The sequence below is a fragment of the Muscardinus avellanarius genome (genome assembly GCF_963383645.1).
Source record: "Muscardinus avellanarius genome assembly, chromosome: 8".
Taxonomy (NCBI): Eukaryota; Metazoa; Chordata; class Mammalia; order Rodentia; family Gliridae; genus Muscardinus; species Muscardinus avellanarius.
This window is the reverse complement of record NC_137794.1, coordinates 37910177-38197243: the sequence shown is the minus strand read 5'-3', so window position 1 is coordinate 38197243 and position 287067 is coordinate 37910177. Positions and strand designations below refer to the sequence as shown.

Genomic DNA, 287067 nt, shown 5'->3' with positions numbered 1-287067 from the left:
TTTTTAAACTTATTTGTTGTGTTATCCTTTCTCGGATTCTTACTTATTTGCCAAGGGCACCAAAACAATATTTTGGAAATAGTTTTGTAATTGTAAAAACTCTAAAGGGTATGAAGAGACACTTAAAAACAATTATTCAGCTGGGCATGGTGGCGCACGCTTGTAATCCCCGCACTTGGGAGGCGGAGACAGGAGGATTGTGCAGGTTCGAAGCCAGCCTCGCTGGCTTAAGAGACCCTGCCCCCCCCAAAAAAAAATAGGTCTGGGGGTGTAGCTTGGAGGTAGAAGGGTTCCATCCTCAGTACCACCAAAAAGAAAAACAACAACAAAAAACCAATTATTCAATGTATTGCAAACAAGGAAGATTTTTTTACTTCCTTTCTACATCAACATTTCTGTTAAACAGAGGCCCAGCTATAAACTGATTTAGATTCCACCTACATAGAGACTTAATCTAAGTTGTAGCGCTAGAGTGAACTTTAAGGTTACTGAGTCTACCATTCTGCCGTGGAAGGGCTCATTAAATAGTTCAGCAGTGTTTTATTTAGAACATGATTTGGGGACAGCAAACACCAAATCCAGTTAGTAATCAGATAGTGTAGAATCCATATAAAATTAAATCCCATTTATTATGTGATCTGCACTAGTCACCCTCCCGCTCTGCCTCCTAAGTGAGGCTAGAAGAGCTGAGAGCAGCAGCATGTGCACCTTAGATGCCTGTGCTCCTGAACTTCCATTACTTTTGGCATCATCCTCTATCTTATTTTTTTCTCTGTTCCCATAGTTTATCAACTGGATAGTAGCATTGTATGATACAGTGAAAAGAAATTGGATTTGGAGGAAACCTGGATTCTATTCTCATCTTTTTCACTAATTGTGATTCCTTATAATCAACATGCCTTTCTTTGGCTGTTTTTCCATTGATAGAACTAGGAGATGAAATTAGATGATCAAATATCAATTAATTAGTCATGGCCATTATATGTGGCTATTCATTTAGCTATTTGTATAATTTCTATTTGTATGCTGTGAAATATAAACATTTGTCTTTTTTCCTTTTCTTTTTAAAGGTTATATCTCAGCAAGTATCAGATAAACACCTGGAAGAGGGCCGGCTTTATCCTCCCTTGAATACCATTAGAGATGTTTCACTGAAAATTGCTGTAAAGGTAAAACCCCTGCTCAAACCTCACTAATTTTCCTTTCTTCTCTTGCTAAATATACACTTTGACTTATTAAAAATTTGTTTCTTAGCCGGGCATGGTGGCGCACGCTTGTAGTCCCCGCGCTTGGGAGGCTGAGACAGGAGGATCGCACGGGTTCGAAGCCAGCCTCAGCTACTTAGTGAGGCTCTCAGCAACTTAGTGAGACCCTGTTTCCAAATAAAATATTAAAAAAAAAATGGATCTAGGAGTATAGCCTGGAGGTAGAAAGCCTCTAGGTTCCACCCCCAGTACCACCAAAAAAAAAAAAAAAAAAAAAAATTTGTTTCTTTAAAATGGATATCTGTATTAGTTTACTATCTCGTAAGCTGGGGAAATGGGGCATAGCGACTTGGGTAGAGCTTATAAGCTACATCCAAACTGTTACGGATTGAGAAGATGTTATGGTTTTGGAAACTGTCCCCAGGGATCTTTGTTAGACCCCTGGGAATAATTTCCCGAAAAACCAAAAAAACCCACAAAAACCGCAGGTTCTTGTCCTGAGCTAAGGATACATATGCAATAGCGCAGACTCTTGCTGAAGATTTAAATGAGTTTATTAAAAAGATAGAAATACAGAAGGTAGTTACAGGTTCAAACAAATTCACCAAAGATGCAACACTTGGACCATTCTTATAGCCAGCCCAACCAGATCTGCAGCAGGTCCCTTGATATGTAGATGTGCTGCCCTATCTCTGTCTCCACCCCGGCCAGATCCGCCCCTATGGGGCAGGAGGGGGCAGCTCTGTCTCTGGCACAGACCCCCACACCTTTTGTTACACTCCAGAATGTGTTAGTTGCTTATCCGGAATCTAGGATTTCCTCCCATCCTTGAGGAAGTTTGCCTCTCTTTAGAAATGTAAAAAGGCCCATTTTCCTGAAGCTCCTGGCTTTCTTTCCTACCAAAGATTTTATATATTTATATATATATATATATATATATATATATATATATATATATATATATATTTTTTTTTTTTTTTTTTTTTGGTGGTGGTATTGGGGTTCCTGGAAACCCGTCTACCTCCGGGCTACACTCCCAGACCTATTTTTTAATTTTTGGAAACAGGGTCTCTTAAGCCAGCATGGCTGACTTTGAACCTGTGTGATCCTCCTGTTTCCGCCTCCCAAGTATGGGGATTACAAGCGTGCGCCACCACGTCCGGCGTCCAAAGATATATTTTAAAATTGGAAATCTTTCCCAATACTGGTACATTAATACATTTTGAAACCTCTTCCCAATACTGGTACATAAACTGTAAGACCCCCGCAGAGGGGAGACCCTCAACCAGCCTCGGGATAAGCGACGACAGCAAGAACACACGAGAAATTTTAACCCTTGATGCAAAAGCAAAAGGCAAGAGTTTATTAAGGAGCCAGTGCACTGGGGCCGACTCGTAAAGGAGTTCAACCCCGAGCACCTGAAAGTGTGGATATTTATAGGGAAAAGACCATCAGTTAGGGGGGTTTGGGCCAAGTTACATGCGTTTACAAAATATTACAGAATCATTTGAAAAAGTACATTCTGTTGTCAAGTGTTAGATAAGACACTAGGTGTAGTCTCAGCAGGTTCCCGGCACAGGGCGTGCTGACCCGGTCAGTATAGATAAGATGCTAGGTACGTTCCTGGAACAGGGTGGGCTTATTGCATATTTTTCATTCTTACGCTATGCTTCTTAAGCTGCAAGCTGCAGTAATATACACTTTTTCTTTTTAACTATTAGCTGGCTGTTTTAACTATTAGCTGGCTGCCAGGGCTTGCGATTTTTCTTCTAAATGGGGCCTTTCATTCCCCACTCCTTTTAGGAAATAGTTCTAATCATAGAACTAAGTCTCTGAGTCTACATACTTAAGAACTTCAGGTTTAACTCTTTGGTACTGCTGGTGTAGCATTAAAACCTGAACAGTATTGAATCGTTCCTTAACAAAGGCAATTAATCTATTTATTATACAAGGTCCTATGGTGAGCAAAAGCAGTAATAACAAAAGTGGTCCCATAAGGGCAGATATTAATGTAATCATCCAGGGAGACCTTATTGAACTACCCTTTAAACCATCCTTTTTGTAGGTTTCGTTCCCGCTATTTATCTTTTAGCTGCTTTCTAAATCTTGCCATAGATTTTTGAAATACCCCAGAATGGTTAGCATATAAACAGCATTTCTCCTAGTAGGAGAAGTTGTAGACAAGCAGTTATTGTTGCCATCACAGGACTTCCTAATGAGGTACAGCTCCTATGAGTTGGTAAGATGTCATCTAAATTTCATTCCTTTGGTTTGTGCTTCTCGCACGTGGGAAAAGTGTTTTCAAAGTTCAATCCCATCAACAGTTCTGTTTATGGTTCAAATGTCCTCCTTATTTGCTCCAGTTGCTGCTTGACTCGAGAGTGGTGAATTCAGTGGTGTTTTTCTTTTATCTTCACTGCGGCCAGGGTGCTACTCAAACCAGGTCACCTGGCTGTGCAACTGGGGTGTTGGGTTGATCTGCACTTGTCTCCTGTTGTGTGGCTCACACCAGGTAGTGGGTTTGCTCTCTGACCGTTTGGAGAACCTGTAAGGACCTGGGCACAAGGCTGTCATTTTTCAGTCAGACTCTGTATCTTAAGGGTTCAAACAATATGTTGTAACATCACCAATCTAAGTTTTATAGTAGCCTGTACCCCAAAGAGTTAGTTTTCTAGATGCTTACATTTCAATCAGAACTGGCTAGAATAGTAATGTTTTAAACAACCTTGAATAATATAACCTGATTACTGAGTTTCTTTACTCACGAGGCTGTTGTTTTTTTTTTTTGGTTACTTACTTCATATTAGGGTTAGAGGCAAATCAGCAGGATCAGACCAGCTAGCATATAAATCTAGGCTAAATTATCTTATAAGCTTAAGATATCATAAATTTCTTTGGCCTTGGAGTGTTGTCAACCTCAGATACAAAATAAATCTCTACTGAATAAAACTCTAGGAGAGACAGAGCGAGCAGAGGACTAAGCACGGTATCTAAAGAAATTTAATATTTTGCCTGTTACCTCAAGAGCTACCCAGACTTCCTCCAGCTGGTCAGAGGGCTGATCAGAGGGGCCTTGCCGAGCCTTGGGCATCCTTAGTTCTCAGCCACGAAGGAGCAGACTGACCTCACCTCCCTCTGGAAGTGAAGGCAACATGCTTTGTAGAGGTGGCACATCTCATGCAGATGAGACTCCTTTCAGGGCAGTCCTTGACACGACACCCAGGCATCTTTGCCATGCTGGCAGGTATAAGGCCTTTAGCTCTTTCCTTTTCTGTATAAGATGTCTTTGGTATCTCGGAGGGGGCAAAGACTTATTACCCAATGCAGGGCTGTTAAATGGGCTTGTCTCTGTGTCTGCATCTGTCCATTCTGATGCTTAACTTTGTTTACCCTATTTCTATTGTTGAGACACTCCAGAGGTCAAAGTTAAAAATTTATTAATGGGAGCTTTCATCCCAGAAACATAGTAGGATATGCATCTCATTTTTGTTAGATCAAACATAATAGCCAAATTTTAAATTTACATTGGCCTCACTCTAGTAGTCCATTGCCCTAATTTTATATTGGGCTACGCTGGTAACTATAAGTTTATGTGAGCTAACAGTATTGATAAAAATCAGATAGCTCTATCTTTTAAATGATAACGTTAACAATGAAAATAAATGTTATTATCAATAATAAAACACTTACTTAATCAGGATACACAGATTTTTAACCCAGGTTTTAAGGCTAAATCTCTGAATCAAAAGACAAAAATCTTATTGGTTAGTTTACATACAAATATAAAACTCATTTATCCTTAACCGTTAACTTTTGATTTTTAAAATCCTTTTAGCACATCTAGATGACTCTAGATATATAACACATTTAGTTTTTGGATATAAGTACATTATGGTTACTGGTATAGATACAATTTGTTTGCTCATCTCTCTTTATTAACTTATTCTTTTAATAACCAGCCAGTGGATTAACTCATTATCTTAACAAAACAAAATTTTTAATGATATTATGACATTATTATTTAAATATTTATTATCAGGAAGACAATATAATTGGCTTGAGTCATTAATTCCTTTATCATTCTTCCATAATTTAAATACTTTTTTAGGGTTTCTTTTTTTTGTCATGTTTCCCCCCATTTCACTACATTTTAGTTATTCTTTTCTATATCATACTTGAGATAATTGCAAAATGTTTGCAGACATAGTAGAGTGGTATTTAGACCTTAAGGTATCAGTGGCATTCAAATGTACAGTTGTAACAAGCAGATGGAAATGACTGAAACATAAAGAGACATTGAATAGAAAGACCTGGAGTCTTGTAATGTGGCACTGCTCTAAGCATCGTTGTGGGTTGTCAGGAGTACACGCATAGAAATATAAGGAAACTGAGGAATAGAAGGTAGTTTATTATGTCTAGAAGACAGAAGAAAGAAGCCAGTTAAGAAGAGAAGTAAGCCAGGTGTGTTAGCACATGCCTGTAACCCCAGAAGGCTGAGACAGGAGTATCACAGATTCAAAGACAGCCTCAGCACCTTAGCAAGACTTTTGGTACTTAATGAGATCCTATTTCAGAATGAAAAATACAGTGGGGCTGGAGGTGTAGCTCAGAGGTAGAAAGCCCCTGAGTCACTCCTTAGTACCAAAAAAAGAAAAGAAGAAGATGAGGAGGAAGAGGATTATTCATCATCAGAATTTTAAGAAGAAACTCAAAACTGAGTTGAATGGCAAAAATTAGAGACCATTTCAAGTTGGGAATAGAACCAAAGAGAACCAAGTCCTGCCTTTTATTTGTTCTTTGGAAGTTATAAGAGAACCTCACAGAGACTATTTCAATAGTGAAAGAGGTTATTAAGTCGGGGAGACAAGGACTCCCCCAGAGGTCTGGCACTGACAGGAGGGCGAGAGCAAAGGCTTCATTGAGAGGAGCATTGCTGCTGTGTGCTGGGCAGCAGAAACAGGAGGTGACCTTCCACACAGTCTGCCAGCTAAAAGAGTGTGCTTTAGTATAGAACTTGCAAACATCCACAGGAAAATTACTGGATGATGGAAATGATAATGGTTGCAAAACTCTGAAGTTATAAGCATATTTTAATTGCACTTAACATGGTGGATTATACTGTGTATTATGCCTTATTAAATCTGTTTAAAAGTCATAATACCACATTGTAGGCACTTTGAAAATAGAGAAGAGGAAAATAACCTATATTCTACTTTTCTACACACAACCATTATTTTATTACTTACATGTATTTGTTTCTACTTTTTTGTTTGCTTTTTTACGATCATTACATACTTTTGTTTCATGAATTTTCATAGACATTTCTTCATAATTTAGTACCTTTAAAACACAATTTTTCATATGTAGAAAGTTTTACATTGAGGAGAGATACTTAATTCTAATATATTAAAAATCAAACTTACCCAAATAAGTCTGTCCTATAGATAGCTCCTCTGTGTTTTATAACTGGTGTGAATTAAATGACACAAATGGAGTGATTTTAATCGGGAAAAGAATCTATTTTAATCTCAAAATTGAAGAAGAGGAAATGTATGGAGATATAAAGGAGACAAGTTGAGTTGGTGAAAAGGAAGATTGATACTGTTCCCTCTCAGAGTTGGAATCTTCTCAGAGGAGTGATGAGTGTCAAATTTGAAGTTAGCCGGGTGTGTTGGCGCACGCTTGTAATCCCCGCACTTGGGAGGCTGAGACAGGAGGATCGCACAAGTTCGAAGCCAGCCTCAGCTACTTAGTGAGGCTCTCAGCAACTTAGTGAGACCCTGTTTCCAAATAAATTATGAAATAGGGCTGGTGGGGATGTAGCCCGGAGGTAGAAAACTTCTGGGTTCCACACCCCCACCCCACCCCTGGAACACCAAAAAAAAAAAAATTTTTTTTTGAAGTTAGAGGAAGGTTTGGAATTGCCTTTAGGGAACCATGAGAAAATTATTATAAAGAATAAAAGTGTAATGTGCAACCACAGGGCCTAAGTTAGATTAGGAAACATCACAATAAACTCACACATAGTTCTCCTTTCATGGGCTACCAGCACTTGGGGCCAGAAAGTCAGAACGATGCTGGTAACCTACTGGAGGTCATGGTAACCAGGTCCTGAGACACCAGCTAGAAGCACTGCCCCAACTGTGAGATCTGGATGATTAGGTGAGCAAGATCAGAAGACCTGGGATAAATGCAGAGATTTAGTAGGAGGCTGTGGTAAGATTAGATATTCTTTTTTTTTTTTTTTTTTTTTTTTTTGGTGGTACTGGGGCTCCTGGAAGCCCTCCTTCCTCCGGGCTACACTCCCAGACCTATTTTATATTTTTGAAACAGGGTCTCTTACGCCAACACGGCTGGCTTTGAACCTGCGCGATCCTCCTGTCTCCGACTCCCAAGTGCGGGGATTACAAGCGTGCGCCACCACGCCCGGCTTAGATTAGATATTCTTGAAAATTTAAAATATCAAGTCCAAGCTTAGCAGGAATATACAAGTATTTAGTTCATCAGGTCGTGACAAGACTTTTTACAGTGGCTTCTCTGAAAAAAACTGGTATCATCACAAATGAATTTCTACTGTTCATACTTCCCTTAGTTGCTGGTATCATTTTCCCTTTTCTATATTATTTATAATGGAAATTTCATTTTATATCTTTATGTGCATTTTTATTGCAACATATTTAATCTTCTTGGAAACATATAAACTATAAATTTTTGAAATGGGTAAAAACTTCTATTGGCATTTGCTCACCATTACCTGCTATTCATTGAAATAACTAATATTCTTTTCTTATTTCCAGATTGTGACTGATGCATACCAAGAAAAGACAGCCACAGTTTATCCAGAACCACAAAACAAAGAAGCATTTGTGTGTTCTCACATGTATAGCACTGATTATGACCAGATTTTGCCTGATTGTTATTCTTGGCCTAAAGAAGCCCAGAAAATACAGACCAAAGTTGACCAGTAGCATAAAAGCTACCACTTTAAACTTCATTAATGATCTCTTGAGGTATTTCATAATTTTAAATGGTTAGAATCTTTTATGGTGATTCATAATATGACTAGTCAAAGATTAATTTACTTTAACAATCTAAAAATTTATGGAAGAATATTAATATAAATTAAGATAAACTTCACTGGAAATTTTTGCTCCATTTATCTTCTGGTTATTTATAGTTTCTATCTTAATTATTCTGCCTACATTCTCTTTAAAAGCTATTGTACCTACTACTGAGTCATCATTTTTATATAAGAAAATAATGGGAAGACCAAAATTAGTATAAATCAATATGATAAACATTCAACTTCATAATTCTTTTGTTGATCATTTTGTTAATTCTTTTTTTACAAAGATAGAAATTAATTTAGCCACAAGTGAAATTTGCTAATTGGAAACAACACTACTTAATGCCAAGAGAAGAATAACTTCTCAGGTGTTTTTATTCCAGTTCTAGGTTATATTTGTTCTTTTTGTGCAACTGAATTCTAACATTTCTAAAAAAGATCACTGCTGTTTACAATACCTTGTGCAGCCTTAGATTTTAACATTCTTTTATCATTGTTATATTTCAGAGTAGAGCTCTTATTATCTTGGTCCTCCATTGGAAATCTTTTCTAAGATACCAGGTGTCCTTTCCTTAGCTATCCTAGTGTGGCCACGAGCCTGTGTGGCCCACGGCACATCCAGAGGTTGATACTTTCAGTTCAGTGTAGCCTGGGCAGTGAGAAGGGCTAAGAGTCAGGATCCTTGCGCAGGGGCTTCCTGAGAGGCCAATCTCCTAAGACAAGGTTCTCAGGAGTCAAGAGCTAGGCAAAGGTTCCCTGACGAGCAGGGTCTACTTGAGTGACCTGCATTAATGTCCTCTTGATTAGCTCAGGTAATTGAGAGCTCACTGTTACAATAAGTTCACTTTCCTCTGAGTTTGGAGAAAGTTTTATAACTATGTCTGCAATATCAGAAATTATTTATCAAACACTAAAATATTTTAGTTACCAAGACCATTCTATGAGGTAGAATAGTTACATCCCCAGATCTTATTAATTTACTTCTGCAATTATTGATTGAACTAATGGAAACAATTTGAAATTCTGAAGCTCAGGTGCAGTAACATTTGCTATTTATTTTAGAATTATCTGAAGAATTTTCTCTTTTTGAAGCAATGCTTTAAAGAGTATAAAATGTTCAAGATAAACTGTACTGTAAAATTATTTATTAAAAGTCGAAAGTTACACAGATTGTTTGTGGTGTGAATGAATGGGGCTGGGGGCTTTAATGGTAACCTTAAATCAAGAGTTTCTTCAATACAGTTGTTTGGAAAAGATTAAGAATGCCTATCTATCCCTTGTCTGTTTCCATGTTGTCATATAGTTCTAAGTGTATTTACCTATGCAAAATATTTATTAAAGCATAGAAAAAGTGAATGAATAAAATTATATAATGTTATTTTTCTTAAAATACTTTTACACTTTAAAGTGGTAGTGCTAGTCTTAGGAATCATATGACAAAGTATGAATTTTAAAAAATTCTAAAAACTCATTACAATGTGAACTTCATTAATTTAATATGTAATTAATTTAATATGTAATTATGCTGGATACTATGATGAATGAGTGGTCTGCTTGGGGAGAGATAATAAAACAAGCATTAGATGGTTACTTACTGGGTATCAAGTATTCTACATGTTTATCTTATGTAACAAATTCCCCACAGTTTCCTTATGAAGTTGAAGTTGATATTTTAAATAACTTGTCAGCCTGGCGTGGTGGTGCATACTTGTAATCCCAGCGTTTGGGAAGCTGAGATAGGAGGATCCTGGTTCGCAGACAGCCTCAGCTACTTAGTGAGGCCTGTTGCAACTCAGTGAGACCTTGTTTTGAGATCAAGAATGAAAAATAGGGCTGGGGGTGTAGCTTGGAGGTAGAATGCCCCTGGGTTCCATCTCCAGTGCTGCAAAAATAAATAAATAAATAAATAAATAAATAAATAAATAAATAAATTGCAAAGTTCTTAGAGCTAATAAGCAAAGGAGTCTAGTCTCTTCACTAGGCTACAATCTAGGCTACAATCTAGGATAGAATGTGGATTTTACATTTTCTAGTAGCTTCATAAAAGGAAACTGGTAGAATTCATTTTAATAGTATATTTTATTTAAGCCAGTGTACCTAAAATATTGTAATTTCAACATGTAATCAATTATTGAGACATTCTCTATTATTTGGTTCTATACTAAGTCTTCAAAATCCAAGACATTTCACGCTTATATTTCAGTTCAGACTGGCCACAGCTGCTCAACAGCCATATCTGGCTAGCGACTACCATATTGAACTGTGCTGATCTAGAAGAGCAAACTTTATACTGATAGCTGTAATGCTGCATTTCCATAAGAGACATGGAGAGTAAGTCTATAGAGAATGTTTCTCAAAACTATTTTGGTAAATAATGTCTCAATAAAGGAAATAAAAACCAAATATGTGCCAGCCTCTCTTCATAAACCAACCATGCAAATTAAAAAAGAAGCATAGGCCCAGAACAGAAAAATTAATTGATTTAATAGTTTTTAATAGAATCTCCATTTTCAGGGAAGGAAAGAAGTGTTTCTTTCCTTTAGGTTACACAGTAACCTAAAGTTTAAAGAATGTAGAAACTAGCCAGGTACACGTGAGTGAGTGTGTGTGTGTTGGGAGAAATATTTTAGGCAGATGATATTAGCATGTGCAAATATCCTAAGGAAAGAGAAAGCATAACATTTGAAAAATTGAAAGCAAGCCAGGTGGGGTGGTGCACACTTGTAATCCTCGCACTTGAGAGGCTAAGACAGGAGGATTGAGCAGGTTCGAAGCCAGCCTCAGCTGCTTAGTGAGGCTCTCAGCAACTTAGTGAGACTCTGTTTCCAAATAAAGTATAAAATAGGTCTGGGAGTATAGCCCGGAGGTAGAAAGCCCCTGGGTTCCACCCCCAGTACCACCAAAAAAAAAAAAAAAAAAATGAAAGCAAGAAAATTATAAAGCTTTTTCATTTATAATCATAGATTCAAATATTTAAAGGTATCAGCTAACAAAATCTGATAATTAAAAAAGCTATTTAGTTACTGTTTATGATAAATTAACTGACAAAACTATGAGAAAGAGAAACAACAGAAATAAGAATTGGTAGAGACACTGGGCATGGTGGCGCACACTTGTAATCCCATTACTTGGGAGGCTGAGACAGGAGGATCGCAGGTTCCCAGCCAACCTCAGTAACTTGTGAGACCCTCTGCAACTTAGTGATACCCTATTTCAAAATAAAGAATAAAATAGGGCTGGGGATGTAGCTCGGAGGTAGAATGTCCTTGGGTTCAATTCTTCTGTACTGCAAAAAAAAAATTGTAGAGAATAGAAAATATTGTCATTTCTTCAGATGATATTGCAAATATTATTATAAACTATTAAGCATTATTACAAAGTATTAAGAGTTAAGTTTTAGCCTGGCATGATAGAGCACCTGTAATCTCAGTACTTGAGAGGCTGAGACAGACAGGTTGCAGGCTCCAGGCCAGAGCATACTAATTTAGCAAGATCCTGTTTCAAAATTAAGTAAAGCTTGGGTGGGGGTGTGTGTTAGAGGTAGAATGCCCCTGGGTTTAATCCCCAGGATTAAAAAAAAAAAAAAAAAGTATAAATAGGGTTGGGAGTGTAGCTTAGAAGTAGAATGCTCTTGGGTTCAATCCCCAGAGTGTGTGTGTTTCTGTCTCTGTCACACACACACACACACACACACACACACACACACACACACACACACACACAACCTAGGAGAACATTGAGACCAAAAGAATTCTAGACTTTGCTCATATTGGCCACAAGCTGAGGGCAAATGTATGGGATTCTGAGAATGTTACTCTGAGGAAGAACAGGTAATTGTGGATTGGGCAGAACTGACTGACAAGGGTGCAGTTGCCCCGGATTCTGGATTCACTGCTGCCTTAAGCAACTGACAGCGATTCCACTTGGTTTGGCTATTTGAGTGAAACATGGATTTTTTTTTTATTTTATTATTTTTTGTGGGTCTGGGGATGGAGCCCAGGGGCATTCAACTTCCGAGCTACACCCCCAGCCCTATTTTTGATTCTTTATTTTGAAACAGGGTCTCACTGAGTTGCAAAGAGCCTAAGTAGTAGCTGAGGCTGGCTTTGAACCGCGATCCTCCAATCTCAGCCTCCAAAATGCTGGGATTGCAAGCGTGCACCACCAAGCCCAGCGAAACATGGATTTAATAATACCTACATTAAATGACATTGACAATGCAAATATCTAATAAATAAAGGAATTCAAAGAGTACAACAAAGATAGAAATGTTAGCATGTATGTTTGGTGTGGAGACTGACCATCTTAATGGTCGCATAATTAAGTCTCCTAAAAGGAGGCTTAATTAGTGACCCTCCTTTCATTAAAATTAAGGGATATGGCCGGGCGTGGTGGCGCATGCTTGTAATCCCCGCGCTTGGGAGGCAGAGACAGGAGGATCACGCAGGTTCGAAGCCAGCCGCGCGTGCTGGCTTAGGAGACCCTGTTTCCAAATAAAAATGTAAAAATAGGTCTGGGAGTGTAGCCCGGAGGTAGAAGGGCTTCCAGGAACCCCAGTACCACCAAAAAAGAAAAAAAAAAAATTAAGGGATACGCCAGCATCCTTGAAAATCATTTTCATTTCTCTGCAATCTGGGAAGGCTTGTGGGCAGTGCTATGGTTAAAATGAGTTTTCTGTGTCAGTGGACACATCAGAAGCTTGGTGTTGGTAAAGGCTTATTAATGCAGCATTTTGCAGAAATTAATATCTAGAGACAAGGTGGAAATAATAGTCATAAGCAGATTCAGTATAATTAGAATAGTTTGGCCCAGAGAAGGTGTTGGTGGTGGATAGTTAACCACAGGGCCCCCTGGACTAAAACATGCTCAGTATTTAGGAGACTTTGTGCCCTGAGATAAAGTGCATTCTGAGCTAGAGGGGACCTAGTTGCAAGGCCTCATGGGCACAGGGGCATCTGATTAGTGCAGGGTCTGTGAGCCCATTATGTCTTCTCCCTATGCCAAGGACATATGTGTGCATCTTAGACACAGAATAAAAACAGAAGGTACCATTTCATCAGTTCTCCACGCTCCTCAGTACACACAACATTGGCATCTTAAGAATATGTCACTAATGGGGGCCTAGGTGTTCCCCTCCACATCACCAAAGCCCACCACTCAGTTCTGCATCCTGAAGAGACCAGGATGGCAGTGGGGTACCTGGGACCCAAGAGTAGAATAGGGTGCTTCCCTGGGAAGTGCACAAAGGCTCAGGAGAAGCCCGGAAACACGGAAAGCTGCAGACAACACTCTTCATGTGCCTGTGCACACAAGACACTCCCAGGAGTTCTTGGGCACAGATAGGTACTAATAATGAAAGCACTAGCACAAACTACTTAAATAAATTCTCATCTTCACAAAGGTTGGCAGGACTTGGCATTTTCAGAAGAGATGGCAGTGACATCACCAAATGTAGTATGATTATTTATTTATTTGCTGAGTAAGGGGAGCGTGCAGCCCTGTGGTGTTCCTTGGGCCTGGTGAGGTAATACATACATGTGCACCAGTACACAGGTAAAGGCTGAAGATCGGAGGAAATGTTATATAGACAAGAAGCCATATTTCTTTTATGGATAAGAATTGAACTAAGAATAGGATACAAGCCAGGTATAGAGGCACATGCCTGTTACCCCAGTACTTGGGAGTCTGAGACAGGAGGATCACAGGTTCAAGGCCAGGCTCAGCAACTTAGTGAAGCTCTCAGCAATTTAGCAAGTCCTTGTTTCGCAATAAAAAATAAAAAGGGGTTTTGGGTATCTAGAGTCCATATTCCATATCAGGATAGATTTTTTCTGAAAAATAAATAAATGTATGATAGTTTCACCTAAAAAAAAAAAAAAGAAAAAAATATTCTCTGGTAAGAAAGAAAGCAAAAAGAAATATTGAAATGTTATCTTTAAGTCATCAAAAGTTTGGTACCAGACAAATGAAACTGTTATGTGAGATTATCAATGTTAATATTGTATAAATTGCTATAATACTAGATGTCAACCAGTAAGCCAAGCGCGGGAAGGAGGGATGGGGAGGGAATGGGGTGGGGATCGTGGTAGGGGCTAACTGGGCGAGATGTGCATGTATGTCTACAAAAGTATTTTCTTTATACCACTATGATGTATGAATACATTGCACCAATAAAAAATAAATTAAAAAAAAATAAAAATAAAAAGGGCTGGAGGTATGGCTTGGAGATAGGACATCCCTGGATTCAATCTCTAGTATCCTCCACACACACAAAAGGATAGTTATCACTGTAACCAGAGAAAGAAAACAGCATGGTATGTTTGCTTTATTACTTTTTTCTATGGTACCGGGGACTGAACCCAGGGATATTCTACCTCTGAGCTACACCCCAGCTCTATTATATATTTTACTTTGAAATGGTCTCACATAGTCTCACTAAGTGGCTGAGGCTGGCCTTAAACCTGTAACCCTCCTGTCTTAGCCTCTCAAGTACACTGGTTTCTTCCTTTTTCTTAAGACTACATTACTAAGATTTGTCATTGCTTTTAGTATCTAGTTTACTTCAAGACTTGACATAGTTTTTGTTTGGTTGTGGTACTGGGAACTGGACCCAGAGGCATTCTACCTCTGAGCGCCCCCCACCCCCCAGTTCTTATTTTGAAACGGTCTGGCTAGGTGGCTGAATCTTGCTAAGTTGCTAAGGCTGGTCTTGAACCTGTTATATTCCTGTGTCAGCCTCCCAAGTACTGGGGTCACAGGTGCACCCCATGATGTCTGGCTGAAAAAGGATTTAACTTAAAGAAATGAAGTAAAGCACATGCTCTCTTTTTATTCTCATTTTGTCCTCAATTTAGAATTCATTTCCAACGCTGGAAGAAAAGCTGGCATGTCACCTACGTGTTGTTATTGTGAGAGAAATGTTATTTATATTAATGAATTCATAACTGCAATATCATTTGTACATTAACAGTGGAGCTTTAGACTGCTCAATCAAATATGCTTCACTGGTTAAGTGAACTATTTTTATTAATTTACAATGAAAGAATTTTCAAATGACTTACACAGGAATCTAGAGATAATATCACAATTGCACTCAGAAAGTTAAAGGCCTATTTGTTTCATTAACAGGTGAAAATTCTGGAGCTAGGTCTCTTACTGAGGATGCTACAGAGTCACTTTGGTCTTATTAACAGAAACACTAACTTAATAAAATCACAAGCATAGGCCTTTTGATAGCTTCCTACGACTCTGAGCTTTTGCTTTCAATGCCAAATAGTATCTGAAAAACATGCTCACTCTTGTGTTTTTTGAGAAATTCTAAGAACTGGCCCAGATTCATGTGATAATCATTCCTTAACCCATAATCACCATGGGCCTCAAGAAGCAATTCTTCAAAAGAATGGAAAAGTCGCAGGTCCTCGCCATTCCCTTCTGTCTCCGTGCTTTCAGCATGCTTGCAGGAAATGTGTTTCCAGTTGGGGTACCTAATTGTGTGCCAGAACTCCTCACAGTGCTCTTTGAAACCCTCTACACAGATTATGCCTGGCTTTCCTGTCATGCAAAACCCAGTCACATCTAACCTTTTCCCTACTTCCAGAATCTTCTTCCTTAGGTCCTGCTGATATATGTGGTGACTGTAGATCCACATTCGAATGAATGTGTTCTTGACAGGCTTTGCTTTCGTAGACGGTTCATACACAAGCTTCCTGTTCAGGAAATAGGACGCACTGTTGTCCTGGAGCCACTGGATTGCTGCACATACACAGAGCTCACCTGGATCAAAAGTCCCTAGATAAGAAGCGAGACCTTGGTTGAGAAGTAGCTGCTGTTGTCTATCAAGCTCAGATGACCGTCCAAACAGCTGCAATGCTACGTAGGGGTAGTTGTGAGGCATGGTTACTTGCAAATCAATTGTCACCTTAAAATGAAAATCAAATAAATTTAAACACCATGAAAGCACACATGCTAGTTTATTAATGGCAACTGCATGATTTTGATAAAAGCTATAGTTACGGCTATGTACCAAGTACTAGATATATACATGATCCCTTCCATTTATTCATTTTTTTCTCATATTTATTGAACAACCACATGGCCAAGGGCCCTCGGCTGGGATAAAGAACTGAAGAAGCCAGATACTATTTCTGCCCTTCATGAAGTCCACAGCCTAGTGGAGGCACACATTAAACAATTAACTATGCATACCAAGCATTTAATTCAATTGTGAGAAGCATTACCATGGAAAAGTTCAGGGTTCCATTGAAGTGTGTAACCATCGGGACAGAATCCAGTCTGGGGAACCAGGAAGCCTCCTCTGAGGGAATGACAACTGAAGGATGAGTAGGAAATAGCTACAACAGAAGTTCTCAAATGCCCAGTCCACGTGTTACCCATACTATGCTAATGTTACTTAGAGATAAATGGATCAGAAGGTGGAGTACATTCATTTTTTTCAATACCAAAATAGAGCAATTTATTCAAGACATGGAATATGATCTATTGATTCTCTCGCGAAACAAATGAGCTACAACACACAGTGATTCTTTTTTTCCCTCCCCCAAGAGCGTGAGGGGTGAGTGGGAAGTACATTTTTAACATTTAGATTTTGTATTTGTTTTCTGCATATGGTGGTCATCAAAACAATCCCTAAAATGTATATGTTCACTTTTTTTTTGAAGATTTAAAGAAGTTTATTAAAAGACAGAAATACAGAAAATAGAAATACAGCCCCATGCCAAAATGGCATCAGGGGGTGACTTGAAATGAATACACCCACTTTTTTTTTTTGTACTGGGAATTGAACCTAGGGTTATTCTGCTTCTCAACTATACCCTTGCCCTTTTTTTTTTTTTATGTTGAAACAGAGTCTTGCTAAGTTGCTGAGGCTGGCCTTGAACCTGCAATCCTCCTGTCTCAGCCTCCCAAGTACTAGGATTACAGGTATACATTACCACACCAGGCTTCATTCACCTCATTTTGAAAAGCCCATTTTGCTAGATTCATGAGAATCAGGTACATGTAAAGGTAGTCCATACCACAACAAGTGGATTGATAAGAAACTAGATGAATCAACAGAATAATGGTAGTATAAGACTATAAGATATTTTCATTCAAAACTGCATATTTGTTTAAAAGGTGTGTATGTTAAGTAAAATTCAGAATGTTTACTGAAGACAAGTTATAGAGCATCTATTCTATATATATTGCTTCCAAACAAATAGAGGAATATGCATCTGAACAATTCTCTAGTTGTTTCCTGGACAGGAAGCTCATGCATTTAAAAACTGGGCACCCAGCAATCCTGAAAACCAACGAGGGCACCCACCTTGGGCTCATCAATCTGGAGCGTTATCACAAATTCGATATTTGGTGGTAGCCCCTCCCTTGTGCCTTCCAAATATCTCTTTATATTCGTCAGGGCATTTACATCTTCAAGGTTTACTTCTCCTTGGTTAGGAAACATAGACAACAGCATTTCCATCTCCAGCAGCTGAAGCTGAAGGCTTTCTTTCACGGAAGCCGACATGCTGTATGTAAATCAACCTCCTTGGAAACCGGGAATAGCCCAGGGTCGCTGGGTCTGCCGAGATCCCGCGAATTTTCCAGAGGGTCCCTTGCCGAGGAAGCGGTTCTGCAGGAGCGCTCTGCACAGCAAGCTAGGGGCATAAACACTTACACTTACACCCTTTGGCTTCATCTCCTGACTCCCACGTCTCGTAGGCACAAGATCTCCTCGTATGGCTCCGTTAAAATCCACACTGCGCCCCCTCATTTAGATCGAAGAATCTGCACTTTTAACAGGTGTTCCGAAAATTATCCCCTTGCAGGTGGTTGCAAACACCACCTGCGGATGCTGTGCACACCCGAATTCTGGGCCAGGCAGGGCTTGGCTACGAAATCGCACCCAGGTCCCAGGCTTGGCCGCAACTGGCCGCTGCGGCGAGGGAGGCCCGCAGTGCCGGGGCGGGGCCCGGGTCCCCAGCTGCGGGGCCCGCCGCCGCCCCCGCGTCGAGGCCGGACCCCTCGGGAGCCTGCCTCGCCCTGCAACCGCGCAGCACCCCGGAGCTCCCGGCCGCACGGATTCACCCAGCCACTGCCGGGGGCCCGGCTGGGGGCTCCTGTAGGGAAATACATAAAATGAAGATTTATGGAACATCCTTTGGGAAGGGGGTGGGCGGGCCTGGGAAGGCTTCCCCGAGGCACAGATTGGGGAAAGAAATGAGCTCTGCAATGCGGAGAGGGGTGCGGGTGGCGGGGGCGCCCACTGGCCGCGGCCCCCCTCAGCCCGGAGCCCCCTGCGGAGCTTCCCGCCCCCACCCGGACCGCCAGGAACGAGGCTTCCGGGCGACCCCGGGCCTGCCCCCCGAGGCCCCGAGCTGGAGGCGGAGGCTGCGCCCCCGCGTTCGGACCCCGGCCCCAACCCCAGGGCCGCCGCAGGGCCTCACCCTTCTTGCTCATTCAATCCAAACAGCCCGAGCGCCCGCTCCGAGCCGCAGCCGCAGTCCGCAGGCGCGCGCCGCGCGTGACCGCCGGGGGCGGGGCCTGGGCTTGAGCCACCCGCTGCGATTGGCCGGGGGCGGGGCCGGGGCCTCCCGTCGCGATTGGCCGGGAGGCGGGGCCACACCCGGAAGCCACGCAGGCCACGTCGGCGGGCGGCGGCGAGCGGAGCCGAGGTGCTGGCGGCGGGCGGCGGGCGGCGGGCGGCGGGCGGCGGGCGGCGACGAGCGGAACCGAGGTTCTGGTGGGTGCGGTGGGCGGCGGGCGAGGGTCTCCGGCGGGTCGAGCCCACCGGCCCGGTGGGGATCTTAGGAGATCGCCTGGGAGGACAGTGGGACCAACGAGGTTTTAAGGTGAGATGGAGAAGGGGCTTCCTGACTCTTAGAGTGGACATTGTCAGGACTTGGAAAATAGATTTTTAGTAAAAGCATTCGCCTACCCCGTGAAAGTAGTTTTAGGACCTAAAACACAAGAAAGGGTGGAAGTTTGTTGTCTTGCTGTCTGGATTTAACAGTTCTCGTTCACGCCCTTATGATTAATCGTGTGGTACGTTACTTTCTGGTCATTTTTTACAAAAACGTATTGAGCCTTGTGAAAGAGCTGTGATTACTTTGGTCTGAGCTAAATGACCTTGCTTGATGCCTTTTTTTTTTTTTAACCATTTCAGTTTTCGAAGCAACGAAGAGTAATTAAACTAGAGGGCGAGGCGGGTGGCTTGGGACAGCTCCTTATCCTTGGGCTAACTGGGAATGGATTGACCCGGGAAATGCACGGTGTGCTGACTGACCCCGGGGGTGCGCCGCCTTCTAAGGTTAGAAGCCCTGAGTTCCACTGAATTAGAGTAGCCCGGAAAAGTAAGTATTAGTGTTCTCAGGGCCCACATTTGATTTTTAAAGTTAAAGGTAAAAGGTGGCATTACTTAGGAAGATGTGGCTAGTTTCAGAACTTAACTGAGAAGGGCGTGCTGATTCTCCTTTTGAAAATTGGTGAAGTCGCACAGCACACCTCCCTGTAAGGTATATTTTGGAATCTGGGTAGCCTTGGAGAGGAACCATTATTGCCCTTGCTTTTCCTTTGGGACTGTGTTTCTGTAGCCTGGGAGAAGAACGAAAGAATCACATAGATTCCCCAGGTATACTGGGTATGTACTACATTTGAGAGTCTGACGTTAAGCCTCTTTCTCTCACCAGCTACACACTTGAACTTAGGTAACTTAACCGCGGCTTTGGTTTAAGTTTTCTCTTTAGGGAAATGAGATGATCTTTGATTTGCTATGAGTCTCTGAATGTAGGTGTAAAACCTTCATTTTAGTTGAGAGGATACCATTTTAAAAGGCAAAATGGGAGATGAGATGAGTTAGGGACACTCTGATTTCTTCCCTGTATTTCCAGGAGTGGACAGTACTAGTTGGGCAGGAGTAGCTCTTAGGTAATTCTAACCCTGAGGAGTTATTGTGCTGGTTCTCGCTCTTTCGTACATGGTTTTTGAGAAAGGGACAGGGTGAAACAGACCTATTAGGTTGGGGTGGCAGTTTCTGAAGCAAATAACCCTTCAGAGATTTCTTGTGCTTGAAAATGCATTTCTTAATTTTGTAGACATGGATTTAGGTGCTATTGCAAAGCGCTCAGCATTACATGCCAAGCCCAGTGGGCTCTCTCTTCAATATGGGACTGCTGGATTTCGAACAAAGGCAGAGGACCTTGATCACATCATGTTTCGTATGGGATTATTAGCCGTCCTTAGGTCTAAACAGACAAAATCCACCATAGGAGTCATGGTCACGGCCTCACACAATCCTGAGGTAATGTATTTAGCCATCTTGTAAAGCAAACCATTCTTTTTTTTTTACAAAACTAAATGCTAGTGTCTAAGCAAAGTACAAATTCCAATTCTAGGAATGTGCCTTCTCATTTATATGTGCCTTTGAATTTGAAGCAGCTCTTTCTTTAGAGAGAGCTAAAGAGCTCAAGGCTCATTAGGGAGCGTGGAGAGAATGAAATGAGACTGTAAAACAATGTCCTTCCAGTTTAGCTGAATTGAGACAGTATCAGTTATTAAAAAGTGTTATCTCTATTAATTTGGCAGTAAAGAGATGGAGATAGGAAAAGGCAGATTTTGAAAACAGGCATTTTGAATTTTTCATACCTTTTTTTTTTAATAGTTAGGTAATAGTTTTGTGTTCTGAATGAATAACCAAACAAAAGTAGGTCCAAGGATCCAAAAATGAGCTTTGTGCAGAATGTTAATGAGATTCTAGTCTTCAAGATGGTTAAGGTTTTCATCAAAGTATTCCTTTTGACACAATTATTTTTATTTTTTAACTTTATTAAGGTTTGTAGTAATTGTGTATATTTAAGTTGTTCAGTGTTCTGTTTCAAAATATGTCATGTTGTAAAATGAGTGCAGTCAAGATAATTAATCACCATACACAGTTACTTTTTAGTAGGCTAATGAAGATCTACTCTGAAAGATTTTCTGAGGGGGGTACTGGAGATGGAATCTAGGGCATTGTACCTCCGAGCTACACCCCCAGTCCTATTTTTTTAGTCTTTATTTTTTGAAATAGGGTCTCACTGAGTTACGAAGAGCCTCGCTAGGTTGCTGAGGCTGTCCGTGAACTGTGATCCTCCAGTCTCCGCCTCCTGAATGCTGGGATTACAAGCATATGCCACCACGCCTGGCTTTCTGAAGGAATTTGAAGTAAATATTACATTTTAAGTTGTGTTCACCATGGCCAGGTGTGGTGGCGCACGCTTGTAATCCCTGCACTTGGAAGGCGGAGACAGGAGGATCGCGCAGGTTTGAAGCCAGTCTCGCTGGCTTAAGATACCCTGTTTCCAAATAAAAATATAAAAAATGGGCCTGGGAGTATAGCCTGGAGGTAGAAGGGTTTCCAGGAACCCCAGTGCCACCAAAAAAAAAAAAAAAGTGTTCGCAACACTGTACATTTGATCCTCAGAACTTACCCATAGCTACAAGTTTATATCCTTCGACCAATACCTCCTTGTTTCTCCCCATAACAGACTCTCACAACCCATCATTCTACTGTTTTTTATGAGTTCAGTGTTTTTAGATTCTACATATTAAGTGGTATCATCCAGTATTTGTCTTTCATTTAGCATATTTTTTTCTTCTTTTTGCAGTACTGGAGATTGAACTGGCATTCTACCTCCAATCTATACCTCTAGCCCTAATTTTTATTCTTTATTTTGAGACAGGGTCTTGCTAAGTTGCAGAAGGCCTCACTAAGTAGCTGAGGCTGGCTGCGAACCTGCAATCCTCCTGTCTCAGCCTCCCAAGTACTGAGATTACAAGCCTGGGGCACCATGCCTGGCTTAGTATAATGTTTTCATTTAGCAGAATATTTTTCATGTTCATCTATGTTATTGCAAATGTAGATTTTCTTCTTATTTTTTTATTTTTATTTTTTGCAGTACTGGGGATGGAACCCAGGGACATTCTACCTCTGAACTACACCCTCAGCCCTATTTTTTATTCTTTATTTTGAAACAGGGTCTCACTGAGTTGCAGAGGGCCTCACTAAGTAGCTGAGGCTGTCCGCAAACCGTGATCCTCCTGTCTCAGCCTCCTGAATGCTGGGATTAAAAGCATGCGCCACCACGCCCAGCTGATTATCTTCTTTTTAAAGAAAGAATAATATTTTATTTAGTATTTTTTATGTGTATATATCACATTTTCTTTGTCTGTTTATCTGTCAATTGTACTTGTTTCTATTTCTTGATTAGTCTTTTGACATTTTTCATTACCTATAGTCCACTAATACAAGATTTGAATAATATGCTTCTGTTTGATTGCCGGGGCATGACATTTTTGTATTTGTAGCTAAGTCAGCAGCAAACAGAAGCTATGTAGGTCAGTGATAGATGGTAACGTTCTCCCAAAGAAGAACATTGCTTGTCCAAACTTTAAATGTATGATCACTGTAAGTATATACATACTTATATACACTGTAAGTATATACATATGATCACTGTAAGTATATGCCAGTGTATAAGTCACCATAACTGATTGATGACTTCACATTTATTGCTAATTCCAGAAGCACCTCTCAGAACCGTTCTGCACTGTTTTTCTCAGTTGCCATTCATTCTGAACTACACTGTGTTTCTTTACAGGAATTTGAGCAGAGCAGCCTGGGGAGTCACTTTTCAGCTCCTGTGGCACCTAGTGGTTGACACTCTGGCCACGGTGCTCTTGGGGTTTGGGTCATAACAAGGGGCTGCCCGTTCTCCAGTCGTGCCCTAGTCTGCTAACTGGTGGCCAAGCCTTTTTTTTCTTTTCTTGGTGGTATTGAGGATTGAACACAGGGTCATTCTATCGCCAAGATACACCCCAAGCCCTTTTTTATTTTGAAACAGGGTTTCTCTAAGTTGCTAAGGCCAGCCACGAACCCAGGATCTTCCTGTCTCGGCCTCCCAAGTACTGAGATTACAGGTGTGCACCACCATGCCCAGCTTGATGGCAGCTTTTTAAAAGCTGGGATTACAAGCGTGGTGGCGCACGCTTGTAATCCCAGCATTTGGGAGTCTGAGACCTGGAGGATCGCAGTTCGCGGACAGCCTCAGCTACTTAGTGAGGTCCTCTGCAACTCAGTGAGACCCGGTCTCAAAATAAATAATAAAAATAGAGCAGGGGGTGTAGCTCGGAGGTAGAATGCCCCTGGGTTCCATCCCCAGACCCACAAAAAAAGAAAAAAGATAAAATACTATGTAGTATTGTGGTTGTTAGGTCAAAGTCAGATAGAATTGATGTTTTAATATAGTAGATATTTGTTAGCTCTATGATCATAAGCAAATGACCCAGAGTCTATTTTCTGTAAGTACAATTGAAGTAATAATGTTATTAGTTACATTGCCACACGTGTGTGTGGCATCACGGGAGGTGATGTGTGTAAAACCCCTGCCAGTGCTGGGTGTAATCAGTGGTGACGCTGCTTCACCATCACCCTCTTCTGTTGAGGAAACACCCTCATGGGCGAGCACACAGGCCTTACTGTTTGTCTTTCTTTTAAGGAAGACAATGGTGTGAAATTGGTTGATCCTTCGGGTGATATGTTGGCGCCAACCTGGGAGGAACATGCCACTTGCTTGGCAAATGCTGAGGAGCAAGATCTGCAGAGAGTGCTTACTGACATCAGCGAGAAGGAGGCTGTGGATCTGCAACAAGACGCTTTCATAGTCATTGGTAGAGACACCAGGTGATGGCAAGCATTCCCTGAGAGAACCTTTGGGATACAGTATAAACCACTGCATCTGTTGTCGTGCCCCAAGACACACGGAAAGGAAGAAGCGCAGCTGCCCTGAGTGGCTGCCTCCCGCCTCAGCTCGGCAGTAACCAGGCGCTAAGTCTTGGCTGCAGCTGCATTTGAAACCCAACCCTAACTCTTACACAATTTGAGCAGGTTATAGTTTTGAAGAGTTTCCTTTTCCTCACTTATAAAATGTTGATGATAAGGCCTAGCACAGTGTTTTTTTCTGAGAATTAAATGAAATACTGTATGCAAAATATGTTTCCTGGCAAGGGAGAAACAATAAATGCCTTTCTTTTGTAGGTTTTTTCCTCCCTAGAATCAGAACGCATTATTCTTTTTTTTTTTTTCCCCTGCAGTATTAGTGATGGAACCCAGGGGCATTCTACCTCTGAGCTACACCCTAGCCCTATTTTTTTTTTTTTTAATTCTCTATTTTGAAACAGGGTCTCACTGAGTTGCAAAGAGCCTCACTGAGTAGCCGAGGCTGTCTGCGAATCACAATCCTCCTGTCTCAGCCTCCCAAATTCTGGGATTACAAATGTGCACTACCACACCCAGCTTAAAACACATTATTTTTATATATTATATACTATTTATATTCAGTATGGTTAGAGATTTTATTTTCTCATTCTGGAGTTCACTGGAAACAATTTATATAATTTTTTACATATTTGTCCTATTTGCATTTTTTGTAAAGCATTAGATTGAAAGTATAATTTGAAAAATAACATTCTCTTTTGCATAGATGTGGTTTTATTTATTTTTAATTTATTGGTGCATTATAATAATATATCATTATGAGGTACAGAATGGTTTTAGCCAGAAATTCCTTCAAAAGGAAATGTCTTCTCATTTTCCTAATGGCCTGGACTTTATTTTGTTATCAGGGTGGTCTTGTAAGTACTGCTGATTATAGATTTATAGGTAGCAGATAAGTAATTTATATCCTAAAGTAAATCATCTTACCCTGTAGTAAACCAGCTCACATGTATTGGCTCTTACCTGCTAACTAATGTAAATATCTTTTTCTACAAGGTAGTTATTTAATGATCTACCTTATTTTCAGATAGATAATTTGTTCTGACTTTATAAAGTAAAACTATCTTCTATATCTTTGGTAGTTTAATATCTAGCACTGTATTATACACTGCATTCAGTATTTTATTATTGCTATTAAAAGCTAACATATTGCCATAGTCAAAGTAGGAAAAGTATTTATTTATTTATTTATTCTGCAGTACTGGGGATGGAAACCGGGGCATTCTACTTCCGAGTTATACCTCCAGCCCATTTTTTATTCTTTATTTTGAAACAGGGTCTCACTGAGTTACAAAGGGCCTCACTAATTAGTAGCTGAGGCTGTCCTTGAACCAAGATCCTCCTGTCTCAATCTTCCAAATGCTGGGAGTACAAGCCTGTGCCACCACGCCCAGCAGGAAATGTATTTAGGTAGTTAGGGCATAATAGATCATTTAAAAGCCAGAATTTTTTCAAAAAATTGATTGGAAAATATTTATATTTTCTTTACCCATATCTTCTTTTCAGAGTTAATGGCTTTCAGTTCAGATAGAGTGAATCATTATTTTGAAATTAGTACAACATAATTTCTGCATTTATTTTCACAACCAGCAACTCTGTGATTTTTAGGATGGGATTATATTATTTTCTTTGTCTTTTTTTGTAGGCCCAGCAGTGAGAAATTTTCACAATCTGTAATAGATGGCGTGACTGTTTTAGGAGGTCAATTCCATGGTATGTAGCTATCTTAGGTTATAAATAAATCCTTAAGACTTGTTTAAAATTATGAAAGTAATACATATTTAAAGTTTGAAAATACAGATGAACAGTAAAAAAATGACTCCTAGATAAGCTACTAACTTTAAAAATAAACCTCTAGCCAGGTGTGGTGGCACACACTTGTAAGCCCAGTACTTGAGAGGCTAAGACAGGAGGATCGCAGGTTCACAGCCAGCCTCAGCTACTTAGGCCCTTCACAACTTAGTGAAACCCTGATTCAAGCTAAAGTAAAAATAGGGCCGGGCGTGGTGGTGCACGCTTGTAATCCCCGTGCTTCGGAGGCTGAGACAGGAGGATCATGCAGGTTCAAAGCCAGCCTCAACTACTTAGTGAGGCTCTCAGCAACTTAGTGAGATCCTGTTTCCAAATAAAATATAAAATAGGTCTGGGAGTATAGCCTGGAGGTAGAAAGCTTCTGGGTTCCACCCCCAGTACCACAAAAAAAAAAAAAAAAAAAAAAAGGACTACTACTACTAATAATAATCTTCTAACTTTTTTCTAGGCAGGCATATTTTTTCTTTTTCTTATTTTTGGTACTGAGGATTGAACCCTAGGGACATTCTCATTCTGAGGTATACCTCTAGCCCCTTTTATATTTTATTTTGAAGTAGAGTCTTGTTAATTCCTGAGGGTCTTGGTAAGTTATCCAGGCTGGTCTCAAACCTGCAATTCTCCTGTCTCCCCCTCTCCCAAATACTGTCATTACAGGAATGTACCACCATGCCCAGCTTTTCCTGTTTTGTTTTTACCTTTGGGAGTACTCTAAAAAATTATAGGTAGGAAAAACTGATCTAATACAACTTCCTTTACTTTAGTAAGTTTGTTTGTTTGTTTGTTTGTTTGTTTTGCGGTACAGGAAATGGAACTCAGAGCATTCTACCTCTGAACTACACCTCCAGCCCTATTTTTTATTCTTTATTTCGAAATAGAGTCTCACTGAGTTGCAAAGAACCTCACTAAGTAGCTGAAGCTGTCCTCTAACTGCAGTCCTCCTGTCTCAGCCTCTCAAATGCTGGGATTACAAGTGTGCGCCACCACGCTTGGCTTAGTCAGAATTTCCTGATATAAAAACTGAAGTTAGTGGAAGAAGTCTATCTGGGGGGAGCTTTTGTCAGTTTTAGGTATTCCCTGACAGCTGCTTGTCTGTGGGATCAGTTGTTACCTGTCAGAGAGTGAAGGAAACTATCTTTGGCTTACAGGTAACCTTGCTCTAAGTTTTTGTTTGTTTGTTTGTTTGTTTTCTGTGGTTCTGGGGATGGAACCCAGGGGCATTCTACCTCTTAGCTACACCCCCAGCCCTGTTTTTTATTCTTTATTTTGAAACAGGGTCTCACTGACTTGCAAAGGGCATCACTAAGTAGTAGCTGAGGCTGGCCCCAACCGCGATCTTCCTGTCTCAGCCTCCCAAATGCTGAGATTACAAGTGTGCGCCACCACGCCTGGCTTTTAAGTTTTGATAAGTGCTTTCCTCCTGTTTTATCAAGTGAGAATAAATCGCTGTTCAGTGGAGGCGGGGCTCCTTTCTCCGCAGGCAGCATCTGTTGGAAAGGCAGTGCTCCACTGTGCTTTGAGCTGCATATTTTCCTAGCCTCAGCTCTTCTTAAAAATGCCCGTCTCTACCTTTGAAAGCTCCTTGGCTGCTATGGGTTCCCTTCCTTCCCAGTTATCTGGCCTCTTCCGGGTCTGCTCTGCTCAGACTCCCTCTTTGCTCTTCTCTAGAGTTCTGGAGCCTGCTCAGAGGTCTCTCCTCTCCAGGGACACGCCTCCTCCCACTGTCACCTGAATTCCTCCTCAGATCCTGTGGTAACAAAGGAGGGATTGACTCCTTTTTTTTTTAAGTGCTGAGGATGGAACCCAGGGGCATTCTGCCTCTGAGCTACACCCTCAGCCCTATTTTATTTTTTATTTTGAAACAGCTTCTCACTAAGCTGTGGGGGCCTCGCTGAGTTGCTGAGTCAGGCTAAGAACCTGCCATCCTCCTGTCCTCAGCCTACTGCATACTAGGATAGCAGGTGTGTGTCACCGCCCCAGGCTCCCTAATGTCTCTTGACGAGGCTCAGCTCTTTTTTAATCTGCATGGTTTCTGAATGATCTCTCTTGCCATAGCTCCAGCTGCCTTTTTGATTTGGTTATTAATTTTCCAAACACTTACGTTACCTGCCCGGTTCAGCCTCCCAAACGATCTGTTCCACTGTGTGTCGCAGCTCATCCTAAGCCATTTCACATCATGACATGTCTGTATGCTTATGTGCATAGCTGAAACACGTTTCAGGAAGTGCTCGCACTATATGACTTGCATTCATGTGTTGCATTAAAACAAATGCATAAATGCTAGTTGTGTCTCTGTGACCCAGTGACGGTCTGGCCTGGTGTGTCTTGATTTCCCCTGCCCAAAACTGTTCTTCCCACCACCCCAGAAGAGTTCATCTTTTTGGCATTTCCATTCTAGTTCTAGACTCATCCTAGTCTAGAAAAACCTGAGAGTGATTTTGCAATGTCACTGGAAATAACTACATTATTTTCCCTATTGTTTTTAATTTATATTGTTTACTATCTATTTTAAATGACTTTTTTTTTGCTACTAACAGTTTCGAGTTCTTTTCAATCGAATATGGAACATTGTTAATGATTTCTGTGAGTATTTGTGTATCTGGATAGTTTGAAAGTTAGTCTTCTACTTTTGGAGATGCTTTTTTCAAAAAAAGGATTTATTACTTTGATATTCTTATAGTTTGTATGCATGTAAACTTTTTTCTTTATTAAGAGATGTGATGAATTGCTATTTGTATTTCTGTGACAGATTATGGCTTGTTAACAACACCGCAGCTGCACTACATGGTGTACTGTCGAAATACCAGTGGCCAATATGGAAAGGCAACCATAGACGGTTACTACCAGAAACTCTCTAAGGCTTTTGTGGAACTTACCAAACAGGTGAAAAATCTCTTAAGCATGGTTAGAATTTAAATAAGTGAGTAAAGCAACATGATCAGAGAAACAACTTATCTCAGTTTATCATCACCCTCCCTCCTTCTTTGCCCCAAATACGGTTTATCTCCATTTTCTCTCTAGGGCTCCACAAGGTTCTGGTCTGTGAATCCTGCTAGCTGTGGTATTTGCTTGGCCAGGCACATATTACACTCTGAGATCATAATGGGAGAAAATGAAGTGGTGGCCTTCCTTATGGTTATCATGAGTGTTTATTGAGATTTAATTCTAGAGTTGTGTTGGCTTAATACTTCAGAAAGTACTTGAAGAAGTACTCTTGAGAAGGATATCCACGGTATGATTCATGTGATCAAGAAATATTGAGTATATGTCATTGCCAGGCAGAGTTAACCAAAACAAAGGCCTTGCTCTCTCAGAATTTACATCCTGGGGTGAGGATGGGTGGGAGAGGGGACTTAACAAAAAAACCCAAACCAACAAAACTCAAAATAACTCAATGATACCATATGCTGTGCAGAGAATTGTTGTTCATCTGCATATTCATTCTCACATTTGAATGGCCATCGTGTGATAGGGAATACTTTTAAGAGATCTTGCTTAATTGAGGCTAAATTCTAGGAAAGCTCTAATTCTAGTGAAGCTCAGTCAGTAAAACTATTCCAATGTCCATGATGTTTTTAAATTTTACTTAGGCATTTCAGTTTTTATTGGAATTTGTGTACATTTGTTTCCCTGGTTAAAATTAGTAAGCTGACATAAGGGAAGATGTTCACACACACACACACACACACACACACACACACACACACACGCATGTGCTCTCCTATTTCACTTTTACTTTTGTCACTTGACATTCTTCTTCCACGTGTCTTTTTTCTGTGAAGGCTTCCTGCAGTGGAGATGGGTCTCGATCACTTAAGGTTGACTGTGCAAATGGCATAGGAGCCCTGAAACTGAGAGAAATGGAACGCCACTTCTCACAGGAGCTGTCAGTTCAGCTGTTTAATGATGGGACCAAAGGGAAACTCAATCATTTGTGTGGGGCTGACTTTGTGAAAAGCCATCAGAAACCTCCACAAGGTATGTAGTGCTAGTGGCCTAAAAATTCATTTTTATTTTATTTTTTATTTATTTATTTTTTTTTTTGGTGGTACTGGGGTTCCTGGAAGCCCTTTTACCTCCGGGCTACACTCCCAGACCTATTTTATATTTTTTTTGAAACAGGGTCTCTTACGCCAGCGTGGCTGGCTTCGATCCTGTGCGATCCTCCTGTCTCCGCCTCCCAAGCGCAGGGATTACAAGCATGCGCCACCACGCCCGGCGTTAAAAATTCATTTTTAAATCACTTTGAAGCCGTCTATTTATGAACCAGGGTGCCCACGTGAATTAAGAATCGTGCAGCTGCTCCTAGCTCTGCCACTTTGTAGACATTTAGGGATCTTCCTACTCATTGTGTCATTCAAAACATGGCCTCTCTGCCCATAAGTCCTAACACTGCCCAAAGTCTGTAGGAAGTCTGGTGGGGAAAGAATGGTCAGAAAATGTCATCCCAGAGCAGTCGTTCTCGTACGCACATCACAGTTGTGGTTTTTGCACATAGATTCCTGGGCCCCACCCCAGTTTCCATTTGCTGGGTCTGGGGTAGTATATGTGGAGTAGGAATTTGCATTTCTGTCGAGTTCCTAGGCCTTGTTGATGGTGCTGGTCTGGTGACCACGCTTTGAGACTCTCCATCTATAGGTAGCAGGAGTAAGGGGCGTTATCTCTCACCTGCCTGCATTGGGTACACTATGGAATGGGAATGAGAGGGAATGTGAGTCTTGTATCAGTGCTGTCAGGCTTGCCGTTTTCCACAGTGGGCAGGTTAGCAGAAGACTCTTCTGTTTGTGGTCATGGTAAAGAGGTATTCTAGATTTATCTTCATTACGGATCCTAAATTATTGGCAGACGGTAAGCCGAACATGGCTTGCAGATGTGTTTTGATTGGTCTGCTGTGTGTTTGCTCTATTTAATTGCATTAGTTGCCACTATTTAAAAATTCTGTTATTTCTCTTGAATATTGAAATCTCTTAATACTTTTATTGGTGCATTATAGTTTCGCATAACGGAGTCCATAGTGGTAGTGACACACATGCCCGCAGCACCGGGCTTCCCCCAGCTCCCTGTCCACGCCCTCGTCCCCAAACGGGGTATTGAGATTGGCATTTTCACATATGTACATATCTGGAAGTGATTTCTTCAGCAGAATTACAAAATTTCTCTTCATATGTCATTAATCCGTCACCACTTTTAAATAGCACTTTCTTTCTAGAACTCTAGACTTCACTGGAGTTGCCTCGCTTCATGTTTTTCTGCATTTCAAATTTCAATGTATTCAACACATTTGAGCCTCTTTACTCTGAGTTGCTTGTTTGGGCATCTACTTACTGGCGCTTCAGTTCTGTCGCTCATCCACTTGCTGGAACATGGAGCCTCGCTCTCCTGTCCTCGGCCCTGGGACTGTAGCGTGCACAAAGCCACGGCCCTGGCTGGCTAGAAGCTTGCCTGTCCTGTAGGACCTTTGCCCACACGTCTGACAGCTCTCACTTCCTAGTTGCCTCCTGTTGGCTTTGTCGCTCTGCCCCTGTCGTGGCTGAGGAACAGCCAGACTTTCTAAAGAGTTTTTTGCAACAGTTGCAGAGGTTTCAATAACTTGATGCAAATTCCCCCAGCCAGTTACCTCACATGTATTCTTTGCTTTTAATTACCAGCATTTCTTGATTGATGGCGTTAACAAATTAAAAGGTACTTCTGTTAGAATTAAATCAAAGCATATACCTCAACTATTACTGTCTTTTTAAACTTTTTAATTATTTATTTATGTACTTATTTTTGCGGCATGGGGAATTGAACCCAGAGGTATTCTGCCACCCAGCTACACCCCCAGCCTTTTTTTTTTTTTTTTTTTTTTTTTTTTTTGCGGGTCTGGGGATGGAACCCAAGGGCATTTGACCTTTGAGCTACACCCCCTGCCCTATTTTTATTCTTTATTTTGAAGCAGGGTCTCACTGAGTTGCAGAGGGCCTAAGTAGCTGAGGCTGTCCACGAACCCAGATCCTCTGGTCTCAGCCTCCTGAATGCTGGGATTACAAGCGTGTACCACTATACTCGGCTCCCCTATTTTTTATTCTTTACTTTGAACAGGGTCTCACTGAGTTGCAAAGGGCCTCACTAAGTAGCTGAGGCTGGCTGTGAACTGTGATCCTCCTGTCTGGGATTACAAATGCTGTAATCCCAAATGCTGGGAGTACAAGCATGTGCCATCATGCCCAGCTTACTTTTTTTTTTTAGTAAGTGAAGTGTAGCTCAGTACTAGGTCAGTTATATTCAGAAATCCCTGTAGTTTTCAGAAAAACTATGGAAACCTGTGTAGCTAAACTAGCTGGCTTATAAAATGGAATTTTATTTTAATAATATAGCAAGTTTTTTTAATATTGAATACTCCTCTTTCAGAATGCTTTGTAAGAATTTCACCTGTAAAAACTACCAATTATTTAGATGCTATTTAAAGATTATAGCATTGTTTTTTTTTTTTGTTTTGTTTTGTTTTCTTTTGGTGGTACTGGGGTTCCTGGAAGCCCTTCTACCTCTGGGCTACACTCCCAGACCTATTTTATATTTTTGAAACAGGGTCTCTTACGCCAGCGCGGCTGGCTTCGAACCTGCACGATCCTCCTGTCTCCGCCTCCCAAGCGCGGGGATTACAAGCGTGCGCCACCACGCCCGGCATTATAGCATTGGTTTTTATTTGAAAGGATAATTTTACATCTCTTGGAAAGTTTATAATGGGCATGCTATATACTAAGGCCAGTTCTGTCGTACTTTCTTGAGAAAAAATTCCCTAGTTAACTAATGTAACTTTTTTATTGAGTTGTATTCCCATTTCTTAGACTGAAATGCATTTTAAATCGTTCTTTGTACTAGGAATGGAAATAAAGTCCAATGAAAGATGCTGTTCCTTCGATGGAGATGCAGACAGAATTGTGTATTACTATTGTGATGCAGATGGCCACTTTCATCTCATAGATGGAGACAAGATAGCTACCTTAATTAGCAGTTTCCTCAAAGAGCTCCTGTTGGAGGTAAGGTAGGGGAGGGGATTGGCTTCCTATAAAACCATACTTAGGAGTGAAGTTGTTCCACATCACACAGTCACTTGAATGTCTCAGAGGTACAGTTTATGGCAAGTTTTTATCCATGTGGCCCAAAAATAAAGAAGTAGTGATTACAGTCATTTTAACATCGGCATTAATTTGGGAAACTGAAAGTACTCTCTTCTTTCTTATACAAGCTTGTTTGTATGATTTGAAGCTTTATAAAATTTTGGTTTCTTTATAATTACAGTGAGAGTTCTGTCATTTCGCTCTTAAGCCCTAAAGTGTGTGTGTGTGTGTGTGTGTGTGTGTGTGTGTGTGTGTGTGTGTGAGAGAGAGAGAGAGAGAGAGAGAGAGAGAGAGAGAGACAGAGAGAGACAGAGAGAGACAGAGAGAGACAGAGACAGAGACAGAGAGAGAGACCGACCCAGGGGCATTCTACTAACAAGCCCAGCCATGTTTTATATTCTTTATTTTGAAACAAGGTCTCACTAAGTAGCTGAGACTGGTCTCAAACCTGTAATCCTCCCGTCTCAGCCTCCCAAGTGCTGGGATTACCAAGCTGCACCACCATACCCACCTAAAGCCCTAAATTCTAACAGAAAATACCATCTGAGAGATGTATATACTATAATTAAGATATATCTTAATAATGTGAGAGGTTTTTCTCCTCTTTTGGAAATCTTTCAGGCTAGCTTTTTTTTATTTGAAAAAGGTATATTTTAAGAATTCCACAAATACTTTTATTTTAAAAATTAAAGACTGGGAGATCATAACCTTCAATCTTATTGGTTGATTCCTTGTTAAATAATGCTGAAAAATATTTGGGTTTTTTTTCTGGTATACAGTTTTTTTTTTTGTTTGTTTGTTTTTTTTTTTTTTTTTTTTTACGGGTCTGGGGATGAAACCCAGGGGCATTTGACCTCCAAGATACACCTCCTGCCCTATTTTTTATTCTTTATTTTGAACTGGGTCTCACTGAGTTGCAGAGGGCCTCACTGAGTAGCTGAGGCTGTCCACGAACCGTGATCCTCTGGTCTCAGCCTCCCGAATGCTGGGATTACAAGCTTGCACCACCACGCCAGGCTTCAGGTTAATTCTTAGTCCTTTACTGGATAAACTAAGCTGATAATTTTGTTATCCTCTAGAACTCATTATACTTACTTTTGTAAATTATACTGTGTGCCTGTGTGTGTGTGTGTGTGTGTGTGTGTGTGTGTGTGTGTGTGTTACTAGGGATTGAACCCAGGAGCAAGCATTCTACCTCTGAGCTACATACCAGCCCTATTTTTTATTTTGAAACAGGGTCTAAGTTGCTGAAGGCTGCACTAAGTTGCCGAGGCTGGCTGCAAACCTGTGGTCCTCCTCTCAGCCTCCCAAGTACTGGGATTATAAGCATGTGCCACCAGGACTGGTGTAAATGATACTTTTAATGGCATGGTGTTTTTCTCTAGATTGGAGAAAACTTGAACATTGGTGTTGTACAAACTGCGTATGCAAATGGAAGTTCAACACGGTATCTTCAAGAAGTTATGAAGGTATTGAAACTGCTTTTTTTTTTTTTTTTTTTTTCTCCTTTTTCGGTACTGGGGATTGAACGCAGGGGCATTCTACCTCTGAGCTACAACTCCAGCCATATTTTTATTCTTTAGTTTGAAACAGAGCCTCATTAAGTTGCAGAGGGCCTAAGTAGCTGAGGCTGGCTGTGAACCTGTGATCCTCCTGTCTCAGTCCCCAAGTACTGGGATTATAAGCGTGTACCATCATGCCCAGCTCATTTTCATTTTCTGGCAGTTTAATAATTATATTTCTGTGAAGAAAATATGACCTCATCAAAGTAAACACACTGTAGTGATGAAGCTGTTGTCCACGTAAGGGTAAAGAGAAATAAAAAAATAAGAGAAAGCATATTTGTTCCTCATGCAGAAAAGACTTTCCCTACTCCTTGTTTTAGAGTATTTCCTTTAATTCTGAAAACTTGTAAATTATTTCCCTCCTCCTTTGTAATGAATGCAAATCGTTTTAAAGACCAAATAATCCAGCTTTGCAATCGGAAATGTTCTTTTTTAAGGACCTGGAGACACTCTTTCACATATGAACATTATCAAAAATACTTTTAACCTCAATTGCATGAGAGTTAGGTGTCTGGCTCCAAGTCGTACCTGTCAACCTGTCACAGAGATAGAAATTTTATTATCTTTTTGTGGCTAATTACCAGTAAATATAGGATAAATCGGTTCAGTTTCTGTAGGCCAGGAGTTGGCAAACAGCGGCCTGACCCAGAATGCAGCTTGCCACTGTTTGTAAATAGTTTCACCAGATACAGCCATGCACATTTCTTTATGTGTGGCTTGTGGCTGCTTTCGCACTACAGTGGCGCCACTCGTAAAATGTCTTATTACGAGACCCTCATCTCTCACTTTGCTTGTGCTTGGCTGTGAGCTCCCATGGTGCCCTCACTCCCCATAGTGACACCATTTTGTACATTAATGCTTAGGTCGTCTTCACTACACTGAGCTCCAGATTTAATTCCCTGGGATAGTAGGTATGTGACAAACACTTATTGACTGAAAACTGCTATTGTGTTTCCTTCAATCTGTGTATTACAGGTACCTGTTTACTGCACTAAAACGGGTGTAAAACACCTTCACCACAAGGCTCAAGAGTTTGACATTGGAGTTTATTTTGAAGCAAATGGGCATGGCACAGTAAGTTGGCTTAACCATTGCAACTGCTTGAGCTGGCACTTTTCCTTATAATCAGAATTTGTGTGTTTGGGTAGTAAGAGGCAATATTCCACTTCGTTGAAATGACTTGATGGTAGTAAGAAGAGTATTTGGCTAACATAATTTTCAGGTATAGCAAAACTGGTTGTCTTTTAGATTGTAATGAGCCTTTGTGAAAAGATACATTGGTTTGTTTTTCATTTTCTTAAAAGCAGATTGTCTTTACATTTTCCTTTCACTGGATAGAAGGAAAAGGAAATGTTCAGTAGCTGTGCTGAATTGAAAAGTATTGAAAAAATTTTGGACAATTCATATGCCATAAAACTTACCATTTTAACATGTATAATTAAATAAGTTTTAGATTCCTAAAGGGCAGGATTTTTTTTTTTTTTTTTTTTTTGGTGGTACTAGGAGTAGAACCCAGGAGCTTTTTACCTCTGGGCCATACTCCTGCACTTTTTTTTTTTCCAATTTTGTTTTCATTTTTTTTTTTTTTTTTTTTTTTGGTGGTGGTACTGGGGTTCCTAGAAACCCTTCTACCTCCTGGCTATACCCCCAGACCTATTTTTATACTTTTTTATTTAGAAATAGGGTCTCTTTAAGCCAGTGCGACTGACTTCGAACCTGCGCAATCCTCCTGTTTCCGCCTCCCAAGTGTGGGGATTACAACTGTGTGCCACCACGCCTGGCTTTTTTTAATATTTGATTTGGAAATAGGGTCTCACTAAGTTACTGAGAGGCTAACTAAGTAGCTGAGGCTGACTTCAAACCTGTGTGATCCTCCTGTCTCAGCCTCCCAAGTGTGGGGATTACAAGTGTGCACCACCACGCCCGGCTATATTTCACATTTTTAAGTCTTTATATTTCATTTATTGATTTAAGGTTTACAACTGAAAATTTGAATCTAGGCCCAGTCATTTTTCTCAAAAATTCAAAACTGCCTTCTGGACTAGGCCATATATATAAGGAGAAAAATAAGATCCTATAAAGTACAATTAAAATACAACTTCAGTGATCTGATGTAAGGGTTGGTAGATAGGTTTTTTTAAAGGGCAGGCTGTAAAATCTCTGTGGGAACTGCTCTGTTCTGTTCGTTTAGTGTAAATGGATAGGTAATGGCTATGTTTTAGAAAAAGTTTATTTAGAAAAATAGGTATCTAGCCTCTTATTTTACTCACATTTATTTTATCAACTAGTTGAGTCATGTGCTACTGCTCCTCAGTACGGGACCTCTGAGGGCTGTAAAAGGGTGAGTGGGCATTTTAAAGTGATAGGAATCTTGAGGAATATGTTGTTTACTGTAACAAATATTTGTGACACTATCTACCATACTCTGATCATGGTGATGAACCTCTTTCTAAAGTCTCCTGTCTTGAGGTTACAGGCTTGTCACCAGGCACTCACTAGCTGGCAGTGGGAAAAACAGAATGAACTCATTGTGTGTAGTTACATATTGTTAAAGTGTTGTCATCTCTTTAAATAGCTGTTTAGCTATTGATAACCAAGCTGAGTGAGATGGCGCATGCCTGTTATCCCAGTACTTGGAAGTCTAAGACAGGAAGATTGAAGGTTTGTGGCCAGCCTCAGTAGGAACCTGCTTCAAAATAAGTTATAAGCCGGGCGTGGTGGCGCACACTTGTAACCTGGCATTTGGGATGCTGAGACAGGAGGATCGCGGTTCAAAGACAGACTCAGCTGTTTAGTGAGGCCCTCTGCAATGTAGTGAGACCCTGTTTCAAAAATAAAAAATAAAAAATAAAAAATAGGGAATGGGGTGTAGCCTGGAGGTCGAATGGCCCTGGGCTCCATCCCCAGACCCACAGAGAAAAGAAAAAAAAGTTATAAAATAGGGCTAGGATATAGCTCGGAGGTAGGTCACAAATATTTGCTACAAAAAACAACAGGTTCCTCAATATTCCTATAATTTTAAAATGCCTCCTCACCCAAATACCACACACACACCAAAAATAAAATGATAACCAAATTTTATAACCCATAAGCTTTTTTCCTGTTAGTGCCTTTTGGGTTCTGATTTGATCTTAGGTAATTTCACACATGGTAAGGCTGCCATTATCTTCCCTCTGTTTTCCAGATTTGCTTAGTGTGAAGTGTTTTAGCTAGAATGTTACTATGTCTTACTGGGGCCTGGGTGGCATTTTGTGACTGATTTTTTATGCTTCCCCTGCAGGCACTGTTTAGTAAGGCTGTTGAAGTGAAGATAAAACAACTAGCAAGAGAACTAGAAGATAAGAAAGGAAAAGCTGCTAAGATCCTTAGAAACATCATTGACTTGTTTAACCAGGTCAGAACTAAAGCGTGGTGGGGCTTTGGTTACATTCATCTATTCAGAAGGTGGATAGAACAGAGTGTTGTATACAGAGATTAAGTACTGGACTGGTGGCTTCCTTGCAATGGTGGTACATGTAATTGAGGTGTATCCTGAAACGGAACAACAGAACGTTTTGAAAAGATGCTTCCCGCCGGGCGTGGTGGTACACATTTGTAATCTCTGCACTTGGGAGGAGGAGACAGGATGATTGTGCAGGTTCGAAGCCAGCCGCGCTGGCTTAAGAGACCCTGTTTCCAAATAAAAAAAATATATAAAATAGGTCTGGGAGTATAGCCCAGAGAAGGGTTTCTAGGAACCCCAGTACGACCAAACAAACAAACAAAAAAAAGGTTTCCCTTCCTACATTTTGATATGAAAATTTTCAAGTTGCTTTTTTGTGTGTGTGTGGGGAGTACTGACTGGGAGTGAAACCCAGGGGCATTGTACCTCCAAGCTACACCCCCAGTCCTACATTTTAGTCTTTTTTTTTTTTTTTTTTTTTGCTGGTCTGGGGGTGGAACCCAGGGGCATTCGACCTCTGAGCTACACCCCCTGTCCTATTTTTTTTTTTTTTTTAATTCTTTATTTTGAAACCAGGTCTCGCTGAGTTGCAAAGGGCCTCACTACGTAGCTGAGGCTGTCCAAGAACCCTGATCCTCTGGTCTCAGCCTCCCGAATGCTGGGATTACAAGTGTGCGCCACCAGGCCCAGCTTTAGTCTTTTATTTTTTGAAACAGGGTCTGAGTTGCATAGGGCCTTACTAAGTAGCTGATGTTGTCCACGAACCGTGATCCTCTTTTCACCTCCCGAATGCTGGGATTACAAGTGTGTGCCCCCATGCCCAGCTTCAAGTTGCTAATTTTGAGGAAACCTTGAGGAAATTCATTAAAAATAATTGTTTCTTTGACAAAGATCATATACTTAAGTCAGTCAGATAGTTGAAACTGGAATATGGCTATGGAAGAGCAATAATCGAGATAGCCAAGAGTCAGGCGTGGTGGCACATGCTTGTAATCCCAGTACTTAGGAGTTGGAGACAGGAGGATTGCACAGGTTCGAAGCCAGCCTTGGCTACTTAGGCTCTCAGCAACTTAGTGAAACCCTCTATTTCCAAATAAAATATAAAATAGGTCTGGGAGTGTAGCCCAAAGGTAGAAATACTCTGGGTTCCATCTCTAGTAGCACAAAAAATATAAAGAGAACTCCATTAGTGATGAAACTAATATTTCAGTGTCTTACACATATTGGGCACTTTACACAAATTTCTGTGTAATCCTTGATGTAATACAAGGAAAGAAGTTATTATAATTTCCATTTTACAAACATTTAACATAGATCCAAATTCAGGTATATTTTACTTCCACCAACACTCATTTTCTCCATGATGCCTCTGCATCATCATGGTATAATATATATAGTTATAAAAATTTTTTTGACTCATAGAATGTTAGGCTTAAACCTTCAGATATCTAGTCTAATCCCATTTTATAGATGAGGAGGAGAAAAGGCAAGTTTCTCATGAGCTGCTTTCAATATTCTTTGTATACCTGTCGTTATCGTCTGTAGATATCGTTAGCTCTTGTTCATATTTATTTATCCACACTCCAGTTCATAATGCTGTGTAGTAAAGCACAGCAAACTACCTGGTTTTCTAACACAGAAAACATTCACATCTAAGATTTGTATTAAAACTGATTTTCTTCCCTTTTGTGTCCTCATCTCGCAGGCGGCTGGTGATGCCATCTCTGACATGCTGGTGATCGAGGCCATCCTGGCTCTGAAGAGCCTGACCATCCATCAGTGGGACGCTCTCTATACTGACCTTCCAAACAGACAACTCAAAGTCAAGGTCTGAGAAAGATCTTAAGATGATTTTTCTGAAATAACTAAACTAGATACTCCAAACCTCAAAATATAAAAGTATTTCTTCAGTGAGTTAAAGAGTTCATTCTATATACTTACACATTACTTAGAAAATATTTTCTCAGATCTTTAAAAAATTCTTCAGTTTACTTAGCCATTTTATTGTTTTGATTTCCATCTTAACTAGAATATTATGTGTGATGATGTATCACTTTAAGGTTTTATTATAAAAAATTTAAATAAAAATGGAGAAGGAACAAAATCATGTACCCAGCTTCCACAAACTTCTGCTGTTGCCCTACACATTCTGCACTCCCCTGTATTATTTTGAAGCAAATGCCAGATGGCCTGTCAATTCCTCTGTTGATTTTGGCTCATCAAGTACTTCTTGAGGCTAGATGTGAAGCAGTAGAAATCTGTGGGCTCTGATTGAAATTTCAATCATGGCCACCTGGTTTTGTCCCTGCCGTCTCTGCTCTCTCTACCTTTCCTATGTCTCCACTTTTACCTCAATACAACAAAGCTCGTGTAGAGAACCTAGTTTTCCTGGTCTACCTGACATTCTAGTACCTGGTCACCTTATCTCTGTGACCCACTTATTCTGAATACAACGGATTTGACTATCACTTAACTTTAGCTGTGTTTGACATAGATCACTTTTAAAAACTTGTAAAAATAATAATTTAGAGCAAATCAGCTTCATGAGAACATGTTTTAACTATAAAATTCAAGAGGGTTTTAAAAGTCTAAAAGAAAAAAAAATCTGTGGGCTCAATGGGAAAAAATTTTAAAGGCATTTCAGATAAGTTGGTATTTGATTTGTATATAAGTTTATACTGGTCTACACATTCTCCAGTAGAATTAGTTGGAAGACAAAGATACTTCAAGATAGAGCTCACAGAAATGACTAATTTTTCAAATTAGTTTTTGGCATATTCAAGAGATTCATATCACAGCTCTCTTACATAACAGGTTGCCAATTACTTTATTAATACTTTTAGCCAGGTGTGATGGCACACGCTTGTAATCTCAGCGCTTGGGAGGCTGAGACAGGAGGATCGCACAGGTTCGAAGCCAGCCTCAGCTACTTAGTGAGGCTCTCAACAACTTAGTGAGACCCTGTTTCCAAATAAAATATAAAATAGGTCTGGAAGTATACCCTGGAGGTAGAAAAGCCCCTGGGTTCCATCCTCAGTACCACAAACAAACAAACAAAAAACTTTTAAGTCATGCAATATTTACTGGCCATTGTTTTATGGAAGTTCTGAGATGTTCTCTGGAAAGGCTTTTTGCTAAAGTTAATTTTTCCCAGGCTAAAAGAAGTAAAAATATTGGAATAACCCTGATCTTGAAGAAATAAAACTTAGAAAATTTTAATGTAATTTCATCTTGTACTCACTCTGGTATTTCACTCACAAGTATAGTAAGCTGAAATAGTGGTCTATTGCTGTTGAAAGGAGAGAGCCATAATCTTTTGGTGTGAATTCTGTTGAACAGGCATGGCTTCTTAAAGGCTATATATTAAGTATCAAGTGCTTGTGTTCAGGTTGCAGACAGGAGAGTGATTAGCACCACAGACGCTGAGAGACAAGCAGTTACGCCGCCTGGACTGCAGGAAGCAATCAATGCCCTGGTAAAGAAGTACAAGCTCTCCCGAGCTTTTGTCCGGCCTTCTGGAACAGAAGATGTTGTCCGAGTATATGCAGAAGCCGACTCACAAGTAAGCTGAGATAGTTCTATTAAAAAAATGTGCAGTGGGAGTCTAGTAACATAGGAGTAGGGGAGCTACTCTAGGAGAGAAAAAACGAATAGTGTTTGAAATCTCACCAATGTCTTTGAGATTTGTTTGTAGGTCTCAAGACTTACCATTATGGGTAGCAGTTTTGTAGTTAAACAAATTTAGAACCCCTTGGTTTTTTCCCCCAAATATTTTTCTTTTGATTTATTTTAGACAAAAGTCATCATTGGTGGTGCTGTTAATGTTGAAGTGGATTATCCTTTTGTTCTTCTTCCCAAGTACTGGGATTGCAGGCATGTGTGCCGCCACACACGGCTGGTCCTAGGCTTTTGACTTGTTTTTTAAATATTTCCTTACTCTTTGCCTCTGTTGTTTTCCAGACAGGGTTAATTTGGATTCTTCTAATTTACCCTCTCATGTACTCCATCTTGTCTGTTAACCCTGATAAAAGTATTTGCACAGCCAAAGAACAGAGGGTTGAATAGGAAGTCAGAAGTATACATCTCCAATTAACTTACATAATGCCTGGCAGCTTTTCTGTAGAAACACAGACCATCTCAGAATGCAGTGGAAGAATAACCTGATCGGTGGACACTTGAAGTCCCAAGAGCAACTCACTCTTAAGCTGTGTAGCCTCCTTGCCATGAAAGGGACTAGATTTTATTGAGTTTACTCAAGAGTTTTGGAGTAACTAATTTTATATCCTGAAATGATTAAGTGAAAACTTACCTTATTTAGAACACTTTTAACTCACTTTCCATTTAGTTAAGGGACTTGGAATTTGGTAAGAAGATGAAAAAAGAAGTTTTTATTTGGATATTGTTAGTAAAATCAGGAAGCACCATCTCTATAAGGTGCAAGTAACATGTGGTAGCTGTTAGTCTTTGTCGTCTAATCTTTAATATAATCTGCAGGAGAATGCTGATAGCCTTGCACATGAAGTAAGCTTGGCAGTATACCAGCTGGCTGGAGGAATTGGAGAAAGACCCCAACCAGGTTTCTGAAGATAATTTTTATATTTCTGAAAAACTGGATTTTTAAAAAATTTTTACAAAACTGTCACAGTCATGGAGGTACTGAGACATAATCACAGTGTTTACAGTGCACCTCAACAGGATTGTTTCTAGATCTTTTTTTCTTAAACACTACTGGAATAATTCATTAGAAATAGGTAGGCCTTATAACTTGTTAAAGGCATTTACCTGCAATTTCATTCTCCCTAACATAAACTATTGGGGCTCAGAAGTTAATTCAGTCATTAATGTTACAGGGTATGCAGGGTGGTAGAAATTAAATCTTATTACCAACTCCTAGTGACGTCCCTGTCGTTGCCATGCCACCTAACAAAGATATTCCTTGGCAGTTATTTGCCTTTCATGACACAAAAGGGGAGGGTGGAGACTTTATAAAACTAAGTTTTCAATGGCAGATATTGAGAATGCGTATGAGCTGACTTACCTATATGCTTAGCACCATCAGCAGTTGACACATGGTCCCTCTCTCCTCCACACTGAGGTGGAGGTACCTGTGCTGTACTTAGAAGACTGCGTGGTTCAGGCTTCATTCTTTATAGCTCTTATGAAGGTATAGGAAGAACTAAGTCTAATCTGTTGCCAAGCCCCTAGTGGCAAAGTGGTACCGTTCTGATACCAGAACATGGTCAATAGCAGGAAGGGAAAAAAAACGCAACAATCTTAATTAAACCAAGCCTGAAACCGATAGAAAAAATGTGCAGTGTGTATTTTGGAGGTTTAAGACAACTGAGGACAGTAAAACAGTGGACTATATGTATATATAGATCTCTCACAGGCACCATAATCAGTATGAGCCAACAATATTTAAAACTTGATTCCGGCCACATTCAGACATTAGCTCTTATTTACAAATATTTAAATTAAATACAACCTGAAGTGTGTCTTGTTACATACAAAAAAAAAAAAAACTATACAACTCAGAGCAGTGTGTCTGTTTTTTTTTTAAATAATTACATTTACATTTAAGCTAAATGAAAACACTGATAGTGCTCAAGTTTTTATCACCCCTTCCAGAAAGTCTTTTTCTACCATCTCTTCTATTTTTTGCCTGGCTTTGCTAGAAAATGGTTTGTGGTTCTCCAGTTTCATGTCCTTAGTAGCGAAGGCATTTGAGTAGAGGACGGGGCTCCCTGAGTGTCCTCCACACCGGCTCGTGACTTTGCTGTTGAAGACTTGGCTAAGGACGTTGAAGAATGGCAGGAGCTGTTCCATACTGCGCACGGTACAGATGGTGAGCAGCAAGTGCCCCGGCTCCCAACCCAGCGTTCTCCCTGAATTGTCTTCCTCTGGATTTTTCTGCAGAAAACAAAGTGGGGATTATTATAACCAAATAATGTAGTATGTTAGAAGAACCTAAACTCCAGCAATCAAGAGTTAAAAAACATACCAATGATGATTAAGATCCTTGCTTCTGAGGCCTTTTGGTGCCATTTGCTAATTTTATATTGAGGTCTAGCACCCCTCTTGTAATATTTTCCAAGAGAATACAAAGCTTAGTTTATTTGGCAGAAATGGCTTGAGAGAGACAGGGATAGAAAGAATGAAATATAAAACTTCATGTAGTGCTTTGCATATACTCAAAAAGCTCCTAGATTTCTGGATTCTCATTAATGTTATTGAGGACCACATCACAAATTGATTGCAAAAGAGAATTTGCAAGGGACAAAGAGCTTTACACATTTCATCATTAGTATTTAGTATTAGCTAAATGGTTTAAATTTGCCATATGATGGTAGCAGGGTCCAAAAGTGAATAATTCCTGTCAGTACCACAGCAGAGAGAAAGGACGGGGTCCCTCAGGAGAGGCACTGCTGTCACCCTCTGGGTGAGCTACACAAAAAGAGCTGGGCCTTAGACAAAGGAACTGGCTTAGGGTCCTGGCTCTGCCATTTGCGTACTGTGCTGCATCCTTGGGCAAAATAAAGCTGCTGCACTGATAAAAACGGAGCATATAATCTATCTTTTTTTTTTTTTTTTTTTGTACTGGGGTTCCTGAAAACCCTTCTACCTCCAGGCTACACTCCCAGACCTATTTTTCTTTATTTTTATTTGGAAACAGGGTCTTTTAAGCCAGTGAGGCTGGCTTCGAACCTGCGTGATCCTCCTTTCTCCACCTCCCAAGTGCAGAGATTACAAGTGTGCGCCACCACGCCTGGCAATATAATCCATCTTGCAGTAGGGAAATCAAATGTAAACACCAATAATTTCTGAATTATGCTAGTTGAAGAACTTAATTGGTGGGGCATGGTGGCGCACACTTGTAATCCCTGCGCTTGGGAGGAGGAGACAGGAAGATTGTGCAGGTTCGAAGCCAGCCCTGCTGGCTTAAGAGACACTGTTTCCAAATTTTTTAAAAAAGTATAAAAATAGGTCTGGGAGTGTAGCCCAGAGGTAGAAGGGTTTCCAGGAACCCCAGTACCACCAAAAAAGAACCTAATTGGCCTGGCGTAGTGGCACAAATTTATAATCCCAGTGTTTGGGAGTCTGAGGCAGGAGGATCACACAGGTTCAAAGCCAGCCTCGGTTACTTAGGTTCTCAGTAACTTAGTGAGACCCTGTTTCCAAATAAATTAATAACCTAGATATTAAAAGATGAAAGTCAAGCCAGGCGTGGTGGTGCACGCTTATAATCCCCGCACTTGGGAGGCGGAGACAGGAGGATCGCGTAGGTTCGAAGCCAGCTCGCGGTTTGCAGACAGCCTCAGCTACTTAGAGAGGCCCTCAGCAATTTAGTGAGACCCTGTTTCAAAATAAAGAATAAAAAAATAGGGCAGGGGGTGTAGCTCAGGGGTCAAATGCCCCTGGTTTCATCCCCAGACCCACAAAAAAAGAAAGAATTCAGTCTTGATGAAATAATACCATCAATTCAAACTTAAAATGTTTAATATGCTAACCCACTGATTAGTTCTTGTTGAACAATCTGACATTTATTTTACAAATTCCTTTTACTGCATTTTTCTTAACCAACTCCTATCTTCCTACTCTCATCATGGCATTAAGATGAATACTGTAGGTGTATTATCAGTTTTTTGACATGAAACATTTCTGGGACTATGGTGCTAAGTACTTTTTTTATTTTTTTATTTTATTTTTTGGTGGTACTGGGGTTCCTGGAAGCCCTTCTACCTCTGGGCTACACTCCCAGACCTACTTTATATCCTTTATTTGGAAACAGGGTCTCTTCAGCCAGTGCAGCTGGCTTTGAACCTGCGCGATCCTCCTATCTCCGCCTCCCAAGTGTGGGGATTACAAGCGTGTGCCACCACGCCCGGCTGGTGCTAAATACTTACTTGCCCAGTTCCAAGATTTTTATTCTCTCTTGAAAAGAAATATTATTAGATAGGTATCATTAATGTACAGAAGACTTCCTTTTCTTCTCTTTAAAAAAACTAGTATGTGGGCCAGGGATGTAACTCAGTGGTTGGGTGCTTGCCTAGCAAGGATAAGGCCTTGGGTTTGATTCCAATGCACACACACACACAATAACCAAATGTTCATTTAGAATACACACAATATATTTTTAAATGTTTATAAATATTAAGATTTTAGACATTAAATCTCAAGCCTAGGGACTTGTTTTCAGAATAGCTCAACTTGATAAGGTCCCTTACTTTCCAGGGAATATTTAATAAATGCCTCATGAATGTAATTCTTATTAAACAGTTATATAAAATATAAATATAAAATGCAACATTCACATAACAAAAAAGTATTTTAAAAAGAATACCTTTGCCCTTTTCCGAAGAAGCTTTGCTAGTCGTACCACATAAGGTTTAAATTCTCGTTGATGTATACCCTGCCTTCTGACTTCTAGACCTGAATCATCTGAGGCTTCTGGAATAAAAGCCCAGCGATACCTATGTATGGAAGAATGACATCAACATCACTCTTTGTAAGATACTGTGTCATCTTAAATGAGGTCACATACTTAGTAGAAAGATAATGACCCCCACAGAAATCAAACAGTATAAGAGGGCATACTAAAGTAGTTTCCCTCCAACCATAGGATCCAGCAGTATTTCCAGTTTCTTGTATTAGGGTCTTCAGAGATAATTTACTCATGGACAGGCACATATTTACACAACCCTCTCCCCTTTAAAAAGAAAAACAGCCATGATTGCTGCTTGTTTTGATCAAATTATATATCTTAGAGGTCACTGCATATCATATTAACCTTATTCTTCCTCATTTTTCTTATGAGTATAGCTCAGCTCTTTCCCTATGTTTAGATGTGGTTCTTTTTCCTTTGGTGCTGGGGATTGAACCCAGGGACTTGTACTTGGTGAGCACATGATCTACCACTAAGCTGCACACCTAGCTTTGTTTCCCTTCCTTTTGAAGTAACATCTTAACAACAGGACAAACGTGTTCTGGTACTTATAGAAGATAAAGAGTCAAGACCATGAGCATAGAGTACTTAATGGTTTTCCCAGAGCAGTAAAGAACAGTGTCTATCACTTTCGTGACTGAGTATCCTGATTAACTTTGGATATTTTCCTATAATTCTGCTTGGTATTCTTTTATGAACTTCTCTATGAGTAACTTCAGTTTAATAGAAATCAAACCACTGACATTAATCAGGTAAATATATATAGTTTTCAAATGGGAAAAAAATTAAAGGAATGGCAATTAACTTCACTAGCAGTCATAGAGATGCAAATTAAAACTACCCTGAGATTTCACCTAATTCCAATTAGATGGCAGTCATTAAAAACAAACAACAACAAATGCTGGTAAGAATGTGGAGAAGCAGGAACTCTTACATTGTCGGTGGGAGTGCAAATTAGTGCAACCACTTTGGAAAAGGATCCTCAGAAGAATGGGAATGTACCATATGATCCAGCAATACCACTTCTGGGTATCTACCCAAAAGAACGAAAATCAAACTACCAAACTAATGCATGTATTTCTATGTTTATAGCCACACATTTCACAACTGCCAAACTATGGAACCAGCCGCCCATCAATAGATGAATGGATTGCAAAACTATGGGATATGTACACAATGGAATTTTAATCAGCCAAAATTATGTCATTTGCAGGGACATGGATGGAACTGGAGAATTATGCTAAATGAGATTAGTTAGTCACAAAAAGTAAAAAATTGGATGTTCTCTCTAATACATGGAAGCTAGGAGAAAATGGTTCATAGGAAGAACTCTAGAGAAGCAAATAAGGCAATCTAACTGAGGGGAAAGGGAGGGGGGAAGAGAGAAATCCCCTAATGTACATGATGTACATTCACAAACATCAAAGTCAATCACTAAGCCAAACATGAGAAGGAGGGAGGAGGAAGAGAATGGGGTGGGAATTGGGGAAGGGCTAAATGAGTGATGTGTGCATGTATGCCTCTACTATCTTGTACCCCAAATAAGATGTATGACTACAATGCACCAATATAAAAAAATCGTATACAAATAGCTTAAACTATCTCAGTACTTCTCTGTAAATTATTCAACATTAATTTGTTGAAATAAAAAATACATGAAATCAAAAAGTAACTTGTTATTTTTATTATGTTTAATTAAAAGTAAGCACTCAGCCAGCCATGGTGATGCACGCTTGTACACTGGAGTGTACAAGATGCGCACAGTACACTGGAAGCTGAGACTGGAGGATCATGGGTTTGATGATCAGCAAGTAGTGAGACTCATCAACTTAGACCCTTTTTCAAAATAAAATCAGGCTGAGGTATAGCTCAGAAGTAGAATCCTGGGTTGACTCCCCATTAGCATATCAAAAAACTACAGTTTTTGGAGATTCAAGCATGTTCAAATAAAAAAAGAACAAAACATTCTGATATCTTACTGTTTGTCCTAGTATTAAGTTTCTTTTTTTTTTTTGCGGGTCTGGAGATGGAACCCAGAGGCATTTGACCTCTGAGCTATACCCCCTGCCCTATTTTTTATCCTTTATTTTGAAACAGGGTCTCACTAAGTTGCGGAGGGCCTCACTAAGTAGCTGAGGCTGTCCACGAACCGCGATCCTTTGCTCTCAGCCTCCTGAATGCTGGGATTACAAGCCTGCGCCACCATGCCCGGCTTAATTTTCTATCCCAGAAGAATAATAAACACATGACATACAAACTATGTTTGATCTTATAAATCTCAAATTATCTTAGCTGCATTTTGATAAAACTTAACAGTATTTAGAAAAAATAGATGTGAAAAATAAATTTGAGTGCTTATGAACAAGGCATGAGAATTTTATGAATTTTGCCAACTCCTTTCAATTCAATTCACTATCCTCCAAAATAAAATAGCCTCCTTGATTCTACTTAGTTTTGTGGTACTGAGGATTGAACTCGGGCATTTCTACCTTTTGAGCTACACCTCAGCCCTATTTTTTTTTTTTTTTTTTGAAACAGGTTTGATAAGAGTCTTACTACTTGCTGAGGCTATCCTCAATCCTGTGTTCCTCCTATCTCAGCCTCTCAAGTACTGGGATTATAGGCATGCACCACCATGCCCAGCTCGGCCTCCTTGATTCTAACTTGGTCATTTCTAGTCCTTTTTCCACAGTATGCAGTCAAAATAAACTGTCTAAAATACAAGCCTCGTAACATCACTTCATTCCCTAAAATGTTCCATTGGCTCCCCTTGTCCTTAGGATGAAGTCTACATTTTTTAATATGATGACAAGGCATTATAAAATTGGGTCCCTTTCCAGCCTCAATCCCCAGACATACCAGGTCTACTCCTGCCTCTATTCACACATGTGCTTCCCTCCCCCAGTCCTCACTTCTCAAAACCTCAGTTTAAAACCTCTCAGGGTCTGCTCTGAACCTCAAAGCAGGAAGAGGCCTAGACTGTGTGGCCTCACAGAATCTTATACATGTGCTATAGTAAACATCATGTGCTCAACTATATGTCTCCTCAATGGACCTGAAGCTGAGTCATAAACCCCACTGTCTCATATCTGGAGTATACTCAATTTGTTGACTGATGGTCTATTAAAATATCCATATCAACCATTTACTGCTAATAACTAACTGTGCTATCCCAGCCTGCCAAAAGAATGACATTTTAGAAAATAATGATTTCAAGTTACATAAAAAATTTTAATTAGTCTTAGATAATAGCGAATATATTTTCAAAAATATCCATTTAATAGCCTTGCCTTACTTACATTTGAAACTGAGGAAGATTTTCAGAGGGCAGTGCGAGCGCCAAATCCAAAAATTTACAAGCAGAGAGATAAAGGTTTAACCACCGTTGGCTGTTATATGAAGTAGAAAAGCCATTACCTCCTGTATAGGTTGTCTCCAGACCAGCCACAGAGGGGCCTGAAGTCCTGAAAGTAGGAGACAGTGCTGTCAGCAGCTGGACACGTTTGCTCACAGAATTCCTGCAACATCTAAAGGGCTGGCTAATATTTTAAATAGTCATCCTGACTACTGTACCAGTAATTAATTAATTTTTGCTATTCTCAAATAAAATATTTTTTCAAATTTTAAGAATGTAAAGATACTGCATAACTTGTATTATACTAAAGAAATATAAAACTGTAACCAAGAAACTATTTTACTTAGTTCCTTTCTGCAAGGATGGGGGTAGCTTTTGATCATTGTTATTAATATACAATACTCTTTCTATAAACAGCACTGAAGAAGAAAATGTATTCGAAACACAGTCTTAAAGAAAGTTTGCAAGTCATAAGAAATTGGAAAACAGCTTCAGATAAATGGAGAGCTGACTAGTATAATGTTATAGAAAGACTTCAAGAGGGAAGTGAGGAGAAAGGGAAGATATGAAGTAGAAATTATCCAAATAATCCTTTGTTCATACATGAACTTATCTGTATCAGTATAAAAATTATCTATGGGATGGGGGAACAGGGAGAGGCCTGGAGGAAACACAACTCTATTCTTGTGCATGTATGTTTCTGTCACTTTGAACCTCACTATCATATATAATTGTAATGTGCCAATAAAAAAGGCTATGTAAATTAAAATTTGCACTTTCATACATTAATAAACTGCCTCTGTAAAAAATTATAGAACATTAAGTTGAGAATATTATGGAAGATTCGGAAATATAGATACCTTGGTTACAGGTTATCTGCCACAATAGGCTTTGCTATGTCCTAAGTTTCAAGGATCAGCTATGATCTACCCAATGAAACAAGGCTCACGTGGCTAAAACAATAATATACTGCAGGGAACTCAATTTGTATCTAGAGGCTAAAGGCCATGAATCCTAATAGTTTATACCACATTGAAAAACTAAGTAAAATTGTATTACATACAAACATGATCAACTAAATAATGGACTGATTACATAAAGTATTAAATAGTATCTATACTCTCTTGTTGCTAAGTAATGTTCTGGATAACTTTGAATATTAAAAACAATATATTAAAATAAATTACATATTACCTTGAAATATCTTCATCAGCAGTGAGTTCCTGCTCCATCAATAAAAATACCTGTACCTGCAGACCATGAAATAAGTGTTAAATGTTTTAACTTAATTGGGATATGTAATCTTTTCACACTATTGTTAACTGTATTTTCATTAACACAAAAACAATTTTAAGATTTTAAACTAGAGTTTAAAATTATAGTTTCTGAGCCGGGCATGGTGGTATACATCTCAGTACCTGGAAAGCTAAGGGAGGATGGCCAGTTCAAGGACACAGCCTTAGCAAGTGCTGAGATTCTCATCAACCTAGTGACACCCTGTTTCAAAATTAAAATAGGACTGGGAGTATATAGTTCAGAGAAAGAATGCTCCAGGATTTAATCCCCAGAAAACACAAACACACACACACACACACACACACACACACACACACACACACACACACACACACACTTTCTGAAAGGAAAATTGCAAATTTAGCAGCATAGAGCACTAGTCATCATTTGGCAGAGTCCAGTGAGATAAAAGGATGCTTTTGGAACTTATATGGAAGAGTGACAATTATTGCAAAAAAAGAAAAAAAAAAGCAAGAAAGAAAATAAGAGCAAAGAAATATTACAGCAAACTTTTTTTTTTTTTTTTTTTTTTTTTTTCGGTACTGGGTTGGAACCCAGGGGCTTTCTATCCCAAGGCTACACTCTGAGACCTATTTTATACTTTATTTGGAAACAGGGCCTCACTAAATTGCTGAGAGCCTCACTACGTGCCCAAGGCTGGTTTCAACCCGTGCGATCCTCCTGCCTCGGCCTCCCAAATGCTGGGGTTACAGGCGTGCGCCACCTCGCAGGCCTAAAGCAAGCTTCTTTATGGGGAGATTATAAAGCTGAGTAGCAGAGAGATAGATTCCCTTTCTTTATTCTATTCATTCTTCTTTCTTGACTCCCCATACAGTCCTATGAGGATGACTGTGTATGTGAGAACTGAATGGTGTGGTTGGGATTAAGGAAGGTTTTCCTGTTGAGGAAAATTTCCTGTTCAGGAAATTTTTGTAAAAATATCTCTGAAGCAAGTAAAACTTTTAAAGTGCACTAAGTGGTACACTTCAAAAGTGAGCATGTGCCTTATGTCTGCACAAAAATCCAGCTCAACCATTTCCATCACTAGAGGTATTATTGCAGGTAGAAAACAGATATGCTGTCTATGATAAAGTTAAAAACATAGAAGCCGGGCATGGTGGCACATGCTTGTAATCCCAGTACTTGGGAGGCTGAGACAGGAGGACTGCAGTTTGGAGGCCAGCCTCAGCAACCTCCTGAGGCCCTACTCAACTTATGTAAGATCCTGTTTCAAACACAAAGAATAAAATAGGACTGGGAGTATAGCTCAAAAGTAGAATGACTCTGGGTTCAATCCGCAGTACCACACACATGAAAAAATAGTATAAAAGCCTGAACACTAAACCTGATCAGAGGAGGTAAGGATTCACGAGCACCTGGCCATCTATATTACATAACTGAAAGTTTAACCTGTAAGGAGATGGAATCTGATGTGTTTCACTATTTTCAACTGTAAAAATGATAAGTAAATGGCTTAACTGAGTTGAATTCTCTTTCAAGATTAGTTTTTATCCAGTAAGCACATGGAAAAAAATCACAATGTTTTGTAATTTAGATGTATAATCCGACTGAATGAGAATGAACTCACGAGTTCTGTGATCATGGTGGGCCAGAGTGAGGTAAGATGTTGTGGAGACATTCTTAACAGTAACACCCTAAAAAACAGGAACACTTGAGAGTGAAGAGTCGGCACCTGGGGCAAACGAAGACTCTCGACCAATCTCTCTGAAAAAGAGAAATGCAGTATATTTTCAATGCCTAAATAATTTGAATCATTACCATATAAAGCTTTCCATCTAGTCCAGTATTTCTTAAACTACCCATAGAACTGCAAAAAAAAAAATACAACATATACTGATACTTTCATAAATGATAATAAAGGTAAATTGCTAGAAAATCAAAGAAAAAAATCAATACACATAATCATTTTCTTATTAGAGTCAATAGCACTTTTATTTGCAAAGTAGCAAATAAAAGTTTAAAATGTTTACTCTGAATTTCTGTACTTGTGTGTATAGGAGAAAAGACTGACAATGGTCATGGACCATGCTTTTGAGTAAATGCTGATCTACAAAACTTAAAAATAAATAAAAGAGAAATCAGGATAGTGTACATGTGGTATAAAATTAGGTATATTAGGAAAGAAGGAATTATTTGTCTTCTTAGAGAAGACAAACGAGGGAGATTACGGCTATCATGTTACTTTGTGGGTTCTTAAGGCTGGAAGCTGCACAGCACGCTGACTTGGGCAGCAAATAATTCTTCAATGGGTAAGTTCATGCTCATGGAGTGAAGAGCGCAGGGCTATACTTCTAGACATAGAAGGTCACCAAATCCATACTATGAACGTTATAAAAAAACTTATTTAACCTCCAACATAGCTACAAATTACAGACCTCCAAACAGTCACAGTTTCCTGGCTGTGCCTCAGATATGAAGGTATATGACCTGTTGTTTACAATAAAAAAAAAAGCTAACATGCTGCTTGCAGCCAGTCATACCTTATCCTCAAATATGACTTCCTTAGAAATTTCAACCAAATGATAAAACAGGGACCACATTTAGGCAAAGACTACAAATTCAATGTTGATTCAATACTACTACTATTAGGTAGTAGAGATAATTTTTGTTTCAGTAGAAAATTTTGTACGCTGGGCATGGTGGTGCACATTTGTAATCCCAGAGCTTAGGCTGAAACAGGAGGACTGCACAGGTTCAAAGCCAGCCTCAGCTACTTAGTGAGGCTCTCAGAAACTTAGTGAGACCCTGTTTCCAAATAAAGTATAGGTCTGGGAATATAGCCCGGAGGTAGAAAAGCCCCTGGGTTCCACCCCCAGTACCACAAAAAAAAAAAAAAAAAAACCTTCACTATACTTTTCTGGCCGGGTTTGGTGGTGCATGCCTGTAACACCAACATTTGGGAGGCTGAGACAGGAGGATTGTAGTTCGGAGACAGACTCAGCTACTTGGTGAGGCCTTTGCAACTCAGTGAGACCCTGTTTCAAAATAAAGAATAAAAAAGAAGGGCTGGGGATGTAGTTCAGAGATATAATGCCCCTGTGTTCTATCCCCAGAAAAAAAAAGAAAAAATGTTTTCTAATTATATAATACTTCCCATCAATTTACTCTTGGTATAGTTCACCCCAAATTACAATTTTACAATTTAGAGGAAGTATATTCTCAAGAACAAAAATATCTCCAAAGCTAGCCAGCCAACCAACTAACCAACAAAAATAAGAACAAAATATATTTCAGAAGACTGAGAAAATAAAAGGGTTTTGACTATTTACCTTGTATATCTGGAAGATATTTCTGGTACTGGTCAATTTCACTGCTAAAAATAGCAAAAGCTAATCTTTTGAGAAGCATGGCTCTTTGTTCAAGCTCCACATCTCTGTTTGCAAAGAGATTAAGTGAACTGCTTTGAGCCACAGCTACTCGAGCTGAAAAAGAAAGCAAGTGAGAAATAGTGTGACTAGTCACTGGAAAAAAAAAAGTTACTCTGTTATTTGTTTCTAAAAATTGGCAGCTGCATCTGGGTGCAGTGTTGCATTACTGTAATCTTAGTATCTGGGAGGCTGAGACAGGAGGAGTGCAGGTTTGAGGCTAGCATATGGTAACTCAGCCAGACTGCTTCAAAATAAAAAATAAATAGGGCTGGGTATAGCTCACAAGAAGAATGGTCCTGGGTTCAATGACCAGTAACACACACACACACACACACACACACACACACACACACACACACACACACACACCATCCAAAAATGAGGGAAACGGGGTAGAGGACTTGAGACCACACTCTGGCAGAGAAGAGCTAGCAAACAGACTCAGCATATACATACTATTAAGACCAAGTGGTAGGGATTGTGACGTAACAGAGACAGGAAAATTAGAACATTTTAGGAGGTAAAATCACTAATAATACTGTGTTTTATAATGCCCTTTAAACTTTTATGCCATCTGCCTAAATCCATTCCATTACTTTACCTATTTATTTACTTCAGTACTGGGGATTGAACATAGAGGAATTCTACCTCTAAGCTACACCTTCAGTCCTTTTTATTTTGAAACATTTGCTGAGGCTGGCCTTGATCCTTCTGTCCCTCTTTCTCAGCCCCCCCACCCCCAGTACTGGGATTACAGGCGTGTCTGGCTACCTTTGTATTACTTTAAAAAATAATTTCCAGCATGGCCTAGCCTAGGCTGCTGACTTCCTCTACTGTAGCCACATTGTCTTGCTTAATGTTACAAGAACTCAGGAACTTTGCTCCCATGCCACCTGTGTCCCCTATGCCTGGAATATTCTGTCCCTAGGCAACCTAGTGGTGGTTTTATAGTTTTACAAATATGAGCTATTTAGCTGTTATTTACAATCTTTGCACATGGTCCTATCTTATGTCATTCTCAACTTCTTATTACTTTAAATAACTTTTTTAGCCAGGCATGGTGGTGCACGCTTGTAATCCCTGCGCTTGGGAGGCTGAGACAGGAGGATCATGCAGGTTTGAAGCCAGCCTCAGCTACTTAGTGAGGCTCTCAGCAACTTAAACCCTGTTTCCAAGTAAATTATAAAACAGGTCTGGGAGTATAGCCCAGAGGTAGAAAGCCTCTGGGTTCTACCCCTAGTACCACACACAAATAACTTTTTTATTTGATTAAGGTTAGCATAATGTTGCCCCATTGTATGTATGTATGTATGTATATATACAACATATGTATGTATATATATATATATATATACATACATACATATGTTGGATATATGAATATGATGCTTAACTCTAGGAAGATGAGAAAAGAAATAACTTGGTGACCTTTTGTAATGAGAAAACTGTAGCTTGGGCTAAAGAATTTACATAAAATCTTCCAGATTCAGTAAATTTCACTACTATTTAAATTCATTTAGCTTAGTAACTTTAAAAATAAGCCATCTTGTTTCCCTCCAGAAAATACAAAATTTGTCAGGCTGGGCACAACGGTGCATGCTCAGAATGGCAGTACTTGGGAGGATGAGACAGGAGGATTGCAAGTTTGAGGCCAGCATGAGAAAATAGTTTCAAGGGTATAGCTCAGAAGTATAACCCCTCAGGTTAAATCCCAAGTACTACAAAAAGAGTAATAAATAGAACTATCAAGAATAGGAGAGAGAGATAACAGGTAATTCTGATCTGGCTCCTCTCCATATTCTGGCAGAGGAGATTAAACAGAGCCCCAAAGATTTAGAGGGACAACTCATAGGTTGGATCCGATTGCCTTTCTCTACCTCACCAATTGTCAGTCTTTCACTCATTCAATAATTACCTGACTGCCTATTAAACGCCAGGTACTATTGCTGTATGCTGGGGAACAATTTAGAGCCAAATTAGACATGATCTTTTCCTTCCACTAGTTGCTTCAAAAGGATAACGAGTTTTACTTATTATTTAACATTTTTTATCCTAAGTTTTAACATTATATTTCCATAGGACACGATGTACAACTTGACAAAGAACTAATTCCATAGTGCCTAAAAAAAAGCAAACTAAACGATGAGAATGAATCCAGCCAGGAAGACACGCTTGGGCTGTCACCCCACAGCACTCACTCATCAAATCTCTAAATGTTGTCTTATCATGTGTCATCAGATTGTCCATAATTGCTCTCCAGCTGGAAAAGATAAAGGATTATGATATGTAATTAAGGTTTTGTTCTTGTTATTGTTAAAGCATACGCATTCTAACTTTGCAGGACAGCAGACTGAGCTGCTACTATTTACTGCTAAATGAAAGCAAGAGGATGACTTACTGATTAACACAAGAGGCATCCATCTGAAAAAAACTAGGATCCATGAAGAGGTCAAAGGCTTCTTTTTTCCAAGCTCTCCGTGTGTACTGATACCCACTAAGACTGCTGAGAAGTTGGACGCAGGCTCGATAACTAGGGGCATTATGTGCACTACAAGAAAGAAACACCACCTGAATCTGTATACCTTAACTTTCATTATGTTAAGTGTTAACATTTACCTAAGAAGACAATGACATAAGCACATAAAACAGAGGGGTTTTTTTTAAATCACTATAATGCAAAATAAGAATAATGTCATTTTGTGGTTAATTTTTAAAAACTGCAATAAAGGAATAGCACTTGTTTCTAACAGGCTATAAGTTAATTTAAATCTATTAAAATCAAAACAGTACCTGTGATTTCGGAGGTAGGGTACAACATAATGCATAATGTTTACGAGTAAAGGAATAACTCGCTCCTTTTCATCACTATAGAATACCATATCTAAAAGATGAGCCAAAACCTATAAAACATAAGAAAAATGCAATAATCTGAGCTGAAAATGATAATATTTAGCAGTAACTTAATCTTCAGTTTAAGAAAGACTTGAATACCTTAATATCAGAAAAACTAAACTGAGATATCCCTAAGTCTTTTTTTTTTTTTTTTTTTTTTTTTTTTTGGCCATACCGGGATTGAACCCAGGGGCATTCTACTTCCAGGCTATACCCTCAGCCTTATTTTTAATTTATTTATTTTTTTGTGGTACTGGGGATCCTGGAAGCCCTTCTACTTCCAGGATATACTCCCAGACCTATTTTTTTATACTTTTTATTTGGGAACAGGGTCTCTTAAGCCAGCACAGCTAGCTTCAAACCTGCGTGATCCTCCTGTCTCCGCCTCCCAAGCGCGGGGATTACAAGCGTGAGCCACCACGCCCGGCTCCCTAAGTCATTTTTATATTAGTGGTTTCCGCCACAGAGTTTTTGTTGTTATTGTTCATTATAACTATCAAATATACAGATTTTAATATTTCCAACTGAGATAGGGACATCAAAAAAGAGAGTTTGTTGGAAATTGTGGCACATGCTTATAATCCCAGTACTTGGGAGGCTGAGACAGGAGAATCACAGGTTTGTGGCCAGCCTCAGCAACTTAGTGAGGCCTTATGAAACTTAGTGAGACCCTGTTTCAAAATAAAGAACAAAAACAGGGCTGGGGGTGTAGCTTGGAGGTAAAATATCCCTAGGTTCAATCCCCAGCACCATAAAAAAAAAAAAAAAAAAAAGAGTTCAAGAATCTTTTTTTTTTGAGGGTCTGGGGATGGAACCCAGGGGCGTTTGACCTCTGAGCTACAGCCCCTGCCCTATTTTTTTATTCTTTATTTTGAAACAGGGTCTCACTAAGTTGTGGAGGACCTCACTAAGTAGCTGAGGCTGTCTGGGAACCACATCCTCTGGTCTCAGCCTCCCAAATGCTGGGATTACAAGTGTGCGCCACCATGCCTGGCTAGTTCAAGAATCTTTTAATGTAACAGTGAGTTAATAATAAATTTAGGACTAGGAACGCAGTATTCTCTTTCCCTTATTTGGTTAAAAGGAGGCCTGGAAGTCAGGCATGGTGGCACATGCTTGAAATCCCAGTGCCTGGGAGGCTGAGACAGGAGGATCACACAGGTTCAAAGCCAGCCTCAGCTACTTAGTGAGGCTCTCAGCAATTTAGGGAACCCTATTTCCAAATAAAGTAAAAAAAAAAAAAGGGTCTGGGAGGATAGCCCGGAGGTAGAAAAGCCCCTGAGTTCCACCCTTAGTACCAAGTACCACAATAAAGAAAGAAAGAAAGAAAGAAAGAAAGAAAGAAAGAAAGAAAGAAAGAAAGAGAAAGAAAGAAAGAAAGCAAGCCTGGAAAAATCCAAACAAATTAACTAAGTTCAAACCTTGTCAATTAATGCTTATAATAGCCTTAATCAAATTGTTCTAACCTTTGTAAGGCTCAATGTCTACATCTATAAAGGGAAAACAAAAACAATGTGCACCACTGTAAAACAAGGTATAGAAAAGAGCTTGACAGAGAATACATAGAGAAATTTTACTCATCAGTAAAATATTTTATATTGAAAGCCTCATTATTCCACTTCCACCCCCCTCGCCATAATGGGATACAAGCACTCTTTCTTTCTCTCTTTCTTTCTTTCCTTTCCTTTTCTTTTCTTATGTGTGTGTCACTGGGGATTGAACCCAGGCATTCTCCCTCTGATCTCCGAGCTATACCCCCAGCCCTATTTTTTATTCTTTATTTTGAAACAGGGTCTCACTAAGTTGCAGAGGAACTCACTAAGTAGCTGAGGCTGGCCATGAACCTACAATCCTCCTGTCTCAGCCTCCTAATTACTGGGATTACAAGTGTGCATCACCATGCCCGGGTCCAGCCAGCACTTTTCTTAAGTGCACTTTTTATTTTTTTATTTTTTGGTGGTACTGGGGTTCCTGGAGACCCTCCTACCTCCAGGCTACACTCCCATTTTTTATACTATTTTTTTTATACTTTTTTTATTTGGAAAAAGGGTCTCTAAGCCAGCACAGCTGGCTTTGAACCTGTGCGATCCTCCTGTCTCCACCTCCCAAGCTCGAGGATTACAAGTGTGCGCCACCACGCCTGGCCTTTTAAGTGCACTTTTAATAAAAGAAAAAAAAATTCTTAAGCCAGGCATGGTGGTGCACAGCCCCAGTATTTGGGAGGCTGAAACAGTTTCGAGGCCAGTCTCAGCAACTCAGACCTTGTTTCAAACAAAAAAATTTTAAAAGGCCAAGGATGTGGCACAGAGATAAAACGTCCTTGGGTTCAATCTCTAGGGTGTACACACACACACACACACACACACACACACACACACACATACACACACACACACACACACACACACACACACAGAAAAAATTTCTTAAAAATACTCTTTTAATAAGTAGTAGGTTGGTGCCAGGCGTGGTGGCACATGCTTGTAATTCCAGCATTAGGGAGGCTGAGACAGGAGGATCTCGGTTCCCAGACAGCCTGAGCTACTTAGTGAGGCCCTTTGCAGCTCAGTGAGACTCTGTTTCAAAATAAAGAATTAAAAATTAGGGCTGGAGGTATAGCTCGGAGATAGAGTACCACTGGGTTCCATCCCCAGTACCGCAAAAAAAAAAAAAAAAAAAGTAGTAGGTTGGGAAGGGGGGCCATATCCAAAGTTACTGTCACTAATAGTTTAAGTAAAATAAACGAAATACAGATAAAGTAAAAAAATCTTTTATTTATTAACGCTAAACAGTGATTTCTGTAAGTGTGAAACTAAAACTTACAAATGCAAAGTTTCAAATTAAAATCATATCTATAAGAATTATTTGCTAATATTTAATTATGAAACTGTGTTTACTTGAAATTTCATGTAAAGAGGCTTCACAGTATTTACCTCAGAGAGTAATGTCAGTGCATGAACACTATATACAGAGGGAGTTATGTTTGAGGTTTCCAATGCAGGTGATAACATATCTAAGAGAGAAGACAGGTAAAAATATTGGTTATTATTTTCCTACTGAAAAATACTGCTAATGAGAAAAAGGATGCATGTGTGTATATATATATGGTATTTACAGTGCTTCTGATATGACTTCTCAGTGAATATCTGTCGACAAATAAACTTAATGTGTGAGAGCAATACCTTCAACATCTGATTCTAAATTTGTTCCATCCACCATTATTTTGGGAGAAGGCTTAACTTCCAGATTTCGTCGCAGCCATGTTGTTTGCTCCAGAGAAGAACCAGCAATTGCACCAATAGCATCCACTATTTTATGAGTCACATCCTAAGCAACAAGGAAAAACTACTACAAATGTGTACATATATACATATACATAAGTGCTAGTTATGAACTTTACAGCTATTTCCTGACAATAGATATTTTACATTGCTGGATTTTATAGAACATTCACAATTAGAAGAAACTGCAAGATTATCTTGTATGACTCTTCTATTATTTGTTGGCATGGAAACACAGTTTTGGCAATAGCTTAAATTCTGAATGCCTTACCTGAAGGTCTCTTTGGTCTTTTTTATTTTCCAAACTAGGATTTTTCATAATAAACTCATTCAAAACTCTAAAGGGCCACAGAAAATTTTAAAAAAAGAAACAAAGTATTAAAGAAGATGATGCAACATAATTTCTCATAATAAATGGCCTTGTGGCCTTAATTTCTACTTTAAATATTTAAAAAATATATATAGTACTATTTTGTATGACTCAACTGAAATCCATGACAGTAACATTATTTGTAAGAGCCCCAAACTACAAGAAGCCCAAATGTCCAGCAATAGCAGAAGACATAAATTGTTAATCTTTAATACAAAGAGATAATAAATTAAGGACAAAAAAAATCACAAGATCATCTCAATAAACAAAAAGCACTTGACAAAATTAAACACCCATTTATGTTAAAAACACTGAAGAAATTAGGGGTAGAAGGAATTTACTTCAACATCATAAAGGCAAATATATGATAAACCCAAAGCTAATAAAAGTATTCCCTTTAGCCGGGCGTGGTGGCACACGCTTGTAATCCCCGCGCTTGGGAGGCTGAGACAGGAGGATCGCACGGGTTCGAAGCCAGCCTCAGCTACTTAGTGAGGCTTTCAGCAACTTAGACCCTGTTTCCAAATAAAATATAATAAAAAGGTCTGGGAGTATAGCCTGGAGTTAGAAAGCCTCTGGGTTCCACCCCCAGTACCACCAAAAAAAAAAAAAAGTATTCCCTTTAAAACCAGAAACAATGCCGGGCATGGTGGTACACGCTTGTAATCCCAGCATTTGGGAGGCTAAGACTGGAGGATCACAGTTCGTGGACAGCCTCAGCTACTTAGTGAGGCCCTCTGCAACTCAGTGACACCCTGTTTCAAAATAAAAATACAAAAGTAGAGCAGGAAGTGTAGCTTGGAGGTCAAATGCCCCTGGGTTCCATCCCCAAACCCACAAATAAAATAAAACCAAATCAAATCAAATCAAATCAAATCAGGAACAAGAATAACCAGCGGGGCATGGTGGCGTGCTCCTGTAATCCCAGCATTCAGGAACCTGAGACAGAAGAATTGTGGTTTGCAGCTAGCCTAAGCTACTTAGTGAGGCTCTTTTGCAACTCAATGAGACTCTGTTTCAAAATAAAGATTAAAAAAAGATAGGGATGGAGTATAGCTGGGAGGTAGAATGTCCCTGGGTTCAATCCCCAGTACCGCAAAAAAAATAAATAAATAAATAAAAAATAAAAATAAATAAATAAATATAAAACCAGGAACAAGACAAGGATTCTCACTATCACTAAATAGTCCTTTTCAAATTCAGTGGCACACGCTTGCAATCCCAGCATTCGGGAGGCTGAGACCGGAGGATCGTGGTTCTCAGACAGCCTCAGCTACTACTTAGTGAAGCTCTTTGCAAGTCAGTGAGACCCTGTTTACAAATAAAAAATAGGGCTGGGGTATAGCTCAGAGGTAGAATGCCCCTGGGTTCCATCCCCAGTACTGCAAACAAACAAACAAACAAACAAACAAAAAATAGATATTCCACCACACAGCCTTGATCTCTTTGCAGACAGGAATAGCATCTTCATTTGTTTTAACCCAAGTACTTAACCTCCTTTTACTTCTCGAGTACTAAATAAGCCTGGCTTTCTTCTAATAATCTGATATTTCATTTTCTATTGCCTTTGCTGGCCTCTTTTCCTTCTTTGCCCTGTTCTTATTTTTGTTGTTGTTGTTGTTGTACTGGGGTTCCTGGAAGCCCTTCTACCTCCAGGCTACACTCCCAGACCTATTTTTTATACTTTTTTATTTGAAAACAGGGTCTCTTAAACCAGCGCGTGTGGCTGGCTTCGAACCTGCGCGATCCTCCTGTCTCCGCCTCCCAAGTGTGGGGATTACAAGCGTGCGCCACCACGCCAGGCCTTGCCCTGTTCTTTAAGTAACATTTTTCAATAGTTCACCTCCCATCTAAAAATAGTTCCTAGCCCATTCTTTTTCCCCTTTGATCTAATCCTACTACTCACTTGCCAGAGTAATGCTTCTCCTTAAAACTTGCAGTCATGACCCACCCCTAGACCAAATTCCTTAAAATAAAACTCAAGGCCTTTTCCAATCTAACGCCAATCTCCCTTTTCATCCACTATTACTTCCCACTCTTCCACTGCTGGTGCCCTACGCAAGACACTGTAGCTTGCCCCAGGAGATATTCTTATCAAATAATCCAATGAATTAATAAAACAAATTAAGAAACACAAAGACACAAAGTTGGGTTTTCTAAGTCTGTTCATGTTTAGTGTCCAGTTCTTTTTTTTTTTTGTGATACTGGAAACAGGGTCTCTTAAGCCAGCACGGCTGGCTTTGAACCTGCGCGATCCTCCTGTCTCCGCCTCCCGAGCACGGGGATTACAAGCGTGCGCCACCACGCCCGGCTAGTGTCCAGTTCTAACGACTGTCCTCTATGATGCTCCCATTCAGCCATGCTACTCACCCGCTCCCCTTTCTACTCCTCCACCAAGTACCATTCTAACAGTTTTATGTTAGCCATGGTGGTGGCTAACCCTTGTGATCCCAGCACTTGGGAGGCTGAGACAGGAGGATCGCACAGTTTGAAGCCATCCTCAGCTCCTTAATAATTTTATGTTAATGTATAATGTCTTTTTAATAGTCTTTATATCTAGTTCTGTGGCTTGAGAATCCTATGAGTAGGAAGAGAGATCACACAGTCACCTGAAACATCTGTTATTTAGCAATAAGGACATTAAAATTATGCTTTTATTTAAAGTAACATATTTATAGATACATATAAACACATACTTTTTTTATGCTGAGATTGAACTCAGAGGCATTCTACCCATGAGCTATATCTCCAGCCCGATTTTACTGTTCATTTTGAAACAGGGTCTCACTAAGTTGCAGAGGGCCTAGGTTACCGAGTTGGTTACTGTGATCCTCCTGCCTCAGCCTCCCAAGTACTCAGATTACAGGTAAGTACCACCGCACCCAGTTTTTTGTTTGTTTGGTTTCTTGTTTTTGCTTTTTGTTTTTGTTCTGGGGGCTGGGGATTGAACCCAGGTCCTTGTGCATTAAGCATGTGCTTTACCACTGAGCTCTATCCCCAGCCCTTCAAAAACAATAGTTTTGAAACATAAATATTTTACTTAACATTAATAATATAAACATTAATGAAACATTGTTCCCAAATTTTTGCAGAAAAACTACTTTTGTCTATTAGTTTTGTGATTGCAATTGAATGCAATTGTACATTAGTATAATAGCTTCACATACAATGATTTTGCCAGAATTGCATTTATTTAGTGCTTCACTTACTTAAAACAAGGAAAGAGTAACATATTACAATCACTGCCAAACACCTGTTCACTGACCCGTGATAATTTAAAAGCTTTCCTAACTTGAAAATTTTTAAGAGTTTTTTTTAGGTCTCTCCAACAATTCATAGGTGACTGGATGAATAAACAAATGAATCTCTTTGTCAATCAACAAACTCTGTTTATGGCTCCTATAGAAGAATACCTCATGAACAAATAGAGCTGACAAGTAAAATTACTTACCCAAGTATAAGAAACTGCCCTGGAGCTGGAAGACTTAGTTGTATAGAGTCTTTTAGAAGTATCAGCAGTGATGCCCAGCTGTCCACTAAATTGGGCACTGGAATTCTGCAAGATAAAAGGTGTTTGCATATATAAAAAGCCACAGTAAACTTTAATTTCTTTATATCTCTGCAAAATCTTTAACACTTTGACATTTCTCTGAAATATTCTAAATTCTTATAGACTATTATAGAACAAGATTCTTAAAAGCATCATGTTTTTCTACTAATATTATATAAAAAGAAAACTAAGCACATCTGAAATACTCAGTATGATTTCTTAACCTAGAAAAGTTTGCTTTAGAAATCTCTTATCACATGGACTCTCAATGGTAAAACACAAATGCAAGAATTCTGTTTAATTACTGATATCACAGTCAACTACTCCCTATGCTGTTCTCTCTATTTCTCTTCTAAGATAGGTCTTTTTCCTTCACCTATAAGTTTCTACCTCATGTTAGGGAGGGCTGTCAATCTATCCTGAACACCAGTCTTTCACCTGTAAAAAAATTAAGATGATTTTTGTTTCAGTCTAGCTTTGACGTTAACACCCCTCTGTCTAAATTCAGATTTTAAATAGTCCTTGCTCTAAATCACAATTAATTTCAATACCTTAAATAACCTAATCTTATAAATGTAGAAATCATTCACAATTTGGCAATTAAAATGTAATTACATTATAAGGAAGGATTAAACTCAAGTTCTCAAGGTAAAAAAATTATTTAACTTTTATTCAGTGATCAGCTAAATACAAAATGGAATACCAGACAAGAAGATATACTCATGTTATTCCTAACATTAAAACACACGCACAACAGACTGGGTTCCTACTGTTCACCTATGTCAAAAAATAATCAATTCAGCAATAATAAGTATCATTCAAAAGTAGATTCAGCTTTTTACTTATATTTAAATTATGTTTTGCAGTTCAGTGTCTTAATATCCAGGTATCTTTAATATCCTTAGGTCTTTGCATAGCTGGGTCATTAGGAGATCCATGATTTGTACTTATATGTCCATAAATAATGGTTCTCTGTTTCTAGCACTTACTCTTCTAGTTTTAGAGGAAAAACAAAAGAAAGAAAGAAAAAAAAAAAAACCTTGCAACTTCTGGAAAAAGTTCAGGAGCTTTTCCTCTCCTATATTTCCTAACCTTTGTAAATTGTGAATGTAGTAAATAAAGATCCACATCAGTAATCTTACCTTTGAATATAAGCATAGAAAAATTGAAGCATGCAGACTTCCAAAGAAAGATGTTTCTATAAACAAAAGAAATCAATTTTATTTTATTTTATTTATTTATTTATTTTTGGCTCTGAAGATTGAACCCAGGGGTACTCTACGTCTGTGCGACACTCTCAGCCCTATTTTTTATTCTTTATTTTGAGACATGGTCTCAATAAATTGTGGAGGGTCTCAATAAGTAGCTGAGGCTGGCTGAGAATCAATCCTCCAGTCTCAGGCTCCCAAGTACAGAGATTACAAGCATGTGCCACCACATCTGGCTTTGAAATCAATTTTATAGTTAAGGAAAATGTTGTCTTTGCTTTTTCATTGCTTTAACTATTCTGTACCTCACTGACAGATTTTAACAAAAAAAAAATTTTAAACAAAACAAAATCAAATACCAGTTTACCATAAAAAAAGTACAACTCTCTTTCATTTGGTAAGGAAAATTCCTAACACAAGAGTAATTTTCTTCTCACTGAAACTCCACTAATCACTTAAATAATCATTTACTCTGTACTCATCAGAACTATTTTTGTTTTAAGCAATTTATGCTTAGCACTATCAGAATTAGGTTAAGACTTATTAAATGTCTATTTAAATTTGTTTAGTAAGAGGGCAGCATTTGGTGTAGTGCAGAATCAGTTTCTGATAGCCCAATGAGTGGCTTGAAATATTATGCTGAATTTAACTTTCATATTCAAATTAAAAAATCCTATGACAAGCATTCCAGATGTGCTTTTGTAATAGCCAGGAAACTATTAAAAAGTTTATAAGGGTCTTAGGGTGTAGCTCAGGAATCATCCCATGTCTAGCATGTGTGAAGACCTGGGTTCAATCACTAGCACCACACTATTAATAAGTTTTTTTAAAAAGTTAACAAGCTCTTTTGTTAATAAGACTATTATGTTAACAAGGAGTATTCATAAACTTCCTTTTTCCTTTGGCAATTTAAAGAAAAAAGAATTCAACATTTTGAGATCCATGTAATGATTCTTTTAAGGACTATGATTATGTCTATTTTGGCCTGGTTCAAAGTCTAATGTTTGCAGTTTCTGTTTTCTAAAAAACGTAACCTCTAAGTGTTGCTTGCAAAAAGAGCAGAAAAAGCAGAGAATTCCATAGGTTTCCTAATTTGTAACTTTTATGTTTGTCTAATTAGAGACAAAGCAATGTGAAGAGAGAGATGATGCCATTCATTTTCTGTGGCGCTTACAAAGCCTAGTAATGTATATGGACAAGAAATGATATTGTCTAGAACTAAGGTTATGACAAAACTTGGAAGATTACAGAATTGAAATTCATTCAAAAGAGAAAGCATTTAAAAAGCTGCAAAAAATGCTAAGTATTCTTTGGACTGTAACTTCTGTGTTCTTTCTTCAAATGATAGAAAAATCTTTCCCAAGAATTTTATAATTTTGTCACACAGTTCCTTTTTTTTTTTTTTTTACCATGGATTAAACCCAGAATTGTTCTTCCTCTGAGCTAGATCCCTAGCCCTTTTTACATTTTATCTTGAAACAGGGTCTCACTAAGTTGCTAAGGGCCTCTCCAAGTTGCTGAAGCTGGCCTCACACTTGTGACCCTCCTGTCTCAGCCTCTCAAGTACTGGAATTACAAGCATGTGCCACCACACCCAGCTTCCTGACTGCCTCTGATGAACCTATGGAGATATGAGTGGCTAACTGCTCTTCATTGGCTAAAGGAATGAATACAACAGCATGTCATTACGAATATTATTTTTTTATTACAATAGCAACATGCAATCATTCCTGCAATCTACACTATAGCTAAAATAATATAAAAAATCTTACCCATCATCATCACACCTGAAACCAAATTATAAACAAAAGCAAAGCAAAGCGTTCTTACTTTGTCCTTGGCTATGGCTGGAGGCTGCTTTAAAACTTCTTTCACAGTCTGGATAACAGTTTCTGCTCTCATGACACTGATTGAGCGAACCAGTTCCACTAGTAAAAGCTGTTCTTCACTGGCTGCAGGAATGACCTGGATAACACATTATTATTGTATTTACATACGTATGAGCGCATTAAGTCTTCAGAATGTCAGAAAAAATTTACTTGGCTTCATTTTCTCCATATTTATGCAAATTCATCCCCAAATGCTTCAACAATTGTAAATCTCCTCTAATTATATATTCAAATAATGTAAGTAATTAATCTTACTTAATGTCCCCCCCCCCTTGGGACATTTCTGTTAGATATTTTTTGGTCTACCTTGGATTGGTACTTGCTAGCCTTGCTACAGAGTGTAGTGTATTGAGGCTGTCCACGAACCACAATCCTCTGGGTCTCAGCCTCCCAAATGCTGGGATTGGGATTCCAAGCCTGTGCCACCACACCCAGCTGAGTTTATCCCCTTTTAAATCACTTACTTTATTTTGGGGGAATGTGCCACTGACTGCTTTTAAATAACTGAAATACTATTAAATGTGGTATCTATGACTGAATCCTCACATGCAAAATAATGTAATATGGTAGATTTATTTTTATTACTTTAGAAATGTCAGCACTTCTGTAATGTCAAATTTGACAAAATAATAAATCAGAAAACTTTAGGTGCACAAGTAACATATTTTTATGAATAAATTATTTAATAGTATACTATATTAATGTCATGACTTATTTCTTTTTTATTTTTATTTATTTATTTTTATTTTTTTAGGTGAAACTGTCATACATTTATTTATTTATTTTTCAGAAAACATCTATCCTAATATGGAATATGGACTCTAGATACCCAAAACGATCTCGAAAAAGAACAAAGCTAGAAGATGTATATTTTCTGATTTCAAACCATATAAAGCTACAACAATTGAAACACTGTAGTACTGTTCTAAAGGCAGATATATAAACCATTGGAGTTAAATAAAAGCCTAGAGATAAATTCTTCCATATAATGTCAAGTTATTTTTGACAAGGTTTCCATGAACATTTGGTGGTGGAAATAATAATCTTTTAACTAAATATTGTTGAAAAATAATAATTACATGAAAAAGAATAAAATTGGACCCTTACCTAACACCATATACAAATATTAACTAAAGATAGATAAAAGACCTAAATATAAATCTTAAGACTATAAACTTTTAGAAGAATTTCTGGGTCATAAAACCTCACAACATTGAAATTGGCAGTGATTTCTTGGATATGATTTCAATGGCACAGGCAACAGAAGGGTAAACTCCCTAAAAAATTAAAAAATATTGTATATCCAAAGACAATGTAAACAGAGTTAAAAGTTACTAATAGAATGGGATAAAATATTTCCAAATGCTATATCTGAAGGTATATTAATATTCCAACTAGAAATCCTAAAAATTAGCAACAATAAAAGCAAACAATACAATTTAGAGATAGGTAAAAGACTAACATAAATAATGAATCTCCACAGATAAACAATCTTAGTTGTCTGTTGGATGGAAAATCTTGTTTCTCTGGTTCTGGTGTGTGTTACCTATTTCTTCTTTGTAGTTAATCTCTTTTGAGTATTTTCTCTAGCGCTGGTTTTGAAGACATAAATTCCTTCAGTTTCTGTTTGTCATGGAAGCTTCTTATCTCCCCATCGAATTTGATAGAAAGTTTTGCTGGGTAGAAAATTTTTGGCTGGAAGTTGTTTTCTTTCAGAGTTTGGAATATGTTACTCCAAGCCCTTCTGGCTCTCATGACTTGGTTTGGGAAATCTGGAGTGATTCTAATTGGTTTGGCCCTTTGTTTTTGTTGCCTTTAAGATTCTCTGCTTGGCTTCCACATTGGTCATTTTGACAATTATGTGGTGTGGGGATCCTCTTCTCCGATCCTTTCTAAAGGGAGTTCTATAAGTTTCCTGGACCTGTGTATCGACCTCTTGCTCTATGTTTGGAAAATTTTCTGCTAGTACTTCCTTGAAGAGATTGTTGATCCCTTTGGTTTCACCTTCTTTTCCCTCCTCTATTCCAATTATTCTTAGGTTAGCTCTCTTAAAATGGGCCCATATTTCTTCAATGTCAGATTCCTGCTGTTGAAACTATGCGTTCATTTTTTGAATGATCATCTAGGAGCGAGATTCTATTCTCCATGTGGTCTTCTCAGTTGTTTGTACTTTGAATTGAGGTCTTTACTTCATTAATTGCATCCTTTATCTCTCTTTGGCTCTCTCTGAATTCTTTTCGAAACACCTCTATTATTTCTACAGTTATTTTCCTGATTTGATCTTCTATAAATCTCTGAATTTCTGTTTTATCAGGTTCTGATGTTGTGGGGTTGTGGGCATTCATTGCTCCATTGTTATTCCTCTTTCCCATGATTTTGGAAGTTTATGCCTTCTCTGGGTTCTTCCCTTGGGTCACTATGACTTTACTTAAGGTGCTGTGGATCTCGAATCTGTGGTATCTCGGTCCCCACTACTCCTTTACTGGGTTGTATCGCAGAGTCTCAGACCCTGGGAGTCAATCGAGGCTGCTTTAGACCATGGGGGGTGCCAGGTTGGGCATTCTCCTATGGTGTGATATCTCTGCCACTGCCACTCCCCCACTGAGTCAAGTCCCTGGGAGTACAGTACTAGGATTTCTCCTCTAGGGGCCGCAATTTGACTCACTGTTGTTGAGTGCGCAGATGGACCTGTAGTAGACTCGGTGAATTCGCTGCTGCTGCTGCGGGTGGCAATATGGCACTACTGCCACGCCCTCTGCCGTGAGGCTGGCGTATTTCTTCTCTGTTTTTGAGCTCTGCTCTGAGTCCCTGCAAGGTGTGCTGAGCCCAGCCCCGGGAGCTTTAGATGCTCCCTGCGCCGCGAAATCTGCCAAATTCCTCCCGGCTGATCCGCAGCAGCTCACCTCAGCTCGCTGTCCACCACTCCTCTCTAGAGCCTGGTAGGCTGTTGAGTGCGTTGGTCTGGAGCCGTCCAGTGAACTCGATGCTGCTGCCGGCAGTAAGGCGCTGCTGCCGCGTCCTCAGTCATGAGGCTGGCGTATCTCCTCTGTGGCTCTGAGCTCTGTTCTTAGTCCCCCTCCTCTCTGGGGCCTGGTGCTGCAAAGGAAAGATGGCACCCGCCGCTTCGCACCGCGGCTCCGGCCGCAGCACTGTGGTCTGGTTTCTTTCTGGTGTCTTGTTTTTCCAGCCCTCTTTTCCTCTGTCCCTTGTAATTACATTTTTTGTTTCTCTGTTGATGGTGTGTTTTCTGGCTATGAAAGGCGCTGATTTTGTGGTAATAGAGATTGGTTGTTAGCGGGGCTCGTAAGCCCCGCTTTTCTCTGTCGCCATCTTCCCAGAAGTCATGACTTATTTCTAATGTAGAACACATTTTCTGAAATTTCAAACACACAAAGCAAGCAACAAAATTTTCTTACATACGATTCAGTCAAAACTAACATATGGAGGATTTCCGGGAAGATGGTGGCCACAGCAATAGCTGGCAGTGGCCAAATAGGATAGGTATTCCTCTGAGAAACCCTGGACATCAGATTTTGGTTTAATATCTGATTGGGACAATATATAGAGACATTTATAGTCATGACTTCCTAACTAAACTATTAGAAAGAAGAGACAGACCAAGATGGTGGAGATGGTGGGGGAAGCAGTGGCCAATATTTGGGAAAGGTAGATAAAACCAATCCAACCCACCTTGAACTGTTGGAGAAATTTTCCCCCAAAAGAGACTGCTCCTGCCCTACATGCTCAGGAATTCTGGACAACATACTATGTAAGAAAAATGCTCAGGAGGAGAGCCAAGATGGCAGTGGCAGAAGTAGCCAGTTTCGGGGAGAGGCAGAAAAATTAATTCTAATCCACCCTGAACTTTTGAGGAAATCTCCCTGAAAGTAGACTGCACCTGCCCCACATGCTCAGGAACTCTAGTCAACATACTATATAAGAAAAATGTTTGGGCACATCAGATGGAGCTCCACATAGTCGTATCAGCCAGCACCATGCATCCCAGGAGCCAAGGGTGTTCCCGGCCGCTGCACTCATCTGCACAGCACTGGGGCTGGGTTCACTTGGAGCAGCAGAACCCACTCTTCATGGTGAAGCTGTGGGCCTCCGCTTTTGGCAGGGAGATAAAACACACTGCTACTAAGTACTTGGGCCCCCAACTCCTGCAAAAGACATGTACTGTTTTCTTTTATTAAAAAATATTGACAGAGCCAGGTGTGGTGGTGCATGCTTGTAATCCCCGCGCTTGGGAGGTGGAAACAGGAGGATCGCGCTGGTTCGAAGCTAGCCACGCTGGCTTAAGAGACTGTTTCCAAATAAAAATATAAAATAGGTCTGGGAGTGTAGCCCGGAGGTATAAGGGCTTCCAGGAACCCCTGTACCACCAAAAAAAAAAAAAAAAAAAAAATATATATATATATATATATATATATATATATATATATATATATATTTATTGAGGAAGGGGCCAAGATGATGGCAGCCATGGACACCACTGCAACCATGCACAATAGTTGGCAACCCGGAAGCAAATAAATATATATATAATATATAAATATATATATATAATTTTTTTTGGTGGTACTGGGGTTCCTGGAAGCCCTTCTACCTCCGGGCCACACTCCCAGACCTATTTTTTACAAGCATATGCCACCATGCCCGGCAACCCCGGAAATATATTTTGGTTAATATCTGATTGGGACAACATATAGAGACAGTTATAGCCATGACTTCCTACCTAAAATATAAGAGAGAAGAGATGAACCAAGATGGCAGAGATGGCAGCAGTGGCAGCGGCCAGTATTTGAGAGAGCTAGATAAATCCAATCCAACCCGCCTTGAACTGTTGGAGAAATCTCCCCCCCGAAAAGGACTGCTCCTGCCCCACATGCTCAGGAATTCTGGACAACATACTGTTTAAGAAAAATGCTCGTGAGGAGGGCCAAGATAGCGGCCATGACAGTGGCCAGTATCAGGAAGAGGCAGAAAAATTAATTCTAATCCACCCTGAACTTTTGAGGAAATCTCCCCAAAAGTAGACTGTACCTGTCCCACATGCTCAGAAACTCTGGATAACATACTATGTAAGAAAAATGTCAGGGGCACATCAAGGGCACTAATGGCTGCCACAGTCCTCTGCGCAGCGCTGGGGCCGGGTGCACTCGGAGCAGCAGAACCCACTCTCTGTGGTCAAGCTGTGGGCCTCTGCTCTTGGTGAGGAGATAAAACAGACTGCTACTAAGTAATTAGGCCCCCAACTCCTGCAAAAGACATGTACTGTTTTCTTTTATTAAAAAATATTGAAGCTGGGTGTGGTGGCTCATGCTTGTAATCCCCATGCTTGAGAGGCAGAGACAGGAGGAGAGCACAGGTTTGAAGCCAGCCTCATTGGTTTAAGAGACCCTGTTTCCAAATAAAAATATAAAATAGATCTAGGAGCGTAGCCCAGAGGTAGAAGGGTTCTATCCCCAATACCACCAATATATATATATATATATATATATATATATATATATATATATATATATATATATATATATATTGAAGAGGGAGAAAGATGGCAGCAGCTGCAGTGGCAACCACAACCACAGCAGTGATGGTTAGTAGCAGCTGAATAGGATATGCATCCCCCTGAGAAACCCTGGACAACAGATTTTGATTTAATATCTGAATGAGACAACACACAGAAACATTTCCAGTCATCACATCCTATCTGAAATACATGAGAGAGAGTGGAAAATGGCAGAATTAGAGGCAAGACTACAGCGTGGCACCCGCCACTGTAAGAAAAGTGATTTTTGGAGGGATACCACAGAAAAGATCAGAAAGCAGACTGCTCCTACCACATAGGCACAGGAATACTTAACAACAACATATTCTAGGAGAGAACAAGAAGGCAGTGGTAGTGGCCAGTATTCAGGAAAGGCAGACAGATCCAACCAAATCCACCTTGAATTTTTGAAGAAGTCTCTCCAAAAGTAGACTATTCCTGCCCCACATGCTCAGGAACTATGAACAACATACTATGTAAGAAAAAATTTTGCGGAGATGGACCAAAATGGCAGTAGTGGTGGCAGCCAGCATTCAGGAGAGGTAGACAGATCCAATCCAATCCACCTTGAATTTTTTAAACTATCTCCCCAAAAGTAGACTGCTCTTGCCACACATGTGCAGGAATTTTGGACAACATACTATGTAAGAAAAATGTCTGGGGCAAGTCAGAGGAAGCTCCGCCCATATTGCTGGGCCAATTAGCTGCGCCATAGGTCCCGGGAGACCTCAGCTCATGGCCGCTTCGTTCCTCTGTACTGCGCTGGGGGCCAGGGTGTGCTTGGAGCAGCGGATCCCGCTCTCCATGGTGAGACTGTGAGCTTCCACTTTCAGTGGGGAGAGACCGAGACTGCCATGGGGTGAGGCCAGGTCTGGAGGCGGCAAGACTGGGCCTGGAGCCTGCCGGGGGCAAGGCCGGGTCATTGCCAAACTGTGGAATCAGCCAAGATGTCCTTCAACAAATGAGTAGATTTCAAAACTATGGGATATGTACACAATGGAATTTTGCTCAGCCATTAGGAAGAACAAAACTGTGGCATTTACAGTGAAATGTCACACCAAAAAAAAAAGAAATCAGATGCTTTTCTTACTGTTCAAAATATTAGGGAGAAATGGGTAACAGGAGGAACTCTAGATGAAGAAGGGACCCTATAGAGGAGCAATGAAGGTAACATATCTGCGGGGATAAGAAGGAAGATAAGGGAACCTCTTTAAAGCACATGATGTACTTAAACATATTAAAGTCAATCAGGAAGCCAAGCATGGGTAGGAGGGAGGGGGAGGGAAAGGGTTAGAGATTGGGTAGGGACTGATTGGGTGATGTGTGCATGTATATCTTCACAAGTTTTTTTCCCCATTGAGATGTATGACTACAATGCACCAATAAATACTATTAAAAAAAACCAACATATGAATTAATACCTGATTTAGTAGAAACAGTAAATATTTAAGATAACATTCCATTATGAAACCCTATAGTCAAGATGGAAACTCTTTTATCCTTGCTTTATACCTTGAATAACCAGCATTTTAAAACTATACTGTATTATTTTACTGTTTCCACTTAAAATACAACAGAAACTTAAAATCATACTAACTTCTTTTTATGTTAAAAAAAAAAAAAAGAAGCTGGGCGTGGTGGCACACACCTGTAATCCCAGCATTTGGGAGGCCAAGACAGGAGGATTGCGGTTCAAGGACAGCCTCAGCTACTACTTAGGGAGGCCCTTTGAAACTCAGTTGTGACCCGCAAAAAAAAAAAAAAAAAAGTATGTTAAAGTTATGTTAAGTTTTTTGGTGGTGCTAGGGTTTGAACCCAAGCCCTCGTGCACGCAAGTCAAGCACTCTATCACCAAGCTATACCCCACCCCTAGAATAATACCTTTCATACTTGATACCAATTTTAATCAATACTTACTTTAAAAATTTAGGCAAAAAATTTAGCAAGTCATTATCTAAAGCTACAAACTTTTGCTTTTCCACTTACTACCCATCTCACTTCCATTGTAGCCATCATATACTCACCAAATGAAAAAAAGAAAAACAGCACAAGATGGTTAAATACATACTTTGGTTCGGGTAGTGGTTTTGCTTTGTCTTCGTTCATTCCACACAAATGCAATGGCAGCCATGAAGTGAACACCGTGATTCATTGAAATGGGGCCCAATAATTCAAGGATCTGTTGTCTCAAGTTCTAAAACAATTTAAGCAAATGACAAGGGGAAAAAATGTGAAATCATGAATAAGACTGAACTTCTAACTTTTCTTAGATAATATATAGTGCTTATATGTTTTACTACCTACATAACAGTAGAGGAAACTTTAATAGTAGTAAGAGCTGCAACCATTAATATTTTAATTCTACAAGAAAATAAATCTAAAATGCTAACTACAAGCTGGGCGTAACTGAGTCTGGCTTCGAACCTGTGTGATCCTCCCTTCCCAGCCTCCCAAGCACGGGGATTAAAAGAGTGTGCCACCACTCCTGGCTGGTTTTAGAGTATTTTAAATGAGTGGGGACATTTTATAAGTATAAATACTTTGTACTTTATATTCAAGTGATATAAAACATAAAACTACAGCTTAATCCAAACATTAATTCTTTGATGAAATGTTCTAATGTTTCTTACCCTTCTCTTCCCCCTACTTTCATATGTATTCCCACGAATCCAGATCTAAATGGTCAGGTCTAGGAGTAAGATTAGGATACTGAGGGATGTCAGTTCAACACCTTGACAAATGATAACATTCATATAATGTTTAAAATACAAAGTAAAAAGCATTCGGGAGGCTGAAGAGGATGGTGGTTCATGAACAGCCTCAGCTACTTAGTAAGGCAACTTAGTAAGACCCTGTTTCAAAATAAAGAATTGTGATCCTTCTGTCTCAGCCTCCCACCTACTGGGGTTAGAGATGTGTGCCACTATGCCCAGATAAATTTGGGAGACAGGATACTGGGGACTGAACCCAGGAATGTTCAACTTCCAAGCTATACTCCTAGTCCTTTTCTATTTTTGTTTTGAAACAGGTGTCACTAAATTGCAAAGATGACCTCAAACCTGTGATCTTCCTGTCGCAACCTTCTAAGTACTGAGATTACAGGCATTTACACCATGCTTGGCCAGATGAATTTTTTTAACATATATAAAGATACAAGCCGGGCATGGTGGCGCACGCTTGTAATTCCAGCATTCGGGAGGCTGAGACCAGAGGATCACGGTTCTCAGACAGCCTCAGCTACTTAATGAGGCCCTCTGCAGCTCAGTGAGACCCGGTTTCAAAATAAAGAATAAAAAATAGGGCAGGGGCTGTAGCTCAGAGGTCGAATGCCCTGGGTTCCATTCCCAGAGCTGCAAAAAAAAAAAAAAAAAAAAAAACCCAGCAGTTGTTCAGTCATGTACATCCTTGTACTTTAGAGCATTTTTTATCTAGTAAGAATTCCTCAAAACCATGATCATGAGTGGCTAAATAATGTAATCCAAAGACGATAATTTTTTTTTTTTTTTTTTTTTGGTGGTACCGGGGTTCGTGGAAGCCCTTCTACCTCTGGGCTACACTCCCAGACCTATTTTATACATTTTATTTTTGGAAACAGGGTCTCTTAAGCCAGCGCGGCTGGCTCGAACCTGCACGATCTTCCTGTCTCCGCCTCCCAAGCGTGGGGATTACAAGCTTACACCACCACCCCCGGCTATTTTTTAGGCTCTCTCATGATTGCCATTAAAAATTCTATAATGAACATTTTGCATATCTTTGGTTACCTTAGAATTCATTCCTAAAGTAGATTCCTAAGTCAAAGACTATGAAACCTTTAAAGCACTCTTATACATATTGATCAACTGTTTTCCACGAGGTCGTTGCATATTAAAATGCCAACTTAAAATGTCCCATAAAAAAGGAACATTATAACAGGTATGAATGAACCTCCAAAACATATATTACATGAAAAATTTAGATACAAAAGACCAAAGATTGTATTATCCCATTTCTATTAAATGCCTAGAAAAATCAACTCCATATATAGAGAAAATATTGGTTGCCTAAGATGAGAAATGGAAGCAGGGAATGAGCACAAATCGGCATGAGGGATCTTTGTCTAATAAAGGACATGTCTGGAGATGGGACTGTGATAGTTTCACAACTTTGTAAATTTTCTAAAAAAAATTTGATTTGTACACTTAAAATGAGCAAATTTTGTCTGTCAGCCATGTCTCAAACAGTTGATAATTAATCTATGCAGCATGCACAGATACTACCAAATTATCATACATTCTGAATATAATCTTGGGGAAAGTAATCAGACAGACTCTTGAGTTCTACAGATGAAATGTGAATTGTCTAACCTTTGTGGCTCCAAGATTAATAGTGGTAACAGACGCAGATGCTGCAACAGTCATCTTTTCTGAAGCATCAGCCTGATGCAGTACACTCCAAAGTAGTGTCACAGAGGACATGATCATGTGAAGGATTGAGAGGATCCCACTGCGTGCTTCAAACAAGTGTTTCTGGTCTACATTGACCAAGAGCTAATAAAGTTGGAGAAAAAACAGCAATTATTTACTGAGGCTTACAAGTGAAGATATATTGGACCTCAGTGTTTAAAAGGGTAAATATTATGTAGTCTTACTTGGTGATATTGTGTAGTTGGATCCAACAAACAGTAATGGATAATGGCTGTGATCCCTTCCAAAAGAGTGAGAATCATATCTGGTGGAATAACTGATGCCATCCAGAGAGGCCTGAAATAAAATGTATTCATCTGAACATGAATGCTGTGAAAGCTTAGTTCATACTGTATCCCTAGTACATATCCAGCTCATGCCAGGAACAGTAGGTACTCAATAAATAGTAATGAATGAATGAATAAGTTAGGGCCAGGTGTCACCAGCATACACCTGTATCCCAGTACTTGGGAGGCTGAAACAGGAGGATCACAGGTTCACAGCCAGTCCCTCTGCAACTGAGACCCTGTTCCAAAATAAACAGTAATGGGGGTATAGCTCGAAGGTAGACTGCCCCTGGGTTCAATCCCCAGTACTACCAAAAAAAAAAAAAATTAAAACAGAATAAGTTAGAGGATTTTATTTTCTAATCTATAAAATAAATGAGTTAGTTAAAATGTACTAGACTTCTTTTTGGCTGAAGAATTCTATACAAAATAAATCTAGTCAGTAAAACTAGCTAACTTGGGAATGGCAGGCCTATCAATATTAAATGATAAAAGCAGTTTTCTTATTATTTTACATGTAGTAGCTGGAATTATATTGGAGAAAAACTGATACCAGTCTACAAAACATCTAACTTTTTACAGATTAATTTTGCCATGGCCGACACATACAGGTAGAGTCTGCCACCAAACAAGAAAAATTCAAAACAAAAAATTATATAGGAAAATAGCTATATGGAATTTAATTTCAACCTGAAATTAGTTTGCACTTAATAAACTCTTGGGAGGCAGAGACAGGAGGATCACGCAAGTTCGAAGCCAGCCGTGCTGGTTTAAGAGACCCTGTTTCCACATAAAAAGTATAAAATAGGTCTGGGAATGTAGCCCGGAGGTAGAAGAGTTTTCAGGAACCCCAGTACCATCAAAAAATAAATTAAAAAAATTAAAAAACATATATATACTAAATGAAACAAGCTGAGCTTCCTACTTTTGCCAGCTGAATCAAGAAAACCACTGAAACTAATTTTGGCCCTTGAGAGAAAAAGGGCCTGGTTAAATATTACTCCCCTTTTCTCTTCTAGATTCTTTTATTGATACTCTTCCTCAAGCTGAATTTTCTTCTTTAAGAAAGCATCATACTATTGTAACTTATTGAAAATCACTATTTATTTAAAATTTTTCCTTTTTGCCGGGCGTGGTGGCGCACGCTTGTAATCCCTGAGCTTGGGAAGCAGAGACAGGAGGATTGCGCTGGTTCGGAGCCAGCTTCAGTGGCTTAAGAGACCCTGTTTCCACATAAAGTTAAAAAATAGGTCTGGGAGTGTAGCCGTGGGAGTGTAGCCCGGAGGTAGAAGGGCTTCCAGGAACCACAGTACCACCAAAAAAAAAAAAAAAAAAAAAAAAAATTTCCTTTTTGGTGGTGGTTCTGGAGATTGGACGATGTCTCATGCAGGCTAAACACATGTTCTACCACTGAACTATGCCCTCAGCCTTATTTCAAACTGACAGTGACTTTTTGGACATTTAAGCAGGCATGTATGTGAAAAATGTCAATGACAACAAAGTTAAAGCCAATTCTTACCTACTATCAGATAATCCTGTTTCATATTTATACTGCTGAATTAGATTATCCAAATTTCTGCACAGCTGTAGTGTCACAGAAACAACCACTCTTTGTAGAACTTTTCCCATGTACGGGAGAGTAGATGTGATTAAACCAATCCATTGTGGGTGCATCTTACATGCACAGTGTTGATGCAAAGCTCGTATCACTGCACAGAGGAACATGCCTTGACATGTGATTGGCTGAGCATGCAAATACTGAAGAGAAGTCATAGGCTGGTGGGGACTGATGTGTTCCAGGTCAGAAACAACAAAATCAAATCCTGTTTCATTCTCTTCAGGAATAGTCATTACCCTGTCTTCTAGAACAATCAACCTCTGGAGCACCCTAAGAAGTTGTGACTGGAGTGTGCTACCATTGTCAAATTCATCCTCTGAGAAATTGATAAGGCTGTCCTCTGAGAAACCTTCTTCCACAGCAACCATGTTTTTACCTGCCATTTTTTCACTATGCCATTTCTGAACACTAAAGATAGATGACAGCAAACAATGAAGAATTACTTTCTGAACTTTGCACTTTGATAACATGTCAGAGATAAAACTAGGGAAACCTTTTGCTGAGCTTTCTATTACTTTTGCCAGTTCGGTAAAGAGGAGAGTCAAAATTTCAATACTCATCATCTGCATGTTTCGATTGCCTATTAAATCTTGGGCAGTAACTTTGACATGAGTTGGGTAATGGCTACGCATGAAATATAAACAAAGGGAAATAAGAATTTCTATGTACATAGAACTACGGAAGTTATGATTTGAGTCCACTGGAATGTGACTATAAAAGTCTTTGCCCATAACAGAGATCCGATGTCTGGCCAATAGATTCTGAAGCAGAGATAACTGAGGAGTATACGCATTATTTACACTAGTTGTTGAAATGGCATTTACAAAAGCAATGGGGTTAGTTTTCAAAATGGCCTTGATGGCAGAGAAAGCGTACAAAGTCCTTGAGGAATCATACAACTGGAGATATAGTAGGACGTGCTGATAGAGAGGATGGATATTGAAATTTGGAGACTTTCGTGATCCTGGAGAACCCATATCACTCTCGATTTCTGAAATTTCTCCCTCACCACAGCTATACCAGTTCTCTAAATCCAGACCATCACTAAAGAATACACTGGTTTGTTTGAGCTTTTCATTTGAAGTTCTTTTCTTGTCATCATCCTTTTTTTTGGCAAGTTTTACTTTGGGTTTTGCTCCTGGCTGTTTACCTGATTCTTTGACAATTGTTTCTTTCTCTGAGACTTTTTCTGATAATTTTTCTTTAAAGCTGAATTGAATGCTACTGTGACTCCTCTGTCTTGATCTGGTTTCTGTGGCAGCAACAGAAGAATCATGGAGAGTCTGTGTGGCTGCTGAAATACAGGGTGAGGAGCTATTTCTGGAGATTCCATTTGCCAAGCACTCATGGCCTTCTTCTGAAGACACAGAGAGAAACTGAGCACTTTCATTACTGAGCAAAGCATTCTGGCTCTGCTGAGTGGACTGGTCTTCATTTCTAATAATTTCCTCGCCTATATCTAAATCACAACCTTTTGGTGGCAGAGCATCCATTTCTAACTCAGATGTAACCGATGCAGATTCTGCTTCGAGGCCACTTACAACTTTACAGATTAGGTCAAACACCACCTGCTGCACATCATCATCATCTGGGGAGCTTGCCTGTGGCAGATGAGAATCCTCTTGGACATTCACATTGTCAGGATCAACTTCATAACTTAAATTGTCCCCAGCAGAGGACTGTGAGCATCCAGAGTCAGAACTCTGAAGTATTTCTATCTGTTGGTCTGGAAGATCAAAATCAGACACGACCATTGGAATCGTCTCACTGCTGGTACTTAGGAGGGAAAGTCTGTCACTCAGTGGATTAACAGTGAGACTGAAGTTCTCAATTTCATCCATAGTAAGTGGTTTTTCACTATTTCCTTTTGATGTGATGAGTTGAGCTTGATTTACTACAGTTGACAAAAACCAGAAATAAAGGAGAAAAAATATGAAATGTATTAAAATAAATAAAATGTTGAAAGGTAAACTGAACTAAAAAATTTTAACCATTTGTTCCATCACTGACTTATATTTTCTTATTAAATTACCTTTATCACTATTTTAGACCTTTTAAGTAAGAAAATTATATAGACGACTATTAGAATTTATTAAGTTAATAACAGCACATTTAACTTTTAAGACTGGCATGGTGGTGCATGGGAGTCTGAGAAAGGAGGATCATAGGTTCACAGCCAGCCTTGGCTACTTAACAAAGCCCTCCACAATTTAATGAGGTTGTTTCAAAAATAAAGAATAAAAAATAGGCCTGGGGATGTAGCTCAGAGGTAGAATGCCCCTGGATTTGATCCCCAGTACCACAAAGAATTTTCCCCAAGATAAGGCATCCTTTTTACTACAGATTTAAATTTTATTTTGATTTTCCTCCCTGGGTGATATTTCACTTCAGTTATGCAATTACTAAAAATTCAAATAATTTGGCATAAAGGCAAAAGTATAAATAAGTAATCTCCCTGATTTTAATAAAATTCAACAAATATTTATGAATTATATACTATGTGTATGATCCTACCTAAACTAGGACAAAGTGAGGGAGGAGGGAAGAAAATGGCATCACTGCTCCTCTCTCAGGAGTTTAAAATTAGTAGGTGACCACAAATATCACTCATCCATTTCTGTACTTTTGGGAGGAGAATATTATGTTGATAGCATCTTTTAGGAAAGATAGAAATGCCAGTAACATATGAGTATCCAAATACTATCAAATTCATGATACAACAAATGAGGTCTGAAACTGGCTCAAGAGGGGAATTAAGAATTAAGCAGACAGGCAGAGGCTGTGTGGCAGGTAACGTGCTACCAGCAGGACAGTCTCAAAATGAGGAGGACAGATCAAGTTTGGAGAATATCCTGAGGAAGTGGTGGAACAGAAGCTACAGAGAGGAACCAGAGTTTGTAGCAGTACACTAGAGATCAAGTAGGAGCATGATGGTTTGGTTCCAGTTTTGCCATTTACCAGCCATAGGAGAAAGCAAAGACCTTCTAAACATAGCAACCTACTTCGTAAAATAACCTTTTTATTGACTTCACAGGGTTATTGTCAAGAGATATAAATAAGATATGGGAGTCTTTTGTTCCTAAAGTATAATAAAGGGCCATTATCACGGTATAGAGGGTATCATGGTAATAATAGTGAATATTTATCAAACACTTAGGATTTCCCAGTAGCTGTACTAAGCAAGTCACAACTACAATTACATTTAATGTTCATAACAAAGCTTTGTGGGGTGGGTATTATTATTTTTATTTTATAGGTAGAAAAATGACCCACCAAAATTAAGATATACATTACAGCCTTACTGTATACTACTAGAAGAATACTTCAGAGCCTTTGCATGACCAGTACCACTAAATAAGCTCTAAAATAATTCCATCAAAATTGAAGAGCATCTCTAACTATGGCTGTGGTTAATTCCTCCTCTGGGAAAGTGAAAATATCCAAGAGCCCCAAGACAGTCATTGATGTAGTACATTCTGGTATGGCCTACATAGCACTCCTAGTGCAAGAGGAGGGGAGAAACTAGGCCACTGAGAAAGTTATACTTGCAGTTCTCTTGTCAATCACTGGTGTTCACATCTCACTTTTATAACTTAATTATAAATAAAGATATTCTTCTTCTATGTGATATTCACCATTGCTACAGGCAAAATTTTGCATGAAGTGCTTGTTACTCTCCTCTTTCGGATAACATGGAGTCTTATTCCAGTAACGTTCTGCTTGCACACGCTGTACTGAAACCCTCTGAGTTTTGGGGTGAAGCAGGAGCAGGAGCAATGGTTCCAAAACTCTTGCAATATCATGTCTTTGTAGAACTTGGTTCAGCCAGGCTTGTCCCACAGAGCTAGTAGAACCATCAAGACTGTTAAGGCTGTCTAACATGATGAACAGTGACCTAAAATAAACACCAATAATTAAAACAAAGAACAAAACATCTTTAATTGTAATGCTTTATTTTTTCTGAAATTAACACTGTAAGTTGTGTTTCCTATTTTAATGCAGTCATATTTTAAGATAAACTTTGACCACAGCTTTTTTTTGTGTGGTACTTGGAGTGGAACCCAGGGGCTTTCTACCTCGGGGCTATACTACCAGACCTATTTTATACTTTATTTGGAAACAGGGTCTCACTAAGTTGCTGAGAGCCTCACTAAGTAGCTGAGGCTAGCTTCGAACCTATGCGATCCTCCTTGTCTCAGCCTTCCACGCGCAGGGATTACAAGCGTGTGCCACCACACCCAGCTGACCACAGCTTTTTTAATAATCTAATCTTAGTTGATAAAATGAAAAAAGAAATTAGTTTTTTCCTTTATTATGTACTTAGGTTTTTTAAACATCACAAGTATATATTATATTCATAAGACAAATCATAAAGAATAGAAAAAACTTATTTAATTAGTATTGTTTTTGCATTTTTAGCATCATGTTCCTGTTCATATTATCAAGTACTGACACTTCTTGGGTGGCCTGAGGCAAGCAACTTCTCAGGGCCTTCACAGCCTGACTTGTAAAATGAGGAAAGGTGACTGTCAAATTAGAGATGGTTATTTGTGAAATTACTAGGCTCTACTTCAGAGACTGGTTCACTGTAGGGGTTTCCATATATGGTTCAATAACAGATCACTTAAAAATGGTGAAAAGGGGCCAGGTGTGGTGGCACATGCTTGTAATCCCTGCATTTGGGAGGCTGAGACAGGAGGATCGTACAGGTTCAAAGCCAGCCTCAGCAACTTAAGGAGATCCTGTTTCCAAATAAAATATAAAATAAGTCTGGGAGTATAGCCCAGAGGTAGAAAAGCCCCTGGGTTTCCACCCCTAGTACCACCCCCCCCCAAAAAAAGGTGAAAAGGTACCAGCTACTAACATCCAATAAGACAAGCATAGATGGATCCTAAGCTAGTTTTAACCATAGTAAGATTTGGTGGCCACCTCTATAAGACCTGATGGTAAGACTGCTATCTTAGGATAATATGTGAATCTACCTATAAATGGCAGTTCTTTGGAAGTTAATGAAAATTTTATATTTGAGTTATTAGTTACTTGTTTTCATATTTATTTATTTATTTATTTATTTATTTATTTACTTACTTATTTTGCAGATCCAGGGATTGAATCTAGAGGCATTCTACCTTTGGGCTACACCCCCAGTCTTGATTTTTTTATTCTTTATTTTGAAATAGGATCTCATTAAGTTGCAGAAGACCTCACTAAGTAGCTGAGGCTAGCCGAGAACCTGTGATCCTCCTATCTCAGCCTCCCAAGTACTGGAATTACAAGCATGTGCCACTATGCTTGGCTTAAATTGGTTTTAGATCTAGCCAAAAAATAAAACCACTCTAACGCAACTATGGGTTCTTTGAATCCATGGAAAAGGTTTGTTTTCAGTTAAAGATTATAGTAAATCCAGTTCATATTGAGAATAATTGCTTGAGAAACACTTAAACAATATACTATTTATATGCAGTTTCATTAAAAGTGAATATAGACTTACAAAGGCTGTGTCCATGGTCCCTAGAATGGTGGCTGGCATAGAGTAAGGGCTTGATAAATAGTGATACAATGAAAGAAAGGGGTACTGGTTACTTTAGAGCTAGGAGGGAAAATCTGGTAGATAAGTGAGATTGCATTTAATACAGCTTAGATTTATAAAATAACTAATAAATTATCTTTATAAAATTTATAAATTTCAATCTAGGTATGGTGGTGGATGCTCATAATCCCAGTATTTGGGAGGCTGAGAAAGGAGGATTTCAGGCTCATAGCCAGCTTCAGCTACTTGGTTAGGCCCATTTCAAAATAAAGACTAAAATAGGGCTGGGAGCATAGCTAGGAGGGCGAATGTACCTGAGTTCAATCTCAAGTGCCACAAAAAATTTATAAATTTATATCTTGTACTCTTGCCAAAAGAGAAGATTTAAGAGACAATGATAAAATATATGACTGCAGTATCTGAATATAAAATGTAACCCACCTGTCAAAAGAACGTGCAAAAGAAGATTTATTTATATGGAGATCCCTTGTTAGATGCCAAAGAACCGCAAACTTTGCGTGTGCTTCCATCCTTATTTTCTAAGAAGTAATATGGGAGATTATTTTATTCTTTCTTGAAAATATGTAGTAATTTTTAGTAAAATCAAAGTAACTATTTAGAAATATTATGTTCAATGTCCGCAGTACTCAAATACTTACTGCAGTAAACTTTTATTACATTTTTATGAAGTAGAAACATAGAAAATACTTGTATAAACCAGGCACGGTGGCACACGCTTGTAATCCCCGTGCTTGGGAGGCTGAGACAGGAGGATCATGCAAGTTCAAAGCCAGCCTCAGCTACTTAGTGAGGTTCTCAGCAACTTAGTGATACCCTGTTTCCAAATAAAAAAAATATAAAATAATTCTGGAAGTGTAGCCCGAAGGCAGAAAGCCCCTGGGTTCCATCCCAGTACCACCAAAAAAAAAGTAAAAAAGTAAAAGAAAATACGTGTACATAAACAGAATTAATAAGCCAAAAGGGACATCTCGCCCTGCCTTATAAATAATTATTACTTAAAGTTTAATCAGTGTACTAGATTATTGTATAATATAGGACAGAAAAAGCTAATAATGTGTATTCATGCTATCTTAAGTCCAGAGAACATTTTTCCCATTTTAATATAAATGATTTTTCTCCAAGAAAGTACATATTAATCTCAAAATTTTCACCATTTCTAAAGCTGGATTATTAGTCTAGAAGATTAAATACTTTAAAATTATTTTTACACATGAATATAGATCCAATTGAAATTATCAAAATTTTTATAATTTTATTTTACTATTTATGGTATCCTTCAAGAAAATGCCCCAAGATATCAGTTTGTAACCGTTTAAATTGTGTATGATAGGTCAAAAGAGTGTTTACTTTTTCTATGGCATAAGATATGCTTTTGTTATAAATAAGGTTGTCTTAATTTTTTTCCATCTTTACTCAAAATATAGAAGTATTTCTTTAAAAACAAAATGTTACACAAGTAAAAACAGCTATATAATGTTTTGGACTTATACTTAACGTTGTTAAATTAAAACACAGGATTTTACCAGGCACAGTGACATACACCTGGGCAACACAGCAAGACCCTCTCTCAAAAAAACAAAACAAAGCCAAACAAAAATGCAGCTATTAAAATTTTATTTCTGAACAATTCTAAAATAAGATGAAGCAGAAATAGAAATTCAGTTCATTATTTCTCTCATTTACTGCTCATTCTCCATTTTCCCCTATGCTAACTCCTTCATTTATTTGACACACCTTTAAAAACATGACCCATTCAAACTCAGAAGCAGTTCAAGTTCTCAAAAATAGGGCAATCCAAGCATGAGCCATCATGCCCGGCTCTATTCTTTATTTTGGAGCAGGGTCTCACTGAGTGGCAGAGGGCCTCGCTAAGTAGCTGAGGCTGGCTGCGAACCACGATCCTCCGGTCTCAGCCTCCCGAATGCTGGGATTACAAGTGTGCACCACCACACCCGGCTCTTAATTTTTCATATTATTCAAGACTTTGTAAAAAAAAACAACTTTTCTTTAGTAAGAGCACAACACATTTCTTTTAAATATACTAATGTCACTTTGAACAAAGCTTTATTACCTCTTATTAAGATGTTTGCTATAATAATTTTCCTAGAGAGTTTCCTTAATTTACATTTTGGTATAGTGGGTGGGATAAGAGGAGCAAAATTTACCTTATCTTTATGAGTTAACTGCTGACTTATGACATCCTCACAGATGCTAGAAGAAGGAACCAGGTTATGTAATTGATAAAACAGCTCAACACTCTTCTGGTGATGCTGAGGTGTCCCATCTCCTAGCTGGTCCCACAATGTCAAAGCTACATGCTATAGAAAGATGAAAATGTGACTGTATTACAAAATCATCAACAAAAACTTGTTTAACAAACAATTCTTATTAGGTACAAACTAATAGCTGATCTCCAACTACCAGACCTAAAAAGGCTTTAATACTCACTAAACACTGGGATGAGATTTTCTACCTCCATTTTCTGGTCACCCACACCCTTAGAAAAAAATTTTTTTTCTTTTGCAGTTCTGGGGCTGAAACCCAGGGGCATTTTACCTCTGAGCTACACCCCCAGCCCTATTTTTTATTCTTGATTTTGAAACAGGGTCTTACTGAGTTACAAAGACCCTCAACTAAGTTGAGGTTGTCCCCAAACAGCGATCCTCCTGTCTCAGCCTCACAAATACTGGGATTACAAGTGTGTGCCACCATGCCAAGCTCCATAGAAATTTTTATGATGGCTCTTTAATAATATTTCTTTTAGCCAGGTGTGGTGGAACATGCCTGTAATCCCAGTACTTAGGAGGTTGAGACAAGAATATCACAGGTTTAAGAATAGCCTCACCAAGTAGTGAGACTCTCATCAACCTATCAAGACTACTTTTTTCTTTTTCTTTCTTTTTTTTTTTTTTCAGGTCTGGGGAATGGAACCCAGGGGCAGTCAACCTGCGACCTACAGCCCCTGCCCTATTTTTATTCTTTATTTTTTGAAACAGGGTCTCACTAAAGTTATGGAGAGCCTCACTAAGTAGCTGAGGCTGTCCATGAACCGCGATCCTCCAGTCTCAGCCTGCCAAATGCTGGGATTACAAGCATCTGCCACCATGCCCGGCTAAGACCTCGTTTCCAAATAAGAAATAAAATTGGGCTGGGGGTGTAGTTGACAGTAGAATTCCTCTGGGTTCAATCCCCAGTACCACACACACACACATACAAAATAATAATTTTTTTTTGTTGCGAGTCTGAGATGGAACCCAGGGGCATTCACCTCTGAACTATACCCCTGCCCTATTTTTTATTCTTTATTTTGAAACAGCGTCTCACTGAGTTACAGAGGGCTTCACTAAGTAGCTGAGGCTGTCCACAAACCGTGATCCCCAGTCTCAGCCTCCCGAATGCTGGGATTACAAGTGTGCACCACCACACCCAGCAATAATATTTTTTAAACATCAGAAATGTAATAACTTTCTGCAGGTACAAGTCCTCAGTTTACTATTTTAGTAATGTTTAGCAAATTAATGATAGAATACTATAATAGGTACAAATACCAAGGTTGAATGCAATTTAATTTTTATAATTATATGTTACAGAGAGAAACATAATTCATAGTCCAAATATTCAAAATACTTAAAAATTGATTTTTCTTTGCAGTGCTGAGGATCAAATTCATGGCCTTGTGTATACTAGAGAAGTGTTTTATCCCTGAATTATACCTGCAGCCCAAAGAGTTTTGTAAAGTAAATTATGAGCTGGGCTTGGTTGCACATGCTTATAATCCCAGTAATTGGGAGGCTGAGACAGGAGGATCCTAGGTTTGCGGCCAGCCTCAGCTACTTAGTGAGGCCTGTGCAAGTAGTGAGACCCTACTTCAAAATAAAGAATCAAAATAGCATTAGGGGTGTAGCTCAGAGGTAGAATGCCCCTGGGTTCAATCCCCAGTATTGCAAAAAATAAAAAATAAAAAAATAAAGTAAGTTATGCATGTTTTGGAGGTGTATGTGTTAACACAGTACTTTACCTATGACAACATTAATAAAAATGCAAGTCTTCAGGGTTTACCACCACAACATTATAGAAATCAACTCTATTGTAGCAGGAATAAACATCTAGAGGGGCACAATGACTTGAAATAATATCCTAAAACCTTTTTTATGTATGAAGAATCTACCTCCTTGAGATGTACTATAATCTAAATTTATCTGATGTTCTATGTAGAAAATACCACCTGTGGTAAAAATAAAAGACTGTATGTTATTTTCTGAAGACATCATACACTACAGATTATAACCAGACAATATGAAGAATCAAAAATTTTCATAGGAGTTGTGGAGAGAGGTTTTACTCTATGTAAAGTAAAAAGAGAGCTTTCTTCTTTTTAGTTAAAAATATTGCCTCGAAAGCCGGGCGTGGTGGCGCACGCTTGTCATCTCGGCGCTTGGGAGGCTGAGACAGGAGGATCATGCAGGTTCGAGGCTTAAGAGACCCTGTTCCAAATAAAAAATATAAAATAGGTCTGGGAAGGTAGTCCTGGGTTCCATTACCAGCACCACCAAAAAAAAAAAAAAAAAAAAAAAATTTCCTCCAGTTTCATTGCCCTAGGTCAAGTTTCATACATGTTGTGATTAGTTTATTCATAAATAAGATGTATTGCTCAACATTTACCTTGAAAAATTCAGTCTTCTCAGCTATGTACCTCAGATTACCCTGAGTGAGGGGAGGCCTGATAACCACAGCTACTCTTCCCTGGTTTGGACTTAAGGGTTGTGCAGGCTCCATGCTGTTGATGTTTTCCCCAGTGACCATGGCCACAGATTGAGTCAGTCCCACCAGGTCCATGACTAGTGAAACAGCAACACTCTGAACACTGAAATCACTTGCTTGGCTACAAGCATTCATCAGGGTCTGCAGCCACTGTGGAGGCTGCACATGCTCACAGTCTGAAACAAAAGTAGATGCAATCAGGGTTCACCATATTAAACACTTTGTGCATTCTCTATTTTCAAAAATCAGAGCAACTATTTCATAATTTTAGACCTTGATCTGTTGACAAAATCATGGATTCTCATTTACTTTAGACCTTTAAGACAATAAAGCCCCAACAAAAATTCCATCAGTTATGTTTCAATACATTTTTCTCATACCAAGTCATACAATCAACTCGCCTGTTCTAAAAAAGTTTACTTATCAACAGTATTATCTACTACTCACTGTACTATGTATATATAAAAATTTAAAGGTAAACATATGTGATAATATATGGTTTTTTTTTAAAAAAAAACAGTAGATTTTAATTTTACATTACATTTCTCTAGATTTCCTTTTTGGCTTTTACTTACCTTCAAGAAAAATGTGAAAGCCATCAGAATCATAATAATTTCTAACATGGCAATTTCCCCATGACTACTTAAAAAATTATGTTAGGCCAGGCATGGTGGTGCATGCTTGTAATCCCAGTGCTTGGGAGGCAGAGACAGGAGGATCACACAGGTTCGAAGCCAAACCTCAGCTACTTAGTGAGGCTCTCAGCAACTCTGTTTCCAAATAACTCTGTTTCCAAATAAAGTATGAAATAGGTCTGGGAGTAGAAAAGGCCCCTGGGTTCTACCCCCAGTACCACACACACACAAAAAAGTTAACTAATTTTTAAAATCTCAGCTTTAATATGAGTGCTTCTAAAAAAGATAGCATGCTACAGAAAATACTGATATATGAATAAATCAGAGATGACCTTACCAGTCTCTAATTTTTCAGAACGTAACTCTGTTGTATGGTTCCCCTCAGCAATGTAAACTGGGAAACTTGAGCACTCTAGGAAGAGCTGACAGGCAGCAATGAAGGCAGAAAGGTATTCTTTTGAAGTTTTTTGTTTACTTAGGTTTCTCTCTTTTACATCTCCTTGTGAATCCCTGTCCCATTTTGAAGGCTCTCCTTGAATTCGACCAAGATCTCCTTGATGCTCTGTAGCCAAAGCCTGAGAAAAGGAGTTACTCTGAATGATATAGAGGTTGATAAGTCTAGTGAGAAACTGTTGGACATACTCCAAGCAGCACTGCATTGCAGTCTTTTGGGCTGTCTTCCCACTTCGGGTTGCTATCCCCTGAGTGACTGTGGAAGGGTGGTGGATGATGGTTTCTTCAGATCCCACAGTGGATAACGTTTCTGTCTCAGAAGACGTGCTACCAAATGGGATCGGAGCTGCCCCCTGCCCTTCATTTAGTTCTCTGTCAATGTCATCACTTCGGTCAGCTTGATACTGTATAAACTCAGTGAAGCCACTTTCTGATGATCGACTACTTGGTGGATTCTCTCCATCTTCAAACACTTCAGTAGGATTTTCCAGAGCAACTGATGCTACCTGGTAATATTTTTTAAAAAAGCAAAAGTGTGAGGAGGTGCACATATATATTAGGAATTAGAAATAAGAAGTGGCCACCTTTGAGAAGTGTTAGACTATTTACAGTTTAAGTCATATTCTGTTGAACCTTAAAGCAGTTCCAATATGTTTATGATAATCAATAGAAAATACTAATATGCTTCTAATAAAAATGCATTAATATCTATTCATTTGCTAAGTAGTCATTATTCACTGCATGCATGTCCTAAGGTTAGTTTCATGAGGCCCAAAATACATATATGTGCAAATCCATAGGATCTATATCCTTGTTTTCAAATGATAACTTAATCTACTGCAGAAAACTACTTTCCTAATGTCTAAACAATGCAAAGAATGAAAGAATAAGGTTAAAAATGACATTTTAAGCCACACATGTTGGCACATGCCTATTGCCTATCATCCCAGTACTTAGGAGGATGAGGAGAATCACAGGCTCAAGGCCAGCCTCAGCAATGTATCAAGACACTTAGCAACCTATTGAAACCCTGTTGTAAAATAAAAAATAAAAAGAGCTGGGGGTAGAGCTTAGAGGTAGGACGACCCTGGGTTCAATCCCCAGTGTCCCTCCATATACACACATATTTTAAAAATCAGGAATAAAATCTGATAGGTTATCTGTTTAAGACTCCATGAATGTAAACTTTTGTTGAAATGTGTAAAGTACTAATTAAATATTTGTTATTAATCTTGTATTCTTTTGACTATTTACTTAACTCTACAATGTGCCAGACACTGTATTAGTCAATAGGAATAAAATGAATAGCTTAGGCTGGACTTGGTAGTCCTTGCTTGTAATCCCAATACTTGGGAGGCTGAGACAGGAGGATCACAGGTTCAAAGCCAGCCTCAGCAATTCAATGAGGCTCTCAGCAGCTTAGAAAGACCCTTTTTCCAAATAAAAAAATAAAATAGGTCTGAGGGTATGCCCCAGAGGGAGAAAGCCCCTGAGTTCCATCTCCAGTATCATACATGCACAAAAAACAAATACTTTATAATCTATAGGGAAATCGACAATAAATAAATAAAATAGTTCCTGGAATATAGCTAGAATGTATTAACATTTCCCTTGTTAAAAAGAATATTTCCCTTGTTAAAAAGTTATAATCATCAAAAATGTTGTCTGGCTTAGTTTAAATAAAGTTGTGGATACTGTGAATTTCTTGGGTGACTGTGCCAGAGTACAATTTGGATAAGAATAAAAAATAATATTATTGGGCTGGGTGTGGTGGTGCATGCTTGTAATCCCAGCATTTTTGAGGCAGAGACTGGAAGATCGCGGTTCGTGGACAGCCTCAGCTACTTAGTGAGGCCCTTTGCAACTCATAGACCTTGTTTCAAAAAATAAAAAGACTAAGCCAGGCATGGTGGTGCACGCTTGTAATCCCTGCACTTGGGAGGCAGAGACAGGAGGATTGCGCAGGTTTGAAGCCAGCTGTGCTAGTTTAAGAGACCGTTTACAAAATAAATATATATATATATATATATATATATATATATATATATATATATATATGACTAAAAAAAGAACAAATAGGACTGGGGGTGGATCTCGGAGGTAGTATGTCCCTGGGTTCCATCCCCAATATCACAAAAAAAAGTGATAATATTAATATGTGAACCAGATGCCCTTCTGCCCAAAACTGTGACTCATTCAATGTTTATTGCTTCAGTAAATGACTATATCAGTCATGAAATCCAGGAAGATAGGAACCTAGGGGGTCATTCCTGGTACTTTCTTCACCTCACTTCTACCCACTTCCCCTACATCCACATTAGTATAGCATCAGCTAGGTATGTGGGCCCCAAGTCTACTGGAGGTTTGTCACTAATTAGCTATGTGATTCTTGCAAAGTATTTAGCCTCCCCAAGCCTCAGTTCCCTAATCTGTATAAAACAGACCCTCTTTATCAATAGGGGATATATTCCAAGACCCCCAGAGGATGCTCAAATCCATGGATAGTAATGAACCTTATTTATACTATATTTCCTAATACAGATACATACCCTATAATAAAGTTTAATTTATAAGTTAGGCACGCTTAGAGATTAATAACTAATCTCTAATAATAGAATAATATAATTTAATAAGAGTTATGTGAATGTGGTCTCTCTCAAAATATCTTATTTTACTATACTCATCCTTCTTGTGATGATATGACATGATATAATGCCTGTGTGATGAGATTAAGTGAGATGTATCACAATGAGATGTATCACAATGATGTAGTCATTGTGAGGCAGTTAGAATACCATATAAGGACCAGGCGTGGTGGCGCACGCTTGTAATCCCCGCGCTTGGGAGGCTGAGACAGGAGGATCGCACAGGTTCGAAGCCAGCCTCAGCTACTTAGTGAGGCTCTCAACTTAGTGAGACCCTGTTTCCAAATAAAATATAAAAATGGGTCTGGGAGTATAGCCCAGAAGTAGAAAGCCTATGGGTTCCACCCCCAGTACCACCAAAAAAAAAAAAAGAATACCATATAAGGGTGACTTGAACACAAGCAAAGTCCATCTGATAATCAAGATGGATACTAAATGACTAATGGACATATAGCATGAATACACTGGACAAAGAGACTGAACTGGAGACAGTAGGACAATGTGAGACTCCAGTATGCAACTTTAACACTTATTATTTCTGAAATTTTCCACTTAACACATCAGAACTGTTGTTAATTATGGGCAACTGAAATCAGAAAGGGAAACTGGATAATAAGGACCACTGAAAATGAGATGGCAAACCAGGCGTGGTGGCGCATGCTTATAATCCTAGCATTTGGGAGGCTGAGACAAGAGTATCAAGGTTCATGGAGAGCCTCAGCTACTTAGGCCTTCTGCAACTTAGTGAGACCTTGTCTCAAAGTAAAGAATAAAAACCAGGGCTGGGGGTGTCGCTTGGAGAAAGAATGCCCCTGGGTTCCATCCTCAGTACATAAAAAAAAAAAAAAGAAAAAAGAAAAAAAAGAAAAGAAAAGAAAAAAAAGAAATAAGAAAGAAAATGAGATTACAATTTCTATATTTTACAGTTGCTTTGAGGCATAAGTAATAGTATGCATAAAGCACCAAGAACAATGCTTACTATTTAGTAAAATACTCAATAAATGCTAGAAATTACTCACTATCCTTACCTATCTATTGCTAGGTATTTTTTATTTGTCTTCCTAAATGAACTGCTAATCCAAACATTTCTTTCTTCACTCCCCGTATCTTATTAGCACAAGTTACCACCACCTCTCACCTGCACTACTACAGGTTTCCTTCCCCATATCCATTTTGCTTTTCAGATCCACACTCCACACTGCAGCCAGAGTAATTTTTCTAATACACAAATATGATTTATGCCACTTGCCTTTTTCCCTTGTGTCTTCCCATTGTTCCTAAGATAAAGAATAAAAGCCTTAGTACAATGAACAAGGCTCCGTAAGACCTGGCCCTGCCTCCCTGGAAGCAGCACTGCCCATCTGCTATCGCCCCCTCTGCCTCCGAGTCTTTGCTCCTTCCTTTATCATGTGCTCTCTTCTTCCTACATCACCAAGTCCTTGGAGGCTTCGCTCAAGCACTTCTTCCTCAAGAAAGTCTTTATTTGTCCAGAGCCTAAGTCATTTTCTACATGCCTACCTCTTTATACTTTCTCTTCATAAATTAATCATATCTATAATTAAATATGTAATCACTTAAATGTGTCCCTCTCAACTGGAGAGAAAATATTGAGAAGAGAGAAGACTGCCTGATTTGACACTGAATAAATAGTGCCTATAAAAATGGACGATGAATGAGGAGAGACTGTTTTTTCTATTTCAAAGGTAAGAAAACTGAAGCTCAGGGAGGTTAAAAAAAAACTTGCTCAAGATTGTAATAGATAATCTTAGCAGCAAGTAGAGGAGCTCAAAAGAGATTTTAAGCTTTGTTCTTTTCACCATAGCACAACACTGTATCTATAACAAAAGAAGAACTTTTCATATTATAAAACCAAACTTTAGAGATGACTATCAGAAAACTCTGAAAGGTCAGTGACATCTAAAATTATGTACATTAAAAAAAATATTCATTGCGCAGGTTCGAAGCCAGCCGCGTGCGCTGGCTTAGAAGAATCTGTTTCTAAATAAAAATATAAAAATAGGTCTGGGAGTGTAGCCCGGAGGTAGAAGAGCTTCCAGGAACCCCAGTACCACCAAAAAAAGAAAAAAAAAAAATATATATATATATATATATATATATTCAAATAATGGTCATTCTTATTATAAAATTATTTCTGTATTAATCTTTCTTGACAAAAGGATTCTAAAATAATGGATAGTATTAAGTAGAATTTGAGCTATAAATTCAGTTGAACTTACAAATATTTATAATATTTGCTAGTATGGACTACATTATATAGCCATATATTATATATTATATATATATATATATAGTGGGGGGGTAGTGGGGGTGGAACCCAGGGGCTTTTCTACCTCCGGGCTATACTCCCAAACCTATTTTTTATTCTTTATTTGGAAACAGGGTCTCACTAAGTTGCTGAGAGCCTCACTAAGCAGCTGAGGCTGGCTTCACACCTGTGTGATCCTCCTGTCTCAGCCTCCCAAGAGCTGGGATTACAAGCGTGCGCCACCACGCCCTGCAGTCATATATGTTTGTATTTACATATGCTAAAATAAAATGTCTTTTTGAGAATAGAAAGAAATGATATTTTGGGCATATGAATATAGAGATCCAATATATACTGATTTTATAAAAATGGACAAAGTACACTGAATCGAATTTTATTTATATTCCCATAATGGGCCTTGAACTCAGACTCCTGCATGCTAGGTAAGCACTCTACTACTGAGATCTGTCCCCAATACTTCTTTTTTAAAATTTTATTTTAAAGGAGGGCATGATGGTGCATGCTTATAATCTCAGCATTTGGGAGGCTGAGACAGGAGGATTATGGTTTGTGAACCAGTCTTAGCTACTTAGTGAGTATCTTAGTAGAATGTTTCTGGTTTCAATCCCTTGTACCACAAGGGGAAAATAAAGAGAGAAAAAAAAGAAAGAAGGAAATACTTAATCTGCATTGAGTTCATAAAATTTATGTTTGAAAAATTGGAGTCACATATCCAAGTTGTTCCAAATGTATATATAAAGTTTTTTAATAACTATATAGCATCAGGGTGTGTGTGTGTGTGTGTGTGTGTGTGTGTGTGTGTGTGTGTGTGTGTGTGTGTTTTCCTGGATGGAACCCAGGGGCTTTCTAACTCTGAGCTACACTGAAAGACTTATTTTATATTTTATTTGGAAACAGGATCTCACTAAGTTGCTGAGAGCATCACTAAGTAGCTGAGACTGACTTTGAACCTGTGTGATCCTCCTGTCTCAGCCTCCCAAGTGCTGGGATTACAAGTATGAGCAAAATACATTTTCAGGATGATCTTATACAACCTCTCCCCATCAGGTATTAATCATAAAAATTTTTTTCTTGGTGCATTTCTATTCTTGATCTTCATATATGAAATGAAATTATCAATACTTGGTCAATTTAAATATATTCCAAGGCTGGGCCTGGTGTCACAAGCTTGTAATCCCAACACTTGGGAGGCTAAGACAAGAGGATCACTCAGGTTTAAAGCCAGCCTCGGCTACTTAGTGAGGCTCTCAGCCACTTAGGAGACCCTGTTTCCAAATAAATTAAATAGGTCTAGGGGTATAGCCTGGAGGTAGAAGGTCCCTGGGTTCCACCCCAGTACCACAATGAATGAATGAATGAATGAATATACTTCAGGATTATCTTATATGGAATAGTAGTTTTCCTTATTTTCCTCCCAACCTGCTTAATATTTATAGGTAATATATAGTGCCTTTACTACTTGTTAGATTTTTTTGTGTGTGTGTGGTGCTGGGGATGGAACCCTTCTACCTCTGGTCTACACTTGCAGACCTATTTTATTTTATTTGGAAACAGGGTCTCTTAAACCAGAGAGGCTGGCCTCAAACGTGCGTGATCCTCCTGTCTCCGCCTCCCAAGCGCGGGGATTACAAGTGTGCGCCACCACACCCGGTTAGAAATTTTTATTTTGCTGATTTTTTTTTCCTATAATTTCCTTAGAAATAAAACTAAGATGGCCAGATGTGGTGGTGGTGCACGCTTGGAATCCCAGCATTTGGAGGCTGAGACAGGAGAATCTGGGTTGGCGGCCAGCCTCAGCTACTTAGTGAGGCCCTCCACAACTTAGTGAGGCCCTCCACAACTTAGTGAGACCCTGTTTCCAAATAAAGAATAAAAAATAAGGATGGAGGTTTAGCTCAAAGGTAGAATGTCCCTAAGGTTCCATCCCCAGTACCACAAAGAAAAAAAACCTGATGCTTGATATAGTTATTAAAAACCTCTATACATACATTTGGAACAATTTGGATAATGTGACTCCAATTTTTTAAACATCAATTTTATAAATTCAATACAGATTTAGTATTTCTTTCTTTCTCTCTTTCATTCTTTCTTTCTTTTTCCTTGTGGTACAGGGAATTGAAACCAGAGACATTCTACTCTGAGTACACTCCCAGACCTTTTTTACTTTTTGTTTTGAAACATGGTCTCACTAGGTTGCTGAGAGTCTCGATATGTTGCTGAGGCTGGTCTTGAACTAGAGATTCTCCTTTCTCAGCCTCCCTAATATTGGGATAATAGACATGTATCATCACACCCAGCCAGATTAAGAGTTTCTTCTTATTGTTGTACTGCAGATTGAACCCAGGGGCATCCTACCTCCAAGCTATACCACCACCAGCCCTATTTTATTTTTTATTTTTTCATTATTATTTTTATTTTTTATTTTTTTGGTGGTACTGGGGTTCCTGGAAGCCCTTCTACCCACACTACACTCCCAGACCTATTTTTATACTTTTTTTAATTTGGAAACAGGGTCTCCTAAGTCAGCGCGGCTGGCTTCAAACCTGCGCAATCCTCCTGTCTCCGCCTCCCAAGCACGGGGATTACAAGAGTGCGCCACCACGCCCGGCGTTATTTTTTTATTTTGAAACAAGGTCTCTCTAGGTTGCCAAGGCTGGCCTTAAATCTGTAATCCTCCTGTTTCAGCCTGCCAAAGTACTGGGATTACAAGCATGTACCACTATGCCCTACCAGATCAAGTATTTCTTTTCTTTTTTGCAGTACTGGGGATAGAACCCAGTACCTTGAGCTATACTCCCAGCCCTATGGAACCCAGGGGCTTTTCTACCTTTGGGCTATACTCTCAGACCTATTTTATATTTTATTTGGAAACAGGGTCTCACTAAGTTGCTGAGAGCCTCACTAAGTAGCTGAGGCTGGCTTCGAATCTGTGCAATCCTCCTGTCTCAGTCTCCCAAGTGCTGGGATTACAAGCTTGTGCCACCATGCCCAGCTTTATTCTCTATTTTAAAACAAGGTCTCATTGTGTTCCAAAGTAGCTGAGGCTGTCCACGAACCATGATCCTCCTGTCTCAGCTTCCCAAATGCTGGAATTACAAGCGTGTGTCACCATGCCCAGCTTTCAGATCAAGTATTTCATTGTTTTGCGGTTTTTTTTGCGGGTCTGGGGATGGAACCCAGGGGCATTCTACCTTCGAGCTACACTCCCTGCCCTATTTTTTATTCTTTATTTTGAAACAGGGCCTCACTAAGTAGCTGAGGCTATCCGCAAACCGCGATCCTCCGGTCTCAGCCTCCCAATGCTGGGATTACAAGTGTGCGCCACCACGCCCAGCTGAGATCAAGTATTTCTAATAAAAATTTAGCATTTGAAAAAAACATGCTATGTGTATAAAATATATACATATTCTAAAGACAGTAAAAGGAAATTAACTATATATTTTACTTGTGTGATTTTTCATTATACATATGACATCAATCAATTTTATATAGATTACATGTTGAAACAATAAAATATTGGCTGTACTAAGCTGGATAAAATATAATTAAAATTAATTTGACCTGCTTGTTTTCATTTTTAAAATGTGGCTACCAGAAAATATAAAATTATGTTTTACTCACACTGTGCTTCTGCTGGAAAGTACTGATACAGTTATTTAAACCATATTATAGTTAAAAAGCCTGTAAAATGGTTTATCACCATAGCCCTGAGATCTGAGTAAGGTTCACTGATACTTAAAATACTTATATATAGGTGATTTAACTCAGAAACTGTTCGGCTTTGAAAAACTTTAACTGGCCAAATATCAAAAATAATAAATAAAATTACCTTTTTGTCTTCCCATTCTTTGACTTTGTTGTTCTGCCCACTTGTAAACTGCAACACACCTCCAGCGCCAGCAGATAACAGTGGAGGCTGAACTTTGCTAAGAATCTTTGAGCAGAGCCTAAGCGAATCTGTGAGCTCAGACAAGCGCAGTGTATGGAGATGGCTTGTCAGGGCAGAAATCATCCTGAGCAGCAACTGGGGCAAGTGTTCTGTCTGGATTTCAATATACGTCTCCTTGAAAAAGAAGTAAGATGAAAAATAAGTAAACATCTGTGTCCCAAAAGTCATACTATTTCAATTATCTTTAAGCTATTAAAATAAAGCAATAATTTTACTAATGTTTTACAGGTATCATGCTCTTAATTAGCATTGTAGTTATTTATTGATAACTATAAAAATTCTACTCCCAAATTCTCAATTTAAGTATTTCAAAGCATTTATTATAGAACAGCCCCAGTTTTTATCTGCTATATTACTGAAATTATAAGAAAAATGAATGAAACAAGTTAAAAAAAAAAAAAACAGGCTGAATGTCATACCTGACACAGCACCCTCATACTTCTAGTAGGCTTCAAAATGAGAAAGCAAAGAATTGAGAGAAAACATAATGGGAAAGATTTCCAACAGTCTTCATTTAATAGAAAGAATCATTAATGAATATAAATGCAGCATTAGATCAATACATACTGAACAGTTACGATTGCATGCAATTAGAAAGTATATTCTATGTCTTTTATACATATATGTACCTAATACATGTATTATATCAGAGGACAAAATATTTGCAAACTTTATGAAAAAAAGATATACTAAAGGAAAGAAAATTCAGTTTCATTTTTAAAATAAAGTTTATTTGGAACTAGGATGTAGCTCAGTGGTAAAGTGCTTGCCTAGCATGCATGAAGCCCTGGGTTCAATCACCAGTACCACACACACAAAAAAAGATGAAATTGACTTAAAGTTGAGATTTAACAACAACATAAAATATCTGAACTGTAGTCTTAGATTTCCTAGATATTTTTTACCAAAGTGGTCTTACCAAAGAAACTATATCCAACAAAAAATCGACCAGTAAGCAGAAATTGGTCAGCTGTAACTCAGAGGACTCACTACTATCTCCAGGCCCAATCTGAAGTCTAGCGTGCAGTGTTCTCCTAAAAGGATAAAATTAATTTTATCAAGTGATATGAATACATGGACAATATCACCATCTACCTAATGAGGGCCAAGTCAACAATGGGCCACACAGACAGTAATGTTCTTGTGATTACACATTCCCTGTGCCACTACCCTACTTCTGTAGCAAATTCTTAAAGCAAAATTTGTAGGTCTGCTTCCTATAACTTCTATCCGGTACTTTCAGTGTTCTTCACATATAACAGCAACATCTTTACTTCTAAAAACTTCTAAACCCAGGATTGTACTTGTTTACTTTTGACTATGTAGTTACTACAGCTTGAGAAGTAAATCTGGTTCTGAAGGATTTTTTTTTTGGGGGGGGGGCTGGTCTGGGGATGGAACCCAGAGGCATTTGTACTCCAAGCTACACCCCCTGCCCAATTTTTATTCTTTGTTTTTGAAACAGGGTCTCACTGAGTTGCAGAGGCCCTCACTAAGTAGCTAAGGCTGTCCTTGAACCACGATCCTCTGATCTCAGCCTCCCAAATACTGGGATTACAAGCATGCGCCACCACGCCCAGTTTTGAAGGATTTGATCTAGAATCCAGAGACTTCATTCAAGTTCACTAGTATTCTAGGCTTTCAGACCAATTTTTAAGTCATATCTTAAGGGTAGAGAGCTTTTATCACTCATCAATGACAATATGGGCTAATTCTCTGGCTTTGAAAACATAGGAGTAACCAATGAGGTTTGGTAAATAAAAATGAGAACCCTTTGGAAAAGTGTACAGAGACAGCAGCACAAATTTGCTATTTCTCTAAAACAAAGAAAAGCAGATTACTATAGACTAGAGAGGTAAAATCTTTCATCTATATTGCTGAATAAACAACTCATATCTAGGCTGCTTTCTAATTCTATGATATATGATCAATGGTTTTTATATACTAGACTGACAAAGTGGTGTCAGTTGATGGTTAATAATTAGTCCTATGTAACAAAATGTATAAAAGAACATTCAGAATGAACAACATTAGAAAAATCAAAGATTAGCTGAATGAAATTAAAATGAATAAAAGAGTTTAACATACCTACAACATTCTTCAAACCAACGTGCAACATAATCCCACATATAATAAGGCTCAAAGGAATTAAAGAGAAGGTTGGCAGTTTTAATCAGCTCTGCTGTTTTCTTGTTTTCTCTTAATTTACTAAAGAAAACAAAGAAAAACTTAAAAATATTAATAATTATTTTTTCAAATTTAAATTTGAGTGCCATAAATTAGAGTGCACACATAGTCCTACATAGTTACTAGAAAATATACTGGTAATAAGACTGCAACAAATAATTTTAATCTTTGCTATTCTCCTATTACTTTATATGTACCTGTTTTTCTTTTTCTTTTCTTTTTTTTTCTTTTTGTGGTACTGGGGGTGTGGAACCCAGAGGCTTTCTACCTCCGGGCTATACTCCCAGACCTATTTTATATTTTATTTGGAAACAGGGTCTCACTAAGTTGCTGAGAGCCTCACTAAGTAGCTGAGGCTGGCTCGAACCTGTGCGATCCTCCTGTCTCAGCCTCCCAAGTGCGGGGATTACAAGCGTGCGCCACCACGCCTGGCTTTATGTAACTGTTTTTCAAAATTGAGTTTTCTACCTCCGAGCTATACACCTAGCCCTAGCTTTTTTTTTTTTTTTTTAATCTTTTTATTTTTGAAACAGGGTCTGAGTTTTGAAGGGCCTCCATAAGTAGCTGAAGCTGTCCTCCAATTGTGATCCTCTGATCTCCGCCTCCCAAATGCTGGGATTACAAGCGTTTGCCACCACGCCCACCCAAAATGTGAGTTTTCATAAATCAAATGTATGATGAAAACTAGAAATCAGCCTTGTATAATTTCTGAGTAAAAATCACAAAACAACAGAAAGCTCTTTTGAACTTTTTTGAGCACATATCCATTTTCTTGCTTAAAAGTCTTTTATTTCTTTTTAAAATATATAAACTAACCAGGCATGGTGGCACATGCTTGTAATCCCCATGCTTGGGAGGCGGAGACAGGAGGATCACACAGGTTCAAAGCCAGCAGCGCTGGCTTACGAGACCCTGTTTCCAAATAAAAAAGTATAAAATAGGTCTGGGAGTGTAGCCTGAAGGTATAAGGGCTTCCAGGAACCCCAATACCCCCCCACAAATATACATACATACATACATACATACATACATACATACATACATATGTAAGCTAAATAGTGATTTGATTTTGTTGATATTGATTCTGAAGAATTTTGCCTGCTACCCTGGACTGCTCAAGATTCTCTTTTGTTTTTTTGATACTAGGGATTTAACCGAGGGGCATTCTACCTCTAAGCTACACCCCCAGCTCTATTTTTATTTTTAAAAAGGGTCTCACTAAGTTGCAGAGGGCCTCACTAAGTAGCTGAGGCTGCCCACAAACCTGTGATCGTCGTGTCTCAGCCTCCAAAGTACTGGGATTACAAGCATGCACCACCACACCCAGTTCAATATCTTCTTAAGAAAAGGTAAGTTTATTTTATTTATTTATTTATTTATTTATTTATTTATTTATTTATTTATTTATTTATTTATTTTTGCAGGTCTGGGGATAGAACCCAGGGGCATTTGATCGCCAAGCTACACTCCCTGCCCTTTTTTAAAAATTCTTTATTTTGAAAGAGGGTCTCACTAAATTGTGGAGGGCCTCACTAAGAATCTGAGGCTGTCTGGGAACCATGATCCCCCGGTCTCAGCCTCCCAAATGCTGGGATTATAAGCGTGCACCACCACGCCTGGCAGTAAGTTTATTAAGATCAACTTCACTCAAATTATAATTTTTATCTTGAAAAACAGCAACAAATAGGATTATTAATGTAAATAACCACTCACTAAAATTCTATCAGGAAAAAATAATTGTTATTTCAAATGTTTACCCTTCCTTTAGACTATTACTTACCTATTTTCTATTTTATCCTTCTATCCTTTTTTTTTTTTTTTTTTTTTTTTTTTTTTTTGTAGTGCTAAGGGTTGAACCCAAGGGCATTCTACCTCCAAGCTAATCTCCCAGGGTCTTGCTAAGTTTTGGAGGCCTCACTAAGTAGCTGAGACTGGCCATGAACCTGTGGATCCTCCTGTCTCAGCCTCCCAAGTACTGGGATTACAAGTGTACACCACCACGCCCGTCTTCCCTCTATCCTAACAATTAAAACAACTGTCTTTATAGAGTGAGTTATTGTCAATATAACTAGTAGGTGATAGTAGAAAATACTAATCAAATACTCTGAGTTAATATAAATTCTCAGGCAGAATATAGAATGAAATACATTAGTACTAGCTCATCAGCATTAACTTCTCTATAAAAACACATGGCATTATGTCATCATGAATCAAAATCTGCCTTAAAATATTTTATGTAACTGGGTGTGGTGGCGCAGGCTTATAATCCCAGCATTCAGGAGGCTGAGACCAGAGGATCACAATTCGCGAACAGCCTCAGCTACTTAGTGAGGCCTTCTGTAGCTTAGTGAGACCCTATTTCAAAATAAAGAATAAAAAAGGCAGGGGTAGCCAAGCATGGTGGCACATGCTTGTAATCCCAGCATTCGGGAGGCTGAGACAGGAGGATCACGGTTCACGGCCAGCCTCAGCTACTACTTAGTGAGGTCCTTTGCAACTCAGTGAGACCCTGTTTCAATATAAATAATAAAAAAAATAGGGCAGGGGGTGTGGCCTGGAGATAGAATGTCCCTGGGTTCCATCTCCACTTCCATCCCCAGACTCGCAAAAAATAATAAAAAAAATAGGGCAGGGGGTATAGCTCAGAGGTCGAATGCCCCTGGGTTCCATTTCTAAACCGGCACACACACAAAAAATTATGTAAAATTTCCATTGTAAAGGGGTTTATTTCCTTGGTTAAAATAATTTCTAAATACTTTCTTTTTAGGCTATTGTGAATGGAATTATTCTCCAAATTTCTTTTTTATTGTCTCACTAATGAAGGAATCAGTTCAAACTATCTAACATACATTCCTGAAGCTGTCAATACCAATTTCAACATTATGAATGAGGTGGAAAAGGAGTTGGCACAATCCAGAGGGAAGTGCACCAGGAGCTATGTACTTATATGTGTTGCTTACACTAAATTTCAATATGATGTATGGTTACAATGCACCAATAAAAGTATATTAAAATATATTTTATATACAAATGAAGATATGTTTTATGAAACTCCAGAGTATCTCTAAATTATCATGGAGGAGATTCAAATGAAATGAAAATTATAGAGAAACAATTATAGTCTTAGTAAATGTCATATTATAATGGCCCATGATCTGAGAGAAGAACTGCTTTGCTTAAAGCAGAGAAAAGAAAAACTTCCAGCCGGGCGTGGTGGCGCACGCTTGTAATCCCCACACTTGGGAGGCAGAGACAGGAGGATCGCACAGGTTCGAGCCAGCCTCAGCTACTTAGTGAGGCTCTCAGTAACTTAGTGAGACCCTGTTTCCAAAAATAGGTCTGGGAGTATAGCCCAGAGGTAGAAAGCCTCTGGGTTCCACCCCCAGTACCACAAAAAAAAAAAAGAAAGAAAAAGAAAAACTTCCTCAGCACGTATCTATTGCTGACTTAAGAGAACAGAATGTGCAAAAGTTGCATGACTTTTCCTAGGCATCCAAATATATATATGAAAGAAGAGATAACCAAAAGAACATAACATATAGTGGCCTTTCATTTACTAAATTAACTCTGTCTTCAAGTCTTTTCCCAATCTATTAGTTTGGTCTCTCAAGTGTGCCAAGTCACCAAGAGGTACTACTCTTGCAAATGACCAGGACTGGTTATCAAGTAAGATACAACTTCCCTACTAATAACTGACATGTGGCAGTTTCCTGTAAATCTGCTAAGTGTAATTAAATTCCCTGGAGCCAGTACCTTCACATTAGTGGATAAAGTTTAACTTTTAACTGGCATTACTCAGAACCCACCCTCAAAAGTGGTGGTTGCACTGTCATGCATTAAGTCCTGTTTGAGGGATGAGCACAGTCACTTATGATACTTCATCTACCAAAATATGGTGATATTTTACATCAGTTTTATCAAGACATAAACATCATAGAGTAAGATCCCTAATTATTACTAATATGTCAAATTATATTAACTGAGTACAAAGAACAGTTTCTACTTCATGAATATTAACAAATGAAGACGTGTTTAGGTTAAGCTTAATTTTTTGGTAATCTACCTGCTTAATTGAGCATGATCCTTGCTGAAGGGTGGTTCCATTTGTAGATCCAATTCTGCTTTGCATTGAGCATATAATGTTCTAAACACCTCAATAAGGACATCTTCTAGAATTACAGGTCCTAAATTAACATACAAATTAATGATAATTATTCACCAGAATGAGAAAATCATAATTTTTTGAAAATGAAAAAATTAAGAGATATTTTAAAACCAGAATTTAAGATATAAATCATAACTACACTGAGATTACATCTAACCTCCAGGAGAATGGCAAGCATAAAGAAGTAAGATGAGCCGGGTGTGGTGGCACGCGCTTGTAATCCCAGCATGCGGGAGACTGAGACCAGAGGATCATGGTTCGCAGACAGCCTCAGCTACTTAGTGAGGCCCTTTGCAACTCAGTGAGACCCGGTTTCAAAATAAAGATTAAAAAATAGGGCAGTGGGTGTAGCTTGGAGGTCAAATGCCCCTGGGTTCCATCCCCAGACCCACACACAAAAAAAAGAACTAAGACAACAATAAATGTTGGCGAGGATGTGGGGAAACTGAACTCTTATACACTGTTGGTGGGAATGCAAACTAGTTTAGCTGCTATGGAGATCAGCATAGAGAGTCCTTAGAAAACTGGGAATGGATCCACCATATAATTCGGCTATATCACTACTGGGTATCTTCCCAAAAGGGATTAAATCAGAGAATTACAGTACTATATGCATACCCATATTCACAGCAGCACAATTTACAATAGCCAAACTATGGAACCAACCTAGGTGTCCATCAACAAATGAATAAATTACAAAATTATGGGAAATACAGCCAGGTGTGGTGGGGCACACTTGTAATCCCAGTACTTGGGAGGCTAAGACAAAAGGATCCGGGTTCTCTGCCAGCCTCAGCTACTTAGTGAGGCTCTCGGCAACTTAGTGAGGCCCTGTTTCAAAATAAAATGCAAAATAGGTATGGGGGTATAGCCCAGAGATATAAGGCCCCTGGGTTCGATCTCCAGTATTAAAAAAATTATGGGAAATACACACAATGGAATTCTACTCAGCAATAAAGGAAAACAAAATTATGTCATACGTAAGAAGATGGAAAAACCTGGACAACATTATGTTAAGTGAGATTAGCCAAGCACAGAAAGAGAAGGTACATATGTTTCCTCTAATAGCCTGGAGCTGGGGAGTATTGGGGATACCAGAGGAACTCCAGATAATGAAGGAGATTCTCAGTGGAGCTAGAGAGGAAGGGGAGGGGAGGAAGAAGGCTGAGGTTCATTCATGAAAATGTTACCTACAACTATGTGTATACATGTGAATATAACATTGTTAACCTGGACACTTGGTATTAGAAGGGAGGGAAATGGAGATTCTTGGGGGGCACCAAGTACTGTGTAAATGTATGCCATTGTCAACATGATCTACATTATGATGTACATCAATAAAATGTACCAATAAAAAAACCCAAGAATTTAAAAAATACTTTTTTCAGAAGCTAAACTTGACACTTTGACACACTATTAAGTAATAAATAACTGAATATATGTCTAGTCAAAGAATAGATTTACATAATAGAAATTATACAGTAAGAGAAACTGGCTTGGTAAATCACAAGCTCTGTTACACTGGGCAAGTTATTTAACTTTTTTGAGCTTTAGTTTTCTCGTCCAGAATGAGGATAGTAATATGAAGATAGTAATACCAAACTTAGAAGATAGTTTTAAAAATTAGGAAAAATATTTATATTTAGTAGATAAAAACCTATCCTTCTACAAGGTACAAGCATAATTCCTAGAATATAATTACTCAGTAAGTGCTACTAATATTGTTAATTTAAATAATTCTAAAATGCATAAGGCTATACATTACTGCAACAACAAATACCAATTTCCCTTTTAAAAACTCAGCTTCATTTAATTATCACATAATAATCTGTTAAAGTCATTGATATAACTCATTTATTTTTATGTTCTAATTTTTTTTTTTTTTTTTTTTGGTGGTACTGGGGTTCCTGGAAGCCCTTCTACCTCCGGGCTACACTCCCAGACCTATTTTATACTCTTTATTTGGAAACAGGGTCTCTTAAACCAGCACGGCTGACTTCGAACCTGCGCAATCCTCCTGTCTCCGCCTCCCAAGCGTGGGGATTACAAGTGTGCACCACCACGCCCGGCTTTAAAATATTCTTTTTTATTTTAAGAATTGGTAAGTTTTAGATTTGCTAAAAAATCTTCATATAATTTAAAGAAATCATATATTTTATAATTTCACCTTATTGTTGATATTTTCTCTTAATTTTTATATCTCAAGTATCATAACTAATTTTCCAATAGATCTAATATGTAATAAATATACAACTCAGAAAGGCAAAACACACAAAATAAAAGGAGCTGTGAAGAAAAAATATATACTTCAAATATTTCAAGTCTTTGAATTCTATAAACTAAAAGTTAATTATGACAGATCACAAATGTTTCAATTTCAGTTTAATAAGCATCAAGAGAAGCTGAGATAACATCTTTAAAAATAACTCTTCAAAGCTGGGTATGGTGGCGCACGCTTGTAATCCCAGCATTTAAGAGGCTGAGACAGGAGGATCGCAGTTTACGGACAGCCTTGGCTACTTACTGAGGCCCTTTGCAACTCAGTGAGACCCTGTTTCAAAAAAAGAAAGAATATGAACTGGGCATGGTGGCACATGCTTGTAATCCCAGCATTCAGGAGGCTGAGACCGGAGAGACTGGAGAATCGTGGTTCTTGGACAGCCTCAGCTACTTAGCGAGGCCCTCCGCAACTTAGTGAGACCCTGTTTGAAAAGAAAGAATAAAAAATAGAGCAGGGGGTGTAGCTCGGAGATCGAAGCCCCTGGGTTCCATCCCCAAACCCACGAAAGAAAGAAAGAAAGAAAGAAAGAAAGAAAGAAAGAAAGAAAGAAAGAAAGGGAGGGAGGAAGGAGAAAAGAAAAGAAAAGAAAAGAATAAAAAGTAGGGCTGGGGGTGTAGCTCAAAGGTAGAACACTCCTGGGTTCCAACCCTAGCACTGTGGGGGGAAAAAAAATGACTCCTTCCAGCTGGGCATGGTGTCACACATTTGTAATCCCAATACTTGGGAGGCTGAGACAGGAAGATCACAGGTTTGAAGCCTCAGCAACGTAGTGAGGCCCTGTTTCAAAATAAAATAGAATAGTCCTGAGAGTATAGCTCAGAGGTAGAAACCACTGGGTTCAGCCCCCAGTAACAGGAAAGAAATGGAAGGAGAGGAGGAGAAGGAGGAGGAAGAGGACTGGAGGGAGGGAGAAGTGGGAAAAGGAGGGAGGAAGAAAGAGGAAGATGATGATGATAACAACTCAACTATATATCCACAGTACAATGTATGAGGTATGCTGATAATATACAGGCTGGATGCACTCCTATGTCCTCTCAAATTTTTTTTTTTTTCCTGGTCTGAGGCTGGAACCCAGAGGCATTCGACCTCCAAGCTACACCCCCTGCCCTATTTTTAATTCTTTATTTTGAAACAGGGTCTCACTAAGTTGCGGAGAGCCTCACTAAATAGCTGAGGCTGGCTTTGAACCTGTGTGATCCTCCTGTCTCCGCTTCCCAAATGCTGGGATTACAAGCGTGAGCCACCACGCCCAGTTGTCCTCTCAATTTGGAAAAGTGAACTTTATTTTTTATTTTTGTAGTACTGGGAATTGAACTTCAGGCCTTACACATGCTAGGGAACTGCTGTACCACTAAACTACATCCCCAGCCCTAAGAGTGAACTTAAACTGTGAGAACCTGTATCTAAAACTCACCTCAAAACCGACATGGTGGCGCACGCTTATAATTCTAGCATTTGGGAAATTGACAGGAGGATCACGGTTCACAGACAGCCTCAGCTACTTAGTGAGGCCCTTTGCAACTCAGTGAGACCCTGTTTCAAAATAAAGAATAAAAAATCGGGCTGGGAGTGTAGCTCGGAGATAGAATGACCCTGGGTTCCACCCCCAGTGCCACACACACAAAAAAAACTACCTCAAAAAATGGCAATTTTAGCCAGGTGTGGTGATGCACACTTGTAATCCCAGCATTCAAGGGCTGAGACCAGAGGATTGTGGTTCAAAGACAGCCTCAGCTACTTAGGCCCTTTGCAACTCAGTGAGACCCTATTTCAAAATAAAGAATTCCAGGCATGGTGGCACACGCTTGTAATCCCAAGACTTGGGAGGCTGAGACAGGAGGATCGTGCAGGTTCAAAACCAGCCTCAGCTACTTAGTGAGGCTCTCAGTGACTTAGTGAGACCCTGTTTCCAAATAAAATATAAAATAGGTCTGGGAGTATAGCCTAGAGGTAGAAAAGCCCCTGAGTTTCATCCTCAGTACCACAAAAAATAAAAATAAAAATAAAAAAATAAAAAATAGGGCTGGGGGGTAGCTCACAGGTAGAATGTCCCTGGGTTCCATCCCTAGTACCTCAAAAAAAAAAAAAAAAAGAGAGAGAGAGAAAAAAAAAACCCCAGCAATTTTCCTAATGACTATGCCTTATCTTTTGTACTATGAAACAATACAAACCCACAACATGTGACCTTATGCCTTGAGACAGCGGTATATATACCTAGCTCAGGTTTGTCCAGCAGACTGATTAAAATACGAAAAGGTTTTAGATCCTGCATTAGAGTGCTCTCTTCTCCAAAGCCGTTCACTTGTAAGATTCCCACCATGGCCTTTAAAAAGAACAGTACACTAGTTACTTAATAAACAGATTCAAAGAATTTTAAAGAAAAAATATTTTAAAATAAAATCATATATAATTGATATATATTTATATATCCCCTATTCTTTTCTAAAACCTTCCTTCTCTGTTATGAAGAAAAATATTACATTCATCTGTGGAGAAAAGAAAATAATGCCTTTTTCTAGAAAAAGGTAGAGGAATCAAAGATAATAGAGAAAAGTATATATATGAGTTATATGCTTGCCCTCAAGATGAAAATGTTTCTGTTTGAGATTATAAACCCCAAAATTATGCCACATTATGGCAGTATCTGTCCTTATGCAATTAGTTTCCCATTAGGACTTGAAACTCAGTATATAATAACCTTACTCACTAAAAAAATGCCTCAGATATCATGTTTCTTTTCTTAGTTTATTTTGAGACCTACTGAATAAATGTAACTAAAGTAAAATTAATATGCAATAAATCTATGGATCATTTAAACATTTCCATTACAATGGCAGTTTCACCACATTGAGATTCCTGTTATAGCTCAAATTTCCCTGGGGCTTCATGGGAAATAATACAAGTCCTATTCTTTGGAGAAAACTCTAAATTTTATAGGACAAACAGGTAGGAAGCTGTAACTATGTCTTTTAATAAAGTAATAAAATATAGTAAGAATAAAAACAATCTCTGACCTGACATGAAAGTCTTGCTTACAATTATTTATTTTATTATAGCTATTTGCTTTTTATAGTCATTCCTTGTAAGTTTTTATCTCCACCTCTTCAACTATAAATTCAAAGAAGGCAGGACTTTGACTTATACTTTTTCTATAATTCTAGTGAGTAATCAAATAAATTTCAAAGTATTCATTACCTGGACCAACAATTCTTTTGAAAAGGTAGTAAAATAGTATGTGGCATGTTCTTCAGGATTACTGTGCCTTGTGCTTCTTGGTCCTATGATAGCACCATTGTTATCAAAACCTTCATGGAAATAAATCATAAAATGATTTATTTTGGAATTCTCAAAATTGTTATTCACTAAACACCAAAACAGCAAATATCCCCAAAACAGCACTAAGCACTTACCAATTAGTAGCCCATTCAATGTCAGCAAGAGAGATCAGTTTAAATAGTTTAATAAAGGGAAACCAATTCAATACATAAGTATCATAGCATTCTTCCAGAATTATCCTGTTGTTTCCCACCTCACCCCAATCTTACCAATAGTGAAATAATTGAAGACTCAGAACATTCAAGACAAATTAAATTATGTCCTGTCACTTTAGGGAGCAAGGAGTTGAGGATAGGCCAAAAGTTCACAAAAAGTATGAAAAACCAAAGTATATATAATGTTTAACTACCTGTGTGGGAGTTATTACTTACCAGTCCTTTGAAGACCTACAAATTTTAGAAGTTTAGGGTTTGTTTGTTTGTTTGTTTGTTTTTGGTACTGGGGATGGAACCCAGAGGCATTCTACCTCCGAGCTACAACATCAGCCCCATTTTAACTCTTTATTTTGAAACTGAGCTGCAAAGGGCCTCACTAAGTAGCTAAGACTGTCTGAAAACTGCGATCCTCCTGTCTCAGCCTCCCACATGCTGGGATTACAGGTGTGTGCCACCATGCCCAGCTAAGTCATTATTTTTATTATTAATTTATCCCTCTTTATCTACTAACCTAACAACCTCAATTTATAAGAGGAAAACAATCTGGTTAAAAGGAATGCAGTTGTATAGATTCAAATAGTCACTCTAACAAGCTTTTGAAATTTCTTCATACAATACACCATTAATAGTTCATGGGTTTTTTATTGTCCATTTACACAAAAACTTTTAGAATGTTTTCACTTAAGACATATACACAAATACTATGTATGGCAAATCTCCCTCTACGTTTTCCTAACTATGACCATATCCATCAAATACTTACCAAGAAGCCATGCATACAGTCTTCGGTTCAGGGACATATCCCTCCTTAATACTACATGAAGGGCTGCTGACAAGATCCTAATCATATCTGGTCGAGTAGCCTGAAAAAGTTAGGAATGTGGTTGTACTTAAGCAAAAATAAAAGTATACCAATCTTATCCTCCCTAAAAAGATAATGTATTGGAGTAAATAAGGATTTTCCATATAATATTATTATTAGTGTGTGTGTGTGTGTGTGTGTGTGTGTGTGTGTGTGTGTGTGTTACTGAGGATGGAACCCAGGGGCTTTTCTATCTTCAGGCTATACTCCCAGACCTATTTTATATTTTATTTGGAAACAGGGTCTCACTAAGTTGCTGAGAGCCTCACTAAGTAGCTGAGGCTGGCTTCAAACCTGTGTGATCCTCCTGTCTCAGCCTTCCAAATGCTGGGATTACAAGCATGCGCCACCATGCCTGGCTCCAAATAACATTATTTAATTTGGTATTTCAAACACAGGAACCATTACTTCCATTTTACAGATCAGGAAACAGGAAGAAAGGTAACATGACTAGCTTTATAGCTGAAACCATAACTGAATTATTTTAACATCTAATTTTAAGTTCATTATCCTATCCAATAATAGCAAAATCTGACGGAAAATAAAGCAAGATGGAACAGACAGCAAGAAAATCATAAGTCAACTAAAATCAGCCATAAACTCCTTAGAAAATCATGATATCAATTCCAAGTTCTTCCTTTCTTCTTTTTAAAATTTTTACTTGTAATATTTCAAACATATAAAAATATAGTAATCCATAATGAATACTTTTTGTACCAATCATCCAGGTTTAACCAGTTTTTTTTGTGGGGGTTAATGGGGATTGAACCCAGGGGTATTCTACCTCTGAGCCATACCCCTGGTCCTATCTTCTATTTTGTATTTTGAAATAAAGTCTTACTAAGTGGCTGAGGATCTTCCTAAGTTGCTGAGCCTGGCTGCAAACCTGTGACCCTCCTGTTTCAGCCTCCCAAGTACTGGGGTAACAGGCAAGCACCATCATACCCAGCTCAGGTTTAACTAATTTTAATATCTTTTCCCAGATCTCAAAAGAAATAATTTTCCCCCTCTTTCCTATACCTATAATTATGTGGTTAAATATGATTTTAAATAAAAGTGAAGTTGAAAAACGATGAAAAGCAGTTGGCAAAGTTGCTGCTAATTTTAAGAATAATACAAGATAATCACTTTAGAAAAAAATGTTGGAATCTGAGAAGTAGAAAGTAACTTAGAAATTGACTAGTTTAACAGCTTTGCCAAACTCAAACATCTAGTTAACATACAAGCTTGGTGCAGAAATGTCCTCTCCTTAATCATAGACTCTTTCTTTACCATGCTTCCTGACACAGTCAGAAAGGGATTCACCCAGAACTAAGCTGTTACAGAACATAGATAATCAATGGCTGACAAACTATGTTCATTCCTTTGAACCCAGCTGTCCCTTATTAATCTACATAATTTTCAAAACATGATTCCTGGACCCCTAGGAATCTTTAAGACTATATCTAGGAAACCTGCAAAGTCAAATCAGCTGTACATGTTCACAACACAATAATAAAACTACACATATCTATAATAATATCAAGATTTTATTTGCTTTTTTCCATGTTGACAATTGCTTTGATCATTTAAGTAGGTAAAACAGCTGGCATCTTTAGTATGAAAAGAAGCAGCAGAGCAATGGCACCTATCATACTTGTAATCACTGGATTTTACTGCTATGTTCTTGGAGTGACATCAAAAATAAAATGAGAAAAATGGTTGAGAGTGTAGGTCACTGGTGGATTAGCACCTTAGATTCAATGGCCACCATGCAAACATGCACAGACATACCAAGGTATTCTTGGCCGGGCATGGTGATGTACACTTGTAATCCCAGCATTCAGGAGGCTGAGACCGGAGGATAGTGGTTCGCAGACAGCCTCAGCTACTTAGTGAGGCCCTCTGCAACTTAGTGAGACCCTGTTTCAAAATAAAGAATAAAAAATAGGGTAGGGGGTGAAGCTCAGTGGTTCCATCTCCAGACCCGCAAAAAAAAAAAAAGTATTCTTATCCTGTGGACTATTTGGCTACTCCTATCCACATGCATAAGTAAATTTAAACTACACTGAATTTTTCTAAAAGGGTTTTTTACTAAAAGCCAGACAGTAGAATAAAGGAAAGGAAAGGACCCTGGATAAGGGTTAGAGTTTCAAAATGGAAATTTGAGGTAATTTATGTCTAAATTTGTGACAATATAGGCAATATAGTATAAAGGTCTTCAGTTACTACTTTAATTTAAATAAATACCAAGTGTTTTGTGCATCTATGTCAACATCACTATGAACTATGTTGTAAAGAGATTATAAAGCACCAATAAAAGTATAAACAAAAAATATTAATAAAGTCATAGAAAATGTAAATAAATGGAGCAATAAGGGATAATAAAGTAATAAAGAATTAACCAATCATAATAAAATTCACCAGTTATATATAAGTCATTATAAAAATCTCAGTCTTTTCTGCTAATACCTTTTTATAAATAAACTTCCTCTTTCAAAGTAGAAAAAAATTTAGATCACTTCTTTTAAAATGAGGACACTAGCTGGGTGTGGTGGTGCACGCTTGTAATCCCTGTGCTTGGGAGGCTGAGACAGGAGGATCGCACAGGTTTGAAGCCAGCCTTAGCAACTTAGTGAGGCTCTCAGCAACTTAGTGAGACCCTGTTTCCAAATAAAATATAAAATAGGTCTGAGAGTATAGCCTGGACGTAGAAAGCTCCTGGGTTCCACCCTCAGTACCACCAAAAAATAAAAATAAAATGAGGACACTAAGAATATTTCATTCATGATCTATCAAATTAATTGATATTATTTGTAATAAAGTGACAAAGTATGTAATTCTCAAATTCTACCCAATACTGCTGAGGTTCTGGCATGCGTCCCCAAATCATCAAAGGAGACAACATAAAATAGAACAACATTGGCTGGGTAGAAGGCCTGGGTCTCAAGAGTAGCGGCTTATTCAGAGTTAGCAATGAGCATCTCCTATTTTTTGGGAAAAATTACTTTTTTCCCAAAGGTATGAAATAATCTACTTCAATTACCATATTCTTATCAATTCAACAAATAATTTTTCTTAAACTTGAGAAATCAATTTTAAAATTGGGAAATCAGTTTTCTCAAATTCACTGCTCAAAAGGAATTTATTCCCCATGCACAATGATTTATAAAACAAAACAATCACCTTAATACCTAAAGGTATTATAAAAGGTATTAAAAAGCTACACATCATGAATCCATGATTTCCCAAGATTTCTTGCCTTATACTGATATCAGCATTAATGTTTTACCTGACTCATGTGGAATGGAAAACAGAAGAGTATGAGGTCCAGTGTGCTTCTCTGTACAAGAACACTTGAGTCCTGCACCGAAGTACTTACTGCTTCTACCTGAAATAAGACAGACTTTAACAACTATTGCTTATGAAAATAACAATTATTTGTTTTCTTTAGTAAAGTATGCTTCTGCAGATCAAAGAGCTCACGAAACAAATTTTCACTGTCAGTAGTATACCACATGGGGGAAGTTTCTAGTGATTTTTTCATCAAATCAGTCCCAAGATATGGCTACACGATTGTATGCAAATATTTATAGTAGATTTAGATTTATTCATAATTGGCTCAAATTGGATGCATTCATCAGTCCATTAACTAATGAATGAGTAATCAAATTGTGGTACCATCATAAAGCAGAATATGGAACTAGCAATACCCATAAACAAATGGACAAATCTTAAATATGTTATGAAAAATCAAAGAAATCATATTTAGAGGCTATTATGCAGTATGATTCCATTTATATAACACTATGGAAAAAGCAGAACTATAGAAACAGACAGACCAGCTTGGGAGGCTGAGACAAGAGGATCGCATAGGTTTGAAGCCAGCCTCAGCTACTGAATAAGGCTCTCAGCAACTTAGTGAGACCCTGTTTCCAAATAAAGTATAAAATAGGTCTGAGAGTATAGCCCAGAGGTTAAAAAGAAAAAAGCCCTGGGTCCCACACCTAGTACCACAAAAAAAATTTTAAAAATAAAATAAAATAAAAAATTGTGGTTTTGGCCTCTGATTTTCCTTGATGAAAAATATGTAACCTCCATGAAAATAAAAATTTTATTCATGGCATGATCCTCAATATCAGTCTGTAATAGTGCATAAATTTATTTATTTATTTATTTATTTTTTTGGTGGTACTGGGGTTCCTGGAAGCCCTTCTACCTCCGGGCTACACTCCCAGACCTATTTTTGCATTTTTATTTGGAAACAGGGTCTCCTAAGCCAGCGCACGCAGCTAGCTTCGAACCTGCGCGATCCTCCTGTCTCTGCCTCCCAAGTGCGGGGATTACAAGCATGCGCCACCACGCCTGGCATAGTGCATGATTTAAAGAAATACTTGTGAAATATGCAACCATATATTGAGAAGACTTACCATTAACTCAATATCACTGCCAATTATATAAAGTTGGTCTTCCATAGAAAGCTTCCTGTTCAAATGCGCGAGAACATATGTGATGCCAGGTAAACGCACAGCAGGACTAGTGAGAAGACTACCCCAAAGGGCACTGTAGAATGCTGACTGGTCTACTGCAGCAGCAACCTTTTCCAACAATGTGTTTGTTCTGAAAAAGTGGTATAAGAAAGAAGATAATTAGTGTCACATTAAAAGAAGTAAATAATTTTTCTCTTCCAAAAATTTATGAAAGTATATGCACTGTAGTCATATGCTCCATCATAGAAACAAGTGTGATAGACTAGAAAAATAACAGAATAATAAATCCAGAGGACTGGGTTTAAATCTTGGCTCCACTCTTTACTAGTTGTGTATTTTATGGAAATCAATTTTTCTTCTGTTTCGTCTCATCTGTAAAATAAAGAGAACAAAAACACCACCACAGGACCTATTTTACCTCAATGGGTTGCTAAACTATTCTAAGCAATAAAACACTAAGTACACACTTTGGTTAACAGCAATCCGACAGAAGAACATATCTTGTATTGATGTTTTACAAAATTTTAATTTTAATTGTAACTAGTATAATTTTTTCTTTTTTTTGCGGTACTGCGTTTCCTGGAAGCCCTTCTACCTCTGGGCTACACTCCCAGACATATTTTATATTTTTATTTGGAAACAGGGTCTCTTAAGCCAGCAAGGCTGCCTTCGAACCTGCGTGATCCTCCTGTCTCCACCTCCCAAGCGCGGGGTTAAGTGGTATTGATTATATGCATACATTAGGAGAATAATCTAAAACAAAAATTGGCTTTTAAGCTAAAGAAAATAATTTCATATTAAATTTCTAAAATTATAAACCAATAAAATAGTTAAATTTGTAAAGCCAAGTGACAAGCTTTAAGGACAATATTTATTTTCAAAGTAGCATATAAAGGCAATCCACTATCAGGATTATATTCTTTTTTTTTTTTTTTTTTTTGGTGGTACTGGGGATGGAACCCTTCTACCTCTGGGCTACACTTCCAGACCTATTTTATATTTTATTTGGAAACAGGGTCTCTTAAGCCAGTGAGGCTGGCTTCGAACCTGCGCGATCCTCCTGTCTCCGCCTCCCAAGCGCAGGGATTACAAGCGTGCGCCACCACGCCCGGCCCAGGATTATGTTCTTACATTATGGAAACAGCTGAAATATAACAAAATAGAGTAAGTAACTGGTCAATGGACTTGAATAACTTATTTAAATCATTAAATATACTCAAAGTAAATTTGGCATTTTCTTTTGTGTGTGTGTGTATGGTACTGGGGATGAAACCTAGAGGCATTCTACCTCTGAGCTACACCCCCAGCCCTGTTTTTATTATTTATTTATTTATTTTTGTGGGTTTGGGGATGGAACCCAGGGGCATTCGACCTCGGAGCTACAATCCCTGCCCTATTTTTTATTCTCTACTTTGAAACAGGGTCTCATTAAGTTGCAGAGGAGCTCACTAAGTAGCTGACGCTGTCCATGAACCGCGATCCTCTGGTCTCAACCTCCCAAATGCTGGGATTACAAGTGTGTGCCACCACACCCAGCTTATTCTTTATTTTGAAATAGGCTCTCACTAAGTTGCAGAGTACTTCACTATATAGCTGAGGCTGGCCACAAACCTGCAATCCTCCTGTCTCAGGCTCCCAAGTACTGGGATTACAAGTATGTGCCACCACACCCAGCTTGGCATATTTGCCACCTCAATTTAATTTCCTTTTTTTGGTAATTTTTTTTTTTTTTTTGACGGTCTGGAGATGAAATCCAGAGGCATTTGACCTCTGAGCTACACCCCCTGCCCAATTTTTTATTCTTTATTTTGAAACAGGGTCTCACTGAGTTGCAAAAGGCCTCACTAGTAGCTAAGGCTGTCCACGAGCTGTGATCCTCCAGTCTCAGCCTCCCAAATGCTGGGATTACAAACGTGCGCCACCATGTCCAGCTTGGTAAAAATTTAAGTGAAGAGATATTGAAGATATTTAATGCCATTATGCATTATTTATAACCATTAGCTCTATGAAATAATGGGCTCTAAAACAGATCAGACAATTTTCTTTGAAAAGCTAACATATCAAGAGTCATATTAAGAGCTGCTGAAACAGCACTGTTCTTGGTGTTAGGGTATTTTCTCCCATTAGTAAATATGTGGGGGGTTTTTTGTTTGTTTTTTTGGGGTTTTTTGTTGTTGTTGTTTTTGCGGGTCTGGGTATGGGACCCAGGGACATTCGACCTCCGCGCTACACCCCCTGCCCTACTTTTTATTCTTTATTTTGAAAAAGGGTCTCACTGAGTTGCAAAGGGCCTAAGTAGCTGAGGCTGGCCAAGAACCAAGATCCTCCGGTTTCAGTCTCCTGAATGCTTAGATTACAAGCTTGTGCCACCATGCCCAGCTTCCCATTAGTAAATATGAAGTAATACATGGACCAATTTTCTTTTCTTTTTTTTTTTTTTTTTTTTTTGGCAGTACTGGGGACGGAACCCAGGGGCATTTTACTTTTGATCTATACTCCAGACCCATTTTTTATTCTTTATCTTGAAATAGGGTTTCACTGAGTTCACTAAGGACCTCACTAAGTAGTAGCTGAGGCTGTCCGCGAACTGCGATACTACTGTCTCAGCCTCCCAAATGCTAGGATTACACGTGTGTGCCACCACGCCCGACTTCTATTCTTTTTGCTAATCTAAATGTCCTATTCTATTAATATTTTAAGTTATGGGTCACAATATTTTGAGTGATTTATATATGCAAAGCACTGGACCCAGTGATTTCATTATTACAACAGCATATTAAAGTAGATATGCTGCTTGTTTTATAGGTATTTAAACTAAAAAAAAAGCTTTCCTAAGCCCCCACAGTGTGTGTATGCCCAGCATTTGAACCTGGTCTATCTACCTCCAAAGTCTGTGCTTTTACTATGCAGCTATATTTTCAGTATTTAACACAGACCACACATAGTAATTTTTATTACTATAGAAACCTTTTTTTTTGTGTGTGTGGTAGTGGGGATGGAACCCAGGGGCTTTCTACCCCCAGGGTATACTACCAGACTTATTTTATATTTTATTTGGAAAAAGGGTCTAAGCTGCTGAGAGACTCACTAAGTAGCTGAGGCTGGCTTCAAACCTACACAATCCTTCTGTCTCAGCCTCCCAAGTACTGGGATTACAAGCATGCGCCACCATGCCCAGCTCTGCTATATAAATCCTAATGTGACATGTTGAAATGTCTAGAATTATTCATTTTAGTGATGCTAAAACATATTTATGGGTACTTGCTGACAAATCCATGATTTGGATTAAACAGTTAAGCATCAAACACCATTTTACCTCTCATAGTACTCTGATCCTTCTTCTAAGCCCGGGAGAATACCAGTTAGCAACCCTTGCAGACCAGGTTTCAGGGTTTTACCCAAAGGCAAGTAATATATCTCATATAGACTGAGCAATGCTGGTTTCACAGACATGGCAGCATTTGCAAGAAGAGGAAATAATCCAGAACTGTTTAAAATAAAAACAAAGGAGAGGGAGAGAAAGTAGAAAAACAATGGCAAAATATTAATTCATATCCAATTATATCTGTATAAGCCTTTTTTGTTGCTGGGGATTGAACCCAGGGGCATTCACCACTGAGCTCTATCTCCAGTCCTTATGTTTTATTCTGAAACAGGGTCTCACTAAGTTGTGGAGGGCCAGAATAAGTTGTTGAGGCTGGCCAGGATCCTTGCCCCTTCCTGTCTCAACCTCCCAGATACTGGGATTACAAGCATGTGCCACCATGCCTGGCTAAACTTTTATTTTTTAATGAAATAGTTACACTGACTTGCTTCAAGTGATCCTATACGTTGAATTCTACATCCATTAAACTAAACCAGTTCTCTCATCTAAGCTTCAAACTCAAACCCAGTAGTTATCTAGCTATTGACAATGTGCTCATTTTCACAATTCTAAAACAGAATTCTCCTCTTTCCCCCAAACCAGTTTCTTCCCTTATAACTGACATTTGAAAATAATGCATCCTTTATATATCTGGTTGATTCTTGACCTTTCTACTCCAACCTTCAATCAATCACCATGTTTCTCCTCTCCAAGTCACTCTCCCAGACTTTTTTATTTTTTGTGGTACTGGGGATGGAACCCAGGGGCATTCTACCTCCGAGCTATATCCCCAGACCTATATATTTTTATTTATTTTATTTATTTGTTTATTTATTTATTTTTTGGTGGTACTGGGGATGGAACCCTTCTACCTCCAGGCTACACTCCCAGACTTATTTTATATTTTATTTGAAAACAGGGTCTCTTAAGCCGGTGAGGCTGGTTCGAACCTACGCAATCCTTCTGTCTCCACTTCCCATGCTCGGAGATTAAAAGCATGCGCTCGGCCTCAGCCCTATATTTTTGAAACAGGGTCTCACTGAGTTGTAAAAGACTTCACTATGTAGTAGCTGAGGCTGTCTGTGAAGCACGATCCTCCATTCTCAGCCTCCCAAATGCTGAGATTACAAGTGTGCACCACCACACCCAGCTGACTTTTTTTAATATAAAAAATCCTCTGAACACCAGGCGTGGTGGTGCACGCTTGTAATCCCTGAGCTTGGGACGCAGAGACAGGAGGATCGCGCAAGTTCGAAGCCAGCCACGCTGGCTTAAGAGACCCTGTTTCCAAATAAAGCCTATAAAATAGATCTGGGAGTGTAGCCTGGAGGTAGAAGAGCTTCCAGGAACACCAGTAGCACCAAAAAAAAATCCTCTGAATCTTCACAATCATATCTTTATTATTAGTTATTAACAGGTACTGCTTGTACCTGTTACATCATAACAGAAATGCCCTGAAGTTGCTGCTCTCAGTCAAACCTCTCATTGGTAGCTTTTAACATTTTATCAGAAACCCCGGAAGCATGACACTGTGTGTGTGTGTGTGTGTGTGTGTGTGTGCGCGCGCGCATGTCTACGTGTGTGTTTACATGTGTGTATATAGAGGGAAGTGTAACAGATTGACCCTAAGGGCATTTTTCAGATGAGGATACAAGCACAGAGAGGTGAAAATGGCCCAAAAGCTAGAGCTAGTTTGACTACACAGTCCCTGCAATCTTAAACATTATGAGAAAACGCTCAGTGACTGACTGTACATGGAGATGGGATAAGTGGGCAGACTGACAAGACAGCATGTATAACTAAGATTTCAAGCTTCTGCAAGTGAGCTTCAGTACATTGCTGGAAGGCCGGGTTACAGGAGCAAAGGATTAATTTGATTTTGAAAAGGTATAGCTGTATTTGCTTGACACAGAGATGTGTCAGGTCTGAAGTTTAAAGATAGACACAGCACTAAACATGTCAATTTGAGTGTTGATACATAAAATATAAAACCATGTTTACAAAAGGTGGGAGAGGGAGATTGAGAATAAGTGATACGAGACAAAGAAAAGTAGAATTAAATAGTCTTGATTCAGCCGGGTGTGGTGGTGCACGCTTGTAATCCCCGCGCTTGGGAGGCGGAGACAGGAGGATCGCGCTGGTTCGGAGCCAGCCTTGCTGGCTTAAGAGACCCTGTTTCCACATAAAAAAGTAAACAAAAATGCATCTTAAGAGACCCTGTTTCCACATAAAAAAGTAAACAAAAATGCGTCTGGGAGTGTAGCCCATGGGAGTGTATCCTGGAGGTAAAAGGACTTCCAGGAACCCCAGTACCACCAAATAAATTAATTATTAATAAATAGTCTTGATTCTAATGTATAACATAAGGGCTATGATTAAGACTGTTTTAGCTATTACAAATTGTGCTGCTATGAACATAGGTATGCATATGTTGCTGTAGTTCTCTGATTTCAACCCCTATGGAAAAATACCCAGGAGTGGTAGAGCTGGATCATATGGTAGATCTAGTCCCAGTTTCTTTAGGAATCTCCACACAGATCTCCATAGTGGCTGAACTAGTTTGCACTCCCACCAGCAATGTAAAAGAGTTCCTCTTTCCCCACATCCTCGTCAGCATTTGTTGTTGTTTGATTTCTTTATGCTTGCCATTCTGACTGTGGTTAGACGGAATCTCAGCGTAGTTTTGATTTGCATTTGCATATCTATGTTCATAGCAGCACAATTTGTAATAGCCAAAATATGGAACCAATCTAGGTCCCCATCAACAGATGAAGAGATTGCAAAATTATGAGAAATACACACAGTGGAATTCTACTCAACTATATAAAAGAACAAAATCAATGTCATTTGCAAGAAGATGGAAAGACCTAGAGAACATTATGTTAAGTGAGATCAGCCAAGCACAGAAAGAGAAGGGACATATGTTTTCTCTAATATGCCCAAACTAGGGAGCATTGGGGATACCAGAGGGACTCCATACAATAGAGGAGAAATCTCAGCAAAGCTAGAATGGAAGGACAGGAGAGGAAGAAGTCTGAGGTTGATTAATGGAGGAGCTTCATCTGAATATGTATGAATATAGCATGGTTAACCTGGACACTCATTGTTGGGAAGGAAAAAGGAAAACCGAGGGCAGAAGGGATGAGGGAGAGGACACCAAGCAGTTTAAATGTATACCATTTTCAATAAAATAAATAAATAAATACAATTTTAAACAAGACTGTTGGACTAGGATTTTTTTGTTTGTTTTTGGTGGCACTGGGGTTCCTGGAAGCCCTTCTACCTCCGGGCTACACTCCCAGACCTATTTTATTATTTTTTTTTACTTGGAAACAGGGTCTCTTAAGCCAGCGCGGCTGGCTTCAAACCTGCGTGATCCTCCTGTCTCCGCCTCCCAAGAGCGGGGATTACAAACGTGCGCCACCATGCCCGGCCGTATTAGGATTTTTATTGAGTAGATTTTAGCTGCTCCTGGATCAGGGGTTAAAAAAAGAGGGGTTGCCAGGCGTGGTGGTGCATGCTTGTAATCCCAGCACTTGGGAGGCGGAGACAGGAGGATCGCGTAGGTTCGAAGCTAGCAGGTTGGAAGCCAGCCGCACGTGCTGGTTTAGGAGACCCTGTTTCCAAATAGGTCTGGGAGTGTAGCCCGGAGGTAGAAGGGTTTCCAGGAACCACAATACCACCAAAAAAAAAAGAGAGAGGGTAACAATGTAAGATGATGGATATGTTAATTTGCTTAATGATAGTAACCACTATATCATCTTTATGTATGTCATACCATCATGTTATATCCCTTAGATATGTATAATAAAAGTTTTTTAAAAGTCTGTCCTTGCCCAAGGAGAAAAAATAAAGTGAAAACCTAAGAAGTAAGCCTTAAGAAATGGCCTATGCTGAGTTCAGATAAATAAGCTTAGTAAAGGAGATTTAGAAAAGAGTACCCAAAGAAGCTGGGTGTGGTGGTGCACACTTGTAATCCTAGCATTTGGGAAACTGAGATAGGAGGATCAGTTTGCAGATAGCCTCAGCTACTACTTAGTGAGGCCCTCTGCAACTCAGTGAGACCCTATTTCAAAATTTAAATATATATATATATATATATATATATATATATATGGCTGGAGGTTTAGCTCAGAGGTAGAATGTCCCTGGATTCCATCCCCAGTACCACAAAAAAAAAAAAGAAGAAGAAGAAGAAGAAGAAGAAGAAGAAGAAGAAGAAGAAGAAGAAGAAGAAGAAAGAAAAGAGTACCCAAACAAGATGAAGTGGTTTCACAGAAGCCAAGGGAAAAGATTATTTTAAGAATGGTCAATAATTTTGAAAACTTCTTAGGATAGCTTTCAAGTTTAAAAAAGTAAGTTGTACTATAGTCTCAACAATTTTTTTTTTCAGTAATGGGGATGGAACCCAGGGGTATTCGACCTCTGAGGTACACTCCCCAGCGCTATTTTTATTCTTTATTTTGAAGCACTGTATCACTGAGTTGCAAAGAGCCTCACTAAATAGCTGAGGCTGTCCGCAAACCACAATCCTCCTGTCTTAGCCTCCCAAATGCTGGGATTACAAGTGTGCACCACCACGCCCAGCTAGTCTCAACAATTTTGAATAATATCTTTTCATAAAAAATATCTTAAAGAACATTCTAAATATTTCTAAATTACCTCAAATAATTAAGATCAATATCAAAATCTTTTTTATGATACTGGAGATTGAACCCAGGGATATTCTACCTCTGAGCTACTCCCCCAGTCCTATTTTATTTTTTAGTCTGAAACAGGATCTTTCTAAGTTGTGGAGGGCCTTGCTAAGTTTCTGAGGCTGCCCATATACCTGCCATCCTTTGGTCTCAGCCTTCTAAGTGCAGGGATTACAAGCGTGTGCTACCATGCCTGGCTCAAAACCTTTTAATCATTAAGAGCTGTAAATTTTTAGTTTTTAGTGCAGAAAGCATAAAATAGTTTAGCAACATATTTATATTGTATGTAAGCAGATAATAAAAATTATTCTTACCTATATAAAAAAAGATCTTTGGCAAGTCGCTTAGGTCCAATGATTTTGAAGATAATTTCATATGTTTCAAGTGCCTTCCGATGAACTCCACCTGGTAATGCTGGATGTAGACATTGAGCTAGGCGTTTGCCTATGGTCAGCTTTTTTGGTACTACCTGGTACTTTGCATTATTTTGTAAAACCTTTAACAAAACATTTATTACATTTGAGAAAAACATTTCATTTTCATTTTCTAGCATAGTATTATAAAAATAATCACATTTTTATACATTTTTGGTTTTGTATTTCTTATTTGTAATTAAAATATTAATTTGTTTTAAAATTATACCCATTACATGTTAACAGAAATATATTTTTAATGAAAAATATTTTCCAAAACGAATTGAGTGGCTCTATTTTAGATTTTTGCAAATCTTTAATATCTGACATAAGAACAAATAGCTAGAATGTCATGAATCAGCATTTATTTAATCTACTTTTTGATATGCTGTTTGTTTTGTTTTTGTGGTACTGGGGATAGAACCCAGGGGCATTCTACCTCCAAGCTACACCCCTCGCTCTATTTTTATTCTTTATTTTGAAACAGGGTCTCACTAAGTTGTGGAGGACTTCACTAAATAGCTAAGGCTGTCCGTGAACCATGATCCTCCTGTCTCAGTCTCCCGAATGCTGGGATTACAAACGTGTGCCACCACGCCCAGCTTGAAATACACAAAGAAAATCTTACGACACCTTGAATAGTTTGTTGGAAGAGGGGATAGCCACTGCTTTAGTGTATAGCAAGTATATCTATTGCTTATAAGAAAATCTACCTAAGATTATAACTGCCCATTTGTTTCTAAAAACTTAATTTCCCAATTGAATGAAACAATTTTTGTGTGTGTGTGGAACTGGAGATTGAACCCAGGGGCATTCTACCTCTGAGCAACATTCCCAGCCCTATTTTTATTCTTTACTTTGGTACAAGGTCTCACTTAGTTGTGAAGAGCCTAAGTAGCTGAGGCTGGCCAGGAACCTGGATCCTTCTGTCTCAGCCTGCTAAGTACTGGGATTACAAGCATATGCCATCACACCCAGCTTTTTTACTTATTCAACCACAACATTTCTTTAGAGATAATGGTCAAGGAAAGATTTCTGTAAGAAGATCCAAGGTTAGTTATTTACTAACAAAAGAAATCTTATAGATGCAATCCTTTAGTATTACAATATAATAAATTACTGATAAAATGTCATAAAATGAAGACTCATAATGAATGAAAATAATATGCTAACACTAAAATTTATTTTAAAATGTACAAAGTTCTTTTTTACCACAGAAAATACTGAGGTTGAAATATATAAAATGACTGCTAAAGGCAGTACAATGGAAAAATCAGCAACAGATCTCCAAATTCATTAAATTTGGACTAAAATACAGATTTAGTGCCGGATGTGTTGGTGCACGCTTGTAATCCCAGCATTTAGGAGGCTGAGACCAGAGGACGCGGTTCGCAAACACCCTCAACTATTTAGTGAGGCCCTCTGCAACTTAGTGAGACCCTGTTTCAAAAAGAAAAAATAAAAGCTGGGCATGGTGGCGCACACTAGTAATCCCCGTGCTTGGGAGGCGGAAACAGGAGGATTGTGCAGGTTCAAAGCCAGCCTCACTGGCTTAAGAGACCCTGTTTCCAAATAAAAATATAAAAATAGGTCTAGGAGTGTACCCCGGAGGTAGAAGGGTTCCAGGAACCCCAGTACCACAAAAAGAAAAGAAAAGAAAAGAAAAGAAGAGAAGAGAAGAGAAGGAAGGAAGGAAGGAAGGAAGGAAGGAAGGAAGGAAGAAAGAAAGAAAGAAAGAAAGAAAGAAAGAAAGAAAGAAAGAAAGAAAGAAAGAATAAGATAGAATAGGGCTGGGGTATAGCTCAGAGGTAGAATGCCCTGGGTTCTATCACCAGTACTGAAAAATAAAATAAAATAAAATGCACATTTAGGCTGTCTTCAACAAGTGTGTGTATGTGTATCTGTGTGTGTCTCTTGCCTTGTTCCACCTTGATTTTAGGTATGTTTCATCAATGACTTGGATATCTTACTTTGTGTTATCTTGATACAGTGAAATTTGTTTCATGAATATTGATTAACCCATAAAAGCTACTTATGTACCTAAATAGACAAACTAATTTCTATAATAAATTGTTTTTAAATATAGTTCCCAATAAAAAGATTTTTCAGAGCACTTCAGAAAATAAAAAACCAACTACTTTTAAGCAAATTTATATTTTATATGCAATTTTTTGTGGATGTTTAAAGAAATTAAGAAATGATAAATGTTAGAAGCAAACATGTCAAACAGAAACTTGTCGAGCCGGGTGTGGTGGTGTACCCTTGTAATCCCTGCGCTTGGGAGGCTGAGACAGGAGAATCGCACAGGTTCCAAGCCAGCCTCAGCTACTTAGAGAGGCTCTCAGCAACTTAGTGAGACCCTGTTTCCAAATAAAGTATAAAGTATAAATAAAGTCTGGGAGTATAGTCTGGAAGTAGAAAGCCCCTGGGTTCCACCCCAGTACCACAAAAAAAAGAAACAAACAAACAAACAAACTTGTATATCTAATTTTAAGATACATTCTTGGCAGACTGAATGTGAAAGCTTTTAAGATAACAAGGTGATTATCTGTAATGAGTAACAGGTTGAAATCTAGTGTCCTCACTATATATTTTAAGACAAATTATTTTCCTAATAACTGTATTCTAAACTGTCTGATGTTAAAATAGTTTATCATGAGAGCATTCCTTTTCTACCTAGCCCTTTTAATATTTAAAAACATTCTTAGTCAATAAATGCTAACAATCTCAAAATGATGGGCGTGAAGTAAGAAAAATTTGATCTAAAAAACAAGAACAGTGTTAAAATGAAAAGGTAAGAGTTAATCAGTGATGCTACTGTGGTAATCGTGGATAAAACCAGACATATGAAGAAGGATCATTCAAAACCAAGCTCCCAGGTCTAAGTGACTGTATGTAGAATCACCTTTGTAAAAAGTACTGATTGATAATTGAGGTTGCTTGGATATAAAATATTTCCTTGCTGCTATGTGCTTATCATTTGGAAAGGATACAGCAGTTATGGTTTTCCATTTGCAGTCTTTACTTCTGGTTCCAAAAACTCCAGAACCATATCTGATGCTCAGTTATAAAAATATATTGGTCTTCGTGCTTAGCATCTTTGCTTCTCTGTCCTGTGTTTCCATAGGTAATAATGACAATAGCGATATTTTTCAAGCAGTTGTTCCTTTTAATTAGAACTTCTAAAGTGTTAACAGCACACCTAACTACATATGCACACAACTAATGAAAAACAGTACTCTCAAAAATAATATTAGCCAGGCAGGCATGGTGGCCCATACTTGCAATCCCAGCATTTGGGAGGCTGAGACCAGAGGATCACAGTTCACAGCCAGCTTCAGCTCTTAGTGAAGCCCTTTGTAACTCAATGAGACCCTGTTTCAAAATAAAGAATAAAAAATAGGGCTGAGGGTGTATCTCGGAGTTAGAATGTCCCTGGGTTCCATCCTCAGTACTGCAAACAAACAAATAAACAAACAAACAAAAAATCTAAGGCCGGGTGTGGTGGCGCACACTTGTAATCCCAGCATTTGGGAGGCTGAGTCAGGAGGATCGCGGTTCTAGGACAGCCTCAGCTACTACTTAGTAAGACCCTGTGCAACTCGGTGAGACCCTTTTTCAAAATAAAGAATAAAAAATAGGGCTGGGCGTGTCTCTCAGAGGTAGAATGCCCCTGGGTTCAATCCGCAGTACAGCAAAAAAAAAAAAAAAAGAAAAAGAAAAATCTAAAGTTTAATTATGCTTCTAGATTCTTATTTCAAAATTTAAAGAAATCCAATAAAGTATAAACAGAGATTTCTGATTTTTGTTCCTTTTAGGAAATGGTTAAGACAACATACCTTGTTAAGTTTTCCAAGTGCTGATATCAAATCTGCCCATTCACTGGAGTATTCAAAATTCTTTAATGCTTTGTCAATTGCAGCTACATAGTTTCTATATTTAGAGTCACTCAATAACTCCACCTCTTCTGTGTTCATCCTCCCACAGTGTCCCACTAGAGACCAGTTCCAAAGTCATGCAAAATCATTACCTACAAAAGAGGAGCAACCAATATCACAGAGCAAATTACTGCAATGGGTTCATACAGTTTTACTACCAATATAACTTTAAAATGTTTCTTAAGTTAGAATTGGTAAAAATTGCCCAGCATGGTGGCGCATGCTTGTAATCCCCGCGCTTGGGAGGCTGAGACAGGAGAATCACGTAGGTTTGAAGCCAGCCTCAGCTACTTAGTGAGGCTCTCAGCAACTTAGTGAGACCCTGTTTCCAAATAAAATATAATATAGGTCTAGGAGTATAACCCGGAGGTAGAAAGCCCCTGGGTTTAATCCCCAGCAACACACATACACATACACACACACACAAAAGAATTGGGAAAAATTCTGGTCAGCTAATACCCGTGGAAATGAAAGTATTCAAAGAAAGCCTCAAAATTAACTACATGTGTATTTCTTCCTAGAAACTGGTAAATGGCTGAAAAAATTTAGGGATCTAAAAAAGAAATTTTCTACCAGGTGTGGTGGCACACACTTGTAATCCCAGCATTCAGGAAGCTGAGACCCGAGGATCACAGTTCGTGGACAGCCTCAGCTACTTAGTGAGGCTCTCTGCAACTCAGTGAGACCCTGTTTCAAAATAAAGAATAAAAAATTGGGCAGAGGGTGTAGCTTGGAGGTCAAATGTCCCTGGGTTCCATCCCCAAACCTGCAAAAAATAAATTAATTAAATTAAATTATAAAGAAATTTTCTAACTGGGTGTGGTGGCACAAGCTTGAAAGGCTGAAACAGGAGGGGCAGTTCATGGAGAACCTCAGCTACTTAGTGAGACCTTATTTCATAATAAAAAATTAAAAACAGGGCTGAAGCTATAACTTGGAAGTAAAATGCCCCTGGGCTCCATCCCCAGTACAGCAAAAAAAAAAAAAAAAGAAAAAAAAATTCTGGCACTTCAATTTAGAAATTATTTCTGGTCACACTTATTGATAAAAATTTAATTATATATATATATATTCTACTATTGTTTTGAAACTGAAATATGAAAAAGACTGGTTAGATTAGAAACCTCAAGAACATTAGGGGGATGAGGGTGGGAGGATGACTATTTAATTTATTTATTTTTATTTTTATTTTTATTTTTTTTTTTATTTTTTTGGTGGCACTGGGGTTCCTGGAAGCCCTTCTACCTCTGGGCTACACTCCCAGACCTATTTAAATTTTTTTTTTTGGAAACAGGGTTTCCTAAGCCAGCGCGCACGGCTGGCTTCGAACCTGCACGATCCTCCTGTCTCTGCCTCCCAAGCGTGGGGATTACAAGCGTGAGCCACCACGCCCAGCGGATGACTATTTTAAAGGCCATTTTATGTTATTAAACAATAAAGTGGCAAGCCTGGCATAGTGGCGCATGCTTGTAATCCCAGCACTTGGGAGGCTAAGACTGGAAGATGCAGTTCTAGGACAGCTTCAGCTACTTAGTGAGGCCTTTGCAACTCAGTGAGACCCTGTTTCAAAACAAAGAATTAAAAATAGGGCTGGGGGTGTAGTTTGAAGGTAGAATGCCCCTGGGTTCTATCCCCAGTATCCCAAAATAATAATAATAATAATAATAATAATAATAATAATAATAATAAAGTGGCATCTAGTTAGCTCTTTTTGTCATTGTGACCAAAACACCTGATAAGCACAACTTAGAGAAAGAAAGGTTTATTTAAGGGCTCATGATATCAGAGATCAATCCAAGGCTAGTGGGCTCTAGGGACAGAAAGGCTTGGAGTATGGCCAGGAAGTGGAGAACAAGAATAGGTGATCACGAACAGATACAGTCCCCAGCCATATCTACCCTCTCTATCCATGACATGCCTCTGAATCCTGCCTATACTAATACATGACCTTCTTTAGGGTAAATTGTAAGTCCAAACCATAGCAAGTATAAAGAAACATTACCTATGTGGAATTAGAGTTTACGTTGAATAAAATTGATGAAAATATGTGGTGATTTAAAATATGTCCACAAAGTCAGGCGTGGTGGCATATGCTTGTAATCCCAGCATTTGAGAGGCTGAGACAGGAGGATCATGGTTTGTGAACAGCCTCAACTACTTAGCAAGGCCCTTTGCGACTCAGTGAGACCCTGTTTCAAATAAAGAATAAAACTAGGGCTAGAGGTGTAGCCCAGAGGTAGAATGTCCCTGGGTTCCATCCCAGTAATGCAAAAATAAATAAAAATAAAATAAAATTGCCGGGCATGGTGGCGCACGCTTGTAATCCCCACGCTTGGGAGGCGGAGACAGGAGGATCGCGCAGGTTCGAAGCCAGCCGTGCTGGCGTAAGAGACCCTGTTTCAAAAATATAAAATAGGTCTGGGAGTGTAGCCCAGAGGTAGAAGGGCTTCCAGGAACCCCAGTACCACAAAAAAAAAATAAATAAATAAAATAAAATAAAATATGTCCACAAATTATTTGATATTCCTTTTAAAAAGTGGGCCGATTTCCCCAGCCCTTTGTGCTTTATAATTCAATGTTAATAAAAAGAATAAGGCAGAAGAGATCATGGGTAATAACCAAAAGACAGTAATGGCATTTCAGTCCACCTCCTCCTCCCCAGCCACATCCCCAGACATCCACCCACTCTAACCATAACAAGTCTCTGGACCTGCCTGCAATCTAACACATGAGCTTCTCTGGGTACACATGAAATTCAAACCAAGCCGGGTGTGGTAGGGTACATTTAAAATACGGATAGAAGAGAAACCAGGTATTTCACAAATACAGGTTATAGCCCAGTATAACCCTGATGCTATGTACATTCTAATTTGATACACTCTCTCGCACCCTCCCAGCTACCTCAAACTCTCAAAGAGTAGTCTCTAGGGAATTCCAGATGTATGATCAAGAGATCTTCAGCCTTTTTTTTTTTTTTCACATGTCTTGTCACCTCCTAAACTTAATCATTTTCCAAGGATAAGACTGCCTTGGAAGTGAGAGTAGCAGCATCTTTGCTTTCCTGATAGTGTGCTTACTAAATGCCAGGCACTATTCAAGTGCTTCCCATATTTTAATTCACTCTATATCATTTGATCCTGAGACAGCTATCACTAGTATCCACATTTTCAGATAATAAAGTTAAAGAGCAGAAATATGTACAGCTAGTATACAGCAGAGCTAGAGATTTACACTCAACCTGTCTGGTTTTAGAACCTTAATGCTTAACCACTACTCTTCACTTTCATGGAGACTGCTTTCCATACCCCCTGCCTCAGAATTCGAATGAAATATATCTTCCTTACTCCATCATACTTACCTGGCAAAATCCCTATTCTGCTTAAGCTCAGGTTATCTGGGTTTTTTTGTTTGTTTGTTTTTTGTTTCTGAAATAGCAATTGAACACTGCTGGAAAAATCACATTACCAGTCTGACTGACTGCGCTTAAACTGAGAAACACAAATCTGAAACAGATGCTCATCGTTGTCTTAACCCATTATGTTTCCTTAGTAAATTTACCTTCCTAACAACTATTTCATACATTCTCTTATCAAAACTCTCTCCATCATTGCTAGAGATCCAGCCTCAAAGAGAGTTGGGAAGTTGGGTGTGGTGGCACAAACTTATAATCCCAGTACTTGGGAGGCTGAGATAGAAGGATCGCAGATTTGCAGCTAGCCTCAGCTACTTAGACCCTCTGCAACTTAGTGAGACCCTGTTTCATAAAGAATTAAAAATAAGGCTGAGGGTGTAGCTCAGAGGTAGAATACTCCTAGGTTCAGTTTCCAGTATTAAATAATAAAAATAATAACAAATAAATAAACTAATATCTAGAATATACAAAGATCTCAAGAAACTCAGCTAAAAGCCGGGCATGGTGGCACACACTTGTAATCCCAGCATTTGGGAGGCTGAGGCAGGAGGATTGCGGTTCACAGACAGCCTCAGCTACTTAAGTGAGGCCCTTTACAACTCAGTGAGACCCTGTTTCAAAATAAAGAATAAAAAATAGGGCTGGAAGTATTGCTCAGCGGTAGAATGCCCCTGGGTTCCATCCCCAGTACTGAAAAAAAAAAGAAGGAAAGGAGGAAGGAAGGAAGGAAGGACAGATAACCCAATCAAAAAATGGGCAAGTGAACTAAATAGACACTTCACGAAAGAAGAAATTCAAATGGCCAATAAATGCATGAAAAAAATGCTCAACAGCATTAGCAATCAGAGAGATGCAAATTAAACTACCCTGAGTAACTCCAACTAGAATGGCAATCATTCAAAACACAAACAACAAAAAATCCTGGGGAGGATATGGAGAAGTGAGAACTCTTAATACATTGTTGGAGGGATTGCAAATTAGTGCAACCACTTTGGAAAACAGTACAGGGGATCCTCAGAAGAATGGGAACAATCGTACCATATGATCTAGCAATACCACTTCTGGGAATCTACCCAAAAGAATGGAAACCAAACTACCAAACTAATGCATGTGTATCTATATTTATAGCTGCACAATTCACAATTGCCAAACTATGGAACCAGCCACGATGCTCATCAACAGATGAATGGATTACAAAACTATGGGATATATACACAATGGAATGAATTTTACTCAGCCATAAAGAAAAACACATATATCATTTACAGGGAAATGGATGGAATTGGAGAATATTATGCTAAGTGAGATTAGTCAGTCACAAAAAATAAGAAATCAGATGCCTAATATGCAGAAGTTAGGGAGAAAATGGGTCATAGGATGAACTCTAAGAGATACTATAGATGAGTAAATAAGGCAACGTAACTGATGGGAGGGGAAGGGAAAGAGGGAAATTCTCTAATGTTCATGATATACATTAAAAACATCAAAGTCAATCACTTAGCCAAACATGAGAAGGAGGGAGAAGAAGGGAATGGGACGGGAATTTAGTAAGAACTAATTGAGTGATGTGTGCATGTATGCCTCCACCATCTTGTACCCCACTAAGATGTATGACTAAACCTGGCATGGTAGCACACACTTGAAATCCCAGTACTTGGGATGCTGAGACAGGAAGATCATGCAGGTTTGAAGCCAGCCTTATCTCAACTTAGTGGGACCCTGTTTCCAAATAAAAATATAAAATATATCTGGGAGTATAGGCCAGAGGTAGAAGGCCCCTGGGTTCCATCCCCAGTGCCCCCCACACACAAATGTATGACTATAATGCATCAATAAAAATTTTTTAAAAATAAAAGAAATATAATCTGTAAACACTATTTTATCTCTTAGCACCATCATCTCCCCAGTGGTGAGCTTGTACTTTTATTACTGGAAATATTTACTTTTGGAACAGTTTTAACAAGTATACAAATGTCCCTATCATTCAGAATTATCTTTTATCCATGACTCCTGAATTTATTTTACACCTAAATTATAACAGCCTCCTATTTTCACTATCTTACCTCTCCATGAGCCAATTAATTTTACATAGTAAAAAAAAAAGTTTGAGTTTCCCTGCTGGAAGCTCAGAAAATTTTATAGCCTATGAAAAATATGTTAGTATTTTCTAGTATTTACTTAGCATGTAAGAAATGTTTTATGATTGCTATGACATTCAATTCCTTATCAGTGAAATCCAAAGTCTTAATAATATGATTAAAGTTCTTTCATAAACTAGACCCATATGTATCATTCATATTTCTGTCCTAGTTGAACCTAAGGCAACTGTTTGCTGTTAAAAATTGGCTCCCTCCTACCTCCTTTTCTGGATATACTCTGTACTTTTCTTCTTCTGTTTTGTTTTTTGTTGTTGTTTTGTTTTGTTTTGTTTTGCAGGCCTGGGGATGGAACCCAGGGTCATTCTACCTCCAATCTATACCCCTGCCCTATTTTTTATTCTTTTTTTTCTTTTTTTTTTTTTTTTTTTTTTGTGGTACTGGGGGTGGAACCCAGAGGCTTTCTACCTCCAGGCTATACTCCCAGACCTTTTTTTAAAAAATATTTTTTTATTTGGAAACAGGGTCTCACTAAGTTGCAGAGAGAGCCTCACTAAGTAGCTGAGGCTGGCTTCGAACCTGTGAGATCCTCCTATCTCAGCCTCCCAAGCGCGGGGACTACAAGCGTGTGCCACCACACCTGGCTTTATTCTTTATTTTGAAACAGGATCTCACTGAGTTGTTGAGGGCCTCACTAAGTCATTCTAATGAGTATGAGCTGATATCTCATTGTGTGTGTTTTTAATATATTTTTACTGTTACACCATAATTTTATATCATAATACAATTCAGAGCAATAGAAACATATGCACACAGCATTTGGGTTTTTCTCTTTGTTTGTTTGCATTATAACCTAGGACATTTCATTTGTTTGTTGGCCATTTATATATCATCTTTGGAGAGGAAAAAAAAAAGCACGCATGGCAGTGCACATTTGTAATCCCAGTATTTGGGAGGCAAAGACAGAAGGATCGTAGGTTTGAAGCCAGCCTCAGCAACTTAGTGAAGCCTTCTGCAACTTAGTGAGACACTGCTTCCAAATTTTTTTTTTTTTTTAATGTCTATCCAAAGTCCTTGGGCCATGTTTTAAATTGAGTTTTGCTGAGCCGGGTGCAGTAGAGCACATTTGTAATCCCTGCGCTTGGGAGGCAGAGACAGGAGGATCGCACAGGTTCGAAGCCAGCCTCAGCTACTTAGTGAGGATCTCAGCAACTTAGTGAGACCCTGTTTCCAAATAAATTATAAAATAAGACTGAGGGTGTTGCCCGGAGGGAGAAAGCCCCTGGGTTCCACCACCCAGTACCACAAAAATAAATAAATAAATAAATAAATAAATAAATAAAATAAATTTTGTTGTTCAATGTAGGATTTCTTTATATATTCTAGTTATGAGCCTCTTATCAGGTATGATTTGTGAACATTTCGTCCCATTCCATAGGTTATCTTTTCACTCTGTTGATTGTTTTATCTTTTTTTTTGTTTGTTTTTGCTTTGGTTTTTGATTCACAGAAAATTTTAAGTTTATGTGGTCCCATTTGTCTATTTTTGCTTTTACTGCCTGTGATTTTGCTTTCATATCCAAGAAACCATCAAACTCAATGTCATAAGCTTTTCTTCTGTTTCCTTCTATGAGTTTTATAGATTAAGGTCTTATTCTTAGGTCTTTAATTCATTTACTTTTGTATACAGCCTAAGGTAGAGGTCCAACTTCACCACTGTACCTGTGGATATGCGGTTTCCCCAATATTATTCATTGAAGAGGCTGTCCTTTTCCTACTGAGTTGATGTGCTACCCTTGTTGAAGACTACTGGACCATATACACTGGGGTTTATATTGAGGTTGTCTTTTTTGTGTGTGTGTGGCACTGAGGGTGGAACCCAAGGGCTTTTCTACCTCCAGGCTATACTCCCAGGCCTATTTTATACTTTATTGGCAAACAGGGTCTAAGTTGCTGAGAGCCTCACTAAGAAGCTGAGGCTGCCTTTGAACCTGTGCTATCCTCTTGTCTCAGCCTCCCAAATGCTGGGATTACAAGTATGTGCCACCAAGCCAGCTATTCTTTTTTGTGTGTGTCTGTGTGGTACTGGGGATGAAACCCAGGGGAATTCTACTTCCTAGCTACACCACCAGCCATGTTTATCCTTTTTTTTTTTTTTTTTTTTTTTTTTTGAAACAGGTCTCACTGAGTTGCAGAGGGCCTCACTAAGTAGCTGAGGCTGTCCACAGATCGCAGTCCCCCTATTTCAGCCTCCCATACAAGCATGTACCACCATGCCCGGGTAGGGGTTGTCTATACTATTCCACTGATCTATATGTCTGTCTTCATGCCAGTAGCTCCCTGTTTAAAATAGTTTTTATAATATGTTAAAGTTATTTTTTGAGAGCCAGTCTTTTTTTTTACCTTCTGTCTAAATCCTAACTTGACCTGGTTATATTGTACTTTTCCTGCAGGTCTCATATTTTATCCACTTTGAGAAATCTTCCCTGGCCATTGCACCTCCCCTCAAATACTCACATATACACCCCCTTCCTGTGAACTCCCACTATACACTCTACTTCTTTGGTCAAAGAGTGTAAGTTGTACTACTATAATTGAATTGTGAGTCCCAGGAGTCATAATCCCTAAGACAGAAAGGCCTCATCTATCACTTTAGCTTTCATATCCCCAGCTACTAACAAAGTGCTTGACCCACAGTGAAAAATCAATAGACATTATAAAAATTGAATGATAATATGCATGGCTGGTAAAAAGAATGAATAAAGTTTATATATTGATTTTGAAAAATTTATTACCTTCTGAAGGACAGGTGGTAATTGAGTGGATGAAAGCCAGGGAGAAGACCTTTCACTGTATATATAATACATCTATATGTATATGTATATATACATTTTTTTTCTTTTTTGTGTGTATGATACTGGGGATGGAACCCATGGTCATTCTACCTCCATACTACACCCCAGCCTTACTTTTTATTCTTTAGTTTTGAAACAGGGTCGCTCTGAGTTGCAGAGGGCTTCACTGATTAGTTGTGGCTGTCCACAAACCATGATCCTCCTGTCTCAGCCTCCCAATCACATATTTTTATACTTTTAAAATCACATAAGCCAGCCAGGCGTGGTGGCACACGCTTGTAATCCCCGCACTTGAGAGGCTGAGACAGGAGATCCCGCAGGTTTGTAGTCAGCCTCGCTGGCTTAAGAGACCCTGTTTCCAAATAAATTAAAAAAAATATAAAATAGGTCTGGGAGTGTAGCCCAGAGGTAGAAGGGCTTCCAGGAACCCCAGTACCACCAAATAAATAAATAAATAAAATAAAAAAGAAAAAGAAATCAATAAAATCACATGAATTTTTCTCTATGGTAAGAAGCTTGAATTTAAAAAAGGAGCTGGGCATGGTGGTGCATGCTTGCAATCCCAGTAGTTGGGAAGCTGAGACAGGGGGATCACAGGTTCACAGCCAGCCTCAGCTACTCAGTAAGGCCCTCTACAACTTAGTGAGACCCTGTTTTATTTATTTATTTTTTATTTATTTATTTTTTGGTGGGTCTGGGGTTGGAACCCAGGAGCATTTGACCTCTGAGCTACAGCCCCTGCGCTATTTTTTATTCTTTTATTTTGAAACCAGGTCTCACTGAGTTGCAGAGGGCCTCACTAAGTAGCTGAGGATGTCCACGAACCATGATCCTCCGGTCTCAGCCTCCCGAATGCTGGGATTACAACCGTGTGCCACCACATCTGGCCGAGACCCTGTTTTAAAATAAAAATAAAATAGGATTGGGAGTGTAGCTTGGAGGTAGAATGCCTCTGGGTTCTATCCTTAGTTCCATAAAAATAAAGAAAAAGAAAATAAATGAACAATGTCAATAAAGAAACCAAATACCAGTTGTGTGATATGTAACATTTCCTTCCTCCTTCACTTCATAATAACTAGATCAAAACAAATATGAGAGCCGGGCGTGGTGGCGCACGCTTGTAATCCCCGCATTTGGGAGGCTGAGACAGGAGGATCCAGGTTCAAGGCCAGCCTCAGCTACTTAGTGAGGCTCTCAGCAACTTAGTGAGACCCCGTTTCCAAATTAAATATAAAATAGGTCTGGGAGTGCAGCCCAGAGGTAGAAAGCCTCTGGGTTCTACCCCCAGTACCACACACACACACACACACACACACACACACACTCACACACAAGAAGACATTAGTAATTATCAGATCACATAAAACAAGTAGACAGCATCATGCTATAGAGTCATGTAGACCTGGGACACATGCATTAAAGACAGCCTTTCAATAAAATGTCAGATGCCATAAAAATAATTGTGTTGTTGGGATCCCTCATTCATTAACACTTAAATGGTGTTAATGCTGTATACAATATGAAAATCATTTTTTTATTTTTTATTTATTTATTTTTTTTGGTGCTACTGGGGGTGGAACCCAGAGGCTTTCTACTTCCAGCCTATACTCCCAGGCCCATTTTATATTTTATTTGGAAACAGGGTCTCACTAAGTTGCTGAGAGCCTCACTAAGTAGCTGAGGCTGGCTTCAAACCTGCGCGGTCCTCCTGTCTCAGCCTCCCAAGTGGGGGGATTACAAGCGTGTGCCACCACGCCCGGCTATGAAAATCATTTAAATATGTATTTCTTACAAAATTACACAAACTAGCTTTAAGCCAGGGGTGGTGGTGCACACCTATAATTCCAGCATTTGGGAGGCCGAGACAGGAGGATTTGGGTTCATAGACAACCTCAGCTACTTAGTGAGACCCTTTGCAACTCAGTGAGACCCTGTTTCAAAATAAAAAATAAAAAATAAGGCTGGGGGTGTAGTTCAGAGGTCAAATGCCTCTGGATTTGATCCCCAGTTCCACAAAAACAACAACCAAAAACTACCTTTAAAACAAGCACTATTTTTTCCCCTGCGGGAAAAACTCTCCACGAAATTTTATTTTATTTATTTATTTTGCAGGTCTGGAGATGGAACCCAGGGGCATCTCCAAGCTACACCCCCTGCCCTATTTTTTATTCTTTATTTTGAAACAGGGTCTCATTAAGTTGCAGACGGTCTCACTAAGTAGCTGAGGCTGTCCGCGAACCATGATCCTCCGATCTCAGCCTCCGGAATGCTGGGATTACAAGCATGTGCCACTATGCCCGGCTGCCACAAAATTTTAAAATCAAGACATAATGTAATAGGCAGGTATAGTGGTACACACTTGTAACCCCAGTACTTGGGAGGCAACAGGAGGATCACAGGTACAGAGTCAACATTGGCAATTTAACAAGCCTCTCAGCAATCTCATGAGACCCTGTTTCCAAATAATAAAATGGGACTGAAGGTGTAGCTTGGATGTAAAATGCCTTTGGGTTCAATTCTCAGTACCAAAAAAAAAAAAAGACACAATGTAAAATACATATATGTTAAGAGTATGGAAAAGCCACTGTGCTAGTTACATCATATGAAAACAAGCAAAAAACATAATCAGTAGTCTGGGATGGAATTTGTGGTATATAATATAAAAATCTCTAGGAAATTTATCTGGAAAATTTAATGAGAATAACACATATTCTAACAGTTTCAGATAGCTAGATACCAAAAAAAAGCAACTGAAAAATACAGGGTTATTTTACCTATAAAAAGCAAAGAATTAAGACTGCTGTGTTTTTAGGGTTTTTTTTTTTTTTTTTTTTTTTAGCCAGTTGTCACTCCTCAGTGAGTCTATCTGTAGTGTTTCTATACTTCCACATTTGTTTGTAGTAGCAAAAGAAGAAACCACTTGTTTAGGTGAAGGTTCTCTTATGAAATAGATTATGCATCAAACATGGCTCTTTTCTAACTTCCAATTTGAAGATGCATCCCAGAATTTCAGATTAACAGCAAACTATCCTTCAATTTAGTAGCAAATTACTGTGTATACTGATAAACTTATTATAACCACTCAATGTTTTTCAGAAAACATTAGCACCAGTCAGTGCTGTGGCCTCTGAGGCCAGGATCGGAGCCTCCCAAGGGGTGAGACTGATGTCGGGGCCAGTGAGGCCAGGATCAGAGCCTGACGTGAGGCAGGACGTTGCTGGGACCTCAGAGGCAGAGATCGGAGCCTGCAGAGGGGTGAGGCAGGTGTCCGGGGCCAGCAAGGCCGGAATTAGAGCCTGATGTGAGGCAGGACTGTTGCTGGGGCCTCGGAGGCAAAGATCGGAGCCTGCCGAGGGGCGAGGTTGGTGCCAGGGCCAGGGAGGCCAGGATCGGAGTCTGCCGTGAGGCAAGGCCGGTACCAGGGCCTTGGAGGCTGGGATCAGAGCCTGCCAAGGGGGGAGGCCAGTGCTGGGGCCTCGGAAGCCGAGATCAGAGCCTGCCATTTGGTAGGCCGTAGCTGGAGCCAGCGAGGCTGAGACAGGAGCTAGCCTAAAGATAAGGCCAGTGTTGGGGCCCCGAGGCTGGGATTGGAGCCTGCCACGAGACAAGGCTGGTACTGGAGCCAGCGAGGCCAGGAGCAGAGTCTACCGGGTGGCCAGGCCGGTGCCAGGGCCTTCGAGAGTGGGACTGGAATGTGCAAAGCGGCATACACAAAGAAATATCACAGAAAATGAAAAAAATCAGATGCTTTCCTTAATATGCAAAACTAAGAAGAAATGGATAATAGGAGAAAATCTAATGGAAGAAGGGGCCCTATGAAGGAGCAATTAAGGTAACCAATCAGAGGGGATGGGATGGGGAAGATGGAATCTCTTTAAAGCACATGATGCATGTAAATAGATATATCAATTTTTTTTTTTTTTTTTTTTTTTGGTGGTACTGGGGGTGGAACCCAGAGGCTTTCTACCTCCGGGCTGTACTCCCAGACCTATTTTATATTTGGAGACAGGATCTCACTAAGTTGCTGAGAGCCTCACTAAGTAGCTGAGGCTGGCTTCGAACCTCCGCGATCCTCCTGTCTCAGCCTCCCAAGCACGGGGATTGCAAGCATGTGCCACCACGCCCAGCTTAGATATATCAATATTAAACACTAAATCAAGCATGGGATTGAGGGAGGGGGAGGGAGTGGGATGGGGATTGGATAAAGGTTGATTGGAGATGTGTACTTGGATATCCTAACAAGTCTTGTATTCCATTGTGATGTTTGACTACAATGCACCAATAAAAATATATTTTTAAAAAAAGAAAACATTAGCACCAGACAAAATGACCTATTTATTTTTTATTTCCTCGAGAATTCAAAATTACAGCTATATTTAGGGTCATAGCAAATTGAAAAGCAAGATATATTAGATAAGAGCAGGACATATGAGGCTCCTTCCGAAAGAAAATTTGTCATTATCTCAGAAGAAAAAAGGTCAGAAATGTTTGGCAAGATAGAAATATGAAAATATGGCTATATAAAACTTTAGTGAACAGAAGTAAACAGGAGATTCTTTTATCTTTATCTGCTTTTCCAGAAGCTTTGTCAGATAAACACACTAACATTTCATCAGTCCTCCATCAACAGTCACATCACTTTCTCAAGTTTTCCACTGAGAGGTGTGTGTGTGTGTGTGTGTGTGTGTGTGTGTGTGTGTTTGGTTTTTTGTTTTGTTTTTGGTGTGTGGTACTGGGGATTGAACCCAGGGAACTTCTACCTTCAAGCTACATCCTCAGCCCTATTTTACTTTTATTTGGAAACAGGGTTTCACTAGGTTGATGAGTTTCACTACTTACTGAGGTTGGCCTCCAATCTGAAATTCTCCTGTCTCAGCCTTCCTAGTACTGGGATTACAAGCATGTGCCACCATAGCGAACTCTCCACTGGTTTTAATTTTTAATTAATTTTTTTTGTGTGTGTAGTACTAGGGGTGGAACCCAAGGGCTTTTCTACCTCCGGGCTATACTCCCAGACCTATTTTATATTTTAACTGGAAACAGGGTCTCACTAAGTTGCTGAGAGCCTCACTAAGTAGCTGAGGCTAGCTTCAAACCTCTGCGATCCTCCTGTCTCAGCCTCCCAAGCACTGGAATTACAAGCGTGCGCCACCACGCCCCGCATCTCCCACTGGATTTTAGATTTAGATTTATTCCCTTAGATTTTAAGACAAAATGCACCCTAGTAAAGTGCTTTGTAGAAGTATCATTAGTAACACTAAAGACATTTTTTTTTTTTTTTTTTTTTTTGCGGGTCTGGGGATGGAACCCAGGGACATTCGACCTCCAAACTACACCTCCTGCCCTATTTTTTATTCTTTATTTTGAAACAGGGTCTCATTAAGTTGCAAAGAGCCTCACTAAGTAGCTGAGGCTGTCAACGAACCACAATCCTCCGGTCTCAGCCTCCCAAATGCTGGCATTACAAGTGTGCGCAACCATGCCCAGCTAGTAACACTAAAGACATTTTTGAAAAAATAAAGACACTTCTCTGATTGAATAATAATCATATTAAGTTTACCTCTTTGTACTGTGTTTTTTGTTTTGTTTTTTTACTGTACTGGGGATGGAACCCAGCGGCATTCGACTTCCAAACTACACCCCCAGCCCTATTTTTTATTCTTTATTTCAAAACAGGGTCCACTGACTTGCAAATAGCCTCACTAAGTAGCTGAGGCTGTCCTCGAACCATGATTCTCCAGTCGCAGCCTCGGAATGCTGGGACTACAAGCGTATGCAACCACGCCCGGATTTGTACTGTGGTTTTAAAGTTAACTCTTGTACATTTTGCAATCTGCAATTAAGGCTTTATTTACTGACTCTTGCACATGTAAAATTCTAAGGAATTTTCAAAACAATTAATTCAGCCGGGCGTGGTGGCGCACGCTTGTAATTCCCGCGCTTGGGAGGCAGAGACAGGAGGATCGTGCAGGTTCGAAGCCAGCCGCGTGCTGGCTTAGGAGAACCTGTTTCCAAATAAAAAATATATAAAATAGGTCTGGGAGTGTAGCCTGGAGGTTGAAGGGCTTCCAGGAACCCCAGTACCACCAAAAAAAAAAAAAAAAAAAATTTAATTCAGTCTCACAGAGTTACCAATGGAACAGAAAATGATCTCGTGGAATAAGAGGACTGTGCTGACACTGAAATCAAGTGAGAAAGTTAGTCTTCACTCTCAATTCTTCTTTTTTCTTTCTGCACAACTAGGGATGAAACCCAGGAGCATTCTATTCCCCTATTTTGTTCTTTTTTTTGAAACAGGGTCTCACTAAATTGCGAGGGCCTCACTAAGTGGCTAAGTCTGACCGCAAACCTTCTATTCACCCATCTCAGCATCCCAAGTACTGGAATTACAAGCAAGTGCCACCATGCCCAGCTTTTATTCTTTACTTTGAAACAGGGTCTCACTAAAATGCAGGGAGGGGGACTCACTAAAGTAGCAGAGGCTGACCAGGAACCTATGATCCTATCTCAGCCTCCCAAGTACTGGGGTTACAGGCATGTGGCACCACACCCCACTCATTCTTAATTCTTCTCACTGCATCAAGAAAAAAAAGTCTCACCAAGAAGAATGTTTGGGGGCAGGATGTTATCAATACCACTGAAAATCTGGTTAATCTTTAATTTTTTTTTCAGTACTGGGGATGGAACCCAGGGGCATTCTATCTCTGAGCTACACCACCAGTCCTATTTTTTATTCTTTATTTTGAAACAGGGTCTCACTGAGTTGCAAGGGACCTCACTAAGTAGTACCTGAGGCTGTCCACAAACTACAATTCTCCTGTCTCAGCCTCCTGAAGCTGGGATTGCAAGCTTGCGCCACCATGCCCAGCTGGCTAATCTCCTATTAAAACAAAGTGCATACAGTCACAAAGGCTTTATCTAGAAAGGAACAACAATGCTTTCATTTTTTTTAAATCTATGTCTACCTTTGTTTATGGAAAAGTGCTACGCAGTTTTGTTTTTGTTTTTGCCCAGGGGCATTCAACCTCTGAGTTACATACCCTGCCCTATTTTTTATTCTTTATTTTGAAACAGGGTCTCACTAAGTTGCAAAGGGCCTCAGTAAGTAGCTGAGGCTGGCCCAAAATTATGATCCTCTGGTCTCAGCCTCTGGAATACTGGGATTACAAGTGTGAGACACCATGCCCGGCTCCCTACATGCTTTTAATTCGTGGTTGTTTCAAGTTTCCTCTAAGATAATATTAATCATATTCATGTAAAGAAATGATATACAGAAGTATGAACATATAGCAAAAATTTCAAAGATGATATAAGAATGACATAAATTCCAGAAATACTATATTAATCTATTTGGCTAATAAATAAGTGCTTGTTATGTACATGCCATCAGTTCAGCCAGCATGAAGAACGAAGAAGGATATTAAAAATATAAAGCCAAACGCCAATCGTGGTGATACACACTTATAATCCCAGCATTTGGGAGGCTGAGACAGGAGGATCACAGTTTGAGGACAGCCTCAGCTACTTAGTGAAGCCCTCCACAACTTAGTGAGACCCTGTTTCAAAATAAAGAATAAAACGCAGGGCTTGGGGTGTAGTTTGGAGGCAGGTCCAATCCGCAGTACCACAAAAAAAAAAAATATATATACACACACACACACACACACACACACACACACACACACACATATGGTCAGAAGAAGAAATTATTTAAAATGAGGTACTCAAAAAAGATTCACAGACAAGTTGGCATTTGCACTAGGACTTGAAAGTCAGCTATAATATAGAGACACAGAGACAGAATTCTGAGAGCAAAAGCATGCATACAACCTTGATTTGTAATACATTCCAAATCTTGGTTTTGGCAGTAGTAACATGGGTATTTGTATGTTAAAATTCATTGAAATGAACCACAAAATTGATGTACATTATTATATACAAATTTTTCCTTAATAAATTTGATACTGTCTTTGACCTATACAGTAAAAGGTCATTGAGGTTTCAAGCTTAGATAGCATGGGGAGGAGGAGGTAAATACAACACACAGAAAAAGGAAATCACAGTTCAAAAACGGGGAAATCAAAACTATTTTCATGTAATAAATTTAAAAACCTGTTAGCTTTGTCGTTTTCATTGGAGTCCATTACTTTCCTTCTGTTGAATTTAACAAAAAATGTTTAGAGACTGGATCTTTGTGGAACATTTCTAGGGCAGAAATTAGGATCTGTTTAAATGTTTACTTTATTGTCCATATACCTTTTTAAAAAAACTGTTAGCTGGGCGTGGTGGCACATGCGTGTAATCCCAGCATTCAGGAGGCTGAGACAGGAGGATCTCGGTTCATGGACAGCCTCAGCTATTACTTAGTGAAGGCCCTTTGCAACTCAGTGAAACCCTGTTTCAAAATAAAGAATAAAAAATAGGGCTAGAGGTGTAGCTCGGAGGTAGAATGCCCCTGGGTTCCATCCCCAGTACCGCAAAACAAACAAACAAAAAAACCCGTTAGCTACTAACTTTACAACACAAAAATATAAGCATTATACATCTACCAAATGGTTTTATCAGGAAAATTACCTAATTTTTTTGTGATACTGGGGACAGAACCCAGGGGCAGGCATTCTATCTCTAAGCTACACCCCAGCCCCATTTTTTAAATTTTGAAACAGGGTCTCAGTTGCAAAGGGACTCACTAAGTAGCTGAGGCTGTATGTGAACTGTGATCTTCCCTTCTCAGCCTCCAGAATACTGGGATTACAAAAATGCTGGGATTACAAGTGTGTACCACTATGCCAGGCTGGAAATTACCTAATTTAAGGCTTATCTATTAAAATTAAATGCTTTGCCCCCACCTCTCCCTTCAAACAAAAATATGCACTTATAGCACTTACCCCTAATAACAAAAAATAGAATACCCATATGAATTGTGACACTTAAAAGAATTTAGTAAAAATAATTTAAGATTGTATTCAACACTCACATACTGTTTAAAAGCTATTTAGAAGTAACTCAGAATTTTGTTTTAACTTTTAGCTCTTTTTGATAACCTAAGAGCATACAATCATATAGTTATTAAACATTAAGTACATCTTCCATGGTTTCTATTAATTTCATAACTTTAATATTTCATAGCAAGAAGGGGAAACCATAGTAAAAATAACATCATTAGCAACAAGTCTTTGTTAGAACCTTAAAATGCCATTCTGAATAAAATCAATAATGACCATAAAGTCAAAATCAAAACATGAGTTAATTATGGCAAAAGAACTGAATCGAGGGGTACAGCTCAATGGTATAGAACTTGCCTAGCATGTGTGAAACCTTAGATTCAATCCCCAGTGTCCTCTCCCCCCATCTTAAAGTAAAAAAAGGTAAACTTTAGCTGGACCAGTACTTAAGAAGCTGAGATAAAATTGCAGGTTTGAGGCCAACATAAGCAACTTAGTTTGACCCTCTGTAGTTCAGCAAAGTAAGAAATAAAAAAAGGGCTGAAGTGTAGACTGAAAGTAGAATGGACGTGGATTAAATACCCAATCAAAAAATAAATGTATATATATTCTTCTACCATAAATTAAAAATTAGAAATCACAAGAGACCAGCAAATATACTTAATATTAATATTTTACCAAAGAAATATAATTCTTGTTATGCCAGTAAGTTACCACTACATCTTTATGCCCCAGAAAACTTGGCAACAAAAAAGGCCTAATGCATGGAATTTTTTTTTTTTTTTTTTTTTTTTTTGGTGGTACTGGGGATGGAACCCAGAGGCTTTCTACTCCCGAGCTACATTCCCAGACCTATTTTATATTTTATTCAAAAACAAGGTCTTACTAAGTTGATGAGAGCCTCACTAAGTAGCTGAGGCTGGCTTCGAACCTGCGCAATCCTCCTGTCTCTGCCTCCCCAGTGCTGGGATGACAAGCGTGCACCACCATGCCCGGCTAATGCATGAAATTTTAAGGTTCATAGTGGACATGGCTCTATTATAGCAATTTTCAAATTAGTATTTCATGTAATTATATTCTAAGAGATGTTAACAGGTCCACCATGAGAAAATAGGCTTCCTGGCTAGGTAAATTTAAGAAATGTTACAATAACTTTCCTCCTGTAGATTGTATAAATGCATATATAAGAGTATATATAAGTGTTGGGGAGTCTGACTTTATAGACAAATCAAACATTACACTTGGTTTAGTCCATGAGTTCTCATATCACTTGTCGTGAAACACTGTTTAGGGGAAGTAAGCCCATAAAAATTGTTGTGTATAGTGTCAGGGGAAACAATTTGGAAAACCTGGTATTCTCAAATTTCCTTAAAGGGATGACAAAATTGAGGGCTGGCACATGCAAGGCCCTGCGTTTGATTTCCATCAAAATAAAGCAAAAAGAAAAACAAATAAAGGTTACAATGACTAGGGTGTAGCTCAGTGGTAGAAAGTTTGCCAAGTAGGTGTGAGGACCCGGGTTCTCCAGCACTGCCATAAAAACAAAAAACAAAAAACAAACAAAAAAAAAAAAAAAAACCACTGAGAAGCTCGCAATTAAAAACAGAATGAGGAACTTGAACCCTGCGTTTTCATCTTCAGCCCAGAGCTCTTTCCACTGCAACTACACAACAGAGGATTCCTTTGTTCACAAACACTTAAGTGATAACATTTAATTTACATTTAACATTTTGGCTACGTTGTCACTTTTTCTGCTTTGTATATCAACTTAGGTGTTTTTAATTCTTTGTTCAAAAATTGGACCCCTATATAATGAAGTCCACCCAGCAATTTATTTGCCTAGCAATTCTCAGGAATAATTAAGTTTAGCTGAAAGTAATCATTAAAATAAGGCAACTGGACGGCCTGCGGTTTTACTTTACTTCTGTAAGCTAAAATAAATCACTGTGTTAGGACTATGAAGTCGAGACTTACTTAGCACATAATGCTCTCATGTTTTTCATAGAAGGCCATACTGATATTTCAAAATATATCTGCAATAGCCAAAAACATGTTTTAACAAGTCTCTAAATTAAATTCTTTCCAATCTGTATATTTGGTAAACTCCACAGAACTCTTAAGATAGTGTACGCTTAATCAGAATAAGACTTATTTAGTTTTTTAAAAGCCCACTCGTGTGCCCCCCTCTCCAGGTGGAAGGCAGGAGGCGGAACGAGTAACTATGGCTATGTTGCAACTCTAAAAGGCTTGGGAATCAAAGGTGATCACTGTTAACAACTTCCGCGTGCCTCCTGCCTTCCTCTTCCTAGGCGTCCGCGCACCTTTCTAACCGCTACCTGGGCCCTCGGATGCTGACTGGGCTCGCGCCTCCTCCATCAGAGACGACCCCCAGCCTAAGGGCAGCGCGGCCAACCCCAGGGCCCGCGCCTCCCGCGCTCCCGGGCCCCGCCGGCGCGCGAGGCTGCGCCGCCCCGGCCCGCCCTCCGCCCTCCCGCCCGCAGCCCGCAGCCCGCAGCCCGCAGCCCGCAGCCCGGCTCCGGGAGCCGGCGCCGGCGTCGAGGTCCTGGCGGGGCCGGTCGGCAGCGCCTGACCTCGGGGCGGACCGCAGCGTCCCGGCGGCTCACAGCGAGCTGGGCCGGGACGGCGCCGGGCGGGACGCAGTACCTGCCGAGGGCTCGGCCGCTCCCCGCCGGCGCCGCTCTCCTGGCAACCGCGGCAGCCACACGAAGGCACCGGAGCCCAAGGCCTAGTGACAGCTCCCAGCGTGCACCGCGCGCCACGCTACGTCGACGTCGACGCCAGCGATCCCCGCCCCCGGCCGCCCCGCCCCGCCCCGCTCCTGCCTCCAGACGCTGGCTGCTCCACAGCGCAGCCACGTGGCCGTTCGTGGAACGACCACGAACGCCAATTGCGGGAATGGGAGTGAAAGGGTATGTATAGCAGGTGTTTTAAGCTCGCCATGATAAGTCATATCTTTTTTTTCTTTTTCTTTTTTTGGTACTGGGGATGGAATCCAGGTACATTTTACCTCCAAGATACATCTCCAGCCCTACATTTTATTCTTTACTGTGAAAGAGGGTCTCACTGAGTTACAAAGGGCCTAAGTAGCTGAAGCTATCCACGAACCTCCATCCTACTGTCTCAGCCTCCCAAATGCTGGGATTACAAGCGCGCGCTCGACTAATAAGTCTCCTCTTGATGGAGAGTGTGATGGATAGTAGGAGTTGAAAACGGCTTCACCTGGTGAAGTGGCACACGCTTGTAATCCCAGCATTTGGGAGGCAGAGACAGGAGGATCGCACAGGTTCGAAGCCAGCCTCAGCTACTTAGTGAGGCTCTCAGCAACTTAGTGAGACCCTGTTTCCAAATAAAGTATAAAATAGGTCTGGGAGTGTAGCCCGGAGGTAGAAAGCCTCTGGGTTCCACCCCCAGTACCACCAAAAAAAAAAAAAAGAAAGAAAAGAAAAGCCCTTGGGTTCCACCCCCAGTACCACAAAAACAAAAACAAATCAAAGCATGCTGTTCCTAGAATGTTGTATATTTCTTTTTTCTTTTTCTTTTTTTCTTTTGGCAGTACTGGGGATGGAATCCAGGGTCATTCTACCTCCAAGCTATAATCCCCGCCCAATTTTTTATTCTTTATTTTGAAACAAGGTCTCACTGACTTACAAAGGGCCTCACTAAGTAGCTGAGGCTGTCTGCAAACCGCAATCCTCCTGTCTCAGCCTCCCAAATGCTGGGGCTACAAGCATGCCCCACCACGCTCAGCAAGAATGTTGTATATTTCAATATGACATATTAATAATTATTTAGATTTTGACAGCCTTTTGGGTGAAAGATGGAAGAACATATGAAGAGATAGGAACACGGTCCTTCAAATAGATATGATTTGAGACTAAATAGTAGAAACAAATTATTGTAATGAAACAAGAATTTGTGCAGCAACACAACAAACTTCAAAACTACAAATACTAGCCAGGCGTGGTGGCGCACGCTTGTAATCCCAGCATTTGAGAGGCTGAGACCAGAGGAGCTCGGTTTGTGGACGGCCCCAGCTACTTATTGAGGCCCTTTGCAACTCAGTGAGACTCTGTTTTAAAATAAAGAATAAAAGCCGGGCGTGGTGGCGCATGCTTGTAATCCCCGCGCTTGGGAGGCATCGTGCAGGTTGGAAGCCAGCCGCGTGCGCTGGCTTAGGAGACCCTGTTTCCAAATAAAAAATGTAAAAATAGGTCTGGGAGTGTAGCCTGGAGGTAGAAGGGCTCCCAGGAACCCCAGTACCACCAAAAAAAATAAAAAAATAAATAAAAATAAATAAAATAAAGAATAAAAAATAGGGCAGGGGGTATAGCTCAGAGGTTGAATACCCCTGGCTTCCCTCCTCAGACCCGCAGAAAATAAAACTACAAATACTGAGTTTAGAAGCATTGCTTTAATCTAGTATTTTTAGAGAAACTGAAGAATTATTTACTTAGAAATGCTTCAAATTTATGTTTGGTGCATGATAATTATGACTTTGAAATGATAAAACAGAACATCAGTCAGGACATTTTGTGTGTGGTACTGGGGATGGAACCCAGGGGCTTCCTACCGCCAGGCCCGACTCCCACACCTATTTTATATTTTATCTGGAAAAAAGGTCTCATTAAGTTACTGAAAGCCAACCAAGCATGGTGGTGCATGCTTGTAAACCCGGCATTTGGGAGGCTGAGACAGGAGGATTGTGGTTCTCGGACAGCCTCAGGTACTTAGGCCCTTTGCAAGTCAGTGAAACCCTGTTTCAAAGTAAAGAATAATAAATAGGGCTGGCAGGTGTAGCTTGGAGGTAGAAGGCCCCTGGGTTCTATCCCCAGTACCACAAAAAAAAAAAAAAAAGTTACTGATAGCCAGCTGAGGCTGGCTTCGAGCATGCATGATCCTCCTGTCTCAGCCTCCCATGTACTGGGATTACAAGCATGCAGCTAGGAGTTGTTGTTGTTATTGTTGTTATTATTGTTTTTAAATAAAAGCCATTCTTATATGGTATTTTCTTTTTTTTTTTTTTTTTTTTGCGTTACTGGCAATGGAACCCAGGGGCATTCTACCTTGAAGCTGTACCCCCCAGCCCCTATATTTTACTCTTTTTATTTTTGAAATAGGGTCTCACTGAATTGTGAAGGGACTCACTAAATAGCTGAGGCGAACTGCAATCCTCCTGTCTCAGCCTCCCAAATGCTGGGATTACAAGCATGTACCACCACGCCTGGCTTTGTTTTTTTCTTTTTAAATAAGTCTTTTGTTTTTAAAGAAGTCCTGCTATAATTCTACCGTAGCCTTATATTTTTATATTTCTCCATGATTAGTATTTGCACTATATCAGATACTTTACTCTGTCAGATTTTTAAAAATATTTTGTAATTGAAATTATAACTTTCTGGGTCAGTATTTACTTCTGCTAAAGTTTGGGAAGGTACATCTGGAATTATTCCCATCTTCCCTTTCTTGTGCATTAAGATAAAAGGTTTCAACCAACCTCCATGGTGCATTTTGTAATCCCAGTAATTGGGAGGCTGACCCAGGAGGATTACAGGTTCCAGGCAGGTCCTCAGCAACTTGGTGAAACTCTGTTTCAAAATAAATAAAATAAATCCCAGGAATAGTGGCGCACGCTTGTAATCCCAGTACTTGGGAGGCTGAGACAGGAAAATCACACAAGTTTGAAGTCAACCTCAGCTACTTAGGAGGCTCTCTGCTACTTAGTGAGACCCTGTTTCCAAATGATATACAAAATAGGTCTGGGATTGTAGCCCGGAGGTAGAAAGTCCCTGGGGTCTATCCCTAGTACCACAAAAATTAATTAATTAATTAATTAATTAGGGCTGAGGGTATACCTCAGAGACAGAACACCCCTGGATTCAATCCTCAGTACAGCAATAACAAAATACTAAGTTTCAACCCAACCACACTCTCTTACATAGGTAAAAGACAAAACCCTCACATTCTGTATCTGTTTTAATCTTTTTTTTTTTTTTTGAAACAGGGTCAGCCAGGCGTGGTGGCACACGCTTATAATCCCCCATGCTTGGGAGGCTGAGACAGGAGGATCACACGGGTTCGAAGCCAGCCTCAGCTACTTAGTGAGGCTTTCAGCAACTTAGTGAGACCCTGTTTCCAAATAAAATATAAAAAAAGGTCTGGGAGTAAAGCCCGGAGGTAGAAAGCCTCTGGGTTCCACCCCCAGTACTACCAAAAAAAAAAAAAAAAAAAAAAAAAAAAAAAAAAAGAAAGAAAAAGAAAAAGAAAAAGAAAAGAAAAGAAACAGGGTCTCACTAAATTGCTGAGAGCCTCACTAAGTAGCTGAGGCTGGCTTCGAACCTATGTGATCCTCCTGTCTCGGCCTCCGAAGCATGGGGATTATAAGTGTGTGCCACCACTCCTGGCTCTGTTTTAATCTTGAAGCTATCCCCCCCCCCAAAAAAAATTGACATGATAAATTGAGAAGCAATGCTAAACTAATCTTTGACATTTTTTATTGACTGACACAGAGGCTAACAAATGACCCTAGAAGCTCCTTTGACCATAGGAGGTGAAAGTGAAGTGGGCATGGGCTCTGCCTTCTAGGAACAGCGCTCGCAATATTGTCTCCACTCCACCATCTGATCACTATCCAAGCTCCAAAGGAGTGCACCCTGTTTGATATTATGATCATCTCCAGGGATGCTAAGGTGGTGGGTGACGCTATAGAGGTTCTTGTATCTTCCTCGACCCAGTTGGTTCAGAACTCCCAGCCAAAACTTGGTCTTGAAAACCTATGGCTCCTCCAGGCCCAGCTCCCTGGCAGTGGCACACTCTCTGCCTGCCAGGCGATGCTATGGGCTTGTTAGGTAGTTAGGAAATAAAACAGGGAAGAGAGAAAAAGGACAGGAAAGCCCTTCTTAAGAGGAAAGACAGGAATTGCCCTGCCCAGCCATGTAGGAGACTCCCAGCCCATTACATTGCAGCTTTAGGTTTCCCACGTGATACAATTCTGAGCAGCCGCACTAAGCGGTGGCAAGAAACCCAAAATGAATATACATGCCGGGCGTGGGTGCGCACACTTGTAATCCCCGCGCTTGGGAGGCAGAGACAGGAGGATCGCACAGGTTCAAAGCCAGCCTCAGCTACTTAGTGAGGCTCTCAGCAACTCAGTGAGACCCTGTTTCCAAATAAAGTATAAAATAGGTCTGGGAGTATAGCTTGGAGGTATAAAGCCCCTGGTATAAAGTTCCACCCCCAGTACCACACACACACACACACACACACACACACACACACACACACTATATATATATATATATATATATATGAAAAAATATATTCATATATATGAAAAATGTATATATAGGAAAAATGTTTCATATATATATATGTGTGTGTGTGTGTGTGTGTGTGTGTGTGTGTGTGTGTGTGTGTGAAAAGGAATGGATGTCGGGTGGGAGGTTAAAAAGCCCACCAGGAGGCAGCAGGATCTCTCTCCCTTTTCTGCTATCTTCTCCCTCTCAACTTTTCCTCTCTCTTCTTTGCCCTCTCTTTTTTACTCTGCTCCCAGACCCTTCTATGGAATTTATCCAATACAGCTTTTCATGACTACCTTGGGATAAAATCTTTCTTTCCAAGAATAGAGGGAATATACCAGCCCCATAGCAGGCTGACCAGGAATGCCAGTTGCATGACTGGGTTCCTTCCTTCCTTCCTTCCTTCCTTCCTTCCTCCCTCCCTCCCTCCCTCCCTCCTTCCCTCCTCCCTCCCTCTCTGCCTTCCTTGTACTGGGGAATGAAGCCAGTTACACTTCCAGCCCTTTATGTTGTTGAGACGGGTTCTTGCTAAATTGCCCACACTGGCCTTGAACTGTGATCCTTCTGCCTCAGCTTTCCCGTAGCTGAGATAACAAACAGGTGTGCACTACCACACTGGCTGACCAGGCAATTTCTACTGAATCAACAAATTGCTACCAAATCTGAATTGACTTGTGAACATTAGTTTTAAGTTGAACCATTTGAAGTGAAATTCTTGAGCTGGGCTGTGGGGGGCGACCTTCTATCTCCTTTCAGAAAAACTCCATCTCACCTTACAAGGTATTATGGCTTATGGGATCATTGCATTTTATCACAAGATACCATAGGGAAAGGCTGTGATCTTTGAAAACCAAAATACCGAAGGAAAAGGTAGACTTTCCAATGCCTTAGTGGGAGGGCCAGTTCCTGTTGGGAGTGCCTTTGTAGAAACTGGAAAGGGAAGAGGAAGTTCATGATCCCTTTAGATTGCACCTGATTGAAATATGGGCCTAACAACTTTGAAATCTGGATGCATGTAGCAAAAGTCAAAAATCCTGTCATGTCAAAAGTGTAGCAGCTTTCTGTTTTGCCAGAAGTGACAACTTGTCTACTCTTTAGGGGCCTGCTCTTCTCTTGTGCTGAGAAGATGCCGCGATAGGCCAAGTAGGCTGTGGAGGAGACAGCAGAGGCTCCAGATTGACGGGCAGTTGCATCCTTGCATTATTCCCCCAACAAAACAAAAATGTACGTTGCTCTACAAGTATGAGTTGAGGCATTGTGTTTTTACCCCTTGTTTCTTCTTTCTTGGGCACAGGGAGTTTTATTAGAGAGATGCTAACAGAGGTGTTAAGGGGAGCCCAAAGTTGGAACAGTCCTTCACCAGAAACCTTGCAACACTCTGACCCCAGAATTCTGCTTCAGACCCTCTCTGAGGAAGCACAGCTCAGATTGAAACTTCCTGAGAGTGGATGTTTTGTCTTGTTCAGCTATGCGCACCCCAGGGCTAGAACCTTGCCATGATCTTAGTAGTATTCTGGTGTGTTCCTCCTTTCTCCATGCAAACCACGCAAGAAGCTTGGGCAGAGAGGCACCTACCTGGTCAAGGTGATTTCTCATTGTGTTGGTGAAACAGTTGATGAGAAGGGAAGAGGGGAAAATCACGTTCCCAGGCCAATGCGATATGCCAACAACAAAAATGAACTGGGATACTTCTAGAGGTAGCAATGGCCCTGTGAGAACAGGGAGGAAACCAGAATAGTTCTACAGTTCTAATATTATCAAGTTCAAGAAACTTAGCTGTCATGTCCTTTCGCTTAAGGAAAATGTTGCAACTGTAAATGATTACTTGCTCTGGACCTGGGTTTGTGGCTCGGTGGTAGAGTGGTTGTGTAGCATGCTCAATGCCCTGGGTTCAAGCATCAGTATTATAAAATAAAACAAAAAGCACAAACCAAAACTATGGGTCCTAAGTCATTTCCACTGTTAACTTTTCTTTTTCCTCTGAATATTAAGGGTAGAACTCTAAGAATAACATAGTCTAGCCTTTTTACAAAATTTCCCATGTTTCTATTAATTTTTCTCATTGTAGCAGTTATTCTGCTTTCCATGCATAAGTTGTAAGACATTAGCTTAATATTAACATCCTTACTAGCACCTCTTCCCTCATTTACTAAGGTCTAAGATGACAATTCTCTCATTTAAAAAATCTTCTATTATATCAGCCATTTTATCTCCAACCCATCCTATATACTACTAAGTCTTCTGAATTTCTCTGATATTTTTTCCTATCACTGATAGTACTTCAATTAAAAAAAACAAAACCAGAAATGTTATAAGGGAGCTTTAAATGCTGTGAATTTTGGGGGCCTTCCGATTTCTTGATATACAATGATATTGAAATTAGGTCAATTAACCCTACAATGGCCTCCTAAGTATTTTATTTATTTGGAAGCATGGTCTCCCTAGATTTCTGAGAGCATCGCTTAATTGCCAAGGCAGGCTTTGAACCTGTGATCCTCCTGTCTCAGCTTTCCAAGAATTGGGTTTACAAGTGTGCATCACCCTGCCTGGCTCAGTCTTTTCTTTTAAATCAATAGCTATACACTTGGGAGGATGAAACAGGAGGATTGCACAGTTTTGAAGCCAGCCTCAGCTACTTAGTGAGGCTTTCAGCAACTTAGTGAGACCCTGTTTCCAAATAAAATATAAAATAGGTCTGGGAGTATAGCCTGGAGGCAGAAAAGCCCCTGGGTTCCACCCCCAGTACCACAAAAATAAATAAGTAAATCAACAGCTATAAATGATTAAGCTTAGTGAGGAAGGTTGTATCAAAAGCCAAAACAGGCCAAAAGCTTGGCCTCTTTACCAAAATTCAGCAAAGTTGTGGGTGGAAAGGAAAAGTTCTTGAAGGAAATGAAAAAAATGTTACTGCAGCCGGGGGTGGTGGCGTACACTTGTAATCCCAGCATTTGAGAGGCTGAGACCAGAGGATTGCGGTTCACGGACACCCTCAGCTACTTAGTAAGGCCCTGTTTCAAAATAATAAAAAATTGGTCAGGGGGTGTAGCTCGAAGGGCAAATGTCTCTGGGTTCCACCCCCAGACCCACAAAAAAAAAAAAAAATGTTACCTCAGTGAACGTAAGAAATATAAGTGAAATATACTTATGTCTGACAAGGAGAAAGTTTTAGTGACCTGGTTAGAAGATCAAACTAACTACATTTCTTTAAACCAAAACCTAATACAGAGCAATATCCTAATTCTCTTCAATTTTATGACAGCTGAATAAGGGAGAAAGCTGTAGAAGTCTGAAGCCAGCAGAGATTGGTTCGTGAGGTGTAAGCTGTCTCAGAAGGCATGGTGGTGTACACTTGTAATCTCAGTACTTGGGAGTTGAGACAGGAGGATTTGGGTTCACTGCCAGGCTCAGCCACTTAGTGAAGCTGTCTGCAAGTTAGTGAGATCCTGTTTAAAAAAAAAAAGGCTAAATGAGTGATGTGTGCATGTATGCCTCTACCATCTTGTACTCCATTAAGATGTATGACTGCATTGCACCAATAAAAATTTTCTTAAAAGAATAAAAAAAAAATAGGGCTGGGGGTGTAACTTGGAGGTAAAATACCCCTGGGTTCCACCCCCAGTCCTGGGGGGAAAAGTGTCAAATAGTATAAAAGTAAAAGGTGAAACAGCAAGTGCCTAGAAGCTGCAGATCTAGTCAAGATAATTAACATGGCTAAAGAACAAAATTTCAGCTAATGTGGTGGCACACACCTGTAACCCCAGCTTAACTCACAAAGCTGAGATGGGGAAGGATGCAAGTTCAAGGCCAACCTGAGCAATTTAGCAAGACCCTGTGTCAAAAACAAAACACACAAACAAAAAAACCCCCACACACAAAAAAAACAGGTTTTTTGCTGGGCATGGTGGTGCACGCTTGTAATCCCAGCATTTGGGAGGCTAAGACAGGAGGATAGTGGCTAACTGACAGCCTCAGGAACTTAGTGAGGCCTTTTGAAACTCAGTGAGACCCAGTTTCAAAATAAAGAAGAAAAAATAGGGCTGGGTGTGCTTTGGAGGTAGAATGCTTCTGGGTTCCATCCCCAGTAACAAAAAATAAATTTTTAATAAATATGAAACAGCCTTATTTTGGAAGAAGATGCCACTTAGGATTTTCATAGCTAGAGAGAAGCCAATACCTGGCTTTGAAGTTTCAAAGAGCAAGCTCATTCTTATTTAAGTTCAATGAAACTGGTAACTTTTTTTTCTGGTGGTACTTGGAATGGAACTAAGGAACATTCTACCTTCAAGCTATACCCCCAGCCCTATTTTAATTTTGAAACAGGGTCTCCCTAGCTTTATGAGTTTTACTACTTCCTGAGGCTGTCCTCAAACCTGGAATCCTCCTGTCTCAACCTCCCAAGTACTGGGATTACAGGTATGTGCCACCACACCTGGCTAACTGGTAATTATCAATGCCAATGTTCATTTACCATCCCCCAAACTGTAAGGCCCTTAAGGTTTAAAACTTAAGCAGAGGAAGTAACAGCAGATGTGGTGGTAGAGCTTGAAAATGTGGCTGAATTACTGCAATCTTCTAAAATTATGGCAGATAAGAAAATTGCTTCTCATGGATGAGCAAAGAAACTGACTTGGGAAGCCTCTAACGTAGATGGTGTGAACAATGTTGAAATAAAGTGTAGAAATACCCTATCTACTCTGCCTGTGGGCTATAAAAATAAGCAACAAAACCTGGGCGACAGCACATCTATTTGCAACATGGTTTGCTACTGAGTCCTAGTGCTTAGAAATATAATCATCCTTGACAAGGACTTCCTGGTCTATTTCTTCTTAGTATGTTCCAATTTAACTGGAAAGAAGGCCTTCCTAAAAGCCATGTGATGACAATCTGGGTATAATTACCAACTATAGACATGATTTGTAACCGAAACAAGACAGTTCATCACATACTGACTTCCCAAAGCAGACTCTACTTTAGGAAAAGGTTCTGTAGGAAGAATATTTACACATTAATGACTATGAACCATTTTAGTTACATTAACAAGTAAAATGGCCTGGGAAAAGAAATAACAAGGCCAAAAGGGACACCAGCCTTTAACAATCAGACTAATGCCAGAGAAGCCAGGAATAGTGGCTCACACCTGTAGTCCCAGTACATCCCAGTACAAGAGGATCTCAGGTTCTAGGCCACCATATAACTTAGAGGTCAATAAATACCTGACATAATCCCAGATGAAGAAACAGCACATCTTTCGTTATATTTGTGGAACACTCATAATTGGAAGTCAACACTCAAATCCAAAGTTGTATGTGTTTGTGTATTCATTTTGCACAGCATGCAAAACTTCCCCAGCTTCCACTGGCCCTAGGTTCCAGTATACCCCAGGATATAGTAGAGAAGGAGGAGAGGGAGGGAGCAACATGCTTTAAAGGCGCAGCTGAAATTAAAGATCATCCACTGTGTGATGCTCAGATGCTAAAAGTAAAACTTCACAATAATGGTACACAAGCTTAAGGACAAATGAATGGGTTTTTTTTTTGTTGTTGTTGTTGTTGTTGCTCTTTGCCAAAAATTTACAAGTCCTAACCAAAAGCTGGATTATTCTGTATCTTAAAGTGATAAAAGAAGACAAAGCATGGTAAAGACTGCTTTATTGGTGGCAGTTAGTTCAAGTCAATAAATATTGATCCCTGAAGAAGAGCTCAGTTATTTATCACATTACTGGTCCATAGAGAGCTGAATGAAAGTGAACCAAATGGTTGCTGGAATAAACGAAGTCAATCCTGTTTTTTGGGAAATGAAGCCACAGCCAACTGATACATGGCATATGCTGTTCCTGAAAAATAAACAGAAGAACTTATAAAAAAAACCTTGAGATTTAAATTCATAAGTTTAATATTCCAGCTCAAAAATTATAAAGACAAAGATATCATTAAGACTACTTTAATAAGAATACAGAAATATATTTAAGTAGATGCTGGCAAAAAAAAAAAATTTTTTTTTTCTTTTTGGTGGTACTGGGGTTCCTGGAAACCCTTCTACCTCCGGGCTACACTCCCAGACACCTATTTTTTATATTTTTATTTGGAAACAGGGTCTCTTAAGCCAGCGAGGCTGGCTTCGAACATGCATGATCCTCCTGTCTCCGCCTCCCAAGCGCGGGGATTACAAGCGTGCGCCACTACGCCCGGCCGGCCTGGCAAAAATTTTAAATAATGTAAAGTACATTAACTTGTCTTATTATATGTTTATCATTTTCAAAGTAATTGTCATGATTTTTTTTTTTTCCTTTTTGGTACTGAGAATTGAACACAGGGCCTCAAGCTTGCAAGGCAAGTGCTGTGCCACTAAGTTACACCCCAGCCCTTATTCATTTGTATGGAAAATGTTAGATATGACCTGGGTGTGGTGGCGCACACTTGTAATCCCAGTACTTGGGAGGCTGAGACAGGAGGATCACAGGTTCAAGGACAGCTTCAGCAATTTAGTGAGGCCCTCAGCAACTTAGTGAGACCCTGTTTTCAAATAAGAAATTTAAATAGGGCTGGGGCCAGAGGTATTAGGCCCCTGAGTTCTACCCCTATTACCATAAAAAATAAAAAAAAAACAGGACATTATCTTATAAGAAAGACCAAATGTCATTATGTTTGTATCTTGATCTGTACATGCCCCTTCTATTTTAACTGTATTCAATTTGAGCCAATGGCATGTTGCTTGGTATGAGGACTTTGTAATGAAGAGTTCAAATCCCAGCTTTTCCACATAGAAGCAAAATTGAGTGATTTAAGACAACTTCCTTATTCTTAAAATGATAGTAAAGACTTCCTACAAGAGTTAAAGAACATGTCTCATTCCAATCAATATGAGAGGAATAAAATAATACAAATACTGTTTCCTACCTTCTCCAGAAAGCAATAATTCAAATTCCTAAATATGCTCCCATATTATAGCAATTTGTGATGTACCTTCTAATACTAACTAATGGGCCTACATAATCCACCAAAAAACATCAAATCATAAATATGCATGGACAGGTTTAGATGTAAAATGTGTTATTATACACCACAATCAAAATATTTAAAAGCCATTACCAACCGGGCTAGGTGGCTCACACTTCTAATCCCAGCTCTTGGGAGGCTGAGACAGGAGGATCACGCAGGTTCAAAGCCAGCCTCAGCTACTTAGTGAGGCTCTCAGCAACTTAGTGAGACCTTGCTTCTGAATAAAATATAAAATAGGCCTGGGTTCCACCCCCGGTACCACCAATAAATAAAAAATAAATAAAAGCCATTACCATAGGAGGTAGGGTAAAAATGATGATTTTGGCTGTAAAGACAGGTTCCATTTCTGCTAGATATACTCTGAAAGCCATCTCTATCATAAGATTAACCACAAAATTTTACTGATCTGTTTTTTTAAAGACATTAAAATAAGCCAGACATGGTGGGGCAGTGCTTTGGAGGCTGAGACTGGAGCATCACACAGGTTAAAGCCAACCTCAGCTACTAAGTGAGGCTCTCAGCAACTTGGTGAGATCCTGTTTCCAAATAAAGTATAAAATAGGTCTGGGAGTACAGCCTGGAGGTAGAAAAGCCCCTGGGTTCCACCCCCCCACCAGTATCCCCCCCCACACACACACAAGTATTAAAACACCCTTGTCTGGTGTGCCTTGATCACCTTCTTGAATCTTTGACATGCAGTAAGGTGTCACATTCTGGAGACTGCCTACATAAAAATACTGCCTCACCAAAAACAATGAAGTTGTTATCACTACTATTACATTTCTATGAGCATTCAAACATTCCAAATGTCTTACCACCAATTGTAAGAACCATGGTGGCTCTATACAGGAGGACATCAGCTATCCCACCCTTGAGATGGACTGGAATTCCATTATCTTCCTAGGTTAAAAAAAAAAAAAAAGATTAAGAAGTATGTTTCTTGTTTTCAAATAAAGTTCAAAAGATTAACCAGTCATAAAATAAAACAGCTCCTTAAACCCCTAAAATTAATTTTTTTTTTTTTTTTTGCAGTATTGGGGATGGAACCTAGGGGCACCTACATCTGAGCTACATGCCCAGCCCTATTTTTTATTCTTTATTTTGAAACAAGGTCTCACTGAGTTGCAAAGGGCCTCACTAAGTAGCTAAGGCTGTCTTCAAACAATGATCCTCCTGTCTCAGCCTCCCAAATGCTGGTATTACAAGCATGTGCCACCATATGCAGCTAGATTAAAATATGCTTGTAATCCCAGCATTTCAGAGGCTGAGACAGGAAGATCTCTGTTCTTGGCCGGCCTCAGGTACTTAGTGAGGCTTTTTGCAACTCAGTGAGACCTTGTTTCAAAATAAAGAATAAAAAAATAGGGATTGGGGTATAGCTTGGAGGTAGAATGCCCCTCGGTTCTATCTCCAGTACCGCAAAAAATAAAATAAAATAAAAATTTAAAAAGGTTACAATATTTTTGATTTGTTCTCTCCTACTATTTTTATTTATTTATGTATTTATTTTGGTGGTACTGGGGGTGGAACCCAGAGGCTTTCTACCTCCGGGATATACTCTCAGACCTATCTTATATTTTATTTGGAAACAGGGTCTCACTAAGTTGCTGAGAGCCTCACTAAGTAGCTGAGGCTGGCTTTGAACCTGTGTGATCCTCCTGTCTCAGCCTCCCAAGCGCAGGGATTACAAGTGTGCGCCACCACGCCCGGCTTCTCCTACTATTTTTAAATTAAGAACTCCTAAAAGTCAGCATTCTTTTTTTAAAGTTCATTTGAGATCCAATAAAGATGTTTTCCCTTGACAGGTGTGGTGGCACAAGCTTATAATCCCTGCATTTGGGAGGCAGAGACTGGAAGATCATGGCCACCTTGGCTACTTAGCTAGGCCCTTGGCAACTCAGTGTGACCCTGTTTCAATATAAAGAATAAAAAATAGGGCTGGGGGTGTAGCTTGGAGGTAGAATGCCCTTGGGTTCCATCTCTGGTATGACAAAAAGAAAAAAGAAAAAAAAAAAAAAGAAAAAAAAGATGTTGTTTCCTCAAAAAATAGATTCACATTAAAGTTAGAAAATATATTCCTTGAGTTTAAAAAATGAAAAAGAGCCTGTTGTGGTGGTGGCACAGGCTTGTTATCCCAGCGCTGGGGATGCTAAGACAGGAGGATCGCATAGGTTCAAAGCCAGCCTCAGCTGAGTGAGCCTTTCAGCAACTTAGTGAAACACTATTTCCAAATAAAGTATAAAATAGGTCTGGGGGTATAGCCCAGAAGTAGAAAAGCCCTTGGGTTCCACCTCCTCCAGTACAAAAAAAAAAAAAGAATCAATAACTGTCATACTAGCCGGGCATGGTGGCGCACGTTTGTAATCCCAGAATTTGGGGGGCTGAGACAGGATGATTGCAGCTCAAGGACAGCCTCAGCTACTTAGTAAGGCCCTTTGCAACCCAGTGAGACCCTGTTTCAAAAATAAAGAATAGTGCCAGGCATGGTGGTGGATGCTTGTAATCCTTGCTCTTGGGAGGCTGAGACAAGAGGATAGCACAGGTTCTTAGTGAGGCCCTCTGCAACTTAGTGAAACCCTGTTTCAAAATAAAAGAAAGCCCAGCCATGGGTGGCCCAAGTTCATAATCCTAGTACTTGGAAAACTGAAAACAGGAGGATCACACAGGTTCATAGCCAGCAGCAGCAACTTAGTAAGACCCTGTTACAAAATAAAAAATAAAAAATTGGGTTGGGGTGTAGCTTGGAGGTAGTATGCCCCTGGGTTCAATCCCCAGTACCTCAAATAATAATAATAATAATAATAATAATAATAATAATAATAATAATAATGAGGATTCTGATTTATAACCCTAAATTATATACCTAATATCTAGTCTGGCTTCTGATATGTGGTAGATATTTACTCTATCTGTTAAATAGCTTATTTTTATGCATTTTACATAATAGCCGTCGTGTGAGTGTGTGTGTTACTGGGGATTTAAACCAGGGGCATTCTACTGCCAAGCTATCCCCACCTCTTTTTAAATCTTGAAACAAAGTCTTCCTAGGTTGTTAAAAGTCTCACTAAAGCTGGGTGTAGTGGTGTGCGCTTGTAAGCTCAGCACTTGGGAGACTGAGACAGGAGAATCATGGTTCAAAGACAGCCTCGACTACTATTTAGTGAGGCCCTTTGCAATTTAGTGAGACCCTGTTTCAAAATAAAGAATAAAAAAATAGGGCGGGGAAGGAGGAAGCTTGGAGGTAGAATGCCCCTGGGTTCCATCCCCAGTACTGGAAAAAAAAAAAAAAAAAGTCTCACTATATTGCTGAGACTGTCCTCAAGCCTGAAATCCTCCTTTCTCAGCCTCCCAAGTACAAGGATTATAGGCATGTACCATCATGCCCAGTTTATAAATTGTCTTAAGTCACTTGAAACCTTATTTAGAAAAAATTAGAAATCACAATAAAAAAATCAATTATAATCTAACTACTTATAAAGGTAAGTTGGAGGATAGTGGTTCATGGACAGCCGCAGCTACTTAGTGAGGCCCTTTGCAACTCAGTGAGACAAGGTTTTAAAATAAAGAATAAAAAATAGGGCAGGGAGTGTAGCTCGGAGGTCGAATGCCCCTGGGTTCCATCCCCAGACCCACACAAAAATAAATAAATAAATAAATAAATAAATAAATAAATAAATAAATAAAATAAAATGTAAAATCTTGCCAACTACGATGTATATTTAAAAAAAAAAAACCCTGATACAAACGTTCCCATTTTTATGGAAGTTTCAATTGTTCCATTCCAGGAACAGGTACGGATGGGGCAGACCCATGATCTACAAAATTGGACAGATGATGTCTCAGGGTTAGGACCATTCTTGGTCCTACTGAGATGGTGAGCTGGTCTACAATAAATCTATCCTGGGGAGGAGAAAGGGGTGGTGGGAACTGCATGTTAAGTGCTGGCCACCTTCATGGCCTCGAAGGCCTAGCTAGCCCCCAGGTACCACAGCATGGTGGTACTCCTGCTCTACAATGGGGCAGGGCATGCTCCATGAGTAGTGGTTCTCCACCTTGATCTCCAGAGGACAGATCATGTACTGATTCCATGCAAAGACACAGTCCATGGTCACCAGTACATACCAACACACTGCCTGCCTAAAATGAGACTGTGGCAGAGAGAGGCAGTAAGGAACATACTGCCAGCTGTGCTCCTCAGAAGTCCGCATCTCTTACCCTGACTGATGGCTGTGAGGAACTTAATTTGTATTTTTTTTACTGATTTGTAGTTCCTTATATTTTGAAAAAATTGCTCTCAATTTGTGCCTTGTCTTTTGTAACTAAGTAAATTTTATATCATCAAACCTTGTAATTTTTCTTTTCTTTTACAACCAGCTTTAAAAAACGTCCTTTAAGACTTCCCCATTCTATAAGATCCCCCCCCACCTTTTTTTTTTTACAGTACTGGAGATGGAACCCAGGGCATTCTACCTCTGAGCTACACCCCCCAGCCCAATTTTTTATCCTTTATTTTGAAACAGGGCCAGTTGCAGAGGGCCTCACTAAATAGTTGAGGCTGGCCGTAAACCTGTGACTCTCCTATCTTAGCCTCCCAAATACTGGGATTACAAGTGTGCACCCCCACACCGAACATTATTTTAATTTTTAAAAACGGAAAACATTTATATGTGTACTTTGTTTTCTTAGCATTATATAGATATAATTTCACTTTCTTTAAAATAAATATTTTCCAATACTAATTTACTGCATCCTATTCTGAAGATAAGCTATCTCATTCGCATATAAAACCCCACATATATATCTGTTGTATTCCTAGGCAGTTTCTGTGGTCTTTTTTTCTGTTCTTATGCAATTTTTCACCAAGAAATGTCAATTCATCATAAACTCCTCCAAAAAATGCTTATCATTCATATAATAACCTTTCTCCCTCATTTTTTTCTACTTGCTTAAAGGTCTTGTACACAGCAAATGCTTAGATACCAACAGTTTCTTAGTACTCCTTTGCTAATATAAGAAGACCACTAACTAGCAAACATCTCTAGATTCTCTCTACCTTTTGGTACTCTAGGTACTACAAGTAACAGTAATAATCTACTATAAAAATATGTCAGTACCTGAAACAGCTTTTGTTTCTCTGGGACTTTATTTTCAAAAGGCCTGCGTGAGGCAGTGCTGATGGTCCTCTGAGCAATCTGACGAAGAGCCTGAAATGAAATCCAAATAAAATTTGAAAACCATCTGCAATCTCTCATATTAAAGAAAAAAGAAAATGACAAAGCATATTTGATTTGTCAATAATAAAGTCATGGACTACCATACAGATTGTTTCTATTGTTTTCCATCCTCTGTTCTTTTCTTCATGTTACATTCTGCAGTATCTAAAGATCATACACATGATCTTTCCCTGAATAGTAATGTAGTATTCCATAACCCTAAGAAAAGCATATTGATATACACATATTAGAGAAATAAAGAAAAGTTAGCTGGATGTGGAAGCGCACACCTGTAGATCCAGTACTTGGGAGGCTGAGACAGAAGGACTACAGGTTAGAGGCCAGCCTCAGCAAGTTAGCAAGACTGTTTCAAAATAAAAAATTAAAAGGTTTGGGGTGTAGCTTGGGATTACAAGCTTGTAGCCCCAGTAACAAAGAAAAGAAAAAGTGCAGTTAACTAAAATAGATTAAGCTCAAATATTTTCATTCAATATTTGCTCAACAGTATTAAAAATCTATAGCTAGGCATGATGGCCAATGCTTATAATCCCAGTACTTGAAAGGCTCAGATATGAGGATCCGCTGCAGGTTAGAGGCCATCTTGGTGAGATTCTCAGCAACCTAGTTATATAGTTATATCCTGTTTTAAAGAAAAAAAAAAAAAGCTGGGCATGGTGGCACATGCTTGTAATCCCAGTACTTGGGAGGCTGAGACAGGAGGATCGCAGAGGTTCGAAGCTAGCCTCAGCTACTTAGTGAGGCTCTCGGCAACTAGTGACAAATATTTTACTTTCTAAAATAAACATTGAGAAATTATTTTTTTAAGCTTTAAAGAAGTTTATTAAAAAGATAGAAATACAGAAAATAGTTACAGCCCCATGCCAAAATGGCATGGGGGAGGGGGCGGGCCAACTCACCACTCACCTAGAAATTATTGTTAAATATTTACGAAGGAAAATGGTCACTGTTAGTTTTTCCAGGTTTTGAAATTTTTCAAAAACATTTCACCTGCTTTAAATCTGTTGAGGGGAAATAGGTAATGCAGAATGGCAGGATGGAATCAACACTACACTTCAGCCATAACTTCTAAAGTACTACCCAAAACTGAATAACTTCGATTTTTAAACTGCCTCTCATGCTCATGAAGCTCAGAACCGTTTAAATATAACCTTTCGAGATCAGAGGCACACCTTTCTGCCTAGTGTTTCCCAGGGTCAGAAACTCCCCACCAGAGACCTGGGTTTCACATCAGAGCTACCACCTCATCAATGACCGTCTGGTTAGGGGTGGTGATTAAGAAGCCCAGGTGAGTCTAACCTACAATTCTGCGGTCACCGGTTCCCAGCCTCTCACCTCTGTATCTACCTAGCAACGGCCTGGGCGAGAGGAATGGAGGAAACTAAGGTCAGGCGAAAAGGACACGGACCAAGGTGACTACAGAAACCGCCTGTTGCCTCACTTCCAGGAGCTTTATTTATCGTGATCCCTTGACCTCCGCTCCTGCCCCCTATCTTTACCACCAACATAAACCTAGAGACTACACACCAGCAAATTCCGCAGCATCTTGACTCGGCAGCTGTCCACCAACCGCGACAACCGATCGCCCGAGAAGGAAATCACCGCGCCGGAAGAGGAACTGCCTCCCGCTCTCGCGCATGCGTCCAGAAACCAATCGTTCCAGGCGGAGGGGGGGCTCGGGCGCCTAACCATAGAGAGCGGAAGCAGAGCCAGAGCGGCGGCGCGGCTCCGGCCGCTCTAGCCCGCCGGCCGCCTCGGTCCCGTGCGCTCGTCCTGGTCTTCCGGGGCCGTGCCGGCCGCCGGCCCTGGGGAAAAGCAAACGAGTCTCAGACGGGAGAGGCGGGGGATGTCATTTTAAGCACTTTACTCTCGTCACAGGCGTACGTAAAACTTGGGCCCAGACTACCAAGGAAAAGTCGTGCGTGTGGGTCGAGCGAGAGGGCGATCCAGAGGACTGGCCGAACTACGATGGTGAAGCTGGATGAAATACAAAAGATAACCCTTACGACAATACAGTCCGGCCTTTTCCATCGAAGAAACTGTTGTGGGCGTTAACCATGACTTGCACTGAGGAGACGCTGGGAAAAACTGTGTCGGGAGACAAATTTTTATCTTCCTGCTGCACAATTCCCCAAGTAGAAAAGTCCCCAAACTGGAAGTGGCCCGCTCGGTTCTCAGTCCGAGAAGATGCTGCAAAGAGGGGGGGAATTAATTGTGGATAGAGAAATAGTATGGCAAATCTGGGTTCGTCTTCCTGTCACAAGCTTCAGCAGGGCGCTAAGTTGGAGTTGCTAGGCAGTTGATTGTAGGACAGATTGGCTGTATATCTTGCAACACTTAGCCTTGTTTAAATGGTCCCCAATAAAAGTATTCCTTGTACTCACCCTCAAGTGCGTACAAGTAAAAATACCCTATACTACAATCTTTTCACTTTTTGAAAATTATTTCTTGGTCATTTCAAGTAGGCACTAATCATATACTAGGCAAAAGTGGAATGTGTGGGTAAAAAATAAGTGGTAATCTCTCGTGATCTTTAGGGGTACTTTTCTTCCCTCTATAATCTACGTATGTTAATGGCACCACTAAATTACCCATCCCAACTCATTCTCTTCCTCAAGGTTTATAAATATCAACTCTTTAGAGAACAAAAGGTCCTGGCTTATATCCACTTTGAATTGTGTATTGTAACTAAATCTTTGACCATAATTACGATTCAATAGAAGGGATATGAGGATTTTATTGTTTGCTGTCTATAATTTGAGTTTATTAAAGCTGTGCAATTTCTTACTAATTTTGTAGCACTAAAAGGGATTACCACTGACAGATGAAAATATTTTGGGGGTGACAGATCTAGAAAACTATGATTGTTAAAAAGAACCAAAGATTCGCTTTAGATTTCTAAAGTGTATGTAGATCCATATGTCCCTATAACTTATTACAGTACAATTTACTCATTGTGTGTGTATGTGTGTGTGGTACTAGGGGTGGAACCCAGGATGCTTTTCTACCTCCGGGCTATACTCCCAGACCTATTTTATACTTTATTTGGAAACAGGGTCTCATTAAATTGCTGAGAGCCTCACTCTGTAGCTGAGGCTGGCTTGGAACCTGTGCGATCCTCCTGTCTCAGCCTCCCAAGCACATAGACTACAAGCGTGTGCCACCACGCCGGGGTACAATTTACTCTTTACTGTTCATTCTACCTGCGGTACTGGGGAATGGAATGTAAGTGCACTCTATCTCTAAGCTACACCTTTAGCCCTATTTTTTATACTTTATTTTGAAACAGGCCCTCACTAGCTGTAGCTGAGGCTGGCGGAGAACTATGATCCTCCTGCCAAAGCCTCCCAAATGCTGGGATTACAAGCACATACCACCAAGCCTGGCACTCTTCTCAAATTTAAAATTCCTTTCCCAGTTACTGCCCCATTTCTCTCTTTTTATTTTTATTCTGCAGGTCTGAGGATGGAACCCAGGGGCATTCGACCTCCGAGTTACACCCCCTGCCCTATTTTTTATTCTATATTTTGAGTCTCACTAAATTGCGGAGGGCTTCACTAAGTAGCTGGGGCTGTCCCTAAACCACGATCCTCTAGTCTCAGTCTCCCAGATGCAGGGATTACAAGCGTGCACCACCATGCCAGGCTCCCATTTCTGTTTTTCGAAATAAAGCACTTACAAACTTCTTTGTACTTGTCTCCACTTCCTCTCCTCAAAATATTTTTAACCCATTTGGGGAAAGCTTTTTACTGCTTATTGTGATCACCAATAGATTTTGTGTTGCTAAATTGTCAATCTCAATTTTCAACTTCTCCACCTATCAGCAACGTGTAACAGTTGATCACTTCTCGGGATACATTTTTTAACTTGAAAACAAACCATAAAAGCAACACAGTGTAACAATGGGTAGTTCAAACCGTCTGGTTTAATGTGGATTCCATACCCTACTTTCAGTAATTCTATTAAACTTTCAGCAGCTGCTCCCTTCAGTTTTCTTTCTTGGATCCTCATTCTTTCAGCATCTAAACTTCAAAGTATCTTACCTTTTTCCTACATTCATCTTTTGTGAATGTATCCAATCCCATTGCTTGCACTGACAAGTCATGCACATGACATTTCCAGACTGACATTTCCTTTTCATTCAAGACATCTCCACTTAGATCTCTAATGAACTTCTCAAACCTAAAACTCTACTTTCTGCAGTGTGTGAGTGTGTGTGTGTGTGTGTGTGTGTGTGTGTGTGTGTGTGTGTGTGTGTGTGTGTTACTGGGGATGGAACCCTTCTACCTCCAGGCTACACTCCCAGACCTATTTTATATTTTATTTGGAAACAGGTTCTCTTAAGCCAGGGAGGCTGGTTTTGAACCTGCGCGATCCTCCTTGTCTCCACCTCCCAAGTGTGGGGATTACACGCTTGCGCCACCATGCCCAGTGAAATTAATATATTTTTTAAAAATATATCACATATTTCAAGCCAGGCGTGGTGGCATGTGCTTGTAATCCCAGACTCAGGAGGCTGAGACAGGAGGATCGCTGGTAAGGCGAGTCTTAGCTACTGAATGAGGCCCTCCAAAACTTAGTGAGAACCTGTTTCAAAATAAAGAATAAAAAATAGGGCTGGGTGTGTTGAGGTAGAATGCCCCTGGGTTCAATCCCCAGTATCACACACACACAAAAGAAAGAAAGAAATCACTAATTCAAAAGAAGATAATGTTAAGGAAGGCATAGTGGCACAATTTTGTAATCCCAGTATTCAGGAGGCTCAGACAAGAGAATTACAAGCAACTCAGCAATTTAGCAAAACTCTCAACAACCTAGTGAGACCCTGTTTCAAAACAGAAAATAAAATAGGGCTAGGAGCCAGGCGTGGTGGCGCATGCCTGTAATCCCTGCACTTGAGAGGCTGAGACAGAAGGATTGCATAGGTTTGAAGCCAGCCTCAGCTATGTAGTGAGGCTCTCAGCAACTTAGTGAGACCCTGTTTCCAAATAAAATATGAAATAGGTCTGGGAGTATTGCCTGGAGGTAGAAAGCCTCTGGGTTCCACCCCCAGTACCACCAAAATAAATACATACATAAATAAATAAATAATAAAATAGGGCAAGGGATATAGCTCAGAGACAGAACGATCCTAAATTCAATCCCTAGTACTGCCAAATTATATATATATATATATATATATATATATATATATATATATATGATCAAATTGAAGAATTCTCCCAGAAAGAAGACAAAGAATAATGTCTAAAGAACCCAAGGGGAGCCGGGCGTGGTGGCGCACGCTTGTAATCCCAGCATTCGGGAGGCTGAGACTGGAGGATCGTGGTTCGCGGACAGCCTCAGCTACTTAGTGAGGCTCTTTGCAACTCAGTGAGACCCTGTTTCAAAATAAATAATAAAAAATAGGGCAGGGGGTGTAGCTCGGAGGTCGAATGCCCCTGAGTTCCATCCCCAGGCCCCCCCCCCACACACAAAAAAATTAAATTAAAAAAAAAAAAGAACCCAAGGGGAGTAAGAAGAAAATTAACCATCAGTCAATGAGGTCCAACATCTAGGATCAGATCAGATTTCTTAAAAACAAAATGGAAACTAGAAGAGTGAAGTAATATCTTTAAAACCCTGAAAGAAAAATTTAACTTAAAATTGTATGTGTGCTCCATCAAGGAAATATGAGAGTAGAATGCGGGCATATTTTTAATTTTTCACATGTGGTACTAGCGATTAAACTGGGAGGGGAGTTCTACCTCTGAGCTACACCCCCAGCACTTTTGAATTTTTGTTTTGAAATAGTGACTTGTTCAGTTGCTGAGGGTCTCACTAAGTTACTGTGTGTTGGCCATGAACCTGTGATCCTCATGCCTCAGCCTTCCAAGTACTGAGATTGCAGGGGTGCACCACCACACCCAGCTTCATATACCATTCCTAAGGCAGCTATCTGTATTTTAAGAAATACTCCAATGAAGCCAGGCAAGGTTGCACATGCCTGTAATCTCAGTACTTGAAAGGCTGATACAGAAGGATCACAGGTTCAAGGCCAGCCTCAGCAACTTAGCAAGACCCTGTTTCAAAATAAAAAATAAAAATAGGGATAGGGGTAGAGCTTAGAGGTAGAATGCATCTGGGTTCAACCTATAGTACAAAAAAAAGTTCCAATTGGCAAGAAAGTGAGAGAAATAGAAACACAACACATAGGGTAAGAGAGATCATGGGATCTGTAGAGATCAACCAGTAGACTGACACAAAGGACAACTGCAGAAAAGACCTCTCTAGCAAAAACAGGATATCATCTGTTATTTGGTTACAAAAACCCTTCAAAACTAATGATGAAGCTGGGTGTGGTGGTGCAAGCTTGTAATCCCAGCATTCAAGAGGCTGAGACTGGAGGATCATGGTTCGTGGACAGCCTCAGCTACTTAGGCCTTTTGCAACTCAGTGAGACCCGGTTTCAAAATAAAGAATAAAAAAATAGGGCTGCTGGTGAAGCTCAGAGGTAGAATGCTCCTGCGTTCCATCGCTAGTACTGAAAAAAAAAAAAAAAAAAAAGAGAACACAGTGGACCTGACACAGAAGTTGAATGAATTTTAAGACACGTTTATAGAAAGTTATATGAGTATTAAAAATTAGGCAGGTATTAATTTTAATAATAAAATTATACAAAGGAAAATGACATACCACTTTGCTATACAGTATACAATATTTTTAGTAATGACTATGACTAAACAATAGCTGATGTATTTACTAAATATTAAGATGTATGTAACTATATAATAGAAAAAGGCAAGGTATGCATGTTTGAGAGCTAAATAATGTAACATAATTAAAGGATAATAATGTCAAACTTAAAAATGAACAACTGTTGAACGGGCATATTATTTAGATGAACTAAGATAATAGAAACAACATTGAATTTAAGTGATTATCTCTGGGGAGGAATGGCAGGAACTATTGTTTTTCATCATAAAACTTTCAGAACTATATGTTTTAGACTGTACATGTGTTACTTTGATAAATTTTACAGATATATAAGTGCAAATAAGGTTGTCATGGTCTGATTTGGTTTTAATATATTTATTTTGAAATTTAAAGCAACATTAAGAAAAGTGTGATTTTTGTTTACTGAATGGTGCACAAGCTAAAATGGGGTTCTAAAACAATTTACTAGTTCATCAAAACTTTTAACAGGTATTTAAGCATCAAAAATCTTTTAACAGTGGCACTTCTTTCCTTTCCTACTTCCCCTCAAAATTGCCATGTTCACAAAGAACAAATCTTGATAGCATAACCAACAGAGAAGTACCATCTAATAATTGTAAGCAACGTTGCCATGAAGACAGGAGGCGACAATCTAAACAGAATTAACTAGCTTGACCCTCAGCTGCACCTCCCTACTTAAGGTAAGCATTTCATTACCTGTGCACCCTGCTTTATTTTCATCATCCACGACTCTCTGTTTACCAGACATTACCCTTGATATAATGCCAAACTTAGCCACTCTGTCTATAAATCAAGTAACAATATGACTATTTTCTGGAGAGAAAAGATGTTCCTCAGTAATATAAAAATCTTGCAATTTACGTTGTCAAGAGTGGTTAATAAACACAGAAATAATAATTTAACAATGGGTGACATTTTTTCAAATCTAGGCCTTGAGAAGTTAAGACCTGGAGTCACTGCCTAAACATTAGCAACAACACTGGGCATTGTTATTTTAGCAAAACACTTGAACATAGGAAAATAAATTTTGTTCATTTTTATTAATACAGAACATACTAACAGAATTATATACTTTATATAATCAGGTTTACAAATAAACTGTCACTATCCAATAAACAAATAGTATTCACTTGACTATTTCTTGATTGAATGATTTTGTTTTAGGTAGTAATTTTTTCCAGCTTATTCTTAATCTGCCTTATGATTTCAATGAAATTTCTTAGCTCTTACTGAATAATTTCTTTAATTGCAAACCTTTCATGTCAAAATACTTCCTGAAAATTAATGTACTTTTTCAAACCTTCTAATTAAATACTTGCCTCAATGCAACAAGAGTCTTTGATATTTAAATATGACATGTGTTTCAAAAATATAAGCATAATGCCTATAAGAAAGAGATGTTTTCCCTCTTCCCTTCCCTGCTTTGCAGAGGCCACCTGAATGTAGCCATAGTCTTCACAATTAGCAATAGGAATCCTTTAGAACGCAAATGGCATGAAACATGGAAGAACTTAGGTCATCAATGCACTTGTAAAATAGATAAAACTCCAATTATTTTTTTAAGATTCCATCTTCTTTACAGATGTAAAAGGGCTAGAAGGGCTCTTCAACTTTTCCTTAGCGATATCCTGGGTCTTCCCAGTCAAAAAAAAAAAAAAAGAGGTGCAGGAGGACAGTCCTTATAATAGCACAGATCCAACCTAGAAAGACTGAAGATACCTCTCTATACCCATAATGCAGCCCAGAAAATAAACTGCCATGTGCAGTTTCAAAATAAACAACATTATGAAGGTCTGACAAAATTAATATTTTTAGATAAAAATATCCTGTGTACTCTGAAATTTTAGGATACCCCATACATCAAGTAACTCATGCAAGTAATAGTTTTATAAGTTAAAGACACTATGATTACAAGTTCTTTAAACTGAATTTCATATGTTATATAAAACTTAAGAAGCGTGGCACATTTCTACTATTAACCATTACATTATTTTTTTGTAAAAAAAAAAGCATATATTAATCAAAACTGATACATTACCCAAACCTTTTGATTTCAAATATAACTAAAGGAAAGCACTGCAAATTCTGAACAAACAGGTATTCTTCTACATAAGCATATGAGTTATTTTAGTAAAAAAAGAAATTTTAATGCAATTAAGTCACCTTTGATTAATACATACATTTTCGTGCATGTGGGAAATAAGTTTACATTCACTTCAAGAATAAGTTCCGTAGCAAACAAATTACAGCATTTATTCAATAAGGAATATTAAAATAATTCCAGTTAGTAGAAAATAAAATAACTTCAACCATATATATTATAATTTATCATGTACATACTCCGAATTCCCCAGAATTTAAGGAGGAAATTATAGAACATCTTTTAAACGTATATCTTAGGAAAACCAATAAAAACAATTGGTATCAACTCAAGAGAATGTGTGTACACATCCAAGTTTGAGCTATATGCAAAAATTAAATAAAATACAGAGAAAATTAAGATTTCAAAATTTTCTGGTTATTAGTAGTTCAGTCAAAACACTTACCTGCCAAATAAGAACAACTTGAGGTATTTCCACTGCTGAAGTAATGTTCTGAATGTTAAATATCACAAGAATGAAAACAGTCTCCTTTGAGCAATTACATCTGGTTTACAGTTGAGGCAGAAGATGGTCTGCCAAGAAATTTTCTCATCTCACCTATATTCTTTCTTCCCTTATTAAGTATAAGCTTCAAGGGAAATGATCACATGTATAAACGTTTCAAGTGAGTTGAGATCCCTGACTGCAATATTTTAACCAAACCAAAAGAGGAATTTTTAATTCTCCTATCTGGAACTTGACCTGTCCTCTTCAGAAGTGAACATTAATTTCTATGCCAGAAAAGGTAAGCATGTCCTTTGAAATCAAAGCTAAGCTTAACAAAGAACTGTAATGGATAAAACTGAATACATGAACCACCTCAACAAAGATGGTACTTTAAGCCTTTACACAAGACACATGAAAATGATGAAGCGTTTTATTTGGATTTGGTCTTTCTTCCTCTTTCTGTAATTCTGAATCCTGAACGGTTAGCAAGTCATTACACTCATACATCTTGTAATCCCTTCCTTCACACCATAGGCACACATATACAGCATCATATGTCAATATATTATCATTAACATGGCATAAACATTTAAGCAGTAGACGCATTTCACATGAAAGAGGCTCTATGCATCATGTGGCCTGTCCCAATAAAAAGCAAACATTAGAATGCCATTGTAGCAGTTAAAATGTTGGTATGATCAATAGAGCTGATTTTTTTTATACCCATCATATATTTCCATAAGTCATCCATAGGAAGAAGCAAAGGACAAAGACTGTTTAAAAAAAAAAAAAAAGCTATGTGCCAACTTCAAATGACGTACTAACCAGACATCAGCATTCGAAAGCTAGGTTGAACAGGACTGGCCTTGATGCACATGCAGTAGATTTGTTTTCAGAATATAAAATTAAATGGTAATGTCAGCAGTATTACTACTGTTTCTATATTTATGATTAATTACTAGCAGTACAACTCCCAGAAGGAAGGAAATGGATCCAATAGTGATGTAAGCAATCCCCAAAAATGGATTTTTTCCTCCCATCCATGAAATAGTGCTTAAGATCATCCGTTTTCGTCCATCAAAAGAATGTACAGGGTAATCTGAAGAGGGTATAGGAAAATGTTTCCATTTCTAGTCATTTGATGTTTAAAACAGTTTTTAAAGTTGCCATTAAATTGCTTATAATTCATTTGTATAATTCCAGGATATACAAGTACCCTACTACAATGTTCTAAGTCACACACACAAAAATTTATTATCTTAAAGGTTAATTAAGCTAGACCTGGTGGTGCATGCTTGTAATCCCAGTCCTTTAGAGGCTGAGACAGGAGGATTGTGGTGTAAGGATAGTCTTAATTACTAAGTGAGACCCTCTGCAAACTTAGTGAAACCCTGTTTCAAAATAAAGAATAAAAAATTGGGCTGAGGGTGTAGCTTGGCAGTAGAATGCCCCTGTGTTCAATCCCCAGCACCACACACAGAGAAAAAAAGGTTAATTAAGCAAACTAAATGTTAGTAGTAGAAGTTAAAATATTTTACTAAGATAATCAAATTTAAGGGTCTTATAGTTTCTCAGGTGGTTTTGCTCTCATTACACAGGATGAAACCCACATAGGAAGAGGAGACCAACAAACTAGGAGAAAATGGAAGTATCAAGGAACTAAAGTCTCTATATGCTCAAAAAGCATGTGTAAGAAGAGTGTATTTGCCAAACGTGGTGGCACACACTTGTAATCCCAGGATTTGGGGGGCTGAGACAGGAGCACTGCGGTTTGCAGCCAGCCTCAGCTACTTTAGTGAGGCCTCCTGCACCTTAGTGAGACTTGGTTTCAAAAATACAGAATAAAAGCAGGTTGGGAGTGTAGCTCAGGTACCCCTCGATTCAATCCCTAGTGCCACACACACAAAAAAGCGCATTTATGAGACTGAAAGAGCTCTGAGGACAAGATCAATTAGCACAAAGTCAAAAAGCATGATGCTAAGTTTTTTTCTTTTCTGCTGTACTGGGGATGGAACCCAGGGGCATTCTACCTCTGAGCTACACTCCCAGTCCTATTTTTTATTCTTTATTTTGAAACAGGGTTTCACTGAGTTGCAAAGGGCCTCACTAAGTAGTAGCTGAGGCTGTCTACGAACCGCGATCCTCCTGTCTCAGCCTCCCAAATACTGGGATTACAAGCCTGCGCCACCACACCCAGCTTATCATGGTTACTAAAGTTTTAACTGACTGATTTGAACCAGTGACAAAACTCATGCTGTAACACACGGTTGCTAAAACGAAGTGAAAGTACAAAGTGACAGTTAAGGGAATGTAAGGAAGGGGACACCAGTATATGGTATGAACAATCTGCATGGAGCAGTTCTAAGATTCCAACAGGTATTAGGGTGGAGAAAACAGAACTAAGTCTGTATGAAAAAGCATACAACTTTTTCAAAAGTTGTTCAACGTTTTGAATCACATGTTAGGCCCCAACTGCTTCCATAGTTTTCTCAGTTTCTGCAACTCTCTATCCACAAAATCCCTTTGACTCCAAATGGCAGGCTCAGTTGTATTAATTTCTTAAAACAATCCTAACCTGAAGCAGGAATTATTTTAAGATGTCTACCTAAATTGATACTCTACAGACTGCATTCAGTATCTAATCACCCATGAGTTTCTCTCTCTCCTTCTGTATCCAAAACCTAAAAAGTTCTCTCAGGGTTTAGGACCCTGATACTGACTCCCTGAATGCAAATTTTCTATTAACTAAATATTTCCTGGTGTGTCCCATTACTGTGCTCTGCATTAGGTTACACACTGGTGTTTCTAACCTCATGTTACAAAAGTGCATTGTAAAAAAGAAAAGTCGGTCTGTGTATCCAAAATTGCTCCTTTGAAAATCCAGTTTCAAAAACTTGGCCACTTTCCGTCTGCCACTATGAGGCCATATTCAGTTGTGTATTCAGGGATGACAACAAGAATCTAGAGTCTGAAAACAATCCTTATCTTGAAATTGGCCCATTAATTTAATCATTTGCTGACCCATTATAAAACCAATACTATATAATTATTACTCATTTAAACTATGAAAAATAGCTGGGCATGGTGGCACAGTTGTAATCCCGGTACTTGGGAGGCTGAGACAGGAGGATCTCAGGTCCCAGACAAGCCTCTGCTACTTAGTGAGGCCCTCTGCAACTTAATGAGACCCTGTTTCAATATAAAGAATAAAAAATAGGGCTGGGGGTTTAGCTCAGAGGTAGAATGATCCTGGGGTCAATCCCAGAACAGCAAAACAACAACAACAAACAACAACAACAACAACAAAAAACCTATGAAAAATAAAAAATGTAAAAATCAGCAAGCATTCAAAATGTCAATATTAGCCAGGCATGGTGGCACATGCTTGTAATCCCAGTACTTAACAGGCGGAGACAGGAGGATCGTGCAGTTTTGAAGCCTGCCTCAGCTACTTAGTGAGGCTCTTGGCAACTTACTGAGACCCTGTTTTCAATAAAATATAAAAAATAGGTCTGGAAGTGTAGCTCAGAGGTAGAAGGCTTCTGGGTTCCATCCCCAGTACCACCAAAAAATAAAAATAAAAAAAAATAAATAAAATGCCAATATTTAAGAATATTTACATTCATAATATACATAAAAATGAGCTAGAGATTAAGAGATGTAAGGACTATGTTTAGAATAAAAAGAACTGACCAAATTCCTCTACAAAAAAAAAAAAAAAAAAAAAAGACTAAATCTCTACAGACATGGACTGGCCTATATGGGTAAACTAGCTAGGGATGCAAACTATGGTAGTAGTTGATGGTAAAGTTGGTATCCTGGTTATGAACCCCAACTCTACTAATTACTACCTATGAAATCTCAAGTCAGTTACTTAAGTGCTTTAAGTTCTTATATTTTTGTCTATAATGTGGAGGTGGTATTTATCCCATAATATTACTGCTTGATTAAATAAAATAACTCATAAAAAGTACATAGCACAGTGCTGACATATAGAGAGAACGGAATCTTTAGCAATAACGTGAACCTAAGTTATTAATGTAGAATTATAGCTAGTGATAAAAATGTGTTGATATTATGAACTGATTGGTAATTGAGAATTGTTTCCTATGAATTAACACATCTAGTTTTTGGTTTTGTTTTTTTTTTGGTGGTACTGGGGTTCCTGGAAACCCTTCTACCCCTGGGTTACACGCCCAGACCAATTTTTATATTTTTTTATTTGGAAACAGGGTCTCTTAAGCCAGCGCGGCTGGCTTCAAACCTACGCAATCCTCCTGTCTCTGCCTCCCAAGTGCGGGGATTACAAGCGTGTGCCACCATGCCCAGCAACACATCTAGTTTTTAATATCTAAAAATAAGTATTAGCCAGGCGTGGTGGCACATGCTTGTAATTCCAGTTCTTGGGAAGTTGAGACAGAAAGACTACAGGTTTGTGGCCAGCCTCAGCTGCTTAGTGAGGTTCTCTGCAACTTAGTGAGACCCTGTTTCAAAATAAAGGAAAAAAAAATAGGGCTGGGGGTGTAGCTTGAAGGTAGAATGCCCCAGGGTTAAATCCCCAGTACTGCAAACAAAAAACAGCTCAGTATCACCACCAACTATTTAGTATTAAGTATACTCATTGCCCTGTGTGTTAAGCTCAGTTACAATCTTCCTTGTAAAAATATCTAGCTTAGCCAGGCGTGGTGGCACAGGCTTATAATCCCTGTGCTTGGGAGGCGGAGACAAGAGGATCATGCAGGTTCGAAGCCAACCTTGCTGGCTTAAGAGACCCTGTTTCTAAATAAAAATATAAAAATAGGTCTGGGAGTATAGCCCGGAGGTAGAAGAGTTTCCAGAAACCCCAGTACCCCCCCCACACAAATCTAGCTTATTAATAAATCACGCACCTGCATTTTAAGTACTTTTACCCAATGATATTCTTAAAGCCCTAGTACAAAGTACATACAAATTTAAGACATTTCTAGAAGACGTAAATTAAAAGGTACCATCTCATAGTCATAATAATACAGAGACAAAAACTACAAAACAAAGTAACATGCTCTATAACTGAGTTAAGACTACAAGAATGACTCCTTTCAAGTTCTATGAATCTGTATAGATAACCAAAAAAGGATACTGTATGTGATATTCAAAATGTATTGTCCAGCTGGTAATGTTGGATGTAAATCATCTGTCCTTTCTATAAGACGATACAACTTACGAAAAGTAGGTAATGCCGCAGTACGCATCCAAACAATAAAATCTTCATTTATGAACCCATTGTTATCATCGTCAGCATCCAGACTGTATACTGGTTTAACCCAGTTTACTGGCTTTGTGGTACCTAGAAGAGTGGGGAAGAATGGAGAAACAATATATTCAATTCTACTAAGAATTTCAATGAAAAAATCATGCTACTAAAACAAAGATGTATAATACACAATTTAAGTATTATTTTATTTTCAAAGGTATAAACATATTCATATTCTAAGGAACTTTTAAAATCTAAAGAGAAACCATTTCTCTTTTAACAACAAAAATCACAGACTTAGTTGACAGTCCAATTAAGAGGATACAAAAAGTATATTGAGTATAAATCAAAAGGCAGATACTTAATGCAAAAATATGTTGAGTATTATAGTGTAAAATTAAGCAGACATAGAAACAAAAATAAATTTGAATTACAAATAATAAGGGCTTGTTTAAAACAAACTGCAGAGCAGGGCGTGGTGGTACATGCTTGTAATCCCAGCATTCAGGAGGCTGAGACCAGAGGATCTCAGACAGACTCAGCTACTTAGTGAGGTCCTCCGCAACTCAATGAGACCCTGTTTCAAATTAAAGAATAAAAAATTGGACAGGGGGTGTAGCTCGGAGGTCAAATGCCTCTGGGTTCCATTCCTAGACCCGCAAAAAAAAAATAACTAAATAAATAAAACTGCTTCAGTTTGAAAAGAATATGGTGGAAGCCGGGCGTGGTGGCACAAGCTTGTAATCTCAGTACTTGGGAGATTGAGACAGGAGGATCACAGGTTCAAGGACAGTCTCAGCAAGTTGTAAGACTCTCATTAACCTTATGAGACCATTTCCAAAAAAAATTTAAAAAGGTAGAATGCCTCTAAATTTAATCCTCAGTGCCACAAAAAGAAGAAAAAAAAAAAAAAAACCAATATGAGAGAATTGCTGAAATGCTAACCAAAAATCCCCAGAGAAACTGGATTCATGATTAAAAATACAAATTTCCTTCAGAATTTTAGTATATGAAATCAGATAACTAACTTGATGTGAAGTTGAGGAGGGTAAAATGTTTTTATAAAAAGCATAAGGTTTTTTTTTTTAATTTGAAAATGTAAAGTATCTCATTAAAACCTTAGTTGATTCTTTAAAAGAATACCAAGCCGGGTATGGTGGCACATGCTTGTAATCCCAGCATTTGGGAGGCTGAGACTGGAGGATTGCGGTTCACAGACAGCCTCAGCTACTTAGTGAGACCCTCTGCAACTTAGTAAGCGCTTTCAAAGTAAATAATAAAAAGTAGGGCAGGGGGTGTAGCTCAGAGGTAGAATGCCCCTGAGTTCCATCCCCAGACCTGCAAATATGAAATAAAATAAAAAAATATCAAGCCGGGTATGGTGATGCATGCTTGTAATCCCAGCATTTGGGAGGCTGAGACTATAGGATTGCGGTTTGAGGACAGCCTCAGCTACTACTTAATGAGGCCCTTTGCAACTCAGTGAGACCCTGTTTCAAAATAAAGAATAAGAAATAGGACTGGGAGCCAGGTGTGGTGGCGCATGCTTGTAATCCCCGTGCTTGGGAGGCTGAGGCAGGAGGATTCCATAGGTTCGAAGCCAGCCTCAGATACTTAGTGAGGCTCTCAGCAGCTTAGTGAGACCCTGTTTCCAAATAAAATACAAAAAACATGTCTGGGAAATATAGCCCAGAGGTAGAAAGACTCTGGGTTCCATCCCCAGTACCACCCCCACCAAAAAAAAAAAAAGAACTGGGGGTGTAGCTCAGAGGTAGAATACCCCTGGGTTCCATCCCCAGTACCAGGGGGGGAGAAAAAAAAAGAGAATATTGGTATCAGTAATGTTTTACCTTTAAACCGTTCTTCTAGGCTTCCTGATCCAGGAGGATTTCTGAATTTCACATTTTTATCTGTCCACCAAGCAATACCTTTCTTTTTCAAATTTATGGGTGTTGGTGTAGGATCCGATCCATTGGCAATCAAATACAATTCTAGTGTATCTAAACAACAACACAAAAATCACTAATAGATACTAAAAATCCATAGCACCTGCTTTATCCTGCAAGAAATGAGGATCTGGTATTTGCTCCCAAAAGTATTGTGATAGGGAACACATATGATTCACATTTACTCTTTGTTTTGATGTGAGTTAAGTATAACAACTTCATAATTACAGATGGACTTCTGTTCCCTCAATATAGATCTAAGTCACTTTCCATATGGAAAGTTTCCTAAATGTGATAAGATCAAATGTTTTAATATTAACCCAAATAAAATTTCAAGGTGAATCTGACCTTCCTTTCTTCCTTTTGTTAATACATTCCTAATAGTTTCTGGCTTATCTACTTCATTATCTGTATATGATACACACTAGAAGCACATGGCTATTGAGCCCTTAAAATATGGCTAATACAACTGAATGCTTGGTAAGCATTTAATACACATCAAATACTAGAAACTTTGTAATATTTATATATATATATATATATATATATATATATATATATATATAACCTCAAATTTCTACACATGATGATATGCTGAAATAATATTTTGGGCATGAGAGTTAAATAAAATATATTATTAAAATTAATTTTACTTGTTTCTATTGCAAGTTTTCAATGTGACTACTAGAAAATTTAAAATCACCTACATGGCTCACATTTATGATCCATCAGACAGTACTGCTCTAAATAATCAACTATAGCTTTCTTTCTTTCTTTTTGGTTATACTGGGAATGAAACCCAGGGGTATAGCTTTCTTTTAATGGTATAAAGTCAGTAGAGGATTAATACAAGATGGCGACGGAGAGACGCAGCGTCCCTCACTACCTGAAGCAAACTAAGTTCAACTACTGAGACAGAAGTGTCTTAATAAAGAAAAAATTAAACGTACAATCCAAAACAGACTTGGGGAGTACGGCAGAAAAAATCCAGCTACTGAACTGCAAGATTCACCACAACACACAAAGAAAGCAGATAGTGAGCTGAAGAATCGGCGGCCAGCGGAGTGCAGGCACAGGCGCAGTGGCCTCAGGGCCGCTGGCCCAAACGGGACTTTTGGGTCTTTAACATTCCCAGAGAAGCTCTAAAGTCTGAAAGTGACCAGAGAGTTCCAATACCTGAAGTTGCTAGCTAACTGGAGCTCCTGAGCGGCACCCAACAAAGGTGGCCCCGCAGACACACTCGGAGATCAGCAGGGACCGGGAAGTGAACCTGTTTACTACGGGAGTGAAAAGTCAGCAGGATATGGGAGAGCTGCCAAAGCTTCAGAGCCACAGATTGGACTGCCAGCGTGAATTCAGAGGAGCCATGGACCCAGCGAGCACACAGTGAGTACAATATATGTGAGTGCCAGTGTGCGCAAAGTGGGCCAATTCAACTCCGGGACCAAAGAAGAGCACTTAAGGCGCGATACCTGCATGGGGACACTCCAAGCAAATACAAGATTCACCATATATCAACAACATAGTAGGACTGTTATCTCTTTTATTATTATTTTGTTTTTTACTATTTTTCTATCCTTTTATATTTTATTTTTTACTATTGTGGTTTGGTATTGTTTGTTTTACTTTTTGGGTCTTTGGGTTTGTTTTGGTTTTTGGTTTTCTGGGGGGATAAGTTTTTTTTTCTGGGGGGATAAGTCTTTTCTAAAGTCCTAATACAAAGACTGGGTTAAAAATAATACCCACTAACGATGGGAAGACAGCAGAAAACCAGACCTGAGAACTCTGAAAATATGAGAACTAGGAACAATGGAGAAATGACAGAAATCATGAATACTGACCTACAAGAAATGCAGGAAAGGGAGTTCCAAATCTTGATCTACAATATGATAAAAGGATTTAAAACAAGTTTAGAGGAGATGAAAGATGAGTTAGAAACACTAAAAAAGAATCAGAAAGAGGCCTGGAATGAAATGAAAGAGTCAATAAATGAAATGAAGTCAGCAATAGAAAGAAATTCTGGAAGATTAGAGGAAATGGAAAGTAGAATATCACTGTTAGAAGACAGTTCATCCAACACCAAAAACACAGTCAATAGTATGCAGAAGTCATTACAGCAACAAAACCTAAACATACAGCAAATTTGGGACAACATAAAACGCCCTAACTTACAGATAAAAGGCATTGAAGAAGGGATAGAGGTACAGACCAGGGGCATCCATAATCTCTTCACAGAAATAATTTCGGAGAACTTCCCAAACATGGAACGAGAGATAGATCTTCATGTTCAAGAGACATACAGAACACCATTAAGACAAGATCAAAAAAGAACCTCCCCACGCAACATAATAGTCAAAATGACTAACATAGAGGCCAAGGAAAAGATCTTAAAAGCAGTGAGAACAAAAGGTCAGGTGACATACAGAGGCAAAATAATAAGAATCACCCCAGATTATACAACCCAGGTCATGAATGCCAGGAAAGACTGGTATGATGTGATCCAGACCTTGGAAGAAAATAACTTCCAACCGAAGCTGCTTTATCCAGCAAAACTACTATTCAAATTTGACGGCGAAATAAAAGTATTTCAGGATAAACACAATCTCAAAAAATTTATGAATTCAAAGCCAACACTAGAGAAAATACTTAAATAAACCATAAAGAAGAAAAAAGAAGTAGACTTCAGAGCCAGAGAAGAGAGGAAAGTGATCAGAGGGGCTTCTAAGTAAGAAAGAAAGAAAAAGCTACCAAACAGATGACAGAACACAAAATGACAGAAAACAAAAATCATATTTCAATAATAACTCTTAACGTCAGAGGACTTAACTCACCAATCAAAAGACATAGATTGGCAATGTGGATCAAAAAACATAACTCAAATATATGCTGTTTGCAAGAAACTCACCTAACAGCCAAAGATACTCACAGACTGAAAGTGAAAGGATGAAAAAAGATATACCATGCTACTGGAGAACTAAAAAGGGCAGGGGTAGCAATCCTGATATCCAACAAAACAGACTTTAAACTAAGACACATCAGAAGAGACAAATCAGGGCACTTCCTTTTATTAAAAGGAACAATACACCAAGATGATATAATGATAGTAAACATTTATGCTCCAAATGTGAATGTAACCACGTTTGTAAAACAAACCCTTCAGGACATCAGATCTCAAATAGACCCAAATACAATAATTCTGGGAGACTTCAATACGCCTCTCACACCACTGGATCGATCTTCAAGGCAAAAGTTGACTAAAGACTCTTTAGAACTAAAGAAAACTATAAACCAAATGGACCTAAGAGACATATACAGAACATTTCATCCAGAAACTACAGAATACACATTCTTCTCATCAGCCCATGGAACCTTCTCCAAAATAGGTTACATCCTGGTACACAAAGAAAGCACCAGCAAATTCAAAAGATGTAATATAATTCCGTGCATCTTTTCAGACCATAATGGAATTAAAATAGAAATCAACAACAGGAAACTCAAAAGAAACTATGCAAATACGTGGAGACTGAATGATACACTATTGAATGATGAATGGGTAAGAGCAGAAATTAGGGAAGAAGTAAAGAAATTTTTGGAAATAAATGAAAACAGAGACACAACTTACCAAAATCTCTGGAATACTATGAAGGCAGTATTAAGAGGAAAGTTTATTGCATTGAGTGCTCACATAAGAAGGACTCAGAATCACCAGGTTCAGACCCTATTGGCACAACTCAAGGATCTAGAAAGACTGCAACAGTCCCACCCCAAAGGCAGCAGAAGACAGGAAATTATTAAAATCCGAGCAGAAATAAATGAAATAGAGAACAAAAAAACAATTCAAAGAATCAACAAAACAAAAAGCTGGTTCTTTGAAAAGGTTAATAGAATTGATAAACCCCTGGCCAACCTAACCAAAAGAAAAAGAGAATCAATGCAAATTACTAAAATCAGAAATGAAAAAGGAGACATCACCACAGATAGTGAAGAAATTCAAAAGATTATCAGAAACTACTTTAAAAATTTATACTCCAATAGATAAGAAAACATGGAAGAAATCGACAGATTCCTAAACACAGTTAACCTACCTAAACTGAACCAAGAGGACATAGCAAGCCTAAACCAACCGATAGCAAACAATGAAATAGAAATGGCAATAAAAATTCTTCCATCAAAGAAAAGCCCAGGCCCAGATGGGTTTCCAGCTGAATTCTACAAAGCCTTCAGTAAAGAACTAATACCAATACTTCATAACTTATTCCAGGAAATTGAAAGAGATGGAACTCTCCCAAATTCCTTCTACGAGGCCAGTATCACATTAATCCCCAAACCAAATAAAGATACCTCAAGAAAGGAAAACTACAGACCAATATCTTTAATGAACATAGATGCAAAAATTCTAAACAAAATACTAGCCATACGCATTCAAAACCATATCAAGAGAATAATACACCATGACCAAGTTGGTTTCATCCCGGAAAAACAAGGTTGGTTCAACATACACAAATCAATACATGTCATCCACCATATAAATAGAATCAAGAATAAAAACCACATCATCATAGCAACAGATGCTGAAAAAGCCTTCGACAAAATCAAACATCCATTCATGTTAAAAACACTACAGAACATTGTAATAAAAGGAACACACCTCAACATCATTAAGGCAATATATAACAAACCCAAAGCCAACATTATACTGAATGGGGAAAAACTGCAAGAATTCCCCCTAAAATCAGGAACAAGACAAGGATGTCCACTATCACCACTCCTCTTCAATATAGTCCTTGAGACTCTTGCCACAACAATAAGACAAGAGAAGAAAATCAAAGGAATTCAAATAGGAAGAGAGGAATTAAAATTATCCTTATTTGCAGATGACATGATCCTTTACCTAGAAGACCCTAAGAACTCAACCAAAAGACTTCTGGAGTTAATTAACAAATTCAGCAAAGTTACAGGATACAAAATCAACCTAAAGAAATCAGAGGCTTTTCTTTATACCAACAATGAATCCACAATGAAAGAAATAAAACAATCAATTCCATCGACTAAACCTCAAAACCAATAAAATACCTAGGAATAAACCTAACCAAAGATGTAAAAGACCTCTACAACAAAAACTATAAAACATTAAAGAAAGAAATTGAAGACGACCTTGGAAGATAGAAAGACCTCCTGTGCTCGTGGATAGGCAGAATAAATATCATAAAAATGGCCATTCTGCCAAAAATGATTTATAGATTCAATGCAATTCCCATCAAAATACCAACTACATTCTTCACAGACCTAGAAAAAGCAATCATGAACTTTATATGGAGAAAGAAAAGACCCAGAATAGCCAAAGCAATTCTCAGCAACAAGAATCACGCAGGAGGCATCACAATCCCAGACTTCAAACTATACTATAGAGCAATAGTAGTAAAAACAGCATGGTACTGGCACAATAACAGGTACACTGACAAGTGGAACAGAATAGAAGATACAGAAACAAATCCCACACCTACAGTCAATTAATCTTTGACAAAGGGGCCAAACTCATATGCTGGAGAAAAGACAGCCTTTTCAACAAATGGTGCTGGGAGAACTGGCTATTTGTAGAAAGATGGAACTAAATCCCTATATCTCACCATGCACAGGAATCAACTCGAGATGGATCAAAGACTTAGAAATCAGACCAGAGACTGTGAAGTTATTAGAGGAGAACATAGGCTCATCACTACAACATATAGGCACAGGCAGTAACTTTCTCAACAAAACCTCCAAAGCTCAGGAAATTAAAGCAAGAATCAACAAGTGGGATGGCATCAAACTAAAAAGTTTCTTCTCATCAAAGGAAACCATCAAGAACCTAAAGAGGAAGCCTACAGAATGGGAGAAGATCTTTACCAGTCACCACTCTGATAGGGGGCTAATATCCAGAACATACAAAGAGCTCAAAAGACTCTGCACTAGCAAAACAAACAACCCAATCAAGAAATGGGAAACTGAAATGAATAGACACTTTACAAAAGAGGAGATACAAATGGCCAATAGATTCATGAAAAGATGTTCTTCATCATTAGCTATCAGGGAGATGCAAATCAAAACTACACTGAGATTCCATCTAACCCCAGTCAGATTGGCAAGCATAAAGAAATCAAACAACAACAAATGCTGGTGAGGATGTGGGGAAAGAGGAACTCTTTTACATTGTTGGTGGAAGTGCAAACTAGGTCAGCCACTATGGAGATCTGTGTGGAGATTCCTTAGAAAACTGGGAATAGATCCACCATACGATCCAGCTTTACTACTCCTGGATATTTTTCCAAAGGGGTTGAAAACAGAGAACTACAGCAACATATGCATACCTATGTTCATAGCAGCACAATTTGTAATAGCCAAAATTTGGAAACAACCTAGGCCCCCATCAACAGATGAATGGTTTGCAAAGTTATGGGAAATACACACAATGGAATTCTATTCAGCTATAAAGAAGAACAAAATCACGTCATTTGTAAGAAGATGGAAAGGGCTGGAAAGCATTATCTTAAGTGAGATCAACCAAACACAGAAAGAGAAGGGACATATGTTTCCTCTAATATGCCCAAACGAGTGAACATTGGGGATACCAGAGGGACTCCAGATAATGGAAGGGAAATCTCAGTAAAGCTTGAATGGAAAACTAAGAGAGGAAGGAGGCTGAACTTGACTGATGAGTGGCTATTTCCAAATAGGTATAAAAATATAGCAAGGTTAGCCTGGGTATTAAGTATCAGGAGGGGGGGAAGGGAAATGAGGGGGAAGAGGGCACCAAATACAGATTAAATGTATAACATTTACTTTCAATAAAATAAATTTTAAAAAATAAGTAAATAAATAAATGAAGTCAGTAGGAATGGGAACTTGATTTTATTTTATGGTATATGAAATGGGAAGATTAGCAAAATATTTCTGCTTCTTCTCAAAGAAATCTATTCTTAATTATAAAAATGATCAAAAGGCCAGGCATAACAATGCATGCCTATCAACTGGGGAAACTGAAACAGTAGGATTGCAAGTTCAAGGCCTGTCTAGGCAACTTACTGAGATCTATCACAAATAAAAAGGGCTGGGAACGTAGCTACTAGTAAAACACACCTGGGTCCAATCCCTAGCAGTGGTGGTGGAGGAGTGAAGAATCTTCAAAGGAAGTTACAAAGTATTATAAACTCCATTTATGAGCTAACTGAGCTGAATTCCTCAATTCCATCCATGTTCACTACACTACCAAATCTGTCATATGATTATACAAAATGTCCTAGTTATAAGTGTCTGTAACTGTATCTTTGTTTGATCATACCATTAAACATGCTGTTGGCAATAGCTCCACAAGGGGCAATTGGTTTGTCTTCATTTCTTCGATAAGGCTCACATTCCTTACTGGGATTCTGGTTTTTAGAAGAAAAGGAGAAAAATTATCAGTTAGGTAGGCCTCTAGAAGAACTATGAGATATCCCAAGTTACTAATCAAAATTCAACCCCTGGATTTCTCTCACTCTTAACATATATAAAATGCGTCTTCAGTGAAAAGGGGTTATAAATAATACCATATTTAAATATTAAAATGTATTTAATATTACTTTTTCAATGCACCCTTTACTTGCATATATTGCTATATATGCATATATCTAATTAACAACTTTATTTTTTTGGCGGGTCTGGGAATGGAACCCAGAGGCATTCGACCTCCAAGATACCACCCTTCCCTATTTTTTATTCTTTATTTTGAAACATGGTCTTACTAAGTTGCAAAGAGCTTCACTAAATAGCTGAGGCTGTCCACGAACCGCGATCCTCCTACCTCAGCCTCCCAAATGCTGGGATTACAAGCATGTGACACCATGCCCGGCTAAATTAACAACTTTTTTTGGGGGGGGCAGTACTGGGGATGGAACCCAGGGGTATTCTACCTCTGAGCCATACCTCCAGCCCTATTTTTGTATTCTCACTAAGTTGCAAAGGACCTCACTAAGTAGCTGAGGCTGTCCACGAACTGCGATCCTCGGTCGCAGCCTCCCAAATGCTGGGATTACAAGCGTGCATCACCACGCCCAGCTAACAACTTTTTAATTTTCATATCAACATAGAACAACCACAAAGACTTCTCTGCCTGAGAAAAAAAATTTAGAAACAGTCTCTCGTCAATGCAGTTGTGACATAATAAAGGGAATTTTAAACTGGAAGTAAAGAGACCAGAGGTTGTTTCTTGGATAAGTTCCTTGATTAAACTGGGCCTCATTTATAAATTCAACACATCTAACTAAATAATTTAAAATTTTACAATTCTGGATTAACTCTCATACGAAACAAGAGAGGAAGGAGTCTAATGCAGACTCCTAGAATACAATGATCTTTAAATTGTGCATCCAGGTATAAAAAAAAAAAAAAAGGCTGGCAAAGCAGACACTTGCTTGTCCTCCAGATTGGGTGTTTTGACTTAGTCACTACTGGAGATTTTGAGAAAATATGAAAGTTACAGGGTTAAACTAGAGATTGTACAGGCCTTAGGTATATGCCTAAGGTGTTTGTGGACTCTTGAGCAACATAAATATACATCTCAAAAAACATAATAATACAATATACCTAATGGAAAAAAAAAAACATAACAAACCAAGATAAGCTCAAGCCGAAGCATGATCTAGGTATAAACTGAAAAAGGCACTATGGCAGTGGAAAAAACAGAAGGAGGAGAAAGAAATATGCTAGGGATCTCATAATGTCTCTTCAATATTTGACTTCTTAGCCAGGCATGGTGGCGCACACTTGTAATCCCAGCATTTGGGAGGCTGAGACAGGAGGATAATGGTTCGCAGCCAGCCTCAGCTACTTAGTGAGGCCCTTTGCAACTCAGTAAGACCCTGTTTCAAAATAAAGAATAAAAAAAATAGGGCTGAGGATGTAGCACGGAGGTAGAATGCCCCTGGGTTCCATTCCCAGTATTGCCAAAAAAGAGTGTGTGTGTGTGTGTGTGTGTGTGTGTGTGTGTGTGTGTGTGTTTGGTGTATAATTATAAGCCATATATAATATAAATATATATAAATATTTTTTGCAGTACTAGGGATGGAACCTAGGGTCATTCTACCTCCAAGATACACCCCGAGCCCTATTTTTTAGTCTTTTTATTTGTTGTTGTTGTTGTTGTTATTATTATTATTATGTGGATCATATTGGAAAAGGCATTCATTCATACAGTGCTTGATGGCTCCATCTATAGTCTCAATCAAATTCAATCTAGTATTTAAAAACAAAACAAAAAACAAACAAACAAAACCACAAGTGAACATGGTAGGTATCAAAGTACATCAGATCTGGATTTGAGTCCTAAAAATTGGACTCCATGGAATAAACCATGCATGTACTGTAAAGTACTAAAGACCTAACCAGAACCTTATATATGCCAGGGAACCTTCTAATAGACTTGAATTTCTTAAATCCCACATATCTGAAACTTAAAATAAAACCAGTTAGGATAATGTAACTCTCTGTTTGCCAGGTCTATTTTGGTTACAACGTAGTTCTACACTGCATTCTAAGAGAGCCTAAATTGCTCTGGGCTTCTGAATGTTTGAGCCAATGGCAACAAAGACATAAAACACTTAAGCAGTAGCCACTACCATGGAAGTTAAACTGCCAAAAAATTAAGCTCCACTAGTCTACAGATTCCCAAATAAGACTAGGCATCAGAAGCAGAGCTTATTTTAAAAATTGATATTTGATAGCCCCACCCCTGTAATCAGTGACATATTAGGCTCTGGAAAATTCTGGAATCTATATTTTTCAAAAAGCTCCACAGACAGTTTTGCAGTAACCTACCTTTTGGATTTTACTACTCAGGCTTCAAACAGATAAGAAATTAAGAGAACCCATATTCAATTTTATTTATTTAATTAATTATTTTTTGTGTGTGGTACTGGGATGGACCCTACGGGCATTCTACCTCTGAGCTATATCCCCAGCCCTATTTTTTATTCTTTATTTTGAAACATGGTCTCACTGAGTTGCAAAGGGCCTCACTAATAGCTGAGGCTATCTGCAAATCATGGTCCTCCTGTCTCAGCCTCCAAAATGCTTGGGTTACAAGCGTGCACCACCATGCCCAGTTCCATATTTAATTTTAAAACACAACCACAAGAAATTAAACGTTTATTTGCAAATATCTACCTAGCATAGTAAAAATGAACAAACTCAAAACAGAACATATTTAACATCCAGAATCAAAATTTGATGACAAACATATTCATGAAACCAAAATCCCAATGATTACTAGAAATAAGCATACACGTCCTCTGGTAGTAATGTATAATTTCAAGAAAAGATTTACATTAAAAATTCTCACTATACAAACTAGGAATGACAACACTATATCTTAACATTATTAAATACTTGAGCATTTCTTTTATTTCCTAACTGAATAGTTAATATCTATTCATATTTCACAGATACCACATTTTTATATTTTATCATTTTACTTACAAGCAAAGCACTAGAATCTCCATTTAGTTGACTATCATCTCGAGATTTCACATAACGACGATGATTTTGATAGAAATTAGACAGTCCATAATACATAAACACATTTCCCTAGAGAAAAAGGAGGGAAAATTTTTTCTTAGCTTATTTTTTTTTTTTAAAGAGGTTCTTTTTTTGTTTTTGGAACCGGGGATCGAACCCAGAGAGTCACACCTACAAAGCAGGCACCTTGCCACTGAGCTACATCCCAGCCCTGGGAAAATTTTTTTTACATAAAATATATGATGGTTGGGCGTGGTGGCGTACTCTTGTAATCCCAATGTTCGGGAGGCTGAGATCAGAGGATCACAGTTCGCGGACAGCCTCAGCTACTTAGTGAGGCCCTCTGCAACTCAGTGAGACCCGGTTTCAAAATAAAGAATAAAAAACAGGGCAGGGCGTGTAGCTTGGAGGTCAAATGCCTCTTGGCTCCATCCCCAGACCTGCAAAATAAATAAATAAATTAATTAATTAATTAAAAATAAAAATAACTAAAAAATGAAAATACGGCAGGGGGTGTAGCTCGGAGGTCAAATGCCCCTGGGTTCCATCCCCAGACCTGCAATAAATAAATAAATAAATAAATAAATAAATAAATAAATAAAATATATGATGCATCAACTTGTTTCTTTCATACATAAAGCTAAGTAATTTGGATTTTACTAATTTACAGTTTGTGGTACCAAGTATTGAAATAAATTCTCTTTGTACTTAGCAATCTAAAATAGTACAACTGTAAATAAGGTTAAAGAAGATGTGTTACAAAAACACAAGAGAAAACATTCAAATTGTCTTTCAAGACTCAAAGTACTACTGTTTACATTAAAAGGTGACCCTTTCCCCGAGCTTGGGAAGCAGAGACAGGAGGATCATGCAGGTTCAAAGCCAGCCTTGCTGGCTTAAGAGACCCTGTTTCCAAATAAAAATATAAAATAGGTCTGGGAGTGTAGCCCGGACGTAGAAGGGCTTCCAGGAACCCCAGTACCACACACACAAAAAAAAAACCAAAAAAAACAAACAAAAAAACCCCCACAAAAAACAAACAACAACAACAACAAAAATAAATAAAAGGTGACCCTCAAAGCATCTATTGGTCTATTCTGGGCTAATTCCAATCTAAAATTTTATCTAATTCAGATTGATCTTCACTAAATTAGTACCAACTTTTCAGAGGGATAATGGTCAAATTTCATTTATTGTTCTAGTAAATTCTTTTTTATTTTTTTTCCCCAGTACTGGGGATGGAACCCAGGGGCATCCTATTTCTGAGCTACATCCCCAGCCCAATTTTCTTTTTTAATTCTTTATTTTTAAACAAGGCTTCACTGAGTTGCAAAGGGCTTCACTAAGTATCTGAGGCTGGCCTCGAATCTGCATGATCCTCCTGTCTCAGCCTACCAAATGATGGGATTACAAGCCTGAGCCACCACACCCAGCTCTATTGTCCTAGTAAATTCTAAACTGAGTAGAGATACAAAATTTCTCAATGGGATAACTACATACTACTAGCAACCAATAAGCTCATCATTAGTAAAGTATCTTAGATGAATCACTGCATAATAATCAAGATGTAGCAATAAATGCATACTTATTGATATTATAAATTGATACAATAAATGTATATTTGCATATAATATCAATAACTATATATATTTATTGGAGCCAATTTCAAAATAACTTGGAAAAGAAGGGTAACCAACCTACAAGACAATTATTTAGATGTTAAAAAGCCATCTAGAGCCAGGCGTGGTGGAACAGCTTGTAATCCCAGTTTGTAATTTCAGCATTTGGGAGGCTGAGTTCACAGACAGCCTCAGGTACTTAGTGAGGTCCTCTGCAACTTAGTGAGACCCTGTTTCAAAATAAAGAATAAAAAATAGGGCAGGGGTGTAACTCAGAGGTCAAATACCCAAATAAAACAAAACTTAGTCTTTCAAGGTGGGCATGGCTGACACAGGAGAATTATGGTTCGTGGTTCATGGACAGCCTCAGCTACTTAGTGAGGTCCTTTGCAACTCAGGCCCTGTTTTCCCCCAAAAAAAGAATAGGCAAGGTGTAATGGCGCACACTTGTAATCCCAGCATTCGGGAGGCTGAGAGCAGAAGATTGAGGTTGGCAGACAGTCTCAGCTACTTAGCAAGGCCCTTTGCAACTCAGTGAAACCCTGTTTCAAAAATAAAAAGACTAAAAATTAGTGCTAGGGGTGTAGCTTGCAGGTACAATGCCTCTGGGCTCCATCCCCAGTACTTAAAAAAAAAAAAAGAATAAAAAATAGAGCTGGGTGGTAGCTTGGAGGTAGCATGCCCCTGGGTTTCATTCCCAGTACCACAAAAATACATACATACATACATACATACATACATACATACATACATACATAATAAAGCTTGTCTTTCAAAGATCTAATTTTCCCATTTTATATAAAGAAATGTGGAAATCATTTCTTCATTGATTGGGAAATAGTGGAACATCAAAATTATAACAAAGAAACATAAATATGCTTTTTTGGAAAAAAGAGTATCACCTGTATCTAGTCAGGCATGGTGGAGCACATATATAATCCCAGTACTTAAGAGGTTGAGACAGGTGGATTGCAGGTTCCAGGCCAGCCTCAACAACTAAGGAAGACCCTGTTTCAGTAAAATAAAAAATAAAAAGGGCTAGATTTGCCGGGTGTGGTGGCGCACACTTGTAATCCCAGCATTTGGGAGGCTGAGACCGGAGGAACATGTTTTGTGGACAGCCTCCGCTACTTAGTGAGGCCCTCCGCAACTTAGTGAGACCCTGTTTCAAAATAAAGAATAAAAAATAGGGCTGGAGGTGTAGTTCGGAGGTCGAATCCCCCAAGGCTCTATTCCCCAGACCTGCAAAAACAAAACAAAACAAAAGGGTGGGGGTGGCTAGAGCTGAAGCTTGGAGATAGAATGTCCTGGGTTCAGTCTCCAATACTAAAAACAAAAAATAAAAAGAGCTGGGGTATAGCTCAGAGGTTGAATGCTTCTAGGTTCAATCCCCAGTACCAAAATAAATTCATTAAATTAAAAGAATATCATCTTCATGTATCATCCTCTACTGAGTATCATCCTCTACTGAGTATCATCCTCTACTGTCTTGTACTCTATTAAGATAGATGACTACAATGCATCAATAAAAAAATTTAAAAAAAAAATACCATCTCGAGAAGAGGTAGAGTAAATTAAATCTTTACAGTGAAAGAAAGGAACTCTTTTAATGAATACTAAGAGAAAATAACCTACTTTAAATTCCTTGAAAAGCCAGGCTTGGTGGCGCACGCTTGTAATCCCCACACTTGGGAGTCAGAGACTAGAGGATCGCGCAGGTTCGAAGCCAGCCACGCGCGCTGGCTTGGGAGACCCTGTTTCCAAATAAAAATGTAAAAATAGGTCTGGGAGTGTAGCCCAGAGGTAGAAGGGCTTCCAGGAACCCCAGTACCACCAAAATAAATAAATAAATAAATAAATAAATAAATAACAAATTCCTTGAAAAGTTTAAGTTCCAGCCTGGCGTGGTGGTGCACACTTGTAATCCCAGCATTTAGGAGGCTGAGACAGGAGTATCATGGTTTTCAGATAGCCTCAGCTTCTTAGTGAGGCCCTTTGCAACTCAGTGAAACCCTGTTTCAAAATAAAGAATAAAAATATGAATCTGGAAGCCAGGCATGGTGGCGCACACTTGTAATCCCAGCATTCCGGAGGCTAAGACCGGAGGACTGTGGTTTGCAGACAGCCTCAGCTACTTAGTGAGGCCCTCTGCAACTCAGTGAGACCTGATTTCAAAATAAAGAATAAAAAATAGGGCAGTGGGTGTAGCTCGGAGGTAGAATGCCCTGAGTTCTGTCCCCAGTATGTAAAAGAAAAATTTAATCCAAAGTTTGTGAACAGAAAAGAAACCTATACTAGAACAAATCTGAGGTTGATTGTGTTTGCAAAAGAGAAGTTCTAAAGTAAGTACTTTCGAAAGGAGGAGACTGATAAAACTTCTAATCATTTAAGGCCTCTCATTTCTTTAATTCTGCTGATTCTGACAAAAGAAAAACTTTTATCTTTGTAATGCTCCTATCATATTGAATAACTACACTTTTCTTTTTTTTGCGGGTCTGGGGAAGGAACCCAGGGGTATTCAACCTCCGAGTTACACCCCCTGCCCTATTTTTTATTCTTTATTTTGAAACAGGGTTGTGGAGGGCCTCGCTAAGTAGCAGAGGGCTGTTGTCCACCAGCCGAACTGCAATCCTCTGGGTCTCAGCCTCCTGAATGCTGGGATTACAAGTGTGTGCCACCACACCTGGCTGAAAAACTACACTTTTAAAAGACACAGTGAAGCTGGGTGTGGTGGCACATGTTTGTAATCCCAGCGCTTGGGAGGCTGAGACAGGAAGATAGCATAGGTTTGAAGCCAGCCTCAGCTACTTAGTGAGGCTCTCAACAACTCAGTGAGACCTTGTTTCCAAATAAAGTATAAAATAGGTCTGGGAGTATAGCCCGGAGGTAGAAAAATCCCTGGGTTCCACCCCCAGTACCACACACACACACACACACACACACACACACACACAAAGACACATTGAACTTATATTATTTTTGTGAGATAAAATTAAATAATTAAATTTCTATCTTCTCCCAAATTAGCTTTCATTTTTTTTTCCAAAAACAACAAGCATTATCTTGTCCTTCATCTCCATAAGAAAGCAACTATAACCACTAGAGGGCAACCATCTAAAAAGTTGGCACGCCGGGCGTGGTGACGCACACTTGTAATCCCCGCACTTGGGAGGTGGAGACAGGAGATTGCGCTGGTTCGGAGCCAGCCACACTGGCTTAAGAGACCCTGTTTCCACATTTTTAAAAAGTTAAAAAATAGGTCTGGGAGTGTAGCCCGTGGGAGTGTATCCCGGAGGTAGAAGGGCTTCCAGGATCCCCAGTACCACCAAAAAAAATTGGCACACATTTAAAGCAGTTTTTTCTCCTGGAGAACAAGTTTTTTAACTCCATTTGCAAGTGGCAGGTAGTATACATTGGTCTTTCCATGTCTATCCCTTTTTTTTTTTCTTCAGTCCTGGAGATAAAACCCAGGGGCATTCTACCTCTGAGCTACACCCCCAGCCCTATTTTTTCCTTCTTCTTCTTCTTTTTTTTTTTTTTTTTTGGTGGTACTGGGGGTGGAACCCAGATGCTTTCTACTTCCGGCCTATACTCCCAGGCCCATTTTATATTTTATTTGGAAACAGGGTCTCACTAAAGTTGCTGAGAGCTTCACTAAGTATCTGAGGCTGGCTTTGAACCTGCGCGATCCTCCTGTCTCAGCCTCCCAAGCGCAGGGATTACACGCGTGCACCACCACGCCCAGTTTATTCTTCATTTTGAAACAGGGTCTCCCTAAGTTGCAAAGGGCCTCACTAAGTAGCTTAGGCTGTCCTGTCTCAGCCTCCTGAATGCTGGGATTACACGTGTGCGCCACCACGCCTGGCTCCATGTCTATTCTGAATCTTTATGTCCTCTAGCACATCAGTATGAATACAAAAAACAAAGACACACACACACACGATGAAGAATGAGAGAGAGAGAGAGAGAGAGAGAGAGAGAGAGAGAGAGAGAGAGGAGAGAGAGAGAGAGAAGAGAGAGAGAGAGAAGAGAGAGAGAGAAGAGAGAGAGAGGGAAAGAGAGAGAGGAGAGAGGAGAGAGGAGAGAGAAGAGAGAAGAGAGAAGAGATGTGAAATTATAACTATGAGCCGGGCGTGCTGGCACACGCTTGTAATCACAGCATTTGGGAGACTGAGAACAGAGGATCGCGGTTAGCGGGTAGCCTCAGCTACTTAGTGAGCACCTCCACAACTGAGTGAGAGCCTGTTTCAAATTAAAAAAAAAATAAAAAATAGGGCAGGGGGTGTAGCTTGGAGGGAGAATGCCCCTGGGTTCCATCCCCAGAACCGCAAATAAAAAAATAAAATAAAAAAAAGAAAGAGAAAAAGAAATTATAACTACTTACCAAAATATAAAGTACCAATAAAGGTTTTTTTTGTGTGTGGTACTGGGTTGTAACCAAGTAGCATTCCACCTCCGAGCTACACCCCCCAGACTATATTTTATTCTTAATTTGAAACAGGCACTCACAGAATTGGAAAGGGCCTCACTAAATAGCCGAGGCTGGCCACAAACTGTGATCCTCCTGTCTCAGCCTCCCAAATGCTGGGATTACAAGCATGTGCCACCACGCCTGGCTTCTGATAAAGTTTTAATAAGTATTTGCATTTTTGGTAATGAGTCACATCTCATAGGAAAATAATTCAACTAAATAATTGGACAATTAGTACTTATTTTCCAAAGTAAAGTTCGAGTTATAATTAAAATTTTGAAAAATAATTTGAACAATAATTTAAAACACTAGTATAAGCAGATATCAACTTGATAGAAAATTAATTTGTATAATTACCAATTTTTCCATTGAATGAAAAACTGATGCTTTATTTATTTATATTTGTGGTGCCGGGGGTAGAACCCAGGGGCTTCCTACTTCCAGGCTAAACTCCCAGACCTATTTTATACTTTACTTGAAAACACGGTCTCACTAAGTTGCTGAGAGTTTAAGTAGCTGAGTCTGGCTTTGAACCAGGCGATCCTCCTGTCTCAGCCTCCCAAGCACGGGGATTACAAGTGTGCACCATACGCCCAGCTCAAATGAATGTTTTATTTAAGTATCAGACAGCAAAATGTTAACAGCCAAGCATATAAAACAATCTTACTCAAAAATATATGTATCTCAGTAAATTAAAATGACTTCTCTTTAAGAAATTATCCAGTAAGCCAGGCGTGGTGGCGCACGCTTGTAATCCCAGCAGCATTCAGGAGGCTGAGACTGGAGGATCGAGGTTTTCGGACACCCTAAACTACTTAGTGAGGCCCTCTGCAACTCAGTGAGACCCGGTTTCAAAATAAAGAATAAAAAAAATAGGGTAGCGGGTGTAGCTTGGAGGTCGAATGCCCCTGGGTTCCATCTCCAGACCCGCAAAAAATAAAAAATAAAAAAATAAAAGAAAGTATCTAGTGAAAAAACAGTTCATAGGACATTAATATTTTTAAAGCATGGATTTTCCAACACATTACTTGAATACACAAACCTCAAATGACTTTTCCAGCGTGAAGTTAATGGTACAAATGCAAGGTGTCACAGCGGGAGACAAACATTTATTGCAGGGACTAGAAGGCTCTGTTCCGGTATAATCAATCTGCAAGAGAAAATAATAAGTAAGCACTTCTTGAGAGAAAGTGAATACCTAAAATATTACAATATGATTTGCTGTTAAAAGGAAAACTCCATGAAGAAACCTAGAGACCCAACAAAAACTGTTTATTGTGACAGTGTGAAGTATTAAATACTTAAAAGTATTCTCAGTTGTACTAAAAACTTTGATCTTTACAATCAAAGTCCTCTCTCCTTTTTATCAAAAGAAATACATTTTAAAAGATGGGTGTGGTGGCACATGCTTGTAATCCCAGCACTTGGGAGGCTGAGACAGAATTATCAGGTTCCAAAACCTGCTATAAATCTGTCTTTATGTGCCCTTGGATCCTGGCTCGAAGCAAAATCAAATAATATATGCATCCCAATCTGCTTATTATAAATTTAAAATACAAAAAAATTGCATGTCTTCTGATTCCAAGAAAATCTGAAGAGTGATTTTAAAAAATAAGTAGCATCAAGCCAGGCATGGTGCCACATGCTTGTGATCCCAGTACTTGGGAGGCTGAGACAGAAGGTTTGCGACTAACTACTTAGTGAGGCCCTCTGCAACGTAGTGAGATTCTGTTTCAAAATAAAGAATAATAAGTAGAGCTAAGGGTGTAGCTCAGAGGTAGAATCCCCAGGCTCAATCCCCAGTACTGCAAAAAGAAAAAGCATCAATATATCAAGCCTTACTATGACAAGATATGGTGTAAGTTACAACACAGGTACAAAAGCAATCATATTTTGTACATAGTCAATATAGTTTACACAGCTTTCTTTCATACACATATTTCATTTGATCTCACCCAAATCCTACACTGTTATCTCCATTTTATATGAAAAGAAAACATTTAGAAGCCTACTCAAGGTTACTACACCCATAGCCCTACATTTTAGTCTTTTTTATTTTTGAAAAGGGGTCTCATTGAGTTGTGAAAGGCCTCGCTAACTAAGTAGCTGAGGCTGTCTGCAAACCGCGATCCTCCAATCCTCCAGGTCTCAGCCTCCTGAATGCTGGGATTACAAGCGTGTGCCACCATGTCCGGCTTGGACCAGTATTATTTTACTGAAAAGAACAAAGGATTCGAACAGAACCATGGCAGTGGGGAACAGACATGAGTGTGGTGGCATATGCTTGTAATCCCAGTAGTGAGACTGGAAGATCGCAGGTTTAAGGCCAGCCTTAGCTCCTTAGTGAAGCTGGGAGTGGAGTTTGGAGGTAGAATGCCCCTTGGTTCATCCCTAGTACCGAAAAAAGAAAAAAAGAAAAACAGAAAAAGAAAATAAGCATAAACATTTTGGATTTATGGATTTTTGAACTGAGGGGTATTCTACCTCCGAGCTACAACCCAGCCGATCTTTTTTTTAATTCTTTATTTTGAAACAGAGTCTCACTAAGTTGCAGAGGGCCTCACTCAGTAACTGAGGCTGGCCCTGAACCTGCATCCTCCTGTCTTAGCCTCCCAAGTACTAGGATTATAAGCATGCACCATCACGCTTGGTTTGGGATTTTTCATGTAGGAAGGATATGAGATAAGGCTAAGAACTAGAGCCATACTGATATGGACAATATTATATGGACTATGGTTAAAATGCATACTAAATGTCAGGCATTATGAGCACTTAATATACACATCTCACTTAAAAAGTATAATAACCCTGAGCCGGGCGTGGTGGTGCACGCTTGTAATCCCAGCACTGGGGAGGCTGAGACAGGAGGATCACACAGGTTCGAAGCCAGCCTCAGCTACTTAGGCTCTCACCAACTTAGTGGGACCCTGTTTCCAAAAAAGTATAAAACAGGTCTGGGAATATAGCCCGGAGGTAGAAAAGCCCCTGGGTTCCATCCTCAGTACCACATAATGCTCTCCAGGGCTTTCCATCTTCTTGCAAATGATATAATTTTGTTCTTCTTTATGGCTGAATAGAATTCCATTGTGTGTATTTCCCAAAGTTTTGCTATCCATTCATCTGTTGATGGAGATCTGGGTTGGTTCCATATTTTGGCTATTACGAATTGTGCTGCTATGAACATAGGTATGCATATGTTGCTGTAGTTCTCTGAATTCAGCCCCTTTGGAAAGATACCCAGGAGTGGTATAGCTGGATCATATGATGGATCTATTCCCACCTTTCTTAGGAATCATGGAGGTCAATTTAAAAGACATCATATTTCCCAGAAGCTGTGGGGCACGCCTGCAATCCCAGTACTTGGAAAACTGAGAGAGGAGATCCTAGGTTCAAGGTAGTCTAAGCAATTTAGCAAGACTCTTAACAACTTAGTGATATACTAGTTTGAAATTTAAAATAAATAAATAAAAAGGGCTGGGAATATAGCTCAGAGGTAAAATGTCCCTGGGTTCAAATCCTCCGGACCAATAATAATAATAATAATTTTTTTAATCCCAGCATTCCGGAAGCAGAGACCAGAGGATCGCAGTTCGCCAACAGCTTCAGCTATTTAGTGAGGCCCTTAATAACTCAGTGAGACCGTTTCAAAAAAAAAAAAAAAAAAGGCCGGGAGTGGTGGCGCAGCATTCGGGAGGCTGAGGATAGTGGTTTCCGCACAGCCTCAGCTACTTAGTGAGGCCCCTCTGCAATTTAGTGAGACCTGGTTTCAAAATAAAGAATAAAAAATAGGGCAGGGGTATAGCTCGGAGGTTGAATGCCCCTGGGTTCCATCCCCAGACCCACAAAAATAAATAAATTTATTAATTTTAAAAAAAGGTTGGGCGTGGTGATCGAGGTTGGCGGACAGCCTCAGCTACTTAGTGAGGCTCCTCCACAATTTTAGTGAGACCCAGTTTCAAAATAAAAAATAAAAAATAGAGCAGGGGGTGTAGCTTGGAGGTCGAAAGCCCCTGGGCTCCATCCCGAGACCGGTAAAATAAGATAAAATAAAATAATTTTTAAAAGACTAAAAAATAGGGCTGGGAGTATAGCTCAAAGGTAAAACGCTCCTGGGTTGCATCCCCGGCACCCCCCCACACACACACACACACAAATAATGTCTTTTGCAGTACTGGGGATGAAACCCAGGGGCATTCTACCTCTGAGCTACACCCCCAGCCCCATTTTTTATTCTTTATTATGAAATAGAGTCCTACTGAGTTGCAAAGAGTCCCATTAAGTAGCTGAGGCTGTCCTCAAACCACGATCCTCCTGTCTCAGTCTCTCAAATGCTGGAATTACAAGCATGTGTCACTGTAACTGTTATCCTAAATCAAACTGGCATTTCTTGGTAATCCTAAATATGCATCTTACTCCTAAGAAAGAAGACTAAATTTAATTTAATGTGGTGGGAAAGGAGGAATTTGAAGGACATTCATTTTTTAAACTGTATAGGAAGAGGACTGGAAAACTTCCATTTTGAATGTAAATTTATCTAAAAGGAAATCAATGTAAGGCCTAAACAGGTCATTCAACATATTGCTGAGTAATAAGATAAATCATTTTAAGTATTAATCAGACTCAGTAAAAAAAAAATGGCATTTTAAGTATCTCCTTGAACTGATTATTATACACTGAAGAATTTTTCTGGAGTTCTTTCTAGAGGTTCTAATTTAGACAAATAGAAATGAAAGTAAAAATACCGGAAAGCAGTTCTTTCAGGCTGCTTGAAATGTATCTGGGTTCACAAAGAAATGAAGAATGATGCAACCTGAGCCGAGATTAATGGTAAACTTAGCTAAGGTATTTTATATCTACTAAGTCTGCAAAGATAGAACACAGCAATTAACAGGGATCATTACACCTACCTCAAACTATTATTGAGGAATTATTAAGGACTAATAATTTTGTAGCAAATGCTAAATTTGCTGGTGTTTCGTTTGTGTGTGTTGGGGGAAGGGTACTAGGGATTGAATCAGGAAGGAGTTTTCTACCCTTCTGAGCTATACTTTCAGCCATATTTATTATTTTGAAACAGGGTCTCCCTAAGCTGCTCAGGACATTGCTAAATTGCAGAGGTTGGCCTCAAACCTGCGATCCTCCTGTTTCAGTCTCCCAAGTACTGGGATTGTAGGCATGCTCACCTGCCTGGCTATTAATTTGTTGGTATGCTTCTTTAAAACTGTAAGCCAAGGGCAGGCATTTCTTTTCAGCAAAGGGTGAAAAAATAAATATTTTAGGCTTTGCAGACCAAGATCAAGAATTTTATGTTAGTTCTTATGTTAGAAGAACTTGTATCTATTTTTATTGATGAAATTCAAAATATTGTAAAAATAGTTGTATATGATTTTTCATAGTGTAGGTCTACTTAAGAAAAGAATGGAATTCTTTTGGGGGCGATAACATTTCACATAATTCAGATTCAGTTAGTGTTCCCTGTTACGGTTTGGGGAAACTGTCCCCAGGGACCCCTGTTAGGGTCCTGGACACAATTTCCCTCAAACCACAAAAAAATACAAAAAAAGATAAAAATGTGTGGGTTCTTGTCCTGAGCTAAGGATAAATACACATTAGCCCGGACTCTTGCTGAAGATTTAAAGAAGTTTATTAAAAATATAGAAATACAGAAGACAGTTACAGCCCCATGCCATTCAAGAGTGGCGGGGTGGGGGCCGAATGAATTCACCGAGATACAACACGTGGACCAGACTTTTTATACACATGACCTCCATCTTGTTCATAGTAAACATCCCTGTAAGGTACCTCCACTTACTTTCCCACCAAGGTGTACTTTCCCCACCTAGGTGTCTCTTTTCAGGAAGGTCATGGTCAAAGGTCAACTCCCTCCTCCCATCCTAGCTAGATTATCCAATTATTATGTAAACCTGTCTTTAGAATGAGGATCAGGAAGTCCTAGTTCCCCTCTCCTATAGACTTGCTAATTACCTTTAGCTAGGTTAATTTACATTGGAATAGTTGCCTGCTTTTTTTTTTTTTTTTTGGGCAGAAACCAAGTCCTTTCACCAATTTTTGAAATATAATAATCAGAGCTTTCTCAAATATTCCTAGGCCATTCCCAATACTGGTACATTCCTTATCAGCAAATTCTATGGGAGGAAGGGAACATTTAAAATAACTGGGATTTGAAATAGGACCTCACTAAGTAGCTAAGGCTGGCTACGAAACTGTAATCCTCCTGTCTCAGCCTCCCAAGTACTGGGATTATAAGTGTGTACCACCAGGCCTAGCCAAACCTCTTAATTTCCAAGGGTCTGCATTTTAGAAACTATGATCAATTTGAATATTAAAATCTTCAAAGGTTTTAATAAAATACCTAATCTTTATCATTTCTAAAAAGCATTTTATCACCAGGTATGGTGACACACGCCTATAATCCCAATATTTAGGAGGCTGAGACAGGAGCAGCACAGGTTCAAGGAAAGCCTCAGCAACCTAGCAAGCCCTGTTTCAAAAGAAAAAAAAATCAATTCTCGGCCTTCGGCTAAAATCAAAACAAAAAATAAAAAGGACTGAGGGTGTAGCTCAGAAGTAGATTGCCTGGGGGTTCAATCCCCAATACCACCCCCCCTACACACACTCAATTTATCTTTCCTTGACTCTTAGCAGCAAGAGGTTAAGTATAAATAAAAATTACTAAACACTGATGAAAATTTAATCTTAAAATTTTGCAATCTAAAAATTCAAATTAAATAGAAGTTAAAAGATAAAATATATCTTTATCAGAAGTTAAGAAAACAGAAAATAATCAGGATTAAGTAAGTGAAATCATTAAGGTTTGGAAAAGAGAAAAGCTGTGAGTATATCAAATGGGTTGGGGGGCTAATATTTTATGTATCTTGAAATTTTTTGTCTATTTGAAGTAAATACTTAATTTCTTTCTCTCCTTCCTTCCTCCCTTCCTTTTTTGTGGCACTGGGGATTTAACCAGAGGCATTTTGCCTCTGAGCTAAACCTTCAGGCCTATTTTATTTCTTATTTGGAAACAGGGTCTCACTAAATAGGGGTGGGGGGGTTCAAATCTGTGATCCTCCGGTCTCAGCCTCCCAGGTACTGGGATTACAAGCATGGGTCACCATGCCTAGCTACATACTTAGTTTCTACATTTGCAAAACTGGGGATTGAACCCAGGGGAATTCTACCTCCAAACTATACACCCAGCCCTATTTTTTATTCTGTGGTTTTTGTTGTTGTTGTTGTTGATTTTTGGCGGTACTGAGGATGGAATCCAGGGTAATCCTACTCCCAGCCCTATTTTTTTAGTCTTTAATTTTGCAACAGGGTCTCCTCACTGAGTTGCAAAGGGCCTCACTAAGTAATAACTGAGGCTGTCTTCAAACTGCGATCTTCCTGTCTCAGCCTCCCAAATGCTGGGATTACAAGCATGTGCCACCATGCCCCGCTTATTCTCTGTTTTGAAACAGGGTCTCACTAAATTGCAGAGAGCCTCACTAAAGTAGCTGAGACTAGCTGCAAACCTGCGGTCTTCCTGTCTCAATCTCCCAAGCATATGCCACTAGTCCCAGCTTAGTTTCTACCTTTTTTTTTTTTTTTTTTTTTAATGGTACTGGGGTTCCTGGAAACCCTTCTACTTCCGGGCTACACTCCCAGACCTATTTCATACTTTTTTTTTTTTTTTTGAAACAGGGTCTCTTAAGCCAGCGTGGCTGGCTTCGAACCTGCACCATCCTCCTGTCTCCGCCTCCCAAGCGAGGGGATTACAAGTGTGCGCCTGTGCGCCACCATGCCTGGCTACCTTCTGAATATCACTTTGAATAACAACCTCATCTGGTCTTTTTTTTTTTTTTTGCAACAGGGTCTCAATATATGGCCCTAGCTGGCTTTGAATTCCTGAGCTCAAGCAATCTTCTTCCCTCAGCCTTCCCAAGTGGCAGGCTTCCTAGCCATTAATCCAAAACTATGTAACTCCATACTTGTTACAGTTTGAGAGAAGATGTTATGGTTTGGGAAACTGTCCCCAGGGACCTTTGTTGGACCCCTGGGAATAATTTTCCCAATAAAAAGCCACCAAAAAAATGCATGGGTTCTTGTCCTGAGCTAAGGATAAATATGCAATAGCCCGGACTCTTGCTGAAGATTTAAAGATAGAAACAGAGAAGATAGTTACAGCCCCATGCCATTCAGGAGTGGCATGGAAGGGGGGGGGGGTGTTTCGAACAAATTCACCAAAAAATCCCTGAATGCAGAGTATTCTTATAGGCAGCCCGACTAGGTCTGTGGCAGGTCCTTTGATATGTAGATATCCTGCCCTATCTCTACCCCAAGTACCCTGCTCTTTCTCCAACCCAACCAGATTCACCCCCTCTAGGGCAGGGGGGCCAGCTCTGTCTCTGGCACAGACGCCCACACCTTTTGTTACACTCCAAAATGTGTTAAGTTGCTTAACTGGCATCTGGGATTTCCTCACATCCTTGAGGAAGTTTGCCTCTCTTTAGAAATGTAAAAAGGCCCTTTTTCCTGAACTCCTGGCTTTCTTTACTACCAAAGATATATTTTAAAATTGGAAGTCTTTGCCAATACTGGTACATTAATACATTTTGAAACCTCTTGCCAATACTGGTACAATACTGATAAATGCTTTTGAAGAATAACCCCATTATCTTTTTCAAGATAGCTCTATATCTCAGCTTCACCAAGGGCTCTAAACTAGAAAATAATTACATCAGCTGGGCGTGGTGGCACACGCTTATAATCCCTGCACTTGGAAGGCTGAGACAGGAAGACTGCACAAATTCGAAGCCAGCCTCAGCTATGATCTTGTTTCCAAATAAAATATAAAATAGGTCTGGGAGTATAGCCTGGAGGTGGAAAGTCCATAGGTTCTACCCCCAGTACCACCAAAAAGAGTACCACCAAAAAAAGAAAAGAAAATCATTACCTCTGTAGTGTAAACATGTGCCTGACTCCCACCTTTGCCAAATTAAATAAATTCTCATTCTTTGCTGTATTGAAGATGAGTTAGTAAATCCCAGTGCTAAGGATTTAAAATATTTTCTTATTATAAAATTAACAGTTGTAGCTTTCTAAAAGCTCATTTTATTTAATTTGTAAAATCTAAAACCAACTAAATGACATGTAAACCTAACACTGGGAGAAGACAAGCTGTCAAATATAAACATTAACATTTAAAAGTACTTAACACCTTTTTCAGGGTAGTCCAAGGCAATTAAAAGAGTAGCAATTTTTTTAGTAACCACTTCTGGAAGAAAGTGAATGATTTACTAGTTTTACTCTAGAACTTTGGATGTCTGAGCAGGTTTGGTGGCATAGGCCTGTGGTTCCAGGCCAACTTCAACAACTTAACAAAACCCCAGGCAACGTAGCATAACAATGTTTCAAAATGCCCCTGGGTTCAATCCCTAGTACGAAAAATACATTTTTTTTCAATCTCTGATCTTAGTACTTTACACTAAGCGCTTATATTTGTCTCCTTTCCCCTAGTGATTTGAACTAACACCACAAGGAGGTTTTTAAATTTTCAAAAATAAGCTTAAAAAAATGTGACCAACTTAGAGTACAGAAACAAATATTGGCAAGAAATTCTCATTATCTAATTTCTTTTAATAACTGTCAACATACTTTAAATTAGTGGTTAAAGAGTAGAGGAGCTAGGGATGTGGCCCAGTGGTACAGCACATGCTAGAGGCCCTGGTTCAATCCCCAGCACCAAAAACAAAAACACCAAAGGGTACAGAGTAGAGTTCATGCAGAAATAAGCATGTGTGTTTTGGGAAAGCTCCTTAGGTTTTTCTAATAACTCCAGACACAATTCAGAACCACCTTTCTACATATTGAATATTCAAAACTTAGAGTATTCCGCACAACTGCATGTCTGTGTGGGTACAAAATTTCCAATTATTCACAATTTTTATTTTCTCTAGTTCTGCCACACTTTAAAAAAAACCTCACAATTAAATTGGAAGTCACAAAATTTTAGATTTGAATAGAAGCTTAGAGATAATCTAATCTAGCAGAGTGTGGAGGCAAAGGCCAATAATCCCAATACTTAGGAGAAGGCTGAGACAGGAGGACTTGCAGGTTCAAGGCCAGTCTCAGCAATTTAAGAGTCCTGATTTAAAAAAAAAAAAAAGTAAAACAGGGCTGGGGGTGTAGCCTGAAGGTAGAATGCGGCTGGGTTCAACCTTCAAAACCAAAAATAAATAAATAAACATAATCGAATCTGAATCTTGCCAAGTAAAGAAACTGGAGTAAAAACATGCCTATAATCACCAACTAGAAAGTAAGAGCTGGGACAAAGGTGAGCAAACTCTTCAGGCAACTTAAAATAAGGGTTACTCGTGAGAACTATTTAAGATATTTCCGTTTTGCCAGCTACTTAATGTAAAAAAAAAAAAAAAAAAAAAAAAAACTTATTTAGGTGCCCAAAAGTTTTTAAAGTTAAATATTTACTTTCATACTAAATATTATCAAAATGTCATGATAATTTAGTAATCATTCACATAAAATTCCAAATTATAGCTACTTTCATCTTACTATCTTAAGTTTAAATAAAATGATTCAAAATTCTAATGTTAAATTACTTTCTTCTTCTTTATCTACTATCATTGCAATAAGGATCTTAGCAAGAAAGCTTAACTGGAAATCAAGCCAGGTGTGATGGTATATCCCTATAATCCCAGAACTTAGAAGGCCGACTCAGGAGGATCCCCATGTTTGAGGCTCGCCTCAGCAATTTAGTGAGTCCCTCAGCAACTTAGACCCTATTTCAAAGAAAAAAAAGAGGCTGGAGGTATAGCTCAGAGGGAAAATGCCCCCTGGGTTCATTCCTCAGCACTGAAAAAACAAAAAAATCAAAAACTGGGAATCAAGACATTTGGGTTTTTGTATCAATTTTATAATATTCTTAACTAGTTTTTGCCAAGTGTGATGGTGCATGCTTGTAATCCCAATACTTGGGAAGCTGAGACAGGAGGATCACAGTTTGCGGAAAGCCTCAGCTACTAAGCGAGGCCCTTTGCAACTCAGTGAGAGCCTGTTTCAAATTAAAGAATAAAAAAATCGGGCTGGGCGTGTAGCTCAGAGATAGAATGCCTCTGGGTTCCATCCCCAGCACCACACACAAAATATATATTCTTATATATATTCTTAACTAGTCTATGGTCCAATATCAACCTAACTCTATTTCTCATCTACTGCCTAAGGATCACAGGAACTTAGTGCCAGACTTAACTATATTGCTTCTATTCCTCACATCTAAGAAGATATGTACTGTTTTACTACTTTAGAAATGAAGATAGTGAGCTTCAGAGAAATTAAATTTTCTAAGAATGTGAGCTGGTTAAGTGGCTAGGCTGGAACCTAACCCACTCTGTCAGATCAAAGCTACAGCCCATGGTCTTTACGTTACACCACTTTACTCATATCCTGATATAATGCGTGATCATAGTGTAGTTGGGAGAACAAGTTGAGTATCCATTATCCTAAATGCTTAGGACCAAAATACTCAGATTTCAGAGTATTTGGGGTTTTAGAGTATTCCCATAGACTTCACCAGTTGTGCATTTCTAATATGAAAGTCTGAAATCCAAAACAATTCAAATCCCAAACTTTTTGAGCGCCCAACATGACATACGGCAAACATTTCAGCTTTAGAATTTGGAAGCATTTTAGACTACATTTGCAAGACTATTTGGGAGATAAAAACTACAAAACAAATAAAAACACAAACGGAAAAAAAATACTATGACACGTTCTTTAGCAATTAAGGTGAAAATAAATTCTTAGTAAACGATTGTAATACTAATCATGCTATTGAGACTATTACTGTTAACACTGAAGGAAGCTCTATACAATTAAAAATATATCAATCTTCCTTTTAAAGATAACACTGTAAATTAAACTGGAAACAAGGTTTCTTGCCCTATCCCTAGTTAAAAACAAAATTTCTGGTGCTCATGATAGTATATGCCTGTAATCTCAGTACTGAGAGGCTGGTTCAAAGCTAGCCACAGCAACATAGGGAGACCCTGTTTCAAAATAAAACCAAAACAAATAAAGGGCTGGGGGTGTATAACAGAGGTACAATGCCCCTGGGTTCCATCCCCAGTAGCGCAAACACACACAAAAACCCTGATTCAATCCCTGGTACCAGTAAATAAATAAATAAATAAATAAATAACTCAGTGCCATTAAATCACACACATAAACAGCACTTAATTTTTAAATGTGTTCTACCATATATAGAGAAAGATTACTTGGTATAAGTTTTTGACATTTCAAACACCTCAGATATGAAGGAAAACAGAACGGAGCAGATGATGGATACTGGACATCATGCAACATGTACATTCCACAATTAACCCATCTCACCACTGCAGATAGATGCAGATGGATAGATACTGTGATTGCTGCTTTGACAAAAATTAAAATGCCTCCCCAATTTAAGTTTTTCCCCAATTTTTGTGTCCTGCCTTACATAAGTAAAATGTGCAGTAAAAACAATACTGGTAAAATGTTTAACACGCACAACTTTTTCCCTGTGTGTGGTTACTGACTGGGCGCAAAATTTGGGGGAGGGGAGTACGAACACGGGACATAATTATTAATAAATGCTGCCCAAAAGCAAAACCAGAAATGAAGTTTCAGGTTATCTTTTACCTGTATCACATTAGCTCAGAATTTAAGGAACTGTGCACGCTTCATTAATATGTCCTAATATGTGACCCTGCTGTCCACGAAAATCGATACCTCTATGACTCTTGGGTCCTTTTCCCAACCATGGCCAGGGGGTTCATCTCGGCCCTGGAATAATCCCCACACAGGTAAGACACTTTGCCTCCGTCGATTTCCTCGGAGTGACACCTAGACGTAACTTTTCCCTCACTTCTCTTTTTCACCTCGTTGAACAACATCCTAACCCCTAGGGAACCACACAAACCGTCCCTGGAAGCAGCGTTCCCCACCTCGCCCACTTTCGACTTTCTACATTCATTCCGCGTCTGGCTGCGTAAATGGCGAGCAGGAGGGGCACAGGGCAAAACTGCACCTGCAGAACACCCGCAGAGAGGGAAAGAGAAGAAACCCGAGGCGAGGGCAGCCGGGGAGGGCGGGGCCGCTGTCACCGCCGCAGAGCCCGGAGGAGGGGCGCCGGCCCCGTCCCTCACCTCGATCTCGCGGATGTTGTTGGAGGTGACGAAGATGCCGATGCCAATGGGGATGAAGATGAGGCCGATGATGAAGAAGGTGGGCAGCACCGTGCCCGCCGTGAGGATGGGCTGCCAGGCGGGCAGCCGTTGCTGCTTGAAGGCCGTGTTGTCCGGCCTCCGGGACTTGGCGGCGCCCCCCGGAGCGCACGGGGGCCCGCCGTCCACTTCATCCTTCGCGTTATAGTTCATCGCCATGGACCCCCGGGGTGCGGCTCGGCGACGCGCAGGTGGACAGCCCAGGGGACCCGCCCGCTGACCCCGAGCGCAGCCGCGCAGGCGCCGCCGCCGGCACCGCCACCCGAGAGGCGGAAGAGGCGGGGCGCGCTTCCGCAGACGGCCGCCGACCGGAAGCGGGAGTCGACCGGAGGCGCCCGCGGGAGGGAGAGAGGAAGGAGGGTGGAGGCCGAGGGACCAGGGGAGGGGGAAGGGGAGGGAAACACACGGGGGAGGGAAAAGGCGGGCGCACCCGGCTCATCTATCTGCCCTGTGACGACAAAGCCCGGGGTCGGCCCAGCGCGGGAGGCCGGCGGCGCATGCGCGGCCTGGGCGGGGCGTCCCGGCGCCTGCGCCGTAGCGCGTCTGGGCGCTCGGCGGGCGGCTCCCTGGTGGTCTTGGCGACGGCCGTCCCGCAGGCTCCCCGGAGCGCCCCGGCGTCAGAAACACGCCCTACACAGGTTTTCCTTTTAATCATGACGCCTTTTTGAAGGGAATTGAGCGTTTAAAAGGTGATGCCGGTCCGTCGTCGTGGCGCACACCTGTAATCCCAAGTACTTCGGAGGCTGAGACAGGAGGACCGCGGGTTCGCGGACAGTCTCCGCAAGTTAGCCAGGCCCTTCGCAGTTTAGGCCCTGTTCTAAAGTATAATAGTAATAATAATAATAATAATAATAATAATAATAATAATAATAATAATAATAATGCTGGGAGTGTAGCTCAGAGGCAGAATAACCCTGGGTTCAATCCCCAGTACACAACACAGCCCCAAAGTCACATCATCAAGGGAGCCTGAGCAATTTGCTTAGGTTATAAATCGCCATGAATGGGACTAAATACTATTAATTTCTAATTATCTCGAGATTCGTAGGAGGAATTTGTAATAATAAATTTAACTTCCTGCTTATTGCATTAGAGATTAATTCAAACTGACTTGAATCAGTTTGAAAAATTACTTTTATCTTTCCAAGAAGCAGTTTCCCCTGGTTGAGTTCTGAGTCTTGGAGCAATTGAAAGGCACTATCTTTCTGTATTATACCATCTTTTTTTTTTTCTTTCTTTCAGTATTGGATATGGAACCCCGGGGCATTCTACCTCCAACATATATCCCAGTCCTATCTTTATTTTGAAACAGGGTCTCACTGAGGAGTTGTGGAGGGCCTTCTGAAGTAACTGAGGCTAGCCACGAACTTGTGATCCTCCTGTCTCAGCCTTCCAACTACTGGGAGTACAAGCGTGCACTGCCACACTTGCTTATTACACCATCTTTAATCTCTCACATAGGACCTTTTTGTATAGAACAGGTGAACTGGTTTATAATCATTCAAATCACTGGACGGTTGTTCCAAGAATTATGTCCATAATGTCACTTGTTTATCAGAAACTACCTGGTGGTGGGATGAGTGGAAACTAACAGGGACCAATCCTATGAATCCTCCAAAATTCTTACCTCTGGCTCAAGTCGCCACTGTCACCCTGTAGGGGTAGAGTACAAGGCTTGAGGAAGTAGAGGCAGCAGTAGGGACCTGACCCTGTAATCCTGAGCAGCTGCAGATGTGCACTTAATTAAATGAGCATGACACAACAAGCCTGTGCAAGTCCACACTGGTTTTAACCGGTGCCATTTTGCCCAGGAACAGAGCTATAGAATAAAGCACTTGTTCCTCTTGAAAAGAAAAGAAAAATTACTTATAAAAATTAACCTTTTCCTGATTTTTATATTTATTGAACTCTTCCAGTTAGACATTTTAAGAAACATTTTGTTCTGATACTGAGAGATTATCTGCTTAACCTGAGGTCATGGGTTGTGATTAAAGATTTTACAAGTTCTTCAATAACCAGTTCTTTGTAGTACTGGGGGTGGAACCCAGGGGCTTTTCTACCTCTGGGCTATACTGCCAGATCTTTTTTTTTTTTTTTTTTTTTTTAATTTGGAAACAAGGTCTCACTAAAGTTGCTGAGAGCTTCACTAAGTAGCTGAGGCTGGCTTTGAACCTGTAAGATCCTCCTGTCTCAGCCTCCCAAGCACTGGGATTACAAGCGTGCACCACCACGCACGGCTCCAATAACCAGGTCTTTAACACCCAGTCAGTAATAAGAAATACTAGTCAAATAAGGTATTTTAATGGTTAGTGTTATTAGGAGAAAAGCAACACCAGAATTCCTTAGTAGACAGCCTAAGAGGAGGATTGCTCAGGTTCGAAGCCAGCCTCAGCTACTTAGTGAGGCTCTCAACAACTTAGTGAGACCCTGTTTCCAAATAAAGAATTAAAAAATATGGCTGGGAGTGTTGCTTGGAGGCAGAATGCCCCTGGGTTCCATCCTCAGTCCTGCAAAAAATAAAATAAAATAAATAAATAAATAAATAAAATAGAAGAGAAACAAGATTTCATCTCTTGTGATTCTACATTTTTTTAAAATGAGAGAATATATATAGTGTGTGTGTGCGTGCGTGTGTGTCTGTGTTTTGCTGGGGATTGAACCTAGGGGTATTCTACCTCAGACTATTTTGTTTGTTTGTTTTGAAACAGAGTCTCCCTAAGTTGCTAAGGGTCTAAGTTGCTGAGGCTGACCTTAACATAGTGATCCTCCTGTCTCAGCCTTCCAAGTATTGGGATTATAGGCGTGCTCCATCATGCCAGGCTGAAAGAATTTATTTCAACAAGACCTCAAACTATTATTTCCATTGCATAGAACCTCTGAGTTGATTTCATCCCCGTGGCACAATTTTTTTAAGAGCCATAAATTATAGATAAGGTCTTATCATCAAATATGTTGCCATCTCTGGGTTGGCAGCCAGCTGACATCTGTTATATGTATAACATAAATTATTTAAAAAAGAGACAGGAGGGAAGAAGCTTAGTTTACTCCATAAGAACCATCAAAAGATATAAAGGTTTTTTTTTTTTTTTTTTTGGTGGTACTGGGTTTTCTGGAAGCCATTCTACTGGGCTACACTCCCAGACCTATTTTTATACTTTTATTTGGAAACAGGGTCTCTTAAGCCAGCACATCTGGCTTCAAACCTACACAATTCTCCTGTCTCTGCCTCCCAAGCGCGGGGATTACAAGCGTGCACCACTATGCCCGGCAGAAAGGTAGTTCTTTAAAAAATGTTCTTTATAAATTATGTTTAGATCATTTTAAGACTTACTTTAAACTTACGTTTTTCTATTTTTTCAAGAAAGTTTTACATTACTAGAAACCCTGAGAGGGAAGGTACATTTCATCATGATTTTGTTCTTTGATGTACTAGAGACAATACTACCTATGAAGTTATTCATTAATTTACAATAACTATATATATATATACATATGTGTGTATGTATATATATATATATATATATATATATATATATATATATATATATATATATGTGGTACTGGGGTTCCTGGAAATCCTTCTACCTCGGGGCTAAACTCCCAGACCTATTTTATATTTTTTATGTGGAGACAGGGTCTCTTAAGCCAGCGCCACTGGCTTCAAACCTGCGTGATCCTCCTGTCTCCGCCTCACAAGCGCGGGGATTACAAGCGTGCGCCACCACGCCCGGCTTCCAATATATTTTTGAAGAATAACCTTTCTAAAATTGGTCTCCAAGTTAAAAGTCAACTTTATTGAGCTTCAGAAGTAAAAATCTTTTTTAGTAAATGACACTATGACAACAAAGACAGGGGCTTCCTTCTGACCAGCACTCTGAAGCACAAGAAAGGAATCCAACAAATTGCCACATCACTTTGTCACTGAGCCTCTGGGCAGAGTAATCTGTACTCACTACTGCCATTTCCTCTCCCCAGTCACTCAGCAAACCAGTGTTCTCTGATCTGAGCCTCCGCCTCCACTGGAACTGCCTTGGTAGTTAATTCTCACTTGTTTTTCAAGAGTCAGGTCAGAAGTTGACCTTAAGGATATTTCTTTGACCCCTAGAATGGAGCTAAAAGCTGCTCTCAAGGCAACTTATGAATACCTCCATCTTTATACTTACCATAGAGGGTTGAGAACTATGTTTACATCTGTCTTTTTTTTACTAGATATAAACTCCACAAGGTCAGAGGTTGTATTTATTTCTGAAGGTTGAACACAACACAAAGTGCGTAGGACATAAAAGGTGCTCAATAAATCTTAACTCACCTGACCTACTCTCAGTCAATTCAGATTTTAGTGGGAGAGATCACTTGCTAACAACTTAAATACAATGAGGTCAGTACCCTCTAAGATAAGTATGTAAAGAGTTATAGGCCACCAAAGAGCTACCCAACCCTATCCCCTTTATGATGTCAAACTAAACTGTGAGGAATTGGGTCCTAGTGTTGGAGTGATATTGTGGTTCTCTACCCAGGTGTATTAGCATTTTCACGGCCATAATCTAATGACCTGACCGTGTAACTTAGGGGAAGGAGGATTTTTTTTAACTTATTTATTTATTTTGCAATGCTGGAGATTAAATCTAGTGGCATTCTACCTCCACACTCCACCCCCAGCCTTATTTTTTTTTAAATTCTTTGTGTATGGGGGAGGTACTGGGGATAACCAGGGGGCCTTCTACCTCTGAGCTATACTCCCAGACCTATTTTATATTTTACTTGGAAACAGGGTCTATGTTGCTGAGAGCCTCACTAAGTAGCTGAGGCTGGTTTGGAACCTGCATGATCCTCCTGTCCCAACTTCCCAAGTACTGGGATTACAAGCATGTGCCACCATGCCTGGCTTATTCTTTATTTTGAAACAGGGTCTCACTAAGTTGAAGAGAGTCTCACTAAGTAGCCGAGACTGGCTGCAAACTGAGATCCTCCTGTTCAGTCTCCCATGTACTAGGATTACAAGTGTGAGCTGCCATGCCTGGTGATTGGGTGTAAAGTTTTAAAGGTATTTGTATATTCTAGATATTAGTCCTCTATCAGAGGGCTACCTGGCAAAGATCTTCTCCCATTCCATAGGCTTTCTCTTTAGACTCAATGGTTTCCTTTGATAAGCAGAAAACTTAGTTTAATGTCGTACCATTCATTAATTTTTTTCTTTTTTTTTTGCAGTACGAGGAATGGAACTCAGGGACAGTGTACCTCTGAGCTATACCCCCAGTCCTATTGTGTAGACCTTTTAATTTTTTTCCTTTTTTTGTGGTACTAGGGATGGAACCCAGGGACATTCTGCCTCTGACCTACACCTCCAGCCCTATTTTGTATTCTTTACTTTTTGAAACAGGGTCTCACTGAGTTGCAAAGAGCCTCACTAAGTAGCTTAGGCTGTCCAGGAACTGCAATCCTCTGGTCTCCACCTTTCGAATGCTAGGATTACAAGTGTGTACCACCATGCCTGGCCCCATTTATTCATTCTTGTTTTAATTTCCTGAGCTCTGGAGACCTGTTGAAGTTTCTACCTGTGGCTATATGTTGTAGTGTTGGACTTCTGCCCTCCTCTAGTAACTTCAAAGTCTCTGGTTTACTTTCCAGGTTTTTGACTCATCTCGTGCTGATTCCTTTGCAGGGTGAGAGGTAAGGAATTAGTTCTATTTTCTACAACTGGATAACAAGTTTTCCCAACAACTATTTTTTTTGGGGGGGTACTGGGATGGAACCCAGGGGCATTCTACCTCTGAGCGACACCCCCAGCCCTATTTTTTATTCTTTATTTTGAAACAGGGTCTCACTGAGTTGGAAAGGGCCTCATTGAGTAACCGAGGCTGGCTTTGAACCTACACAATCCTCCAGTCTCAGCCTCTCAAATTCTGGGATTACAAGCATGCGCCCACATGCCTGGCTCCAATTCTATTTTTTTGAAAAGACTGTCTTTTCTCCAATGTATGTGTTTGACACCTTTGTTATAAACCAGTTGGATATAAGTGTGGCGATTTGTTTTTGTATCTTCTATTCTGTTCCATTGGTCTATGTGCCTGTTTTAATTACTATAGCTCTGTAGTTTAATTTGAAATCAGGAATTGTGATGCCTCCTGCATGGTTCATATTGCTGAGAATTTCTTTGTCTATTCTGAATCTTTTGTTTTTCCATATGAATTTTTTTTTTTTTTTTTTTTTTTTTTTTTTTTTTTGCGGGTCTGGGGATGGAACCCAGGGGCATTCGACCTCCGAGCTAAACCCCCCTGCCCTATTTTTTTATTTTTTATTTTGAAACAGTTCTCACTGAGTTGCAGAGGGCCTCACTAAGTAGCGGAGGCTGTCCGCGAACCGTGATCCTCCAGTCTCAGCCTCCCAAATACTGGGATTACAAGCGTGCGCCACCACGCCTGGCTTGAAATTTTATGACTGGTTTTTCTAGGTCTGTGAAGAATGACATTGGTATTTTGATAGGGATTGCATTGATTCTATAGATCACTTGGTAAAATAGCCATTTTTATAATACTTATTCTGCCTTTCTGCCTCTAAGATCTTTAATTTCTTTCTTAATGTTTTATTATAGGGGTCTTTTACATCCTTGGTTAGGTTTGTTCCTAGGTATTGTATTGTTTTTGAGGTTATTGTGAATAGAATTGTTTTCTGGATTTCTTTTTCAGCGGATTCACAGTTGGCATATAGAAAAGCTACTGATTTTTTTTTTTTTTGGATGTAGCCTTTAATAGGTGGGGCGCCTAGCGGGAGGAAGTTAAGTCACCAAGAGCATGACCTTGAAGGGGATATTGGGACCCTGGCCCCTTCCTTTCTCTCTCTTTGATGCCTGTGTGCCATGAGGTAAAAAGGCCTCCTTTACTACATGTTCCTGCCATGATATACTCTGCCACCACAGGCCTAGAGCAACAGGGTCAAGACCCAGTGGACTGATAGCTGCAAAACTGTGAGCTAAAATAAACCTTCCCCAGCCGGGCGTGGTGGTGCACACTTGTAATCCCCGCGCTTGGGAGGCAGAGACAGGAGGATCGCGCAGGTTCGAAGCCAGCCACGCGCACTGGCTTAGGAGACCCTGTTTCCAAATAAAAATGTAAAAAAGGTCTGGGAGTGTAGTCCGGAGGTAGAAGGGCTTCCAGGAACCCCAGTACCACCAAAATAAATAAATAAATAAATAAATAAATAAATAAATAAATAAACCTTCCCCGTATCAGGTTGATTATGTCAGGTATATTATCACAGTAATGGAAATCTGACTAACCTACCAGTTAATATAAGGTACAATGGCACAATGGGATCCTAAAGAAAAATAAAATCGTTTTTCTCCTTAGAGATGCTTATCTATAAAAGAAATACTGGGGATAATGCCAGGGGAAACAAAGGGGATGACTAGTTGTCTTTTTTTTTTTTTTGGTACTGGGGATTGAACCCAGGGGCATTCTATCTCCAAACTACTACACTCCCAGGCCTTTCTACTTTTATTTTTTTTAAACAGTGTCTAAGTTGCTCAGGCTGGCCTTGGACCTGTGGTCCTTCTGTCTCAGCCTCCAAGTACTGGGATTACAGGCATATGCCACCATTCCCAGCGGACAGATTGTATTGATTGATTGATTAATTAATTGCGGGTCTGGGGATGGAACCTAGAGACATTTGACCTCCGAGACACCCCCTGCCCAATTTTTTATTCTTTATTTTGAAACAGGGTCTCACTGAGTTGCGGAGGGCGTCACTAAGTAGCTGAGGCTGTCCGTGAACCATGCTCCCCGGTCTCAGCCTCCCAAATGCTGGGATTACAAGCGTGCGCCACCATGCCCGGTTTATTTATTTATTATTTATTTGTGGTACTGGAGATTGAATCCAGAGGCGTTCTACCTTCGAGAATTTTATTTCTTATTTGGAAACAGGGTGTCACTAGGTTGATGAGAGTCTCACTAATTGCTGAGGCTATCCTCAAACCGGCAATTTTCCTGTCTCATCCTCTCATGTACTGGGATAACAGGTATGTGCCACTACATCTGGCTACAGACTGATTGTTTTTAAAAAGAAAAGAAAAAACTTACCTATGAAGTTCAGGTCCTGGATTCCAACATTGTTTTGTGGGTCAGATTGCTATGCCTGACCCAAGTTAGTGTGGTTTGCCCAAAGTAATCCACTTGATGGGAGCTCTCAGTGTTGGACATCTTTCTTAGGTGCTTTGGATATTGTTAAATGTTAATTTCTAAAGTAGATTTTTTTTTTGTGTGTGTGTGTGTGTGGTATTATTATTTATTTTTTGACATAGGGTCTCACTAGGTTTCTGAGACTCTGACCACATTGGTGAGGTTGTCCTCAAATCTGCAATAGGCCTGTCTCAGCCTCCCAAGTACTGGGATTACAGGCATGTGCCACCATACTGAAGTAAAAGTAGATTTTAAAAAATGTATAGAAAAGCCAGTGTAGTGGCACAGGCTTGTAATCCCAGCATTTGGTAGGCTGAGACCAGAGGATCATGGTTTGCAGACAGCCTCAGCTACTTAGTGAGGTTCTCCGCAACTTAGTGAGACCCTGTTTTAAAATAAATAATAAAAAACAGGGCAGGAGGTGTAGCTCTGAGGTCAAATGCCCCTGGGTTCCATCCCCAGACCTGCAAAAATAATAGATAAATAAATAAATAAATAAATAAATAAATAAATAAATAAATAAATGTGTATAGAAATAAATTTAATGAAAGATATGTAAGATTTGTACATTGGAATCTACAAGACAATTGCTGAAGAAAATTATGGCAGCCTTAAATAAGTGAAAAGGTATTTCTGTTGATATATTAAAATATTTAATGTCAATATGACAAATCACAGGTTGAAGGCCAGCTTCAGCAACTTGGCAAGGCCCTCAGCAACTTAGCAAGACCCTGTTTCAAAATAAAATAGGGTTAGGGCTGTAGCTCAGAGGTAGACTAATCCTGGGTTCATTTCCCAGTACTTAAAAAATAAAAATAAAAAAGATAACAAATTGCCCACAAAATGAACTATAAATGCAGCACTATCCTAATAAAAAATAGATTTTAGCCAGGTGTGGTGGTTCAGGCCAATAATCCCAGTACTTGGGAGGCTGAGACAGGAAAATTACAAGTTTGAGGCTACCCTCAGCAATTTAGTAAGACTCTCAGCAAGCGAGACCCTGTTTCAAAATAAAAAATATATAAAGGGCTGGAGGTGTCGCTTGGAGGTAGAACATCCCTGGATTCTCTTATTTAGAGAAAAAAATGTGAAAGATAAGTGTGTGTGTGTGTGTGTGTGTGTATGTGTGTGATAAGTGTGTGTGTGTGTGTGTGTGTGTGTGTATGCACACACACACACAAAGGTAGATTTTAATGACTTTTAAGTACCATGTGCCCTACTATCAACAAGCATGGGACCAAGGGAAGTTGCCCTGGTTTCCTTACCCAAGAGAAAAGCCTGTTGCTCATTAAAGGTTACTCTACCCTAGGGTTCCTGGGGAATAAATATACTTCAATATAGTGTAGAGCCTGAGACCTTTTCTCTTGGGAAGTTATGAGATTAACAGACAACAACTTTCTTGGCCAGTACTCTTAACCAAGAACACCAAAGGAATTATGTCCTCTGATAACAGAGTCCACAGAATTGCTCTGGAAAGAAAGAGCCCCTGACATGATATCTGCAACTTACCTGCAGAAAGCATTCTGGTTTAGATACCATCCTTGTCTACTTTTTAATAGCTATATTACTAAATAATAAACAAGAGAAACCATTTTCTCTAAAGAAGGCAAGGATCAATTAAGGTTGGTCATGGCCATGGATCGTCCTTTGTGACCTAGGGCTGACAGGTGAAAGAAGTTGAGCATCTCCTCATCCCCATCCCACTGTGAGCAGAGATTCAGGTATGTCTTTTGTATTTACAGCAGAAAGTAGTGGAATAATACCTGAATGCTGATTGGTGTTACACTTAGTAAGGCTAAAGGAAACCCCTTTAACCAGTTCCCATCTTTTGGAAATCTTAGTTTTCATCTCACTAAAGAACTAAACTAGCCAGGCATGATGGTGCATACCTGTAATTCCAGTATTTGGGAGGCTGAGACATGAGGATCACAGGTTTGAGGCCAGCCTCAGCAATTTAGTGAGATTCTCACCAACCTAGTAAGACCTTGTTTCAAAAATAATAATAAATGGGGCTGGGGAACCCTATTTAGCTTGGAGGTAGAATCCCTCTGGGCTCAATCCACAATACCACAGGGGTGTGGGGAACTATGGTGTCTTGGAGGAAAAGCAGCCTTAACTTTGGCAGTCCTAATGCACTTGCTTAGCCATAGTTAAAGACATCATATTTTTAAGAAAATACGTAATGTGAAAGTAAAACTTACTTTAGAGCAAAATGACTTTTAATGAAAAGAAGGCTGCATACTCATTTAAAATTATTTTAATTTTTTGAATATTATGTTTCAATTCTAAAAAGAATATTGCACATTGCTTTAACATTTCGTAATTTTTCACACTCTGGTGAGATTTTCATAAACATAGTTGAACTTGAAAGTAACACAGAGGATGTCTTCATTGGCTAATCATAATCCCCTTGAGGAACTAGAAGCATATATCACATTCATAGGTAAGTACATAAACTCACTGACCTTGTGTTGTGAATAAAACTTATAGGAGACAAAAATAAAAACTGGTGTGAAAACAGAATATAGTTTCAAAATGTTTCCAAGATGTACGCTTTTGCTTTTGAAAATCCATTAAACCTGTGAGAAGTCTAAGACTCTGATCACATTATAAGCTGCTTAAATTGGAGAAGCTAACACCTCATATTTTAAAACAAAATCTAGATCAAGTAAATACACATCTGCACTGTTAAAATAACAAAATCTGTGAATTGTAAGGCAAAATTCCCCAAGTAACAAAAACAAACAAACAAATAAAAATACCAGAAAATAAATACATCATGTCATCGTATCTAAAAATATTCTCTTCGAATTTATGAACCTATTGTATTTTCCCTAGAGAACAAACAGTTGTCATTGTATAATTATGGGATAAATACTGAAAATTTAAGAAAAAGTACTAATGGTCACCAAACTCTGAATTTGTATACACTTATTGTAGAATTTTTATACTATTCCATCTTTGCCTTCTAATTAGTATTTTTAGTAGCAGAATGGCACTTGGGGAATAAGGGGGACATAAGCTTTAGAAGCCTGTGTGTTGTGTGTGTGTGTGTGTGTGTGTGTGTGTGTGTGTGTGTGTGAGAGAGAGAGAGAGGGAGAAAATTCTATTTTTTACTTCTAACATTTTTACTTACAAAATTAATGAACATGCCTTACTTTTGCTAAATTTTATTTATTTCCAAGAAAATTCATCCACAACATTAATAAGAAAAAAGTTTGTATTCCTGATACACCATATTCTCTTGCTTTGCTACTGAGTCAGTAGTGTCAGTGTCTCTGTTAAGGATTAAACTAGATATTCTGCACCATGAGTTTTTTTATGGCTGTTTTAAGATAAAATGAATTCTTTACATTATGAACATTCAGGAGTCTAATATCTGGTGTATTTACTCTATAGCTTCATCAAACCCCAATACTTTATGAAATACTTGAGAAAATCTGCAAAATATACCCTCAAAAATAACCTCATATCATAAAGTGTAAAATAATAGTTTAGTTTTTGTGCCTTGAACTGGAGACACTGATTATAGTTATACTTCAGAAAACATTTACAGTTATTCCATTTAAAATGATTTTCATTCAGATTGATGATTGAAGATTTATTTATAATAAAATATATGGAAATTATGTGATACGATCCTAGAATAGTACCAGGATTGCATGTGAAAGCATTTTTTTAATTGGATGTGGACACTAAATTGTAACCGTTTTTGAACTTGTTTAATATTGTCATGTTTTATTTCAAAATTAACATTGATTACTTTTATTCTTCTGTTACTCAGATTCCATTCAGGTTTAAGCAGAAGAATTAATCACTGAAGAGACAGAAAAAGACTGAGCATGTCTTTAAGTGAGACTGTACCACTGTTCTCACTGTTCTTCCAAGTACCAAATATCATTGTTAATTTAGGAAAAAAAATCTTCAGATCCAAATATACATATTACTAGTAATGTTTTAATTTAAAATAAAGAACTATTTAAATCTTATTTTCTAGCCTTTTCACCTTTAGTGTAATAAAATTCCCACAAGTTCAGAAAAACGTATTTACTTCAAATACTAATCTGTGATATAACAGAATGTTTTTGCCATCAGAGGTATAATAAACATTGGCAATAGGGAACTTAACAGTGAGTCAAAAAATATAACAATTCTAAATAAAACTGCTTTCTAATTGAAAAGATCATTATAGTTCAACATTTCCAGAAAACAATACATAGAAACAGTTTTAAAACTCTTCACACATACACACTCTAGTTTTTGAGTCAGTAATCAAAACCATGGGAAGTTGAATCTTCCAAGCTAGGCAAGCCTACTGTAGCATTTATTTTACTTAATAAAAACAAAATAATTATAGAATATAGTTATTTAATTGATAATACATGTTGAATATGATTTGTAAATTCCACAAGGCATACCATATGTCTTTCCAAGGTTACATCAGGGAGGAAATTTAACATAATTTTTTCCATTCCAGAGACTCAGTGTGGACTCCCCTCTGTGGGTTTATAAACATGGTACCACCTGTGGACTAGAGAAATGAGCCAAAAGTATTACTTGTGTGGCTTTCAGTTTGTTTTGTGACTCTCAGAAGTACTTTCTTTGATCTCAGTAAAGTTATGTGGGAAGTGATTTCTGCATTCAGAAATTGTTGTGACAATTCCTAATTTATCTTTAAAGTTATCTTTAAAGACCTTATTGAAAACATGCCCACATTTAAAAATCTTTAAAAACTACTCTAAAAAATACTGACTACTGAGTTTCAAGTAGACTTTGGATAAGTATACATTTTCACATAAACCTAAATTCAGCAGCAGCTCTGATAGTGAGACTGGTAATACATGTGTGCTTCATATCTTTAAGGAATCTTTAAGGAATATTTCTTCTACAAAAGTGAATATGAATATCTATCAAAACCAGGGGGCAAGTTCACTATCTTTGAATATCTGTTATTTATTTATTTATTTATTTTATTTTTGTGTGTGTGGTGCTGGGGATGGAACCCAGTGGCATTCTACTGCTGAGCTACCCCCCCACCCTGTTTTATTCTTTTATTTTTTTATTCATTTATTTTTTTTTAGTACTGGGGGTGAAACCCTGGGGCTTCCTACCTCCAGGCTATACCCCCAGCCCAATTTTATTTCTTATTTGGAAACAGGGTCTCGCTAGGTTGATGAGAGTCTCATTACTTGCTGAGGATGTCCAAGAACCTGCAATCCTCCTGTCTCAGCCTCCCAAGTACTGGGATTACAGGTGTGTTACCACTATGTCCTGCTTATTCTTTTATTTTGAAACAGGGTCTCACTAAGTTGTAGAGGGCCTCCCTGAATTGTTGAGGCTGGCTGCAAACCTGCGATCCTCTTGTCTCAGCCTTCCAAGAACTGGGATTATAAGTGTGATCCACAAGGCCCAGTTTGAATTTCTTTTTTTTTTTGTTTTTGTTTTTTTTTTAAAGAATAGGACATTGTGGAAGTCAGTTTTGTTTGCAAGCTTTGTTGGGATAAAATGTGAGAAATGTCTTGATATCACAATCCTTACTATGTTTTGTACATGTAAGTAAATAATGCAAATAAAAATTTAGTAACTATCATGCCAATCTGTTCCTTTTCCTTTCTGTTAAACTGGTACATCTCCTTTTATTTATTACATATGAAAATCAATTCATCTGTGCTTTTTGGCAAAGGACACCAGAAAAAACAACTTTAAAAACTGGGTTTAAGTTGGGAGTATTGGCACACACCTGTAATTCCAGTTTTTGGAAGGGTGAGACAGGAGGATCACAGGCTCACAGCCAGCCTCAGAAACTTACCCAGGCTCTCAGCAACTAGAGTGAGACCCTGTTTCAAAATAAGAAATAGGCTGGGGGTGTATCTCAGAGACAGAACACCCCTGAGTTCAATCCCCATTACTACACACACACACACACACACACACACACACACACACACACACACACACATTTAAGTATTTAAAATTAAGCTCCTAAATCAAATCACTGTTAGTGTTGAACTATGATCAGAGCTATGGCATTATACAAACAATAATAAAACTTATTCCAGAATATCTCCTGTTCTGGGTCTTACCTCTTGAATGCACTCTGTGAAATACAGTGGTATGCTTTCTTTTCTTTAGAAATAAATTGATAAAAAAGAAAAGGTTACCATTTTGAATGCAACAGTACCAACAGTCTGAAGAACTGACAGTGTATTCTACAGATATATGTGCCATAGACTATGAAAACAGAAACACTTTAGGAAAAATCACATTATAAATGTCTTATAAAAATAAATTACATAGCATGTGCCCGTGGACCTGAAAGCTTTGCAAAAGGAGAAATATCTCTTGGCACAAAGACTCAGTTGCTCTTGCTACATATTTTTATATTATCAGCAAGGATGTTTTTGCTTTTACATTACATCCTCAAAAAAAATCACTGGAAGACAAAGTATTTCCAGTCAAAATCAGTAGCATGGAGGACCTTAGTAATGATGAGGGCTACAGAAGTATTATCCATTCAACAGGGAGTCAGAGGACGTGCACACACCCAGTATGTGCTTGGTTTACCACCTCATCTGGAGTTCATACGCAACTGGTGAATGATGATACTCTCTATAAAAAGAAGAAAAATACAACACTTTTAATTAAGCTGAAACTCAGATTGGTAGTTTATATAAGGATCAATCCCACATCATTTTAGTATAAGACTATAAATGTTAAACAATAAAACAAAAACAGGTACATGATCCTAATAGCATCTCCTGCAGTACTTAGCTATTCTTGGGTACTTCTTTATTTTGGTGAATCTGTTCTACCTCCAAAAGCCCTTTAGAAAGCATGTCTAATATTTTAACAATATTAGGAATGGGCATGGTGGTGCGGGCCTGTAATCCCAGTACTTGGGAGGCAGAGACAGAAGTTCAAAGTCCATCTGGCTATTTAGCAAGATTCTTTTTTTTTTTTTTAACTTTTGATAGTGGGGATTGAACCCCAGGACATTCTACCTCGGAGCTAGACCCCCAGCCCTATATTGAATTATTCAATTATATTGGGCTCATTGAATTACTGAGACTGGCCTAGAACCTGGGATCTCCCTGTGTCAGCCTCCCAAATACTGGTGTTACAGGTGTGTGCTGCCACACTTGGCTGGGATCCTGTCTTAATGTGAAAAGGGCTGTGAGTGTAGCCCAGTGTTAAAGCACCTCTGAGTTGCGTGTGTGTGTTTGTACACAAAATGTATATATGCATTATATATACAAAAATATAAAATAAATAAAAATATATGTTTTTTATATATGAACATATATACATAAACATATGTATGTATGTATGTATGTATGTATGTATGTATGTATATGTGGTCAGTATTACCCAGGAGAAAACTGAACACAAATACTATAATTGTAATTATTATATACAAGCCTCATAATAGGAAAATAGACTATTTTCTGTATTCTCTGTTATCCTAACCTTTTTGTTCTGAACACTTTTCACATCCTTTAATTATCTTTTTGTGTACATGGATTTGAGTTTTAATAAGGAGACATTATCTGTTCCTAAGAAGTCAATAAACCCAGGAGACTTATTTTGTTTCTGAGTCTTTTTGCATGACTGTATATGCTTTTAGATATAAATTTATTCCAATAAAATTTAAAAATGAGATCAATATAGTAATTAGAATAGTCCAGCCATTATATAGAGATTTAATATTTATCATTTTGGTTGATCTTTTTCTTTATGACTTCATGAATACATTTATTTTTAATTAATAATTAAAGATGATTTATTGAGGCTCTACACTGTGCTCAGCATGGAACTATACCTGGGAGAAAAAAGAGATAGCCAGTCCTACCACTGCTAAGATCATACAAAGCAGAGGAAAGAAAACAACTAAGCCCCAGATAATTTTTCCATCTGAAAATTTAATTACCTCCCTGTCAAATTCCCCTCCCCCCAAATGTTGTGCTATTTACACTTTATTTATACTTTATAGTTAATGCCTAAGAAACAGTAATTAAATCACAGTACATCACAAGGTCTGTGCTAGATGTGTACAATGTACCATCCTCTGTGGGGGGAAAAAATGTTTCTCAATTAGGTTTCATTAACTGTGCCTCAGAAAGGCCACTAGGTGGAGATATTTTTATTCCTTTGCTTATTTTTATTCCTTTCCTTATTTAAGAGTAAACCGATGAAAGCAAAATAAAATGAAATATATAAATGTCTCATACACTTAGGAAAATTTAGCTATGAAGACTTTATGAGGCCTTTTTTTTCAGCACCAAGGATGGAACCCAGGGGCATTCTACCTCCGAGCGAGACTCCCAGCTCTATTTTTTTATTCTTTTTTTTCTTTTGGTGGTACTGGGGGTGGAACCCAGAGGCTTTCTACCTCCGGGCTATACTCCCAGACATTTTTTATATTTTATTTGGAAACAGGGTCTCACTAAGTTTCTGAAAGCCTCACTAAGTAGCTGAGGCTGGCTTTGAACCTGTGTGATCCTTCTGTCTCAGCCTCCCAAGCATGGGGATTACAAGCGTGCGCCACCACTCCCGGTTTATTCTTTCTAATTCTGAAACAGAGTTGCAAAGGGCCTTGATTAGTAGCTAAAGCTGTTGGGGGGGTGGGGGGGACTAATCCTCTGGTCTCAGCCTCCCGAATGCTGGGATTACAAGCAGGCACCACCATGCCCGGCTATGAGGCTTTTAGTACATATAAATTTTTACTATAGCAGAAACCCTTAAAAATATTTATTTTAAACTGGGTATGGTGGCAAACACTTATAATCCCAGTACTTGGGAGTCTGAGACAGGAGGATCATGGGTTCATGACCAGTTGAAGTAATTTAGGCTTTCTGCAACTTAGTGAGACCCTGTTTCAAAATGAAAAATAAAATAGGGCTGGGGGGTAATTCAGAGGTAAAATGCTCCTGGGTTCAATCCCTTGTGGCACACACTCCCCAAACACACACACACACACACACACACACACACACACACAGAACAAAACAAAACAAAACAAAAAAAACCCTATTTTATTTCAGCAGGGCCTGGTGGTACAGGCTATAATACCAGTTCTTGGAAGGCTAAGACTGGAGGGGTATTAACTCAGAGGTAGAATGCCTCTGGATTCAATCTCCAGTAAAACACACACACACACACACACACACACACACACACACACACTATTTCATTGTTTTGCATTGAAAGATTGTTCTGAAGCCAGGAGTGGTGGCACACACTTGTAATCCCAGCACTTGGGAGGCTGAGACGGGAAGATCACGGTTCGCAGACAGCCTCAGCCACTTAGTGAGGCCCTTTGCAACTCAGTGAGATCCTGTTACAAAATAAATTAAAAAAATAGGGCTGGGAGTGTAGGTCAGAGGTAGAATGCTCCTGGATTCCATCCCCAGTACCGCAAAAAAAAAAAAAAAAAAAAAAATATATATATATATATATATATATACACACACACACACACACACACTCACTTCTTTAAATGTCTAAAAATGAACTGGGCATGAAAAATAAAATAGGGCTGGTGCATACCTGTAATCTCAATATTTGAGAGGGTGAGACAGGAAGATCACAGGTTCAAGCAAGTAGTGAGGCTTTCATCAACCTAGTGAGAAACTGTTTCAAAATAGAAATAAAATAGTCGGGAGTATAATTTAGAAGTAGAGTGCCTCTGGGTTCAATTCCCAATAGCTCGCGCGCACGCACACACACACACACACACACACACAGTTTAAAAATGTATTCAAGCTGGGTTTGGTGGTGCACACTTTTAATCCCAGCACTTGGGAGACTGAGACAGGAGGATGGCACAGGTTCGAAGCCAGCCTCAGCTACTTAGTGAGGCTCTCAGCAACTTAGTGAGACCCTGTTTCCAAATAAAATATAAAATAGGTCTGGGAGTATAGCCCAGAGGAAGAAAAGCCTCTGGGTTCTACCCTACCAAAAAAAAAAGTGTTCAAATCTTCAGGCACACACAGGAAAGCACTAACTAAAACATTACAGAGTCTAGAGACTGGAGGATGGTGGTTCCTGGACAGACTCAGTTACTTAGTGAGGCCCTTTGCAGCTCAGTGAGACCCTGTTTCAAAATAATAAAAAAATAGGGCCGGGGGTGTAGCTCAGAGGTAGAATGCCCCTGGGTTCCATCCCCAGTACCGCAAAAAAATTATAATGAAAAGATAATAAATAAAAACTAGAATCTAAGATTAAAGTGGTTTTTCTCACTAAACACTTTCTTTAAAAATGTCTGTATGCCTCAAAGAAGGAAAAGAACTAGTTTCTTCCGTTTTAGACTCGGTTTAAAAAGCATAGGAAACAAATTTTAAAAGTGGAATCCAGAATTATTCTTATTATAGGTGTAATTCAGTAATTCAGAAAGAATTCTTGTGTCTTTGCCTCCTCGATACAAAATGAGGGCATTCTACCCTCTAACATCTCTTACAGGGTTTACAGTTTGTGCTACTCCAGTGCCTTCCTCTTTCTTCTTGAATATGCAAGCCTCTTAATCCAAGAGTTGCCTTCTCTTTATCCATTTTATCTAAATCTCTTTAGCATTTTTCAATCTTCACAATAGCAATAGGTATTTAGTATTAGTGTTTGGTAAAAATGCTAATATGGCAAAGGGTCTATACATAGAAGAAACAATGCCTTGGTTCAATCGGTACATCCATTATTTACATTAGCAAGCTGGGCATGACGGTACACTCTTGTGATCTCAGTACTTGGAAGGCAGATTTGAGACCAATCTCGGCAATTCATTGAGGCTCTCAGAGACGACTTAGACCCTGTTCCAAAATAAAAAATAAGATTGGGTAGGGGTGTACCTCAGAAGTAGAATGATCCTGGATTCCATTCCCAGTACCACCAACAAATAAATTAGCAAACTGGTAATTCTGGTAAGTGTGTATATGTGTGTGTGTGTGTGTGTGTGTGTGTGTGTGTGTGTGTGTGTGTATGTGTGTGGTACTGGGATGGAACCCAGGAGCATTCTACCTCCACGCTATACTCCCAGCCCTATTTTTTTTTTTTTTTTTTTTGGAAGCAGGATCTCATTAAGTTGTGGAGGGCCTCACCAAGTAGCTGAGGCTGGCCACGAACCTGAGATCCTTCTGTCTCAGCATTCTAAATCCTGGAATTATAAGCAGGCACCACCATGCATATGCTGGTAATTCATATGTAAATTGGAATGTCTCAGATATACTTGAGAATGCCAAAAAACTGGTTATTGTATATAAATTCTACTTTAATAATAAAATATGGCACCTAATATTTATATCCTAAACTTTATTTTAAAAATACAATTAGCCTGGTGTGGTAGTGCACACTTGTAATCCCTGCGCTTGGGAGGCTAGACAGGAGGATCTCACAGGTTCAAAGCCAGCCTCAGCTACTTAGTGAGACCCTGTTTCCAAATAAAATATAAAATAGGTCTGTGAGTATAGCCCCTGGGTTCCACCCCCAGTACCCCCCGACACACAAAAAAAAAAAAAGAAAGAAAAGAAAAGAAAAAGACAAAGAAAAAAGATACAATTATGTCTAAAATATCTTGTTTTACATACATGGAGACATATCTCATTTCCAAAGATAGTGCAATAAGATCTAAATGATAGAACTTATTAATTAAAATATATCAAGCATATAATTAAATCTATAGTTTCTTATCTATGTTTTCTTCAAATCTCAGCTGAATTTACTTAGTTAAGAATCATTCAACTGTAAGAACTAAATGTTTTACACCATTAAGCGTCAGCAACTTAATAAGACTCTGCTTCAAAATTAAACAAAAGAAACAAAAATACCCAGCGGTATTCTACCTGTGAGCTACAACCCTAGTCCTTTTTATTTTTTGTTTTGAAACAGAATCTCATTAGGCTGTCTTGCTATGTTGCGGAGGCTGTCCTCAAACCTGTGATCCTCCTATCTCAGCTCCCAAGTACTGAGATTACAGGTATTTGCCACTATGACCAGAAAAAAGTCAAACATATATGATTTGTTTGTTTGAAGAAACTCATTACACAGAGAAACACACCACAGCTGTGGAGTTCACAGTTGCCGATAAAAATTTAATGCTTCGGAAATTAGTGCCACTATGTTTCTGTACAAAAGAAGGAGGAAGGACAGAATTCCAAAGTCTCTTTCTGTTTTTTTTTTTTTATAATTTAATACAATAAAAAATAATGTTTACTTTCTACTGAAGCTGCAAACTCAGCAAAATATATCCCATACTCTACGTTTATCCCAGAATAAGGCCTAAGTACAGGTCATTTGGGGCCTTTAAAGTGATTTCAGTATAATCAAATATATTTCTGTAATAATTTTCTCTTGTTTTTTTTTTTTTGCAGTACTGGGGATGGAACACAGAGGCATTCTACCTCCAGGTTATACCCCCAGCTATATTTTATAATTTATTTGGAAACAGGGTCTCACTAAGTTGCTAAGACCCGCACAAAGTAGCTGAGGCTGGCTTCGAACCTGCGCGATCCTCCTGTCTCAGCCTCCCAAGCGCTGGAATTACAAGCATGTGTTACCACATCCTGCTTAATTTTCTCTTTTTATGGACATATTTTTATGACATTTGTTAATTTATAAAGCATTTAATAGTTTAGGACCAAGGATCATAGTTAATTACATCCTCTATCAGCAAATTGTAACAAATACACTTAAATTTTGGGTTCTCTGATATAGGCACTTATTAACATAATTTCTTTTTTTCTAATCAGAAGGAAAAAATCCTTAAATCTGAATAGTCATATACATATGGATTTTTATATATTTTTAACATTAACAATTTACCAAAATGCATTAATACATTTTTTCCTATATATAAAAATATATTTTCTCAAGTGTTAGCTGGATGTTTTTCCTTTAAAAAAACTTCAGGTAACATATTTAAGTACAGTGTTATTATTCCATTAGTTTGATATGATATAGCTTATTAGTTCATTCTTCATTATACTAGCTACTTGATTTCTGACCTTACTATGTAGTTACTCTCTGTGCATGGTATCTCAAAATTTCTGGCCCATCAGACAACTTAAATTTAAGTTCAAAGCTGTGTCAATGAGACAGGATTTGGGCAGACGTCTGGGGGAGAATGTCTCTTGAGTGCTAAAGTGGGGTGACCTCACAACAAATTACAATTTTGTTTCTTTCCAGGAGAGCTCCTTGGTTATGGAGTAGAAAGATGTACTCCTTGGAAAGTCAGTATCTCCCTCTCAAGTGATGCATACTTTTACTCTGTCAAACCCTCTGAACTTTAAAGGTCAGCACTAGTACATTAGAGCAGATCACTTCAATACCTAGCTCTGAGTTCACACCCCAAAGACACAACAATGGGAGCTCAGTTTATAGCAGGACGTTGCATCAGTGAAGGAGGGTTACTTCATCCATAGGAAACCATTTCCTCTTGGAGACTGCATCAGTTTGCAGGCTTCACAGTTCCCATGGCTCCCTACTTACCAGCAGCTCTGCCTGGAGAAAACCAAGCCAGATGGGGTAGTGGCTCACACCTGTAATCTCAGTACTTGGGAAACTGAGACAGGAGGATTGCAGGCTTGAGGACAGCCTCAGTAAACAGTGAGATCTCATCAACCTCGCTAGTCTCTGTTCTAAAAAATAGGGCTGGGGGTATATAGCTCAGAGGTACAACACCCCTAGAATTGGTCCCTAGTATCTCACACACACACACACACACACAAAGAAAGAATGAATGAAATAAACCAAGCCAGTTTAGGAATATGCTACTTTTTCTTTCTTGCTGTCCTCAGGGTAATTTACACACACACACACACACACACACACACACACATACACACACAACAACAACAACAACAACAACAACAACAACAAAAACCCTATATTCTATATTCCATTCAGAAGCAGAAGTACTAGATATATTTACTTTTATGTTTTTCATCTTTATAAAATGCTTCAGGATTCAGTCCTGTTATTATCACATTCAGGAATTAATCAGAATTCTGATAAAACATCTGTTTTAAATAGGAAGTTCAATAAACATCCTCTGTTGACTTGGACTTGTATTCTTTCTTTCGGATTCAGCTCAGCTAATTAAAAATACTTCCAATAATCAGTTCTGTCATTTGCTCCGGAAAACTTTTGAACCAGATGATATAAACTCACTTGGGATTTCTCAACCACCTAAGAGCTGTGTACTTATTTCCAGAACATTTCCCACTCAACCATCAGTGCAAATCTTCCCATTACCTTCCCAGGTTACAGGAGTTAACAACAATCACACTTATGACTAATAACTTCTTTTTCAGGATAGCTAATCTTTATCTCCAGTATAGAAGTCATTTGTCAAGTACGAGCTAATTAAAACTAGTTTCCTCATATATATATGACATTAACTATAAATAAAAACTAGTACAGCCAGGCTTAGTGGCATGTGTCTATACTCTCAGCTACTTGGGAGGCTGAGGCAGGAGGATAGCACATTTGAGGCTAGCCTTGGAAATTTTATTTTGAGCCCTGTCTCAAAAAATTTAAAGGGCTGGGTTAGGTGTGGTGGCACATGCCTGAAGTTCCAGTATTTGGGAGGCTGAGACAGGAGGATCACAGGTTCAAGATTAGCATCAGCAATTTAGCAAGACTCTTAACAACCTAGCAAGACCCTTTGTCAAAACAAACAAACAAAAAAAATCAAAATAAAGGGCTGTGTGTGTGTGTCAGAGGTAGAATGCCCCTGGGCTCAATCTCCAAAGGGGGGGAGGGGGGCTCTAGAAAGTGTCCCTGGGTTCAATCTTAAGGATTATTCTCCCCAAAGAAAAGAAAAGTGAAAAGTAGATAAATATTTGCACCAACCATGCTCAGGTTCTACTTTTCTGGACACTGATGCTAAATTTTTAAAATCTATTTTTAAATTTAGAACTGATTGTTGTTGTGGTGGTGGCGGTTGTAGTGGTCCTGGGAACTTAACCCAGTAGCCTTCTACCTCCAAGTTATATCCTCAGCTCTGTTTTATTTTTATTTTTATTTTGAAACAGGGTCTCACTAGGTTGAAGAGTGTCTCACTACTTGCTGAGGCTGTCTTCAAACCTATGATCCTCCTGTCTCAGCCTCCCAAGTACTGGGATTACAGACATGTACCACTGTGCCCTGCTAGATTTATAACTGATTTTTGATCCTGGCTTCATCATTAATGAGATAATTAGGCATCTCTAAGCCTCAGAATTTTTCTTTGTTTTTTCTTATTTATTTATTTATTTATTTATTTATTTATTTATTTATTTATTTTTAGTGGTACTGGGGTTCCTGGAAGCCCTTCTACCTCCGGGCTACACTCACAGACCTATTTTATACTTTTTTATTTTTGGAAACAGGGTCTCTTATGCCAGCTCGGCTGGCTTCGAACCTGCGCGATCCTCCTGTCTCCGCCTCCCAAGCGCGGGGATCACAAGCGTGCGCATCACAAGCGTGCGCCACCACGCCCGGCTTCATTTTTATTTTGGGGGAGGTTTTCTGTTATCGTTCCTCTTCTTTAGTAAAAGGGACAACTATCCTCTTGATCCCTAAGGTGTGGCTCAGCACCAACTAGCTCTGACTACAATTCTGTCCATCACAGACACATATATAACATTAGCATCAGTGTAGAGACTGAAGGCATTCCACCTCCAAGCTGTATCCTCAGCTCTATTTTATTTTTATTCTGAAACAGGGTCTCACTAGGTTGAGGAGACTCTCACTACTTGCTGAGGCTGTCTTCAAACCTATGATCCGGAGAAGCGAGCCATCTTCAGTTCTTAGTGTTAGCAGCATCTTTAAGCTGCTCACTAAGCAATAGAACAGCATGTCATAGGATGACTAAGGGGGAATGCCAGAATCCCGAAAGATGATAGCCAAATGCTAAACCAGAAGCCAAGATAAGCGGATTTGCCAGGGTTGACACAGCCTTTTAGTGGCAGGAGAGAGTGTTACTCCAGTCTCTTGGGTTACAGCTCTAATCTTTTCAGTCTCTCAGGTACTAGTCTGTGGTTCTCTGGATGTTCTCCTTGATATCTATCCTAAATCTGACTCCTGTGTGTTTGGAAAAAAAAAAAAGAATAAGCAGGGCTTCTTGCTGAGGGACACAATGGAGCCTACACGGCTACTGTACTTTTAGCTTGGGTGACAGGATGGATCAACTGATCCTTGTTGAGCTGGAGAATAAAAAGAGAAGGAAGAGCCCTGGAGAGGGAATGGTGAGGTGTTGAGAGTGGCTTTTATTTATTTTTATTTATTTATTTATTTATTTATTTATTTATTTATTTATTTTGGTGGTACTGGGGGTGGAACCCAGGGGCTTTTCTACCTCCGGGCTATGCTCCCAGACCTATTTTATACTTTATTTGGAAACGGGATCTCACTAAGTTGTTGAGAGCCTCACTAAGTGGCTGAGGCTGGCTTCGAACTTGTGCAATCCTTCTGTCTCAGGCTCCCAAGCGCTAGGATTACAAGCATGCGCCACCACATCCGGCCCAGAGTGGGTTTTAGACAGTAGAGTTGGAGATGTACAGAATGAAGCTGGAGACACGGCTGGAGATAGAAGTTTGAGTGTTGTTAGCATACAAGCGATAATTGCAGCCAGGGGGACATATCTGAGCAAGTATGTAGAGTAGGAGTGGTTTTTGCTAGAGATGTGGGGGACACTAATACTTAACATGTATGTATAAAAGAAAAACGAGAAAGGGAAACTGAGGCAGAGCATTGCGTGATAAAGGAGACCCAAAAGAGATGGACATCTTGGTGTGCATCTGTGTGTCTGTGTATGATACTGGGGATCAAACCCAGGGGCACAGTACCATTGCGCTATATCCCCAGACCTTTTCATTTGTTTGTTTTGAGACAGGTTCTCACTAAATTGCCCAGGCTGGCCTTGAACTTGCAATCCTCCTCCCCCAGCCTCCCAAGTCACTAGAATTACAGGTGTGTGCCACCACGCCTGGTAGATTAGATGTCCTGAGATGAAGAGAAAATTGCATAGCCTAACTCATTGTTACCAAAGACCAGAGGTTTATTTTCCGGAAAAGTTGACCTAAGAACTTCTGGACTTAGGCACAAGAACAGGTGCCACAGACTGAATGTGGGAGCTTTATACATGGATTCTCAACTCACCTCCCCTGACCTAGTCCCAGAATGCATGGAGCTTGGTCCTGAGAGGTTACTGAAGGAGTGGTTCTTTCTAGAAACAACTGGAAGATGCACTTCAAAACACATAGGTAGAGAGGAACATACATAGGTGAAAGCAGTAGGAGACAGGACTGGGGCAAACAGATTCATCTTAGACAAAAGGACAACAGCTGTGCGGCAGGCCGAGGGGCAGCCGGGCCAGATGGAGGAGGGAGGCAGAGGGCAGCTCTAAGAATGCCTCCCAGGAAAAGATGAAGCTGATGTGTTTAAGTGTTTGGAAAAATTACTGATAGGCATTTGGCAGATCTAATGGAGCATTTGGAAAAAATAAAGATAGATACATAGAAAACCAAGCAGATGAAAAATTAAGGGAATTACTCTTTTGTAGGGAGAAAAGTAGAAGCAGGAAGACAGCATACTTATAGTATACTACTTAGCTCAGCAAGGAAGAATCCCTACATTTACATTGTATACATACACACAAACATAGACACACACATACACACACACACAAATTCTGGCTGCTTATGTGCTGCAGCCATTTGGTTTGGTTTTTTTGGTGTTGCAGATTGAACTCAGGAATGTTCTGCCTCCAAGCTACACACCCCCAGGCCTATTTTATTTTGAAACAGGGTCTCACTAAGTTGCTGAAGGTTTCATTAATTTGCTGAGGCTGGTCTGAAACTGGGGATCCTCCTTTTTTTGTGTATGGTATTGGGGATGGAACCCACAGGGATTTTTACCTCCGAGCTATACCTCTAGACCAATCTTTCTTTCTTTCTTTCTTTCTTTCTTTCTTTCTTTCTTTCTTTCTTTCTTTCTTTCTTTTCTGTCTGTCTGTCCTTCCTTCCTTCCTTCCTTCCTTCCTTCCTTCCTTCCTTCCTTCCTTCCTTGCTTCCTTCTTGTGGTACTGGGGGTAGAACCCAGGGGATTTTCTACCTCCGAGCTATACTCCCAGATCTATTTTATATTTTATTTGGAAACAGGGTCTCACTAAGTTGCTGAGAGCCTCACTAAGTATCTGAGGCTGGCTTCGAACCTGTCCGATCCTCCTGTCTCAGCCTCCCAAGCCCTGGGATTACAAGCATGTGTCACCACGCCCGGCTTATTCTTTATATTGAAACAGGGTCTCACTGAGTTGCAAAAGGCCTCACTAAGTAGCTGAGACTGTCCATGAACCCTGATGCTCCTGTCTCAGCCTCCCAAATGCTGGGATTACAAGCATGTGCACCACGCCTGGCTTGCAATCCTCCTTTCACAGCCTCCCAAGTGCTGAGATCACAGGCATGTACCAAGATTCCAGGCTATGTGCTACAGCCATTGTGTAAAGAATAGTTTACCACTGGGCCAAGAAACTTGCAAAGCCAGATTGGTCACCACCATAACTCCCTCATGACAAAGAAAGGGACAAAAATGGGGGAGGGGTGAATTATAACAAGGACTTAAACTCTTCACTTTGGCCTTCTGATGGGTGGTAAAAGCAGGGTTAAAGACTGGGTATATCTGCCTCTGTTTTGCATCCATTTCCCTTGCCAGGTCACCTTGGGTTCCAGGAACAGCAGGTCTGATCTATAAACATCTTTTGATTAATCAAAGCTGTCCCCTACACAGGAAATAGCAACTTTTTTTTTTTTTTAATCACCAACAAGGGCCTCACCCCCACCAATCTTGAGATAATAATGGACCAGGCCACACCTGATCAGGGCCACCTGCATTATCATTTGTGCAGAGACTCTAGCTATGCAAACCCCCAACTCCTACCGGCATTTCCTTCCAACAAAACCTCAAAGTCACTGTCAGTCACTCTAAGACAGGGTCCCTTTCCCAGGATAGCTAGGAGGATGGGTGAAAGGAAAGAGGAAACAAGTTGCAGGGTAACATGTTTAATCATCAAAACAATAATAGGAAAGCAAAAATATTTAAAATCTAGAAATAAAAAGTCAGAATACAAGCTCATTATTCATAAATACAGAGATAACCCAGGCATGGTTTTGCACGCCTCTAATTTCAGTACTTGAGAGACTGAGACAGGAAGATCCCACATTTGAGGCTAGTGCAGAGTAACTTAGTATGACCCTGTTTCAAAATAAAATATGTGAAAGGGCTGGGGATATATCTCAGAGGTAGATGGACCCTGGGTTCAATCTCTAGTATCCCATATACCCCCCCAAAGGAAAAATATACAGAGATAGACACCAGAAGAAATAGCGAAAAGTAGACAATGGTTGTTTCCAGGGGAAACTCTTAGGGGGTCATCAGGAAGAAGGTAAGAAACATCTATTTTTATTGTCTTTTTACCACTAGCTGATATTTTAACTATGTGTATGAATCCTTTAAGAAAAATTAAAAGTTGCTGGGCATGGTGCTTAATCCCAGTACTTGGGAGGAGGATCGCAGGTTCAAGGACAGCCGTAACAACTTAGTGAGACTCAGCAACATAGAGAGACCCTTTTTCAAAACAAAAAATAAAAAGGACTAGGGGTATAGATCAAAGGTAGAATGCTTCTGGGTTCAATCCCTAGTACCAAAAAAAAAAAAAAAAAAAAAACAGAAAAGAAAAAGAGAAAGGAAGAAAGGAAGGAAGGAAGGAAGGGAGAGAAAGTTAAGTTGAGATGGCACGTGTTTGTAATGCCTGTACTTGAGATGCTGAGACAGAAGGATTGCAAGTTTGAGGATAGCCTAAGCAATTTAGCAACACCCTGTTTCAAAATAAAGAATAAAGTAGGGCTGGGGGTATATCTTAGAGATAGAACATCCTTGGATTCAATCCCCTGCACCACCCAAAACAAACAAAATAAAGAAAAACAAAGGAAAGTTATTAGAGAACAAATGGGCCTTGTGCAAGCAGAGACACACACAGTGTTATGTCCTGTCAGAAAGCTTAGCTGGCGAAGGAAGGAGACTTCGCGGTAGCCACAGAGGACTCCACCACTGAAGGAAGAATTTTGCTAAACTGGACAATGTCAGAGCACATTTATATTCTGTAATAGAGATTGCAGGTGAAAAGCTGACACAGCAGAGGACAACAACAACAAAAAGATGCTGCTGGAGGAGGATGTAGAAGGGAAACACTAAATTTTCTCTTTATTGGGAAAATTTGGGAATAATTCATTCCTATTCACTGGGAAATCTTTTTTATGCCCCTCTCATTACCTCATTGTCTCTGCCATCCAGCCTCTGACACACATGTGCACTTTTTTTTTTTTCAGTGCTGGGGATCATTTTTGTTCAGTGCCAGGGACTAATACATGTTAGGCAACCGCTCTACTATTGAGCTATGTTATGGTCCAATCATGCTCTTCTTATCTATATTTCTGTGATTTTTCCAACCAGAAGTGTATTTTCCCCCCAAGATTCCGAATCTATTAGGAAATGAGAAATTCAAATGTTTTTACATCTTGTATTTTTGAACATATTTTAATTTCACTGAAATTACACTTTCTTCCTACTACACATCAAAACTATTTCTTCATTTTCTTTCTGAAGAAACTCAAGTAAGAGATCTGGTAACACCCTTGATGAATACACTAAACATTCTAGAAAGTGTCCAATTGCCACTCATCAATCAGCCCTCCCTGCACATATAGTAGAAAGGCCCATGGAAATGGAATAGCCCTGTTAGAGCAGATGACCTGGCTGTAAAACTCACACTGTCAAGACATACTAAGTGCTTACGATTGTGGTCTATATCAGAACATTTCTGGGCTCCATGTGAGGTGGCTACCATCATGGTATGCTGAAATAGTCAATACCTTAAAATTATTATCAGGAAAGAAGACCAGGGTCTTCTCTGCAGCCCTGCATTTTCCTCTCATCCAGTCCCCCAGACCCTTTAGTTTTTCAAGGTGGAATCTGAGTAACAGCTGTACATGTCAGCCATGGTAAGACCCCTTTTATTTACACGTGTAAGGACAGAAGATTCTACACTTATAATTGCATTCACTCCTACAAAAACCCATTAAACTGCAACTCAACTTAAAAGCGTTCTATTCACAAATGGAAGCTAGATTTGGAGTGTATTTAATCCTCCACCTCCCATCCCCATTGGATTTTACTTCTAATGTGGTTGAAAACAAAGCCATCCAACAAATGTAAAATTGGTTCTAAAATTACAAAGAAAACCTGCCATGGCAGTTACTCATTATCATTTCTGAAAAGTAACTATGTGTTGTTCTGTCCAGTTTTCTTAGTAGTTATGCTTAGTAGGTAGCTCTACACCAAAATCCCATACAGGAGCTATTAAGCCTTTCGGAACTCCCTTCCAGCGGATGGTACAGCCTTCTAGGAGGAAATGACGTAAGCAGGGTGTGAGCAGGTGAAAGCAAAAGCATCAGCAAGTGACACTAAGATTCTGCTAAAAGGCACTGAAGGGTGGTAGGTCGAGTCTAAAGAAATACAGGGTTTGGTTTTTCTTGATGCCCTCACTTGCTCCAATACAGTATGTCATGGTGAGCAAGACAGAATACTTCAAAAATGCCAGGTAAGTATTAGTAAAAACTGTGAATTTCTTTGTTTTTTTGAAAGGCTGGATGTCTACTTTATGAAAGGAGAAAATTACCTTAAAAAATAAAAGCCAGGCGTGGTGGCACACCTGCAATCTCAGAACTTTGGAGGCTGAGACAGAAGGACCACAGGTTTGAGGACAGCCTCCGCAAGTAGTAAGACTCAGCAACCTAGCCAGACCCTGTTTCAAAACAAAAAATAAAATTGAGTGGGGAGATGGGATATAGTTCAGAGGGTAGAATGCCTCTGGGTTCAATCCCCACTACCATCACTATAAAAAAAAATGCAAGTCAGTATTCTAAATGATAAGCTCTCTTGTTTAAACTTGCCCCAAATAATATTTCATACATATATACATATTTTTTCTATTTTTATTTTATTTTTTTATTTTTATTTTTTGGTGGTACTGGGGTTCCTGGAAGCCCTTCTACCTCTGGGCTACACTCCCAGACCTATTTTTATATTTTTATTTGGAAACAGGGTCTCCTAAGCCAGTGTGTGCGGCTGGCTTTGAACCTGCGCGATCCTCCTGTCTCCGCCTCCCAAGCGCGGGGATTACAAGCGTGCGCCACCACGCCCGGCTATATACATATTTTTTCTGAGGGGTGCCTTGTATTGAACTTAGGGTCTCATTCAGCAATATCCAACCACTGAGCTATACCCAACCCCAAAATCAGTTCTTAAGCTGTCTTTTCCCCCAATTTTTCTCTTGCCTTCAACCTTCCAATCCCCTTAGCATGGCCTGTCTTGAACATGGTCATTGGATATTTTATAATACATGTGCTGATAACTGCTGAACAGTAGGCAAAGAGCTGCCTCACGTGCCTGTGAATACTATGGAGTAGCCACATCTGCCACCTACAAACAATTCAAAACCATGTTTCACTTAGCACAGGAAGTCAGACATGAAGAAGAATGTAGAGAAACTTTGTTTTTGTGAAATACATTGATTGGTTGACTTAACACTCATTATATAATATATATATTTATATTTTTAAATCTGCCTTTCCCTAAATATCAAGAGCAAGTGATAATTTTCAGAAATGGAAAAATAAAAATCTGAAACTCTGTAGTTATTGTATTTTTGTAAAGCTCACCTACTTGGCTCAAAAATTTTGACAAAGGTACCACCTATATGAGACCTTGGTATGCTAAGCTGCAGGTTACTAGCCTTAAGCTTGTTGGTGATTATGTGTCTATGAAGCACAATGTCCACTTTAACTTGGTTAATTTCACAAATACATGTGGCATTTTGCATTCACACTTGGCTTCATGCTTATTAAAACATGCTTAAAAATTAAAGAAAATGATTCAAACATGAGTAAAAGCAATAGGAATAATAATGTATTTCTCTATGAAACACACTTGCATACACACACACACACACACACACACACACACCTCAAATCATTAGCTGGTTCTACACTGCAAGTAAAATTCACACTTAATTGAGGAAAATATGTGAACTCAAGTAAGCAATGGATGATGTCACTTTTTTTCTTGGCATTCCAGTATCTGAATTTACTTTCTGCTATTTTCTATCCATCATCAATTTCTGTTGAGCTATAAAGGGCCTTTTGGCAGCTCTATTCAAACTGCTCCACAAATTAAAATCAATTGCAGCACGCCTGAGTGGAGAATGAGTATGACTTTAATGGTTCTAAAATTGTTGTCTATAAAATTCTGGGAATCTTTTGGAAGTGGCCCAAACTCCTACAATACACACAAACACACACAAATAAGTCAAACTCTGTTTTTAGATTCCATAGTTCATTTCCATTTTATTTCATGTTCAAATTATTTCCTGAAATTGAATTGAAGGCTTTGGTTTTTGCAAAATTTTAGAGGTCCAGGCCCTATGGCTGTAAGATATTTTTTCCAGGCTATAGGAATTTTTTCCAGCACATAAGTCAAATTCAGGATTATATAGAGGCCAGTGACAATGGTTAAAAATGTCCTATTTCATAATAGAGTTTTTGAAAATAAAAATACAAGCCGAGTGTGGTAGTGTACGCCTCACAGTACTTGGGAGGCTGAGATAGTAGGATTGCAGGTTTGAGAGCAGCCTCAGCAATGTAATGAGATTCTCAGCAATCTAGCAGGACCCTGTTTCAAAATAAAAAGGGCTGGAGATGTAGCTGAGAGGTAGACTGAATCCCCAGGACCACACACACAAAAAAAAGTATTGTAGAACAAGGTCTATTAAATTGGCTTTCAATTAGAAAATATGGGGCCAGCCTTTGAGAACATGTTACACAGTCCTCCAATCTTGCTGATGAAGAAATTGAGTGCTTCTTAGCAGATGGGCTAATGGTTAGGTCCAAGCAAGTCTGAGACTAGCAGCCAGGCCCTGCCTCCAGCCCAGTATCCTCAGCCAACAATAGTTCTGCTAATTAGGAAAGACGCATGGCCTATGTACAAAATAGGAAAGACACATGGCTATTAGTTGGTTATTTTATAAACAAGGTATTTAAAACTTAAATTAGTACATGTAAAGAGTTGGCACACACAGGTGAAGGTGGTTTTCACACCGCAGCAGCATCAGCAGACATACCCCCTGAGCCACTGCCCTCAGCCCTTCCCCCCTCCGAGAGAGGTAGCGCTGCTGGCTGCAGACTTCTTCAGCCCTATTTTCACAGACTGAGTCTCAGCTCGAGGCTCGAGTTTGGTCAGATTTCCTGCTCCTGGGGCTGCCACTACTGGCTTTCCTGCTTTCATACCTTTTGACATAGGAATGCGGGTGGGCGTAGGCCGCTGGGATGACCCGTCTTGTCCTGACTGCAAGAGAGAAAACAGACAGAAAGAAGATGGAGGTAAATTTCCCCTGGAGATGCATCAGTCATAACACTAGCAGGATGCTTGAAACACAGAAACACCTACCCACAACCCTTCCTCAGATAAAATATATATTTTTTAATTATTGCAGTACTGGGGATGGAACCCAGGGGCATTCTACCTCCAAGCTATACCCCCCAGCTCTCTCTCTCTCTCTCTCTCTCTCTCTCTCTCTCTCTCTCTCTCTTTAAAATTTTTTATTTTGAAACAGAGTCTCACTGAGTCGCAAAGGGCTAAGTAGCTGTGGCTGTGATCCTCCTGAGCCTGGCTTTCAGGTAAAAGCATTTTAAGAAACCTGGAATTAGTATCTAATCTTCTCTCCCTCTCCCTTCCTTGAAACATTTATGCTGAAATGTTTTCTCTTCTCAAGCACTACCCTATCACCTCTATACTTACTGAAGATGGCCTTACTGTCTGTTTTACAGGGAAAATGTAGATGACCAGGTAGAACTCAAAGCAATTTTATTCCTCCTGTCCCCCAAGTGATCCCGACTCTCCTTTCCTCCATTTCACAGGAGGCCACTCTCTTTCCTCTCCTAAGGACCTCAGACCCTCTTAGTTTTTATTGTCACTACCAGCCACACCTCCTTGTTAAAGTTCCTAACACTCTGTTGCTTTGGTTTCTTATGTAAGTCTCATCAATTCACCCCGTCTCTCATAATTCCTTTTCATTTTGGAAGCCCTTCTACCTCCGGGCTACACTCCCAGACCTTTTTTTAAAAAAAAAATCTTTATTTGGAAACAGGGTCTCCTAAGCCAGCGCACGCGGCTGGCTTCGAACCTGCACGATCCTCCTGTCTCCGCCTCCCAAGCGCGGGGATTACAAGGGTGCACCACCACGACCGGTTTACCTTGTCTGCTTTTTAAATGTGTGTCACCACGCCCTGTTCTCAGCCCTTTGTAAATATGTTACATTCATTCTGAGAATCTTTAGTTACTATTCTATGTGTCTGAGCCCTAGAACCCCTGGCCTTCAGTTCTCTCCCAAAATGCTGGCCTGTAGTTCTAATCGCTCACTGGACATTTATAGTATCCCCTAGGTATCGCTACCTGTAATCTCAGTACTTGGGAGGCTGGAATGGAGGACCACAAGTTTGAGGACAGCCTTAGCAACTTAGCAAGACTCTGTTACAAAATAAAAAATAAAAAAGGCTAAAGGCAGCCAGATGTGGTGGCTCAGGCTTGTAATCCCAGCATTTGGGAGGCTGAGAGAGGAGGATCGCAGTTCGCAGCCAGCATCAGCTACTTAGTGAGGACCTTTGCAACTCAGTGAGACCGGTTTTTTGTTTTGGGTAGTTTGTGTTTTTTTGGTAGTAATGGGGTTCCTGGAAACCCTTCTACCTCCAGGCTACACTCCCCGACCCATTTTATACTTTTTTATTTGGAAACAGAGTCTCTTAAGCCAGCAAGGCTGGCTTCGAACCTGCTCGATCCTCCTGTCTCCGCCTCTCAGGTGCAGGGATTACAAGTGTGTGCCACCATGCCCAGCAAGAGACCCTGTTTTAAAATAAAGAATAATAGGGCTGAGGGGGTAGCTTGGAGGTAGAATGCCCCTGGGTACCACCCCCAGTACCAAAAAAAAAAGGGGCTAAAGGTGTAGCTTAGAGATAGAATGCCCCTGGGATCAATCCCTAGTACCAAAATAAATAAATAAATAAATAAATAAATAAATAAATAAATAAATAAAATTTAAAAATAATAATAGGATTCCTCAAACATTCCTCGATGGCCTCCTCAATTAGTTCCTCTTTGCTTCTCATCCTAACTACCCAGAAAACCAAACTGGAAACCCCGGAGCCACCCTCTATACTCAATTTGCCATGAAATCTTTTCAGTTCTATCTTCAGTAGATCTCTGCCTCACTTTCACTACCACCGTTCATGCCTGCCCCATCTCTGGCCTAGAGAATTGCAACAGCATCCATCCTTAGCTGCAGTCCCTCCAATTTACCCCTTGCATGGTTTTCTAAACATATCTTTCTAAAACAGAAGAAACATAATGTTTTCTCACGATCATTATCTTTTGAATGGCTTCATTTATCCATCCCATGAGATTGTCACTTTCCTAGTAAGACACGTCCGTGCCTTCAGCACCTGACCCCCGTTGGCTTTACCATTTTCTGTACTGGCCTTTTCTCCCCAGGCCCAGCTGCTGCAGCCTAACACTGCTGCTCACTGTTTCCCAAATGTGTGAGAGTCCTTCACACTTCACGTATGTCCTGACTATATACTCCTTCCCTTTTCCTTCTTGAAAATCTTATCTGTGAAGACTTATCTGGTGGGTCCTCTGCATATACCTTTATCATAGAACCACTAAGTAGTTCAGGCCCTGCCTTCTTTCCCGCTAAATCAAGAAGTGTGTGTGTGTGCTGGGCGTGGTGGCGCACGCTTGTAATCCCCGCGCTTGGGAGGCAGAGACAGGAGGATCGCACAGGTTCGAAGCCAGTCTCACCGGCTTAAGAGACCCTGTTTCCAAATAAAATATAAAATAGGTCTGGGAGAGTAGCCCGGAGGTAGAAGGTTTCCATCCCCAGTACCACCACCCAAAAAAAAAAAAAAAAAAGAAGTGTGTGTGTGTGTGTGTGTGTGTGTGTGTGTGTGTTTTACTGGGGACTGAGTCTAGGGGCACTCTTCCACTGAGCTACACCCCAGCCTGTTTTTTATTCTTATTTTGAAATGGGATTGCTCTAAGTTACTGGACATTGGCCTCAAACCTGTGGCCCACCTACCACAGCCTCCCAAGTACTGAAATCATGAGCCACTATGCTACTCCATCAGTCAAGAACTTCTAGCCGGGCGTGGTGGCGCACGTTTATAATCCCAGCACTTGAGAGGCTGAGACAGGAGGATCACGCAGGTTCGAAGCCAGCCTCAGCTACTTAGTGAGGCTCTCAGCAACTTAGTGAGACCCTGTTTCCAAATAAAATATAAAATAGGTCTGGGAGTATAGCCCGGAGGCCCCTGGGTTCCATCCCCAGTACCACCAAGAAAAAAAAAAAAAAAAGAACTTCTAAAGTTCTCTGCATGCTAGCACCTAACACCACAGCTGAAATGTAGCTGACAACAGACATATGTTGAATGACTAAATGCACAAATGAACTAGCCTCACTGGTGGCATTATTTTATTATTTTTTTAAAAAAATTTACGGTACTGGGGATGGAACCCAGGGCCATTGTACCTCCAAACTACACCCCCGCCCCGTCCTATTTTTTTTTTTTATTCTTTATTTTGAAACAGGGTCTCACTGAGTTGCAAAGAGCCTCACTAAGTAGCTGAGGCTGTCCGCGAACCAGAATCCTCCTGTCTCAGTCTCCCAAATTCTGGGATTACAAGAGTACGCCACCACACCTGGCTGCATTCTTTTTTTTTTTTTTTTTTTTTCCTGTATTGGGGATGGGACCCAAGGCCATTGTACCTCTGAGCTACACCCTCAGCCCTATTTTTTAGTCCTTTTTTATTTTTTTGAAACAGGGTCTCACTGAGCAGTGAAGGGCCTCGCTAAGTAGCTGAGGCTGTCTGCGAACCACGATCCTCCTGTCTCAGCCTCCCAAATGCTGGGATTACAAGTGTGTGCCATCACGCCCGGCTCTCACTGGTTGCATTTCAAGAGAGGCGTCCCAGACCTTTTGCTATCCTTGATTTTATGGGATCTGGCTTACCTAAAATAAATGGAGGCTCATTCAGGAAATCATAGACAGTTGTCTTGAAATCTACATATGGAGTTTCATCACTAGTCAAAATTGGTACAGAGGGTAAGGCTACCTTGATCTGACCTTCAAAATAGGAGTAAGATGTTAGTAGCAGAAAATCTGCTCTAAGTTGCAATGATTTACATTCCCACCATTTTTTTAAAAAATAAAATGCTGCAGAAGGAAGCAAGATCCTACATAACCACGCTATGCTCTGCGATGCCTAAAAGAGTCTTGAATCATTTGAGAAGGGTGAACAGTGCTGAATGCTATTTGGCTCCTGCAGAGCCGGTAACTGAAAAGCTTTACTGGCAAAAACAATTAGTAAGTAATTCACCCTTTCATGCGTCTTTAGTTTGTGTTTGTGCAGAGAATTAATAGACATTATATTGAGGATATGGGGAATAAGCCACAGTTTCTTTCTATATTTAAATCAGGAGCTTCTTGTATTTCTTAAGCGATTTCTATAATACATGCTGTAGAATTTTCCAGAGCCAAGGAATCACAATTTCTAGTCTAAACATCTATTTTTTGGGAGGAGGTACTGAGAATTGAATCCAGAGGTATTCCACCTCTGAGCCATCCCCCAAAATGATTCTATTTTTATCTTGAAACAGGGTCTTGCTAGGTTGATGAGACTCTCACTACTTGCCAAGGCGCTTCTCCAACCTGAAATCCTTCTGTCTCAGCCTCCCAAGTACTTGGGGTTACAGGTGTGCAGCACCACGCCTGGCTTAGTCCATGCTTTTCTACCAGAATTGCTGTCCCAAATAAATGAAAACAATTACTAGAAGTATTTTGAAAAATATAACTCTTTTATGTGGTACTGGGAATGGAAGCTAGGGGCATTCTACTGCTGAGATATACCCCCAGCCCTATTTTTTTTTTTTAATTCTTTATTTAGAAACAGAGTCTCACTGAGTTGCAAAGGGCCTCACTAAGTAGCAGCTGAGGCTGTCTGTGAACCTGGATCTTCCTGTCTCAGCTTCCCAAATGCTGGGACTACAAGCGTGCATCACCACACCCAGCTTAAAAAATATAACTTATTTTTAAGCTCTAGTTTTTATACTTTGGGCTGGCTTTTTAAAAATAATAATTTAAGCTAGTAGTCAAATTACTCACCCTTTGCAAGAAACCTTTTTATTTAACTAAATAAAATATAATTTCTAGACATAAATTCACTGCTTTTTACTTTTAAAAAGGCTTTTAACATGAAAATCTTTTAATTTGGGGGGAGCAGGGGTGGGATTCAGAGGCAAAACATTGCTATGTGCATGCATCAATGTATCAATTTGAATCTCATTACAATGTACCGATAAAAGTATTTCAAAATCTTTAGCTTTATTTTTGGAATGAAGCATGACTATAAGTACACATAATCACATATTGAATGTTTTGAGTTATAGAAATATAACTTGAAACATTTTAATTCTTCCTATAGGCCAGGCCTAGTGCCATGTTTATAATCCCAGCATTTGGAAGGCTGAGACAGGAGCATCAAGGTTCATGGACAGTCTAGGCTACTTAGGCCCTTTGCAACTCAGTGAGACCCTGTTTCAAAATAAAGAATAAAGTGAGACCCTGTTTCAAAATAAAGAATTAAGCTGGGTGTGATGGCTCATGCTTGTAATCCCAGCGCTTGGGAGACAGAGACAAGAGGATCGCACAGGTTGGAAGCCAGCCTCAGCAACTAGTGAGGCTCTCAGCAACTTAGTGAGACCCTGTTTCCAAATAAAGTATTATATAGGTCTGGAAGTAGAAAGCCCCTGGGTTCCACCCCTAGTACCACCAAAAAAAAAAAAAAAAAAAAAAAAAAAAAGTAGGGGGGGTGTAGCTCAGAGGTAGAATGCCCCTGGGTTCCATCCCCAGTACCGGAAGGGGGGAAAAAAAATTCTTCCTGCAAACTGACCTTGTCCTTTTGTCTCCACTTAAAAATGTATTTTAAACATGAAACGCAAACTTTAGACCTTACAGTTACTCTGCGCTGTTATTTCAAAGAGACCTTTTCTGCAAGTATCTCGAAGAGTCCCCGTGACACGGAGGCCTAAGTGACGACGTCCCTGGAAACCGCGCCCTTCGCCGAGCCCGGGGCTCAGCTCCTCGGCCGGCGCGCGCCCGCTACTCACCACGGAGGGGGTTCCTCGCGTGGACGCGGCGGTGGCCGGCGTGATGGTGATGGTGCTGGTCACTTTGCTGGGCCCGGGCCGGGCGGCCAGGGCGCTCCGGGGCGCGCGGAGCACGGTGCCCGCGCCGCCGCCGTCCTTCTCGGCGGCCCGCAGGGTGATGAGCGGCGCGGCGCCGTCGGCGGGGGCGGCGGGGGGGCGCTTGAACTGCGAGCCCAGGTGGATGTGGATCTTGTTGTCCTCGGTGGTGATGATGCTGGCGTTGGCGTTGTACTTGCGCGGCGGCGCGGGCTGCTTCTCGGGGGTCACCTGCAGCACCGTCCTGCCCGGGGGCGCGTCCGCGGGCTCGGGGGCCGGCGCGGGGTCCGCGGGCGCCGCCGACGTGGACACCGTGAGGATCTGCACCGGGGACGCGGGCCGGTCCCCGAGCGCGCCCCTCCCGCCCTCGGGGGGCTTCTCCCTGGAAAACGTGGTGATGGTGACCGGGGACAGGGCTCGCTCGGGGCCCAGCGCGGGATCCGCTCCTCGGGGTTTCTGAGACAGGACGTTGGGCGACGGGATGATGGTTATCCGCGGCTTCTGGTTCCCCAGCGTGGGAATGACCGTGGTGCTGGAGAAGAACTCCTCCGACGTGGGGCTGGTTATCTCCAGGGTGGCGGTGCTGTTCCCGTGGTCGGGGGTCACGCGGATGTGCAGGGGCTGGCCCTGCTTGGGGGCGAGGACCAGCTCCCCGGGGTGGCCGGCGCCGGGGCCCGTCCGAGGCGCCCTGTCCGGCGCGGGGGCGGGCCCGCCCCCACCCTCCCGTCTGCGCATCCAGGGAATCCAGGACTTCCTCAGGGCCAGCTCGTTGGCCGCGGGCGGGTACCTGTCCAGGACGGAGGACCGCTCCACGGGCTTTTTCAGCCCCACCTGCCGGAGGTTGCTCATGATGTGGTTCTCTTCCTGGAAGGACTTCCGGATGAACACGGCCGGCGTGTCCTCCTCTGCCGCCTCGCCGCCCGCGGCGTCCGTCTGCACCCCGGTGGAGGCCACGGGCACGTCCACCATCCTCCGGCCGCTCCCGCTGGGCCGCAGCGCGCGGCTGTAGCGCTTGGAGAGCTCGAGCTCTTTGGTCAGGTGGAGCACCTCCTGCCCCATGGTTTTGTTTTTGCTCTCCTCTTCCATAAACCTTTGCTGCAGGACGGAGTAGTCCACCTGGAGCTGAGAGAGCTGATCCTCCTTGTTCATCAGCTCGTGGATCTTCTCCTTGAGGGCCTGGACTTCGGCTTTCAAGTCGCGACTTTTAGCCTCTTCCAGCCGAAACCTGTGTCTCAGCTCGGCCTCCTGGCTCACGGCCTCCCCCTTCTCGATGGCTTTGTTCTTGGCGATCTGGTGCTTGATCTCCTCCAGCTGTTGCGAGAGGAAGTTCGCCTTGTCCTGCTCGGTTCGAAACTTCTGCTCCAGCTGATCGTACTCGTCCTCCGTCTTCATCAGGTCCCCCTCCACCACCTCCAGCTGCTGGAGGCGCTTCTTCAGCCTCTCGATTTCCAGCGTCAGTTCCTGGATCTTATTATCTTCGGGGCAGGTGAGCTCGGGCCCTTTCCGGGACCCCCGAGCCCTGGCGATCTCTCTCTCCACCTCCTCGACGCCGTCCAGCCTCTTCTTCAGTAAGTCCACGCTGCAGCTCAATTCCGAGGACTTCTCTTCTTCGCTCTTCAGTTTCCCTACCAGCTCATCCCTCTCCTTTGTCAAATTGTATACCTTTTCCTCCATTTCGGACTTGAGTTTTAAGAGCTTCTTGCTTTCCTCGATCAACTTTTCAGTCACATCCATGACCTTCCCCTGTTCCACCTTGAAATTTCTATTGAGCCCGTCCACTTTTCTCTCCTCCTGCTTTATTTTTTCCATCATATTTTTCCTTTCGTCGACCAGCATCACAGTAAACGACTTCAGCTTCGTGAGATCATCTTTGAGGCTTAACTCGGCTCTTTCCAGCCTGCTCTCCGAACATTCGAGCTCTTTCACTCGGCTCTTGACCACCTCCAACTCATTGATCAGGTCTTTGGTTAAGTTCTTCTCCTTCTCCAGATGTAGGTGGAGCTGAGAGCATTCAGACTTACTCTTGCTAAAGGCTTCTTCCAATTTCTCTAGCTCGGACATTCTCTTCTGCAGCTTCTCCACTTCCAGTTTGAGTTCCTTGCTGTGGTGTTCCTCCTCTTGCAACTTCTTCCTCAGCTCCCTGCACTGGGACTCGGTCTTGGTGATCTCCTCATCTTTACCCTCCATCTCCAGTACACGCTTTCGGAGATTTTCCACTTCGGCCATGAGGCTGGAGTTTCCACATTCTCCCTTGGCGATCTTATCCCTGAGTTCCTGGAGTTCCTCCTCCGCCTTCTGCAGGTTCCTGTTGGTCTCCTCCAGCTCCTCGATTCTCTGCGATAAGCCGACCAGCTTGAGTCTCAGCTGCCGGTTGTGGGACTCTTGGTGAGCCAACTTAACGTTCATCTCTTCATGCTCCTGGGAAAACCTCGAGGCCTTGTGTTCAAAGTCCACTTCTAACTTGAGCAGCTTCTGCCTGTCTTCTTTGGATTTGGAGGTGATGGCTTTGAGCTTTTCTTCTTCTTCCCTCAGCTTCTGAGTAAGGTCCTGTACCTTCTGGCTTTGCAGGCCCAGTTGCTCGATATGCATCTGTCTCTCATCCACCAGCATGAGGGCGAAGGACTTGAGTTTGACGAGCTCATCTCTTAGTTTATTGAGCCGCTTAGCATTTTCCTTCTCTTTGCGGGCTTGGTAAGCCTTTTCTTGTTCGAGGAGCTTTTTCAACCTAAAAAACGAAATATAGGTATATGTTGAAAGAATAACCAGCAAGTATGTTTGTCTCAGATATTGAATTTAAAAAATCTATCACAATAAATCTTTTACTAATTGCTATAATATTAAATACAAATAGCCATTAATGACACTAATCAGAAGTCAGAATACTGGTTACCCTTAGAGAGGGGTGGTAACTAAAAAGGGGCATGAGGAGGGCTCTTTGGGCGGTACTTTCTGTTTTATTATTTACATAATAAATCTTATCCAGAATTGTTCAATTTATGAAATTTCATTAGCTGAACACTCTAAAGTACCTTTCTGCATAGATGTTGTACTTTAATAACTAGTAAGTAAAACTTAGGTTGTGCAATAACAATGTCTATTTTCGTAGTGCTTTCTGTATTCTAGATACCAGTATCTACTTTATTCTCACAGCAAACCTAGAAGACATGTATTGCTTCTACCATCCTCATGAGGAAGATGAGAATATGGGAGATATATATATATATATATATATATATATATATATATATATATATCATAGGGAATATGTAATCTGCTACCTATCACAGTCATAAATGGCAGTGCTGGGCTCTGCCTCAGCCAGTAAGACTCCAGAATCCTTACACATCATCTCTGCATCATACAATTTCAAGAGAGAAATTTAAGCTGAGTGTGGTGGTGCATGCTTGTAGTCCAGCATTTGGGAGTCTGAGACAGGAGGATCTGGGTTCGCAGACAGCCTTAAATACTTAGTGAGGCCCTTTGCAACTCAATGAGGCCTGTTTCAAAATAAAGAATAAAAAAATATAGGGCTGGGTGTATTCATTTTGAGTCACCCCCTCATGCCATTTTGGCATGGGACTGTATTTCTATTTTCTGTATTTCTATCTTTCTAATAAACTTCTTTAAATATTCAAAAAAATATAGGGCTGGGAGTATAGCTTGGAAGATAGTGCCCCTGGGTTTCATCTCCAGTACCACACACAAAAAAGGAAGCAATTTACTTAGCCAGGCATGGTGGCACACTCCTATAATCAATTCCATATTTGGGCAGCTGAGACAGGAGGGTCACAGGTTAGAGAACAGCCTTAGCAACTCAGTGAGACCCTTAGAAACCTAAGCAAGACCCTGTTTTAAAACAAAAAATAAAAAGTGGTAGGGATGTGGCTCAGAGCTAGACTACATCTGAATTCAAACCCCAGTACCACAGAGAGGGGGGGGGGACAGGGAGAGAAAGACAGAGACAGAGAGAAGGGAAGGGCCCCAAAATAACTTGATTTTCTTTTCTTTTCTTTTTTCTTTTTCTTTTTTTCTTTTTTTCTTTTTTTTTTGAACTAGGTATTGAACTCAGGGACATGCTACCTCCAAGTTATATCCCAGCCCTTTGTATATTTTTAAAATTCTAAAACAGGGGCCTCACTAAATGCTGGAACCTGCAATCTTCCTGTCTCAGCTTCTCAATTTCTGGGATTATAGGTGCATACCACCATGCCTGGCTATTAAATTTTCTTATTTCTGAGCCCTTGAAATAGACTATGTAATTATTATCTGATATGAACAAGATAAGGTAGGCTTCCTCACAAAAGCTGAACTATATAAACTGATTTTAATTGACATCAGAACTGGTAGGATTTGCCCTCAGTTTTGCTGATTTAAAAATAAGCTTTTAAATAAAGAAATAGGTAGAAAAGAATCTGAATTATTATCAATACAAAACTATGGCAGGCACAGGAACTGTTGTTTCATATGTATGAAATGCATTTTCTCTATGGTGTTTATGTATAACTTTAAAGAGTAGGAATATACATGTCAGAACAACTATTTACCATTCTTGTGTTGGTCAATTAACTTGTATCAGTTTTTTATCTTTTTTAATATTTTTATTTGGAAACAGGGTCCCTTAAGCCAGTGAGGCTGGCTTCGAACCTGTGCAATCCTCCTGTCTCTGCCTCCCCAGCGCGGGGATTACAAGTGTGTGCCACCACACCCGGCTTAATTTTTTATCTTATGTACCTATAAAACAGTTGTGTACTCAAGTATATGTGATACAAACATGCTCCCTCCTCTTTTACACAGTTAAAATTCATTAAAAAATAAAAAAGCTGGGTGTGGTGGCACACGTGTAATTCTAGTACTTGGGAAGCTGAGACAGGAGGAACGAAGTTTGAAGACAGCCTCAGCTACTTAGTTGAGGCCTTCCCTAACTTAGTGAGACCTTGTTTTAAAATAAATAATTTTATTTTTTTCTTTTATTTATAAGTGGAACATATTGAAAATGGTATACATTTAAACTGTGCTTGGTGCTCTCCCCGCCCCCACTGTACCCCTTCCTCCCTCACACCAATGGGTGTCCAGATTAACTATCCTATGTTCATACTTTTACACATATTTGAATGTAGCTCCTCCATTAATCAACCTCAACCTTCTTCTTCTCCTTTCCTTCCATTCTAGCTTTGCTGAGATTTCTCCTCCATTATCTGGAGTCCCTCTAGTATCCCCAATGCTCCCTAGTTTGAGCATATTAGAGAAAACATATGTCCTTTCTCTGCTTGTCAGATCTCACTTAACATGATGTTCTCCAAGTCTTTCCATCTTTTTGTGAATGACATGATTTTGTTCTTCTTTATAGCTGAGTAGAATTCCATTGTGTGTATTTCCCATAATTTTACAATCCATGCATCTATTGGAGACCTAGGTTAGTTACATATTTTGGCTATTACAAATTGTGCTGCTATGAACATGGGTATGCATAAGCTACTGTAGTTCTCTGATTTCAACCCCTTTGGAAAAATACCCAGGAGTGGTATTGCCAGATTATATGGTAGATCTATTCCCAGTTTTCTAAGAAATCTCCACACTGATCTCCATAGCGGCTGAACTAGCTTGCACTCCTACCAACAGTGTAAAAAAGTTCCTCTTTCTCCACATCCTTGCCTCCATTTGTTTTTATTTGATTTCTTCATGTTTGCCACTCTGATTGGGGTTAGATGGAATCTCAGCGTAATTTTGATTTACATCTCCCTGATGGCTAATGATGTAGAACATCTTTTCATGTATTTATTGGCCATTCATAGCTCTTCTGTGAAGTGTCTATTTAGTTCAGTTGCATCCAGAAAAGCAAGGCTGCTTCAACATATGCAAATCAATACACATTATTTACCACATAAATAGAACTTGCTACAGCATCTCATGCAGATCTTGAGAAAGCTCAATCAGGGGACCCTCAAAGGCGTAGATCCCCCATGAAGTATGTCCCTTCTTCAAAAAATTATTTTAGGATTATTTGGATCAATATGTATAATTGGAATTTTATGTATAAGCATTATAACTAAAACTGATGGCCAGCGGCTTGTGAGAGACTCAGGCAGCAAAGATTTTTTTTTTTCCCAAGGATAAAGTGTGGGGCAAAGATTAAGTTCAAACTGACCTTAGTATGGGCCAATATATAAGATTAAGTTCAAGTTGGCCTTGCAAAGTGAGACAAAGCATACTTTCTATGATTATTTAAATGTCTGGCAACCTGCCCTGAAGTCTGTAAAAACCTTTTCCTGTCCTTGAAGTTCCTGCTTGCATGGCTCTGCCTTTGCTTTTTCTGCCAAAAATGAAAGTATAAAAATTGTAACAAATCCTGAATAAAGTTGGAGAAGCTTGCAGCTGGTCTCGTGTGACAGCATCTTCTCTCACTCGACCTCGACTCTCTTCTCACCAACACACGAACCTCGACTCTTGCTAGGGCTGGACCCCGGCAAGAACTGAGAACAAAACCCACATGATCATATCAATAGATGCTGAAAAAGCATTCGACAAAATCCAACACCCATTTATGTTAAAAACACTGCAGAAAATTGAAATAGAAGGAACGTATTTCAACATCATTAAGGCAATATACAATAAACCCAAAGCCAGCATCATACTGAATGAGTAAAACTGCAAGAATTTCCTCTAAAATCAAGAATAAGACAAGGATGCCCACTATCATCACTCCTTTTCAATATAGTCCTTGAGACTTGCCACAGCATTAAGACAAGAGAAGGAAATCAAAGGAATTCAAATAGGAAGAGAGGAATTAAAACTATCCTTATTTGCAGATGACATGATCCTTTATCTAGAAGATCCAAAGAACTGAACCAAAAGCCTTCTGGAGCTGATTAATCAATTCATCAAAGTTGCATGATACAAAATCAACCTAAAGAAATCAATTGCTTTTCTTTATGCCAACAATGAATCCACAATGAGAGAAATAAAGAAAACAATTACATTCACTATAACCTCAAAACCAATAAAATACCTAGGAATAAACCTAACCATAATATGTAAAAGACCTCTACAAAGAAAACCATAAATCATTAAAGAAAGAAATTGAAGAAGACCTTGGAAGATGGAAAGACCTTCCTTTTTTTTTTTTTTTTTTAGGTCTGGGGATAGAACCCAGGGGCATTCAACCTCTGAGCTACAGCCCCTGCCCTATTTTTTATTCTTTATTTTGAAACTGGGTCTCACTAAGTTGCAGAGGGCCTCACTAAGTAGCTGAGGCTGTCCGGGAACCGTGATCCTCGGGTCTCAGCCTCCTGAATGCTGGGATTACCAGCGTGCGCCACCACACCCGGCTGAAAGATCTCCCTTGCTCATGGATAGGCAGAATAAATATCATAAAAATGGCCATTCTGCCAAAAGTGATCTATAGATTCAATGCAATTTCCATTAAAATACCAATGACATTCTTCATAGACCTAGAAAAACCAGTCATGAATTTTATATGGAGAAAGAAAAGACCCAGAATAGCCAAAGCAATCCTCAGCAATAAGAACCATGCAGAAAACATCATAATCCCAGACTTCAAATTATACTATAGATCAATAGTAATAAAAACAGCATGGTATTGGCACAATAACAGGCAGACTTACCAGTGGAACAGAATAGAAGATACAGAAACAAATCCACACACCTATAGTCAATTATCTTTGACAAAGGGACCAACGTCATACACTGGAGAAAAGACAGCATTTTCAACAAATGGTGCTGAGAGAACTGGCTATCCATTTATAGAAAGATGGATCTTAAATCTTACCTCTCAACATGCACAGGAATCAACTCGAGATGGATCAAAGACTTAGAAATTAGACCAGAGACTGTGAAGTTATTAGAGGAGGGCATAGGCTCAACATTCCAACATATAGGCACAGGCAGTAACTTTCTCAACAAGACCTCCAAAGTGCAGGAAATTAAAGCAAGAATTAGCAAGTAGGATGGCATTGAACTAAAAAGTTTCTTCTCATCAAAGGAAACCACCAAGAACCTAAAGAGGAAGCCTACAGAATGGGAGAAGATCTTTACCAGCCACCACTCTGATAGAGGGCTAATATCCAGAATATACAAAGAGCTCAAAAGACTCTACATTAGCAAAACAAACAACCCAATCAAGAAATGGGCAACTGAACTGAAAAGAAAGAATTTTTTTTTTAAAGGGCTTAGAGTGTAGCTTGGAGGTAGGATGCCTCTGGATTCTATCCCTAGTACCACAAAGAAGAAGAAGAAGAAGAAGAAGGAGAAGGAGAAGGAGAAGGAGAAGGAGAAGGAGAAGGAGAAGAAGAAGAAGAAGAAGAAGAAGAAGAAGAAGAAGAAGAAGAAGAAGAAGAAGAAGAAGAAAGCTGGTCATGCTGGCGCACACTTATAATCCCAGCATTCATGAGGCTGAGACTGGAGGATGGTGATTCGTGGACAGCCTCAGCTACTTAGTGAGGCTCTCCTCAACTTAGTGAGACCCTTTTTCAAAATAAAAAATAAAAAATAGGGCAGGGGGTGTAGCTTGGAGGTCAAATGCCCCTGGGTTCCATCCCCAGACCCACCAAAAAAAGAAAGAAAAAAACAATTTCCAGGCATGGTTGTGCATGCTTGTAATCCCTGTGCTAGAGAGGCAGAGACAGGAGGATTGTACAGGTTCAAAGCCAGCCTTGCTGGTTTAAGAGGCCCTGTTTCCAAATAAAAAAATATAAAATAGGTCTGGGAGTGTAGCCTGGTGGTGGAAGGGTTCCATCCCCAGTACCACCACTAAAAAAAAAAAAAAGAAAAAGAAAAAAACAAGCCAGGCACAGTGGTGCATGCCTATAATCCTAGTACGTGGCTGGCTGAGACAGGAGGATTACAGGTTTGAGGTCAGTCTCAGCAACTTAGTGAAACCCTGTTTTAAAATAAGTAATAAAAAGGGCTGGGGGTATTGTTTTGGGGTAGAGTGCTCCTGGGTTCAATCCCTAGTACCAAAATATTTTTTCATACAAACAGTTAAAATTAAAATCATAGTTACTATTTTAAGAATGCATCTTAGTAAGTATGGTGGCACATGCTTATAATCCCAGTATAAGCTCTTAATCAAATGCATAGCTTCCAAAAAACATTATGACCCTCTCTCTAGAATGGGCAGAAAAGATATTTTCAAGTAGTCCAGACTCCTAGGAGCAATACGGTTAAAATCCTCACTAAGTGTGGTCCTTCTGCATGTAAAAGGGCATTTTATTGACCAACCAACTTATTTAAAGTAAGGCAGCAACTTAAATATAACAGAAAACATAATATTGATTAGTAATAAGGCAGAAAGAAGTGAAAGCGGAATTGGGGAAGACAGAGAAGGGAGCTAAGATCTTTGGGGGGGTGGGGCTATTGACAAGAACACTTGTTCTAGGGAAGTGATGTTTGAGGTCCTAGCAAATCTTTTGTCAGTATTATTTCAAGAGGCTTTTAAAAGCTCTTCCTAAACTCCAATTTTTTGCTTATACCTTATTTGAAATAGACAAATAAATAAACAATAAAAAGGCCTCAGATAGCATGTTAAGTGCTCTATTATTTCATTTAATTTCCACAACAACCCTTTGGGTACACTTATAAATAAGGGAGATCACTGGATTTAATTAGGGGAATATGACTAAGAAGAGCAGGTTGGGATTTTGAACCAAATGTTTGAACAAATGCTATTTATTCACTAACAATGCTATTCCTTAAATAGATACTGGCTAGACAGCTCAGTTTTGCAATACTTTGTGCAGATTAACTTCATCTTGCATGGTTCAATCTATCTTAGAATTCTCAAGATCCCCTTTGGACTCTGTTTTTCTTTTTCCCCCTGCACATTTGAGTTTATACCTAGCACTGTATCAGTGGCTAAATGACCCTCAACATTGGTAAAGGGGCAGGTCAGTGAGCAGAGCCTCCAAGCACTCGGGAGACCTCCCTCCTGCTGGCATCAGTCCATTCAGCAGCGTGGACATTGTCAATCAAGTAGCTGTGGATCCCCCTGGACTGTTCATTCTTTATCCTTTCCGAGCTCCCAATCTTCCCCTATGAACCTGTTTCAACTACATCTCCTTTCTCCTTTTATTTTTTGGTCATACTAGGAATGGAACCCAGGGCCATTCTACCTCCAAGCTACACACTCAGCTCTGCTTTTGATTCTTTATTTTGAAACAGTCTCACTGAGTTGCAAAGGGCTTCACTAAGTAGCTCAGGCTGTCCGTAAACCCAGATCCTCCTGTCTCAGCCTCTCAAATGCTGGGATTACAAACATCCACCACCATGCCTGGCTTTTAACCACATCTTCTGATAAATACAACGAAAAGCATCTTCCAGATGCTTAGGCCCCAAAGTTAAAATGAGTCTTTTCTCTCAAATTCCTACACTAATTTCTCATCAAATCATATCAGTTCTAGCTTCAAACATATCCCGAATTCAACTAGTTCCTACCACCTCCATTCCTATCACCTCAGCCCAAGCCACCATTATCTTTTATCTGGATTATGGTAAAAACCATCTATTCTGACTCTAATCCAACCTCTACTCTTGCCACACTGGGTCTCTTTTTTTCCCCCAAATCTGGAGTAATCCTTAAAAAAAAAAAAAAAAAAGCACACCAGATTGTATTGCCGACACACCTGCCTATACTCATACTCAGGGCCCTTCCTTGGAAAGTAAGTGGTGAACAAATTCATGGATCTTTCCCATCTCGCTTGACAACTTTCACTTTTTAACCATTTCTCCTAATTTGCCAGCGGTTGCCTCTTCGCTTCTTTAAGATGTTGTCACTTATCACCATCCTAATCCAAGGGATCCATTTTGAGACGCTGATGTCACCAGAAAGTCGTTCTGGGCTTGTTTCTTGGGCAGACCATGCGAGTTTCCCCCTCTTACCACGCTATTCTTCAACTCTCCCGGCGTGCATGTCTCTCTGCCTTTCAAGAGAGCAGGCAGGTTAAAACTAGCAAGGCATGATAGTAATCAAAGATGAATGACCCTCAAAAGAGTCAAGCTTGCGTGCAGCTTGGAGTCTTTAATCACAATGCATTTTTTCCCTACTAGAGCACAGTACAGAGCTAAGCAGCTGGTTAACATGATAGGGCGTGGATGGACCACATGACTCAGAAAGAAGTGTTGCTTTTTAATAAACCACCTTAGTCCCTAAAGCTGGTGACTATTATAATAAGTATCCCAAATAATCTAATGTCCCTAAAATACTGCACAGGACAGGGATTGGGGAGACAGAGATGAGGCTGGGTTGTGCAGCTGCAGAGTCAGATCCTATTTTCATATGAAATTTTGATATTTTCTTCATCATAGATTTTCTGTATTAATTTTGATTTTTAAGAAATAGTGCATTAACTGAGCGTGGTGACACACTCATAATCTTAGTACTTAGAAGGTTGAGACAGGAGGGTCACAGGTTCCAGAATAGCCTCAGTAAGTAGTGAGACTCTCATCAACTTAATGAGGTCCTGTTTCAAACTAAAAATAGGCTGGGAGTGTAGCTTGGAGGTAGTATGCCCCTGGGTTCAATTCTCAGTAACACACACACACACACACACACACACACACACACACACACACACACTTTAAATAGTGCATTAAGCCAGGTATGGTGATGCACACCTGTAATCCCAGTACTTGGGAGGCTGAGACAGGAGGATCATGCAGGTTCGAAGCCAGCCTCAGATACTTTTAGTGAGGCTCTCAGCAGCTTAGTGAGACCCTGTTTCAAAATAAATGTAAAATAGGTCTGAGGGTGTGGCCCAGAGTTAGAAAGCCCCTGGGTTCCAGTCTCAGAATTGTCAAATTAGAGATGGTTATTTGTTAAGTAACTAGGCTCTACTTCAGAGACTGGCTCACTGTAGGGGTTTCCATATATGGTTCAATAACAGATCACTTAAAATGGTGAAAAGGGGCCGAGTGTGGTGACACACGCTTGTGATCCCTGCACTTGGGAGACTAAGACAGGAGGATCACACAGGTTCAAAGCCAGCCTCAGCTACTTAGTGAAGCTCTTAGCAAATTTGTGAGATCCTGTTTCCAAATAAAGTATAAAACAGGTCTGGGATTATAGCCCAGACGTAAAAAAGCCCCTGGGTTCCACCTCCAGGACCACAAAAATAAATAAATAAGTAAATATAGGAATCATCCAAGTAATTAAGTTTACTTGATAACTTTCATGAGGAACATTAAAGCCCTGACTATATAACTTTGTTTCCCAATAGGTGGTCTTGAGCTCTTCCTCTCAGGAGGCCCCTTCCCCTTCCCTCCCGACTTGAGAGGAGACTTCTCTATCTCATTCCAAAGACTGGGTTTTCCAGGTCCATCACAGCTAGTTATCAGATATTCCATCTAGGAGACACCTGTGCGTTACTGTGGGAAACTGCATTTATGCAGCGGGCTTCCTTATGGTAGCAGAGAGCAGGGAGGCTATAAAGAGGCAGGGACTTTATAGCTTTCTCACATCACGGTGTGAGGATGTTCTTCTACAGGCTTACGGAGAGGAGCCTCTCTTCTGGGGGAGGTATTTTTGCTCACACAGAACATGAAGGAAGGAGTCAGAAGCATGTGTGAATTTCCTAAGACTGCTCAAACATGTGGAAGACAATCCACAAAGCCATCGGCGGTCTCATTTTACCCTGTAGGTGCTTATAGAGTGCTGTACAAAATATACACTATGGGTGTTCCCAATATAAAAGCATATTTTTCCGTAAAGCTTTTTGTTAAGATGTTATTAATCACTGGGCGTGGTGGCGCACTCTTGTAACCCCAGCATTCGGGAGGCTGAGACCGGAGGATCGCGGTTCGCGGACAGCCTCAGCTACTTAGTGAGGCTCTTTGCAACTCAGTGAGACCCTGTTTCAAAATAAAGAATAAAAAATATGGCAGGGGGTGTAGCTCGGAGGTTGAATGCCCCTGGGTTCCATCCCCAGACCCACACACACACAAAAAAAGATGTTATTAATCAAGTCAGACACGGGGTAAGGGATACACACATTTAATCTCAGTGTGGAGATTGGGAGACTGAGACAGGAAGATTGCAGGTTCAAGGGCAGCCTCAGCAAGTAGTGAGACACTCAGCAACTGAGCAAGACCCTGTTTTAAAAACAAAAAATAAAAATGGGCTGAGGGTGTAGCTTGGAAGTAGAATGCCCCTGGGTTCAATCCCTAGTACCATAGAAAAAAAAGATACTATTAATCTAATTTGATTTTTTTGGTAAATCTATTTTTACAAATCAGATTTGTTTAAAATAACAAACATGAATTAAGTAGCAAATTTGCATAAGCACATAAATCACTTATTGTAGTGTATTTCTATGCATTTATTTACCCATAAAAGCAACCCTGATGCCAGGTGCAGTGACTCACACCTATAAGCCCAGTATTTGGGAGGCTGAGACAGGAAGATGACAGGCTAGAGAACAGCTTTAGCAACATAGACAGACTCTTAGCACTGTAGAGACTCTGTTTCAAAATAAAAAATAAATAGGGTTGGGGGTGTAGCTCAAGAGGAGAATGCCCCCACGGTTCAATCTCCAATACTGAAAAGAAAGAAGGAAGGAATTCTTTTCCTCTAGAAAAATGGTACTAGAGTAAAGCATGGTGGCCAAAGCCTTTAACCCCAAACCTGTAATGCCAAGTACGGTGGCTCACATCTCTAATCCCAGTATTTGAGAAGCTGTGACAGGAGGATCACAGGTTTAAAACCAGTCTCAGCAACTTAGGCTGTCAGCAACCTAGTAAGACCTTGTTTAAAAAAAATGGGGGAGAGAGATAGGGGTGTAACTCAGAGGTAGACCACCCCTGGGTTCAATCACCAGTTTTTTGTGGGGTTTTTTTTGGTGGTACTGGGGTTCCTGGAAGCCCTTTTACCTCTGGGCTACACTCCCAGACCTATTTTTATATATTTTTAAATTTATAAACAGTGTCTCTTAAGCCAGCACTGCAGGCTTCGAACATGCGCGATCCTCCTGTCTCCGCCTCCCAAGCGTGGGGATTACAAGCGTGTGCCACCACGCCCGGCTCAATCAGCAGTTTTTAAAAAAAGGAATTAGAACTCATTTTCATTGTATTTAAGCATCTTTTAAAGAGCTTTAAAATATGAACTTAGGTGAAATTTTACCAAACATTTTCATAATCATTATGTTCACATTTATCTAATAATTATTTTACCTAGTTTGGGAACAATTTTAAAGTTAATTAAAAAAAATCAAAACAATAAGCAAAACTCCCAAACTCCAGACTTAATTTTGTACCATTCTTGACGATCATTAATCTAAGGGAAAAAAAAAGAAAAAGGAAATGTGAACACCCTTTTGCTGCAGAAAGAGTTTTTAGTGTTACAAGTAAACAGAAGTTCATCGAGTCACATGGAATTAAGAATCCAGGCAGATCAATGCAGTGAACCCAAGATTTTCATCACAGTTGAACTCATCAATTTAAACACAAAGACAAAACATTATTAACAATTGATGTTACACAAATTAAATCTACACAAGTGAAAACCATGCCATCTGCCCTTATGTTCAGAATTCTTTAAAACGAGTCATATGAATCTGAAATCACATTACAAAAATTTAGTTAAAGCCAAATGAAGTTCTTTTGTGAAATGCTCACAGTACCCCCACAGCCCTACTGAGCACTTAGCACTGTTTATTTTGCTGTGCTTTGCTAAACCCAGACAATGTTTTTTGGCATTTTGAAAAATTACTAAAGTTGAGCTTTTCACACAATTGTTTAACATAGTCCAAACTTAAATTCCAACTCCACTTTGAAATGGAACTTCCCATTTGCTTTAGGATTCTTGTTATCGCTGCCATGTGGAGAGGTTTCAGGACACTCTCCCCCTCCCCACTTCTTGGGATCACTGTGCATTCCAATTCATTGCCAACTTTTACAGCACTCTTCCACATATGCAAAGAGAGATCAGCAGAAAACACACATAAGAACAACATAAAAGAAACTTTGAAAACAATATTTTACCTGTTTTGCCTTATCAAGAAATCATAAAATAGAAGACACATATAGAAAGCTTTCAAAACATGTTAGTTGGACTGATGATAGTTAGATAAGAGAATTTTTATTTTTAGCTCTGATACCAAACTCCCCAAGGATTTTTCGCAAACTGAGATTACTTTCCACCTGCACAGAAAACCAGGAACACGCCTCATACCCCAGCAAGGTGCACCTCGGCCGCTGCAGTCAAGGATTCTGAGGCTTCAGGGAAAGTCACTCTAAGCTGGTCATTTCAAGGGTCATCACCACACACACCCAGGAAAGCCCTGCAGCCACAGGCGAAAGGTTGTGGAGTTCTTACCGCCTGGTCAGATTAGCCAGGACGCTACAAATGTCCAAACCCAGCTTCCAAGATGCTCTTGCTCTAACACTCAGAACTGAGTCTTGTGCCAAGTCAGCCTAATAACGAATGAAATCGCGTGCACGAGAGTAAGTAAAGTCGCTGAAACCAGAACAGAGCGGGACTTCCTTACCTTGATACTAGGAAGCATGGTAGCTTTGTTTTTGTGTTTGTTTTTTATAAGGGGGTACTGAAGTTTGTTCAACAGCGGCAGGCCCTGCTCAGCCCCCTACTCCACAGGGAATTAACCGTCACATTCCAGCCCTGTCATCGGAACAATGAAAGGTGAATGTTGTGCTAAGCAGCTCTGGATCACTAATGGGTGATGTCATCCCTCCCTTACATGGTTCATTATTGTGCAGATTTACTTGAGTCTGTGAGAAGGGGTGGAGCTGCCCAGGACTGGGAGGGAAGGCAGCTCTTAAGGACCAGGCGAGTGAACAGGAATTATTTATGCTCTGTGCAGAGCGAAGTGCTCTGGGTAGAGGGGCAAAGTTGGGGAGGAAGAATGAGGTAAAGAAAAGATATGCATGAAATGTCAAATGGGCCTCACTGCGGATTTTTCAAACTAGCTCAACTCTGTACAGTCCTATTCAGCACATGCTTGAGTTTAAATAGAGATCCCACCAGAATCTCATCTGTGATTCAGCCAACAGGGCAGAATTTATGTTTCAACCATAGTGCCTGTTAACTTTACGTGTGTCTGAAGGAAAATACTACAGTTTGGAACACAGAATGCCAAGTGCCCTTTAAAAGTGATGTGTGTGTGTGTGTGTGTGTGTGTGTGTGTGTGTGTGTGTGTGTTGCTGAGGATTGAACCCAGGGGCATCCTGCCTCTGAGCTACACCTCCAGCCCTATTTTTATTTTGAAACAGGGTCACACTAAGTTACTGGATAAACTTCACTAATTGTTACTCGGTTACTCACTAGCCTCCCTAATTGTTAAGGCTAGCTTGAACCTGCAACCTCTTCTCTCAGCCTCTCAAGTACTAGGATTACAGGCATGCGCCACCAAGCCTGGATTAATTTTTCATTTTGAAACAGGGTCTCACTAAGATCCTGAATATATGGCTAAGGCTGGCCTTGAAGCTGTAATCTTCCTTTTTCAACCTCCCAAGTACTGGGATTACAGGCATGCACCAGGCTTCAAAGTAAAAAAAAAATTTTGGGGGTGGTGGTACTGGGGGTGGAAGCCAGGGGCTCTACCTCTGGGCTATACTACCAGACTTATTGTATATTTTATTTGAAAACAGGGTCTCACTAAGTTGCTGAGAGCCTCACTAATTAGCTGAGGCTGGCTTCGAACTTGCGAAATCCACCTGTCTCAGCCTCCCAGGTACTGGGATTACAAGCATATGTGCCACCACGCCCGGCTTAAAAGTGATTTTTAAAGGGCAAAAAGTAAAGCTGGGTGTGGAGGTGCATGCTTGTAATTCCGCTGAGACCGGAGGATCACATTCGTGGACATCCTCAGCTACTTAGTGAGACTCTTTGCAACCCAGTGAGACCCTGCTTCAAAATAAAGAATAAAAAATAGGGCTGGGGGTATAGCTCAGAGGTAGAATGCCCCTGGGTTCCATCCCCAGTACCACACACACACACACACACACAAAGGCAAAAAGTTACTGCCCATACAAGTACAATGGGTGGATACATCTAGCTGGATTTCAAAAGATATATGTGTCATCATTCATACAAAAATTTTTAAAATCTTTTAGCACCTTCAAACTGCTTCCTCTTCTTCCTTTTTTTTTTTTTTTTTTTTTTGGCAGTACTGGGGATGGAACCCAGAGGCATTCTACCTCCCATCATGAATTAGTAGAAATACCAAACAATAGAACACAGGGAGTGAGGTGACAATGTTTTATTTTATTATTATTATTATTTTATTATTATTATTATTTCTACTGCTACTAGAAGTAGTAGTAGTAGTACTAGTACTAGGGATTGAACTCAGGGGCACTGTACCTCCGGGCTACACTCCCAGCTCTATATTTTAGTCTTTATTTGAAACAGGTTCTCACTGAATTGCAAAGAGCCTCACTAAGTAATTGAGGCTGTCCTCAAACTGCTCCTCCTGTCTCAGTCTCCCGAATGCTGAAATTACAAACGTGGGATACCATGGCCGGCTCCTTCTCCTTTTTCCTCTTCCTTTCTTTTCCTTATTTTCTTCCCTCTTTTTTTCCCTCTTACTTTCTGATTGACAAATTCAGTAAAAAAGCCATTAGGCAACTTAAAAATTCCAGTATAATTTTTTCTAATCTTTATACATAGAATAGGTATGACATGTTATAATTTATGTTAATGACAAAATAGAAATATAACATGATAAATAATGAGTAATTAACATGATAAGATAAAAGGCATAGGAAAGAATAAGAAAAAAAATAACTTTGAGATTATTGCTCTCCTAAAGACCTAGTCTTCAATCTTTTCTCTTGTGTAAGAACGCATGGAATCCCCACCACACCCCACTCCCTTGTGCAGGGCACTGAAGCCTGCAGCAGTCGACTTCAGAGGCCTACCTCACCCCCACCCCATCCTCTTTGTTTTTCAGGTTTTTTTTTTTTTTTTTTTTTGGTGGTACTGGGATTCCTGGAAGCCCTTCTACCTCCGGGCTACGCTCCCAGACCTATTTTTACATTTTTATTTGGAAACAGGGTCTCCTAAACCAGCGCACACGGCTGGCTTCGAACCTGCGCGATCCTCCTGTCTCTGCCTCCCAAGCTTGGGGATTACAAGCGTGGGCCACCACGCCCGGCTGTTTTTCAGTTTTGAGAGAGATCTCACTAAATTGTTGGACTGGCCTGGAACTTGTGATCCTCCAGCTTCACCTCCAGAGTCGCTGGACTCTCAGGAGTTTGCCACCATGCCTGGCTGTCTAACTTCTTTACAGTATAAACTGAGTATTGCAAAAAAAAAAAAATGTATTTTGATTATGGTTATTTTGGTAAAAGTTATATAAAGCAAACAGCCACGGTTAAGGTAAAATTGTAGCTACTACTCAATTAGCTATCTTGTTTTCTAAGCTATTCTAATATGGTCAGAAACTGGAATTGAAGAAAAAAAGAACCTGCTGCTACCACCTGATTTGTGCAGGGCTGCACTGGCGTTGGAGGGGGTGTCTTGGTATTTGATGGGCTGACTCTGGGCTTGGCAACTACTTGGTAGATACCTGGGAGTATGTTTACCACTCCTCTGGCTCAGGTTTGCTCAGCGGCATAACAAGGATATGGATTTTTACTTGTAGGTTGTTATGAGAATTAACAAGGTAATGCAGGAACCCTGCATTTGAGTTCTTCAGTTGGGGCAGGGTGTGTTCTTCCAGGATCTCTCCCTGGAGACCTGGGAATAGTACATTAAATCTGGGCAGTAGTTCTGCACATAACTATGTTTCTTTCCTTGGGAGAAATATCATCCAAAACTTGCAGTATATTCAAGGAGAAATCAGGCAAACCCGAGAGCACTAGAAAGTGGAACAAATCAGAAGGTACTGGAGGCAGGAATGGTGGGCATAGATAAGGGATGAATGAAGTAAGAACATTTCCCTAATTGGAATACAGGATTCTGTGACATTGTAATAAATGAGCGGATTACAGTATTCCTCCTTCTGACGGTGCACTGCGTGGGAAAGATTCATAGGCCACCGTTTCTAGTTCCCTTTATACCTTAGCTAGGAGGCATAGACTTCCTCAAGCATTTAAGAATAAAACAGATTAGAGTAACTCTCTGTGAACTCTTACAGGAGACTAGGAGCTGTGCAGAAGATCCTCAAGGCACAGCATTTCTGAACTTCAGAGGAACAGGTCAAGACTAAGTAAAGTTGGCCTCTAGTTCCATCGCAGCGGAAGCTCACATTCAGTCCCTGAATATTATTTGAAGTTTCTTGGCTAAGAGTTCACATCCAAGAGCTGAATATGTTGCATATTCAACATGAAAGACCCAACCTTTGATTAATCTTTTCTGTTCAAACTTTTCACTGCCATGAAGTACTTTCCAAACACAAGCATTCTTGGAAAAAGAGCACACACACGATCAATGAGCCAGAGAGGAGCAACTTCTAAGCATTGAAAACACCACCTTCTCGAGTTCCAACTCCCTCTCTGGCTTCCAGGATTTGTAATGCTAATCTGAGTACCTTCTTCCACTCTGGGGAAAAAATAAGTAAAAATATTTAAAACAATATAGTTATTCATGCTGGTGCTAACAGAACACATTTCTAGCACTTTCCTTTGTTCACTCTTTCTTGGTGTGTAAATTTGTGTGAAAACATTTATCTGGTATTCGTTGTGGTAATAAATGGTTGGCAATTTAGAGCCGCATTTTCAGAATTTTTCATTCCAGAGAATAATCTCACTTATCACTTTTCGATATTATATTTTTGTTCACAGTGCTGAAACAAGCCATTAACTCAGCTAAAAATGGAATCCAATTAGACTGGAATTTGGAAAAGAAAAACTCTGACTCAGTAAATGGAAATTTTTACCTTTAAACCAGGTGATTTTGTAACCCTGGATTCATTTGCTCTCTCTGGAATTAATACATCTTGCTAATGCTTCATTTCATTAAAAAAAAAAAATCTTAAAACCCGGCGTGTTGGCATATGCTTTTAAATCCCAGTACTTGGGAGGCTGAGACAGGAACATCACAGGTTGGAGGACAGCCTCAGCAAGTAGTGAGACTCTCATCAATCAAGCAAGACCCTGTTTCAAAATAAAAATAAAATAGGGCTGGAGGTGTAACTTGGAGATAGAATGCCCCTGGGTTCAATCCTCACTACCAAACAGAGAAACAAAAAAACAAAATAAAATATTTTGGATACCTTGCTTTTGCTTTTCTTATGTGTGTGTGTGTGTGTGAATGTGGTATTGGGGATGGAACCCAGGGGCATTGTACCTCCGAGGTACACCCATAGCCCTATTTTTTTAATCTATTTTTAATTTTTGAAATAGGGTCTCACTGAGCTGCCAAGGGCCTCTTTAAGTAGCTGAGGATGTCCACGAACCGTGATCATCTGGTCTCAGCCTCCCTAATGCTGGGATTACAAGCGTGCACCACCATGTCCAGCTTTGCTTTTGCATTTTATGATAGAAAAATGTCTTCCAGAATTACCAGTTGCCTGGATTATGATGATGTATCAATGTATGGATAGGTCAGAAAGCATTAAAAAAAAAAAAATCGGTCACTGCAAAGCCCTCGCTGTCAGTCTGTTACTTGGGTGGACTCTGAGGCTGTGATTCCTGAAAATTCATCTATTAAAGTCCTATTCTAGCTACATTACTTGTTTTTATGGTACTGCCGATAGAATCCAGAGGCTTTCTACCGCCAGACTATACCCCCAGCTCTATTTTTTATTTGGAAATAGGCTCTCTAAATGGTGGCAGGCCTCACTAATTTGCTGAGACTGGCTTTGAACCTGCAATCTTGTCTCAGCCTCCCATACCTAGGATTACAGATGTGTGTCACCATGTCTGGCTGTTATTTTGTGATACTTTTCATTGTGTGTTTTTCTTTCTTTTTTTGGGGGGGGGTGATACTGGGGGTGGAACCCAGAGGCTTTCTACCTCTGGGGTATACTCCCAGACCTATTTTATATTTTATTTGGAAACAGGGTCTCACTAAGTTGCTGAGAGCCTCACTAGCTGGGTCTGGCTTCGAACTTGTGCGATCCTCCTGTCTCAGCCCCTCAAGTGCGGGGATTACAAGCGTGCGCCACCACACCCGGCATATGTTTTCTTAAAAGTTGTCATCTGCTCTAGTTCCTGATGGCTGTCTGGTTAACAGTAAAACTTAGGCCTAAATTTTCACTTGCAATCAATTATTTTATCCCCAAATTACAAGGTAAATCCATACTACCGTGTGTGTGTGTGTGTGTGTGTGTGTGTGTGTGTGGTTGGCTCTAGGAATTAGACCCAGGGGCATTCTACCTCCAAGCTATACTCCCACCCATTTTTATTTTTTATTTTTATTTTGAAACAGGGTCTCACTAGGTAGTCGAGGCTGGCCTAGAACCTTCCGGCCTCTTGTCGAAGCCTCCCAAATACTGGGATTACAGGTGTGTACCACCACACCCAATCATAACAGATTTTCTGAACAGGTGAATCTATACCTATACTCCACTAAATGGCATACTGAACTTCTGGGGAAAATATATTTAAATCCCTCAACTTGGTAGACTATTATGTGTGCTTCTTCAGGTTAATTTTTTTCTCATTTAAAGCAGTTTTTTTTTTTTTTTGTAGCCACTGGAAAAAGAAAGTTATTTTCCAGGTTCTTCTAATAAGTCAATCCAAATTGTGTTTAATCTTTTATACTTTTCAAGATATAACGTGTCTGACAAGTTGAATAGAGAAAGGGGACAGGGAGAGTGAGGGAGGAGGAAGGGAAAAGGAAGAACTGATGAGAGAAACAGCTCAAATTATGTCGTGCTAATATATGACGATATCACTACCGCTCTCTATATTATGTCCTGGGAGAGGGGGATAGCAGGGTGGGACCTGAAGGGAAACATCGAGACCTCTATGCATGTGTGTTCATGTGACTTTGAACCTCACTAGGATGTATAATTGCACTGTACCAATAAAAGTATACATGTAAATATGTAAATATATATATATGTAGTGTCTACTGTCCCTTCTTTTTAATTTATGAATTAATTCTGTGGTACTAGAGATGGGACCCAGGGGCCTTCAACCTCCAAGCTACACCCCCAGCCCTATTTATTCTTTATCTTGAAACAGGGTCTCCCTAGGTTGTCAGAGTTTTGCTACGTTGCTGATTGTCCTTGAACCTGAGATCTTTCTGTCTCAGTCTCTGAAGAACTGGGATTACAGGCATGCAGCACCCTGTTTAATTTATTATTTTTTAAGTGTAAGTGTTTTATGGAAACATAAAAGTAAATTTATGACCTCAGCAAAATTTTATTGCATTAGTTTTTCTTCCAAAGGATACTTATAGTTAGCACATATTTTACTTCTCATAAAATTTTATGTGGCTAAAAATCATAACATTGCTTTTTTGTAGAAATTAAGTCATCATTTTCAAGTTGTATATTTTACAATTATGTTTTATTTCTCAAATATAATTTTTATTGCATAAGACTTTTGTTCTTTCAAAACTTAAAAAGTAAATGATGACCATATGATGGTTCTACTGAAATGGTAAAACCCAGATCAGTCCAGAGGGAAATGACCTGAGTAAAATATGGTCAGTTTTTCCCCATGTTTATAAATAAATAATCCATACTATACATAAAAATGACTATCATAATATTCATTACTAAGGGGCTCAATTTTTTCCAACTGATTTGGCATGCCATCTTTAAAATATATTAAATTTTTGTATCTATTAAATTTAGCACCAGAAATTCTATCAGCTCCATCAACTTGCCTATTCAGGTACCAATACCATAATATTTCACAAATAATAGCTTTAAAATAAGTTTTATTTTTTTTTTTGGTGGTACTGGGGGTGGAACCCAGAGCCTTTCTACCTCCAGGCTGTACTCCCAGACCCATTTTATATTTTATTTGGAAACAGGGTCTCACTAAGTTGCTGAGAGCCTCACTAAGTAGCTGAGGCTGGGTTCGAACCTGCACGATCCTCCTGTCTCAGCCTCCCAAGCATGGGGATTACAAGCATGCGCCACCACGCCCGTCTATTTCCCATATTTTAAAAAAGTATTTCTGGATCACATTAAATTTTGTATATTAGGATCACCTTGATTTTGTGGATGAATATAGGAGATCTGACATCATTATAAGGTTGAGTCCTCTAGTCCTAGAATATGGTTAAGTTTCCATTGCTCTCGGTCTTTATCATGTCTGTAGGTAGAATTTAAATGATTTCACTGGGCACGGTGGCACACACTTGTAATCCCAGTACTTGGGAGGCTGAGATAAGAGGATTGCAGGTTTGAAGCCAGCCTCAGTAATGTATTAAGGCTCTCAGAAACCTAGTGAGACCCTATTTCCAAAAAAAGAAATAAAATTGGGCTGGGGGGTGGTGCAGCTTGGAGGTAGAATGCCTCTAAGCACAGGTCTTGCCACTGAGATACACTCCCCCCACTGCCCAGAGGCCCCTCGTTTGGACTATACCTGCCCATGATGCAAATGTCAGTTGTTTCTTTGCTCTTTCCTCTCAGAGAAGTGTCTTATCCAAGTGGGAAGGAAGAGGAGTGATTGATAAAATTAGGATATAATTATTACATATCCATTCACATTCTATACCTACATCCTGGCTTCTAAAATCCAGTGACAAGACACTGGTCTCTCTTCTCTCCAGCGCTAGCATCTTTCCCCTGAGGCAGTGGTTGCTGCTCAAATGAGAACAAGTAACAGAAACTATTAGATTAAAAATAAATTATAGCCAAACATGGCGGCACACTGTAATCCCAATACTTGGGAAATTGAGATTAGAGAATCACAGGTTTGCAACCAGACCCCGCAACTTAGTGAGGCTCTCAGCAACCTGGTGAGGCTATGTTTCAAAACCCAAAGGACTGGGGTTGTACTTCAGAGGTAGACTTGTCCCTGGATTCAATACCACTGATGGCGATGATGATGGTGATGATGGCGGCGCCTGGCATGGCGGCCCGCGCCTAATCCTAGTACTTGGGAGACTGAGATAGGAGGAGGATTGCAGGTTCAAGGCCAGTCTCAGCAGCTTAGCAAAATCCTGTTTCAAAAATAAAAAGTAGCCGGGCGTGGTGGCGCACGCTTGTAATCCCCGCGCTTGGGAGGCGGAGACAGGAGGATCGCGCAGGTTCGAAGCCAGCCGCGCGCGCTGGCTTAGGAGACCCTGTTTCCAAATAAAAATATAAAATAGGTCTGGGAGTGTGGCCCGGAGATAGAAGGGCTTCCAGGAACCCCGGTACCACAAATAAATAAATAAATAAATAAATAAATAAATAAATAAATAAAGTTAAAAATAAAAAATAAGCTGGATGTGGTGGTGCACACTTGTAATCCCATTATTTGGGAGGCTGAGACAAGAGGATGAGAGATTCAAAGCCAGCCTTGCCAACTTAGTGAGACCCTGTTTCAAAATAAAAATAAAATATGGCTGGGAGTATAGATTGGAGGTAGAATCCCTTTGGGTTCAGCCTCCAGTACCAAAACAAAACAAAACAAAACTTCATTTCTACTAATTTCCCTGGTCAATAGGATATTGACAGTAGATGGCATAGCTCACAATTAAGTTAAGGTCTATGGATGCCATGTGCAGCCTGAGTCACAGGCCAACTTTCCAAGTGACCTCTTCTTCCTGGGCACATGGAAGAAACCAGGCATTCATTTATTCAGAAGGTAAGAAGTGGGAATTTGAAGCAGTTATTTTTCAAAGCTTGGCTCTGCCGGTTAACTCTTGGCAAGGGAACTTAGTGGAAAGAACTGAACGTCTCTGCTTCCTTAGCTGCCGGTGGGGGTAATAAGTGTACAGCACATCGCTTTATAAGGACTAAACAAGACGGTCTCTGTGTCCAGCTTATCAGGGAGGTCAACAAAGTTAGCCTGACTGTTCAGCAGCTGTTAGCAGAGTGCTAAGCATAGACTCGAGGGCTTTTTTTTTTTTTTTTTTTTCAGTACTGAGGACGGAACCCAGGACATTCTACTTCTAAGCTACAGCCCCAGCCCTATTGTTTATTCTTTCTTTTGAAACAGGGTCTCACTAGGTTGCAGAGGACCTCACTAAGTGGCTGAGGCTGGCTGGGAACTACGATCCTCCTGTCTCAGCCTTCCACGTGCTGGGATCACAAGCATTCGTCACCACGTCCAGCTTTTGAGGGCTTGTTTTTCTGTGGATATGTTTCTACCTACTGATTGCCTGCTTGGCAAGACTTGACATTCACACCTCATCAGCGGTCTTTGTCAGTAGACCTCTTGGTTGTGGTTTTCTGTGTGGCCAGTGAGAGAAGCCATGTAGAGACAAAGCAACTCAATTTAAGAAGCCTAAGCTGGGTGTGGTGGTGAACACTTATAATTCCAGTACTTGGGAGGCTGAGACAGGAGGATTGAAGGTTTGTGGCCAGCCTCAGCTACTTAGTGAGGCCCTCTGTGACTTAGTGAGACCCTGTTTCAAAATAAAGAGTTAATAGGGCTGGAGGTGTAGTTGAGAGGTAGAATCCCCTGAGTTCCGTTCCCAGTACCACTAAAAAAAAACAAAACACCAAAACAATTGCTGAGGCTGGCCTCAAGTCTTGGATCCTCCTTTCTTGGTCTCCCAAGTACGGGGATTACAGGCATGTGCCACCACACTCATCATGTGACTCTTTCTCTGTGAAGTATATTAAGAATATTTCTAATGCCAGGCATGGTGGCACATGCTTGTAATCCCAGTACAGGAGGATCACAGGTTTGTGGCCCGCCTCAGCTATAAGCTTAGTGAGGCTCTTCACAAACGTAGTGAGACCCTGTTTCAAAGTAAAGAATAAAACATAGGGCTGGGGGTGTAGCTCAGAGGTAGAATGCCCCTGGGTTCCACCACCAATACTGCAAAAAAAAAAAAAAAAAAAAAAAAAAAAGAAAGGATATTTCTAGCTGGGCGTGGCGGCACATCATGTTAACTGGGAGTCTGAAATGAGAGGATTGCAGGTTTGAGGACACGTCAACAAGTAGTGAGACTCTCAGTAACCTAGTGAGGCTATTTCAAAACAAAAAATTAAAAAAGGGCCCAGAGATAGGATGGATGCCCCTGGGCTCAACCACCAGTACCATAGAAAGAGAGACAAAAGAAAAAAATAGGAATCAGAAGACTATTTCTGAGAGGGAAACTCTTAGAGAAGAAGGGGATGGAGAGTAACAAAGAAGAGCGGGGGAGTAGATATGGTCAAAGTATGTTATACGCGTGCAGGGATCTACCACAATAAAACCATTGTCCTGTGTAATTAATTTGCATGATAGAAAATAATACTTCAGAGCCTTCCAGTCCCCTAGGGCAAGTTTTAAGAATAGTAGGTTCTAGACAGGTGTGTGGCGCATACTTTTAATCCCAGCATTCGGGAGGCTGAGACTGGAGGATCGCCGTTCGCGGACAGCCTCAGCTACTTAGTGAGGCCCTGTTTCAAAATAAGAATAAAAGATAAAGCCGGGCGTGGTGGCGCACGCTTGTAATCCCCGCGCTGGGGAGGCAGAGACAGGAGGATCGCGCAGGTTCGAAGCCAGCTGTGCGCACTGGCTTAAGAGACCCTGTTTCCAAATAAAAATGTAAAAATAGGTCTGGGAGTGTAGCCCAGAGGTAGCAGGGCTTCCAGGAACCCCAGTACCACCAAAAAAAAAAAATAATAATAATAGATAAAAAAAAATAAAAATAAAAAAAAATAAAAAAATAGGGCAGGGCTGTAGCTCGGAAGTCAAATGCTGTAGAGGTTCCATTACCAGACCCGCAATAAATAAATAAATAAATAAATAAATAGTAGGTTCTGACTGGTCAATTATTGTTACTTTTAGTGGTCACGCCCCCCTTTCCCCCAGCAGAGGAGTGCACACTGTCCCCGAGACTGCCAGGGATGTGCTCGACCCCCTCCACACTGCCGTAAAGCAGCGATGCCCGGGTGTGACGTGGCCTCTTCCTTCGGCCGGCCCAGGCGCTGCTCCCGCAGCCGGGGCTCACAGGTTAAAAGGGTTCTCTTGGGATGCTGACTTGTGCTTTTAGAAAATGAACTTATGCTTGGACACCGTGCTGCAGTGTTATATGGTGATGTCATTATTTATGTAGTCCCAGCGGAGCCTATAAAATCCAAAAGCCTTACAATCTATATTTACAGTGACAGATTTAGACAGTATTCTCCCACACCATACACACACACACACCCACACACACACACACACACACACACACACACACACTTCTTTAAGTCTCAGACCGCTATTTGATGCAACTGTGTCCTTTCTACTTTGGCATTCTTGGAGCAGCCCTAGTGAAGCTTAAGATTAAAATCACAAATCTTGCAGCTCAGACAGAGAATAACGCACAGACTTTGCAGGCGATTTCACGTGTTCAGAATTAGGCCTTAAAGGTCAAGTTCAGCCAGGCGTAGTGGCGCGCACTTGTAATCCCAGCCTTTGGGAGGCTGAGACAGGAGGATGGCGGTAAGTGGACGGCCTCAGCTACTCAGTGAGGCCCTATTTCAAAATAAAAAATAAAAATTAGGGCTGGGGATGTAGCTTGGAAGTAGAATGCCCCTGGGTTCCATCCCCAGTGCCAGACACACACACACACACACACACACACACACACACACACACACACAAATTCAAGTTCACTTGAAACATGGGCGCAAAAGAATATAGCATTTAGACTTTGGACGGGGACACTTTATCTAATTTAACTGATGCAACAACTTTTCATCTTTATGATTAACAATCCTAATTAAACCAATACATTTTTCATGCTGTTTTCTATGTGTGTGTGTGAGTGTGTGTGTGTTTTGTGTGTGGCACTGAGGACTGAACACAGGAACATTCTATCTCCTAGTTTTACTCCTAGACTTTTTATTTTTGTTCTGAAACAGGGTCTTGCTAAATTGCTGACAGTCTTGCTACATTGCTGAGGCTGCCCTCAAACCTGTGATCCTCCGGTCTCTGCCTCCCAAGTGCTGGCATTAGAGGTGTGCACCACCACACCCAGCTCTGTTTATTCTTTTTAATCTAGAGCTATGACTTTTTGTAAAAATAAATATGTTGTAGATGATGGTAATAAATTATGATTACAGTCTTAGAATAATATAATTGTGATTATTCTTCTTTTTTTTTGCGGGTCTGGGGATGGAACCCAGGGGCATTTGACCTCTGAGCTTCACCCCCTGCCCTATTTTTCATTCTTTATTTTGAAACCGGGTCTCACTGAGTTGCAGAGGGCCTCACTATGTAGCTGAGGCTGTCCGCGAACCACGATCCTCCCGTCTCAGCCTCCCAAATGCTGGGATTACAAGCGTGCGCCACCACGCCCAGCTTATTATTCTTAAAATAATAGAAATCTAGAATGATGTATTGGTTATATTTGGTAGTTAATCTATAGAGCTTTTTAAAATCTATATACTTTTGTGGGCTGGGATATAGCTCAGTGGCACAGCACTTGCCTGGCAAGTGCACTGCCCTGAGTTTGATCCCCAGCCCAAAACTACAAAAAAGACCCCCCCAAAATAAATAAATCACAGAACTGCAAAAAATATATCTATATATACTTTGATTGGTGCATTGTAGTCTCACATCATGATGTAAATGATGTCGATAGTGACATACGTGCACACAGCACTTGAGCTTTCCCCAGCTCCTTCTCCATCCCCCCTTCCTCATATAGGGCACTAAGATTGACTTTGGGATTCTCATATATTTATAGAAAGCTGATGGCAGGCTGGGCATGGTGGTGCACGCTTGTGATCCCAGCATTTTAGAGGCTGACACAGGAGGATCGCAGTTCACGGACAGCCTCAGCTACTCAGTGAGGCCCTTTGCAACTCAAAGGGCCTGTTTCAAAATAAAGAATAAAAAATAGGGCTGTGGGTGTAGCTCGGAGGTAGAATGCCCCTGAGTTCCATCCCCAGTACTGAAAAAAAGAAAAGAAAAGAAAAGAAAAAAAAGCTGATGGTAGTAATTGCTTCATTAATCCCCACTCTTCCTCCTCTCCTTCCCCTAGACCACCTCCCTGGACTCCATTATTTGGGGTCCTTCTGGTATCCTGATTACTCCCTAGCTTCCTCATATTAGATAAAACATATGATCCTTCACTTTCTGTGTTTGGATAATCTCACTTAACATAATGTTCTCTAGGTCCATCCATTTCCCGCAAATGACATAATCTTGTTTTTCTGTAATGCTGATTAGAATTCCATTGTGTGGACAGCCTATAATGCTGTAATCCACTCCTCTGTTGATGGACACCTAGGTTTGGTTCCATAATTTGGCTATTGTGAATTGTGCTGCTATAGACATGGATATGCATATATTACTATAGTTCTCTGGTTTCAGTCCTTTTAGGAAGATACCCAGGAGTGGTATAGCTGGCTGTAGAGCTTTTATACAAGGTAAGTTTAACAACTTCTGAAAAGTGAAAAATAATTTCCGCATTTACTATTTTTTTCTCTTAGAGGTAAAGTCAGTGACAGTAACAAGGGAGTAGTTTGGGGGGCTTTATCTAGCTGCCCCCATTAACATCCTGAGCCACCCAGAATAACTACCAAATAAAACACAACCTAATTAAAACAGTATAAGCCATACAAAACCAGCTTCAAAACAAGTCCCCAGGCTGCTTCTTCCAATAGACAGGTATCCCCAAACTTCTACCTTGAGGGTCTAGAGACGCCACTGATGCTAATATCTCTGTGCTTATAACTTCACAATGACCATCATTCTGCCTTTTAAAATTCTGTGTCCTAGTTTGGACATAAGAACATGGAGACCAGGATCCTACACACACACACACACACACACACACACACACACACACACACACGAAACATAAAACAAGCCACTTTTGCACAAGGTTTGCACAGAAGTGCTGTCCAGTGACCAGTGGATGGGGGCACTGTGTGATCTTGGTTGAGCTATCTAATTTTCTGGGCCTCCATATTTCCACCTGGAGATCGAGGGGCTTGCGAGGGCTGATCTTAGAAGCCGTTGGCACTGCAGAGCCTCAGAGTCATTCAATACCTGAATCTGGATTGCTTGTCAACACCTGCTCGTGATCCTGGGCTTGGGTCCCTTTTTGATATCTTTAAATGGGTTTCCTGAGAACGTGGCTTGTTTTTTGCTCACAAAAGGAGGTTTTTTGTTTTTTTGTTTTGGTTTTTTTTTTTTTTTTTTTTTTTGAGAGAACAGAAAGGGAGTGCCATGTAAAGATGCAAACAAAAGACTTGGAACCCGCCACATAAGGACTTGCATCTGTGCTCAGAAATGCCGCTTCTTTACGAGTGGGACAGCCCCGGTTCCCCAGCTGCAATGTGCGCCTGTGCTCCCTGGAGATGGAAGCTGGGAGGGATGCTGCGCCTGCCCTGGGTCCTCAGCTGGCGCTGGGGATGGGGCGGAGGGGCTCCCCCCAGACTTGGCCCATGGGAAAGAAAGCCTGGAGGTCAGCATTCTGCCAGCTCCTATAAGTAGATCTAATTATGACCGCTCACTTCAAAAGAGGATTTAACCCAAAGCAGATTTAGCAAGGCAGTTTCCAAAGGGCAGTAGGAATCCCAGGCATGACCTTTGAGAAAATTCCAAAGGCTTCGCAGCTGGGGAACCCCACAGCCAGTCAGCAAAGACTCAGACTGAGGAGAAACTCAGAGGCGCCAAGCTAAGTTATCAGGGTCCTAATGAAGGTATTTCATTTAGAATAAAGTGTGTACCGGTGTGTCCATACCATGTGCACTCGGGTTGAGCCTGGGTGTTGAACTGAAAAAGACAAAAAATATTACACCCCCTAAAACACTAAACTTTAAAGTGTTTTGAAATTTAAATGAGAGTCAAAGATCTCTTAGTGAATTCTTATCTAACATGCGAAAGTTTGGTGATATATCCTAATGGTGCTGATCAAAGTATCAGAAGCTTGTTAAAGTAATTTAAAAACATCTTTTTAACTTACAAGACTTTCTACATAGCACTTTGCTCAGGAAGAGGTTGCTATTTTAATAAAATTAAATAAAACTAAACGCCTCCAAAAGGGGAGAGAGGATCGTTTATCTAGAGTTGACCAACATGTCATTAGTAAATAAACACGTCTGGAGTAGGCTTATTGTTTAACAAATACGAAATAACTGTGAAGCTCTCTGCTGGTGTCATTATTTCAGTTACTTTTACAGAGCACAAAAATTGGGGGGGGGGTCAGTAATAAATAGTCTCTTCATCCATAAACCTCAGTTGAACCAAAGCTACAAGCCAACTGGTGCTCTCTCTGGATTCTAGTGTAGGTGGGAAATTGTAAAAAGACAGATATCTGGTTCTAAGTCAGAGAGTTTACGAAGTGATTAAACATGATTCACTCAGATTCTCTTTAAAATTATTTGGTTTCAGATATTTTTTAAAAAGTCAGGCCAGGCATGGTGGCGCACACTGGTAATCCCAGCATTTGGGAGGCTAAAACCGGAGGATCACGGTTCGCGGACAGCCTCAGCTACTTAGTGAGGCCCTTTGCAACTCGGTGAGACCTGTTTCAAAATAAATATTAATGATTATGATAAAGCCAGGATTGGTGATGCACGCTTGTAATCCTAGCATTTGGGAGGCTGAGACTAGAGGATCGCAGTTCACGGACAGCCTCAGCTACATAACAAGGCCCTTCATAACTTAGTGAGACCCTGCTTCAAAATAGAAAGACTAGCTGGGCGTAGTGGCGCACGCTTGTAATCCCCGTGCTTGGGAGGCAGAGACAGGAGGATCGCGTAGGTTCGAAGCCAGCCGTGCATGCTGGCTTAGGAGACCCTGTTTCCAAATAAAAATGTAAAAATAGGTCTGGGAGTGTAGCCTGGAGGTAGAAGGGCTTCCAGGAACCCCAGTACCACCAAAAAAAAAAAAAAAAAAAAAAAAAAAAAAAATAGAAAGACTAAAAAATAGGGCTGGAGGTGTAGCTCAGAGGTACAATGCCCCTGGGTTCCATCCCCAGTACTACAAATAAATAAATAAATAAATAAATAAATAAATAAGGCTGGAGGTGTAGTTTGGAGGTAGAATGCCCCTCTGTCCCCCCCACCACCCACAAGTCAGTATCAAACCAGTTCCTACTTTCTTTCTTTTTTGGTGGTACTGGGGGTGGAACCCAGAGGCTTTCTACCTCCGGGCTATACTCCCAGACCTATTTTATTTATTTTTTTTGGAAACAGGTTCTCACTAAGTTGCTGAGAGCCTCACTAAGTAGCTGAGGCTGGCTTCGAACCTGTGCCATCCTCCTGTCTCAGCCTCCGAAGCGCGGGGATTACAAGCGTGCGCCACCACTCCCGGCTCCTACTTTCTTTTTGTAAGCTGACCACATTCTAACACAGGATATCCAAGGAGACTACTATTGTGCTTATATGTCATTTATGTTGTCTTCAGAACCTAATTTGCTGTATCTGCAGCTTAAACTTGGAAAGTCCTCAGAGACTGAGAAGATGGGTTTATTCTCACCGGTTATACAAAAATGCCAAGCCAGATCATCTTTTTGTTTAAACACAAAGCTGATAAACCTTAGTTTAAAGGAGCTAAGACAAGCGCAAAGAAACCCAAAGTCAGGGGCATGGGACAGAACACCTGAGCCGATGTTCTCTTTTCCATTTCTCCTTTCCTAAGAGATGTGCCAGATCCAATAATAAGTAAATATTGCATATATATTATATATATATTTATAAGTAAATATTGCATATATATATATATATATATATATATAATTTTTTTTAAACAGAGGCTTGCTAGATTACTGAGAATTTCTCTAAGTTGCTGAGGCTTCCCAAATACTAGGATTGCAGGTGATTCACACCACACCACACGTATATATATTTGGTACTGGAGATTGAACCCAAGAGCATTCTACCTCGAGATACATTCCCATCCCTTTAATTATTTGTTTAGTGGTACTGTGCTGGCAATTAAACCCAGAGGGATTCTACCTCTGAGGTATACCCCCAGCCCTTTTTATTTTTTATTTGAAACAGGGCCTTGCTAAGTTACTGCACACTGGCCTCACATCTGCAATCCTGTCTCAGCCTCCTAAGTACTGGGATTATAGTGCGCCTGGCTAAATAACAACAAATTTTCATAACACAGCCTGTTTTATTTCATTCTTTCATTTATCCTCATTGTAGTCACTTTTTCTAGTATGTGAAATAATTTGCAAAAGCCAGGTCTCTTCATTGTACCTAAATAGATACTAAAGTTGGCACAGAAAAAGCTGTCCCCAGCATCTCAGTCTGCAAGCCCTCGACTCAGAGGCACAGGGGCTTGGTAACTCAGAGCGGTGGGGGTCATGTCACTGGTTTCAAAGAGTGTGGATATAAGACAGAACCACTCTGCTGAGTGAAGGGAGAGAATGAAAGATGGCATAAAAGAGTTAATTACAAAGATTTGGAGTCTCTGATTTATATGTGGCAATCTCTGGTTTAAGAAAACTAAATGCCTCCAAGAACAGACATGAAAGTTCAACATGCTCAATTTTTTTTTGTTTGGATTCATTTATTTATTTTATTTATTTGCATAGTGTTTTTAGAGGCATGTAATCATTAGAAAGTTAAGCAGGTAGTTCTAGTCAAGTAATTTATTTATTTATTTATTTTTTGCGGGTCTGGGGATGGAACCCAGGGGCATTTAACCTCCAAGCTACAACCTCTGCCCTATCTTTTATTCTTTATTTTGAAACAGGGTCTCACTGAGTTGCAGAGGGCCTCACTAAGTAGCTGAGGCTGTCCGCGAATTGCGATCCTCCTGTCTCAGCCTCTCGAATGCTGGGATTACAAACATGTGCCACCACACCTGGCTATCAAGTAATTTATATACAACCAAGGGTTAAGATTTTCTACGCTGGTATTAAGAATGAATACACCAAGTGAAATATGCATGTAGGCTTGTATCACTTTGAATTTTACTATGGTATGTACATAGCACCCTAAAAGCATATTTAAGAAGAACGAAATAGGGTTTGTTTATAATGATTAATTTCAAGAATTTGCCTTCCTGGAAAGCGAATTCCAATCCTAAAGAGAAAAGGTGGATTTCGGCCCTAAAAAGACAAAAAGTGGATTATATCGATAGAACGCAACTTGTAGGGAGGCTTTTCAAATTGTAGAGGGTTCATTTGACCGAGTTCAGATACCAGCTCCCTGGATTTCTTTCCAGCTCTATGGTCTTATGGCTTTTAGCATCCCTGCGGAAACGTGGCATCCTATTTACGTACACTCCTGAACATCTTCATGTAATAATGTCAAGTAAACGTGCGTCTCATTCTCTATGCTTACGGGCCACTGGGAAGCTGGAACTGGAGCGGGGCACCTGCCTGTAGATCTGGCGGGAGCGGATGGGAGGGACCCGCGTGATGGGGCCGCGGAGACCACAGACGACCGCGGCTCTGCACCCCTTACCTCTCCCGCTCCTGCTCCAGCAAGTTGGTGAAGTCGTCGCTCTTGTTCATGTAGTCGGTGTGTTTGTGCTTCTCGTTCTCCAGCTCGTACACCGTGCGCCGGTGGCACTTCTCCGCCAGCAGCAGCTGCTCCAGCATGCGCCGGTAAGTTTCCTTCTGCTTTTCTTCCAGTCGGTCCAGCTGAGCAAGCAGAGGTGGGAAAGAGTTTACTGTTTTATTTCATTGCACAGGACGCTGAAGAATTGGCTTAGCTTGGTCTAGTGACTGATCACTTGAACACGGAATATGGAAGATCATATTAAAAAAACAAAAATCAGCGGGGCATGGTGCTGCCCACCTATAACCCCATACTTTGGAGGCTGAGATAGGAAGGAAGGTTGCAGGTTCAAAGCCAGCAATTTAGTGAGGTCCTGTTTTTTTTAAAAAAGGGCTTGGGAATGTAGCTCCAAGGTAAAACACTCCTGGGTTCAATTTCTTGAATCACTCACACACACACACACACACACACACACACACACACACACACACACACGCACATCCAAAGAGGCCAGGTGTGGTGGCCCACACTTGTAATCCCAGCATTTGGGAGGCTGAGACAGGAGGATCACGGTTCATCGACAGCCTCAGCTAATTAGTGAGGTCCTCTGCAACTCAGTGAGACCCTGTTTCAAAATAAAGGATAAAAAATAGGGCTGGGAGTGTAGCTCGGAGATAGAATGCCCCTGGGTTCCACCCAAAGTACCAAAAAAAAAAAAAAACCTAAAAAAACCCCCACAAATATTGCCGCGCATGGTGGCCCATGCCTACAATCCCAGGACTTCTGAGGCTGAGACAGGAGGGTCACGTGAAGGGAAGATCACTGAGTGTGATATTCTTTGCCAACCCCATCGTGTCCCCTAGGTCACTGGGCTCTATGAACTCACTGTAGTGCTCTGCGCTGCCACTTCTGTAAATACATGTTTACTGTAAATACATGTTTACTCCCTAAGGTTCAGGAGAACAAATTCTTCTACAGATTTAATGAGATAGCACAAAGTCTCCTACTCAGGAAGAAAGTGTGTAACATCTTTCCTGATCTCTGAAAATTGGAGATCTCGGCATGGACATGTACCGCCTAAACGTCTCCTCTGGGAAGTAATCATCATCGTCATCATCATGATCATCATCAACGTTTCTTCCCTTCCCTCTTCCT

The 287067-nt window shown here is 39.7% G+C and overlaps 7 protein-coding genes across 13 annotated transcripts in view; 2 read left to right on the top strand and 5 right to left on the bottom strand.

The window, feature by feature from the left end:
• Positions 1 to 8173, top strand: part of ME1 (malic enzyme 1) — a gene marked incomplete at both ends in the record, with an annotated part of 152148 nt that extends 143975 nt beyond the window's left edge. Inside the window, 2 exons of the mRNA XM_080700509.1 lie at positions 1071 to 1169; positions 8003 to 8173. Coding sequence (XP_080556635.1) covers positions 1071 to 1169; positions 8003 to 8173 — 270 coding nt within the window. The remainder of the gene's footprint in view (positions 1 to 1070; positions 1170 to 8002) is intronic.
• Positions 8174 to 15511: 7338 nt separating this feature from the next.
• Positions 15512 to 17797, bottom strand: RWDD2A (RWD domain containing 2A; the record flags this gene model as incomplete). The annotated part of the gene is made up of 2 exons (XM_080700508.1): positions 15512 to 16189; positions 17597 to 17797. The coding sequence occupies 2 exons, from the start codon at positions 17795 to 17797 to the stop codon at positions 15512 to 15514; spliced, it is 879 nt and encodes a 292-aa protein (XP_080556634.1).
• A 2568-nt stretch (positions 17798 to 20365) lies between these two features.
• On the top strand, positions 20366 to 42579 carry PGM3 (phosphoglucomutase 3; the record flags this gene model as incomplete). 2 transcript variants are annotated; one of them, XM_080700414.1, is made up of 12 exons in its annotated part: positions 20366 to 20569; positions 23802 to 23986; positions 25725 to 25792; positions 28638 to 28771; positions 29671 to 29866; positions 32750 to 32907; positions 34374 to 34457; positions 35529 to 35627; positions 37834 to 37947; positions 39701 to 39823; positions 41384 to 41557; positions 42490 to 42579. In XM_080700414.1, the coding sequence occupies 12 exons, from the start codon at positions 20366 to 20368 to the stop codon at positions 42577 to 42579; spliced, it is 1629 nt and encodes a 542-aa protein (XP_080556540.1). The 2 variants fall into 2 exon arrangements, with proteins under 2 accessions (XP_080556540.1, XP_080556541.1); XM_080700415.1 differs by lacking the exon at positions 39701 to 39823.
• A 1020-nt stretch (positions 42580 to 43599) lies between these two features.
• On the bottom strand, positions 43600 to 129753 carry DOP1A (DOP1 leucine zipper like protein A; the record flags this gene model as incomplete). 4 transcript variants are annotated; one of them, XM_080700016.1, is made up of 37 exons in its annotated part: positions 43600 to 43905; positions 46337 to 46466; positions 49738 to 49902; positions 50988 to 51043; positions 52678 to 52814; positions 54380 to 54532; positions 56677 to 56738; positions 56877 to 57026; positions 57269 to 57378; positions 60304 to 60383; positions 60553 to 60697; positions 60923 to 60989; positions 64473 to 64577; positions 65714 to 65769; positions 67610 to 67744; positions 75288 to 75413; positions 77563 to 77745; positions 77847 to 77958; positions 79468 to 81460; positions 83202 to 83461; positions 85538 to 85635; positions 87283 to 87435; positions 89780 to 90054; positions 90851 to 91472; positions 99728 to 99961; positions 100267 to 100296; positions 100767 to 100881; positions 101936 to 102055; positions 106098 to 106218; positions 110695 to 110803; positions 111676 to 111785; positions 112735 to 112834; positions 116105 to 116203; positions 117243 to 117432; positions 120619 to 120789; positions 125678 to 125859; positions 129616 to 129753. In XM_080700016.1, the coding sequence occupies 37 exons, from the start codon at positions 129751 to 129753 to the stop codon at positions 43600 to 43602; spliced, it is 7398 nt and encodes a 2465-aa protein (XP_080556142.1). The 4 variants fall into 4 exon arrangements, with proteins under 4 accessions (XP_080556142.1, XP_080556143.1, XP_080556144.1 ...); XM_080700017.1 differs by having other exon boundaries at positions 111676 to 111758; XM_080700018.1 differs by lacking the exon at positions 100267 to 100296.
• Positions 129754 to 159992: 30239 nt separating this feature from the next.
• COX7A2 (cytochrome c oxidase subunit 7A2) lies at positions 159993 to 168108 on the bottom strand (the record flags this gene model as incomplete). The annotated part of the gene is made up of 4 exons (XM_080699808.1): positions 159993 to 160167; positions 162148 to 162232; positions 166447 to 166536; positions 168091 to 168108. The coding sequence occupies 4 exons, from the start codon at positions 168106 to 168108 to the stop codon at positions 160109 to 160111; spliced, it is 252 nt and encodes an 83-aa protein (XP_080555934.1). The 3' UTR covers positions 159993 to 160108.
• Positions 168109 to 176773: 8665 nt separating this feature from the next.
• Positions 176774 to 213106, bottom strand: TMEM30A (transmembrane protein 30A; the record flags this gene model as incomplete). 2 transcript variants are annotated; one of them, XM_080699938.1, is made up of 7 exons in its annotated part: positions 176774 to 176967; positions 180988 to 181194; positions 182952 to 183101; positions 190366 to 190453; positions 193539 to 193646; positions 200710 to 200817; positions 212870 to 213106. In XM_080699938.1, the coding sequence occupies 7 exons, from the start codon at positions 213104 to 213106 to the stop codon at positions 176774 to 176776; spliced, it is 1092 nt and encodes a 363-aa protein (XP_080556064.1). The 2 variants fall into 2 exon arrangements, with proteins under 2 accessions (XP_080556064.1, XP_080556065.1); XM_080699939.1 differs by lacking the exon at positions 200710 to 200817.
• A 14583-nt stretch (positions 213107 to 227689) lies between these two features.
• Positions 227690 to 287067, bottom strand: part of FILIP1 (filamin A interacting protein 1) — a gene marked incomplete at both ends in the record, with an annotated part of 274463 nt that continues 215085 nt past the window's right edge. Inside the window, 4 exons of one of the 2 annotated variants that reach the window (XM_080700607.1) lie at positions 227690 to 227730; positions 245487 to 245544; positions 251417 to 254216; positions 285877 to 286055. In XM_080700607.1, the coding sequence (XP_080556733.1) occupies positions 227690 to 227730; positions 245487 to 245544; positions 251417 to 254216; positions 285877 to 286055 (3078 nt within the window). Of the gene's footprint in view, positions 227731 to 245337; positions 245545 to 251416; positions 254217 to 285876; positions 286056 to 287067 lie in introns of those variants that run through there. The other variant, XM_080700606.1, reaches the window with a different exon arrangement.